This window comes from Aphis gossypii, chromosome 3 (assembly GCF_020184175.1).
Source record: "Aphis gossypii isolate Hap1 chromosome 3, ASM2018417v2, whole genome shotgun sequence".
In the NCBI taxonomy this organism is placed as follows: Eukaryota; Metazoa; Arthropoda; class Insecta; order Hemiptera; family Aphididae; genus Aphis; species Aphis gossypii.
The window spans coordinates 19,229,947-19,518,304 of record NC_065532.1 but is presented as its reverse complement, the minus strand read 5'-3'; the positions used below and the strand labels follow the sequence as shown (position 1 = coordinate 19,518,304).

Here is a 288,358-nt window from a genome sequence, read left to right as displayed (position 1 = left end):
TGTTGTATATAGCACGGTCGCCGTCGTCCTGGAGACCTATATCGAGTTCGCTGCCGCCGTTCCGACAGTACGCACTGTTTCCGATGTACACATAAAATTCGGAAATATTACGTAGAAGCGAGCGAGCGAGCTAATACGTAATCGTATATTATATTATTATATACTCTTAGCTGTCCAGAATCTGTTGCACTAAATTTCAAAATTTATCGTCAGCTTCGGCAAGGACAAGCTTTTCAATACATCGATACAAACACGCGTGATGCCAGATTACGTTTCGAGTGTCCAGTGTGAGTTTCAGATTTACGGTGTACTCTGGACCACAAACATAACAAAACATGATAAAAACGAAGCTGACAATATTAAAATTCTTCGCATAAAAAATAAAACATAATAATTATGGATCAAATATTTTTTTTAACTGTTTTTTTCTAATTTTTTAAATATCTTATAGAATAGAAAATTAATTATGCCTTCGCATTAATCGAAATATTTGAAATGAAGTTTAATTAAAAACGCAATGCTTGACAAATGACAGATGATTTTTTTTCAGACATATTTTTTAATGATATGGTATAGGTACCTCTCAATACACGTTCTTTTATAAGTAATGTTTTGTGATATACGTCAAGCACAGAGTTGCGTTAGTTTCTTTTAGGGATAAAATTTAATCCCTTTATACGATTATATCGCGTGATAAACGAACTTTCGATTTTTTACCAAAAAATTAGGTGTGACAATGAAAATATGCGTCTTTACTTAACATTATGTCTTAAAGATGAAAAAGAATACAATCCCGTTAAAAACGTACTCTATATTGTGTCTGCAAAATAATATGGCTACTTACAGATATATACTATATACATTAGTGTTGGGGTGAGTTCTCTAAGAAAGTAAGTGAAAACAGACTTTTGGAAAAAAGAAAATCGAAATAATACTTATATAGGAATTACTAATACTGTCGGAGTGGCCGTACAGAAATTGGATGCGGTTTCATTCAATAAACTATATTACGCAGTAATAATATCATAATAATACTACTAACCTAATCATTATTTGCATATTTTGGCAGTGCCGCGGTAGTTGTATGTAACTTTGTAAGCCGAGTGCGGTGACGTAAGCAATGCGAGACGACCCACTGAGAAAAAAAAATCGGTAGGTTATAAAATATATTGTAATAATATAATATCATCGCGTTCATATTTCCGCGCACGTAGTTTTATCGTGGATATGTTGCAGATTATTTGTATAATTTTTTTATTATTTATTATTTTACCACAGCGTAATACGTTATTCGTTACATTTCCGTAGGTTTTTTTTCTACGTGTTGACTCAGACGGTGTAGTGTAATAAGATATGCACATTATATGTATATGCATAATGCGTGTATTATGTACTTTGTTCGATTGTATCCCATACCTTCTCGAAAATCCGGAATTCTAGCACACACAACCTTTACCGCACCCGCTCGTCAACCCATCTAATACCAACTACCATCACAGACCCCGTTACGCATATCCACAAGTATATTATATTAAAATATTGTTTACACGGTATCAACTCTATGGTTTGGAAAATGTGGAAAATGGTAATTTATATTTTCTCGTCTAAGGATATAAACTGGGCGAAATTAAAAAAAATATATTCTCGTTGAAATACGTTGTAATGTGTCTCGGGTTTTCGCTTAAGGTCTTGTGTTTTTATTTTATTTTATTTAAAAATTTTCCGGCTTGGATAACTAAGATTATTATAGCTAACATTTTTTTTTTTTTTTTTACAGATTAGGTAAACATTAATTGTTAGTGTGTATTTGTATATTTGCATATGTGTATTTACGGCTAGTCTTGAAAACGATCGAATAATCGATTTTTTAATTCTCCGTATAAACTATAATAATATATTGTATCTAATGTAAACAGTCTTAAAATATTATATCTATTCAATTTTTTATTTTTATTTTCTGGACAAGTTTTTTTGGAAATGATTTCTTTCAAAAGTTTCATTTAAATTCACATCGTATGTTTTTTTAGATTTTTTTTTGATTTTATTTATCAGTCCTCAGCCAGTAAAGAAGGAAAATGTTGTTAGTTGAGAGCCGATACGTCCATACCATTGGCATCTGAAGGGAGCCAATACGGCCACCTTCAAATGAATATTGGGAGCCAAAGCGGACAAATGGGAGCCGATGCAAATACTCCGATTTCTCTGAACTTCAAAAAATGGAATAATTTCAATTCATATTTTCATGCAATTTAACATTTATTATGTATACATATTTATTTATACAATTATTGGATAAAAAAATACTAAGAATTAATTTAATAATCAGAATGTAAACATCGTAAAAAAAAAACTATAAATGTATCACATTTTAACTGTAATTCTAAAGTTTTGTTTACTTATTCATATTTAAATATTTAAATAAATAAATAAGCTATATTATGAACGATTTAAGTAAAATTAAATTTCAAACAAAATTAAAAACATTATTAATTACGTATAAACATAATTTTAATTAACACATTTATTAGTTTTTAAAGGATATATTTTTGAGATATGAAAAAAAAAAATTACAATTAAATTATACATAATTTGAAAACTTAAAACAATTATCTTTTGTCAAAATGTATGTTAAATTTAAAGCAGTTTAAGACACAAAACAGTAGTTTACTTTTAATTAATTATAATTAATAATTTATTAATGTATTTAATCTTTTGTCAAACTCTTTACTAAAATTTAAACCCATATAATATATAACTATACTACAGATAATTAGCGTACCTATTTACTAACTATTATTTTAATGTATGCAGGTTGATTTTTTTTCTACCCTGTGTTTGTGCTTGACAAATGTTTTATTTAAAATGTTTCTAGTCTGAAATCATACAAAATATATAAATATTTAAGAATACAGTCGGTAAAAAAATTATAAAAATACATAAGCATATTTGTTTTATGTGCATTTGAAAAATGAATTTTGACAAAATCCCAAAAATTTGCGAACTATTTTATAATTGGAAATTCATAAAATTTTTATTTTTATATGTAAGCTTTTAAAATTGAATACAGGATTCTTTATAAGTAGTTGATACTAAAACTATAAAATCTAAAAAAAAAAATCCACCCCGTATATAACGTTTTTGAATTATAACAAAATAATTAACATCGTTATATTATATCCTTTAAATACGTAGGTATGACATTTTTTTAAAAAATTTGAACTTCATATGACTTCACAAAAAAATCATGTTTAAAAAGTTTTTTAAATTTTTAGTTTTATAACTGTGTCCCAACTTCAATATAAATTCAATTTAATTTTCTACTAGTAACCACCTCCATCTTCCAATGATGGAAGAGTTTTTACTGCTCTAAAAAATTATGATAAACATAAAAAACATACCCACAATCATTGTAAAACAAATACATTCATTATTCAGCTTTGAATCTAAAAATATTATAGAATCTATATAACTATCAAACTAATTTTAATATATTTTAAAATATAATTTATTCTGTAGTAATTTTCCACATAAGCCATATAATTTTTAAATGCAATTGTTTATAAATAATAATACTTAATATTTATAGGAAACTAAAAAATTTGAATGAAGTTCATAAATTTTATTTAAAAAATTTGATAATAATAGGTAAAACAAACATTGCAGTTAAATATAAGCTTAAAATGTCTTAAAAACATTAGTTAATCAACATTATTTAAAACATTAAAAGTTTGATCCATTAAAGAATTTAAGTAGGTATATATTATTATATTTATATTTAATAGAGTTTCGCTCAGATTCAGAATCGTTCTTTTGAGTGAAATGATTGATCACTTTTTCCAAACTTATACTAACACTACACTTGTTTGCAGATGTGTGAGTCAAATTATTTTAATTTTAAAATTATTATAGTAACAAAATACAACAAAATATATTTATTTTCAGTATCGTGTTTAACTTAAAAATCTAATAATTTATCAACATAACCTGTTTAAAATTGTATTTATTATTATTTGAATTTTGTTGGAAATTAAAGACATTGCATTTTAGAATAAAATATCATGTAAGAAACTAATAAAATAAAAAATAAAAACACTTTTTTGTAAACTTTATTTTTATATTCCAAGAATATGTTATTTCCTATAGTATGATACGAGATGAGTTTCATCGAAATAGAATTTTAAATACCGTATGTCTTACTATGACATATGCGTATATTATATTTACAAATAAGCGATTAAACCGTCCTTGGAGGTGTTGTGAAAGTTTTGATTTTTCAATCAAAGAATATTGAACTACTCGTGAATTTATATCTTATATTAAATGTTATATTGAGTATGAACAATCTATTGAATTATTAATTTAATTTAAAAGCTTGAAATGTTTAATTTGTGTTCATGCCAACAATATAATATAAAAGGTTTCCAAAGTGTTTTAAACATTTTTAAACAATACTCAGATAATTTATATATTTGTATCAAATATATCTACCTAATGGTTATTATAGTAGGTACTATACATAGTTACTGTTATTGATCGTTACATATATCTTAACTTATTGAATATTATTTTATTTTAAATTATTGTTGAATAATTGGTGGTATATTATTAAACAAACCATAATACAGTTAAAATAAATTGGCTTCAATTAATTAAACTGTAATATAGAAATTAATCAGCTATAATAGTTAAGTAAAGTTCTATTGGAGTTAAATTTTAAGTACTATATGAGTGTACCGGTCTATTAAAAGTATTTAAACTACGGATTAATTATACAAAATCATATATTCGTACCACATAATATTATATAATCACTTGAAGAAAAGTTTATATGTCCATATGACTATTTACGTCAATTTCGACTGAAAGAAGTATAAAGGTACACGTTTTCGACGAATTTAAAAACATTAATTTTCTAAAAATTGTACAAAAAAAAAAATTTTATTAGGTCTAGAATAAAAACATGATTCGTTTAACTACATAATTGGTATCCTACGTGTAAAAAATGTAGATGTTTAAAAACTATTTAAAATTGCAGTTAATATGAACTTAACTTAATTCTATCTTCTTTTAATTCAACTACATATATTTTAAATAATGGTTTAATTAAAGTTTTTTGGGTCGATAGTTTTTATACACTTGTTTTTAAGTACTTTAAAACAACTGTTAGTTAATTAGCGTAAAGAAAAATAAAACATTACGTTGGTAGTTTTATAAGCATAATTTATTGAAATAGTTGTTTGATCCCTAATTACAATTTCTCGACATAAGTTATACAAACAAATTACATCGATATATGTATATATTAACTGTGAATTAAAAACATAAAAGTGCTTATAATCAACAGCTGACTTGAAAAAAAAAATTTAATTAGGTATTACTTACTATACTTAATACTATATATTTAAACTTTAACATTTATTTTATATTGGCTGTTTTGGTTTACCCCAAAAAAATAGAACATACAATTATAGATTATAACTTCAAATATTACTTAACACTTTGCTACACTATCGTTTGTAATCGTATTATTTTATTCGTACCTATATTATTCATATATAATATAGATAATAGTTATAGTAATATGTATTAGATATATGACAATAAAACATTATTTTAAAGTTTTAAACACACATTTATCATATTTTTTTTTCCATTTCCAATTTTTATTGTATTCTTTTATTCTAAACAAATTATTAATTTATTTTATTTTATATCTTAAAAATATAGTTTTTATTATTTTTTTGTTACAAATATTAGTTTATTCTTTTAGTTTAATAATGTAACGCATAAAAAAACTAAACAGATACAATTGATACATTAAAATCGGCATCACGCTATTGTTCCATTATATTCACTGAATAATTATTGATGACAGTGATTTGATATATTTAGTTGTAAAAGTTAACAAAATATATAGTTTAAAAATAATATTTAGATATTATATAAAAATAAAATATTTTGAAAATTATAAGTTATAACCATCAAATGCAATATATAGCACACAATAATTATACAATAATATAAAGTACGATTATTTTATAAGAATTCTATTGGATTAAAAAAAGATTAATCGACCAGGAAAAATAAGCAATAATTTATTTATTACTGCGATTTATATGAGATAATATCATGTCATAAATTTAATTTATAGTTAAAATTAATTTTCAAGCTCATTAAATTTTAGTTTAAATATTGTATAAATCAATACACTGTACGATTTTAAATGCTATATTTGTATGAGTGTGTATTATGCATATGTGCATGTCTTATAATATATTATGTATTTATTTTATAAATTGTGTTTTATTTTTTTTTGTGTATATTGTGTTTAATATGTACATGTTATATAATAGAAAAATTCCCAGATATTGAACTAGAGGATGAAATGTTTAACTGGGTCAAAAAACTTGTAAATGTAATTCAAGGTTCCGCATAAGTTGTTATTGCTGAAGTTAAGCTTAATTCCACAAATATATTTTATGAGCGTCTGAAGTTAAAATATTTACGACATCGGATATTCAGGCTTAAAAAAACGATGTCTCGTCAGATCATATTTTTGTTTATTTTTTGTCATAATTCAAAAATTATTATTCTTAGACATTTATATTATTATTATTTTCTATACTTAATGGTATTTTAAACATATTTCTACTCAATTAAAGTTGATTGCACCTAAAAATTTAAAAATTTCGAATTGTTAAGTTTTGTTAATAAAAATATTTAGGCTCAGTAAATAAGATTGAAATTTTTCAATAAAATCACACATAATAATAAGCAATATTTTTTAGTAATTTTAAATATACGCTATTTTTGGTTAAAAGCGTTTAATTTCAAATGTTGATAAATTTCGTACGAACTATAATCACTTGTAAATTATTTTGTAGTAAAAAATGTATAAAACGTTCAATATTTATAGCAAATATGGACTTAATGTTAGCTTAAATTGTTGGTATTTTAGTGTAGTTAAATATGTTAGTCGCAGGGACTTTGTTCGTGTATATTTTATATATGAAATAGTACTTTCAGAACATTTAGATTAATACTGTTTAATATTTATACTATAAACATCGATTTTCGGTTAGTTAGTCTTAACTCAAAAGCCAATTACAATTATTTATGATATTCTATAATAATTACAATTTTTTTGCAAGAGCAAATTCAACCTACCGTAATACTAATAGTAAAATAAATAGGTAGATCACAAAACATACTTAGTTATGTAATCCATTGCATTACAGTCAACAAAGTACTCAATGATAAGATTCTCGTGGTAGTCGACACCCTTCCATGCAGTATAGCTGTTTTTTACTTTCCTCCTTTTTAGCTATTGTATTTCATAGGGTTTTATATACGATTGGATGTTGAAGAAATAGTTAAAAATCTAAAAGGTTACAGTTAATTTTGTAAATAATAAATAAATAAATGATTCATTATTTGTTTCATATTGTTTAATATGTTATATTACTTATATTTTATAAATTATAAGGCTTATACACCTACTATGAACATATATAATTAAAGCTCGGATCCTAAAGCATATACTTAGTTTTTTATATACGAGATAAGAGATCTAATTTTTATACATAAGTTCGTTTCACGTCATTCTGATTCCAAATTAACCAATTTTTTTCTTTTACTTTTTTATGTAAATGCTTTTTTTTTGCCTTTTTATTGTTTTTTTTTTTTTTTTTTTTAAATATTTCATCTGTGGATATTTAATGTTTATTGTGCTATTGTTATAGATACAAATTAATTAATAAGAAATTTAAAAACCCAGAATGCGCACTCAATGGTAATATTGGATTATTACCTATTATTTTCGTTATCAGCTTATTTATTAAATATATTAAACATATAGATTATCGATTTGCATATAGTCTGCAGTACCTATACTCAGTATGCTTGTGACATCGATATCGATTTTTTCAAAATTTAAGATTTAGTTTTGTAATTTGAAACCTCTAGTATTTTTTAGTCGTTTTCTATGTACAAAAATATTTTTTCGGGCGATAGAGTAAGTTTCACTACTGCAAATCTAGGGAAATACATGGTATGCTGTTATTTTTTTTTTAATTTAAATTAATATTCCAAATTTTTTAATTCATTTTTTTAACTAGTTCATGTTCATTTTTAGTTATGCTTTTTTTAAAAAAAATAAAAATGCTTCTTTTTTGCATTTTTAAAACAATCGTGTGCTTTTTTGTTGCTTATTATGCTTTAAAATCAAAACCCTACCTATACATAATTTATATTAGGTGTGAAGTTACAAGAAATATTGTTAGTATCTTCATGTATTTTGAGAGGAGGGAGAAAAACTATTTTAGTCATATCTCCTTCATAAAATAAATCCTAAATACGCCATTGAGTATTTACTAGATTAAATATTACGTATATTTTATAGTTTTATATAATTATTATTAAGCAATATTCTTTAGTATAATTATTAATATTGAGATATTAGAAAATATTCGTAGTAATTATGTTTTTAAAATGTAAGCACATGAATTAAAAAAAAAAAAAAAAAACATTGCTTGATTTGAAAAATGGTTATTATTAAGTCATATAATTAAAAACTCTACAACTTAAAATAAAAATAAAATTATCACAATTAAGATTAAAAAAAAAATGAGCGGAGCATGCTGTAAGAAATACTGTATACTGTATAGTTTATATTATATTGTTTAATTTTATAGGTAATTTGAAATTCTTAATACTTATAATCACACATTTTCAAAATTAATTTATCTATATAGTTTTTCTAACAGTTTTAATTTTAATAACTTACTGAAAATATATGTATTGAAACAACATAATTTTTACTTTTGAAAATTCACACTTTAATAATTATATAATTTATTGCTTTTGTTGACAAATAATTAAACGAAAACAAATAAATAACAAATACAAATAAAATGACACTTATTTAACCTTGTTATGCAATATAAACTTTTACATAGAAATAATAATTACCTTACTTTTAAAAGAAAACTAATTTTTATCTGGAGCATATATTTTAATTTGTTTATTTATTATTTTATTTTATTTATTAAATAATTTATTACATTAAACTTGTATTATTACATATCTAAATTTAAACGAAATAACAAATTATAAGACGTTCATATTATTTAAACATATGAGTATAATATGAGAGAAACTTTTCTGTATTTATTAATTTTTATTTTTTTTTTGTTATGAATTTGATTTAAATATATCTATGGTTAATTGGTTAATGGTTATAGTACTTTATGTCGATAATGTTTTCTGTGCTTACTTCTTTGAATTTAAAAATATTTGTATATTCTAAACTTGTTCCTGACTTTTATATGCTAAAATAAGTTTTTACACTAATTAATGAAATGTCAGCAAAAATATTGAACGTTATTTAAGTGTTATAGAAATAAGATGTTACCGTAAGCAAAAAAAAAAAATAATTATATATGTATATATATATACAATATTAATAAATAATAATATAGTATACCTAACGACTGATACAACGGTTTTATTATAAAATGCTCTATCAATATCAAAAACGAATCTTTTTTTATATTTAAGTCATATAAAATGCACCGGAACAATTTAGACATAAAATATATATTTTATAAAAGTACTACTAGGTAAGAAATGTATGAAATCTTTGGACTAGAGTGTTGTATTACTTAGAATTTATTTACAATGTTCATTTTAGTTAAAAGATTAAGGATTTAGGTGCTGTTTGAGAAAATCTTCTAGATTACTCGGTTTGTAGAGATTATTTCATATATATTTTGGTATTCTATAGAAATTATAAAGATTTCTCTGTGATTAAACCTGCGTGTGTTTGCACCCACATGAATTTTATATTCTTTTGGATTGGGTTTGATTCATTTTAGACGTATTAAGTAATTTAGTCTGTCGGGTTCTTAAGTGTCAGGAGAGCGCTGAGTAATATTAATATTTTATACATCCAACACCTACGAGCACCAATGAAATGTGTTAGTTTTTAGTCATGAGTTTAACGATTATCCGTAAATATTATTGTGTTTCATGTATTTTAACGAAAAAAATATACTAGTGTACGTGTAATGAAAAGAAATATGTCTCTTAGGAAATGATGCTCTGATGGCATTTAAGTAAAGTGGTTGTATCCTTTTAATATTTCGAAAAACGAGTACATTTATTTATATTATACCTACTTATCTTTTACATAGGTACCTAATAAATGTTTACTACCTTTAAGACTCACATAAAACTATTTTATATACGAAAATAATATAACAGTTGTAAAAAAACATCGTTTATTTTTTAAGCTTATTGATCATATTATATTATATACTTAGTTATAAACTTACAACTTATAAATTATAATTATCAGTACCTAGCTCTTTCAATGTATTATATTGAAAATATTATAAGCTTAAAATTATAAAACTAATTTTTACTTGAAAACGTGTTTTATTCATTTTAAACTGTTGATTTGTAATAAAACGTACCCATACCAAAAAATATTTTGCAAACTATATAAATGTTGAAATATTTTTTTTAATTTGTTTAATTTTTGATATACAAAATTTACATCATGAAAATGTCTATTCGTTGAAAAAATTATTTTACACCTAAACGAATTTGCATTTTATACGAAAGAAACTTTATTTTATGTATATATTTTTTAAATGAACTATTGTATTTTAGGTATTACAATTTTAAATGATTATGAGCTATATTATTATAATAACAAAATTATTATTTTTTTTTAATCAGAAAACCATATTATGTTTTACGATTCAATGTATGGTCTCAATAATAGGTTACATAATATAATCACACTCACTTAAAATATTGGATAAAAATTACAATAAATTAATATTATTAAAATATTCTAAATTATAAAATATTTATTAAAATTATATAAATTCATATTTAATTACTTATTTATTGTTTCAGGTTTGATTGCACCAAATTAGATTGTCAAAACAAACAAATCCAGTTAACAAGTAATACTATTTAAAAATAACAGACTATCATATCACTTAGAATAAAATACATTATATAATTACAAACAAAAGCTTGTATTTATAATGATAAAAATAAGTTTGCTTTGTATATAATAGTTTATACAAATCATTTTGTTTAAATATTATACGACATTACCAATAAGTTAATGTATTAGATTTCCGCTATTTTAACTTGTGGATTTCAAATTAAAATTTTGTGTTTGGGTTCTATCAATTAATAGTATTTTCTTTTCATGAAATAATTCAAAAGAATAAAAATGTACTTTATGAAAATATTAATTTATCATGCAATGTATAAATTATAAATATTCTAAAAAAAATCTGTTAACAGTTTCATAATTTTAAAAAGCGTTTATTCTAAATATTAGCTTGTTATTAATATTCATTTTAGATTCAAACTGAATGTCTAATCAATCGGACATATACCATTTATAGGTTGACAGATATACAATATATTGTTTATAGTAGTTAAGTATACATTTTCCAAAAAATTATGACTATCAGTTTGCACAGTGCTTATATATAATACAATATAGTTATATTCATGTTTCTACACGCTTTAAATTCATAGTTTGAAATGTTAATTATATTTTATCACCACAACCGCATCCATAAAATTTATGACTTATTTTTGAACGTAGATCAGTTTAAGGAATTTTTCTACTATTATAAAAATTACAGCTACTTAAAATAGTCACATTGTACTTATAATTTATATTTTAGGAAATATTGTCAATTAATTACTTATTTCAAAAAGATTATAAATGCTTCTTAAATATTATATATATATTTAATCGATTGTTGACAAAATATACTGTTCTTAACGACCTAATATTTATTTATTTATTTAAATATTTAAATTGGCAAACCCAGTTACAATTCTTAAAGAAATGCGTCTTTAGGGTTTTGAATAATATAATATTTTGTTATAACAGTAAATAACTTGTTTATCTTGAGTATAAAATGACAGTACAAATAGTAGGTAGTATAATTGGTATAATGAACAGTTTTTATATGATATAGGTATGTGATGTTTTGATATTTATGTCAAAATCATTCACAATATGAAAATAATTATTAGTATAAAACTAATATATAAATAACAATGAAAACTTAACTCAATAGAATATTGACATAGAATGTAATTACACTCGTTTTAGAAATGTTCACGCTTAGAGTGGCCTAAATTAATTTTATAATTTATATTTCATGCATAATCTATTGATAAAATATATTTTTGAAACTTCAATCATTTTTCTGCATTAAATGTTTTTTTTTTAAGTAGGTATTTCATAATTGTATACCTACGTTATAATTTTTGAAAAATATTATACGCTTAATGATAATATAATGACTTTTCAATTCTAATACATAATACCATGTGTTTAAGTCTATAGATATAGCGTGAGCCACGATGTATATAAATATATAGCAATGGTGTATATCAGTATATAATTGCAAATTTTAGAAGTATAAACTGTATGGTTCGGATAAATTTGAGTGTACTTTTATACTAAAAACATATATGATAATAATATAATATATATTATTAAGTAAACGAAGTAAATATTTACAAACTGTATATAACAAAAGTACAATAAGTACCTAATACAAATAATACATTTTAACAGAGTTTGACGGGTTGAGTGAGTCCAGTAACGCCACTTCAGTGTATTATATATTAGCGATATTGATAATTTTTGTAAGTTAAATACCTATCTTACAATTAATTGTGTTTTGTATTCATACCGCACAACCATCTATATATAATATTATAGTTATAATATATTATAATATATACATGGATGAAACAGATAACGTATAAAGCACGAGGTCAAAAAATGATAATTATGGGTACTACCCTAAAATACTTAATTTAGCCTATATCACTAGCTATTATATTATAATATTATACTATTACACTTATTCATTATTAAAGCGTTAATTTTTTTTTTAGTCCTCTCCAAGTGAATATGAACATCGTAATTTAATGCATACATTAATGTAATAACAAAATAGTTGAAATAATAATATAATGAATTTTTTTTTTTTTTTTTATTTTTTATTATTAATAAAGCCTCGGCATCTAGGGCCATTGGCTACTACAAATTTATGGGGTTACATTGGAAATGTTATATTGGAAGATAATTGCTTAATATTAATACACATATTATTTTACAGAAGGTTAATTAAATTAGAATTGATTATAAATGATATCATGTTTTGAATGTTGGCTGGCTGAAGTGCTTCGGCGAGAATGTATGAAATTCCTGCTTCCCGTTTTTCTCTCTCAAATTGGCGGCATTCAGATATAATATGCTTGATTGTGAGCTGTGTGCCGCAGCTTGTACAAATAGGGGGGTCTTCCTTCTTCATCAGATGTTGGTGGGTTAACGATGAGTGCCCTATTCGCAATCTGTTGATTGCCGTTTCTATTTTCCTGGATGTGTTCGAAGGAGAGGGCCATGTTAGGGTGGTGTGTTTGATCTCGTTTAGTTTTGTAGAACCTAGTCTCCAAGCCCGAAGCCATATGTTGCTTGTGATTGTTTTAGCTAGAGATTTAGCGTCGTGTAGAGTAAAGACATTAAGTTTTATAGCGTCCGGGGATGTTATTGCTTGGCGAGCATTTTCATCGGCTCTCTCGTTTCCCGTGATTTGACTGTGGCTGGGTATCCATATCAAGATTATGGAGTATCCGGAATTTGTGAGGTTATGCAGTTGGTTCTGAATTTTTCTGGCGATTTCATTCGGAGTGAAGGGGTTTTGGATGCTCCTTAAAGAACTTAGCGAGTCGCTTAGGATAGCTGCTTTGAGTATGCGTCTTGTTTTGATGAGGTCTAGGGCGTAAGAAATTGCCGTTGCTTCCGCTGAGTATATTGAGCAGAAATTGGGGAGTCTTAGCATTGATACGTGGTCTTTAACTACTACTGCGGCTCCAACGCCGTTATCAGTTCTGGAGCCGTCGGTGAATATTTCAGTGTGGTCACAGAGATCGGAGGTGATTGATTGTAGGTGTTGGTTAAAGACTATGGGTGGGGTGTCATTCTTAACTAGTTCGCTAAGTTCGCTGTTTACATAGTTGTTGAATAGCCAAGGGGCCGTCAGAGGGATTTCATTTTTAATAACATCTGAGTGCGGGAAATGGGTATCATCTAGGAAGTCCGTGATTTGTTTCGATACTCTGAGATTGTTTTGGGTGCGTCTAACTGCAAGCAACATGGTGCTTTGTACCCTCCTGATGTCGAGTGGTGCGACTCCGGCTATGTTGAGGACGCTAGGAATTGGGCTGGAGCGAAAAGCTCCTGTGACTAGTCTTAAGCCCGTGTTGTGAACGGTGTCTAACATTTTGAGTGCAGATGTCTTAGCTTTTATGAACAGAAAAGAATTGTATTCGAGCTTGGATAGGATGAGTGCCTTATATATTTGTAGTAGGCTGGAAGAGTGGCTACCCCATGACTTGTGAGCGAAGCATTTTAGCGTGTTGATTCTTATGAGCGACTCCTTTCGGATAGCCTTGAGATGAGGTATCCATGTGTTTTTTGAGTCGAACAGTATACCTAATATTTTTATGGACTTTTTGATGGGGATGGGTATGTTGTTCATTGTTATAGTGGTGGTACCAATGTTTCTTTTATTGGTGAAAAAAGTGCACTGGGATTTTTCAACCGAAAAGGAGAAACCAGATACAAGTGACCAGTCCTGTAGTGCCGTTAGCGTGTCCTGCAAGTGTGTTATAGTTGTCTTGGGACTGATGCTTCTACAGAAAAGGTTGAAGTCATCAGCGAACAGTGTACATTTTACGGGGGGTGCTATAGCTTGTGGTATATCGTTGATTGCTAGAAGAAATAAAGATACCGATAGAGTGGAACCTTGGGGTACGCCGTTGTGTTGTGTGTATAATTTGGACGATTTACCGTTGCACCTAACTTGAAAGGTTCTGTCGGTCAGGAAGTTCTTTATGAAATTGAATAATTTGTCGATAGATATGATATTTGACAGGATTTTTAATATGCGAGGACGCCATGCAGTATCGTAAGCTTTGGATATGTCGAGGGCTATGAGGCCCATCACTTGTTTCGTTTCGAGAGTGGAATGGATTTCCGCTTGTATATCATGTAGTGTGTTGCTTGTACTTCTATGTCTACGAAAGCCATTCTGGCGAGGATCTAGCAGATTGTTTTTTTCCAGAAACCATCTAAGTCTGGAGTCGATGATTTTTTCCAATACTTTAACCATGGTATTGAGGAGTGATATTGGTCTATATGATTTGGTTTCGAATTTGTTTTTGTTTGGTTTGGGTATCGGGATGACTATAGAGTGTTTCCATTTTTTTGGTATTGCTCCGGATGACCATATTTTATTGAATACCATGATAATTGAATCCAGGGCGGAAATGGGTAGGTTATGGATGAAGCAATACGGTATCCCATCTGGTCCTGGAGCGAGACTAGTGCATTTTGATGTAGCTCTGACCATTTCAGCTAGTTGGATTGGGGAGTTGAGTTTTATCTGCTCGTCTAGATTGGGGTTAATGCAGGATGTATAGTGTTGGTTTCTCATGTGGATGTTGTTATTAAGGAACGTTGCATTGTAGTTTTCGTCCGAACTATTTAGATAGAAGAGTTCACCAAAGAGGTTGGGTATTTCGTCGGGATCAGTACATAATTCTGTGTCTTTCATGATCTGTATGCGATGATTCTTGGGGTGACCGTGGATTGCCCTTACTCTGCGCCAAATTGTGGATGGGTCCGCCTGGGGCCCCAGACCGGAGGAGAACAGTTTCCAAGATTTGGCCTTGCCGCTTTTAACAAGGTAACGGGTTTTAGCTCTGAGCTGTTTCAGTTTTATATGGTCAGAGGAGCTTTTTGAGATTTGGAATGTTTTAAGTGCTAAGTTCTTTTTTTTAATTGAGTCCCTTATTTCATCGCTCCACCAGGGTACTTGGTTCTTCTTACGCGGGTTTGTGGATTTACCTATTGAAATTTCTGCGGCCCTGGTAATGGAGTCGGAGATAAACGTGATATCATCGTCAATTGAGGTGGAATCCGACTGTGGGTTCTCCAGCATGAAAGTGTCAACTAGGTTGGAAAAGAATCCCCAATCTGGGTTTTTTAACAACCATCTGGGGGTGGAGGATGTAGATATAGTCTTGGTGGAGAGCATAGTCATAAGGATCGGTAGGTGGTCGCTGTCGTATATCTCCTGTAAAACTGACCAAGAAATTCTTTGGGCTAGCGATGAACTTGAGATAGACAGGTCAATTGCAGAGAAAGTGCCATTTGAAGGGTTGAGCCTAGTTGGTTGGCCATTGTTGAGGAGTGCTATTGAGTCACTATCTAGAATTTTTTCGATTGATTTGTCTCGGGTGTCCGTTTTTTCAGATCCCCAAAGGACACTATGGCTATTGAAGTCCCCGAATAGAATGAAGGGTTTGGGTAGTTGAGTGATGATGTTGTCTAGGTCGGATGTTTTGAAGGGTGTTTGGTTTGGAATGTATATGTTACATATTGTGATTTTGAATTCCAGTGTTACCTGGACCGCGATAACTTCAAGGTCTGACTGGATTGGGATCTGTACGCTGGGGTAGTCGGAGTGTATTAGGGAGGCGACGCCTCCGCTGGCCCGAGTACAGTCTGGGCGGTTAGCATAAAAGATTTTGTAGTTCTTAATGCTAGGTATTTTGTCGTTTTTTAGGTTTGTTTCTTGGAGGCCAATGCACATGGGTGAATATTTTTGTATAATTAATTGTATATCGTGACGTTTTTTGTTAAAACTATTTATATTCCACTGTAGTATGTTTAGGTTCTTCATTGTAGATACTATATTATAAAAGTGGTGGTTGGCTATTTGTGGATTATTGTTGTTGTGATATGGGAGTGTCGGTGGGGTCAGCTGAAAGAGACGAGAGAAGTGAATTAACAAGTCTCGTGAGTCTGTTCTTGATGCTAAGGTTATTAATTTTCGGGCGAACCGTGTCGATAATTACAATCATTTCCATGGTTGTGATGTTGAATTTCTCTACGATGTGGGAGGGGTTTGGCTCGGAAAGTGTGTTTTCAATAATGTATTTAAATTGATTGTAGTTGATTTTCAGGTTTGGGATATTTTCAAAAGTCTTTTTTGCAGGGAGTAACGCTTCATCTAGTTTCATTATTATCTGCTCGATCGAGTTTGTGCGTTTTGGTTTTTTATGAGGGGGTTGTGGGTTTTTGGCTGATTCTTTTAATTTGGTTTCGAGTGTACCGTTGGTGGTCCGTGTCTTTACGATTTCTGTTTGGGGAGGTGTTGAATCGGTTAGGTTAGGTGGGGTTTTTGCGATAGACGTGGTATCCTGGCAGCTGGAGCTAGATGTTGATGGTGCGGATCTTTTTTCCTGGGCGGGTGGTTCCTGTGTGACTGGTGGGTTGGTTGTTGTTTCCTTGAGGTTTTCATCATTGTGTGGTATATCCATGGGGGTGGGGGAGCTATCTGTGTTTTGGGTTGTCTGATCGTTGGTGTCCATGATCTTTTTAGGATTGTTGCCGAGAGTTGGTGCGGCATTATATTCTGGTGTATTTTTACAGTGGTTTGAAGTGTGGCCCGTTTGTTTGCACGAAAAGCATGTCACAGTGTCATCCGATAAAAATATACGATATTCCGTTTGATCAAATTGTAATAGAATCGAGCTCGGAATTTTATCACTGTGCTCAGGGTGTATATATAGTTGGCGTCTGAAGCTGCCTATGTGACCGAACTCGTCGTTAGTAAAACCGGCCTTCATGAACGTAATCGGTGATAGCATTTTAATTGAAAGATTGTTAATTGCTTTAGCGATTATGTCGTGTGGGATTATCGGTTGGACATTGGATAGTATTATGCGCTTGGCTGGGTTGATAAGGCGGCGATACGGTATTTCGGTGTTGTTTATTGTTATGTAATGTTGTTTTGCTATGATTTGCTCGACGATGTTTTTGTTTGCGAAGTATATACAGAACCTATTGTTCGACACTCGAGATGCGAATTTTATATTGTTTGGTGGCGTAAGTGAGCTGAAAGCTTTGATGTATTCTATCTGTGGTACATCTTGGATTGTGTTGAAAATTATAGCTTGGTCTTTTTTCGGGAAGGAGACATTTGCGGTTGTTTCGGCGAAGGTTTTTTGCGTGTCTGGCTGTGATGATTTTGGTTTGGAAAGAGGTGTGTTGATATCAGGGTCGTCCGACATGTCGGATGGACTCGTGAGTGCTATGCCTAATTGGTTAAGGGGGGCCGTAATTAAAGAGCATACCTTCTTAATTGCGGTGAAGTTCTCGTAGTTGCTATCGGAAGCTAAAAATGCGATAAGCGACTGACGGTAACACACGTGTGTATCGGTCGGCTGTGACACACGTACTAATAATATAATGAATTATGTTACCAAGAAAGTTATTATTATTATTATATTGAACTATTCTCTACAAAAACTTAAATTATATGAAACATAGAAAAAGTTTAAAGTGTGATAACATTTTTTTTATCGTCCCATACATAACTTTTACTTCTCTGGTACTTCTTTGGTTATTTTTAAATTTAAATATAAGTGTTTCACGCATTAATTTGCTTAATCTACTTATTTGTGATTATATATCATAAATAAATACACAAGTAATAAGGTATTGATATTATTTAGTATTTACAAATGTATATCATACAAAAGAAAATACATTCATCACTTCGTTCAGAATCTAAAGTATAAAACATTTTTTATTTGAAGTGAATAAAGTACAAAAATATAATAGAGAAAATTAATAAAAAAAACTCATGCTGCTGTAAAGTAGGTGTTGATTGTATGTAGACTTTGAATAATTCATTGATTTTATATCACTGCTATTTTATGGTTTAAACATCACACAAACCAAATATAAATAAGTAATATTTTTTTCTAGAAATATCAAACTTATACCGTGTGTTTACTTAACAATTTCAAGAAAATAAAACCTAATTCTTAATGTAAATCAAATAAATTTTGAATTGATATAAAATTTTACATCATAAATTTATATTATAGGTTTATATTACTATATAAGACATACAACATTACATCAATTATACAGCTTCAATCAGATAATCATTTTATAACATATAATTATAAATCTATAATATTATTTTAGCATTAATTATTGTATAATTTCTTAAATACAAATTATCAATTAGACATACACATTTATATTGTTATGAGACAATTTTTCATAAAATAATAAAATGTATACTACGTAGAGAGTAGAAATCTTTTAATATGTGTTCTTAAACAACGAAACATATTATACGTTTTAGAAGTGATGGATGAACTTAATTGAGTACCTTGTACCCTAATTATGCAGACACTAAGTGTTCGTGAATAATAATTTTGCGATTTAAATAACCAGTCACTTTTATCTTAGGTCCTAACCAAGATGCTCTGTGGGAAATTATTTATTTCATTCATTATAGAGCCATTTAATTCAACCACATACAAAGGATTAGTCGTTTAACAATGTAGTTGGTAGTTTTGGTTAAACTAATTTTGCTTGTAGGTACTGCAGATTTTCATCCATATATTAGTAACGAGGGATGAGTTTGTCATTTGCTGATTATGAAATATTGGTGTAACCAATGTCCTAAACCAGTTGTTAGTATGGATTTTTAGTTGATACCTCCGATACGTAAAAAAATAAAAGTATATAAATAGCATAATTATCTACTATTATAATAACTCTAATTTATAAAAAAAACTCTAATTGCACAATAACTGATATTAGTGTACTTTTTTTGTTTCACGTTTATACTAGAAAAATCACAAACAGTGCAAATAAATGTTTTGTTTAAAATATATATGTATATAACAGAGTTTAATGCATATTGATGTGACAAATAAGATTTAAAATATTGTATATTATAATACATATAATTATTACATAATTAGTATGTATACCTAGTACACTTCTATATAAAATAGTATTTATTTTATATAACATCACATAAAGTGTAAATGAAATCAGTCAAATAAATGTAGTAAAGTTTGTATCGAATATATTATTATATAGGTAATCATTTGTAGTACAAACAGAAAAAAATCAAGACTTCAGAGTATCTCATAACTTTTAATCAATTAATTACTTAGATGTTAATGAATTAAAGATTTTTAAACCATTAGGCTAGAAATTGTTATATGTTTAGGTACTGTTCCTACTAGATTCATATCATGTTATATATTTTCCATGGCAAAAAAAATGATAGGGCAGAGAAAGGGTTGCACGCCTATTTGGTTAATTATAATTGTGGTGCGTTCAGAAGTGAGTTATGAATTTATGCCACTTAATGGTGGTAGTAAACGCAAAAACGGACTTAATATCCAGAAGTGTTTGTGCGTAATCATAACCACTCATTAGATTTCGTGAGATAAAGTTATTTTTTAATTTTTTAGTTTATGGATAAAAATTCATCATCTACTAACTATTGAATAAATAAAATAACTCGACAGCAAAATGTGAATGCCGTGGATGATTGTTTTTAGCTTTAATAGCACTAAAATATATCTAGAACACATTTTTATCTTTATTGTTTAGCTTACCAAAAATTATATTCAATTCTAATCAATTATCTAAATCAAAACAATAAATTGTCTATCTATAGTATTTGCACAATATTACAATAAAGTAATGCAATTTATTTCATTCAATGTTCAAAGAATCTTTGTTATAATCAATAAAAAGTTCATAAACTTAAATTATGTTACAAGCAAACAGTGGTAGAAACTAGAATGCCATTATAATTTGTTAATCTCACTGTTGTAACTTTGTAAATCACTTACGGATTAACATTTACGATATATCATCGTTAATTTTCCACATTCTATACAAGAAATTGTTAAAATCAGCATCATTATTTATGTTTTTAATATTTTTAGATTACACTTTTAACCATTTATATTTGTATCGATCAATACTCACATCTCGTATTATATTTAAATGCATATTAACGTGCACACACTTGCCTCTATTTATTACTTCTTTGTATTTTTAGATCAAAAAAAACCTAACCAATATTAGTATACTGTAATTAATTATTTTTACATAAAAAAAACTCATTTAAACTTGTTCATAAAAATAAACTTTATCATTATTTGTTTTAAAAAAATTCGTATTGATTGTATTTCGTTTTTAGTTTGTTCATATTTATTGAAATACATTTTTTTTTAAAAAAAATAATATAACGACTTTGAACTTAGTGATCACTTAGACATTTAGATTTACATAAAATTATCATTAAAATATATTTATTTATGGTACCTATCCAATATATTCTAATATATAAAATTGTTATGAATACCTATCTAATTTGAAGTAAAAATTTTGTAAATATTCTATAGTAAACGTAGTGATTTGAACTTCACTATCAATCGTTTTTCAAGCAACGATTTACCATTGCTACAAAATGTAAAGTAATAATATGCCATTAAATACTTTGCTGACACGAGTTATCCAATATACTGAGTGCTTTATAGAAAGTATATTTTGATTACTCTACGGTTTTATTTTATTTTTGTTTTTATAGGAAGTTTTTTTTTTAATAACGTTATTACGTCTTAATAAAAAATGTGACTATTAAACAAGAACATAAGTTGTTCAGTATACAACAATAATTTTAATAATAAAAGATAGTTTTTGTGTTCGTTCAGTTATATAACTTTGGTACTGGTGTAAAATATGATACTTAATCATAACATTTTCTAAAAATCTTTAATGGTTTGAACTTAAAATGTACATAAAGTGTATATGAAAAGTTAACTTTCAATATAATAGAGTGATTAGGTAATATAATATGTATATTGCTAAAATACTATTACCAATAAATACGTTTTAATATCTAAATATATTCAAATGATCATTTTTTTTTTTTTTTAATTAACTTTTCATACGTTGTAAATACATAGTAATCTATTTAAATTAAATAAATAAAATGTCAAAAATGAATATTATGAAGCATTAATTATTGATTAAAAATAAAAATAATTTAGATTTTAAATAAAATCAAATAGAAATGAAACAGATTTTTATATTAGGTATGACTAAAAATATTTTTTTTATATATACATAAAGTTGTCTACTTTATAAAAAAAAAAAGAAAGAAGATATTCGATTCATTAATTAATCTATTTTTCTAATACCCGTTGGGCTATCATAATATTATGACTGGTTTAACTCGTTTTCTAGTACTTTTACTGTCTTGAATTCTTAGACATTTTAATCATAAAACAACAGTAGATCATAATATTGTCTAATATCATATTATACTACTAAAATATTTCAAACGAAACCCAAACTTTGCAATTAAGTGTTTTGTTTTATGTGTTATTTTAAGTGATGTTGTAAGAATATTATTATAATGATAGTATTAGTAGTAGTAGTCACGTCCATTTTCTCAATAACTTGAGATAATCGGCATGTGTAAATCGAATTGTAAGATAACGACGATGGGCAATTTAACGGGTAGGTTTTGGAGTTCAAAACTCAACAGTATTAAAAAGAAACATCACGTATGTACAAAAACTTTTGAAAACTTTTGTCATCACCTCTATTGAGAATAAAATAACGCGATTAGATAAGCGAAAGTAACTAATGGGAAGCCGATGTTCATTGTTCAAATGCATGCTTTTGTTAGTCTTGGACCTTGGTACCTATAATATCACGTAAATCTTAAGAGCACATGGAAATTAAATGAATTAATAATTAATAGTTAATTCAGTTTTAAATCAAAATATATGGGTCGAGATATATTAATAATATATAATAAATAATATTAAAATATTAACCGCAAATATTACAACCCTTATTATGTATTTTTTTTTTTTTTTTTTTTTAATACACCCGCGGCAACTTAGGCCATTGGGGATGGATTAGGTTTTTTTAATCGGTTATTACTGTAAGGTTGGGAACGGTAGGGAGAAACACGTGTGTGTGTTGTGGCAGAATTTCTAATGGGGCACCCGTAGGTTTCTGCCATGCCCCGGGGTGGGGGATGGCGGCACTTATTCTCCGGACACCGTGACTTGCCCGAAGAAAAATGCCACCCGGTGACCGCGGATCGAACCAGCGACCGGCTGCGCCGCAACCGACGCCTTAGACCACACGGCCACCTCGTCCCCTTATTATGTATTATAATAACTTTAAACGAGAAATTCTGTATCAATTATCGTTCTTATACCTTTTAGTTTAATAAGAAATAAAATTCACATTAGAAAATATTTTTGTTCGTCTTTATTAAAATAGTAACTTATATGCATACATTATCAGGACTCACAAGTTTACGTATTTGCAAATCAATCTCTCCAAATCGTATTTAATGTTAAAATAAATGACATTTTTTGTTTCAAAATAACAGAATTCAATACATGTATTCAAATTAAGTGTTGTAGTTTTAAACAAAATTTTAGATTCTTAGGATTTGAAAATAAAAACTACACATCACAATTTGTAGATAACATAATTGTATTTTAAATCGATATTTATTTTACAGATGTACGAGTATGTACATTAATTTAACCATTATTTTCTTGACTAAAGCATTTTCGTCGAAAGTAGATGCGTAAGTATGGTTTTTAACTGCATTTGTACAATTTATCCTCTGCTAGTGAGCCACCAAATCCGTAATTTTTGACGTTGATACAATTGTGGCTATATTCTGTTTGATGTTCAGTGCAATAAGGAGACCCAATATTGAGTTCGTAACAACTTTTACAACACAAACCTGAAAACTTTTGGTCCTTTCGTTGATATCGTAAGTACTCATGGACGCGTTCGTAAAATAAAATATTTTCCCTCGGTGATGGTACATCGCTTACGTGACCAATTCTACAGATCTATACTTAAAAAGTTTAAAGTATATTATTTTGCGCAAGGCGTACTATTTTGTATTTTTTCTTATTACACACTTTTTAGTATTAGGTACACCTAAACACGTGACTTGCCTTTTTTGATAAAATTTAATGCATTACTCTCTGTAAGCACTTTATTAGTATGTACAATTGTTTCCGTAGAATAATAGATTATAAAATATAAATATATTCTTAAATCATAATTATTTATTATCTAGATCAATATTGCCTAAAAATACTAAAAATTACGAAATAGTATGGACAGTCCCTACAATATTCGTTTTACGGAATTCAATAGGTACTCGTTAGTTATTTATAGACTTAACATACATTTAGACATTTAGAAAAATGGTTGTTACTTTTTGTATAATTAGTGAAAAGAGAAAAAAATATTCAATCTATAATTATTTTATAGTTTTATAAAAATACTACAATGTTAAGACATAATAATATATTTATGTACGTGAATATACGTAAATATTATTATTTACTTATGTACTGTGGTAAATGTAATAACACTGATAATGAAATGTTAATTAGGTATAGGTACTCTACTAAATATGAGTGTGGAAACTTGGTAATTTTAATTGCTAGCTAGGTATGTGTTGTACAGGACTTACGTTCGCTCATGATAACTCTCAAACATATCATTTATGTATACAACACGGAGTTTAACTTCGAATTTTGATTTATAAAAATTAAACATTTTAATGTACAGAAATACCTATACATTTATTTAAAATAGAATATGATGTTTAATTTAAATTTAATGATTGTTTATTTTTTATGTAGATCGATAAACAATATAAAAAATTCATAATCCGTTAAGAGGACGCAATAGTATAATCATAAAAAGATTCGTATTATAAAATATATATGAGTAATATATATTTTTAAACATAATCTTATTATCGATTTTCAATAGTAACAAATGTATTATTGATAGGTACTTAAACAGCTGAAATGACGTAGAATTACTATTCGCTATAAAAAAAAAAACAACACGCAAATCTGATTTATAATAGTAACATTATACATTTATACATGTTGACTAATGAGTATTTATCATAAACCAAAACATTTTTAAATACATAAAATAAAATATTGTCGTGTGGGTTAATTGGTTAAAACTTTTTTTTTATTTATACCAACTTAAAATTACTTTAAACAATTAAATACATTTTTTTTTAAGATATATATTATTATATTATATACGTAAGTAACAATAATTATACTATGTTACTAGTACTAAAAATAATCATCTTAAACGATAAAATGTATGTTACCTATATATTATATTTTAATGTAACTTTAAAGTTTATTTTGAGATCTTAAATATGGATAATTCTCAGTATAGATAGGTATACTGGTTGTAATTTAATCATTCACAATTTTAATAAACAGAATTTTCAAATAGTATCATTATATTGTTCAAGAAAATAGAACATCAGTTTAGAACCTCCCGTTTTTATTAAATTAAAAAATTGATATGATATCTATAAAAACTATTTATAATATCAAACCATTTAAATAGGTATCTTATATTATTCAATTAAAAGTAATATTATAATTTACAATGAAATAGTGTACTTTTTATTCATCAACATTTTTTTATTTGTATTTATTCTTTATGATATTATGTAATATTTAAATTATAATTATATAATAGTTAAATCATTTTAATATGTTTTTAGTTATTATATTATTTTACAATAGCGTTAAAAAAAAAAATTTACAATATTACGAACCGTTTTATTTGACGATGTTTATCACATTAAAGAGAACTTAAATTATTTTTATTTATTTTCAACTAAACTATTAGGTATATATTCATCATATATAAATATATGATATTTTCTATTCAATAATTAAATATTTTATTGTTTTGTGAATAAATGCTACAGAAAACATACTGCAGCTAGTGGCCATTGCCAGAGTTCACTCATATACTATCAAATAATAAAAACATAAAGAAATAATAGATTTCAATGTAAAATATACATATATAATATTATATATATTTCAATAATAATAAACTTAAAAAATTGACTACGTAGTCAGACTTTTATTCCCACATTTTATTTTTAAAACTAAAAACTATAACTATAAAATAACGTACTTAATGTTATTTTAACGTAATTCCAATTTCAATTGTAGTATAAAAATTATAATATAAAAGCACATGATGTTGTTAAGTTTGTGATAACTAAAAAGTACCTATGAACGAATATTAATATTATTTGAGTAACACTTAATACAAAAAGTATTTTTGACTTTTATCATAGTTACAAAAATATACTATTATTGGCTAAAGACAGACTTATTGTCCTGGTTTCACAAAGGTGACTGAATAATAGAGTGGGTATATATTGGGGGTATTCAATTAAATAATGTCATATTCATTGTTGCATAATAATAGGTGTCAAATTAGTGTATTTTCTATCCATGTTATGATACAAAGTAAAAACTTGTTTTGGAACAATGTGGCGTTTTCGTATATGTGCTTTATAAACCTACGCACTTGTGTTTCAATAACCTTATACTAATGGGATTTTATTACTATTATACATCAATGTATATCACAGCATATATTTGAACTCATACAATTTTTATATCTTCCAATAATTTATAATACACCCCTAAAGTAGGGTTCACGTATCAACAAACGTGGGTGGTAGTTAAAAATTTACCAAATATTTTAATTATTTTGAACAATTTTATTATTCTTCAATATAGAAATAAATAAAAGTCATCGTACAGTCACTCAAGATGTAGAACATTATAAGTATTAAAGTATGTATAGATCACTGAGACTTTAAAATACGTTAAAAAACAAATGTTACGAAAAAAAAAATTAGAACTTAAAAGAAAAACAGAATGTAATCGAAAAATATATATATTTCATAAAATAACAATATTTTTTTTTTTTTTTTTAGAAATGGTGTATTATGTGTTTATTAAATTGTATAATATTTCTAAATTTAAACAATTATAAGTTATATTTATTATTTAATTATAACACTTGAAAACACGTTACTTAAAAATTATAACCTATTTTTTATTTAAATATAAATTTTAACTAAAAAAAAAACATATCTGTTGAAGATGTAATAATCTAGTAAACTTTCAATTAAACAAATTCCTAATTTATTAAATAATATTCAGTTTTTAAAATGCTGGTATTAAATTAATTATGTTATAACATGATGTATTCAAATTTCAAATACAATAAAGTTTTATTCCTGTACAATGCCAGAATTTATTTTTTGTTATACGTTTAGTAGCAATAATCATTTAAATTACCCCAACTTATATTATTTTATTAAGTAAGCATTGATTTTTGGGTTCATTCATAATATAATAATATTATGATACTATGGTCTATACTCTATAGTCTATAATACTATAATAATAATGTGACGTATATTATTCCGTAGTATTAAAATTGCATATACAAGGCGCCGTGTTACAAAAATATTTTTTTCTGGTTTTACTATTATATTATGTTTTATGATACGTGTGGTTTATAAATTCAAAGTTTATGTACTTAAACTTTCGTTGATAATTTAGTTAATTTGCTACAAAAATTAGAAAACTTCAAAGGATATGGCTCTTTTGAATACAGTCTTAAAACTAACAGCATTATGTGGTGCTAAATGGTTTGATGTTATACGTTATGTTTACTGTGAATAAACAAATCGAGGATACTAACAACTGGTAATTGGAAAAACATGTATTTAATTTTTATCCTCACATCAAAGTTTTGAGTATAATTTGCTAATAATTTTGATTTGCTCAATTCGATCTTATTATTTACTGTGATATAGTAGCAATCCGCTTGCAGTAATAAATTTACATAAAAAATAAATACGAATCGTTAATACAGTTTTTAGCGATGGTTTCAGATGTCAAAAAAGATTAAAAATTATAATTGACAAATGATAAACACAAATAACTTTCATCAAAGTTATTTATGGATGATGGCCAGCGCCATTATACGTATAGTACATTAATATTATTTAATAAGTTAAGTGACATTATCCACTGCCAGTTGGTCAGAGAATTATCTAAGGTATCTTGGAAAATACCTTATACTTAAGTTTATTATTTGTGTTCCGGATTACGCTTCTTAAATATACGTGACTATACTTTGAATCATATTGTCCCAAATTTAATTGTTATAGTTTTAAATCTAATATTACTAATAATTTTTAATCAGTGGTATTAAATATATTCATGTATTATGAAAATAAACAAATGGGTCCCTTTATATCATAATTTATTCATAATATATGTATCATAACTTGTAAAATAATAATGTAAACTGAATTGAAGCGTCAACTTATCGTGAACTCCTTAAATTACAATTCACTTAAAAAAGTCGTTCAGCTATGTAGCAGCTGTCTTTAACATTTATAATTAAAATGGTGACTATATTGGAAATGTGTTAATTTTTTTTAAAAAAACCATTATAAGCAATGATGTCATGTAAGCTTACAGTCTAAATCTCTAAACGATTATTAGTAAATATCTATAATGAAATATTTACGTTTTTTATTAGTGATAAGATTGATTAAACTAAGTTTTGAAAACACAAAGTGTATACATATTTAGAAATAATAAATTATGATACTATTATTAAAAATACAATACTATTAGTACCTAATTGTTATTAATCAGTTTTGATGAACTTAGAAAGGCGTAATTATGTTCACGGAATACAGTTTGAATTAAACTTTAAAAGTTTCAATGTGTATAGTTAATATACTTTAATATTTTAACATACATTAATATTTAATTGTTGATAAAAGAAGTCCATAGTAATAATAAAAATACATTTTTATAATTTTAAAACAATAACTTAACATGTAAATTGTCGTCAGTATTTAAATTTGGAATGCATATAAAAAACTGTATTTTTGGAATATCTATATTTTCGTAAAAATACTTATTAAGATGGCTTTGTAATAAATAGTTAACTTTTCATTATTGAAATTTAAAATTGTTGACATTTTTTACTATAAAATAATTTTTAAGACTATTGTTTTGTACAATTTTAAGTTTATACAGTCATAAAAAATTATTACTATGTACTTTTGATGTGTATCATGATAAGAACTTATAAACTTGAATTAAATTTTCAAGTGTTTACTTCAAAAAAAAAATTATAATTATTAAATCAAAAATAAACTGAAAAAAAAAAAATTAAATTTAAATATTTAAATATAGCACAAAAGTAATCAAAATATTTTAAGAATAAACCATATTTATTAGAATATATATTTTATTTTGACGCGATTATTTCGATGCATGCCAAGTAATCACGGTCATTTGGACGAACGACAATTGGCGCCTGTGAAATTTCGACTCATAAAATATCAATGCCACTACATTTAGCCACAAGATAATTTTGACGCAAAATAAAAACATAACAATAGTATGTATGGCTTACATAGAGAATTTACATTAAAATTATATTTGAAGATGTCAGATTATTAGGTAAGTTACCCTAGCCCCGCCACTTACGATTTATAAATAGAAATTAATGTCAAATTATGTAATATCATTTGTAATCATTTGTAACCACCAAAAAAAAATTTGTAACCCACCCACTTCGGCTCAAAACGAAGTTCCCATGTGGCGGGGCCACGGTGACGTCATTACAGCCCGCCATTACAGAAGTTCGACTTGTAGGTACTTGAAACCTAGTGGATATTATGTAATATCATTTGTAATCATTTGTAACCACCAAAAAAAATTTGTAACCCACCCACTTCGGCTCAAAACGAAGTTCCCATGTGGCGGGGCCACGGTGACGTCATTACAGCCCGCCATTACAGAAGTTCGACTTGTAGGTACTTGAAACCTAGTGGATATTATGTAATATCATTTGTAATCATTTGTAACCACCAAAAAAAATTTGTAACCCACCCACTTCGGCTCAAAACGAAGTTCCCATGTGACGGGGCCACGGTGACGTCATTACAGCCCGCCATTACAGAAGTTCGACTTGTAGGTACTTGAAACCTAGTGGATATTATGTAATATCATTTGTAATCATTTGTAACCACCAAAAAAAAAAAAATTTGTTCATCGATCCTTTTGACTAAATGGTGCATGTCAATTATTTTCAATTTTCATAATAAGTACTCACTCATGTTCAATTGTTTACCCTGTTATTAATTTTTCTTGAAACTTTTTATTCTTTAAAACAAATGAATTAATTATTTATACCTTTATATTATATATAATATGTTTTTTACGTTAAAATATTATGTAGCTAATATCTATGTTAATATAGTCCATAGTATAATATTATAAAGTACACTACAAAATATAATAAAATTTTAAAAATAATTTTCACTTTGTCAAATTAAATATTGTGCAAAGTTCATAATCAATAATATCCCAAAAATAGTCTTACCTTTTTTTACATTTTTTAAATCTCTTAAAATATTCATGTATTTGCGTTAGTTCAGTTCTTGAAATTATTATTTGTAACTATATATGTAGGTAGGCGCCTACCTATATCATATTATTGGTGGTTATTAGCTACGACATTATTATGTAGGTACGTTTACATAATATATTATTATTCATTACATTGCAACACATATTATATGTTATTAATTGAACGTTTATTTAATACATAGCAATACTTACATTATTTGGTAGCTATTCTTAATGTTTTCTTAAGTTATGATGGTTATAATATAGTTTCTATCATGCATTAAAGAAAATCGATATGGTCATAGAGAAGAGGATCATTTACGTTGTGCAGGTACTTTGTTTTATTTCAAATGAAAAATATGTAAAATTAACAATATTGGTATTATTTTGTATAAAATAGAATTTCAGCATTAACTTTAAATTAACTTAAACGTAGTTGAAGTATTTAACTCGTGATAATAATAGCTTCACCTGTTATTTAAGTAAATATTATGTGTTTAAATTATTATTTTGTTAAGTATCACATAATCACTGAATGGAGGTTATATTGTAGGTTCTTATTTTATCTATGACATGCCCCGATTTCAGATGTTTTGTACTATTCACAATGAGAAGGAACTTCGTTCAGTTTTAAATAAAATATAAAAATGTTTACATCCAATCTGTAATTCGTGATGATGGGTAAGATAAGGCTGTGTTTGACAATCGATTACAATAATGTTATGTCCTATAAGTATACATAATCAAAAAAAAAACATATGTATATACTATATATATTAGAGTATAGGCCGCTGTAATCTATTTATAACGGGCTATAATGTTTTTCAATTTGGTATATATTTTATTATTATTATTACTTCTATTTTTATTTTAGTACAATAAAATAATTGTAATATGTTCATTACCACTTGTGCTGTGGATGTGTTATGTTGTAATTTTCAATTACAATACGTTTTTATAATTTCAATTTATTTGGACAGACGTACCTATTGTACAAAACACCGTTAAGTACTGTGATTTAAAAGGTAAGTATTACAGATATGATAAACTATTTTTTACGTTTGCAGTTTACATTTGAATAATATAAAAACTAGATTACTATAAGTCATAACTATATTAAGTTAACTGACAGCAAGAAATATTAAACAGATTGTTCAAAGAAATCTAAACATCTAACTTGACTAAGAAAATTATTTTAGCATTACAAGACATCAAAATAGCGAACTACCAAACAGCTTTGCATTAAAGTATATTTTATATTTTCACCCAACAAAAAAACCCGTTGTAAAAAAACGCTGAGTGAAAAAACACTTATAGATAACTCAATAACTGATAAAGTGTGTGATATGAGGTAGAATCTAAGTAGTTGGTCAATATGTAAAATGTAGGTATCTACATGGCTACATATAACCCATTGTACCATGCATCAACTAAAACCTCCTATAGATATTCAAAAATATAACCTCGTGATAAATTATCTATTTTACAATAATAGTATTTTAAATATGTTGCTTGTTTCAACTTTTAAAAATAACATCAATGCGATTTACTTCATTGTATAATAGATCAACTTAATACTTATACATCCTTTAGATATCTATTGGGAGATTTCGATATCACATTCTACAATAACATCCATTTAAGTATTTAACAATAATATTAGGATATTAAATATATGAAATTTGCGTCTAATAAAAACATCTGTATAATGTATCATCGATGTTATCCAGAAACAGTAATAACTAATAACTAAGTAATAACTAATAGTAAAAATAACATCCATGGGTTGTTAACACGTTCAATGATGTGGCCTATTATTTCCCGTGCAGTTGCCATCATATTATATATACCTATATATCGCCGCGCCGTAACGAATTTCCACCCGGTCGACTACGTGTCGACATCACGGCCACCGGCTCCGAAATTAGTTATTATTGTAAATTGTAATACATAATATGTTAATTTGTCTTATATTTCTGTTACACTCTAGATATCATTTTATAACCTATATATATACGTTTTCTTATAATTTATAAATAATATATAATATTATTTAATTAGTTATTTTATATTGTCAACGAGTTGCGGTGCATAAACATGAAAATCATTATTCATTGTAGAAACTATAATAAATATACTTGGTTAGATTAATAACGGTCTTATAATGTATAAGTAATATTTTAATTGATTATAGACGTCAGACGACGATAGTCGATAATATGTAGTATATATGCTATATAATATATATATATATATATATATGTTAGACGTTATTTTTGTTATTAATTAATATTTATATAATGTATATTAAATTTATAATTTATTTAGAATGGGTAGAAAAGCTAAAGTAGAGAGTGCTATCTTAGAAGCTGAAATATTAAGTTTGAAAAATGAAATTATTAGTGAGGATGGAAGAAGTATGTTAATAATATTAAAAATTAGGAATTAATGCAATTTCCTTGATTAGATAATTGTATTAAATTATTATTGTTTTAAGATATTGCCGGTACTAAAGACCAAGTATGGCATAAAATAGCAACTATTATTAATTCAAAATACGACAAGGAAGTTACTGCAGCATCTATACGGGTTAGAGTGGCTCTTAATCGTGGAGGAATCAAGGAAAAGTTGGGATTACTTCCATTAATAGAGAATATTGAACCAACCCAAGATGCAGCAAGAGGTAGTATATAATTTATATTTTGTATAATATCATCATTATTTTTTTAGAACCATTTAATTTAAACTATTTTTATACACATAATATTTTAATTTTTGGTTATTTAAGATAATAATTATGTCAGTGACGAGAATGATTTAACTACTGAAGTGATTAATTTTTCAATAACATTTACTTCTGAAGAATGGGCTAGTATAAGTCCCCAGAGTAAATATTACTGCGGGAAGAATCGTTCCAGATATTATGAAGTTTTGACACCATTTAATTGGAGCAACGTGATCCAGGATCATTTTTTTTTACACACCAAACTTCCTTGTGCAATTACATACAAAAGAGCAAGCGTACGGCCATCAGGAAATATATATGTTACAGTTCATGGGAGATGCACGGAATGTGGGTCAATATTCTATGGTGAAATAAAAGATGTACCATCAGCCAATATTCGGTACTACAAATTTCATCGGAAAATATTTTATTTTAAAGTTTGATTATTTTTATGTAATTTTTATTACTTATAGAGTGTTAATGGACTGTACATATACTGGATTTTTCAATACAAATCATTATAAAAAACGGAAGTTGGCAGGTTCAGAAAAAGAGCGATCTTTAGATGCGATGTTGAATCGGCACATAGCTCCATCTGTGTACAGACGAAATGAAGCCAATCGATTGATGATAGAAGGTAAATAATAATTATTAATATATTTCATATACTAATATGCAATTATTTATAAACAAATATAATTTAAATATTGTGTGTGTGTTTTTTTTTTATTATTTATTTTATTGTGTCTGTTAATGTGTAAACACGATAAGTACTCGAAATAATGCTTCGATCCCAGTAGTTTCCAAAAACACCAGTAAAAAGAACAAAAAAAAAAAGGTGGTCCAAGTGGGTGTCGCTCTGCTGTACAGTAGGTTACAAGTGTGTGACTGTAATGGATTATGCGTTAAATTTGAATTCAATGACCTCCGAAATGCACTAACGATACTCACTTTCCCATCGAACAAGATACTGAAGTTGCAAATTGATGCATTATTTCGACTACTTATCATGTAACTGTAAAAAAAATGTTCATAAATACATGAAATATTCTCTGAATGTTTGTATTAGAATTTTCTACACACCATAGCATTTTCAAAATAATTTGAGTTACTTTGAGCTGTTTACGGTCATTTTCAGTTTGAATTTTAAATTTTTACAAAACCGCGTTAAATAACGGTTTAGCCTCAAACGATTTTAAATATTTGTTATTATTCAAAAAGTCTAAGTCGTAGATACTTGAAAATTTTACCAGTTATTTAGATTGGCATTTTCTTTACATGATTTAATTTTCAAAATATTTTGAGTTTTTTTGAGCTATTTATAGACAACTGAAATTTTCAATTTTTCTGAAAATTTTTTTTTGAAGTGTCGATAAAATTTGTTTGGCCCTATCAAAATACTTGAAAATTTTATACAAAGTTCTTCATATTTTATTCTTATAGTGATTAAAAAATTATAAGAATACATAGCTACAATTTTTTTTTATTAGCATTTGAAGTTCAAATTTTGACAAAAATTCGTCAAAATCATGAATATTTGCAAATTATTTTGTAGTTCAAAATTCATGAAATTGTTTGTATTTATATCTAAAAAATATATTATATTATATTATATTTAAAAAATTCAACACTAAGTTTTCCATAAGTTTTGCTTCAAAAAGCTATAGAGACAATTTGAAGCGTCATTATAGGAAAAATGTTTTGAGCGTTTGAGTTTTAAATTTTTATGAAATCGCGTAACGATAACGATTTATCCTCAAACATATCTATGATAATATAAGGTATTATGAATTATGATAACTACATGCAATGTTTTTAGAAAAATTGATTAACCATGCCTTTTGCTAATGCGTCCTAATTGAAAAATAAAATATTTGTTTCAAATTAGAATACATGGCAATATTTAAATATAATATTATATCCTAGACTGACAAATCATCTTTGTTCAGAATCGTTTTTCGTATACAATGATACCTATCATTACATTCAAATGTAACCTACCCTAGTCCGAGGTCCACCCCACCTTCTAATGTACAGCAGAGCGGTACCCACTTGCCCGCTTTTTTTTTGTATACAATCCTTCAATTCTAATTTAACACTTTAGTTACAATCACATACTTAAAAACTATTATACAGGAGTGCAACATGTACTTTTCCACTTTTTTAAATAAAAAACTACACATTAATTGAATAATTAAGTTGTTGGTATTTGTTAACTTACTTTTTTATCTTAATTGATGATTTCCATATATCACAATATTGGTGTATTACTATTGTTTATTAGGTACATAGGTATAGAATATAGATAATCACTAGATGATTTTAATTTAAATATTTGCAGATGATACAATGCCTCCTCAAATACCAAGTTTAGTTTCTCTTAGACAGGCTAAGCATAGAGCAGTATCCTCCTTAAGACATCATCAAGATCCTATAAATGCCTTAGGTATTATGAAGCAGATTCATAAATATGATGGTGCTATTAGGAATATAGGATTTGATAAGTTTTTTGTGCATTTTTGGACAAATCTTCAACTGAAAATATATAAAGAACAATCTACAAAATGTGCAGTGCCAACAATTAGTTTTGACGCTACTGGGGGTGTATGTAAGAAGATAAAAAAATTTGGAAATAATTTTAGTAATTCTATTTTTCTGTATGAAGGAGTAATGAAAGTAGTAGATCAAAGTTTTACAGTTATATCAATGGTGTCCGAACAGCACGATAATGTATCAATTAGTTTATGGCTTAAAAGATGGCTCCAATGTGGATTAAAACCCCCCAAAGTTTCAATAACTGACCAATCTTTAGCTTTAATGTCGGCTACTGTACAAGCATTCACACAATACGATTCTTTGGAAAAATATTTACAAATATGTTTTTTGTTATGTCGTGGTGATAAAGATATTGAAATACCAACATGTTTTATAAGAAACGATGTTAATCATTTTGTTCATTTGATATCACAGTTGAAACCACTAAAAAACTCCCGTTATCAGCGTACTAAACAACTATTTGTTAGATCTATAGCACTTTTAATAACTTGTAATTCCATGAAAAATGCAGAGCAAATATTAGAAGCTATATTCATAGTTGCTATGAGCAAATATGATGGACAAATCGTATCAAATGTTGATACACTAAAACAAGATACCCAATGTAGTAAAAGTAAAAAATTCCTGCAGTCCCTAATCAGTAGCAATAGCGAGAATGTAGATCCACTCATAAATGAATCAGAAAACAGCAATGAAGAACAGACATTAGAATTTGATTCTTTGGATTCGTTTGACGCATCGAATTCATTCAAGGACTGGTCTAAGTTATTGGCTTTAAAATGCGAAGAGAAAATTGGCGACGTTGAGGGTGAATTTGATAACGCCCAATTTGTTCCAGAAATTGTTCCAATTATTATTAACATCATGAAACTATTTCCTTGTTGGTCTAATATAATGATAAATGTATTCAAATATGGTGACAATATTGCTTCGAGTAGCAGAATAGAAAGCAATTTCAATAACATAAAAAATAGAGTGTTCAAAAATGATAATTTGCCGATGAGAGTGGACGATTTTGTTGAACGGTTGGTAGAATTCTACAGAGGTGACCATCTTATTCTACAGACTAAGGAAGACGGAAAACCCACTGAAGTTCCTTTGAATAAAGATTGTTCAGAACCAATTTTTGGCCTTATATCATCCGATGAAGTTTGTGAAAAAGTTAACAAAAATATCGTTGAAAATATATTAGAACAATGTATTGCCTGCAAAAATGAAGATTTTCCAACAGGTCTTCATCGTTGTAGCAACTGCAATAAAGCAGTTCATTTGTTTGGGTGTTCAGTAAAAGATCCTATAAGTGAAGAAGGTTGTGGAGAAAAAAGAATTTGTTTGGCGTGTACTAAAATAGACGAATTAGAAACAGAAAAAAATTCAATTGAAATTTGGAAAAAAAAAGGAAGTATGTCGTCATCAAAACCACGTTCTACGAAGTCATACTTAGTGAAACAGCCTGGATTTGAACAAATAGATTTCAATCACACGAAAAAATTTAATGAAATAGCCTTACTCAGAAATGGTTCTTGTTTTCAAAACAAACCTATATACGTACCAGGATATAACAAAGTATTGCTGAACAATACTTGTTCAGCAGATTCTTTGTTATCAATTTTAGCGGTGTCTGTTGCAGAAAGCAATAATTATAAAAAATATTTAACAGAAGGAAAAAATAATAATAATGTAGCTGATTTTGTTAAACAAATGATCGGAAAGAGACCGTCTAAAGAAATGTATAGAGATCGCGTGTATTTGCTTGCACTCCATTTTATAACGGAGAGCAAAGATCTGATTGGAGGTATAATGCTAATAAATACAGTAGACACGGCTGCATCGATGTGCGAAAAATTATTAGAAGATATGCCATCGTATATTAGATTAGATACTTGTCAAAATATGCTATGTTTTGATAAAGAAAAAAGTTCGGCAGGAGGGGTTGTCATTACATTTCTTGGTGTCGATGGGAATATTGATTTGCAAAAAGAAATAGACGATTTTTTTCAACCAATTACAAAATTCTGTGTATCAATAAATTGTAATTGCTCAAGAGAAGTGGTTACAAAACCAACCAATCATATAGTAGTGGAACTATTGTCTATACCAAAAGGTAAATAAAAACATCTTAATTATTTTAAAAGCATACGGGGAAGTGGCAAAATATCCTAATACCGTTATTTGTATTTTTTAGTCATTCCTTATTAAAAAAAAAAAAATTAGTAACTAAATAGAATATTTAAATATTGTATTACATTGTAGTTATTTATATGATCATTTTTCATTTTTCATTATTAATAGGTTTTAGAGCTTCAGGTAAATATAGTCATCTTGAAAATACAACGAAAATTTCACAAAATTATGCAGGAAAGGTTTTGTTGAAACTTGGAGATATTAGCAAGACAATAACAATTAATGGAGATGTGTACAATTTAAGAGGGGTAATTGCTTTTGATGGATCGGCAAGAGAATTAAGACAATCATACGGCCATTATACAGCATATGGTTTGAGATCAAATGATCAATGGCAATGCTATGACGATTTAAAGGATCAAGTATCAACAAAATCAAAAACTTTTAAAGTTAATGCTGAAATTCTATTTTATACAAAATAATACCAATATTGTTAATTTTACATATTTTTCATTTGAAATAAAACAAAGTACCTGCACAACGTAAATGATCCTCTTCTCTATGACCATATCGATTTTCTTTAATGCATGATAGAAACTATATTATAACCATCATAACTTAAGAAAACATTAAGAATAGCTACCAAATAATGTAAGTATTGCTATGTATTAAATAAACGTTCAATTAATAACATATAATATGTGTTGCAATGTAATGAATAATAATATATTATGTAAACGTACCTACATAATAATGTCGTAGCTAATAACCACCAATAATATGATATAGGTAGGCGCCTACCTACATATATAGTTACAAATAATAATTTCAAGAACTGAACTAACGCAAATACATGAATATTTTAAGAGATTTAAAAAATGTAAAAAAAGGTAAGACTATTTTTGGGATATTATTGATTATGAACTTTGCACAATATTTAATTTGACAAAGTGAAAATTATTTTTAAAATTTTATTATATTTTGTAGTGTACTTTATAATATTATACTATGGACTATTAACATAGATATTAGCTACATAATATTTTAACGTAAAAAAACTATATTATATAATATAAAGGTATAAATAATTAATTCATTTGTTTTAAAGAATAAAAAGTTTCAAGAAAAATTAATAACAGGGTAAACAATTGAACATGAGTGAGTACTTATTATGAAAATTGAAAATAATTGACATGCACCATTTAGTCAAAAGGATCGATGAACAAATTTTTTTTTTTTTGGTGGTTACAAATGATTACAAATGATATTACATAATATCCACTAGGTTTCAAGTACCTACAAGTCGAACTTCTGTAATGGCGGGCTGTAATGACGTCACCGTGGCCCCGTCACATGGGAACTTCGTTTTGAGCCGAAGTGGGTGGGTTACAAATTTTTTTTTGGTGGTTACAAATGATTACAAATGATATTACATAATATCCACTAGGTTTCAAGTACCTACAAGTCGAACTTCTGTAATGGCGGGCTGTAATGACGTCACCGTGGCCCCGCCACATGGGAACTTCGTTTTGAGCCGAAGTGGGTGGGTTACAAATTTTTTTTTGGTGGTTACAAATGATTACAAATGATATTACATAATATCCACTAGGTTTCAAGTACCTACAAGTCGAACTTCTGTAATGGCGGGCTGTAATGACGTCACCGTGGCCCCGCCACATGGGAACTTCGTTTTGAGCCGAAGTGGGTGGGTTACAAATTTTTTTTTGGTGGTTACAAATGATTACAAATGATATTACATAATTTGACATTAATTTCTATTTATAAATCGTAAGTGGCGGGGCTAGGGTAACTTACCTCAGATTATTGTAATACGTCATATTTATAAAGTCAATATCAATTATTACTAATTTTAACAATATAAAATAAATCCGGTATCTATATATTATTATGGCTTGTAGCTTCACTACCAATAAGTTCTAGGTATTTAGCAAAAAATCAATGAAATTATAAATAAATAAAACTTATTATTATCTATTTTTTACATTTATATTTTATTTATTAATAATTATTTAGTTTGACTAAGTGAATATTTTTTTTTAAGAAAATAAAAAATACAGGACAATCAAATTAAGCGAATATTAATATTAAATAGGTATCGTTTACGATATTGAATTAGCGATATTAATCTGGTTAAGTTATAGTGGAAAAAAAATTATTTATTGAGGTACCTAAAGTTACCTAAATAACATTTTAACGATCGGATCGGTGTGATTATACGGAATTTTTTTTTTGTTAGTTGGTTTACAAAATTTTTGTGACATACGAATATTAGTTTAAGGGTATTAGGATAAGTAATTATTCAGGACTTATAATATATGTTTTTTTTTAATTTTAATTTTTTTTTTTTCAAAAGTATGAACTACATCCAATTCTCTACTAAAAACTATACTCAAAGTTTAAAGTCGATATTTTTTTCTGTTATAAAATGTTTACACAGACATAAAAAAAACGTATCATCGTCAAATCAATATATTTAATGCTCCACTCAGAATCTTAAATAAAAGAATGGTATACATCAAAACATACAAATTATACCTAATTAAATAACAATTACTTATTCTTATTGAATAGATGATTCGATAAATATTCCATTTTATAGAAATATTGTTCACGAACTAGAGTTTTTGAAAAATATGAAGAGCACAATGTAGGTACAAGAATTAAGTTTAAATTAAATTAATATTTTGTATATTTTGAGTTTTAGAGGATAAAAAAAAAAATAAAAAACACAACATTACTAACACATTTTCATATTTTCATATTAAATTTATCAATTATTTTTAATAATAATAATTTAATATATTTTTTTTTTATTCACTTTATAATATTAACAGTTTTATTATCGATATAATATTATACATTTTGAATTCAAGTAATTTAGCTAATTGAATTCTAAAACTTACAGGAGCTTCTTTAATCAAAGTTATGATATTTATGACAATATTATTAAATAAAAATAAAAAAAAATAGAAAATATTATATTACATTTCATTTTTGTTAAATAATTCTGAGAACACTGTTTTAATTTATTTCAATGGCAAATTATTTTGTTTTTTATTTTTTTATTATATAAGATATTTTTTAACCAAAAAAACCTTTGTAATTTAAAATAAATATTAACTATTAATATAAATTTCAGTTAGATCATTCACTACGAGGTTATAATTTTACATATATAAATACTAAACTCAGAGTTGTTATAAAATTATTCTAATGGTATTTCAAAATTCGCTTTTCATCAATCATGTAGAGTTAGTTTATTTGACATATAATATATGGCACCTATACTACCTATTGGGCGTTGTATTTGATGAATTGTGCTGGATTTATGTTCAAAACTAGACCCATCGAAGTCACTTTAATATAATATTCATATATTTTGATAATAGAATGAGATACATCATTATAACTATAATAAGTCAGAGAAGAGATTATTAAAATGTTGTTATCAAAAATTTAAAAATAACTTAATATAGAAAAACATGACCTATCTAAAGATCATATACCTATAGGTTTTTATGAGAACCTTTTTTATATATTGTAAAAAAATTAACCTGTAATAGAAAACTTATTAATACAAATTTAAGTTAAAAATTAAATGATATAATATAATGTACATAATATGTAATGAACTAATATATGTATATGTATGCTACGTCCCTGGTGTTATTAATTTGGTTATATTCTTAATTTGTAATTCTAAATTTTAGATGTTACTAAATTTACTAGTTGGTTTCAGACCAAATAATTTTAGACAAAAAATACAGATGAATCGGAATACGGATGTGTGTTGTGACTACTATCTCATAATATCTTATTTTACCGCATAAGCAACGGTTGTCATGGTAACATTATCGGTGTCACGCACAAATGGAACCGCTCTCCGTGTCGCATAGAAATAATAACGACCCCCTGGCCATAAGTCATGTTGTACATATCAATATAAATTAATTAGTTTTCTATAAATTATTACACGAATTAAAAAATCACAGTGAGGTATAATATTAAAGTTATTAAATCAAAGTTGTTTTGAAAAAAAAAAACACTTTTATAAATATACCAACGAGGTTTTTAAATTACACGTTTATGGAAATCAAAGTTGAAAAATATGATAATATGATTATTATACACACCTATAATAATACATTAATTTGTATTATTTTTAAAGACTGATAATATGAATCGTTTAGATCTGACTTATTCGCCTAAAATATTTTATAAAAGTGTTAAATTAAGTCTCTGATTATAGTTAATAACTAAGATTTAGAATAAATAATTATGTTAATATATTAAAGAAGGTAACTGTATATTTCAAGGTTTAATCTTAATTTAAAAAATAACTTTATAACCTGTTTTGTTTTAAGAAAATATATTAAAAATAAAAACTACACTGTCCACTAAATATTTGAAACTTCTCTATACTATACACCCTTAATTAAATATACCATATGCATTGGCACAAAGCCATTGTATTGATCTTCAATACTAGGATCTATTATAGTTGTTTTGAATACAATATCAGAATATTAGAACAAAGCTTTGTATAGCTACTCTCTACTATAGATATAGATTTGGTCATCATTATAATATATTATTATTTACTTAATAAATTATGCTGCATTATTTTAACAAAGCAATCACAAGTATTTTTTAATTTTTAAAAGATAATTAATATTCATTATGTTTTTATTTTACATCAAACCGGTATAACTTTAGATAAAGTCAAAATTATTTTTATTAAATTATAAATATTATTAAATAATAGTATCATGGATATTTTTTTAAGGGATACATTATGAAATTAATTATTTCGTTAACTCTAATATTAAATATTATCAAACATATAAACAATATTTTTTACAAAAAGTTTTAAAATATTAGATAAATATACTATATCGTTATATCGTGCATTATTATAGAAAATATAGAGTAATTCATCAAGAATGCTGAATAAGTTAAATCAAAATTTTTAAACCTATCCATTAATTAACTAACAGTGCATAAAAAGTGTTCTGATTAAAAAAAAAAAACAAAAGCTTATATCATCACAGATTACAACTTAAGTAAAAAAAAAAAAATCTAAAATAATGTTTAATATATAACTCAAAAAAGATAGGTAACTATTTATCCATTAATTACTGTGATGACAAATTTTAAAATATATTCTATAAAACGTATAGGTACTTATTTTTAAATTATGAACAGAGTGAAGAATTTTTTAGTTTTACTATGCACTTTTTTTTACAATCTTTATCTGTTTTACATTTTGTGAAAAATAAGCATTACAACATTTTAAGTAACTAAATGCGTCAATCGAAAATTGAGTCTAGTACTGTAGTTCGAACTTTAAAGAGCACTTGTTACATTTCTCAGTAGTTTCATTAAATATTGGAAGAAACTAAAAAGAAACGTCAAGGTTCCCATGAAGTTGTGTTAGAAAATTCATTTTTTTTCTAATTTTCTAATCTGTGTATATTCCAATAACATTACGTCATTGGTTGCTAAACAAATAGTTAAATGTTATGTGTATATATAATGATTATATATATTATGAAGGGTTGTTTTATGTTTTCAAATATAATTATATGAATACATCTACTTCCTTTTCTTAGTATTAAAGTCGTGATTTAAGTTGGGAATTTATAAATTAATACAATTATTTCAATACTTTTTTTAATTTAAACTACATATAAGATCAGTTTTTTTTTTAGTTTATTTTAATTAATAATGTTTATTTACATTTCATATAATAACAAAAATTTCACCACCAATCGTTTTTAAAAAACGATTTACTATTTTGCATTTTTAAGTATTATTTTTATATTGTTAGAAGTAATATTGTAATTTTTATTTATTATGTTATAGCAAATTAATAGCCTGTAGGTATTTTATTGTTTAGATTGAAAGTTGAAGATGACTTAATTAAAACTCTTTTAATAAAATCATCTTACAATAGCAGATGGCTGCATCAGCCGTTTGAAAAATACACAATACATATAAACATATCCAACTTTACTTTTTATATATTATATATGTATGTTTTATTTTCTATTACAAAATTATATTATTTAGAATAATACATTCGAAAGCTTACTGATGTTTACATTGAAAGTCAAAATAAATTTAAAATTATTCAACTTCTATGGAGTGGTATAAATGTAATATTCATTTTTTTCTGGAATATTATGATAAACACATTCACAATAACGCGTAAAAGATGTAAAAATCTGTACAGTTTTAATGCATGTGTACGTGTATAGCAACGTTTACTGTATTTATAATGGTTTGTTAATGTTTTTACTTAATGACCGATAAAGAAAAGAGAATAACAGTAAAATATTACAGAAAGATATGTTTTTGAAATTGAGCATTTGGTAAATGAAAAATTACTAATTATCCTCGTTATCAATGAAATAAAATCTCGTACTTTTCATTTTTTATTCACTGATGATTCGAAATGTTGATAAATATTTCAATAATGAATAAATAATATGTGTTCAATTTGTGCTAACTCTAAAATTTAAAAGTAAATTAACTGCTATAAAAATAATATGCAGTAAATAGGATTGATTAAAACGCATAATAATGTTATAATATCGATCACAAGAATGTTGCTACTATGATATTTTATAAAATTAAAGAAATAGTGAGATTATGACTTTTGAATTTGGTTCAATAACCATACATGATATTTATTATCAAAGGAAGTATATAATTTAATCACATAATGTTTTGTAAGTTATGACTACAAACGAAGAAAGCGAAAATGTTCTTGGACGCTCGATTGTTTAATCGAGTGTATCAAGCTAAATATCTCTTAACACTCTGGTTGTTGTTGAAATCCGTTAACGTTGTTTAGCAAAAATAGTGAACATAAAATACTTTTTCAGAATGATATTGTACGTACTGCACACTGCAGTGCATTATTCACATTTTCTCTCTCTAGTTAAACTAACATCAGGCTATTTAAATGTTTTGGTTAATCAATTAGATTATAAAAAAAACTTATGTTTTATATAACTGTTAAAATAATTATTCAAAAAAATATTTAAACATTATTATTAGTTATTATTAATATATATTATTACTAGCTGACCCCGTGCACTTCGTTGCCCGTTAAAAATGCAAATTCTATATAATATGATTCGAATTTTGATTAATTTGTTATTTACTATTCGGTTTAACGGTGTTCAAAACTTAGACATTTTCATTGACTGTTTTGATTCTCAAAAATCTTGAATATCAGAATATTATCGACGCTCGCCACATATTATTAATAATAAATATTGAAAAAAAAAACTATTCTATCTTTTAAGTTGGGCCATATTATTAAATGGTTACCAAATTTTATCAAAATCCGTAATTCATTATATTAATTTTATATATTACCATAGCAACCACAAATAAATAAATATTATTCTCAAATCTTATAACCCCCATAGCAACCATTTATAAACAAAAATTTCTATCGTAAATCTCAATATTCCTGTTTGAGCACATATTATTAATAATAAATATTGAAAAAAAACTATCCTATCTTTTAAGTTGGACCAAATTACACGCGTTGTAAAAAATTTCATCAAAATCGGTTAAGTGGTTTAGGAGTCCATTGAGGACAAACATTGTGACACGAGATTTATATATATTAAGATTAAGTTTTGTTAGTTGATATAATTTAGGTAAATAGTAAAATAATACAATTTCATATTATATTGCATATTCGAGTAAATAAATTATCGACTACCTACATAGACATAATAGATGCTGCATGTTAACGTGGCACATTTAATTCAATATTTGTTTTAAGATCTATAATATTTACATAATTACCAAACATGTAAGATATACTACTAATTATTTTCCAATTGATAAATTTGTTGATTTGAGTATATGTATTAAGTTTAAACAAAAGTGTGATTATTAAAATTATTTTTTATATAATATACTATATATAACTTTTTCAAGTAATGTTTAAATAAATATAAATAAAAAGTTATTAATCAATTTTAATTTATGAGCAAATTATACTTTCATAAAAAATGTATTCATTTACTTAATATTATATGGATTAAAGAATATTATTTTTATTTTTTAATAGCTTTTATTTATTTAAAATATTATTATAATTTCAATTATATGACCTTAAAGTACATAAAATACATACAGTTTATTATTACGTCATTATGCGATAACTTTCTACTTATTAAATTTAAATTTACTTCTACTATAAAATCACAAATTAGAAAATATGTATTTACTTAAAATTTCAAACTACTTTTTAAATTTATTTAATTTTCGTTAATTGTTTTATCATAGTGTTTTAACCTATTTTGTTTGTAAATTTCATCTTACTGATTTTTAGAACTCTCAGTTCTTCATTTATTTCATATTTTACCAATACACCATATTTATTACATGTGTATATAAAATTTAATATACATCATTATTAACTTATTTTAGGTAATTATTAATCCAGTTGAATCGTTTAAGTAAATTAGGCACCCCAAAATATTGACATGACGGTATTTTCAAAATGGTCAAAAATCTAAGCACACCGCGAGGTTCATTATGAGTGTTATGTTTTTCATTTATATTTTTTAACTTCTCAAATATGTAATATCAATATTATATGTTTTTTAAGTAGATAGTATTAAAAGCAAAAAGCAAAAAACTTTCTTCAGATAATCCTTTATATTTTACATGCATTAATATAAAATTATAGAAAAAAGTTTACTTGTTTAATATATAGAGCTGAATCTATAATAATAGATTGTACACTAATGTGAAAAATAAAAGCTATTAACTTGATAAATTATTCATAATATGTTGAATGAGATAAGTGAGAAGTGTAACCTTAAATATAAATCTCACATTTATATGATAAAATATACAAATAATAATCAAATTTAAAATGTAAATTAATTTTCATAATTAAAATAGGTCAGTTAAAAGTTTAAATGCTAATTGTTCAAAGATTTCATCATTTTTTTTAACTATCTTGTTTTTCAAAGATTGTATCTAAAGATCTATTTCTTATGCTTATGCTAAAAATTAAAAATTAATTTAAATTTTAGTATCAATCATAATTTATTTAAAACTGTAATTACTAATAATACATAAATACGTAATTGATATAAAAAACAATTATTTAGTGGATTTTTTTCTGAGCCAGATAATATGCATAACGTACCTACCTAATTGTAAGTTATAAATTTCAATCTAATTTATATTAGTTGGACGTACATGTATTAATTAAAATAATTTTAAATATCTATAAAATTAGTTATATAACTAATTAATTTGTTTTTAAATTGTAATATTAAAATTAAAAAAAAAAATGTATTATTATGGTAAAATTAGTTTTGAGTTTAAAATGTAACAATACAATATACATATTACACTTATAGCTCTACTATTTTAAAGTTATTTAAATTCTCCCGCTTAGTATTTATAGCTTTCTACATATATTTTAAATTTTCATAACAAATAACTATGTATTTATTACTAAATTATATTGGTAAATAATAAGTTGGTATACATATTTGCCTAGAGAATTCAACATATTTTAAGTTATTAGCAGGCTTTTAAACAATCTTATCATCTAAAAGAGGAATCTTATTCACAAGAAATATGAAAAGAAAAATTGAATTCACAATTATTATTATAATTTATAATATCACAAATGTACAAAAAAAAACTTTTAATACCAAAATTGTCCAAAATATGATTATCACCATGTTTTCACTACTTTAATTTATTTTATCTAAAAGGGAAATTCTCTAAGTACTTAAATTATTATATTTATATATAAATTAAGTTTTTTTCTTAGCATGTTTTGACTTACTTACTTCAACATAATATTTCTTTTTTTTTTTGTAGTTTTTATAACTTCATAACGTTTTTCCTTCTTTTTTTTTTACTTTCTTACGATTATATGCACCACTGGTTTCAACTCTTTTTAGCACCATTAAAATACCACTTACCAAAAAAATTGTTATGACAAAATATTATACTCATATAGTCATACTTATTAGTTATTGTTTATTATAGATAAATTACTATATGCATTTCGTAGTAAATATATTTATGTCTACAATAATTGAATGTAGGTTTAAAATTATGTGGTTGAAGTTAACCTATACCTGATCAACTTTACGATATCAATAATAAAGTTATAATTTTTAATATTTTATTTTATTATTTACTTGTAAAAATTAAAAAAAAAAAACAATAAATTCATATTTTAGTTATTAATTATCTATAAAAGTTTAAATTATGTAGGTATATTCAAGCCATACATTTTCATATTTTAGCAAGGGATATATGGTATTATGATTCAAGATAGATTTAAATGCAAAAAGTAAACTTAAATATATTTTTTTCAATCACTAATATTAAAGATATTTTAGTATACCTACAACAATTATTGAAGTTTTATTATGAACGTTCTTAACACTGATCATGATGATTTTACTGTCGAATGACTATTCTATGTCTCATACTTGTTATATTTAATTAGGTATCAAAAATAAACCTACGAATATTTAATATACCTTTTAACTACCTACTTAAATACGTATTCTTTATTTAAAATAATCAAAATACAGGTAGGTAATATAGTAAATTGATGTTCAGCAAATTAAAAATAAATAAATAAACAAATTATAAATTATACATTTTTCAAACATAGGTAGGTACCTATTTATTAATTCATATTCATAACATTCAAAAGAATAATATAATTAAAAGATCGTAAGTGTACATAGTATTATGTATATATAATATATGTATAGGTAATAAATGTATAATAAACGAATTTTAGTTTTATAGCAATATTTAATCTTGTGTTATTGATTTTTTATTTATTTAAATATAATTAATATCAAATAACCTAAAACGATTGACACAATACATTATAATATTAACAATTATTGTTTAATTGAAACTTATGTTATTTTAAAAGGTTCAATTAATTTAAATTATAAGTAAGTTGCTAATTAGTTTAAAGTTTATATTTATTATTCAACTTATAACTCATAAGTCTTAGCTCATATTAGATTTATTAATTAAAAATCATTTCTCTTTATTCGATTCCAGAAATTTGAATTGCATATTATGTATGACGTATAACATTTAGCATGTAACTATATTTTATGATCCGACGTTATGAGTTGCTATTCAAGTGTATGAGTAAAAGTCGTATAATAATATGTTTTAGTTTATACAATTTAATTAAGTGTTCTATAAAATCTGTTTTGTTTAAGTCAAATGAATTTTGAGTAAATATGCCAAACACATAAACAAATTACGATTATCATACGAACGTAATATGGAGCTTGAAGGACAAGGGCAATGGTTATTGTGACACCATAAAATAATATAATAGATTGCCACGCGTTAGTTTGACGAATTCGCGACATAATATAACTCACAAAACCATCAAAAATGCATTCAATTCATCGATATATTATCATTAAATGTACTTTTAAAATCTTATGATAGTTTGGGGAGAGAAGGTGACTAACTCCAGTGATCGTAACCATCTCCTATCCCCTTCTCCTAAAGTACACCAGACAAGTTTCTTGAATAATCTAGGAATTCCCTATTTCATTTTTGTAGGTACTGAATTTGCCGATATATGTTATAATTATTTGACTTGGCCAAACTTTTCAATTATACCACATTTAACCAAAATTATAATAAATTGTGGATAACATGTAACTATCAGCCACAGGACGAGGTACAAAAACGATCTTTCGGCGATAAATCTTACCCAAAATGCCGATTATACATACTCGAGATTTTATGACCTATTATTATTATATATACGTTTCTGTGAACATAAATTCAATGACTGGTGTATTGAACGATAACAATAGTGGTACAGTATGATAAATCTTGTTAATATTATTTTAATACATAGACCATAACTTGGTCGCTCAACCACTGGATTTCGATATGAAAATTATAACGTTTGAATATGGTTATGGTTATTGCATGGAAATAAAATAATAATTTGACGGACGGTAGTATAAAATGTTACTGTGACAATGAAACTTGAGACATTATAGTATTTTATTCTGACGCGATATTTCTAATAATTTTTCAGAAATTGTGCATAAAGTTCTCCAGTTATTTTTGGTTCTTGCAGATATACTATGTAGTCTATGGTAGATAGTACAATTAATTTGACGAAAAACTCACGTTTCTACCTCGGGCGTATTTTGAGTTCTATACCATTGCTTTATATCGTTAGTTTACATTGTTGTTGCTTTGTTGTTGCCATCAAAATAGCTTCAGTTGTTTTAAACGTTCTAGTTCTGAAGTTTCTATAGGTGGTATCTCTAAAGTTGACATTAAAGCTAGATTAAAAAGGAGGGACAAATGGGTTAAATGCCTAGGGCTATATAAATATGTAAAAAAATAAACATAATTTTTTTTTTAATAGAAAAATAAATATTATTACACAACAATCCTTGGTGTGAAAGTTTTTACTCAAATATATTTTGTATGAAACAGATTCTTGACACTTAAATATCAAATATAAAGTTCACAACTAAACGCATATTATAAAAAGAACTTTTGATATTTCAATTATACATTTTTAGATTAAAAAAAAACAAGCAGTCTATTTGTTTAACAATAATACTTTTTCCAAGTTAGGTACTAGTTATCACACATTTATTTTCAATGAGTGATCAAGTAATGCCATCTAACTTTAATCTTATATAATTTATGTTTGACATAAATAAAAATTAATATAATCAATAACTTGTAAACGTCAATAATAGCCATTATTATAAATAGTAATTTATATATTTATATGTGTATTTAATATTAAATTAAGTAATTTAATTTTTAATTTAGCAGTACATTTTAGTTGAATATGCTCATTATTAAGTTTATAAACCTTAAATTATATCTATAAAGAAAATTAATCTCGTTTTTCAACGGTTATAAATTATAATAGGCATAACACTTCATCGTTTTTATTTTTGCACAGTGCAAAATGCCAATATAAATTTTGAATTTATACACACTTAGGTATGTAACTAATTCAAAGTAATGAACTCAAAGTTCAAAATCAAAATACTTATAAAAAATGATATAATAGGTAAAGATTTGAGGCAACTAACTGAATTCTTTGATTCTTCTAGGAGTACTAGCAGTATTTCAGATCAGTATATAATGATTAATTACATTCTATAAATCAAAATATTATACGAAATATTTATCTAAATTTTAAATGAATTGATACAAGCTATAGTTTAAGTACCAAAATAATACTTGCATATATTTTTATTTAATATTACATGCTTATTTTAAAAAACATCACTTTTTTGTAATTTTATTGTTTGTTATATAGCGAACAATCGAAATGATTTCCGATTTTCTGATTGGTCAATCTTCCCTTGAGTTATTATTTATATTATTATTATAAATATTTTCATTGAAATAATAAAAACAACATTTGCTGTTCAAAGTTAAATACAATCACACAAGCTGTACAATATTGTATACAAATATTACAGTGTTTAAAGTAAACTATATCCTTTTTCTTTCTCATCATTTTTATTTAAATGTCTCAAGTAATTTGATACGTCGTATTGATGATATTATATATATATAAAATTATTTTTATATATATAAAATTGAAATACATATATATATATATATATGTATTTCAATTTTTTGTAACCCAGCGAAAATAATTTTTACCACCTCTATCTTTGCAATATCAGTCTATTGCAACATTAATTATTATAATATAGGAATTAATTGTTCTTGAAAAAATTAAAATTTACAAAAATGGAACAATAAAATTAAGTAGGTACTAATAAATCTTTACGATGAGGATTTTATATAATAAAATTAATTAATTGTATACACATTATTCATGATCAATTTTTCTGAAAATTTAATTTTCAATATTGATAATAGTAATTAATATGTTTAAATGATCCTCTATTTTCCGCGATCGCAAGTAATTTTTAATTCTTTTTAATATTGAGAAGGACGCTAATTTTTTGGTTCGTTTAAGAACCACTTAAATGTTTTCTGTCGTCATTCATTAGTTATTTTAACTAAAAAGTTAAAATAAATTTGCATAAAATAAAAATTACAAATGAAAACCACATAAATACGTTATATAAATCTGATCATTCTGATCATGCAGCGACTGTAAACGATGAATGTTTGTACACGACAAACAAAAATGGTCCACGACCAATTTTCTACACAACACAAATAATTAATTATAAACGATTCATGAGTTATGTATAATTTTCTAATTATAATTATTATAATCAATGATCGGTAGTAGACGATTGTCCGTAAGTTGAACTCGAAAGAATAAATATCAATGTTTGGCTAAAAATAAATTAACATGTATCATACATATGTCAACCTCTATAACTATATATGATTTCATAGCATGATCTATGCTCCTTTAATATTTTAGCTATATAATTATTAATTAATGTATAACTGTATTTGATAAAAATTATCTTTTTTATTATGGTATGTAAACAAATTTAAATAAATAAAATCTCTCAACATCTTGCCACCCAGGGGTATAACTCTGATTAGCCTTTTGGTAAATACGTCCCTGGATATGAGTATTAGGCTGTGATGTAAGTGAAGAAGTGAGTACTTAAATTTGACCTAGCAGTATAATAATTGTCATGGTCTGTACTTTATTTCCATTTAAATATGTTGTATGTTTATGTAATAAATTAGTGGCTACTGGCTTATATACAAGTGTTTAAGTGATAAACGCTATATAGGCATAAAATTATGAGTTATTCAAATTAATATAAAAAACTCGTCTATCTTAATATAATATAATATTGTAAAACTTAAGAAGCCATAATATTCAAGAAATATATGAATAAAAATAAACAAATTTTTTTTTGGTTCGAGTGTCTTATTTGACACATTGTTTTTTATTTAATAATTGATGTTAAAAAAATATATGGGTAAGTACAGTTTTTATTTTATGCAGTAGTTTTATAATTTAAAGACTTATGTTTATTATAGGAACTATAATAATATGGGAATTCTCACCCCTCATTTTTCGGCCGAGAAGTAAACAATAATTCTTGCTTCTTTAGCACAAAAATATTATCTTGATCTGTAAGGACGTTACTAATATTGGTATTTTTAAACCAAAATGACGGTCTTTACATAGTATCAAAATAATATAATTAATTCCAAATTTTGTCGTTTCATTGTTTCCAATATTATTCATCATAGTGATTTGAAATGACCAAAAATTGCATATGGTATAGATAGATAAAATAGATATTTTGTTTGTCTTTGAATAAATTAACACTCGTAAATGTTTGTGTAGAGAATTTTTAAGTAGGCAATCGTCGTTGTTTTTTCTGTATTATGTGACCAAAAGTTTTTTCATCAAAACTTGTCTTCAGAGTTTATCCCTTGTATAATCGTAACTAAAATTGAAGATTATGCCTTAGATTACAAATTCATTTAGAAAAAACAATTGTATATATATTTTTTTCTGTTTTGTTGTTGTTTAAAACTTATAAACAACTATAATTTATAAATGACTCTCGTAGTATCGACAGACATTAACAACAGATTTAAAATATTCAAATTGTAATCAAATTAAAAGTCATTGTAGGTATTAACATAAATTATATAGCTTAACATTTAATTAAAATCCTAATAGGATTGAAATAAATAATGTTCACTTTGTGTCATAAAAAGATATTCAAAATGGATTATTTGAAATAGTTTTTTTAGTACTTAATGTTTTAGTATTTGACATACTAAAAGAATATAATATTTTGTTTAATAAAACAATTAATATATATTTTATATTTCACTTCTAAAAAGACTAAAAGTATATCATAAGAATAATTATTATTTTACTTTATATTAATAAACTGCATATTTGGCATATTCAAATTTATCAGAAAAAACATCTATAAAAAAAATGAATAGTTTACGAGTTAATACAGTGTATTATATTAAAAAAAAAATCATACTAACGAAACGAGAAAAATATTCTCTACTAATAAAAAAAGTTTTTAGATGTTATTTGAAAAGGGCCGTATACCAAATAAAACTAATAATATAATATATTATAGTTGATTCTCAAGTATTATTTTTTCAATCATAAGCACACTAAATAGTCAACTCAACTCATATCTATCCAATAATTTTTAAACGAAATAAATAAACTTAAATTGCTGACATAAATACATTAATTAACATAAAATGTTATGTGTAAATGTTAAAATGCATCAATAGTATTAATAAAAAGTAAATATAATAAATCTTCTTTTAAAGGACACTTTTAAATATCAGACATTTTTTTCGAAAACGAGAAGATTTCAACAAAATCGATTCTGTTTCTTTTTTTTTTGTGTGTGTAACTCGAAAACAAGCAACCATAGATGTAGTTGAAATTTTCACCAAATATTAGAAATGTAAAATGAAAATTCGCTCAGTAAAAGTGTTTGAAAATTGAATACAAGGTTTCACAAAAGTTGTTAAGTCAGTTTCAGCATATTTGATAATGACATTATACTTGTACATTGAAGCGATATTTTCCCAAATCCAATGTTCATAAAATGACCATCAAAAAATGAATTCGTTTACCTTCAATCTAAAATAATAATTATGTTTACGATCATGTTAGTATTTTTTTCAAATGAACATGGTCACGTTCGCGTTTATTATAAAAATAAACCCATTCATACGGTCGTTTATCGTAATTAATTATTGTATTTCCCACTCATTACAATATAATATCATATCATATGATTATTATCTATGTCATTAAATATACGTTATTAGTTTTTGTCTACATAATATTTCTATAGACGCTATAATAGCAATATCATGTAAACAAGTACAGTTAAGGTAATTTTTACGTAAATTATTTTGTTATTAGGTAAAATTATTTTAAGTTTAGTTGTTTTGGCAAAAACATATTATTATTTTTAATTTTATCCATCAATTGGGTAATTATAAATGTTCTGTTTATTATTATTTTATTTGCAAGAATATTCTTTTTAAAATATATTTGAGTGGTATAGTAACATGAATGATATAGATATCATCAGTGGAAGTTTAAAGTACTTATTTTCAACGTAATTTTAATAGTTTTCAACAACTTTATTTTCATTTTTTGTGCAAAAGAAAATATTATACGCATACTCCAATTTTATTTTTCATACCAACATATAAAAAAATAAAATTGAAATTGATTTATAAAATATACGTATTATACACGATTTTAATTTCAAACAATTCATTTAAAATATACATTTTATTAGTGCTTTTATACGTCCCGTTTAATAAAAAATGAGAAATGTTCACGATTCATTCATCAGTATATAAATTTAATAATGTTTTTGAACACTTCTTAAATCGATCACAATTTTTTACACTGAAACAAATCAAATTGCGCTTTTAACTTGTTTTACCTCAAAGCCAATGTACTTTGCTGCAGTAAAAAGTAAAAACTATTGTTAACTTGCAATCTGGGTGCTGTTATACTTAGCGATTTGTGTACACCAAATCTATTTTTATAATCTAGCAAAGTTGCTTTTTATTTCAATTTTAGTCAGGATAGAATATTAAAATTAGAATTTTCCCTTTATAAGTAATCATAAGTCACATTATACACGAGAATCCTAAACATGAAATATGAACTATATGAGTACTGTGTCTAATTCTGAATTCACCATAATAATATTGGATTGTATATAGATTATTATTTATTTTCAACTATTTTAATAGAAGATTTTAGACCTTGCAACGGACTAGTAAAAACTTAACAAATATTAATTTAACATCCACATAATTTAACTATAAATGTTAAAAAAAAAAATGTATACTCGAACTTATGTTTACCAAAACCAATTTAAATTTAAACACTAAAAAAATTAATATTATATTTTATTATTTTTAATAGAAAAATAATATTATAATTTAATTAAATGCTTACATTGTTATTATGTTTAATATATAATAATAATAATAATATAAATATTTACATTATCATGATAAATCAAAAATGATAATAAAAGTTGTCCGGTACATCAACATTCAGTTTTATTTATATTGAACAATAATTTGACAAACATTTAAATATAATATCTATTTCACATTAATTTAATTTTATAACCACGAGAGAACAAATTTTGTAAAATTTAACATATTACGTTTAATTTGAAACTCCTCGTACACGTAATCTACATAAAATGTTTACTTTAAAGATTATATTTTGATGTTATTAATTATGCCATAATTTTTAGTTTAACCATATTAACAGCACTTAGTTAATTATCTAAAATTATATTTTGTGAGAAAACATAAATTAATTTCGCTGTGTAAAACTGTACACTATGAGAAATATTTATTATTTTAAATTTATATTTTTTTATTTTAATTGAAATGAACTTAAGATATGTATATGTTACTATTTAATTTAAAAGGTGACTCCATCCTTAATCGGTTAAATACACGCTAATGTAAATAATTACATATTGCGTGTATAATATGAACTCAATATATGTATACAATTGTAACTACCTTTAACTAGGTACCTACCTATGTTTAAATATTTAAATTATAAATGCTTCAAGAGGTGTTACAGTATATATATAAATGCTTTTATAATATGTTTATTTTAAATTATTATTTAAGCAAATAAGAAAAGTCTCAACTGATTTTCATTCTAAAGTCATAGTTTCTAAATATATTCTACTATTAATAAACTATATTTACGTAGGTATACAAGAAAAAAAATTACCTGTAGTGACAAAAGTCAATCATAGAAACTTATATACTCGTAAATTAAATTAAATATTTTAATTTTAAATAATTGACGGAATATTTACAAAATACTGAAAGGTATTAAAGTATACTTAAGTATATTATATACTTTAATTTTAATCTTGGCTAGTATGAAATTATATTAAATACTCATTTTTTTATAATGACTAACATTAAAAAATGCCAGTAAACTGAAGAGACTTTTGGTCACTTATTTTACAGCTCTTAAAATAAGTAGCACTATAAAACCTAAACATGATTATTATTATTATTTTACTATAAGTATACAAAGTCGAATTTCTTCAAATCAATAATAAAAGTAAAACTTTTATAGTCTAATGTTAAATACTATTAAAATATTAATCCAACTAATTTAAAAAAACTTTGAGTTATAATGGGTGTCGTAGTTGATCATTTATTAAAGAACAATGCTCTTAATTTCTACTGATGCGGTGTAACGTCAATATGACTAGGAATCACCAGGTTAGTTGTAAACTATCAGTAAATTTAATATACGTTTACCGATATTTTAAAATGAATAATATTTTAAATATAAAAAAGTCGATTTCTATATCAAAGTAGGTAAACATTTTCCTTAAGAATATTTTTATAATATACATTTTAGTAATCTATACTATGCTTACTAAAAAGCTTATGCTTATGTTTTTTTTTTAACTGTTGCGTCTTCTTAATATTTCTGATACTACTGTTCAAACTTTCAAAGGTATACATATTATATTGTAAAGCTTTATTTTATTCGTTGTCATTATCTGTTCTTTATATAAGTATACACGTAAGTTATTATTTTTACCACGTATTTTATGTTTTTCTATGCTCTTCAAACGTAATAAATAATAATTTAATACTTCTCTTTGACCACTTCCCTTTTTATCTATTATTATTTCAAATTATTAAAATATTAAGCTTCCCCTCTCTGATGTTTAATGCTGTTTACTGATATATTTGGGACGTTACTGAAATTAAGTATTCAAAATTATGCAACTGCATTTTCTATTATATATAACTTAACTATAGATTGTTTCGTCTAGATAAGCTGAATATCCTCAGCATATCTACTATAATAAATGCGCGACAATAATATTCACGAATTCCACTCTATTTATATAATCTACTAAAGCGTTTTCCACATAAAATACTAACAATAATGTCTTCCTTAAAATATACATTATTTTATCTTAGCAACTACATATAATTTTATTAATACTCCAGCATATAGTTAAACAATACACATGCTTAAGTTATAATATATACCCATTACATACGTGTATACGTGTATGTTTCGAAACAAACAACTGATTAAATGAATTAAATTTTTGGTCAAAATTATATATTACCACGGTGAATATGATATTTTTAATCAAACTATTTGAATATAATACTAATGTTTTAATATTACAATTTAAATAAATTGCTGAATTACTAAATACTTAATACTTACTGTAAATAAAATGAATATTCAATTTAATGTTGAATAAGTATCTTATTTTTATAACAAATATAAGTAAGTTTAATGAATGCTATAAAAATGTTTAAATTTATTATTACTGCTCCAACAATAAAGTTTAACATTTACATATTAACTTACATTCAAGTTGATTTTTCAACGGAATAAATCCATCGTAGATGCTTTAATTATAATAGCTATATAAGAACATATTATACTCAGCTTTTAACATTAAACTACACGTCCTATTAACTTCACTTGCCTTTGAAAAAGCCTACGATATGGCTTGGCGTCATCGAATATTAGATAGACTTCAGAAATGGAAAATAAACGGCATTATACTCGCCTACATTTAAAATTTTTTATCAGAACGATTATTCTCAGTAAAATTAAATGAAATATATCCCGGGAACTTATAAACTGTTAAACGAAATGCCCCAACTCTCCAAGGTTCAAGCCTAAGCGTTACTTTTTATAATAACGAATTTCCTAGTATAATAGTAGCTCCACTAAAAACTATTCTTTTTGCAAGCGATAGTAGTATTATTGTAGAGGGAGAAATATAAACATTTCAAAAACCATTATACAAGACGCCATAGAATAATAGTAAATAGAAAAAATTGCCTGATTCAAACTTAGTCCAGCAAAATTCAAAAGTATTTATGATTTATAAGATCAGGGAACACATCTAAACAAAATCAACTAAATTGGTCCAACCACGTAACAATTTTAAAAACTAAAACAAAATCAAGATTAAATATAGGTTATCTATGTCATATCTAATAAAGCTTGGGGAGCTAATATTAATACTATCATGATAATTATAATTTGTATATTGTCAAAAATGATCAATAGTAACAATTAATTGTTGTCCATTTTTAATATTTTATATAGAACTTGATTAATTTTATAAAAATGAATTCAATTTGAATTTGCATTAATACTTATTTATTATTATTATTTTTTACGTGATATTTCAGATGAAATTAAAAATTTTAAAATAAATAATAATTTTTTTTAAAATTTCGAACACGTCTGATGTGTTTGTTTAAGAAACAAGAATCATTATATTGATTTGTATTATTAGCTGTTATATTATTATTGTTTGTTTCGATAATATGTTACATAGTATTTAGATTAAGTTCATATAGCTTACGGGTATATTAGATATAAAATTGAATAAGTAGTGAAGTAAAATTAAAATAGTTATCAATATACAAAAAGATTAAAGTTGATACTAAAGGTTGGAAATGTTAAATGCAATGTGATATTTTAAAAATAGATTCGTGTAAATTTTGAAAAATGTTCTAGAGACAACACGACGGACCAAATATCAATATACTTACTTTCGGTTTATATCAAGGTTGTTTTTAAAAGAAATGCCATTACATAAAGTTTATACGCTGAAAAGCAAACACAAAGAAACAGAAACGTTTTCTTATAAAATGATAATAATATCACGTTTTATTTTTCACGTAATAGAGTATATTAATGTATATAGTAGAAACTTTGAGTACCTACTGTGTATACTTACTTACTGTATAGGTTGTAAGAAAATAAGTTGTTTATTCCGTTTTAGTATTGTGTGACGGGGACCCTAAGGTCGGTTGTTAATATTATATTATCATCTAACAAACACACATTAACCAACTCTTTGATGTTATGTGTACAAGGAGCCATAGAAAACGACAATGTTTGACCTCACTGATCATCCTATTATGACGAACAAGACCTGGAGAAAATGTTAAAGAAGGAAAAACATAAAGTGGTATTTTCTGAATCCGTCAGGCCAAATCGAATCTATTTCGTTCAGATAATAAGCAGAATACAAACGAACGATGTTGACTCAGATTAATGAGCTTAAAGATTAATGACAAAATCCCAATTCCTCCTACAAGACACTACAAACACACATATATATTATGTATATATACAAATATACGCATATATTTATATAATAAAAAATACACGGTTTAAAATTAGTTTGCGCATATATCACATTTGTCTAATATGTCAAACATAGTGAAGCTTGTATTCTAAACGCGGATCAATAAATAAATTATTATTTATATTGTATATGATACCTAATTTTTGATGTCGATAAATTCCCTATGAATGATTTTAAACTAATTGTATTTTTTTATAATTTTTAATAATAATTAATATAAAGGCAGTTATAAAATTAATTTTTTGATCTGATCTCTTAATTTAATTATTTTTCTATCGTGTTTGTATTAATCTGGCCCCGAAATTTCTATGGCCCGCTTATAGGTGTAAAGAGCGATATCGCAAGCAACTAAATAATCATAATCAGACCGCGTAGTTCACCCGCTTACTGTAGAATCAAATATTTGTTCGTCCAAGTCGTCTTGGCAACGACCATTATTGTGGTTTGTCATGCATATATACTACGCTAGTGATTAATGAAGCTGTATCGACTGGTAGGAAAGAGGAAAGAGGGAAGATGTGTTGTCGAGGCGAGACCAAAATGAGAAGAGAAAAAGAACCGAAAAAAAAATAAAATTGACAAGTGAGTTTTAAGGGTCAGTAAGTATTTACCAAAACTCTTTAATAATCTCTACATTTTTCTACTACTCTTGCTCCTATAGACATCTTCGTTTTATAAAAAGGTTAATTATCCGTATATAATCCGAAGGAATTTTACGGAGAACGAGTACTGGCAGAGATGACAAACTTTTATAACGGAGGAGATTTAAAATCTACCGGATAATGTGTATACACTATACAAGAAATAAATCAGTAGGCAGTTTTTTCTCACTCCTTCTTCTTCCGTTTAAGTAACGATTTCCACTGAATTTGATGAATAAATTTCAGTATTACATGTCCAAATAATACTCTGAAGTGTGACGATTGAAAATTGAAAAAAAAATCATTTACAGATTAAAAATTATTTTACAAAAAAAAAAAATATATATATTATATTGTATTTTAACATATAGGTACCTATACTATATAATTTTTTATTTTTTATTTATGAATGTTCCTCATTAAATATAAATTAAACTTGGATTATAGGGTGTTATCAGTTTTGCGGGCTGCGTGTTAATTTACGTACCATATGTTCTGGATTTATAAAAGTTAAATACAACATATAATATGATATATTCACAAATATTATTACCGTTATCAACACACATATAGTTGGTTTTGAACTGCATACGTTTCGACTTAAGTCTAGTTTTAAAGTTTGAACCACTGTTAAGGATTTATCCGTCGTTGACAGTTATTATATTGTAACCAACACAAAGTCGAGCCGTCTACCAAAACTTTGGCGTGAGTCCCACAACATGACTTTGTAAGTGACGAATTAGCATACTGAAGCGTATTATTATACAAAATTCAATTTCTCAATAAACCCGTCACTTTTATTGTCCTAATATATATTTACAGGCATACAGTTAAAGGTTTTTGTTAGATTAACTAATAACTATGTATGATATTATATTGTTATATAATATTTATTACGTTAGAGGGAGGTTAGCATTTAGTTCAAGCTTATTATAGTACAACTCTCAAACATTTTTGTCGTGAATGAATCGCACAATCGCATTGGAATAAAAAAAAAAGAATCTGTTTCAAAAATAACATTGAAAATGAATTCAAGTTGTCAGAAAAACGCAATTTACTGTGAAAGTTAAATACAAATAAAATGCGTTCATTCGTGAACAATCCAGAAGAACAAATATGTTGAATAAAATAATACGTGTTAAGATCGTATAAACAGAATATTCGTTCTCAGCGATATCCAGTGAAAACAAGTGGATATATTCGATAATAAAAAATAAAACAAATTAAAAGCCATATATTTTTTATTCATTTCTACAGTGAGAGTTTTTAACGTCAAATTTTACATCAATCAACTCTGATAGGACTGTACACATGTACGACTTCGTGAAAATAATTAATTATTTAATTAAAAATAGAATAATATTGTTATTTTTCCTCATATCTTGTTGTTCAGTCAAAATTTCCAATGTAGAGAACAGTTTTTACAATAAAAGTCTACCAACTATTGTGTACGGATTCTACAACAATAAATGGGCACGTGAGTTTACCGGGGCACGCGTATAACTATGGTAAATTTCCTTGGCACACGCAATTCCTATAACACGCGGGGTCTTGGAACCAAATTAGGAATATTTTTATGCATATGTCTGTACTATATTTTTATATTTGACTCAAGGCACTTTTGTTTGCAGCAAACCCTGATTTTTCAACGGTAAGTTATATACGTTAAAATTTGAATAAAATGTTACTACAATTTTTTATAGGTAATAGTATTATGATAATTTTACTATAGTTAATACTCGTATACACATTTTTGAAAATTATAATTTCTGCCAATCTGTTCTCAGAAGTAATGATTTGAATTAGTAATATATTGATTACACGTCATTAATTATAATGATTAGACTATTTGATATAGATTTTTTTATAAATTAAATAATGAATAACTGAATAGGTACACCAAATAACTTTACTATATTTTGATAAGCTATCAACCATCAACAGTTATGCATGTCTGATAATTCCATAATTCTTTTTAAAACGATTTTACAAATATTAACTACGTAAGGTGAAATAAAAAAGACGAAAAACATAATAAACTTTTCAATAAATTTAATAAGTTTAATCATATTTTAATTCAATTTTGCATTCAAGTAAAAATTAAATAATTTTTAAATTAATATTTGTATATCTACGTAACACTTGTATGACGTATAAATCTATATTAAAGACAGTTTAATATTTATGCATATTAAGATACAACTAGAAAGTTGAAATAAAACAGACAAGATTATAATGCTCGTATTATTGTAACAATTCCACAATAGTTGTGAATATAAAAAAATATGAAATTATTTCTGTAAATCAAATGTTCTCCGTAGTTCTTTTTATTTACCTACATTTTGAGATTGACAAAAGGACTTAAATTTATAAAATTAGGTCAAATGAAGATATGATTTAAAAGTTTAGTAAATAAAAAAATTACTTAACATTAAGTATGAATACAGGACGTATTCTTTAAAGACGGAAAAAAAAGTAAATACAATATTTCTTTTGTTATATTCATTTTCGATTATGTGTATTGTAAGTATATATAATATATAAATATCAATCTTGCGAACCATCAGATTCGTGTTCAAATTTATAAAAATAAAATATGATCAAATTACATTGTTGGAAAGATATTTTTTTACTTTTAAGTGCTATTCTTAAATAAAATAGCGTAAGAATTTTGTTAGACCTAAAGATAGTTGTTAAGTATAATTTTACTATTGAGTAATTCATTTTCGAAAAAAAACTTTTTTTTTTGTATGTAGTTATAAAACTTGAATACAATCGCTATTTTGAGAAATTTGTGAGAATTTTTAATAAATTACTTTTTAAAAATTAGGTATTTAATTTACACAATAAAGACATTCAATTGCATATTTTAATTATTTAATTCCTCAGATAGTCACATTAATTTACCTTGATACATTTTTAATGCTAAAACTTTAAAATACAAACAAAACTACAAAAGTTCATTTTTTGTATACACATTATACCTCTAAATAGATTACTCTTTTTATGGTCTGCCATATAATATTTATACTCAGTATACCTATAGATACATAATTTAATTATATTATTTATTTATTTTTTAATTACTTTACGTTTTTTTATATTAACTGAACAATTATTGCTTACGATAAGTAAAAAAAAAACAAGGCTACAAATCAAGCGTGAAATTATTCTTGTGTATTAAATTGATATGCAACACCATTTTATCACTACAATAATGAATATCAATGGTGCTCGTGGTTAATCCAAATTTTCAAAAATCGTGGAAATACATACAAAATACTCAATACATGATTTGATTTTTTCGATATACTGACCATAACACTATTGAGTATTGAGTGTAGAAAAACAACGCAATGAGGAAATATAACGTAATACTGTATAGATAACTACAACACAAACAACATTCGTTCCTATACGTATCGCACTTGGAACAACAAACAACTGCTAACACATACCGAGTATAGGTTTTAATGTTACCTATGTAATAATATGGGTACACTAACATAGTATACACCCTTATTACTATACTTTAATAACTTATAATATATAACACGCGTTACATTCCTATAGTCATACAACTCGGACATAATACACATACTCTACGTCTCTACGTTATCGACATACACTCAAGACAGATATAATTATGCGTCACTAAAACACATGTAAAAATATAACTTGTATTATATATTATGCTCGATATTTCGACAATAAACACATAATATATAGGATAAGAGATAGAAATTGCCGAAATATTGTATACAAGGGTAAAACAACAGCAACGCGACAGAAAAACATAATTATATATAGACATAAAAAAACACCCCTTTTTATTCAAATACAATATGCAAAACAAACGGTGGTGAGTTTAAATAAGGAGAGGGCTCACGAGGTAAGTGCACGTGAACACACAATTCACGAAAAAGGTACACGTGAATGCACAAACGATTCAAATGATGTGCAACAAAATCAAGTGGAGATAATATTATTTTCGTAACACTAAATAAAGACGACACGGAATTTGCTGCTGTCTCTTACAACCACATCAACCCACGAAATGGGTGCACGAAGACCACGTTACACGGATCCACGACTTCATCGGACGTAGACGTCCGTTTTTATCTACACTCAATGTTCTCATGCCATCGTGTAGATTCAAATGTCGAGTATGGTCATTGGTCTTATTGTGGGCACGACCGTCTTATTTCTTAAAACCAAAATCTTTATAATATTATGTTATTTAATCGCACTGCCCAGCTATTTCATGACCGTAACATCCATTATTCCGATTGATTTCCTACGATAAATAGACCTATATATTGTATAATACTGCTTTATTTAACCGTTAGATTCATATTATGATTGAACTATTGTGTACTCGATGAGTTCTAAAACTACGATTAGATTTTCGTACATAATATAATATTTTATTTATAATACTATTTTTAAGCGCCATCTAAAAGTGCGTCGTTTCTCCGAAAATTTGAACTTTTAGAGTATATTATATTATTTTTTAATAAATAATAATAGTGGAATTTAACATGGAAGCGGGTTACTGACCTTAGCTTGGCTCAACGGATTTTCGTAGTTGGCCGCATAAAAAAAACGTAATATTCACCAAATGTATAAGCGCACACATCTATAGCATAGGTATAATATGATGTATTAAAGAATTATAATAAGAGACTTAGCTATGTTTTCTTCATTCGTTTCTTAATACCAAAGCACCAATATAAACGGTGCGCTGTTCAATTCGTGAAAGTTCATAATTATTAATACATCGAAACAGAATACAGTATGTACTTATAAGAAATAATAAGTAATAACACAAGTATTATACTATTATATATATAATCACGTAACATATCGTAACGATATTACAACATCGAAAACAACTCCACAAAGACATTTCCACGTAAACATCAACTCCACGTATTGAAAATACATTCATGCTATGAACAAGGTACCTAAGTGAATTAAAATGTATTTACATAACGTTTACACATGCATATAATTAACACACTGATTATTTTACTTACAAAACAACACTACCATATTTGTTACATAAAATTGCACTTAGCCTTACTTTTCTTTTTTCTAACTAATTTGTATTTTTATCATACAATTTTTTAGACCAATCTCTTTGTTGTATGCTATAATTATTATAACAGACAAAGTTAGGAGAATATTTTACCTTAGATATTAATAATAATTATTATAAGGGTTTTAACATAGGTTTAAATGTTTGAATTATACCGTTTTCATTAAATCATTGTTGTTTATTGCGATAAGAAAATATGAGAGGTCATATATAGACATTTTGATATTTTATACTTATTACGCAGTATGTTCCAAGTATAACATCATTCGTGTAGGTAGTCGTATAGTTTATTCGGTTCATACACTCTAGCGCATTTCAAACATAACACAATATCTCATTGCAGTCAACATATCGGTTTATATTTTATGTCGCTTTTGTAGTAAGTAATTCTAAAAATAAATTTTAATTTGTCACTTTTATTTGTAATAGGTTAATAAAAAATTCAACTTGAGATCTTTTTTCTCAAGTATTTGTTTTTTTTTGTCGTTATTGTTGTTGTTGATGTTGCTATTGCAAGTTTAAAAAATTAAAGTCCAATCTTAAATTGTTTAAATTTAAATTTACTTACAATTAGTTTTCTTAGAATTTTGGAAAATATTATCAGCAATGTCGAGAATTCAATCTTAAGCAGGTATTTAAATCTGATTTTACAATGGTTTTTTATTGCCTAATTTTATAGTGAATTTGGAATTAATTTTTATGGCATGGCCGAAAAAACGGAACGTATGATAAAAATCTAAAATTGCATGTTTCTAATGAATCTATACATAGTTATGTAAATAATATATAATAATATATAAAAGTATCTACACAATTTGTAAGCTACATAATGTATAAAAATATCAAAATGTCAATACAGGATCTTAATAAATCACTTATCTGATCTACATACACAATATTATATTATATTATATGATAAAGAAAATAATACAATTTAAATCTTAAACATTTTAAACCCTTGTTAAAAATATTATAGGTATTAATAGTTGAAGTAAAATATTTAACCCTCCCAAGTTCGAGTATTAACAAACATTTTCCATCATCAAAAGATAATATATCGAACGTTTTTTGAAAACATTCAACTATACTTAGCCCCCAGCAGTGCCCAATGGTACAAACATATGTTGCATATTAATACATGTTAGCATTTTACATGCCATTTTGTAGAACAACGGTAAATTTTATTTTACTAATAATCAAAACTTTTTTAGTTGCAACTTACATCATCAAAAACATCAAAGGCATATAACTAATAAACGTTATAATTATATTATAGTACTAGTTTTAACAAAAGACAAAAGTAACAGAATCCATTATTTTCGTTTGATATAAAGTAAAAGCTACAAAGTTAAAATCATCGAATGTTAATTGATATTTACAATTATTAAATTATAGCCTTTGTATACTGTAAAACAAACAAACAAACAAAAAAAACATACCACCCACTAAAACGATAAAATCATTTACCTTACTGTCACTTACACACAATACTGACGTACCTACAATTGCCAACCAATAAATTAAACTCATAACAATAAATCCAGTGTTCAATTACTTATCTCTAATCTTTAGGTTTCAATTAATAATTTTGTAATATAGCAACCTATTGGATTAAACTCTGTACAATATTATTAAACTATTATGTCATATATAAGTATTATGTATGTCAACTTATGTACAGATGGACAAGCAAGAAAATAATTTACTGCAATTACTATATATATTATAATAGTAAAAAAAAAAAAACGGTTTTCTTGTTATAGTGTTTCAAGCCATTTCATTATTTATATTTTACTATTAAAATACATAATCCTAGACGGATACGTAGGTCATCTTACATGCATTCTGTATCAACAATGAGTCTGTATTCGTGTACCGAAGCCATCTCGTTTCATCGTTTGCTCTATGTATTGCTATCAGGTCATCAACTAAGTAAAATATATTATATTAAAATTGTATTTTACAAGTTCACGACTTCTGCATAATTTGAAAAGTCGTTTATTTAAATCTCATAATATAAAAAAATAATAATAAATGTCTCTAATGAATAATACTGATAACTGATATATAAATATAATATACTAGGTAATACATTATATATTTATATCTAGTTATTAGATTTTAAAACTTACAAGTACACCGATCGATACGTATCAGTGTTAAATAAAAACCATGTTATCATAATATTTATTGTAATTTAAGTATTCCTTGTTGACTATACTTGAAATAGGTTTATATAAAGAGAACCCTTGTCAAGTATAGTTGACACGTGGTCGTGAACATGTTAATTTTACGTTTAATTTTACTCAGTATTACTAATTGTCTTGTCTAATATTATTATTAACATCTAAATCCTCTCATATTTCCCTATTTGGTATTAATATGTCAGTGCAACACCGTATCGGTACACAAACCATCGTTTAAATTGTTTCATACCAAGCAACACTTCCATCACCATCGAATGCGTACCAAAACTCAAATTTCAGAACTACAATGATTTACGTTAAATCATAAAATGTAATCAATTATAAATATAATAATATTATGATAATATTATAATATCATTATCATAGCTTTTTGATGTCGATTTTAATAGTCTGTGTTATTATTTCTCTTAGCTTAAAGATAAATAGCCAATGAATATTCACATATTTTATCTATTTAATATTAATACATAGGTAAATTAAATGATTTAAATTAAATTATATAAATTTCATGTATTTACAATATCTGTATTGTGTATTTTTTTCTGCGTGATGAGACATGAATTATATTTATTATTATCAGTCAATTCTTATTCGTCTTATTTGGCCAACTCTCTTGCCTGTTTCTATATCCAACTTTTTATCGTATTTGTCCATGTATACAATACTACATGTGACGACGCTAACATTAATGATTCAAAGTTTTGTCAGAAGGTATTTGTTAACAGTCTTAAGAGAATGTCACACACGCATGTGTTATCTCTGTCTTACATACATACAATTCACAGCAAATTTGCATTCAGCAGAATTCATTATATGTTGTTAGCTTTAATATTAGATTAAATTTACCTATTATCAAACTTAAAGGTAAGAATATTATATAAGTTATCACGTGAGATTTTATTAATATTATAATTTTGAAATGAGTTATGAACATCTTAAAGTTGTAATATTTTACATAGCTATAATTCACTTATATCAATAAAAACCTATGTGATTTCCTAGATAATATTCATACTTTAAGTTTAATCATAAGTACTCTAATATTAATGGTGATAAGTGACAACATAAAATTGATTCTGCTAAACGCGAATTGGCTACGTTGTATGTATAAAATTATGAAAGATACAGATATCACATGTGGGCGTGACGTTTTTTTAACAAAATATAATATTTTTTACATTGGTATATTTTATATTAAAGTAATTAATAGGAATATAATATTTTATTATGTATTCATTTTGTCGTTAAAACTTAAAACCAAATACTATGCACAATATATTATGATGTCTAATGCTTAGACTATATTTGAATAATATTATTCTATAATTTATATGAATAATCGAATATTAATCATTCGTTACTTATCATTACGCCTAGTTTGTTTAAAAGAAAATGTTTGGAAATTATTAAGTATGATATAATATTACATGTATTTATTATAAAGTGAATAAATTATTTTTCTTCACATATATCAAATAGCTAAATAAAACAAAAAAAAAAAAAGAAAACCAAAACATTCTATACCAACAAATATTGGTACTGGTTTCGTTTTAGGTTGGTTCCTAAAAAATCAAGTAACGGTTTCGGATTAAAGTTAAAATACGGGTATTTTTAATTTCGATACAAGCTTTGAGATGTAAGTACATTATATATTTTTCAATTTTAGTAAATTTTTACAAATCGTATATCCCGTGTCAGAAGCGTCATGAATATTGTCTATAAAGTGAATTTAGCTTAAACTGATATATTATAAACTTAAACCAATGTTCACTCTCCGAGAGAACTAATAAATAGGAACTCAACATTAGATTTAAACTTTACACAAAAACTCCAGCTATTTGCCAGAATACCGTATTCAATACACCGTAGTAAAGTTGCTAATTTAAGTCCAATCTAACTATTCTAACAATCAAATTCAGTTTTCAACTTAAAACCACTTTAGAACTATTTTACATATTTACACAAAAATACCAGATATTCAAATGATTTATATTTTCTAATACTGATTATAATTATAAAACCAGAATTAGATACTTACATATGATCTCAACAAAAATTCCCAAATTTTAAATGAGGTTCACTTACATCAAAGTGCGCCAGAGCTAAATTTATATCTTTTTATATTTATATAATAAAACGATAATTATATAATAATAAAATATTATTGCAAACGATCTGTAATATCATAAAATATGTAAGCAAATATAACGTTCTACTTTACATGCAGTAGGTAGCTTTTATTGCACGAAACGAGGGTAAATCATAAATATTTAAAAATACTGCTACACATCAATAATAATGAATTCATTAATCATTATTATAGAGTACAGTATATTACATTGTTTATACATATATATTAAACATATTATACTGAAATTTGAGCGAAAATCATTATTAATAACCCAATCATAAGGTATATATTAAGACATTACCTTGAAAATATTTCATAAAAGCTGATTAATAAGAAAATTATTGAAAGATTGGAATGTCATAATGTTAGTCAGTATGCCAATAAATCAGTAATATAAATTATACATAATATTTCACATGAATATGATCGCAGTCTCAATTTCCAATTAATAAATATATATATATTATATTATATATATATCCAAAGTTATAAAGTGAGCTAATGATTTTGTATAATATATTAGTAATTATTATCAATTAAATTTACTTAACAACAATATGTTTTGTGGTAAATATCATGAGAAAATGAATAAAAATTTTATTAAATTTTAAATAAAATAATATGTTTGAATAAAAAAATGATTTATTTTATAAAATAAACAACTGCGTTAACAAAAAATATAATTTATAAAATAATTAATACAAGTTCTTATTGAGTATTATATTTGACATGCTTTACATATTTTTTTTAAATACATTTATGAATAGAAGAATATCATTTTTTTCCAACAAATTCATTGATTGATTCATTTCTTTTTTTTTCTTTTTTTCCACTCTGGTGATTTTTGTTTCAGACATTATTATGAATATTGAATGTATACAAGTCGTTGCTAGAACAGCCTACCTCTATCTTTACAATGCTTGAATGGACACTACGCTTTTTTACTATGCGTTCAAAAAAACCAAGTTACTCTGTTAATTTTAATATTGAACCTTTTAAGAATAAATTTATTATTAATTTTTAAGGTAAAAATATTGTCTTATGCAAAAAATCGTACAAAAATTTCATCGTTTAATTTTTATAAAAAAAAATTGTACCTTTTTATTTTTTTATTTTTATATAGCTGTAAAAATGTTTAACTAACACTTAATACTTAATATTTTATCGATATTTATAGAAAAAAAAAACTAAAAAATTTCAAATTTCAAATTTCAAATTGATATAGGTATTTAGCTCAAAAAGGTTCAACATATTATGAAAATTATCTTACTTTTAAAAATCTTGTGCATGACTACGTGAATGAACATTTTAATTATTACCCTTATCTTTTAACATACTTACTTGAATATTTACAAAATATTATCATAATATTTTTAGTTATTATTTATAAATATGTCTATAAAAATTATACTGTATACATAAAATACCTTAATAACTGAAAACTTCAAATATTTAGCCTGCCAAAACAAGTAAATTTACAAAACATAGCTTTATAATAGGTACTATGTTTTGTAATTTCACAAAAAATGTTAGTACATTTCTAACCATTGTTTATTAATTTAACCAATTGAAAGTGTATATTTCTCTTGAACAATTTAAAATATACAACAGTAAAAATCAATCACAAAAATATACCATTGTTTAATTGTGTACACATTACATTTTTTATACATCTAAATCTAAATTAATAAAATACCACATTTTCTAATTGTTAAGTATAAATAATAAAATTACAATAATATTGTATGTATCAATTTAATATAAATATTTTGTAAGTATTTAAATTTAATTATTGAATAATTCTTAGTATAATAAATTAAAACAGTAAATTTGAAAAGGTAATATTAGAAATATATAAAAATTCTTCTTTCGAAAATAAAAATAAAAAAAAAATAATAATAATATGCTTTATTCGTTTAGTTGTACAACTCAAAATATAAAATAAATCTTTTTGAATTCATGACTAATTGTTGATTTTGTTTTAAAAATGTACTCCTACTATGCGAGGTTTCTCGTTTATGTATTTAAAATATTATATTTCTACCATGAGGATTTTACTAGAATTTAAGTAAATATCCGTGTATTTAATTTATTACACAATGATGCAAATGTATTAAAACATGTTCAATTTATGTTTTTAAATAATAGTGTTTTAAAAAATGACAGAATTAACAAATGTAATAGTTATAATTATTTAAAAATTATTCACATGATAGAATAATGTAGAAATATTATGTAGAATAATTATCGATTAGAATGTGATTAAGAACATCATTGTTAAAATGAGGACATTTTTAGCGAAGTTGGACCGACTTACTGATGATGGTAAGTGAAAGAGCTCCTGTAGCCTGGCATTATCTGGGATACGATTATAAATTGGCTCTAACAAGCGAGGTGCATTAATCTGACCTTCAATTAACTTGTGAGTAAAATGAACACTGAATCCGATGCGATGTTCAGATAATAGTTCGAGATCGAGTAACCCACTAACAGGTCTATAATCATGCTGCGGCGGATGGACGATATATTTAGGCATTAACCTGCAAAGCTTAGTAAGCGGTTCTAAACTTTATAAAGTCACTGTGCGTCACTTTTGTAATATGGTGAGACTACACCACTACGAAACTTTACTCCGACGATGGTCTAATCAAGGCGTTATGTTCGCACATGAATGAAGGAAAGCACTTATGAGTGTTAAAACCGGAGGTTTGTCACCTTATGAAACCTATAACACGCAGAGCTTTTTGTGCGATAAAATCCATATATTATGGTCTAAGATCGAGTAAAAAAACATAGATGAACCCTTAGTCTTTTATTTAATCGACGAGTAAGAGAGGGTGAGACGAACCTCTATACCAGGATGGTGTAATCTTCTTGAAGATAATGTACGTAATTCTAAAACGATTGGAACTTGGTGCACAACTCCTACTCTAACAAAAAATACATTATGATTTGTGTACAGGTTATTCGTCTTGAATGTACGAAAAAAATAAAAATATCGATTAGCGTCACCTAACGTGGTGCAAATAATGTTATTTATTGTTATTAAACCAAGTCCTTAATAATATTGAAAGCCTTGTAAATGCACAAATAACAATACCCACGGCAATGGCATATTAAACAGTAAAGTTGTATTAATTTTATTTTATTTATTACGGTATATTGTTAAGGCTTTTATAAAATATATTGTATCGTTAACCGCATTTAACAACTGCGTTCACGGTACCTACACATTATTTTCAAAGGTTTATGTTTTATTTTTATGTTAATTTTATTATTTATTATTTTCACTAAGAATTGACGTCCCACTAAAATATCTAATTAAGTATAAAAAGTAACTCGATAAAAATGTATAATAAAAAATATAAGTTACATTATTTAATTTATTTTATATATTATGTATATATTGTTAAAATAATACTGAAAAGAGTTGATGCAAATTTGTAATATGAATAATAATTATTAAATAATAACTTACTTAAAGTATACTTAACTATTACTTAAACTATACCAAATTTTCTTGATATAAATTTGAACTAATATTTCTGTCATCGTAATATTTTACATACGCATAAATTAATAATAAAAAAAATACGAACATACTGTAATACCGATATCTATAAATATGATACGTTTATAATAATATGATATGTTTGGTAAATAAATTGAACACATAGGACGCAGGTAGATCGTAGACGTAACTAGACCAATATTTTTGGCTATACACAAAAATTGAAGGGTTCACAGACTCGGATTTTTAAATCTTAATAGAAAAATGCTTTTACTTTTAGGGGAATATATTTTAAAATAGTGTTAAGCACTAGTTCCCTGTGCCCCTCTCTATAGGTTGCACCAATGAGGTCGATTTATAATTTATTCAATTTATAGCAACTTATTGTAGATGTTAAATGATTGCTGCAGAGTCTCTACCAATAATCGTGATACATATTACCTATCGTAGTGCCATAAGATCAAATTACTCAATAAGCATTTGATTATTGTTTCATTAAATAATTGTTACAGTTATTATCGTATTAAAATACAATTTAACTTAGTTATATAAGTATACTTTATCCGACTAGAATAATAAAATATACTAAAAAATATAATTATTGTTATTCTTTTGTTGTCATTGTAATGTATTTAATATTTTAACTTTAATATTATATCATATCTAGAGAGTTTTTTTAAAATGAGTTACTCTATTTGTATAAATATTATAACTATATATAATATAGTAATTAAATCAACGAGCTATCAAAAAAAAAAACTTTTTTAGAGTAGGTAGTACTAAAAAACATCTTATATTATAAGTTATTTTTTGACTTTTCAAATTTAAGACGAAAAAAAAGTATGAAACTTATTGTACCTAGTTTTAACTTTGCGAAAACGGAGTTGTAAAAATAATGGAAAATAAAAAGGATGTAATATGCATTGTTATGTATGAGTTATTGCCTATTTTAAAATATCGGAACTTCAAATAGGAAAACATTTATTAATATTTCTTATTTTTTTTTTTTTTTTTTACTGTTAACGGAAATTAGATTATATCAATGCTACCTAGATATTGTTCATTTTACATTTGCATATTTTGAATGCAATTTAAACAATTATTGAAACAAAACTCTTTTTTTTATTATCTTCACCAACTGACGGAAGAAAATTGAGAATTTTTATTAAAGTCACTTTACAGTCTTTATATATATAGTCCATTGTAGTTATTGAGTAGGTCACAGTAATGTACACTGTGTAATATAGTAAATAATTTTAACTCAATTATTCTATATAAAAAATAATTTTAATTAAAGATAATATGTCAGTCTCTATTTCTAAACATAATAAATATATTAAAAATTATAAAATATAAAACTTTAATAAAACAAAAATTCACATTCCTGTAAAATATTAAATTGTAATGATGAATATATCACTGTTTGCGTAATTGTTGCTTACCAAATCAATATTTGGTGCCCACGTTGCATGATCCGTGATTCAGTCGATTACTCTACATTTATTTTAAGATAATTTTATTGTTGTTTAATGTTATTTTTGTATCTAAATTCCACTCTTAGGCTTTGGTACTGGGTAATAATTGGATAGATTATTTTTAACAATGTGGTTTATTGATGGGTTAATCATTTAAATTTTAATTTTTAATAACCCTATATTTTTTTGGGAATAAATTGATGATTAAATTAGAAAAAATACATTATATTTTTATAATATACTCAAATTTAAAACGAGATAAAACGTTGTTGATGTTGATATTGAATACATTTTTGACTTTCGTGATTTTAGATTCATGAGTTATGAATTAAAGTGAACAAGACCTATGTATGTCTTTTATAGTTTGATATTTTAATAATCAGTTGGGGAATTATCATAAAAAAAGTTCAAATTTAGTTGTAAAGAAAATGTGTCTATTTTACTTAAGCAGAGGAATTGTTCATTTACTTGGATAATATTTTCGTGTGACTAATTCATTCATTAAATACCTATTATTTAACATCACAGTGAGACTTAATTCCAAGTTCTTATTTTATTTTTTATTTTAATTTAAATTTCTGTTGTATATAAATAAACACAGTATAGTAACAGTTTACTAAGTAGGGTTAAGAAAAATAATTAATTATAAAACTATGTTGTACGATTCATGCATTTTAAATAGACCACCGATTGTGAAGTTAAAAAATATTATTTGGTGGTATTACTGCAAATTACGCAAGTACTGAACGATTTAGAATAATTGTCGTTTGCCTAAGTGACCAACGCGATCGTGTTGAAATAATGAAGGTATTGTCCAACATCATGCATTTGTATATGATATAGGTTTAATTACATAAGTTTAAAACAACTTTCTGCCATGTAAAACATAATATCAACTCATTCTGACAAACAAACAAAATGCATTTTACATAGTTGTGTTCATAAACTACACCATCTCTAAAGTTTGTTGCTCAAAAATATTGCACGCTCTAAACTCTATAGACTGTGATATTAACTGAAGAGCTCTGAAAATGAGTCTCTAGGGTTTACACTGTTTTGAAATGCAATATGCATAATAGAATAATAGAATAATAATCTATAAGGTAATAAAATATAATAACACACAAAGAGCAATATTTATACAAGTTTGAACGTTATGTTTCATTAAGTAACTTTTCCTACTCGGAATTGTCTCTTTTAAACATGTACAGACTTTGAGTCAAAAGCTCATGTTCGTGTTGATATTTAACTTAACCGTACACATAAAATGTCGGCATAACCACAAATTCAATGGAAAAAAGTAGAAAAAAATAATTGATAGATAATTGTTTTCAAAAACCAATTAGAATAATAGACCTTTTTTTAATTCACATTTTATGATATTATTCAACGATTTCTTGTGTTTGTTGCTCATATATTTCTATAGATTTAAAAACTATTGAGAAAATTAAAAAATAACCTTTTAATAGTACCACAAAGTCTACAAACCAGTGGTGAATTTCAAATCATTGTGTCAATGGAATTTGTTTCATAATTATTATAAAACTTAGAACTTCATTGAACATTTTACATATTTATATCTTACTCAAAATTTTAAGTATAACTGTATTCTTGTTTTCTTCTTAAAAGAATAATAATTTAAAAAAAGTTTCTCAGTGTTAAATGTGTTGGTTAATTACAATTTTCTCAATTAGATTCACTCTAAGTTTTTTCCATAATATTAATATTTTATGTTAATTTTCTAATATAAAATAAATCTTTTAATGTCATTTAGGTAACAAAGATGAAATCATAATATTAATTCTCATATCTAAGCTTTCAAAGTAAATATCTGACAAAGGAGTTAAGTCCTTACCATTTAACTATATCGACACGGTCACTAAGTCAAGTGTTGATCTGTATAAGAAACAATATTTAATTTAATTTTATAGTATCGATATTTTTTACATAATAATTAATAATTTTTATTTTACAACTGCCTAGAAAATTTTCAAATTTTTATTCTCTTAAAAAAATCATTTAAAATATTCGAGATGTATTTAATGTGTACTTTAGAAGCTACACCCGTACATAATAATTATTACATCGCTGTGTTGCACATATGGGTTGCATATTTTTGCATATATTTAAATAAAAATAAGTTTTATAAGTTAAATATTTTTAGATAATGATAATATATAAAATGAATATTGTATAAACATCAAACACAGTAATAATTTACATTTTACTTAAAGCTTGATTAAATAGTTTATTATAATAAGCTATTAAACTACAATATTATGTTTAATCTAAGACAGCTGAATGATGGGACTAGTAAATTTATATTTTTCTACACGTTTTAAATAATTATACCAAATTTATAATTTTTTTAATAGGTAATATAATTTATTTTATTTTACGGTTAATCAGTAAAAATAGTTTAAATTAACTTAGAATTTAAAAACATACAATTTTCCAAGTATTTGGGCACATACATGCATATGCAATATGCATATTATTTATTTTGTATACATTACAAACAAAACTCGTTATTCTCTTGAAAAATAATACAAACAAAAATAAAAATAAATATTCATTGCATATTTTGTAAATTTATGTGCACATACTATAATATTTTTTGCATGATATCTTTTGCCATATTTATTATGACTCAAACTCATCTACATTGCTACAAACTTACCTACATACCAATCAGAAAGTTATTTAATAATTGTACAAAATCGTAATATATATATTATTATAATTCATTGATCAATGAGCATGTAATAATACGTGAACTTACTCGAAATAATTACAAATTTAATCTCCTATAGAATCGTATTATGTATGTTATAATAGGACATAAATAAAATAAATGTCCAATAATGGAATTTTGGTGTATACTATAGTGAGTATAGACTATAAAGTATTCTTACTTTATACATAAGTAATAATAATATGAAGTATTAAACACACGCTTTACATATAATGGTATAATAAACTATTACCGTGTTTCAACCTTTTTTGAAATAATCTAAAACTTTGGAGAAATATCTTACATAGTTCTTACAGATGTATTTGTTCGGACCCTTTGAACGATTTTAAAAAGAAATGGCTGATCAATTAGAAATGTTACTGAAAATTATTTGAATGACTATGGGAACAGTTTGTTCAGTCTTAACAGTAAATCCACAAAACTCAATGCCAACTAACGAAAGGAGCATAAATAACGGAAAACAATAGACTTGATTTTTTTATCATAAGTTTTATACTTGAGACAATAGAGATAATGGTTATCTCTATCTTGTTTGAGAAAAGTGTTTATTTCAGTTCGGACTTTAAGCAGTTATTTTCGTTAAAAAGAAAAAATTAAGGAAAGAAACATCACGCTAACGCACACAATGGTCTATAAATGATCGGAATTTTTTGTTTAGTCTTATAAATCATCTAAAAATTTAAGAAGTAACTGATTACCAAGAAGTTCACAAAAGTAAAACGTGGTCAAGTGGGTGCCACTCTGCTGTTTAGTAGGTATTGAGTGGGTTTACTTATATTACTAATATATTGAATATGTATAATTTTTGGATAATCTGTCACCCTACACGACTGAATAAATTTAATAATGTATTTTTTTTTGATGTTACCATTAAAATAATTTACTTTACTTTTAATATTATAGTAGATTCATTTAATTATTTCCAAAAACATTGCATACATTATTATATTTTTAATAATTAGTTACTATAATATTAAATATAATTTATATTTAATTATATAATTATTATCTCTTAAATATTAAATGAATAACATTCGGACACTTAACTGTAACAGTGTAAATAGCTTCTTGATATACATAGGTAATATCTTAAAATTAATCTACATATTTAAAAAATATCATTGAGTATAGTAAAATTCATAAAGAATTCAAAAACAAAATTCAAAAAGAATCAAAATATTTTGAAAATTATATCGTATAGTTACAGAAAATATTCATATATGGGATGAAAATTTCAAGTATTTACAGTTATTACCTTTTATATCAAATAGTTTGAGAAGAAATAGTTGCAAGTATCTTACGTGAATAAAAATGTTCACTTCAAACATTCATGAAAATGCAATGTAACTTTCCAGTAGATTTTATTTTTACTGTAGATAAAAAAACGTATGAGTATTAAATTATAATACAAAAAATAAAAAAATAAAAAAAATAGAGTTCTTCTTATATATTAAATTTTATAACTTTAAATACAGAGCATAATATATGTAATTACAAACTAATTGGTACTGTAAAATGTAGATAGTTATACCATTATACAATCATAAAATATTTATTCGAATTAAAAAGAGGACATTTCAATAATCGAAATAGATTGAAGAATGAAGTGTTAAAAAATGGTTTATTTTATTCTAGAAGACGTAAAAGTTATGATGGAAGTTAGAAGAGATAAAATATTTTAATTTTTTTTTTAAGATATAGAGAATCGGAAGCTTGTTACTATATAAAAATCTGTGAATTTCATAACGTGCGTTATAGGTAACATACGAAATGAATAAAATATTGAACATATACATTTATAGTTTATTTACTCACAATGATGTATAGCAAAAAATATTTTGTCTATTAATAATTGCGCTAGTAATTTGGCATTATACATTTTAACGGTTAGTATCACCAGATTCCAACAATTCAATCACACTTAATATAATAATATTAAATATACCACGTTTTTGATCAGCTATATTCTAAGGTCACGTGTAAATATTAAACCGTAACGCCAGCAGTAAATTTCGCAACGCAAAGTTGTAAGTATACGTAGAATAAATGTAAAACGATGTGACAAGTGCCAAGCAAGTCCAACAAGTCAGCAACTACATATCTAGAAGGTTTTTGTCTATGATAGTTTCGTTGTACAATTAATGACCACTTCAGGAAGTGGTTTTTGTTGTTGCACACTTAACAACTGCACAAGTGTTATACGCTTAACATAGTATTATTATAGCAGTAGGCACGGACAGTCGCAAATGTGACTGACGTGATATTCGTGACTAAAATAAACGACCCGCACTGAAACTATATAGCTATAAATTTCTATGGCTTTTTAACACGTCTTATGGGTGTTTTGTGTCGATACAAAATATAGACGGGTCGGGATACTGTGGACGTGACACGTTGCCACTAAAGGCACGAATCCTATTGAACTCTTACCGTGTCGGGCCGGTATAATATATAGTTGCACGAACCATCCCGTAAATTCGGATGAATGTTTTTATAAACACTTCACCATGACCTGCAGAAACGGGGCTAATATATTATGATACAACGATTGTATATTATGATACAGGCTGTATCAATTATATTTCGCACAATAATCGATTACGTCGTCGAACTTTTTAACGACGACCATCGGAATGGCGGAGGTATATTATATACGTTATAAATCTCGAAAAAAACTATTATCGTCTTTCGGGTCCGTTTAGTCTCGAAATCGACGAGAATAATATTATATAGTATTCAAATGCTGTTTTCGTCTTGCCCGCAGTATTGCAAATCGCGTAAATTATATTTATATAGACACGACGGTCTTTATTTTAACTGTCAAATCGTTATAAGAACGTCCATACATCGTTCGCGGTTCGGTTGCGGTTAAGAGCCGCCGAAAAATATAAAAATTGAATGCTTTAACGGAGGACACATTACTACTGAGCCCGTCTTAGACCGTATTAAAAAATATATAATAACAATATAAATATATATTAATAATATAATAATAATTACCTATGTTTACCGTTTTTTTTTGCAGCAGCGACACGACCCGTTGTGGCGGCATCGACCGCGGTCAGAGCACAGCCATGGCAGCTGCAATAGCCATTTCCGGCAACTATACGGATGTCAACGACTCGGACAACGTTTACGAGCCCTACTCGAACCGACCGGAAACGTACATCGTTCCCGTGGTGTTCGCCATGATATTCGTCGTGGGCGTTCTGGGCAACGGCACACTGGTGTTGGTGTTCATCAGGCACCGGAGCATGCGCAACGTGCCCAACACGTACATACTGAGTCTGGCGCTGGGTGACCTGTTGGTCATCATCACGTGCGTGCCGTTCACGTCCACCGTGTACACGGTCGAGTCGTGGCCGTACGGCGAGCTCATATGCAAGCTCAGCGAGGCCACCAAGGACGTGTCCATCGGCGTGTCCGTGTTCACGCTGACCGCGCTCAGCGCCGAGAGGCGAGTACAATATTTTTAACTATATTATATTCGTTGAAATCGAAAACTCAATGGTTTTTTAAACGAAAACAGTGGTTATATATAAAATATATGATAAATATTATTGCGTACGTAGTAGATTATGATAATCTGATTATTATAACACGTATTATAGCCTATAGGTGTTATATCAAACGATACATAAATAATTATGTCTGAGTAGTACAGAGCTATGAGATACGTTTTTGGTTTATAAAATACGATTGAAATGCGACTTATAAATAGTCGAATCTCGGGTTTTATTCTCTAAAGTTATTAAGGAAAGAGGTGCTTTTTACGGCGACTTGAAACCTCTCTCGGATTTACGCCTATACGGCATACAGGTAATTATTAGATTCCGGTCGGCAGCAGTGTTGTCGATATATGAACCGACCCTTGACACAGATTTTCGTTGATGTACCGATGATGGATGGAAGGGTGGTGGAAAGGATGTTTAATCCTCTCCATCATATAAGAAAGAAAAAATCGTGTATTATGATTTCTATTATATATCTATATAGGTAGTTATATTTTATTGCTTGGGCACTCCTCCCATCACCATATAATATGAATTCTATGTACGCCACTGATACGAAAATTTGGTATTTGAGCTGGTACTTTTCCAAATCAATACATCATTTATTCGATTTCGTGTACTGCACATTTCTGTTATCTTCTGATATGAACACTTAAGAGTGCTTTTATGGTGGGTTTAAAATCTCACCATAGCATTTCGATTCCACTGCCATTGTTATGATTTCAATAGAATACCTCTCGAAAAACGTGCGCTGACCTCTGCAGCAATTATTTTTAAGGTTTCGAGTTCAAATATCTTTTACAAATTATACATAATATAGGTATTGTAATGGCATAATATATATTAAAAGCCATCGAACTTACTATGTATTATATATAAGAAAAAAAAAATGTTTAAGATTATTAACTTATTATTTTTAATATTGTTAAAAAAGTAAAAATTGATAAAATATAAAATAAAAATTAATTTAAAAAAAACTGTAGAGAATCATATTATTATTATGATGTGTTTTTTTACCTCGGTGGTTATAATATCATCTATAAAGACGACGATAATAATAATTTATCCTTAATACGTAATACGCCCGAGGAACTTTTTAAGTCTTAAAACAATAATAATAATAATAATAATAATAAATATATTTTTTTTATCGTCTATACCACTCACAGGTACTGCGCCATCGTGAACCCCATCCGACGGCACGTGTCGTCAAAGCCGTTCACCCTGATGACGGCCGTGGCCATATGGATACTGGCCGTGGTTCTGGCCACGCCGTCGGCCACGTTCTCGCACCTGGCCACCGAGTCGATACCCAACACGAACGTGACCATCGAGTACTGTTACCCGTTCCCGATAGAGCTGGGCAACGACTACGCACGGGCAATGGTCATGTTCAAGCTGCTCGCGTACTACGTGGTGCCGCTGTGCGTGATCGGTTGCTTTTACCTGCTGATGGCCCACCACCTGATGGTGTCCACGCGCAACATGCCCGGCGAGCTGCAGCACGCCGGCCAGTCGGGCCAGATCCGGGCCCGGAAGAAGGTGGCCAAGATGGTGCTGTCGTTCGTCGTCATATTCATGGTCAGCTTCCTGCCGTACCACGTGTTCATGGTGTGGTTCCACTTCAACTCGGACTCGCGCGACGAGTACGACGACTACTGGCACGCGTTCCGCATCGTCGGCTTCTGCCTGAGCTTCATCAACTCGTGCGTGAACCCCGTGGCGCTGTACTTCATCAGCGGCGTGTTCCGCAAACACTTCAACCGGTACCTGTTCTGCTGTTGCCCGTTCGCCCGGTCCGGTCCGGCCACCGTCGAGTCCACCATCCAGGACATCAACCTGACGCACGTCAACAGCACGTCGTGCCGGCGTCACAACTCCGTGGTCACCAGCCACGCCACAGCGCTCGGTCACGCCACCTGACGGGCGGCCTGCGGCAGCAAGCCCGTCGTCGTCAACGGCAAACGCCCCGAAGACTGCAACGTCGTCTGACCGCGGCCGAGCCGATCGAGCGCGTGACACGCGGGGAATACGGGTATTATTCACGGGAACCTGCGGCGGGTAACGTTTATGCGATACTATCATCACAGATCTTTGTAATAATAATATAATATTATATTTAGGTGGCGATATCACATCGAGTGATGCGGTGACGTGCTCAGCTGATTTTTTTGTTTTTTTTTTTTTTGTTTGTTGGTATAAAGAGTACTCTTCGTATTCTTTCGTTTTCCAGCTGCAGGTGCTATATAATTAATTACAATAATAATCGTATACACCGTATATTGATCGTGTGCACAAGGGTAATAATATTGTGTATAATATTAATATAATATATAAGTTATTATAATAATACATTAATACGCGCATCTCGACGCGTGATGGCGGCAAATATGCTTTCATCATTACTTTATCACATAATTACCTATATATTATAATATGTGTTATCGTCATTAACCTATATTATGTAAATATTAAAAAAATCAAAAATCAAAAAAAATATTCAAAACATCAAAAGTCGAGTTTTTATTTTGACAGTCAAGTAATTATACTGTTTTTTTCTGCGTGATGTCGATAAACAAAACAAATCCAAAGCGTTACCCTCATCCCCTCCACCCCCGTGAGCACGTCTCTGGAATGACGATAATTCGCGAGTATACTTAATTTTTACGAGTAGTATGTCATAATATGTGGTGTAAAGCCTGACGACTGCTGACAACAGATTTCTTCTCGTTCGATAGTCGTGTCAATCACCACGGTAACCGGTACACGATGATGTTGAGATGTTGAAAACGATGGTTCGATTAGAATTTGTGAAAAGTGTACATCTTTTTAGTATATAAAAATATGTATTTATACGCCAAAGTAAATGTCGTGAAAAAACTGCGCTCAGGTCAGTCAATCACGGTACGTTATTCTCACCAAACGCATATTTTGTGTGACCCCCCCCCCCCCCTTTGAAAATGCATCGTTTGTTTTAATAATAATATTATGATCTGTGATACTATCGTTATTCGTTAGTATACGACGACGACTATGACAGCGAAACGCCTTCACCATCACCGCTGTACAACGCATATTATATACAAAAACGATTTATTTTTCAATGTTAGTTTTTCCTTTCTTTCTCCGCCACAACTTTCTTCCCGAACTCGAAGACACGAGTAATGTTTGCACATTACCGCTACTGCCCACACCTACTTCTTCGTAAATTGTTCCACCGAATCCATTACCCTATAGATATAATACGCTTATATCTATAATATAGATATATTCGCAGTAGGTGTACCGACGGCTTTAAGATAAATTATCTCGTTTTCGACAAGTTTCCAACTAGTCATACTGCGCGTCATTACTCGGGCGTATAAAATACGATATAATATTATATCAGTGATATCGGTATATAGGTAAGTATTTCGATTCATGTTAAACGACAGATTTTATATTATATTTTATTATATTACATTGGCTTATATTTTGTCCGGTTACGTGGCTTCAACTTCTTTCTTTGCACACGTCTCACTTATAGCTTTGCCTCTACAAATTGTATTTCATGATAAATTATATTAGGTTGACGCGATCCCAATCGGTTTCTTTCAATACGATCAATGTTATCTAACGTTTTTTCAAAAAAATGTTTAAATGAGTAGGTCACTAAATTTCGAACTGAATATCGATTTCCCAATTACCGATATTATATTGAAATACTTATTGACAATTTTTTACTTTGGAATTTTATTTAAACCACATAGATAAATAAAAATATTATGTCACTGAATATTGAACAATCAAAAATTATACCACAAAATATAAAAGTAAGGAGTAAAAACGTAAGAAATATAAAAATATTTCTCGAAATAAAATTACGCTCTTCGTTAATTATAAGAAAATACTTTTTGAAATGTTAGAATGTAGATTAATAAAATTATGTGTCAATCAATTCTAAAGATTTTAATTTAATGTAACTAGCAAAGATCCATAGGTAATATCATTACCCTCCTAAGAATGTCTGCAAGTACTATAGTGTATTTTATGCTGAAATTTTCATATTATGAGTAGTAGGTACTTAGGTACTATAATAGCAAATTCAACATTTAATAATTGATAAATATTTTCAGTACTCATCATTTCTAACAAAATGATAATTTTATAAATAAAAGTCAGGTAATAATTTACTTATTTAAAAACTTGTATTCAAGAATTAATTTTTGCATTATTTTATATTTATATTTAATACACACATTGTACATTATACATTTTATAAACCTTTGACCCGCTTAAAAAAATGTCCGATATAGCTGTAATAAATACTTAACTGGTTGCATACTTTGTAATAATATCTAGTAGTTATAAAAGTTATACGTCATATTGTATATTTTTATTTTCGTTTTAGCCTATAAGCTATTTCATAATATGTATGATAATATTTTTTATGCTTACCTAACTATATTAAAAATGCAGTATTTATAAAAGTATAAAAAACATCTAAGTATATTAAATTACCTACATATTACGTATGTATAATTATATTATATTATTATCTATTTTAGATAAATACATTCAGTTTACACAAAATAAAAGATTTATTATATTTTATTGTTGTGAGTAATAAATTACGTAGGTATTACAAATGACTATGCAAATATGAACTATATATTTATAATGAAATAAACAGTATTATTTTTGATTGTATCTTAATTGTAAAATAATATTTACTTTTAGATTACAATAATACAAAAACTAAAAGTGATTTTTCAAGGTTTCGTTCATTATTTAAAAATTTAAAATCAATAATCAAATAAGATATTGCAAAATTGGTATACTACTGTTTATATTTCATAAAATATTAAAATAATTTTATTACAAAAACTTCTGGTTGTAATTTCTCGACAATTAAAATTAGGTATTTATTTATGTTTATGAATTTTAATTATCATTATAGTGTTTATTTAATGTTATGACTAATTCATTTTGAATTATATAACTCATTATTATAAGAAATAACAAATAGTTTATCTTTAAGCAAAAGAAAAAAATTAAATCAACTTAATGTAAGTTAAATTAAATGTATATCATATATATCTAGTATATACATTATACAAACACGAAAACTAAAATTTAAGTATATGATGTTTATAGATCATAGATATTAGATAATTTTTATTTGATGTATTGAATAATTAATTACAATTTTTAACAATAATGTTCCTCATTGAATGTTAAGCTCAAGCCAAAAACGAAAAAAAAATACTACTTGTATATACAACAACTATTATTTTTCTTGAATTGGTTTTCTTTCATTAAAAAAAATATATATTTCCTTATTTTTTATTGTTTTTTTTATCTAATAGAAATCTTATCTAAATATTTTTGTATTCTTTGTTATTATGTTGTCTAAGATAATTTTTATTATTTCATATTAAATGTATATATTATGCAATCTAACTAAACGTATTAAACAAAGTTTAACATGTCATAAAGCAAAAAGTAAAAATGTGGAAGTGATTATTTATCAGTTAAAACAATAATACCTACAAAATAAAAATTAATATTGCCATCGTATATTTATTTATTTAACTCCATTAATTAATGTTAATAACTTAAATACTACGTTTATTTAATAATAGGTAAGTAATAAATAATATTGTTATCGATATTTATAATACTAGTGTTATAAAAAAATTACTTTTTATGTATGTTTGATGTATAAAAAACAGTGAAGTTCATCTAAATCATCATGATTCATGAATTTAACAAATATAAAGAAAATTATGGACATCCGTTTTAGGAAATGGATATTATTTATAATATACAAGTAATGGAAAATTATTATTAGTCATTTTAAACTATGTCATATGTAAATTGTTTTATGAACACAAATATAACAATATTATGTTATATTATATTTAATTTTCAAAAATTTTAAATTCTAAACAATCTTATTATGTCAACTATTTATATATATATATATTATATATTTCTATCTAATTATTTATTTCTGCACGACAACTATTGATTATACTCCAAAAATTAATTATTGTACATGGCATGTTATTTTTAAAACATGCACATATACTTAATTCGCTTAATTATACAAGTAAATGAATAAAAAAATTGTTTATAACTCAAAATTAACTAAAATGTAATATAATATATTTTTATTATTTTTTCAAAAAATATTTTAGGAATGTGTAGTTTAAAATAACTTATAATAATTACACTAAGTATACAATATATTATACATTTGGTATCTATTTCATAAAATGAATGTCAATAAATACACGACTTGATGAATTTCAGTATATTTAGTCCTAGTTCATAACTATATTGATTTCATTAAGTGGATACGACATTTACATACCAAAATGAAATTCATCTTACAAAAGTTAAACACCTAAAATTAATTTAGCTACCTATGTTAAAGTAACAACAATTTAAAATTGACTGTGTTAAATTTTCAATAAGTATTTTGATTCAAACACGGATTACGCACATCAATATTAAATCAACTGTTTACATATTACTTACAACTATACAAGCGGTTTTTGAGTATAAGTAGCTAATAAACATAAATAATTAAAAGATACAACACTAACATAAATAAAACAGTTACCTATATAATCGATATATTAATACATTTGGAATTTTGGAATACATATGAAAATAAACCATTGTTTATAATAATTTTGATTTATAACTAAATTACTTGTATAATATGTATATTCAACGTTTCAATGATTTTATGTGTCTTACATTTATCAATGAATAAAAAAAATATTAAATATGAAATAAACTTAATCATTAATTATTTTACTCATTAAATTATTTATTGGTATAAAAGTCCACGAAGGGGATGTCTAGTGTAGCATGGAATTATTACAAACTTAAATTTAGGGCTGCAATCTAGTTGAGTACAGACGCAATCCAACAATAGGAATTCAAAATACGACACGATTGAACACAAAAATGTATAAAATGTAACCGTATTTCATGTATTAAATACTAAATAACATTATCGTTTCAAAAATTTAAAATCGTTTAAATGTCATAAAATATAAAAATATATTCATTATAAACACACCACACATTTTAAAATGATCTTAAATGCTCATTTCCCATTTTTAATAAATATTTCAAGACAATTTTTCAGAATTGTTATTTCTTAAATATTCGTTGTAAGTCATCATGGTTACACTAATTTTTTACCTTTTAATAAAACTCGTGATTTTATGACTGTTATTCTCAATTCACCGAATTTTCATTATCGCTTCAGCGTAAGTTTCTTGTAAAACTATAATCACCGTAATCGTCGATGCATGTTGTATATTTGACTCGTACCGCTTTTACTAACAACTGATTGGAAACCACCAGTGAAAATAATTGCCATGCTTTACGATTAAAATATACCTCTGATACGATTTGTAAAACACAACGATTAGCGAATAAAACGAGATAGAAAAATTGGCAACGTTACGTTTGTTTGACTGTGCTCAATCGGGTTGTTCAAACATAGAGACAGTGCTAAATTAGGTTTCATTGAAACTTAGTATAAAAAGAATTGACATAGTATAAATTATAAAATAACAGAAATAAATATTAGATACTTATTAAACTAGAATATATAAAACAAAACAATTTTAATCAGTATAAAATAATCATTAACTATATTTAAATATTTAACTAAAAACAAACACATGTTAGCAAGTGGGTATACCAATCTGGTTTGCATTAGATATCAAGTTGGTCACTATTATAGGTGTGTTAAATTGAATTCAATTATTATTGTATACGAAAAACGATTATAAGCAGAAATAGTGTATAATGTTAATATATTACTACATTTATTTCATGATACTTTGTCGAAATTTTTATTTCAAATGCATATATATAAACAAAATTGTGACTATATTTTTAATATTTTTATAGCTATAGCTAAAAAAACAACTTATGTGGAATTTTGTATTCGAGTTTAAATAATTTTTACCAAGCGAATAATATATTTGCTATTGAAATTTTTGTATAAAAAAAAGGTCACCAAGAAGAGTATTAAGATGAATATACAAATTGAAATGTGTGTATACGTCTTTGCGCTATTTTGTAAAGTTGGAATGAAGAGATAGTTTTGGAGAGTATAATTTGAGACTTAGTAATTTGAAAAAATCATTTGAATTACAATGTTGGGATTTAGTTGATGTTAGTGAAATTGGCAGTTTCCCATAGTAGCATGTCATAAATCCAAATCGATTTGAAGAAAATGTTATCAGAATAATGATTTCAGTCAGATTTGACCTACATCTAGTAGTAGAATCTGTTGTGTTCATAACTTTGGCAATTTTGACATTGTGGTATTTTTTGCCATTTTTAACGTTCTTCTATTCAAATCATCGTGTGTAGGAGAGATGATGGAAGAATATAATCATGAGTTTTTTAGGATCAATATCGACAAAAATAAAGTCGAATAGTGGGAATTTGGTTTGCTAGTGCTCGACATTTATTATTTGTCTTTCAGCGTGGGCTAGTATTTATTTTATTCTTTTCTATTTTTGATACAAACTGGCCTCTGGGATTGACGTATAGAATTTCTTGATAACAGCTCACATAAATTTATCAGATTGTAGCAGATAGGTAGGTATATGACGCTGTACATTGTATTTATTTTCAAATAGTTAATTGTTACTGTGAAGTTACCAGGAAAATCTGATTGGATTTTGAGATGACTAGACATTGATTTGCAAAAGACACTATCCAGGTCGTTGATATCCTTGATGGTAGTGTTACGAAGTCCGATGAAATCAAAGACGCCTTTAATAAAATGTTAGTTGGGTAACATGCTTTTTGGTGTAAAATTAGTGGTATTTTGTTGTTCCTGATTTAGAGTTTGTGTTGGGATGATAATATTTTCATTGTTGACGATAATAGAGTCGTCTGTGACAAAAACAGATAACCGATTTGGCGTGATGAAGAGTTTGTTTTTTTGTTTAGGTTTACGTTAGTCATTGAATATGGCGGAGTTGTAGATAAGATACGTTTGTATACCTTATTATTGTTTTTATTTATGTTTTTTTTACTCACTTTAATGATTTCATTCTTAACGCTTTTAATCGGAGATACGGTCATATTACACCATTATGTTAATCTCAATAGCTCAAAGGTCACCACGCGTAATAGCGTCTGTTAATATTATATATGTATATGTACGATTGTTTATGTAACGATATAAGTTTTATGATGTTTAAAATAAAATGATATAACTCTGTTTGGTGTAATAATTTTCTATAAAAAATTGAGCAGAAAAAATAAAGTCAAGAAAATTTAAATGAATCATCGAATGAGACAAGTTTCAAAAATATTCTGTCTGGAATAGAGGTAGGTACAATATTGCTTGATTCAAAATCTAAGTGAGTTATAAAATGAGAAACGAGTGCATAATGAAAGCTTGTGGGAATTTGTAACGGTATTATATTAATTATTATTTTTTATATAATATGATTAGTATGAAAAAATTTCAATAGACATTTCTGAACTTAAAATATAATATATACAAAATATTTTAAATTAATGTAACATTTAATACGTGAATATTAAAATATTTCAGATAACCTTGGTATGTTGTGGTGTACAATCGTGTTATTATAGTGGGAATCTTATATATATATGTTAACATATGCTCTAAAAATTATTTGCTTGCAAATAAAGGAATTGTGCCGAAAAGTATCACATTGTTAGTAGATATATTTTAGTTTAAACTTGAAACCAGTCATTTGTTTATTTTTGCAAAAATAAATTTCTCATTTCAAATTTATCCTTAAAATCAATTAATAAAATAGGTACAATATATCGAATAAATTAATAAAAATATGAAAAAATCTATTGATGATAAATAAAATATAACCATTATCAATAAATTCACTTGAACAAATCACAAAACCTCAACTTAAAACATAATACGTATCTACTGAAGTTTATGCAGTATGAATAATCCTTTTCAATACTCTTTCTAACGACAAAATAACAATAATATTACTTAAGATTGAGTTTTCTAGAACAAAAATAACGCGCAAACATAATCAAATTAAGAATATATACATTTATGTATTGATATAAAATATATAGTTTAACTATACAATAGGGGATGAGTAAGTTTTTTAGATTTCTTCAATTACATACATGAATGAAATTAAATTTTATATAGCACGCGTATAAAATATATGCATTGTGTTACTTTATAGTATAAGTTTATGCTTAATGTTTAATCGCATTAATGTTATTTGGCTTGCCATTAATTTGAATAATAAAAAGATAAAATTAAGTTTAGATCAGTAAACCAGGACCGCTCTTTTCAAATCAACTAGTCAAGCAGAGCATAATATTTTTAAGTTCTCAATTTATTTATTTATTCTTTAAGAAGATAGTGGGCTCCACTTAATATATTAGGATGTACCTACCCATGTATAATAATTATAAAATATTTTATGGTAATTATGAATTATACAATAATACACAAACATTTATTTTAAGTATTTTCAAATCAATATTTTTTCTTAAAATTTATTGTAATCGTAAATAAATACAACACTTATATTGCATAAATAAAAATATGTATCAACATTTCAATATTTTGTTTTTTTTTTATATAAATTAGTTAAACATTAATCCAATAACATTAAAATCATTAATAATAAAAAAAACTTTATTTTATAATTTAACATACAAATTATATTCTTTATTAAAAAAAAAAACAGTATAGTTGTAGAACATTGTTTAAACAAAGAATATAATTAATTGCATTTAAATATATTTTAAGTTAATCGTGTGTTTACTGTAATTTGTAGGTGTAGATGGTTGGACGGTATATAGTCTACTGTATTATAGTACTATAGTGTATGTGCCTAATATTATTAAAACGCTTCAATGTTTCATACACATTTGAGTCATATTTTACAAAAAATTAAAAAGTAATGTAATTCATTTTGTATCTTATATTCTAATGAAACTAAATCGAGTGCTTAAAACCAACATTTTTAAAAGCTTGATTTTCTTGGATATAATTTATTGTAAAACAAACTATATCGTAACATTGATCTACCTAGATTGCATTTTCTTATAATACCTATACCTATATTAAAATAAGACTTATTCGATCATATAAAATAAAAATATAATTTAATAACATTAATAACCCCTCTCGAATCTCTATCCAAGAGCATGTTCAACGCCTATCTTTTCAAAGAACAAATAAACAATAAGAAAAAATTTAATTTAAAATCATGCTATAAATTAAAGTATAAGTTCTTCCGATGAGCAAATAATACTGTAACGTTTTATAAAATGTACTAATATTAACAATGTGTATAAGAAATAACAATCAGCCACCATAATTGTAATTTGGGTTTTAACTCATATATCCTGCCAACACTGCCAACACAGCCATTGCGTAATCCTTAGGTTGATGTTTGTAATTTCCGACTCATACTACTCCATTGACCAGCTGCTTTGTCTCAATTAAGCTGCTTATTATTGTTTACTATTCTCTCTAATAATGTGATGGATCTAATAATTTTTAAATTCAGCTTTTGATACATCCTCAACTTATTCAGAATTCTTTATTTTATCATTATTATTATAGTAAAATATTTTTTGATTGTTGAACATGTATAATATAATATGATATGTTAAGTGTCAAGTACAAATAGAAAATTATAGTACAGTATGCAGTAGGTTCTAATTATCCTAAAAAAATTTTAAAAAATAAAAATAATAAAAAATGTATTATATAAAAGATCTAATTAAAAAATAGTAGTACAAACATCTCAAGAATATAAAAAATATAAAATAATAGGTATGGTCTTAATGGTCATATATTTAAATATTCCAATAATCAGATTTTAAATAACTACATTATTTATGAAGATACAATGGGTAAACACTGAGTATGTTTTGGTGAATCGTGAATTATTTTGTAATTAAAATTTGAAATATGATCGAGTTTTCCAGTCTGAATAAAAACTATAAAAAGATGTACCTATCTGCAACCTAATGTGTATAAAATTAAAGTGATTTTATATAAACAATTTTGACAATATAATATTATATATTGGTCAAACTTCTGCAATTATTTAGTAGGTACCTAAATCTTTAGAGCCTTAAATATACTGTTTCTCTTCCTATTAATATACTGAATTACGTTTATATCCATGTTTTGTTCAGTTTAAACAAACATATTATATTAGTGTTAGAGACAGTTGACCTTAGCTAACTAATTTTCCCACGTGTCTACTATTTCAGAAATATGTCAGGAGACCAAGACGAGAGTGACTTATGACCGAGTTCAAGTTAACGCCAAGTCGTTACTCATTTAAGTTAGTAGGTAGCTTCTATTTCAAAATCAACTAATTTACCATTGTGTCAACTTACTATACTTAGGCAATAAATTAGAAGATAAGATTTAAAATTCATAATTATAATATAGCATAATAATATTCAATTCATATATATAAGTTTATTAATTTTTATATATTTAATCTACTAAAAAATAAATGTATCATAAGAAAATGCAAATAACTATAATATTGAACACCTTTTGAAAAATTTATATTTTAGTATTGTTCATCATCTTAAAATACACTTTCATTTTAATATATTATGTTTTGTGTTTAACATAAAGAATGAAATAAATATTTTTTTTATAGTTCCTACCTACTTAGGAATCTAGAAAAAAAAACCATTAAGTCACCTAACAAAAGAATTGTTTTTATTATCTATAAGTATATTTATGAGAATATATAGAAACCTTAAATTATTATTATTATGCGTTGGTATAAGGTATGTAGGTTAATACACTGCAAGTTAGATTGAAAGGTTTTGAGAAATCTGGTTATTGAAATTCCAAAACAACAAGGTATGATCACAACAAACTGAATTTTGTTAAGTCTACGCAGAATAGGGTGGAAATCATCCTCGTTATTTGATCAGTTTGTATATATTTATATAAGTATATAAACATTTTATAATCATAAAATGACCAATGAAAATCCGAGGATAACTTCCACTATTATTTCTGATAATAGGAATATAATGCGTATCGCAAAAATTGTGATCATACCTTGTTATTTCGTCATGGTCATGGGTATTAAAATATCAGAGCTTGTATTAAACAATTTTTTTTCGTTTCAAAAGTTGTTGCTATAAACCCTTCCACCCATACGTCACATTTGAAGTAACGTTGTTACAGGTTAAGTTAAGTAAGTTACATGATGACACATGACTCAAGCATCTCTTGCAGTAGTTACATTGAAAGAAGTTGTAATAAAACAATTTAAATATTATGCACTAAATAATTATTCATTTTATAGTTTTAACAGTAAAATTCACTGTTATAGTGTTATCTATGGTAAATAGAAACACATTAAGCAAGCAAATAAATGTGTATGTATATTTTACGTAGGTAGTTTTTAATGATATACATATTCATACACATTTGTTATTATTTTAATTGAATACAAATTTGACATTTGTTCTCAGTTTTATAAAATATAAACACACACTGATAAATAAATATAATAATGAACACATTTATTATTAATTTATTACATTAGTAACTAATTATTTTCAAAAAACCGTAGTTTATTGTCACAGTATTTTTGAAATAACATTATACATATGTTTGTGTTACAGTTAAAGTGATGAATTCCATTAATTTATGAATTAAATAGGTTGTTCATGAATTTCCTACAAATGTTATTTAAGATATGAAATAACACATGATGTAAATCATACTTTAACTACCTAGTTATATTATAGACTACCTATTATGCAGCTATTGTATACAATTTTAGTTTGATATCTGTTCGAGTGTAGAATAAATTTGAATTTAAAATATATTAGAATATTTTATTTATTTTAAATTAAATTACTTATGTATTAAATGTGTACACGCAATAATGCTATTGTGGCATTTAGAATTGCACAAAACTTTTTTTTCCTACAAACATTTCCTACAAACACAGTGAACACCAAAACACATATGAGTTTAAAACTATTACTAAACCATAATCTTATGCCTACTAAGACGATAAACGTACATGCACTTTGTCTATGCCTATTGGCAGTCAAGCGGTAATTTATACTTGTTACGAATAGATCGAACCAACACGCAGATATAAGACATCGCATTTGCGACTCAACGTCATCGGTGAACGGTGATTATATTTTCTTCAATATGATACAAAAACGAAGTGATGCCAGCTAATGTATAATTATAGTTTAAGTATAAATTAGGTATATACCTACACATTACCTCTTGTTTTAATTATTTCATAAACTATCTGATTCAACACTTAAATTGTAACATATTTACATATATATATATATATATATTATATCAACAATCTAATACTTTTCAAAAGTTTAGAATATATTAATTATCATTATATTCTTAGAATTTAATAATACAAATAATTGCACTTTTATTCTTCTGCTTAAAATTCAACGTAATTGTACTTTATTTATTTATATAAATGTATAATAAAACAAAATATAGAATATTGGAGTTCCCATTTAGCCTGTAATAAGAAAAATGCTAATTCAAATTCCGAAATATAAATTATGTTCATATGATAAAATGTTATACACGATAAAATGCATTAACATAAACAATAAACAAACATTGAGTATAGCAAATAAATTCACTCAGGTTGTTTATAACTCAAAATGTACTAAAAGTTTTATTTATTCGATTTTTATTATGATTCGTATTTTTTGACATTTTAGTTAGGTATAAGTTATAATTAATGAGACTAAAATAATTAGATATTATGTGTATTAATGAGGAAATGTATTAATAATTATTATGAGCTGCCAACTTTAGTTTAGCACTAACATATTATGTTCATATTATGAACATTTTTATTTTTTATTTTTAGAATCTCTCTCAGCTGATATTTTTAAAACGTATTATCAGGTATTTGTTTAATTTTATTGTTACAGTAATATTGTACGAAAAGTATTTCATATTATACTTCTTAAGTTAGTAACTTAAGTTTATATTTAATTAAATATGTATATACCTATATATTGCATATATTTTAAATAAACCTTTTATATTTAACTCTATAATGACTAAATGTTGGTACATTAATGTATGATTTATATATTTATTTATTTAATAAGGTAGTTTTTACCTATACATAATAGTATATACCATCATGAAAAAATGTATTTAATTTTCATCTCACTTAAACCCATTTTAAAAATTAAATAATATTATATTTAATTATTATATTATTATCACATTTTTGTTCTTATATTTATTATGTAAGATTTATGCTGTTGAATTATATGAATATTGCACAAGTACCTACTAAGTAGGTAATAAGATATTAATAGCACTAATTTTTAAATTGTAATAACATTTGATTTTTGAAGTACTAAAATATAAATATCCAGAAATTTGCTAATAATTGAGTTTGAATTCCCTAAAATCCATTCATAAGATTTATATTTTTCATTATTTAGAATTTTAGACATACAATATAAATATAATTGCATCATCTATCTATAATGGAAAATCACAGTATAATTTTAAAAAGTGTCTGTTGTTCATAGGAGTTTGTGTTTTCATTGATCGTTATGCAAATTTGGTCCACAAAGGAAAAAAAGTTTACCATACTTGTTGACAAACCAATTTTGTATAAACATTTTATATTTATATATAGTATATTATATAACTATATACAGTGAAACTTTCCCTAACGGACAACCTCCCAATAGCGGTCTTTGTTAGTTTTTTTCGTAGTTAGAGGAAAAAAAGTTAACAATAAATTATAGAAATTCACCAAGTTATTAATAAATTATAATGAATTCGCAAAATTCAACCAATATCATTCATTTCGTTATTCAAGAAATAACAAAGTTTTATTAAGAAAAAGAAAACCCGTAAATATAACGATGAACAATTTTTTTTGTGACCGAACAAGATATTTGTTCTGAAAACCATTTTTACGTGAGTCAAGTAAAAAATAATTTACAAATATAAAAAAGAAAAAGAAAAAGAAAAAGGAGAAAAACTATTTATGCATTTTTTTTAAAAATAATACATAATAAAGCTTATTTTAAAAGTAATTTAATACAATTTTATTAAGAATAATCTAATTAATCTGATGTTTCTGGGATTTAAATATAAAAAAGCATATAATGTGATGTTTGAGAAAAATTCTTATGTAAGTACATATTTATTATCAAGGCAATTTGATCACTAATAGTATTTATCATACCATATAGGCATACAAGTTTAACTGAACATAAAATAATTTCCAAAATTACTCTTTCCTATGTGTCGGAACCGAGGACTATAGTTTGTTAGGGAACTATTATTATTTATTTTTGAGTATAATATTACAAATATTGACATCGGGCTGTAACTCATACAACGTATATGTGTCTATTTATTGTTTATATTATATAAATATGTTAATAATAAGAACATTTGGTAATAATATTTGATTTGACACTAAAGTAACTCCATATTTCACTTCTGGTTTTATATTGACATCTATAATTTTTTTTTTATATTTTATAATTTTGTTTTAATTTGTGTACGCAATTTTTAAAATTTAAACAAGTTTCATGATTTAACAGTAAAAACATAAATATGATTGTAAAGTTAATTAAACGTTTTTAATTAACACTTTTAGAATAAAAATAACAATAGATATACCTACATTTAATATTATTTTATCTTTTATTTCAATATATTGTTTTATAATAAAAATTATAGTATGTTGTTTGATTGTATATGGTACGGATGAATAGAAATACAATAATTATGTTGTATAGTTATCTTTTCAATATTATGAAAAGTACTATAGTACGTAAATCAAACATCTTTAAAAAAAAAAAAAAATATTCAAATTAAATTATAAGATCCGTATAAAGTAAAATAAGCTTATAAATGATAATAGCACGTGAGGACGTGAAAAAGAAGACATTGAGTAGAAGTATCATATTAGAAACTCAAGATTATGAGTAGCAATTTTAGAGAGAAATAATAATATACGCGATAACTATGTTAAACATTGGGAAGACCTATGAGGCATTCGCGTTAGAGGCGTCTGACCGGATTGTCAGAAGAGTATTATTGGAATGAAGTTGTGTGATGAGGGTGCGATGTTTGTGATGTCTCAAAGGGCTTTGGCAATCATGCCGAGGTAAATGACTTGGAATGCATGAATAATTCCGGTATTTGACGGATTGACTTTACTCCAGAGTGCAATTTTGTATGACCAGAAATATTACAACAGGGATTTGTAAAGTAGTAGGTAGTTAGAGATGTATACATAATATGAGATTTCAGAAGAGGTCTACGGATGTGTAGGAGACTGTTTAGTTTTCATTTATTTTTGAGGTGGAGGACTTAGCTTATCATAAATTATAAATATATTAACAATTAATAACAATAAACAAAAATATAATGAAATTAATAATTATGATAAAAATCTTGTTTACATTAATGTTCTAATATACTATATTATTTATATGAACACAACTGCAAACAACTTTTAAAATTATTATTAATTTATCAAAAGGTACATATTAACTACCTAAAAATAAAATTTAAAATATATCTAAAACATTCATGTTTATTGTATTTCAATTCACCACAATATTATATTTCAAATTTCGAATACTAAAATGACTAGTTTAATGGTTAAAATTGTTATTGTTATACTACATATTTTATACATTTCACCAATTATCAATGCAGAAAATATTGGTAAATAAAAATATAAACAAAAATATACTTCATTTTATTATATTTATATGATGAATAAAGAACGGATTTCATTGTAAGTATGCATTTCTAATTATTATTTAATATTCGTACATATTATTATGTTCGAAATTCATTTTTTTTTTTTTTAACTTAGTAGTTAATTTAAATTGATTTATATGTAGCTAATCTTAAAAATAATTCAAAAAAGATTTTATCAAGGAGTATTTAATTAATCTGATGTCTTTGGGATTAAAATTTAAAAAAATATATATTGTTATGTTTAAGCAAAATTATTAAATACTTATTAATTTTCATTATTGTTATTCGTTTATTTTTGAGATAGAGGCTTTAGCTTATCATAAATCATAAATTATAGTTACAATTTATTACAATAAACATCAATATTATGAAATTAATTATTATGATAACAGTTTTGTTAAGATAAATGTCCTAATATATTATATTTATGTGTACACAACTGCAAACAACTTTCAACATGATTATTCATTTACTAAAAGATACCTATTAACTAATAATTAAAATTGAAAATATCTAAAACGTTCATTCTTATAGTGTTTCAATTCACCATAGTATTGTATTTTAAATTTCAGATACTAAAATGACTAGTTTAATGGTTAAATTTTTATTGTTATACTACATTTATACATTTCACCAAAAATCAATGCAGAAAATATCGGTAAATAAAAATATAAACAAAAATATACTTAATTTTATTATATTTATATGATGAATAAAGAACGGATTTCATTGTAAATATACATTTCTAATTGTTTAATATTCATACATATTATTATGTTCGAAATTCATTTTTTTTTAACTTAGTAGTTAATTTAAATTGATTTATACGATGGTGTGAATTTAAAGAGTTTCTATGTATATTTTATAACCTGACTGCATTCATATGCTCGTTAATTATAACTAATTACTATAGCTTTAATTATTATTAATCAAACATGGTCTAAAAATGGTTTTTTATTGTCTATTTAGTAATTGAACAAAGAATGTATTTATAAATATATTTTTTATCATCTATCATCAATTTTTTATTTATTATTCAAAAATCATTTATTTGTAACCTAATAGGTGTTAGAAGACAGTATAGGAATGATCCAATGAGTCGTCTCGATAATTAAGTCCGGCGAGTATTCGTCCAAAGGTGCAGAACATATTATTATATATATCTGTATTAAAGGTAGAACAGTCTATATTAATAATAGATATATAATATATATACGTATTATTATAAGAACGACAATGCACAATGCCAAAAAATATTATAAGCCATTTAAGGGTCCAATAATGTACTGGCTTAAGAGTCGTCAGTGTGGTTTAAAACAGGGTTTTATTTTGCGTAGAATTTTTATATTTATTGTATTTATCTTTACTTTGAATTTTTCGTGTTTAATATGATTATAGTATTGAAATAATATAATTAACATCAACATCATTAGAGATTGCTTTTACTTATTGCAAATAAGATCGTAACTTGTCGTGTGGCAGCGTACAGACTACAGAGTTAGAGTAGATTAACCTTAAGGAGGGAGAAGGTAATTAGATGAGAAGATGTATTACAGTTAGACGATTTACCAAAGGTCTGCACATCTTATGTTTTTGATTGAGTTACATGTTTAGACAATTTTTCAATCGAACCTTCTTATTATCAACATGATTTAGGTAATAAAATATTACTTTCTTATCTAGTAATATAAATAATATTGTAGTTTTTATTAGTAAGTAAGTATTTTAAATCAAATATTTAAGTTTCAAAGTCTTACAATTTTAGTCTTAGTTATTTTACTAATTCAATTTTATTTTAATTATTATGATGTATATTAAATCATGGTCAAATTGTCTCAGTTATTCGTGTTGGCGATTAATAGTGGGCACTTTTTCAAAAATATATTATGTGTTTACAATTGTAACGTTCATTTACTTATTTTATCAATATTTTAGATTAATTAGTTGAATCGGATACAAGAATGATTGATGCAATAAAAAGTTGTTGATAATAACCAGTGATTTAATTATAAAAAAGATTAAACCAACCGGAAATATGAAAAAAAACTGTAAAAGGTATTATATGCTATCGAAATCAATTTTAAAATTTGAGAAATTCAATTGTGATAAAAGTTTTTAAACATTAAAAAATTTTAAAAATATATTTTACAACATTTTAAGTTTATTGTATTCTATTCTAAAATATAGAGTCTGTTTAACAAAAAATTTATAGATGTTAAAGTTAATACTACATAATTAACTACTAGGTCATTACTCATTAACATACTCAAATAATGTATCAAATTAATAAAAAAAAATAAAAAATTGATTGAACCTTTTAATTTTTAGCAACCAATGTTTGTATAGAAAATATTTTTAAAAACATACATAAAAATATTTATAGTAATGTATATAATTATATTTTTATGCTAAATAGTATATTTATGATTTTTTACAGGTAACATTAAAAAACTAACTACATTTAGTAAGAAGGTGTTTTTATTTTATGGACGACAAAACTACTTAGCTAGTTGGACAAATGACAATTTTTATGATGGAATTAGAACGGAATGTCGAACTTGAAAAAATTAATTCAAGAATATTATATAACAAGATTGATTTTGACTAGGATAAACATTAAACAGCCCTATTTATATGATCAATTATGTTTATATTATGTATAACTGAAAAAATCTTCTAAATTCATATTCATAATTGAAATATTTTAATAAATCAAAAATAGAAATCAATAATATGTACCTATTTAAAAAAAAAATATATTATTTCGGTACTTTAGAATTAGCACTTGTTTTAAAAAAACTTTAAATGGGGGTAAATAACTATAGCATAAATAGCTATGTTCTAATCTTCTTTATTCTGTTGTAAAAAGTTGTGTAGTGTATATAATTGATAATTTAATTTCTTCTAATTCTAAGTCAGTGTAATACAAGTTTAACATATATAAGTCATATGCAAGACTAAACATGATTAGATAAGTTAATCATTAGACCAGTGCCAAAAAAGTATTGATGATTCGTAATTTATCTTTAATTTTTAAATCATATATTATATAAATATATAACGCCAAATTATAGACCAATGTATTTATTTACTTGCATTAGGTACATATATTTACATCTTTACATAGATTGTTATACTTATATACTTAATGCTGAATATTTAATAAAATATAAAATGTATATATAGTCCAGCAAAGACTACTACACGAAAATTCAATGATATATCACACTTCTAAGGATTAACAATTTCAATTTAAAAATTGGTCTCTATTTAAATGCTTCAACAATGATATCGAGTAAAAATGATAAACAATGTAAGTAGAATTTCATAGTATGTAAGTAAATAATAGTTGAATGTTATTATTTTTATTTATTTATTATTATGATTTTTAATATTTTACTTTAAAGTTATATTATATGAAACCAGTCTAATAATATACATTATACGTTATGTTTTGTGTAAAAGGGTTTGACTTTTCTAAGATTAAATTAATAATGGATACCTTTATTTGATTACATTCCATGGTTTTAAAGATTGTACTGAAGAATTATTGAACGGTGGAACTACTCCTATGGATTCAAAAGATTAAAATATTAATACCTTAGTAAGATTTGTATCAAACACGTGAGTCAAAAATATGATTAAAAATACTTTGATTTTTCTAAAACAAATTTGCGGATGCTTTATGCGCATCAAACTTTTCGAAGGAAAAAGTTTATTCCGAATTTGTCATTATTCCTTCGGTTTCTTTAGCAGAAAAACCATTCTTTTTGCATTGTACTATATCATATTACGAGGTACCAATATATATATATATACATTTTTTTTTAATTTGAAACGTTCATCAATTAGTAATAATATTATGCAGACCATATACAATATGTCTCCATACTATAAATCTAATACCAATTAAATGAGTTGATGACAGGAACGTAAATAGGTCAGATTGTTTTTTAAATATTTTTACAATTCAAGCAGTTTTTAAAGATGATTCTAAATAAAGTTATGTATTTGTGTAATTTGTATAGTCATATTTCTTAATGCTCTTACACTGGCATTGATAAAATTTATTTGGTAAATTTAAAATGTTATAAATATAATAATAAATAATAATAATTTATTTTTATCTAAATACTTATTTTGAAAGGCAGTAGAGGGAAATTAAAGGGAATATCAAAGGCTAAAATTGGTTCGAAAACAAGGACATTTTTACGAATTATTGTGCAAAAATTCAGTAAAAATGATTGAGTTGTTTTTCCAGTTAGCGACGAACCTAATAGAGTTTAATAGTTTACTTTTTTATATTTACTTTACGGTATATTAAATGTATAAAAACAAAAACCCCTAATTTGTTATTTAGCTATTACCTATCTTCTTCTTCATTTAGCTTTTATAATACTCTTTAAGAGTTTTCACCGCTAACAATACATCTCTCCATTTTTCTCTGTCTCGAGCTATTGATTTCCATTCTTGAACTTCCATCCTGTATAGGATCTCTTTCAGTATATCTAACCAGCTATTACCTAATACCTAATCTAAATAATATTAAAATCTCTCACACCTTGTAAATGTAATTCAACACCAAATTTTTTCGAGAAATTTTGAAGGCGAACATGTACTAGTTATGATAAAATTATAACCGCTACTGTAATTTACTCTCTGGAGTATATTATAATAATTTTTGTAATTAATCACACATACAAAAAAATAATAAAATTAACACGAACGATTTGTACCTTAAAAAAAAAAATAATAATAATAATCACGATCGTTAGATACACATTTTTTACTCCAATCAGCCATTGAAACTATAATTTTTGTATAAATTTATTTTAAGTAGAATTATTTAGTCATTGACATTAAATTGTATATGACCATTAACAAAGTTAATCTATATCAATTATTAAAATATAACATAAATATTCAGAACTGATTTTCCGAGAAAAGTCCTGTCATACAACAAATATTTATTGTTAAATTTTGATTGGATTCTTATACTTGTTTAAACGAACCAATTCAATTTTAAAGATTCATAATATTTAATTGTATTTCTCTCATTGTTTTTTACAGTAGGTATTGTTTAAATAATCACACTAGTTTATGTGTCGATAATCAAAAAACATTCCGTGAAAAAGTAATAATTTGTATATTATGAAACATTATACAATTATAGGTATTATCTACAATTGAACATTCTTAATTTCTTTTATAGTTTATAGGGTCTATTTACAAAAAAATATGCAAGAGGATGGGTAGGGTGTGAAATAGATTTAGTCGATCATAGTTTGGCATGTAATTGTGACGGAGATCAGTTCATATCGTTTCATATGATATTAGATGCTTATAACGAAAAGGATATGAGGACTTGCGATAAATTAAAAGGCTGAATACTTGAATTAATTATGATTGTCCAATACTTTAATAACATATAATTTTGATTAATTAATAATCATTTAAATCAAAATCAATTAAATAATCAATAATAAGTATGTACGTTTCTTGTAGGTATGTATAATTTTGAATAATACGTCTTATTACAAATTTGTATTATACATTCATATTTATCTGATATCTAAAAATAATTGATATAAGTATTTTACTTACTAAACCCGAACGCAATAAATATATTTTGAACTTTGTGGAAATTATAAATGTTTAAAAAAACATGTTTAACATGTTTAACAAACTTGGTTCCCATTTGGCCGAATCAGTTCCGGTTTGACAATAGTATTTTTTTAGTTTGAGCTAAATTGGTTCCCGTTTGTGTTCAGGACAAATAGTTACAATTTTAATTTTATATGTATTAACTAGTACAAACTATAAATTGGATAATAGGTATAAAATTGAATTGTATCTACACTTTACAGTAACAATATATTGTTGGAGGTTTAGCAAATTCTATAATAATTCTATAATGCTTAGCTACATAATAGAGTGGCCAACTTCCGGCTCTTGTCATAGATAGATGTTGCTAGCATCTTGTTTATAAAAACTTATTTATATAATATAAAATATATTTATAAACATTTTGTTTATTGGTATATTTGTTTTATTTATATTGCTAGCAAACTATTTTATGTTGGCCGCTTCTAGAATATAAATTGTAAATTTTATAAATTTTCATCTATAAAAATGTCGGCAAGTGGGTACCGCTCTGCTGTAAATTAGGGGGTGGGGTGGACCTCAGACTAGGGTTGGTTAAATTTGAATGCAATAATAGGTATCATTGTATACGAAAAACGATTCTGAACGGAAATGATTTATCAGTCTAGAATATTTAACGTTAGATATAAATTCAAACAATTTTATGAATTTTGAACTACAAAATAATTTGCAAAATAATTATCCATGATTTTGACGAATTTTTGTCGAAATTTGAACTTCAAATGCTAATAAAAAAAAATTGTGCCTATATATTCTTATAATTTTTTAATCACTATAAGAATAACATATGAGGAACTTTGTAAAAAATTTTCAACTATTTTGATTGGGCCAAATAAATTGTATAGACACTTCAAAAAAAAAATTCTTAGAGAAATTGAAAATTCCAGTTGTCTATAAATAGCTCAAAAAAACTCAAAATATTTTGAAAATGAAATAATGTAAAGAAAATTCCAATCTAAATAACTGGTAAAATATTCAAGTATCTAAGACTTATACTTTTTGAATAATAAAAAATATTTAAAATTGTTTGAGGATAAATCGTTATCGTTTCGCGATTTCGTAAAAATTTAAAATTCAAACGCACTTAAAATTTTTCTTATAATGATGCTTCGAGTTTTCTCTATCGATACTTGAAGGAAAACTAATGGAAAACTTAGTGTTGTATTTTCAATTCTTAGTTATTAACACAAAAAAATTTATGATTTTTCAACTTCAAAATTACTTGCAAATTTTCGCGTTTTCGACAGATTTCGTAAAAATTTAAAATTCAAACGCACTTAAAATTTTTCTTATAATGATGCTTCGAGTTTTCTCTATAGATACTTGAAGGAAAACTAATGGAAAACTTAGTGTTGTATTTTCAATTCTTAGTTATTAACACAAAAAAATTTATGATTTTTCAACTTCAAAATTACTTGCAAATTTTCGCGTTTTCGACAGATTTCGTAAAAATTTGAACTATAAACGCTTATAAAAAAATTTGTGACTAACGATTTTTAATTTTTTTTAGCTACAATAAGAACAATTCATAAGGAACCTTGTATTACATTTTCAAGTTTTTTTGGTCATCCAAAATCTTTTTACCGACACTTCAAAAAAAAATTCGCATAAAAATCGAAAATTTCAGTGGTCTATAAATAACTCAAAAAAAGTCAAATTTTTTTGAAAATTTAACTGGATATAGATAACACTAACATAAATATTTTGTGAAAATTTCAAGTATTTACAGTGATTATTTTTTGAATTACAACCATATAAAAAAATCGATTCGGTCGAAAACTGGTTTTGCGTAAAAATTCCCGTTTTTCCGTAATTTTTTCTTGTTTTTCTCGATTTTTTTGAAAACTGTGGGAAAATGTTTACTTTTTACCTTTATAATACACCAAGAATATTCACTTTTCCATCGGAAACCACCCTCAAGTTTGAAATTGAAGCATTATTTCGACTAGTTATGCTGTACACAGACACAAAAAAAAGCATACATCATTGTAAAATCAATACATTCATACCTCCGTTCAGAATCTAAAATGTTGGTAAATATAATTATGCATAATTTTATTTAAGGCTAAACTGTTTAACTTATAAAAAATCGGATATTACCATATTTATGTACACAACTGTGAACAACTTTTAATGCCATTATTCATTTACCAAAAAGTACCTATTAACTATTAATTAAATTAATAATACATATTATTTAAAAAGTTCATGTTTATTGTGTTTATTCACCACAATATTGTATTTCAAATTTAATTATAAAATGGCTAGTTGAATGGTAAAAATTTTTATTATTATACTGCATGTGTACATTTTGCCCAATAGCAATGCAGAAAATCAAAATAAATAAATAAACTTAATTTACTTAATTATATATTTATATGATGAATAAAGAACGAATTTCATTACAAAATATACACATATCTAATTCTTTAATATACCAAAAAAATGTAAAGAGTTTCTATAAATATTTTATAACTTAACTGTATTCATATGCTCGTTAATTATAATTAATTACTATATTTTTAATTTTTATAATCAAATATCGTTTAAAATTGAACAATATTCATTATTTGCCCATTATATTGCTTTAAAAGGGTCAAAATATTTTGAAAGTTTTATTAAACATAGAAATTGATTACATTTGTATTGTGAATAAGTTATTTAATATTATTTTGGACAGTAATTTTTGTTTGAGTTACACCAATAAAAAACATTTTTTCATAATTTTGATTCTCACATTTTATGTCTATTTTAAAAAATACTGGTACAAAATGACTCTTGAAAAGTACTAATAACATATAGTTTTTATCAGAAACCATTTCAACGTTTAAAGTCGAGTCTTTTTTTTTTTTACTATAATTCGTATATATACAGTACACACACACACGCACCAAACCACCAATATAAAATCTATAAAATCTTAAATTTCCATAATTTTAAAAATTATCGATAAAATTAAATAAAAATTAAGGATGATTATGATATTAAAGCAAAACCAATTTTTGATCAAAACGATTTTGTTGAAATTAAAAAAAACATTTATATTGGTATTTTAATACAGAGGATAAATCAATTTCAAAATATTTTATCATTACCGTGTAATCATCGTATTGGTTTGTCCATGTCCATGTCAATTTTAATTTACATACAATATTAATAAACCAGAAACTACGATACATTATTGTATTTTAAACAAATCGTGGTTAGAGAAAAAAATAGCTTACAATAAATTATAGAAGTTCACCAAGTCATTAATAAATTATAATGAATTCAACCAATTCCACCCGTGTCAATCTTCAAGAAATGACAAAGATGTATCAAGAAAACATAAAAACACAACAAATACCTATAACAATGAGAAATTGTTTTTAAGTGAATGAACAAAATATTTGTTCTGTGAAGTATTTTTATGTAGAAATAGTTTGCAAATATACCTACCTACAAAAGAAAAAAAAAAGGAAAAAATTATAATAAGATTTGTTATTTTAAATAACTATGATTTTTTGAAATATAACAAAATAATAGCTTATTTTAAAAATAATTTAATAAAGATTTTATCAAGGAATATCTAATTAATCTGATGTCCTTAGGATTAAAATTTTAAAATAAATATAATACTATGCTTGAAACAAAATTATTAAGTAGTATTTTTAATAATGGTTTTTAATTAATTTTTGAGGTGGAGGATTTAGCTTATCATAAATCATAAATAAACTAAAAATTAATAGCAATGAACAAATATATTGTGAAATGAAACATTATATAACAGTCTTGTTTAGATAAATGTTCTATTATATAATATTATATTTATATGTACACAACTGCAAAAAACTTTCAAAATTATTATTCATTTACTAAAAGGTACCTAAAAACTAATACCTAATAATTAAATTAAAAAAGTAACTAAAACGTTCATGCCTATAGTATTTCAAGTCACCATAATATCTCATTTTAAATTTCAAATAATAAAATGACTAGTTTTATGGTTACAATTTTTATTGTTATACTACATATTTTATACATTTCACCAAATATCAATGCACAAAATCGTCAAGATATTGGTAAATATAAATGTAAACAACAATATACTTAATTATATTATATTTATATGATAAATATAATAAAGTAAATATTGATTTCTAATTGATTAATTAAATATTCATACATATTATTATTATCGAAGTTTTCCTTCAATTATAATATAAACGATTATACCTATTTAAAAGTATTTTTTTTTTTTTTGTATGTTTAGAGATTGGTACATCAGGGTGTAGATATGCAGGTTACATTGATCCGGAACGCAAAAAATGCAATGGACAAGATGTAATGCCGGTAGACGATTTGCCATTTGCCTGCTCATCTTATTTTTATGGTGGAATTACATGTTTAGACGATTTCACAATCGAATCTTCTAAAAATCCAAATGATGATGGTAATAAAATATTACCTACTATTTTATCTGGTTATATTAATAATATTGTAGTTTTTATAAGGAAGTAAGTATTTTAAATCAAATGTTTTAGTTTCAAAGTCTTACAATTTTAGTCTTAGTTATTTTACTAATTCAATATTATTTTAATTATTATGATGTATAACAAATCATTGTCAAATGTGTCTCGGTTATTCGTGTTCGCGATTAATAGTGGTCACTTTTTCAAAAATATATTATAGTATATTATGAGTTTGTAAAGTTCATTTACTTATTTTATCAATATTTTAGATTAATAAGTTGGATCGGATACAAGTAAGATTGGTGTAATAAAAAGTTGTTGATAATAACCAGTGATTTAATTATATAAAGACTAGGGACATTTATTTTTTGAAACGCAATAAGATTAGAAAACTTTTTTTGGAAAATTGTGATCATCATAATAGGTATATTAATATTATACAGAAAATATATCATTTAAAAATGTAAAATAAGTTAATTTTAAGGCTATCGAAATCAAATTTAAAATTTGAGAAATTCAGTGGTGATAAAAGTTTTTAAATAAAACAAAATTAAAAAAAAATTTTTTGTAACAATTTTAGCTTATTGTATTCTATTATAAAATATGGCATGTCTTAAACATAAACTTTATAGATATTGAAGTTAGTACTACATGATTAACTTCTATGGTTTTACTCATTAATATACTCAAATAATGCTTCAAATTAAAAAAAAAAAATCAAGTAAATGGATAAATCAAAAATTAATTACTGTAAATACTCAAAACTTTCACCAAATTCAAAAATTTTGGATAGCCAAAAAAACTTGAAAATTTAATACAAGGTTCCTTATGAGTTGTTTTTATTGTAGTTAAAAAAAATCAAAATTTGTTAGTCACAACTTTTTTTTATAAGTGTTTATAGTTCAAATCTTTACAAAATAATATTTCAAAATCGCGAAAATTCGCAAGTAATTTATTAATTGAAAAATCATAAAAATTATTGTGTTCATATCTTAGGTTAAAAAATTCTACACAAACTTTTCAATAAGTTTTCCTTCAAGTAGCTATAGAAAAACTCAAAACATCACTATAGGAAAAATTTCAAGTGCGTTTGAATTTTACATTTTTACGAAATAGCATAACGACAATCGATTTTTCCCCAATTTTAAATATTTTTATTATTCAAAAAGTATAAGTCTTAGACACTTGAAAATTTCACCAGTTATTTAAATTGTCATTTTCTTTAAATGATTTAATTATCAATATATTTTGACTGTTTTTGAGATAATTTATAGACAACTGAATTTTTTTTTTTTGAAATGTCAATAGAATATTTTTAGCCCAGTCAAAATATTTGAAAATTTAATACAAAGTTCCTCATAAGCTCTTCTTTTAGTGATTAAAAAATTATGAGAATACATAGGCACAGTTTTTTTTTTTTTTATTAGCGTTTGAAATTCAAATATTGATAAAACGTCGTCAAAATCATGAATATTTACAAATTATTTTGTAGGTATAATTCATAAAATTATTGTATAAGTAGCTAAGATTTGAACATTTAAGACAAAACCGTTCAGAATCTTGGTTTAAAATAATTATAAAAAACTTAAATGTAAGTGTATTCAGTCCGTTATAACATAAACCAACTTTTCCATCAACCACTAGATAATATATTCTAGGCTGACAAATCATCTTTGTTCAAAACAATGATACCTATCATTGGATTCAAATTAAACACTTCTTTAATATATAATAGAGATCCAAACGGCACCTAATGTACAATAGAGTGGTAGCCACTTACCCGCTTTTTTTTATATTAAAAATATATATTTATATTGTTTTATAGATAACCTACTATCACTAACCTCATTAACCAAGAGAGTGTTTTTATTATATGGACGAAAAAACTACATAACTAGTTGGACAAATGTCAATTTTTATGAAGGAATAAGAACTGAAAGTCGAAACTTGCAAGCATTTATTAAGGATAATCCTGTAGCGGGAATAGTTTTGACTGGAATAGACGGCCCTATTAATTTGGTAAATAATGATTATATTAAGTATAAATTAAAATATCTTCAAAATCCATATTCATAATAGAAATATTTTAGTAAATCCAGCAAAATAGGTACTATTTTTTGATATCGAAAATATTTATTTAAAAATATAAATAGTACCTATAAAAAATTGTAAATATTTTTGGTGTTTTATAATTAGTACTTGTTTTAACCAAACTTTAAAGAGGTTAAATTACTGTAGCATAAATAGCTATGTATAAAAATCTTCTTTATTCTGTTGTCAAAAATTGTGTAGTATATATTATTGATAATTTAATTACTTTCAATTCAAAGTCAGTGTAATACAAATTTAACATATATAAGTCAAATGCAAGACTAAGCATGAGTAGATAAGTAAGTTAATCATTAGACCAATGCCAAAAAAAGTATTGATGATTCCTTATCTACCTTTAATCTTTAATTCATATACATAAATATATAACGCCAAATTATAGACCAATGTATTTATTTACTTGCGTTAGATGCATATACATTTACATCGTTCACAGAAATTGTTAATAATAATTTGTTATAGTTGTGTATTTTATATTTATTACATTTAATAAAATCTAACATTTATCTATAGCCAGACAATGACTACTACACGAGATTTCAATCATATGTCACACAACTAAGGATTAGCATTAAATATTTAAAAGTTGGTCTGTATTTAAATGCTACAGCAATAATATCGAATAAAGATAATAAACAATGTAAGTAATATTGTAAGTAGTTTAAATATGTTAAAATCAAATAAGAAGAAAATAGATAATATCTTTTATAGCACCATTTTTATTAGACTATAATTATGATTTTTATGATTTTACTTCAAAATTATATAATATACCAATCTAATATACATTATACGCGTTTTGTTTTTTGTAAAAGGGTTTGACTTTTCTAAGATGAATTTATTATTGGATTACTATTTGATTACATTTCGTGATTTTAATGATTGTACTAAAGAATTATTGAATGGTGGAACTACTCCTATGGATTCAAAAGATCCAAAGATTAATACCTTAGTAAGATTTGTATCAAACACGCAAGTTAAAAATATGATTAAAAATACTTTGATTTTTCCAGAACAAATTTGCGGATGCTTTAAACGCATTAAACATTGATAAGGAAAAAGTTTATTTCGAATTTGTTATGACACCTACGATTCCTTTTGCTAAATTACCAACAACTTTGCCATGTGAAATAACATATTCCGAGGTACCTATACATAATTATTATATATATATATATATATATTTTTTTTTTTTAATTTGAAACGTTCATCAATTAGAACTATTATGCAGCCCATAAACCTCATATCTTTATATAATAAATCTAATACCAATTGAATGAGCTGGTGACAGGGACTTAGTTAGGTTAAGTAATTTTTAATATTTTTACTATTTTAGTAAAAATTACATTGTTAACGACGTATATTATGCTATGTAATAGCATGTATAATAATTTGATTTTTTTCTATAACGTAAAATTAATTATTAAGTACAAAAAAAATATTGTCGATGATAAGTGGGGGAGAATGTATGTACCATGTAGTTTGCTCAGGCTACGGCCTTAGCAGATAAATGAGATAATATTATGTATTCTCGGATACCAATATACTTCACACAATTACTCACAATTCCAATTCCCAACTTATGTTGTGTATAATAATATGGTGTGTAATAGCTTAATCAGCAGTGGTGATACTTTATATACTATATAAAATTACTATTTATTCGCACCATTATAATTTACATTTAAAGTTATGATTTTATCTATTTAATATAATTATATTAATAAAAATTTTGTATTGTACCTATGCAATGATTATGTAAAATAAATCAAATGGTGATAAAGTAATACTTCTAAATCATAATATGCATAAATTACAAATTATCACACATAACGATTTTGAAAAAAATTTCCACTTATAACCTGAAATATGTTTAACTATATAACGTAAGTAAATTATTTAAAAAAGTACACGAAAGACACGTATCTAAAACAAGTAATTGATTAACGTAATTTTTCAATTATTAAAATATATAATAAATACTCAGAACTAGATTTCCGAATAATGTCCTGTCGTACTCCAAATATTTATTGTTAAATCATGATTGGGTCCTTATACTTTTTTAAACAACCAATTTAATTTTTAAGATTCATGCTATTTAATTGTTGTATATCATTGTTTACAGTATTGTTTAAATAAACCCAATTTTATGTGCGTCGATAATCAAAATACATTCTATGAAAAAGTAATGATTTGTATGCTATGAAATATTATACTATCTGCAATTGAATATTCTTAATTTTTTTTTTTTAATTTATAGGGTCTATTTGCGAAAAAACATTCAAAAGGATGGGTAGGGTATGGTATTGATTTAATCGATCGTCAACAGGCATGTAAATGTGAAGGAGATAAGTTCACAACGTTTTTTATGCTAATGAAGGGTTATAACGAAAAGGAAATGCTGACTTGCGATAAATTAAAATGCTAAATACTTGAATTATTATGATTGTCCAATACTTTAATAAAATATACTTTTGATTAAATAATAAGTATGTACGTTTCTTGTAGGTATGTATAATTTTGAATAATACGTCTTATTACAAATTGGTATCATAATATATTCATATTTATCTGAAACTTAAAAATAATTGATATAAATATTTTACTTACTAAACCCGAACGCAATAAATATATTTTGAACTTTGTGGAAATTATAAATGTTTAACAAAACAGTTCAGAATTCATCCGCTATGGTTTCAGGAATAACCAAGTTGGTTCCCATTTGGCCGAATCAGTTCCGGTTTGACAATAGTATTTTTTTAGTTTAAGCTAAATTGGTTCCCGTTTGTGTTCAGGACAAATAGTTACAATTTTAATTTTATATGTATTAATTAGTACCTACAAACTATAAATTGGATAATAGGTATAAAATTGAATTGTACCTACACTTTACAGTAACAATAGATTGTTGGAGGTTTAGCAAATTGTCGCTGATACATTGATCGATAAAATCAACTATTTGAGATATACATACTTCAATCGCTGTTTGAGATACATAGTATATATCATATGATTCATATGGACGTATATCAATAATTTTAGTGAGCATTGTGCAGTGTACTGTCCTTAGTTTAAAATTTTTACAAAATCCAAAATTCAAGGGTAAAATAGCGATTTGCCATCAAATAATTTTAGATTTTTGTTATAGTTAAAAATTATTATTCATAGAAACTTGAAAAATGTACAAGTTATTTAAAATTTAAATTGGCATTTTCTGTACATGATATAATTTTGGGGTCATTAACACATAAACCACCGTTTTCGCCTCCCAAATTAAAACAAAATACATATATTTTATATATTATATCTTAGACCGATAAATAATCTCAGTCCAGAATCGTTTTTCGTATACAATGATACCTATCATAAGATTTTAATTTAACACTCCTATATATAATAATGATCCATACAACATCTAACGTACAACAGTGCAATACCCACTTTACCGCACTGTATTTTTACTACAAACCATAACGTACTAGTATACTCATATTATGAAATATTAATATTAAAAAAAATTCTTAGTAAAAGTAGCATTTCATGCGTGAAAATGTGTGATTAAGTTTTAGAAATAGCCATACTAAAATAAGATATTAAGTTCTAACGTTTTAAGGTAACATTTATCTCAAACATACAATAAACAAACATTAACAATCTTAAAGACTTTTTTTTTGTATTTTTTTAAAATGTGGTCTAAGACATACATTGAAATATATATCATACATATTACCTATGCATATATAATATCGTTATCACAGTGATTATTTTTTAATTACAAAATAATTAAAATCGCTTTTCATCTTTTAAATACTAATTTCAAAAAGAATTCTTAATATAAATTCAAAAAAAAAAAAAAAAAATCAAGTTTATAAAAATGTCGATATTGTTTTTGGTTAAAGTATAAACTATAAACACTAATATATCGCTATGCACTATTTTTGGTAAAAACCTTGTACTCAAATTGTAATCCTTAGCTACATTACAAAGTGGCCAACTTTCAGCTCTTATTATAGACATATGCTGTTAGTATCTTGTTTATAAAAACTTATTTATATAATATGAAATACATTCATAAACATATTTAAATAACATAATAAATGTATTTATTTATTTAAATATATATAAATATATTTTTTTATCCATATTGCCAGCCAACTATTATATGTTGGCCACATCAACCGTATAAATTTTCATCTATAAAAAATGTTGGTGAGTATAATTATGTATATATTTTTTTTTAATTTAAACTGCTTAGGTTATAAAAAATCGGTTACTACTGTATTTATGTACACAACTGCGAACAACTTTCAAAGTCATTATTCATTTACCAAAAATTAGGTCCCTATTAACTAATAACTAAATTAATAATATATCTAAAACGTTCATGTTTATTGTGTTTCAATTCACTATAATATTGTATTTCAAAATAAATTTAATAAAATGACAAGTTTAATGGTTAAATTTTTTATTTTCATACTACATTTATACATTTTAACCAATATCAATGCAAAAAATCAAAAAAATATAAAAATATAAACAGCAATAATAATAATATATTTAATTATATACTTATATGATGAATAAAGAACGGATTTCATTGTAAATATACATTTATAATTCTTTAATATACATACCTATATATTATTATTTTCAAAATTCTTATTCTACAAATTACAAGCTTCAAGCCTTTAATCGCGATTTCATAGGTGTATAAATTAAATTGTAGATATAAAATAGTTGTACATCGTTTATATCTTATGTACCTACGTATGACAATAATTTTAATGAGCAATGTACAGTCTCGTATAATACATCGTCATTTATACTCGTACCTGCTTATATAAATTTATTTTCACTCTATATCAATCGTATTTTATTTTTAATTGTTTGTTATGGAAACTATGTTTAGTGATAACGGAACTAAGTTTTTGATTATGATTTTTAACAAAAAGAAAAATATGCATAATTAAACGGTACAGTATAAACACTAATAGTATACATATACAATTTTTTTTTTGAAAAACCTTGTATTAAAATTTCAATCCTTACAAAACATAGTGGCCTACTTACGGCGTTCATCATGGTCAGGTGCTGCTAGTATGTTTTTAATAAAAATGTATTTATAAATATTTTGTTTCTTGGTATTTTTATTTTATCCATACCAATAGCTATTTTATGTTAGTCACCTCTATTGTAAACATTTTTTCTTAATTTTGATTCTTACATTTTGCGTTGATTTTGAAAAGTACCGATTGAATCTAATCTTTATTAGAAACCATTTCAACGTTTAAAATCGAATATTTTTTTCTTAAAATAATTCGTATTCAAGCACACATATGCACAAAACACACAAATGTAAACTCTATGTGGAAATGTGAATATTTTCTTCCATAAAAAAATAAAAAATAAATAATTATTGTATAGTAAATTTTGCAATGAATAGTTATTTATAGTAATTTATTGTAATTATAATCAATGATACGCAGTATATTTTGAATAGTGATTAGACACATGGAGTGTTGTATTTCGTATTTAAAAATGGATACTAAGCTATATTCAACATTGAATATAACCATATAGGTAAAAACAAACACACACGCACATTGTATTGTTATGTTAAAGTTTAAATATTGTGACGAGTTGGTTTATAAAATATAGGTACTAAATAGTAATCAACAATAAGTCATTCAAATTAGGCAAAAAGAAAATATTATTGAAAATGTTAATTATACTAAATTGTACGTAATACAAGTATTAATATACAAAAAAATTATACATTTTTTTCTTAGTTACAAAATAAATAATATTACAGTATATATAATATAATATAGACACCAACCTAATAGTCACCAAAAATACAAATTATAACCAAAGATTTTTAAATGTCATAAAATTTAACCACCTTATAAATTATTCTAATATTATGATATATATTTTAATTTACATACAATATTAATAAACCAGAAACTACGATACATTATTTTATTTTAAACACATCGTGGTTAGAGAAAAAAATAGTTTACAATAAATTATAGAAATTCACCAAGTTATTAATAAATTATAATGAATTCGCAAAATTCAACCAATACCATCCGTTTCCCTATTCAAGAAATGACAAAGTTGTATTAAGAAAAAATAAAAACGCAACATATAACTATGAGAAATTTTTCTTATATGACTGAGCAAAATATTTGTTCTGTGAAATATTTGTATGCGAGTCAAGTAAAAAATAGTTTGCAAATATACAAAAGAAAAAACAAAAAAAGGAAAAAATTAATTAAGATTCGTTAATTTAAATAACTTTATGTTTTTTTTTTAAATATAACATACTAATAGCTTATTTTAAAAATAATTTAATAAAGATTTTATCAAGGAGTATCTAATTAATCTGATGTCTTTGGGATTAAAATTTAAAAAAGTGTATAATATTATGTTTGAGCAAAATTATTAAGTACACACGGCTCCCTGATAATTTCGAGGTGATTAAACCACCCATAGTATTTATCACAGCATTTAGGTATAAAAATATAACCGGACATTAAGTAATTTTTAAAACTACTTGTCCTTGTGTTGCTTAGACCGAGGGTTCCGGTCGGTTTGGGTACCATTATTTCTAGGTACAATACTGACACTGCCGTCGGGTTGCTCACGCAACGTATGAGTGTATGGTGAGTACGGATTTCCGTCAGGATCTCTTAAACTCTAAACATACAAATAATTGCGATTAAAATTTATATCAAGACCATTTTTGAACAGTATATACTTTTAAAATTATGTTTATCAATCGTGCAACTTACTCCAAAAATATGGTTATAAAGTAGATCATATTTGGTTTTGACTCTGACACGCTCGGTCATTAAGTAATCACGTTCTTGTAACAGATTGAACTTTCGGTCTTTCATTTGTTTTACTTCATCGGCTAAGCTGAGGATTTGATCCAGCTTACGTTTCCGGCAATTTTGAGCAGCCACCTAAACAAAATAATAACATTATTAACAAAATATGTCCACAAAACAAAACGATAATGTATATTATATAATATATTAAAAATGAATAATTATACATTTATACAACCCTATACAAACCTTGTTTTTTCCTCGACGCCTAATATCTCTAATTAATGTTAATTGACTTTCAGATAGATCGTATTTGGACAACCTTTCATTAAATTCGTCCATGGGCAGATTGATTATGTCGTCGACGCTAATAGGAATATTCAGATTTCTGGCCCTCTTTTCGTCTCTTGTAAGTTGTTCATCCTCGCTCCTCTTACTATTCTTGAACTTGTTACGTGGTGTCCTGGGACCTTCGACAGGCAATGCATACGTATGGTTAAGAGCCACTTGGTGTTCGGGCGTCATCACACGTGAACAACCTTAATATTCAAACCAAAATCAAAAATAAATAATATTTTACGACAAGTATTATACGACAACAACGCATTGTTGAAATATAAGAATCAAATCTACAAGTAGGTATGCAAATTGGAGTAATTAATTTTTTTTTTTCAATAGGTTTTTTTTAATAACATTTGAGATATTACATGGATAACATCATTAAGTGTTGTATTTGTGGGAGGAGAAGGGTCTGAGCCTATTTATTCCCCTCGTGGCTATCTATAGTAACACCCAAATACGAGATAGTATAAAAATTAAATTAATTAGTATAGATAATAATAACACATTAAAATTACGCACCAGCCATGTGCCGGTTAAACTGTGAAGAGCCGGGCACTGGGATGCCTTCTCTGACAGACATATCATACGGCAGGTTCAATGAATCGGGCACTAGACCTACGTGATTAGGCCTTGACGTTTCAGTGGCGTTCGGGGTCGCTAAAAATAAAGAGGTAAAAAAAAAAACAAGAGACAAGAATTATTTCACCGAACTTCAGCGTTTAAAAACTGTTAAATTAATAATATTAATAATATGTACCTGATAAAGAATCTGTTAGGCGCCTACCATACAACTGATATTTCTTTTGTGGAGCAGCCGAGTGACCACGACCTCCGGAATACAGATAGTTGTCCAACCACCTCATTTTTCTGGAACAAAACAATAACATAATAATTTACTAATTAATAACACAAGCCCTACACATTGCAGATAGCATACAATAAATCATAAAATATTAAAGTACCGGTATTATATTATACAGAAATATTGTGTTTATACTGTTTATAGAACATAATATAATATAATGTCAAAAAATATATTATGTTATATTATGGATATAGTGCGATTGAGAACTATTTATGAATATAATATCTATTTTATTTTTATTTTTTACAATGACTACATCATTGACTATACTTAGGATAAGTACGATGATATTTTGAATATTTAATATTTCTTATGAACAAAATACCCAACAATTTAATGAAAAATACAAGCTCTGTTTATGCTGTTTGGTAACAACGAAATACGGCAATAGAGATATTTTAGCTGATTTGAATATAAGTTATCATCACACAGTTCGGAATGTTTGCACGGACGGATACTGAATTAGGTTTCTCCGTCCAAACACTGTTTTTAATTTTGTGGATAAACCATATCATTCGATTTTGCTTTTTGGTGAATTCTGCGTTGATATTCAGACGAATAAACGAAAGATCTGGCCCACGAATCACAATTCTATAAATACGAATATAATACGTACGTATTTGTTTCCGAGGTATTTTACAAACGGATAGGTAGTGTAAACTATCGGCTATCAGTCAACTAAAAAAATGTATTTTGTAATATAAAATACTCAAAATATAAATATCAAATTTGTAATGTCCAGTACAGTGAAACGGATTTTTATCTCAAGTAATCACCTACATATAGCATTACCAGTTAATGATATGCTAGGTAGCACGTTAATTCTAATAATAAGCGTTGTTGAAAGTTAAATAAGTCAGTTTCTTCTGTTAAATTTTGTATACTATATATTATGAAATATAAAAACATGACAAAATGACAAATGTAAAATTCATTGTCATTTATAACAAGATAACTTGTAGAACTTACCCATATTCTTGGTTGGAATGCGACGGGTACCCGTCATTGTGTCCGCTGTCTGAATTTGTTTCCATCCATTCGGTGTCCGAAGACAACGAGGGCACGCGTTCTGAGCCCATCGAACTCACGGCACTGTCCGAGTCACCACCACCCGCGTTACCGTTTTGTACCATGGTTGCGGTGTTCATTGTATTGTTGTTGCACGGCACTGAGCTGCTAGCTGTGTCCATCATCCTCACCGGGTACATACCACCTATATATTATGGAATAAAGGAAACTCCCGAAAATTACAAACTGTATTTATTTTTATAGATTTTGGCGTTCTTACCGTCTGTACCCATCGACGGGTCCATAAGCTGCAAATCGTCATCGTTTAATATCGACGACAAAAGTCCATCCGATGAAGGCGCCATTTCATTATTGTGATTCTAAATATATGGGAATATTAAATATAATAATATAGTAAATATAGTTAATATATTATAGACAAATTATATTGTATAGATCTACGAACACTACACTGTCAAATCAGTATAATTATATCTGTTATTTATAGTTTATTAACCAATAATAGGTCAATGATGTATTTGTGAAGAGGTAGATGTATAGGTACATAATATATATCACTATTTCCTTATCAATATGTTTAAATCGTGTCTAGCGTTTTAAAAATATGTATTTTTTTTATTTTGTATTTTGAACACAATGATTATTTATTTTTTTTTATATATGTGCATTTTAAAAACTATACTTATAGCAAAAAATAAAACGATTATATTTTCAATATATGATATAGTTTCTGGTAGAAAATTGGATCAAGTTTGTACTTTTAGGAGTAAACAGTAAAATAACATTTTCAGATATATCTAATTAACAAAAAAGTAAAATATTTAAAAAATATAATTATCAATATATTAAAAAATTTTGTTTTATTTCGACTGGAATTTATGTAAAAAAAATATTTTCAAAAACATTAGTAGATTTTCAAATGATGACTTATTATTTTATAAAAGAATCATAAATGCTGGATCTTTTAAATGCTTTAAAAAAGAATTAACACGAATGTTTTACTTTACAGTTTCAATCAACCGAATGCAATTTGCAAATCTCATAAAAATATTTGTATTATTGTTTGGCTGGTAATTGGAGGCTTTGACAGCAATACGTATACTTAAATATAAATATACTTATATCTACATAGGTATATGTATTTTTATCAAACACTCTGTGAACACATGCTAGTGATTATTACCTGATAGGGAAACATCATTTCATGTTGATGAGGTTCTGTCTTGAATGCAGGAGGCTGTTCGGATGAGCTGCCGGGTAAGTGAAGCGAAGTGGCGACGGCCGAACTCAGATTGCAGTTGGTCGAAACACCTGTATTACAAAAATACACTTATATGTTATAATTTATTAAATATTTTGTTGAACGTACAACGATAACGATGAGTTTGCAGCGGTAGGCACATAATTTATAATTATAATCTAATAAACACGCTATCTACCTGTATTTAAAATACTTCTATTATATATTGCCTATTGAGCAGTAAACGATAAAATACAAGTACAGCAGCATAATATACATATCATGACGGCTAATACGTAATGATCAAATATAATATTTTTATAACACCAACATATACGTGTTGAACCTTTTAATGTATTAGTTACTTCTTTATCCAAATAAAATAAGCCTATCTATACGTTAGTTCATCTATGGATCGAGATTGGTTAGCCGAAAATTAAAATCAATAAATAGTCGAAAATATAATTCAATTTATAATAATTGTACTAAATTTTAAAATAATAAAAAATCGTATCAATATACAATAATCGCAAGTCATCACGAGGCTATTAAATTTCAAATATAAAGGACCTTTATAGGTCCAAATTACAAAGTCATCAGATAGAACTTAACTGTCAATAACAATCTGTACAAATCATGGTTTGTAAAGTCTGTCTGTCTAGATTATTTTTTAATCGTTTTTTTGTCGTTAATAAATTGAAAAGGTTACCTAACCGAACTAAATGATTAATATTGATTTGAAATCTAATTTTCAGTATTTGTAGTTATTATTCATTGTTTTGGACTTGTTGTATAATGATTAGTGATATACAATTTTATATTTCTTTTACATTACAAAAAAAAAAAAAAAGCAATACTTATGTATTAAAAATTAAAATGACCGTACAAAAGATAAACAACTAAGTTGTGCAACTTGAAGAAAATTCTCCATGCAAAAAAATTTAAGGAATTTAGATAATTATTTTATGACGAAGAAATATGAATATTTAACATCCATGCATACAATTTTAAGATTTTGTAAGTTCTTGAAAACTTTTTGTTGGGTCAACCTACGTGACTCGCGACACAACTAACATACTTAAAGTAATACTATAATCTAAACCTATTTTTCATAAGAGTAATAAGAAGTAGGTATACCTATACCAAACGAACTCAATATCATATTATATAATAATATACAACAATCGATGAAGTGAAATGTTTTTTTCAAAGTGCTCATTGCAGTGAGCATTGAGTTTACTGATAGTATTGAAGCAGTATATTATGTAGACAACGTACCGATCGATGAAGAGTGGTGATGATAGTGTGATAGGGACGACGACGAAGATGACGTGGTCGCGTGGCCTCCACCCATGTCAATGGACGTAGACGCTGGCGGAGGTGGCGGCGGCGGAGGCGCGCAGAGGCTTACGTTCTGCAACAATACGTTTCCCGTGTTGTTGTTGCTGTTGTGGTTGTTGTGTTGGTGGTGATGTTGATGGTGATGAGGATGGTGATACATGCTGGGCCCGGGCGGGTAACTGAGTGCGCCGGACGGATGCTGACCATAATGGGACTGATGGTGGTGGTGCTGTCCTTCGACCGGGAACGCTAACATGGGGCTGCATGTAGCCAAGTCCTGCCAGCCTCGCTGGTCCATTCCACTGTTGCCCGTTCTCGTGTAGCCCATCCTGCCCTAAAGCGACAAAGTTTCGTAATTAATTACAGCTGATAATATGTATATAAGATGATTACCTATATATTATATATATATTATAAATTTATAAAAAATGTACCCATTTTGAGTTATATTTGTATACTAACAAAGACATTTTATAACTTATATAGAGTTTATTGTGTATATAATGACTATGACGATCACGACCATATTTTTTAAACGTGTACCTATTTATAGTTTTAATAATTCATTATTCGAAAAAACAATACATTACGTATAAGTATAGAAACCAGGAAATAAGCAGACCGGGTCTGTATTTGTATACATTATATGTGTTACGCGGGTAAAGTATACGAAAATCAAAATCGGATTATGTTAACACTACCATGCCTATGGGATAAAGTAAAAATATTATTTGTAAAACGTTTATTTTGTACATTAACCGTGTAATTTACACATTATTTACCTTTGAGTGGATAAAGTGCTTTGATAAAATATCAATTGTACTTTACAGATATAATATCTAAGTACCTAAATCATGATAAAACGTGTAAACGATATTATATACCTAATCCAGTTCAGTGTTAACGGTTTTCGTGTTCATATGTTCGGCTTGTTTATGTCTAATAATAAAATTCAATACACTTAAAAGAAAAAAGTAAATTTATATTTGTATATAGGTTAACTCAATTAATAATATCCATAATAACACGCCTAGAAAATTATTGAATAGATCGAAATTAATTTTAATGAGATACTTGTTTTTAGATAATTATGATTAATATTAATTCAACCTAAAACAATAATTATAATATTTATTTCACGTTTTTGCATGTAACAGAACAAAAATTATAATTGTTTAAATATGTTACACGTATACAGAAAACCCGTTACATGATACAATATTCAGCATTGATAATAATTAAACTTTCACGTTTTCATATGATTGATATTAACTTATTAGGTATAAAACAAAAGAAATCAATAGTCATTACACTTACAATATCATATTATAATATTATCATAACTAACATACAATATTATGATGAGTTTCTAAATCATCCGAGATTGAGAACTGTGAATTATTAAGATAGTATATTTATTGCATATAACTGAATAACATTATTATTGGTATATCAGATAATAATTAGTAAAAACCCCAATATTATATGTTCATTATATTACAGTTTATTATATTATTTCATTAAATAATAATTTATCTATGTATCTCGGATCATGTGATTTAACCATATGTTGTAAGAAAACAGGTAATTTGAAATTTATTTCCACTCATACGCTTATTAATGGCGAAGTTGATATAACGCTATTTTAATTTAATTTTGGGTTTCTCGCTTTCAGTATCTGAAAACTTTTCTTGCTCCATATTCTGTGTTAATTTTAACAACTGTATATTTTATCAATCGCTCTATTGTTAGAATGTTGAAACTGATCTAGAAGAATTAGATCTAAATAAATATAAATTTAAAAAATATTATTTTCATGAAGAAATAACTTATATTTATGTACAACAGCAGATAATTGTTATTGCTAAGAAACCCTGAATTGGCCAACTATGAGTACGAGGAAAACAATATGAGCAATAAAAATATTTACTACATTTTGATCGGCTATATATTTATTGGCTTAGAAATCCGTTCCTTCCTTATGTGATTAATATAAATTAGTTATCGCACTTATATGGCTATTAAATGTTTATAGGTGAGTGTAAACTACGAACAGATTAAAAAATATCACAAATAATATATTATACACCGTGTTTTATTACGTTACAAGTTAATTGTTAAACAGCTTTACATTTACGCTTGGAAATAACTCATGTTATAGACAATTTTCAGACATTCAATATGGAATAAATACAGACATTAATTTATTTTTCACTTATTAAGTACCTATCTATCAATTATTGTAATATAAAATATAACTTATGATAAAGAAATCGGTATAAAATTAGTATGACATTTTATAGTAAAAAGTGTTTTTATGGAATTCGTAATCATTTTATCACGCCATATTTTTTAAAACAATACACACAGGTCACCAGATAATCGAAAATATATGTCAAGAAAGTATAGAAAATAGGCGGGTACATATAAAACCCCTATAACGTATACAATAATAAATAAGTTTATTATAGTTAACATGTACGAATGTAATGTGTTAATTTTTTAAAATAATGTGAAATAAACAGTTGTGTTATCGTTCAAAAAATAATGATTACAAATCGTCTTCAGAAAAAAACGTTGTTGTACCGAACATATTAAAAATTATTTGAAATACAAAATTAACAACTATTTTAATAAAACTAACTAACTAATTACAAAAATGCTATAGTAGGTACACATAATAAATTATGTGCATGTAAAATGTAAGATTATTATTACGGTTATCTTTATATATATATTATATATTATATTATAAATTATATAAGCATTCACAATATTTTAAATGTTCAAGTTTCTGAATTAAAAACAAATTAGTTCTTTAGATATTATATATACCTATAATATATGTGTTTTTGAGAATTTAAAATATTTTTAAAGACGAATAAGAAGTTACAGCAAATGGGTTTCATTATGATATACAATTAACTGGTAATAAATATTTCTTATTTAATAAATACAGAAATCAAACGATATCCATAAGTAAAGAAATAATATATGACATTTTGTAAAAATTGTTGACTACCTTTAAATGATAGTGTAATATAGAAATGCTATTTAGCGTAGTACCTATTTTTTATAGTACACCTACTACACTAAATGTTACTAATGTTTCATATTTTATATATGTATAATAAATTGGTAACTACATATTTTAAGTTTATTATCATAGGCCATTGTCCTAACTTTGGTTATAAATTCAAAAACATATAGTTAAAATAATATTAAAAAAAAAAAATTAACTACTTTACGATTTACAGTAAAAAATATTATTCCAATTTGACAAAAAATGTTCTAAGTTCTATGTAAGATACATTATCCCTCAAATGCTATACAAAATCTAAGCATTTGATAATATGACATAGGTATTTATGTACTTCAAAATTTCAAAAATCAAAACGTGTCTGATTTATAAGGATTGATTACCATCGTCTTGAAATTTTAATTTTGTTCAACTGCAACATAATAATATATTACCGGCCCGGTAAGAACGTACTAAATGGCCCGCAATGTCAAATATGTATTGTACAATTAAATCGTTTCGAAGGGGTTGTTGGCACATCGAGCACTCGAATAACTTCTCGTATGCGGGTCTTTGTTCATCGTCATTTTATATTTTTAAAATTTTCATCCATGTGAGCAGGTAGCTGCTATATTCAAGGTACGACGCGACGACGACGACGGTCATCCATATGACGCGTAATATTACGGACCTGCCGCGGCGGTGGCGAGCCACGACAACAATGACGATGAAATGCACATATTTCGTTTCCCTCGATTCCGAAACGCTGATTGCGTGATTATAATATAAGTGAAGGAGAGAAAAATATAACACAATAACACTATAACCACCGTCTGAATTCAAAACGGTAGGCCTACCTATTATGCGCATATTATTATAAGTGTGTAGTGTATGTATTATTATTATTATATATATATATATAAGAGGACGGAGCCCCCGAATCCAGTGAGGGATGAGACTATATATATATATATATATACACATACATAAATACACTCCTGCACTTGACCCAAAATTCCGAAAATAATAATATAATAATAATAATAAAAGCGCACTTCTAGCTGTACGTCTTAAATGTTATATTATTATAGTATACATAATATTTTGTGGTAGGTAGTCGCACGTTTATATAATAGCATAATATTATATATATATATATATATAGTATATATTTAATATATTATATATATGCGTAGGTACGTTTCTATACGCGGGATTATTATTTTACCATTCCGAGGTGAATTTCGTCGTCTCAAGTGGTTATGATAATTATCACGCGCGGAGTCAACACATTTGCCAGAGTGCACATTATTATATTGTACAAAAGTCTACCTGCTGGCCGCCGATCTGGGCAAGTATATTTGAGTAAATATTTATCTTTGCCCGTCCGTCGATCTCCCCGCATAACTACAACAGCTCTTCCTGCTACTACCATGTACGTGTGTCCTCCGCCTCCGCACACCGTTAATGTGTGACTGACGTTTTTTTTTGCCTTTCCCTCCCTAACCCGGACACACAGGCACACACATATACGTATATAATATTATTATTTATTATTTGTCAGAGTGGACGACGCGTCGAGTCGTTTGAATAGAATTCTTAAATAATTTCGTGCCCACTTGACGGGAGCGACCATATACGCACACACATCACTATAGCGTCTGTATTATATATAATATATACGTACGTTGAGCAATAGATTGACATTGGTTACTAAAATAAATAACCTCTATGCATAGACATTTTTTTTTTTTTTTTTACTTTAACGTACCAATATAATATAATATGTTACCGTATATCTATATATATATATCATCCCCCCACACGATATAGCGGGTACAGTGACTAGCGGGCAATAGCGTGGGCGACGATCGACAGATTTTCCTCACCCCGGGGGAGAAAGCTCGCCGGTTATGTCGCGTGAGAGTTTCGCAAATAGCTGGCGGGACAGCCGCTCAATACGGACTAATACATACGTCATACTATTATTATAATTATTACAATGTGTATATACATGTATATTTGTAAAAGTGTGTGTGTGTGTGTTAGTGGACGTGGTCTAAGAACAATGTGAAACCCGTCGCTCGGCAATTTGTCAAGTTTTACAACGATAATAATAATAATAATCACGCGGCGTTGGTCGTCTCTGTACTCACTCGCGGCGCTCGGTAATAATATAATATTTTACACACCGTTTTGGGAAGAAAAAAGTCCTTATTAACCGCGGGAAGAGAGAGGAGAAAGACTACGGTCTCGAAGAGCTGTTGGCCGGAGAGCATAATTTGTTTGTTGTAATATGTGTGTGTGTGTGTGTGTGTGTGTGTGTGTGTGTGCGTGTATTATTTTTCTTCAGAGCCCATTAGCTTCGCCGACCGTTGCGCGCGCGTCATTAGCGCGTTATGGTATATTATCTTAAATAAATCGCGCACGGCCCGTGTAAGACGCTAATTAAGTTTTTACGCGAGATCGGATGCTGCAGCGGCGGTGGTAATAGTTTGTGTGAAGTGTGAACAGTCAGTTTTCTCAGCGTATGTACATACGCGACGACGGCGAACAGGACACATATATTATTATTTAATTTCGTGTACAATGTACATAAATATGTTTCTCACCCGCACAGCAATATACCTACTACCGCGTATTCGGTATGAGTCCATCAGTATGTGTGAGTGTGTGTGTAACTATAAACATGTGTATTTTGTTGATATATACATGGGGCATCGCGAGCGCGAGAATTTGTTGATTGATGCCTGCCTCTCGACAACAGACCAAGGTCGATCGTAATTTTTCGACGACCTTAGGTAAATAATGGCGTATTAACATTTTTAAGGACGCGTATACACACATCGTCGTCATCGTTTCCCTCTGTATTTAAAAGGTATGAACATATTATACGAGTATGCAAGTATTTTAGTATAGTTATAGGTACCAAAATTTTCTAAACTATATAAGCTCATATAACACATGGGGGAGGGGGATCGCAATTAATCCTTTTTACGCGTAAAGTGTGTCATCATGTTAATAAGTTATATTGTTTTTTCGTTTCTTTTACTGGGATTTTAGTGAGACTGCATATAGTCATAGTATTAATACTGCTGGTATATCTCAGTCGTTGTTGTCGTCCCCACCCCACCACCACCGTAAACGACCGACCGCTTCACCAGCTATCATAATAATAAACAGGTAACTTTATCATTATAATTATTATTACGCGCGGCTGCTGCGGTCATTATTATATTGTCGGACAGGAACATTATTGAATGCGAGAGAGGCCCATATAATTTCTACGAGGCACCCGACAACATCAGGCGAATAAATCATAATCTCAGTGGCATTTATATGAATGCCTTTACCTATCAGACCTTCTGGCCATCATTGGTTCCCAATATAGTGTGTGTACGTCCATAATATTATACTTATACGTATAATATGATGCACGTGGTGTAATGCGCGGTGTGTTTGGAGCAGCAGGCTGCTTTGGTCGGTGCCTGCCTAAGACTATACGTAACGAGCGAGGCAATGTCAATCGATGATCGTAAAAAAATAAAAAAATTATTAACAGACAATATAACAATAACGTAGGTAGTTCACGTGTTCGCTAAACTATGCACGAAGATTTTTTTTTTATAGGGTCTACTTCTCGGCGCAGTTTAATATATTTCCTTTATTAACGAAGTAAAAAGAAAATTCCAACTGCCATTTCTGCACGTTTTTAATGTGTTTGTGATGGTGGACATGAATAAACCGAACAAAGTTTCAGTCAAATTTTTTTTAGCCATAACCGATTCATTTTATACGTTTATATTTTAAAATCAATAATATTTTTTTCTCAAAATCTGTATATTAGGTATCTGTTACATAATATTTAACAATAGGTTTATTAAATAGAAGTAAATATATATATACGATGTATATATATACATAAAAAAATTGAGTAAAAGGGCCTCTCAAAGGAGGTATTTTAGCAGAATATATATTGTTTAAAGTAAATATTTTTATTTACCAATAAAACACCTAACAGTCTTTGTATATATTATGTTATTTTGTATTTCAATCTATCATTTAGTTATAACTTATAAAGTTATAAGCTCTTATAACATTTATAACAATATTTAATATCAATCGATATAACAAATAAGTAATTTATTTATTTTTTCTTTGGTCAAGTTACAATACTTTTAAGCTGTTACAACTTAGCTTTATTAGAATCAAAATTACCTACTTTATATTTATACTTTCAAAAATATTACTGAAACATACGGAGCCTATTACAATAAAGTTATGTTGACAATACATTAAGTAAATAATAACATTATAACAATCATAACTAATCAACAACATTAAATTATATAATATTATTCCACAAACTTTATTCTTTATTTTAAATAACAATAGATTTTTAAAATAAGAACTTATTAAAAAGAAAAAAGAAATATTTTTGTCATTTATGTAGCTTCTACATAAATATATCATCAGAGAATAACTTTTTAAAATATATTTAGAAATATACCTATATGGCTATATATTATTATTAACTGGTTCTTAAAATGAATTTTAAAAAAAAAATAACTTCTAATTTAGTAATTTTACTACAAAAAAGTAACTTAAATTATGTATAAAATAATTTATAGAATAAAATGATGTTATCATACAATTTCTAAGGAAGCAACTTATTTACAGGATAACTAGTAACTAGAGTTAGGTTATTCATCTCTATGTATTACCTACTAAAGGGAGTCTGGCCTCTTTATTCTAACTCATTGCCATTGATGCTTTTTTAATAAATAAAAACAAACATTACTTATATCTAAACATTTTTCCAAACTAATGTTTCAATCTTCCTTTTTATTTTTACTTAACACTTTTAAATACGAGAAACGATCATAAATATACTCGTTCTTTGTACAATTTTTAAAACGTCTAAATGTCTCATTAATATAAATAACGTTTGAAAGTAACATAATTTATAAGGATAGTCACAGTAACTTTTAATAAGCACTTAACTTCTATTAACCAATAAAGGTAAAAGAATATTATGTGATTTTTGAACGACGATTTTTTTGTCATCAATCTCAAGATATACCTATACAATACGAACTACAAAGTAATTTATTGTTGTCAAGCATTACTAAAAATAATTATTATATATTATTATTGGCACGGTAAAAATGTATTTGGTCAATCAAATTTTATAATTGGTATAATAATTACATTTGAAGGCCGTTGTTATTGTTCGATAATAATACACAAGTTATTTACTTACAGCTACCAAAGTATATACTATACAAAGTATACATACAATATTATGGATTGTTTAGGAATGCAATAATTCAGACTTTTTTTTCGGCGAGATAATTTGAATACTACCAACGTTGTGCAGTAATTCCATAATATCATATTATTATGGGAAATTACCCAAACAAATACACGGCGCGCAGGTGAACGTTTTGACGTGTGAGTGCACCCCAACCCGGTAGAACACGTTGACAAATAGAGCAACGGCGGCGCCTTATTTGAATTTGACTGTGAGACTTATTAGGGGGCGTATATAATTTGGAAAATTGTGTAGATCAAATAAACGCGGGCAGGCGGGTCGGCGGCCGTTTGAAGGACGGCCGACTATAAATTAAAAAAATAAAGAAGCGAGAGAGAGAGAAAGATGTAAAAAAAAAACCTGTGGCCGACCCGTTCACGCAAAGCCTAATTACTTTAATAGACGCGCGTTATATACACAATACACATACGAACGTACACACACATATACATGCCCGCAGCATAGTATTACGTGTAATTTAAGGTCTCCCGATGTATTAATAATATGACTTAACCGCGAGCGGCGTTGTATAAAACGCATACAGAACGCACCGCGAACACACTTCTACGTCGACGACAACGACGACGGAGCTCGTGCACGTATTTTAACTGCACAACGCCTCCCTCGTTTAATGACCGATACACGTTACCCATGTGCCCCGTATCCCTTATAGCAACAATGATAATAATAATGATGATAATTTAATGATAATAATAATAGTAAAAATAATATAATAATCATATACGCGCGTCTTTCGACATTCGTTAATCGTGCTGTTATGTTTCGGTATGACTTTATTAGATTTTTAAGTATATAAAACCGCGGTTTTCACGTTCAGGGCATTTGATCATAGTATGATTAAATATTTAATGCTGTGATACCACAATAATAACGAGTACCGACTATCAAAACATGGATACGTATATATACAGAACTTTTAATTCCAACTACAAAAATTTTATGTTTTGACAATAAACCACTAAAATATATACCTATAACAGTATATAATACGTGTAAACATAAGCTACAGTATACCTATGCCATTTAAAAATAAAAATTGGCTGGAAGTGGTTGATTTTATAATAACATAATACATATACTATGCATATGGCTCGTATAAATCTACCCACTTCGGCGTCACTCCTTAGATAATTGTTAAACTATTTCTTGTCTCTATTTCTAACATGTAGCTTGATTTATAGTACTAATGATACAAATTAACAGAAGGTAAATAAAATATAATTTGTGCAATTTGCACCTCTGCATAGGGCTGATAAGGAACTGAACCAATATAATATAATAAAATGTTGCAAACAACTATGCTGAAGATGGCAAGATGGTGATAAAGAACTACGCGTGTTTCTAAAAATATTGTTCGTAGTTATAAAATGTATGTTTTAATACCAGTATAACATTATAATAATGAGTTAATTTTTAAAATTTTATGACTATAGTATAATAAACTATTATAGCTATAATAAATGTGTGTAACATAACTATACAGTATATATCTATAATACATACAAATTTAATATCCAAGTATTATTTATGTAGACACGTATATATCTGTGCAATTATATTACTATGTATTAATATATACTTATATAGGTATACCTACGTATTTCATTCATGTATGTTTCATTTTATATGTATATAAAATATTTTACTTCAAAAAGGATTATATATATGTTACTAAATGTGTTATAGATAATTACATAAATATAATTCGCATTTTCAATACCATATAAATTACAATTTTAATAGCTAATATTATATTAAATTAATATAACTATTCTTAATATTATAACTATACTTATATTCTTTAAATTATCATGTTTAATTAATCACTAAACAATTATTTGAAAACTATGTTTAAACCTAACCTTTAAAGATTAAAGTCAATCGAAATTTTTAAAAAGTATACTATTACTATTACCTATATAATATACTTAAAAGTTATAAGTTACACTTTATAACGGGTTAAGTGCACATCAACAACAAATAATTAGTGTAATTTACGAATTTTCATAAAATTATTTATCTTGTTATACATATCCATGTTATTGTTTTTTGCTTATTCAGTAAGGTTGGTATGAAACCATTAGCATTGATAATTGCAAATAATTAACTATTAAATTTAATAAAAAATTCATTATATTAGTAAGAAATAGAATATCATCATCAAAAGAAAATGTTGAGAGACTTCAACTAACGTACACATTATACACTCTTATACAGCATGTATAATACACACGAAGTTTTCAGTAATTGTAGTGTCTTAGCGGGAAGATGACGAATCGCAAATAAGGAATATTTGTCAAATACATCACGAATCGTGAAAATCTGGCTTTTTAATTGAAATAATATACATTATACTTATATATATTGCATGATAGCTTACTTGAGAACTGCAATCAGCCAAATCAAATCTCCTACAAAACGCCAACGGCTGAACCTCTTCGAACCGGCACACGTTTTCGGATATCATTTCGCATGGATTAACATGTTAATCCATACAGTACAATAATTATGCATATGATAATATATATAATATTATAAATATGTAATATATATATATATTATGATGGCATGCAATTATAATCGCTGTATAGTGAACAATATCAATAATAAAAGATCGATAAAAAAACGTACGATCGGTATTGGTTGCGATTACGGTAAATTATATTAAATTATAGGTATGAACGCACGCGCCGTACAACATTACGCGGAGGAGGAACGGATGAAAAAAATATGTATGAAATATCTTCCGAGCTACCGGACACCTCGTCACGAACTGTCCATCTCCCGGGCACGGTCGGCGGCGAAGGTTACGACGACGGCGGCAATAGCATCTACTGCCCGCCTCTGACGGACCGATTCCGTTTCTCTTTGCGCTCCCACCGATCGCACGGGCACGAAAACAAAAAAAGTTCCGGGTAGTCGCAGCACCACTGCCGCCGCACTTTATCGCCGTTGTGCAATGAACGAATTGGGCTTTATTGCATGCAATTGTATACATTAAGATTAAGTATAGGTACATAACAATATTAATAAGCACTATATATAGCAATGACAACAGATATATTCTCGGTAATACATTCATTAAAACCACGCGAAAGTCGCTCAAAAAACGTATCTATAATAATAATAAAAAACTATATAGGTATACGCAACATGATGTTTTATATGCGTTGAAGCCAAGAACAATAGATTCGATCAGAACGATTTTTTTACTATCCTACCTTATACGTTATTCCAATACAGTTTACCATAATATCAATTTTACTTAATACCATTTTTTGCAAATATCTATACTGCTTATATAGTATATAATATATATTATAACCTACGACTAACTAGTGGCATGTAAAACTTTTTTTTGGTCGAGGCACAGCATTTTTTAAATTTACAATCCCTTAAATGCTCAAATCAGTAATTATTATTTTTTTTTTCAACTAAATTATCATTTAATTTAATACAAATAAATTAAAATGTTTTTAAATATAGTATTTAAATAGATCCACTTCATTGTATCTAATACAGTAATAATAATTATTATTTTTCATTATACAATAATGTATTGTTATTTCAATAATCCGTTGAAGTCGATCTCTTTCTTTCAAACTAAAAACATTACATAAAACCCAAACATAATATACAAACATCAACATTATCATGTCTCTAAAAATGTTAACCCTTAAAATGCGTTGAATATGGTCTATAGAAGTTGTATGTAAGTGTTAAAGTAATTCTAAATACAGGCAATTCGGAGGGTAGAACTAAAAGCATATTATTATAATTCACTGTTAGTTATATCATGGGTCAAACAATATCTAGATAAAACTATATCCCGTAAAAATTGGTATCCAAAATATAGAAGTAATACAGAGGCGTAATCACGCATAATAAAAGGTATATAACACGTAAAACACTGTAACTTCTTTGTCAGACATTTTATAAAAAATATTAGGTTACATTTTTTTTTGTTAAGCTTGTATAAGGTTAATTCTAATCTTCTGAACATTTGAAAAGAAGTGCTTAAACTCAACATTAATTACCCAGACGTACCGAAAATTACGATTTTGCTTAGTGGAATTTTACATTGTTACTTAATAAGAGAGACATGCGGCAATGCAGCAGTATACGTGCCCTTTTAAGATGAATAATGAATAATATATGTTTAGATACCTATATACAGCCGTAAACTACAGGTGATGCGCAAAACATGGGCATTATATGATTATATTGGCGGCGCGCGAACATAATATAATATTATATTAAACGTATTATCATCCAAGCACGTATTGACTGCGGGTTGCAGTAGATATACGTGAAAAAGACGCGTTTGGTGGGTTAACAATATTTTTTTCGGATGTCTCGCGGGATTGTCCGCGGCGGACGACGACACAATACACGCGTTATGTGGACCGTATACACAGTATATACTATTAGTGTTGTTGGACATGCCGACGCCACGCCGTTTTCGTGTTGTATTATGTGCAGTGTCGTGTGATGCGTGTGTGTGTTCGTGTGCGCGGCATAATAATAAATCATTGGGCCAGTGAGCGCGGGGGATCAAAGGTCGCCGTCGCCGGGGCGACACGAGTAAAAGGAAAGGATTTTGCCTTCTTTTTTTCTTTTTTTTTTTTTTGCGGCGCGCAGCACACAGACACGCCACACTCGTTCGAAAACCCGATGCGATTGATCATTAATCAACGATGAAAAGGTCGGTCGCCACGTCTCAGTCCGTCCGTCTCTTTCTCTCTTACAACATATTATTATATATACATAGCGCATACACACACCTATACACTCTATACTATATATACGTGTATACAGGCGACGGCGATAATAATATAATCGGCAAGGGCTGTTTTTAAAACGCGCGCGACTTAGGTGAATATATATATATATATGATATTATATTATAGCCGGCTGTCGATTGTTGTTCGGCGGGGGCCGGCCGACCAATCCAGCATTTTACGGTGCACGGACCCGCCCCCGTGCGCACACCGACCGGTCGACCGAGACGACAACCGCCACCGACTGCATCCCGCTCTAGACATCACAATGCGGGGGGTTGACGCGGGATACGACAGGGCGGTGGTGTAGGTGGTGTATAACAGGCTGTAGCACAAATGCCGGGAGTTTTTCTGAATATTAATAAAAAAAGAAATTTTTTTTTTTTATTATTATTATTATTTTGGTTTTTTCTCTTATACCGACCCCACTCGTCGTTCAATCACGCAAGCACGCAATGTGTGTGTATGTGTGTGTGCTGTGTAACGCAGTAAGTATGTAAACACTATACATATAGATATAGCAATATATATATATATATATACATAGTATGTTGTTCCGATGACGTGCACTTGACATTTTTTTTTTGTACGACAGTACTACTCCCGCCACATCTCACACCGCAGTCAACACTACCACCATATGAATGGGAACAACGAATATTATTATTTTATATTTTTCTTAAATGTTATTTTATCGAATTCCATTACATAAAATATATATATATGTACTTAGGTATACAATACAATCGCGTTCTCACATCGTTAACGAGTCAACGACTATTATATGTGTGCGTATATGTATACATAATATATAATATATATATTCGAAATATTCTTTAAAAGACTCGTCATCCGCAAGACGACGACGACGACGACGAATATTTCAGCAGACTCACGTACAATATCTATAGAACGATAGAAATAATATACATATTTTTATTTTTAGCTTAAGCCAAAGCGCAATAATATACATTATTTGGCTATTGTCAAAATCGTACTATTAGAATATAAGTACTATATAGTACCTACACGACACCATAATTAATTGAATATAATAGTAAAATATACGTAAATTATTATATATTAAATAATCACCATGTTAAAAATAAACATTATTTTATTAGTTTTAATTAACTGTTGACATACAATATATGTATATAATACGAGTACCTATGTCGACAAAGTAAATGAATAAATTATTTTAAAGAGGAAATAATATGAACATACAATCATTAATAATTTTGACGTTACAACGTTAATAAATAATATATTATTATTTATTCCTAACCACAGACATATAATATTTAAATCAAATTTATTAATAAAATGTTATATATACAGTTATGTAGGTATCGTACAACAAACTATACCTACATTATAGGTATGATTAATTTTATATGTGAATATCGTAACCCTGCGTAATGTTTACCATATAGTACGATTTGTCTTGAAAAGTTTTAAATTAGATAATTCTTGTCCAAAACTTCAATAACCATGTATCGAATGGTCCGTTTTTTTAACTTAGGTAATTTAAACTTAAAACTTTTTACGATAATTATCACTTGGTAATTTGAAACTTTTATGAAATATAAGTAAAAAAAATAATAAATATATATATATTATTATATAATATAGGTAATATTCTACATCATACTTTGTTGTACGCAATATTATAATAATTTAATATAACTAAACAAAGTGATCATTATGTTTAGGTGCAAAATAAAATTATAACTACCGATGCGATTGGGCCAGAACATAAATTGTAGTAGGTAGGTACCTACTATACGAGTTATAGGATAAGGATAAGATGGTAATAATATAAGTCATTGCGGTGAAGTATTTTAATAATATAATAATATATATTATACATAATTTACCCGCACGTGGTGTGTCGGTGTTGCCACATAACAGTCGTAAAATCAGTGTCTACCGACAATGGAACGCGCACCGGTGGCTATCTGCAATTGCCGAGAGGGAAAAAAATTGCCAATAAAGTGTGCAGTCGCAATAGTTTTAGGTTGGTCATTATCGTATCGTAAAAATCCACCGGGGCCTTGTCATTAACGCCCGTTTCACCGCTACTGTGTCCCTTCTTATTGGCCATAAATCTACTTTCATGGTTGAAAATTAATAAAATATATTATGCTATAAACGTACTTATATAGTAATATTATCTTATAATACCCGGTACGCATATGTTTGTGTGTGTATATATATAATAAGTTAATATAATATATTATGTTTATGCATATTTATGTGTACCGCGTCTCCACTACAATGGTATAAATATAATTTACAATAATATAATCTAATAGTCACCGCCGACAAGGAAATATTTAATAATAATAATATTAATGCCTATACATTTATAGTATTACCATACGTACTTTACTTTTATCGAAAACATAAGTTATTGCTTGTATACCTATAACCGACATTCCACTGATGCATTTTCAACTATAATAATTATTATTAAATGAGTATTTTTCAATCATTTAACATTTTTATTCTTTTTTTTTTTTTATAATATTGGCTACCGTTGTATTATTGCACACATTATAACTGTTAAGTAAATGATAATACTTTTACAATATAAATATTGTAGTTCCTATTAAAGTTATATTTTAATTATTAAATATCTATATATAGGTATATAATATATGTTGTTTACAACAAAAATAATTTACGATTATTTCGTTACTAATTTTTATGTAAAGCCATGTACTTATCCATATATATTGAATTATTCAATTAAACAATAATCACTGCAATGTGATATACGTTAATATTAGAATCGACTACAAAAATAGACGAAGAAGGTACCTATACATATACGAATCGGCGCTGTGATGTGTGAAAGTAGGAAACATTATGGTTTAATAGATCCAAACAAATACTATAGACATAAAAACATATTTTACTACATGGTCCACATGTAAGAAAACGTATTTTATAAGCGCCGTATACCTTAATTGTCAATACCTACCTATAATATAATACTAATACTTACCTTTTGTGCATAAAAAATATAACAAAAATCTATAACTGCTTAAAATACTTAATTAAATATAAGCACACAAGTATACTGAAATCATGGCTTGATTAAATTATACCTCAATAATTTAACCCAATAAATTGAACCAATTAAAAAAGTATACTGTACTTCAAAAATATATTCATACAACATTAAATAATATAACGGTTTATATATTAATATTATTTTACGTTCAAGGGTAACATGCCAATAGTTGTAATACGCATTTCTACATCACAATATAATATATATAATTATATAATTAAAGATATATTAAACCAAACATTTTGTACCTACATAATAAATTTGTGCGTTAATTTAATGCATGAGTTAATATTTCCTTTCACTACAGGTGTCATACATAATTTTATATATTTGTTCTTTATAATAAACCACACCGTGGATCTTCTTGATTAATGATTAATATATTATATTTACACAAGACACTGCAGCACATACAACCTAATTAGGTTATATCTCCATATAATATAATGATTATTCATATGCATATTTGAACACCTCTGAATCATAAAAATATATACTAAAACATAAACTTTAAACTATCTATAATTATTAGAACTTTTTAAATAAATACTTTTGTGTTTTTAGGAATAAAATAAAATATATTCTATAATCGTTAACAAAAATAATAATGGATTTTTCCCATTATTTATAATAATACTTGACAACAATTACTACTCAAGATCGAAGACATTTACGTTCAAAATAAACACACATCAAAATTGTTCAAGGTTTGTTTGAATCATTTCTATGGACAAAACCTTCTAGTTCCGCAACAATACCGTTTTTATTATAACCATCGCAACTACGTCACTTATTAACATATTGTATTTTGTATTTATTTTTTATTTATTCTATCCTTTACCAGGTGCCCTATTTATGTATGTAATGTTAAACACTTAAATCTATAATGCAATTATCTGATGAAAGACATAAATAAACAATATTTTTACAGTTAACATTGAATATCGACTTATTTGTAATAGAATAAAAGAATCTTATTTCACTTGATACACTGCAGATCCCTCTTTTCTTTAACAATAATTTTTTTTTGAATCTAATGTCACTTAAACTAAAACTACATTTGCCAACCCTCGGAGTATTGTTAATGTGATGAGAGGGTAATTATTGTGCAAACAGTTCGCTCCCATGCTGCGATACAACGTAAACAAAATATATAGTACCTATACCTATATTGTTAATGTTTATTATTCGTTTATAATAAACGATTTATTATTATAGTTTTAAACATGAAATGTTCAGTATAAAGTATTGTTATATTGATAAATTTGTTATCCTCTGTTAATTCATTTATAAAACATAATATCGGTTATCACTTATCAATTATTTTTATTTTACATAGTTACTAATCATCGGTGTATTATAGTAGGGTACGTACTCAAAATATATGAAACATGGTTTATTCATATTATAATAAAATAATGGTAATCTAAACCTAACGCTATTTATTAATATTTAAATATATATGTATATATGTATTATGTATATTATATATTATACATATATAATATATGTGACATCAGGTATTAATAATAATGTATAACTAAATATAACAATACATACTATTATAGTTGTTTCAGTAATTTAGACTAAAGATTTTGAAACTTGTATTTTGAGTATATAACTATTATAATCATTAATGACGTGAGAGCAGTAAGTTTATAGATCAACGTAAAATGTACGTACCTACATTTTACTGGTTATGTTATATTACCATTGTTAAAATCGACTTAAATGTAGCATATTAAATATTACTTAGAAACCATTTGATCTATATGACTTTAATACATACCATATGTACATATTTTTAAACCAATTTTAGAAATAGATAGATAGTAGGTATAAATGTGTATATGTATTTTATCAGTAACACTAAGTTAGTTAAAAATTATCGATCTATAAGCAATAATAATATTATACTTTTATTAAAGTTAAATCTATATTATAACACTGGCAATAATAATACCTATACATTTATAATATGATTTATACTTAATATATTATTGTATTATTTTCAAGAAGTTTAGAAAACAAAATTTTCTCTCAATTTTCTAAATGATATTGAATATTTTTACAGTTCATTAATTTTTTGATACTACCTTCCACTCATAATATTACAAATAACTTTCTCATTGCTTAGTTATCTATTTATACACTAAAATAGAAATTTGAATTGAGTATGGTTGGTTTATAAAAAAAAAAAAATAAAATATATCAACAATAATTTTTTCTTGTGTATTTGAATGATTGTTATAACTTTATAAATCATAACTATGAATTAAAAAAAAAAAAATTGTTTTTTATTAGGTATATAGTTATAGCTTATTTCGATATATCATAGATACATTTGTATGATCGATAATGTAATTAAAAAAAAATTATTTTAATATTAAAAAAGTATAAATAAATAAACTTAGGATTTATTAAATAAAATAGTTATTATAAACTTTTAATGTTCTAACAAATTTCATGGAGGATTGAAATGGAAAAGTTGAATCCATTTACTTAATAATATTGGTATATAGGATAATCCATTTTATTCATACAGTTATTAAATTAAGTATAGAAATATTTTTACTTTTACAGAACTATTACAAATAATGATTGAAACTAGAATTAAGATGAATATTCTATTTATATTTATATAGTATATAATACACAATGGACCAATAATATATACGATTAACAACAACCGTTATTTTTTTTAAATAAATTTACCAAATATTTTGTGAATTAAGCATCTCATATACCGGTAAACTCCAGCAAGGCAATTGTATACATTAATTATATATTAATTATTTATATTATACTTATTTGAATCAACTAATTATTTAACCAATAAAACATTCGATAAACATCTGTAAGGATCTTAAGAACGCTCTTGGAGAAACAGAAATTTCTGAAACTTTATTAACACTTTAAAATGAAGCTTTTATATACCCGTAATATTGCTTATACCCTATACATATCAGTGTAAATGTAAGTAATACAATAATACAAATATATTCACACTTTAAATAAATTGTATAAGTAAATTTAATTAATGTGTCGATTTAATCATATACCTATACTTCTTCGAACGGTCTATATATAAATTACAATCGAAAAATATAACATATTAAATGTACAAACATTATGATGATAATATTATTTGTTTAAGATGATATAATTAGTATAGTATTTAGCGTAAACTAATTTGAACAAATAACAAGTTGGAAACTAATTAAAAATAATTATAAGTCATCTTAAAGAACATTATTTTGTGTAATTTATTTAAAAATAGCGTATATATATGTATTATTATGAATAGTAGCAGTAGTAAAGAACCTTGGTCCGATAACTTTTGCAACTAATAATCCAAGAACTAGTATTTATACGCTTCGGGATTATAATTTATTATTTCCAATTAATAATAAGTACAATAAAATATATTACATTTTTAAAATGGTTTATAGAATGGTTTAAATTATTAAAAAAAAGTCTAACTTTAAATTAAGAAATCCCAAGTAATACACGAGTAAAATAAACGTAAATTTATATTACGTATTTTATCAACACACGTCATGTACTATAATAAATTATAAAATATGGATACGCATGAGACACAAGAAGTACCTACCGTAAACCAATAACCTGAATGATTTGAAAAAAAAGTTATAATACCAAAGTTATGTAAATCTCACAACAGTAACATTGTACTCATTAAAATGGCCGAATTTTACAGATTTTTGAAGAAATAACATATAGATAAATATTGATATTATACTATATATACGTACAACAACATGATAATTTAGAATACCGTTTAACCAATCAAGTATAAATTAAAAATGTTATACCGTATGGTAAATTTAATATAATATACGTCACACGTATTTAAATGCAAGCGTGAATAAGTATAGGTACATCATCACATCGTTTATTATATTTTTCGTGGTCGTTATTATAATACAGAACAAAAAAAAACACAAAAGACCGAAATATTGTCGCGACAACACCGCAACGTATATAATATACCATCAACAGGTCGTATAGTTGCGGTGGTGACTTAAACGCGACGTGAGGTGTACTTGTATATATAAATATGTGTATGTATGCACGTAAGTGAATCTGTCCAAAGACACCTACGGACACAGTCAACAAACACTGCGCAATGAAAAAAGAAAACGGAATCCTACGCAATATAAGAATTCAATGAGCTCAAACACGCGCGCTTTAGCTATAGGCACACAAAAAATTCTTTTAGTTTATTTTAAAGAAGCTGTTCTAAACTGTACGTCGAATGCCAAAAATGTATAAGAATATATTGTACAACGTATGTACATATAAATTTATATATATTACAGATATTATAATATTATCGTTTAAAAGCGTATATATATATATATATTATATACCTATATAGACACGGAGAAGAAGCAAATGAAGACGTAACATAAATCGTGCTCGATAAATCATCCGAAAACTGTCGTGCAGAATAAACCATTTCACACCGCCGGTAGACAAATGTGTGTCAATTATCATTATTTTTTAACAGCGAAATTCGGCACATAAATCGGTAGGTGTCGGCTTAATGGCTGTGTTTAGTACTAGAAAAAAACGCGCACACACACATCAATATATTACATAGATATATTTTATACAGATATACAATGCAACTGACTTTGGTTTTACGTCAAGACTACGCGCGATAATTAAGAGGCTATAAGCTGTAGTAAGAATTATGGTATATTTGTTTTCATCCTCTCCGGTTGTTGTTCATTTTACCGCGCGCTGTTTTTTTTTCTACTTCACCTCTTCTACTATATATACAACACACACCAACACACTGTACACAATCTGAAACCTCAAACACTGTAATTAGTTCAATAATGATGGATGTTTCAGTGACATCATTTCGATGGCCCAACCTAACAATAACATATATCTGTATGTATTATGTATATTATAATTTATAATTTGTAGTTCCATAATTACCACTAGTATATAGGTAGCTCCCACAAAACAATCAATCTTTTATCACACATATACACACATTATATTAGTAAACAGTAAATATCGACTTATATACGAATAGAGCTCGTTTACATTGACACATTTCTGATGGTCGACGATATTACGTGTATTGGATAAGAACCTGTGTTGTCGAAAATAAATGTTTTTGGAAAATAATTAACAGAAGCTTTTAATTCCACGAGATGGAAGACCTCGGAAAGAGACGACCTTGATGCCCTAATCAGAGTATACCCCTCACTAACAAATTTAATTAATGATTGGCAAAACCACAACGACAAGAAATGTACTCGTACATGATTTATGAAGGTATAATTACTAAATACGAATATAATACAATTGCCGATTTTCGTTTATTGTTACACAGTGTGACTTATCGTACTACCAATACATAGATAATTATCGTAAACAACGTTTAATGAGTTTTGCAGAATATTTATATAAATTATATACTTAAAAAAACGCAATTAAAAAATATTGATTTACATAGAATTATTAAAAACTCACGTAGGTACCTACTCTAAAAATTATACATTTAAAACTGCAGACCTACATTTTTTTAATACAAGTAAACATATTTAAAATTAATATTTAGGTTATACGTCTGTTTAATACTAAACGATATTTAATTGCTGTACAACAAATATCTTTTACTGAACATATGTCTATATACGAGTTTAAATTCATAATCTGTAGAAGTAGTTAATTAATGAAGTGTGTCACTATAATAAATTACTTAGAGCCTATTACATAAATGTTACAATATAAAATAGACGTTATGATTTATTATGAATCATTTATAATAAAACTGGCGATTCACATTTTATAACATTATAGATCAACAAAATACACAATCTACTATCTTTCTTATTATTAAGTGCAATATAATATGAATTAATCTGAATAATTTGTTGATATAGTTTTATAATTTATTACTATTCACCAATTTTGGCTTAATTACTTGTAAGTATAAATGTTCAGAGACAAGATGATTTTAATCTAAACACATCTAATTTAAAAATCAACAGAATGTATAAGTATGTGCACGATGTTATAATTTATTCTCATACATGTGTTAATGATGTTGTACTAGATATACTAAAATTCACTAATCGCAGTGAATTCTAAAATACATACATTTATTCGGATTATTACTAAAAATGTTTTGTAGAATCTAGGATATATAAATCATGACGCTCATTGATTCACAACAAAAAACTATTACTTGGACTAGGTACACTTTTGTGTATTAACATACATTTTTTTTAATTATTATATAGTTATAGATTTTCATAAATAATAACTATTTTTGTGGCGTCTACGTAGTATACATAGTATATATAGCATATTTTATACAGTGAAAAATATTAACTCAATGTAGAGAAAAATATACTTCCATAATATGTATTACAGATTGAAATATAACAAGCATAATACAAGGAGCTGGTGCTCAATTATCACTCCTTGTCAGAAATTTTAAGCGCGGTCAATAGAAAAATGTATAACCAAAAAAGTGTCGTCAATCAAATATACTACATAATATAGTATATGTACATTGTACCTAATATGTAATAGTTAGTAAACTCGTTGTTCGTATATACCACAATATTGTACAACTTATGTAAATAAATATTAATATTTTAATATTTTATATATATATATATATAAAGTTTACTTATCAATAACAATACATAACATTTTATTTTTACAAAAAAAGAAATGGAAAAATTATATATCTTATTCAATGCACTAAATAAATTGTTTCAATAATATACGGTTATAATCGTATAATTATAATTAAACACATAAACAAATAAATAAAAGTATTTTAATAAAGAATGTGTATAATTTAACTTAATGTAAGTAAGTCCAAACTACTTTTTAACTATTAGTAAAATATCATATTAGTTTCCTATTACGGATCAATTGACTTTTACTATCATGATTTGTACATCCCATATTGCATAAAACATTATTAGTAATTACCCGATTACAATTATGCTTTTTAGCTCTTACTGAACATACTTACAAAATAAAGCCTAGCATTGATAAACAAACCTAGGCTTACCTAACGATCAAGTTTTGTCGGTAACATAATGATACATTATTTATTCTAGATACATAAGAATAACATATAGTTAAAGATGAGTGTAGTATTAATATAGGAACACAGCGAGTCAGGAATTCACGAGAATGCATGGTAATTTACGGGAATCACACAGAAATTAGCAAAAACTAACACTATTTGGTTTACACTTCATAAAACTTAATTTAAATTATAATGTGTCCTATTTGAATTACAGTATACTCTCAATTATCTACAGAATAGGGTGACTTGATATTCAAGGATAAGTAAATTTCGCAAATAATCCGCAAAATTAATAAAATTACATATAATATAATATGTATATCAGTATATGTATATTATTAAAAAAATTAAATCATGTAATTTTAAATAGTATTTAAAGAAAAATAAATTAGAGCATATTTTATTTTTATTTAAATATTCATGTAATATTACGGAAATATTTTTAATCTTATAATTATTTTTATAATTTTTGTATTATACATAGGTAATGGGTATATATGTATGTAAATCATTCCGCGGAATACTATAGATAATACGCCCACGGATAATCGAGAGCGTACACTGTATCTAATTTTATTTTTCTATAATAATGAAGCTAATAAAAAATAACTATTTAATCCAAGTATCCATAAAATATTTTATAACTTTTTATACTTAATAATAATTAAATTTAAATCAATTTATAAAATAAATTATGTTTCCTTATTTCTATTTAATATTAAAAAAAAAAATTAAACACTTAAAATCTCACTGTTAAATACATGTATAGGTACGAGGAAAATGGGGGATACTGCAGAAAATTAACACGCATGATGCAATATAAATTTATTATAACGAATTATATTTGTTGGATCTATACCAGATCTACTATAAATCCCAATAAAAAATTTAGACCTTAGAATCCTAGTCATTCCTAATCGGAATATGTCCCGACACTAGTTTCTAGATCTTGTTACAGCTATTAACTAAAGCGAATAGAAACGTAGATTGGGAGCTTTATACTAGGTCCCACTATCTGCACTATACGTCATATGAATATTTTTTTGATATCCCTAATGTTATAATAACAATAAACAATTAACTAAATATTTTATGAGAATTTTTTTATATTATCATCATCCCTCTGAATCCAAGAAACTACTTTAAAAGGTTTCATCAATAAATACGCGACTGTCTATAATAATAAAGTAATAATAATTAAAAGTTATATTGTTATTTTTAACATCTTTTAACATTCTCTGAATTTTCGGGAGTACCAACTTTAAACCAATTTTCAAATAGCTCTTTCCAAAATAGTAAAGCTCTTTAGTAGCAACTATGTACTCGTATATATTATGACTGGTATTAACCAACAATTTCTCCATACCAATCCGTTGTTATATGAGGTAAACGTATTATTATTAAGTGTGTGTGCGTATGAGTATACCTACTGCAAAGTGTACAAATTTCGATAGTATAATAACAATAACAATAATAGGCAATAAAACAACAGTTAATGTACATTGTGTGATCATCGTAGAACAGGTCGTTCAAGGATTCGAAATTTTTGATCTAGATGCATGCCTGCATCACAATTCATAACAGTTACATCATACGACCAACACTAAAATAAGCTATATAATCATACACGATACGTGTATATAGTGTATAGTGAAATTATACATAATCGATAACGGATTAACAGAGCAAAAATATTTACACACGCGGGTAATTATATATTATATATTATAGCTTGTATTACTGTATTAGGTATATATTATATTATTATATTATTATACATCATAAAGTACTATTGATCATTATTGGCCAACGGTGTATGCATAATAAACACACACACACAAACATATTATCTATATTATAATTTATAACAATATAAATTATGCGCGTGTAGAAACTTGGACCGCCGGCGACTGTTTTGGCGACGGGGCGACGGCGTTGGTTCGCGCAGAGTCGCCGTTGCCGCCAATAAGCAAGCACGAGGCTTGTAAACAAAAAGCGAAATATATACATATATATTATATATTAACAATATAATATAATAATATATATATCCATATTAAAAAATAAAAAAACGTTACTTTCTATATACGCCTATATCAATGCGAGCTGCACATAGCGGTACTTTCTCTATTCGCAGAATACAATAGACGTCCTGCAATATTATATTATTATTATTATTATTATTATATTACACTTCCTACTAACACCACATACGAGCGCACACGGCACGTTACCATTATGTCGTCGTGCGGGGCGTGAATGTGTACTATGCGCGTACGTATATAATATGTATACAGTAATGTAATATAATATATATAGCCGGGAACTTACGATTGTTAAAAGAAAATAATAAAACAACACCATAATAATAATAAAATTGTCGATAGATGTTTGCGTAGATTATAATAATATTTTATACATATGCATAGATTGAGAAAACCGAGACATCCCGCAGTCGTTGTCACTGATATGGTGGTCGGTGGCGTTCATATAATTCATAGTTCATACATACATACATATATAATATATAATATATAGGTATATACATCATACATATATCAAAAAAATCAAAAACGGAACTCTAGGTTGATAAACCAAAGAAAAAACAACCGAAATAGGTCGAAAGAATACACACACATATACTCGACTGTGATTTTGTGCACGGTGTAAAAAAAATAATAATAAAAAGAAGGCGTAACGGAGAGGCGTGCGTATTATTAATATTATACACTGCCTTACACGCGCGATGACTGCACAGCAGCCGTCACGCTCTGTTGTACATAATATTATACGCGTACCTATATCTATACCCAAAACATTTGCTAGACGCAGCTCTGAATCAGCCCCGTTCGTTGTTTTACGTATTATCGTAAAATCGCTTTTTCCTAGAGCCAATTTCCTTCGACGAAAATGTTAATAATAATACGTATAAAATATGATAAAATATATAGTACAAGAAGGTCTATATATATATCAGTAGGTATATCACTATTTTGAGTACTTAACAAAATTAATTATATGATTAAGAATTGTAATTTAAATAAATTAATAGTAATAGATAGTTATTTAAAGTACAAAATATAAATAAAAAAAACTTTTTGATAACCCTTTCATTCGGAATTAAGTCATTTTATATTTACAACCATATAAATATTAAGCATTATCACACATTTGCAATGGACAAAAGGACAATGTAATATGTAATATATATATGAATGTATATATAATATATAATGGCTAAGAACTTTTATTACCCATACATAATACATATATACAAAGCGATTCGCGATTCATTCAATGTAAGACACGTATTCTTTGATCTTTCAAAAGCTAATAATATTTTTGAAAATATTTTGTTATTATCATATTTTAATTTTTTAATATCAACATACAATTTTAGTACCTCATTCCAAACTTCCAAAGCATAATATTTTTTGAAGTACTTCGATACATACAACTTATACAAGTATTTAGAGTAAATATGAGTGGATAACAGAATTAGGAATTTTAATAATTACCATCTCTCTATTAAATCACTTCTGGGTTCGCTATTAATTACTTACTATTACATTGCTTAATTTCTTATTTAGGAGTAACTTATTAATTATATATTATTATTTAATCAATAAAAAAATATATTAAAATATATATATATAAAGGTGTGTTTGTAGCTTATATATATTTTAACACTATTCAACCGATTTTGATTTAAGTTTGAGAAATTGTTCTTAGACATTAACAAAGTTTAGAGAATACCGTGAACAACGTTCAAAAACATACCAAGTGCTAATATTTAACCCACTACAAACAGTTGCCCTATTCAGTTGAATCGACTAAAAAAAAAATGTATAGTAAACTGACGCCGTTTGGTCCGTGAACTGAGATACACTTATATAGCATTGTGTTTATATTTGTTCATTTTTTTTAACGGCGAATAGCCCAACGGTTATTTATTTATAAATTTCAATTATTTACGAGCATTGCACCCAATTACAGCATATAAACTAAAACTTATCATTCAAACGAAAAATAAATAAAAATATGCATAATATATTATGCAAAAAAATAAATATGAGTTTATACCTATATGTCAAATAATAATAACAGTAGTATATCAAATCGGTATTTCTACGGATTAAGTGAACATTTAAAAAGATGGATTTGAGTTTGCAAGAGATATACAGCGTAATAGAAGTTTATTTGAACCATAGTTTGTAATACATGGGGACATTGGGGACATAAGAAATAGGTAAGATTGTCGTGAGCGACGAGGAGGAACTTTGAAGGGTATAATAGATGAAAGAAAGATTGGTTAGGCTTAGATACCTATACCAATATCACTAAATATAAGTTTTAATAAAAAAAAATGTAGGCTGAAGCATGCCTTCTGACAGCTAGTAAGTTGAAACAAATGCTTTTAAGAGCAGGTGTGTAATCGTGGGATGGGCAGCTAATAATTTTTACATATACCTATATTGCTTTTACTTTTTTTTTTAATATTACAACGAAATAATGTATAAAATATCCTACTTAAAACATAGAATTAAGACTAAATTAAAATAATTAGTTTTATTAACTTACTTGGAAATGCCTAGAGGATGGCGGTGGTTGAGAATAACACTGCATCATATTGTCTGCAAAATATTCGAATTCATCAAAGTCAAACTCAAACGATGGTTCGTACCACGGAGATTCTTTCACCTATAGTAAAATAAAATAATAATAATAATCATGGTAATAAATAGAATACACGAAAAATAACAATGTATCCAAATAAAAGCGTAATAATATATATACCTGACAATATTACACACAAGTACCTATAATAAATAGGATGATCGATGTATACAGGAAATCGAGAATTGGTTACGGACTTTTTTCTATACTCTATCTTTCTCTGATCAACTCTCTATCACGCTACATAAAATCCACTTTGAATCCCATAGAGAAAACATGCCACCCATTTTACAATTCGATTTTTCCACTAATGTACCGTGGTATTGTATTACTTTAGTGTAGTCTACTTCACATTGCATACACGCTACACAAAATTCTTATAGGTTAACTATACCAAAGTAAAAATGAACATTTAATTTAAAATTGCATGAATGTATTTATCATAAATGATCACAGATAGAAAAAATAACACTAACAATTAATAATAACATACATAACATCGTTCTAATTGTGTCAGATATAAAGAAACTAATAACAAAATTTAATCAAATTCCCTATTCATTGTATTGATGTATATATACGAAACATTTGATAGTATACTACCAAATCTTAAATATTAATTAATTATACTTACAGATCGATAGGTATAAGTATACTTTCAATATAAAAATTAAAATATACATTCTATGATAGATATATAATATTCTATATCAAAATTGGATTTTAAAAGTGTCAAATATTGCACTCGCCACATTCACTCAGCTCATCGATAAAATATAAAGATTTTTGAAAAGTATAATAGTCAATGATAAATTATTCAATTTAAGATGCGACTCTGAGCAGAGGTATGTTTATATAGTGTTTATATAAGATAATGAATAGGACACTTTTAACAATATAAGATATTCCATTTAACTATTATTTTTTTTTTTAATAATGAAAAAATATTGTTTTAACGAATATGTCAATATGTCATGACTTATAACCATTAAATTAATATTGCAAATACAAAAATAAATTATTTTTATATTTATACGTAAAATTGCAGATTATATAGTTTAAACAATTGAATCTAAAATATAAATTTTTAGTAAAAACAAAACGGCTTCATCGAGATTTTTGAAAGTTTTATGAAAATAATTATAAAGTAACGAACTTCATAAAATATATAGAGTACAAAATTTTAATTGTATTAAGAAATCAATTTACAAATTGTATCTAAAAATAAAATAAATATTTAAAAACAAAAGGGTATCTTGTCTGAGACTGGCATATAAAATTAAAAGTAGAAATACAATTTTTTTTTTAAGTAATCAGTACCTACCTATACATATATATATTGCCTAATGTTTACAGTATAACTGCCATAGTGGAAAACTTGTTGAAGATCTGACAAATTCTCAAACCATAAGACATTAAAAAAAGACACAGCTTTTGAAAACATTCCAAAGTTTAAAACCAAAAAAAAAGTTTGATTTACAATTTTTATATACTTTAAAAATAGTTAAAATAAAAAACATATTACTCATCTGCAGTTAATGAATTGATTTTTTTAGAGGATATTGAGACTGTAAACATTGTGTGGATGTAAGTAGTATGATTTCATTTTTATTTAAAATAAAATGATAAATTTTTGTACTAAAAAATTAATATTATGAACCAAATCCTATTTATTTTAAATCGAATAAGGCAATTTTATAATTTGAAATTAATTATAAAAATAATTTACCTATATTAACTACAATTTTTAACATTTATCAAATAGCAAAGTAATATAATAACTTTTTAAAAATATTATTTTGCTTATAACTAATAAAAAATATTATATTTTTAAATGATAAGTATCAATTATACAAATTTTGAAATGTTCTAATAATACATTTTAAAGAAAAGAAAAACTACACTAAAATTAGAAAGATAATATTATTGATAAAGTGTAAACTGCAGCAATTAAAGTTTCCACTGAGTTTTCCTCAGAATAATTTTTTGAATGTGACAAATTATATTATTTCTTCAAAATGTATAACAAAAATATAACACTACTTATATAATTAATACTATATACATTATATACTGATATCAACTATATTATAGTATTTTTTTATTTTAAAAATCATTATGTCAAATGGAATTAAATACTTTTCAAACATCTTAATCAAACCAATAGCAAACTACTTATATATTATCACATCAAATAAATATATATAACAATCAATTAAAATTTGTATTCCTGCACAACTGCAGAAAGAACATTTATATAGAAGGAACTAAATTAATATTCGCTTTCTAATTTAATTCTTGAAAATACTACTTAGTTCAGATAACTAATGTACAACAAAATATTTAATAAAGAAAAATTATGATTGTAAAATAGTTAAACGAACCATAAATTAAGCTGAAGCATAAGTCTAGAAATAAAATTACAATATTAGTTGGAATTCTTTAAAAACAATTTTTTAATCAGAATATAGGCAAAAAATATCCTGTCATTGATTTATAAATGAAATATTTCAGTCAATTTAAATATTCGCGGCAAAGAATTATCGCATTCAAAAATCAGTTCTAAACTAAGCCCAGTTTACGTTGACTTAATTAAATAATCAATTTGAATATTTAGTAATAGTAAATGTGTTTATATAGATTACGAGTTACATTTCATTAGTTTTTCATGATTTTTTTAAAAACAATTTTTTAGAGTTTATAACTGAAAATTATCTTATACGTATTTAAAAGAAATCTAATTATAAAATTAGTTCTGGATGGCTCATTTATGAAGTTTATAAATATTTAAATTTAGTAAGTAGTACAGATATTTTGATGAAACAATAATTGTTACATTATAAATTCCTACGCGTATTTATAATTATGTACAACTAATACATAAAAAATTAATTTGCATAAATAGTTTTAATAGGTACTAGGTATAGAATAATATATTTATATTTCATAGGTATACCTAGATATATTTTTTGTTTAAAAATAATTGGTCAAAACAAATACAAAATATAATACCAAGTTAGAAAATGTGTAGGTATAAAGAAAAAACACGAACACCTAACTATAAACTAAAAGAATATTTGTGTATCAGTTTTACTGATAATTTATATCGTACTTTGATATTGATATATTGAATAAGTGTCCCGTTAATAACTCTATACGTAGATTAGATATATATAATCTGTATATAAGTTTATAATATATGCATGATATGTACCTACATTATAATCCTAAACTTTATGGTACAGAAAAACATTTGCAACAAGAATTTATATGACAAAAATATTTTTCATAAACTCTGAACCACAAATTCTAAAAAATAGGTACAGAATAGTTTAGGAACTACTGTAACTTTTTATATTATAATGATTATATATACTAGATTAGTTTTAAATACATGTAACTTATTAATATACAACTAATAGTTGTTTGCAAAATATATAAAATATATATAGTCTATTATATACTGTATGTCTGCATATGATATATATTTTTATATTTCACTGTTGATTATTAAATCATAATTAATTATAATATGTTTGCATTATATATACGTATAACATATTATATAATATAACAACTATATATAAATTCAAATAATATATTTTTAGGTAAATTGTATAATATCTTTAACTTAACACAATTTTGTACCGTAAAGCTTATATAAGACATAGTAAGAACATAATAATACATAAACTCACACGAAATCCTGGCGTTAAGCTTAAAGATGCGTTGTTACTACTTGATCGTACTTGATACTTGTGTTCAGCAGATTCATCGGCATCCAAATCCGATGTTTCGGTATCATTGTCACTGGACACTCGTCTTGAACGACTTTCGCCTGTAAAAGATTAACGCAATAACGGCACTGAAGTCTGAGACGCGAATACAACACGACAAAGAACGGTAATATATTTTTTTAATAAATGCATGCGACGCATATACTGATTGTCCCATACGACCCTATACCTGGTTGTGTTCAGGTAAAATTAAGTTTAACGTCACACTGAATAAATAAAGCGCCAAGTCATCGGGGACAATAAAGGCCACGGCGGCGTCAGTCCCTGGAGGCCAAAAAGACGTACGACGCACTAATGGACAGGGGTTAAATATTCGGCGAATATGGGTAAATCGAATATTATATTGTTATATGTTTTTTATAAAAAAAAAAAAAAAAAATTATAAATTGTACGACTACGACGACGACGAGGACCACGACGATCACAGCGACAACAACGGTGCGTATAAAACTATGACGAAAAACCGAACGAGTGACTACTGCTGATCGGTGGGCTGCCGAAAAAATACAGTTCCCTCCGGTCCAGACGCACGATTGAGGCTCTCCGACATAATATTATCCATCAATCCAACATGGCCGCCGATGCCGCCGCCGTACCACCGAGTCACTTCAGTTCCCATGACCCCGCATTCCTGACCACCACCACCATCGCCACCTCCACCCCCACCATAAAGACCTCCACCACCACCACCACCACCTTCGTAACTACCGCCACACTACTGGCGGTCTTCCGATTTTATTTTATCGTTTTCATTATTATTTATCCCCCACCAAGTCGATTTCCGTACGTTTAAATAACCACCACTATCACAACGCATCATTGAGAGAGTATCATCCATCGTCTCCTCCTTAATAGCATATATTGAAGTTAAAGTGTGTGAGTATACTATATAGGCGGATAAACCATTTCATGTGGTTTCAGGCTGTAGGTGAACCGGGTATAACGACACTTTTCCTACGTGAGAAAACCACTTCCTACTAAAACACTCGCACAAAACCTATAATATACAAATATATCTATTTGAATACATACTATACACTGCAGTATAAGTCTCGTTTTGTATGTATGTGAATTGTGAATATAAACACTAGAGGAAGGGAAATTATACCTACGTATCCGCTTTCTGCAGACTGCAGCAGCAGAGTCGGAAAAATAAGAAAATCTAAATTGGAAAGTTCCGATAATCGTTGCAAATTTGTATGCATATAATATATAAATACGTTTTCTCAGAGATACATTCCCGTGTATTTTTACACTACACACTTTTTTATATGTTACTAATATATATATTTAGGCATCGTGTAAAATCTATACACTTACTGCAGCTGAATATCTATAGCTAAAGGAATAGAATAGTGGTCAGCGTGTTATTATAGGTAAATATATATATTATATACTATATAGATACTTATAGGTATATATCTAAACTAATAAATATATATATATACGCACAAAACCGGAGATACGTATTTGCAAATCGTATAATGTGTAGTGACGTGTAACGCAGTTTTATATAGAATACTTCGTGTGTGTATAGAATATACCTATATTATATATATTATAGGTATTTGATAAATCAATAGCGATGACAAAAATGTAGTTAAAAAACCAACGTAATATACATAAACATTTGTACCTACGTCCTACATATATACGTCATAATTAGGTATAACGTATACACGTATAAATATATACATTCGTTGTATCTGTGAGTGTGTATATACAATAAATATGAATACAAAAAAATGTATGTATGCACAGAAACAAATTATAAAATAATAAAAGTTAATCCGATCATTACAATAACGTATATCTGTACAACAATACATAGGTACTTTGATATTTATTGAAGAAGGTTCGTCATATTATAAATATACAATATATATTTTATATAATTTATATATATATATATATATATATATATATATATATATATAAGTGTATGTGTGTGCGGCGAAAACCCAAATATTTGGTTAAACCAGCATATTAAGTATAAAATGTAATTGACAACAAGAGAATGCAAAGAACTTATACAGCTTATTTAAAATTAAAAGCCTGCTGTAATTTATATATATTTTCAATTATTCGAAATTCGATTTATAAAAAATAATTAGTCTTAACAACTAAAACAGTGAAAAGTGATTTTTGTTTGAAACATTAAGTTTGTGTTGAAAATAATTTAAATATGTTCAATATTAAACTAACCTAATATAACTAAACCTCAATTATTTATTTAATATTGAACATATTTAAATTATTATCAACACAAACTTAAATGTTTTAAATAAAATTGAGGTTGAGTTATACTAGGTAAAAAAACTAGTTTATAATTTGATAATAAATATCAAGAGTAATACCTATTAGGTAATATAGGTATTTATCTCTTAAAATACATACAATGTTCTAATTTAATTTATTTTTATCAATTTTCATTTTCAGATAAAAATCATTATAGTATTATAGATTCTATAAAAATAATAATTGAGTATGGGAGGGGATAAAAGTTATGTTAGAATCATTTTTCTGTATATTTTAAAAACGTCTATATAACAAAGATTTCACTGTATATTGTATTATAGGCTATTACCAGAAGTTAAAATGTCCATAAAAAATAATACTAAAAAAGTGTTTGATAAATTAGAAACGGTGAATGATCTTTCCGCGCGATTTCTAGTACGATAATTCACATAGAAGAAATATCTTTATTTTAAATGTCATACTGTCTGCTATAACAATTCATGACGTCAATAATATAGTCGCCCACTTAGTTTTTTTATTCCCGTCATATATACTTGGCATGTTGAAATATAATTTAAATCATCATTGTTTCGTTGAAACAACTTTTATATTATATTAATAAATTTTATTAATATATAGATACAATAGCTGATAAAAATATAATATTTATTATTATTATTTATGTATTTATTAATCTGTAAGATCTAAATAGTATAAAAACTAAACTCGTATTGTGTGCTTTAAAAAGACAAAATATTAAACAATGTTAATATTTATAAAAAAAACTTGAAAATAAAAAAAAACATCAATACCAAACTATGAACACAAATCATATAAATTGTTTTATAAATGATTTATTTTTAATATTAAAAAATACAATTCTAAAAATACGTTTTGGTTATTATAATATATTATACATAAATATCTTTTAAATTGAAAAATAAAATAATGACTATAAAAATAAAGAAAATGTATTAATGAAATGTATAGAAAAAAGAAAGCACACTTTTCCAGTCACTGCATTATCTCATTGCTCTAATTATTCTGATCTCAACACGGTTATTAAGTGATGATTTGAAGTCAACTTTTTTATTAAAGATAAAATATAGACCCGATTAAAAGCGAAGTGTATAATATTTCTAAACTGTATAACTTGTTATATACACCTATAAGTATACCTTATACGTTTGATACAACATGCGGGATTAATACATATCTTCTAATGTATCTATAAATATATAATGTACAATTTGAATTATAAAAGATTAAATAAAACCGATTAAATGTGTCCCCTTTTGTATCCCGCCATCATTCAATTATCACAACCATCTGCCCTAAATTATTACCCAATCAGGCAACATTTTATTGGTATAATGATATAGGGATAGGGACATGCTGGTGCTCCTTGCACGAGGAAAACTGAACTTGCACGGCAGATGGTCTCCAGGTGGTTTTAGAGGTGTTATACACCTTTCCTTCATCATTATACTATTATTATTTATTTATTGTATTCATTATCAAAGATAATGATTATTTTTACCTAAAATTAACCGGAAGTTCTGTCAACGGACAATTCCAATTTGCATTTAACATTATTGTTAACATTTAACAAAACAGAAACCTAATAAAAAAACAAATAATTCAATACTCATAATCATATACCTAAGTAGATGTAAAAAGTAAACGTATTAATAATCTAATTCATTAAAAAATCTAAAATATACAACAATTGTACAACAATATTTTGATAAAAATTATAATTTAATTATACAACACTATACATTTAATAGACCGAACTTTTGGTGTGTCTACAACAAAGAAATCGTAGTTTATATTTTATTCTTTTGGTTAAACTTTGACATTGTCATTTAGGCATTTAGCACCAGAATGATATACCCTAAAATATAATTTTTTATACGTATGTCCTAATCATTTTAATCGTAAGTACATTGTGTGAAAAAGTAACGATGCAATGAACATAGGTGTAATATGTGTCGGCGTGTTTTAAGACGAGCCTTCATCATCATTTCAGGCAGCGGACCGGTCATGTCAACAACAGGTAGAGAGAAAAAAATATAAAACGAAAATCTTTCGAACACTTAACAACATGCAGCAAACGGAATATCGCCTAGTCATCTCAGCCACCATCAGATATAATATCGGCTTAATTCACGGTGCAAACGCTTCGAATGTATAAAGCCGCCTTTTGTGCACGACTACCTACACTCTACCATAACACCCAGATATCTTTCCCACGTAGAATGGGGGGGGGAGGAACAATTATTATTATTATTATTATTATTATTATTATTGTTAAAATTAATAGCCAAGCAAAAATCAATTTCGATACACGGCCGCCGAAACTCGAAAAAATATATATTAGGTAACAAGAATTAAAGGATATTTATACATGGATGATATAGATATAATTAGATTGATACCTAGCTCCAAATTTATTCCAGAATTATAATAAGTTGCACCCCATGCAACCTCACGGGCACGCGCACGCAAATAGATCCGCGTCCACACGTATACCTATGTGGCGATATGTATGTGCCTGGAGCACGTAATGTTTAAAACCGTATAACCTACACTACTGCATACGGTGTTTGTCTTTGTTAAATAGGACAAACACGCAAACAAACAATGAGCGTGTAGAATTTGAGAGAATATTATTATTATTATATTGTCTGACATTGTAGACCGGTGAAATGACGTTGCACAATGTCCCGTTATGATGCGCTACTGGGTCTCGCGTTATTTGAACACGTACCACCACGCCGGAGCACTGTTGGGTCGGATCTAGTGGGGTTATAAATTTTTAAAAAAAAAATCGCGTTTGACATGTGTATTATCGCCTATTCGACGCCGACAACGACGATGTTTATCGAGCAAGATATGTCAGATGTACTTAATGTTATATTATTCATGGTCAACAAATAACGCGCGGTACATTATATATTATTATATGAACTGTTGAACATCGGGTATATTATGTGCCATTTCGATACCACGGGATATATAACTAAGATATACATCGCATAATATAATAAACAGGAATATTATAAGAATCAAAACGACCTATTACAACCAGACACACATGACGCAGCCGCCAGCGGCCATAATACGTACGAGTATACACTATGTATAGTAGCCAGCCAGTGGGTGTGTTTATATATGTGCAGCTATCGAAGGGCTGCAGCTATATAGGTACGTGTTCGTATTATATTATTATTAAAGTATTATAGAGCGGCGTCATTAAAAGCAACAATTTTTTTAGAGCTACATACGTACAGAGTAAAACGTGCTATTGAAAACGGTTTTATCGTGATGTACGCATTTATATATAATATATGAATATGTTGAAGTCGACTGATGAGCACGATGAATATACGTTACACGCAGTTTAAATGGATTTATAAGGACACTATAATAATAATAATCGGTATATGATAATAATAATAATATCACCATATATAATATACATATGCACCAAACATATAAATAACAAGTTGTAATCATATTACCAGAAAAAAATGTATTAGTACGACAGTGTTTAAATCGAAATTAATTAGTCAAAAAACTTTATGCTATACTAAAAAATATAGAAAAAGTGATAAATACTTTGACCTATTTTGAACTTAAAAGTAGGTATTCTTCTAATAGTGACAAAATTTAGTTATAAATTATAATATATGCCCATACAAAATCAAGATAAATAAAACATAATTACTATATAGGTAGGTACTATATACCTATATATATATTTATATAATATGTAAGCCGTCTAAATATAAACAAAATTTGAGGAGACTGTAGGTTTATACAAAATATTTTAATGCTCCTATCACTAAAAAAAAAACTAACTTAAACTAATAGCAAAGTCAACAGATTATATATATTGTTCAAACACTGTAAATTTAATTAATTAATAATAATTTCAACTTCAATATTATTTTGTATAGAATATTTTATCAACTAATTAACACAATGTGTTAAAAAGAAAAGTTTAAATTCGAAAAAATGTAAACCAATAAAATTTATTCAACTAAACATTGAGATTGATGAAATAAAAATAAAAATTTAAATAAGATTATATTATTTATTTTTTTCATTATTATTATACCTAGTAAATACGCTGTTCTTAATAGGTATCCGTTATATAGTCTATTGAACGTAATATTTCATACAAATATTATAAGTAACATATTGAAGTGAAAAAAGTTTATGACACCATTGTATTATTATTAATGTTAGTTATTAAAAGTTAGAGGAACTATTCCTATGTATAACTGTTTATTTGCAGTTTTATTTTTATTTTTAGAAATAATACGAAGCACCATTAGGTAAAAACGAGTACAAGATGCTTTAAAATTATTGAAACATTCAGTAGTTAATAATAAAGTTAGTGTTAAATTATCAAAATGAATGCTAAAAAATACATAAATCTGTATAAATTTTCTATGTAACTTTTCCCAAAAAAATAAAAGTATTTATATTTATTGTAAATAAACCGAATTTGGATTCGTATTATACAACTCTCTAAGATAACGTATAAAGAGATGCGAAACATTACGTAGTCGTTACAAATATGTCTTTGGGTTTGTTTGGATTAGATTAAATAAAAAAAACATGCTTTTTTTAAACTTTTACAAAATATAACCAAATTGAAAAATATCACGAATATAGTTTTAATATACATAAGTAGATATTTACCATTAGGATACTACAAATTTTTAATTTTAAATATACAAACTACCCCTATATATAATATATTGATTATTATGACTTAAAAACAATGTAAACGTTGAATTAAATTTTTTAAACCAATAAAGAATGTTAAAACAACTATTTCATTGACATTTTTAGAACGTACAAGCGATGCACTAAGACTAAGGTCTTAAATTTAGGTTTAACCTATTAACTATACAGATATATACTAAAAAAATCTATGAAAAACCGTTAGATCGTGAAATGCGACACAAAAAATATAGCTATAATCGGTCAAGGCAATCGGTGAAGAATTAATTGTTAAAGTATATAAATAATACATTCTTAAAATAATTAAACAATATACCTAATGTAAAAAAATAAAGATTATCCATTTAGTATTGTAACCTGCAATAGGTATTATATGTTCAATATATATATGACTCAAGGTTTTATTTATGTACAACAAACAAATTTTAATCAAACCCATATACTTTTAACTATAAAAACTACATAAATATTGCCTATCGTGCAATAATAGTTTAAATGAATTACCTACGATTAAGATTGTCTGAAAAAAAGCTTTTTTACAATCATAAAATTGTATAAATTATGATAACCTGTGTTAATTTATATAATGATTTAACATCTTTAATAGAAATAAAAACTATACCTAGTTATAGTTTTAGCCTTAGCTGATGGATCGTAAAAACTATCATTGTTTACAGTTGTTAAAAATCTGTTTGGTATGAATGAATTTCTATGTCGCATTGACTTGACATTATGGACTCGTTACAAGGATGATCGATCATGTTTAAAATGATGCAGTTACACGAGTACTTATAGTCATCGCATTATCGTAAGAAGAAAAAATGAAGATTGTCATTATTTATTCCAACGACTTCCAATTATTTAGTATGAATGAAAAATTCGACACGTATAGGTAATTTATAAAGACGTAGTTATAATCTGAATATAATATTATGTATACTACCTACACATAATATGATACAAATAAACATACTAGATTAAGATTAGAAAAATGTCTAACATTCTCATTACCGCAAACACGTCTAAATCCAAACAACGGTTTTAAAACACGAGTACTCGTTATTATTATTATTATATAGGTTATTTAAGACAATTGTTGATATTATGTCTGTTGATAAAAAGAACGTTTGACAAAGCAGTAGAACTTATAAAGTAATATTTACTACAACTTTCAAAAACCGTTTTCAGTTTCGAACACCATTTTGTATGATAAATAATTGCTGAAGTTATAATTACCACATAAAATGCATAAGTTGCAACCCGTCAAGACAATCAGTAGATTTTATCATATTCTATCATACATGAATATTGTTGCAGCTAGCTGTTATGTTGTCATATTGAACGTAAAGAGAAAGGCTAACATTAAGATGGTAGATGTACAATATTATAGTATACTCTACACATCTATAGAATAAATAGTGTTAAATCGAAGAATGTCATATCACATAAATAATTTATGTATATATATAAGTGCATATAACACGATCCATACCATATCGAAATCACCGAGTACGACAATGATGGGTGTATAATATATATACTGTATAGTGCCATATGTATGCTGCAGTGTATATAATACTATATTATATAGACGTACCCACAATCCACATATTATATGTATATCAAAGGTATGCCGCCGTTCATATTCAGAATCATATATATATATATAATATACGACTACGATATAATATATATATATAATACATATGTTAGCCGTTAGGTTTACTATAGGTACTACGCTAATATACTATATATAGGTGTATACCGACGTAGCATACACATAATGCATATATTATGTGCGTATCCGTGTGAATGTAATGCACGTTTCCATGACTACACACACACACACACCACATCCGTAATATCTGAGAGGGAGAAGAAAATATACGCACAACGAGCACTGACATATATATATTTATTATTATATTCCATTTTATATTAAGAACTCATATTATTATACGTGTGTATAAAGTGTGTATATGTGCGTTTGTATATGGGTTTCAAAAACCGAGATCGGACACGTATATTATACATCGTTTGTTCGAGGGGGGAGAATTTTTGTGGGGTCCTATAGCTCGCGTCACTTATTCTCGGATTGGCGGCTGTCGCTCCATTACGTCGGGGAGGCCAAATGGCAAAAAAAAATCGAAAAAACTAAACTACAAGGGGATGATATCACAGTGCAGTAGGTGAAAGGGAAAGGGGGATTAGGTGGTATAAGAGAAGGCCCGGATATCAGAGAACCAGGACCAGGGTACGGCCAACAAATGACTCATCCCTGGATGACCGGAGACGGCGGCGGCGGGTAAACAACAAAAGGACGGACGCGGAAGATTGATGACGTTGCGACGACGCTCTTCGACGGCGGCTGTGTACACGCTCATAACACGCCGCCGCATTTTCTTTCCGAGGGTTACAAACACTCCCCCCTAGATAGACCACCCGCTACCGTCCCCCCTATCAAATGCCAGAGTCACTTAATACATAAAACGTTTTTATTCATGCATTATGTAACACGCATTTTCCTCGGAGAACGAGCGGAAAAATTCAATTCCGACAACACGCATTTATACACACACAACACACAAGGGTAAGCCGCAACCGAATAGTAATGTGTATATAAATCGGATATATATATATAATATGCGGCCGCGTGCATAAATAATATATATCGACGGAAAAATCCTTAAGTATATTTAGAAATGGAAAACCGAATAAAAATTTCATTCTCATTCGTATGAGACAGCACGCGGGGGAATAAATAATATATAAAGAAGAAAAATCACCAGTGGTCTGCACAAAGATGCGTATTGCAATGATATCGAGTGGTAAATGGTTATGTGATATATAATACTCATAATGAGTTCGATAATGCGCAACAACGCAATTTATTCAGCAAATTATATGACGTATAAAACACATATATATATCTGTATATTAATATACTGTAACTACCGCCGCAAGACAGTACAGAAAATATAATTTAAGACCAAATGTATTCGTATAAACTTGCACAACAATCTGCAAAAATATATATACATAAGTCGTATACGAATAAAGAAATAATGGGCACAATGTTTTTCTAGGACATATAATAGATATATGATAGGTATAGTTACTTGAGTATTTTAGTAATTTAAATTTAATGATCATATATAAGCTAATGAGCTAGTTTGTATATACAAGAAGTCATCAAATACTACACCTATGTATTTTGTACATGTGTAAATTATATTATTATACATTTATACATGTACCTATATAATTTATTCTCATTGATAGAACAATTGCATGTGAAACTTAAAAAAAATCGATTATAAAACCTATTCAACATTTTTAATTTCAAAACTAAAATAAAAATCTGTGTGAATAGCAATATGGCATATGGAATCTAAAATAATTTTAAACTACCTAAGAAATAAACAGAATGAAGTATAGGTAATATAATAATAAGTATATTTATCAAAATAATTATGTAACAACTATCAATAAATAAATATTTATACATTATTATTAACCATTTACAGTGTTTAAACATCTTTCATTTTTTAATAAGAACTACAGTAATAATAATATAATAATGATCATAATAAATATTTTTGAGGTACCTATACCTATTGGTACGATTATTATTTATATTTTATCAGCCCCATATATACACTACGATGAGTAGATCTATATGCAACTGAAAAAATTAACTAATAATTATGAATATATTTACAAGCAGCAACTACTATACATAATGTAAACTGAAATATCAAAAATAAAAATGTATTCTCCAAACAACCTAAGAATATAGCGTAATCATTTGGAATACGAAGTTTTAATTACTTTCGAAGTTTTTATAACAAATAAAATAAATAATAAACCTAAATTATGTAAAAACAAAAAAATGTCGTGCTATAATAAATTGATGGAAACAAAACGACTAAATAAAATGCAATTTAAGAACGTGTAGACATTACCTATACGAGTATACCTATATGACTAATTTCTTATCAATATCTTGTCGATATATTAAATATGACTATAATCAATTCCGGCATACATTATTATAAAAATACTTAAGTATTTACCTTTAAAATATTCCAAATATATAGATAATATATAATATATTTTATAAAGAAAAAATAAAAATTTCCAGAAAAAAAGTAATTTAAAAATAAAAAAAGCTAATCTAGCAGAATAAAATGTTGGAGTGTTAACCACATAAAATATAAAACAAATTTATAGTTGATCTACTTTCATTTAAGACCAATGAAAAAGCAGATACCTACAATGGGCAAACTTCACTATATAATTATTTTAAGTTTCATAAAATGATTCCAGAGTTTAAGTTTCTCATGAATACTACAGCTTTTGAATAATAAGTGAATATAATGTGAGATCTAAATAAATAAATTCTAACAAAACTACCTATATATTGTAATAGGCATAGTAAATACACACACATTCAAAATTTAAAAATCAAAAATCATTTGAAAGTTTTTTGTCGATCGATATATATTAAAAACCACATTACTGTAATACGTATATTATATAGGTATTATATCTTATATTCACGAATCATCGGTATTTAGATTTCCAAATTTTTTGACGAGTTGTGTCAATAACACGTTTGCCTGTTACTCATTAATATTATATATGATCGTTGCTCAATTCGTTGATCAATTGCGCGCCCACTCGGTAGGGAAGCACAACTATATAGGTATACATAATATCATATACACATTGCGACAGCCGTATGAAGACATAATGTACAACACTTTTATACGCGCTTGGTAATATGACGACAATCAGAATAGAAAATATTTTATTTAATAATTTACTGTGTAACATAGAAATGTACCTGTATTTTTGAGGTCCACCAATAAATTATCAACCTCCCAGGAATTTCCATTAGAATTGAGAGTGCGTTCAAATCGGTTCTAGAAAATTTAATAAAAATAAATCACATTTAATAAAATAATATATAACAAAATATTATAAGAATGCAGTGCACATAATATAATTAAAAATTAATTGATATTTTCTAATAAATTATGTGTGGTTGTATATATATATATATCATATTACTGTATCATAGATAATGTGCGAAAAATGACATATTTTATTACCGAAAATGAACTGGAACTTGGCGATAAGTCGCTCGAATTGGTATTCAACGGTGGAATGTGCCAAAGAGGATAAGACGAACTGGGAGGATTGCTGAAAGTGTGGTTACGCGATGGCGGTTCATCACCCGGTGATAAGAAAGATCCAGCGCTGGTAACGTTGTAAGGAGATGGTCCGTAACTATCGGACGTGGCGCCAGACGATCCATAATCCAAATCGACTTTCCAGAGAGCTTCTACGAGCTCAGCGTCCTGAAAATTAGTTTAAAATAACATGGTTAGATTAGGTTGTATGTAAAAGTATATTAAGTATTAAGATAAATTTAAAACTAAATTAAATATAAGTATATCAATAGACAATAATCAGGAGATAGGTTTTGGATTTCGCACTTATAAATAGCAACAATGTATATATATTATATACACGTGCGAAATCCTATGCTTGAAGAATATACGCTAAACGCTGAAACATCCTGTACCTATATACATACATACATACATACATACATACATACATACATACATACATACATACATACATACATAGGTACATACATACATACATACATACATACATATACATACATACCTACATACATGCATGCATGCATACATACGAAAACGCCAATTTTCCTTGCGATTGTTGAAAAAGATCGCAAGGTAAACTGGAAAATCGTTTATATTTTAATTCTTTTTTTTTTTTGTTTTCCTTCTTTTGATTATCAGTATTTATAACATGTGCCTATATATTATACTTATAATACATATTTGTGTGTGTGTGTGTTACGCGTGAGCTCGCCAGCTCGTTCGTTCGTTCGTTCACATATATATATTATATAACGTAGGGGGAGCGGCCATTTTCGGTATATATATCGACAAGACGAGACGACAGACACGCACGCGAGGGTGAAAATCCCTGCGCGCATTGTGTTAATGGCGACGGCGCGCGGGGTCGTGATTGCGTCGCAACGCCATTAATCACTCTGGTTCCCCCCACCAACTACAATTCACCCTCCCCCCATAAGGCAAAGCCGAGGGTACAGCCTCGAGGGAGCACACGCACAAAGCGAATATATCTATAGAGGTGGCAGTGTGGTGTGCGTGTATCAGTCGTAAGCGCGGCCCAAGTATCCACAGACATCGGTAGATACTATATATATAAGTATAATACCGAAAAAAAAGCGTCGTCGTTAATATATATATATATATAAGCAAGAGAAGCGTCTCGCCCGTGTGATTTTCCCATTCATCTCTGTTTGTATAATATATACATAATACTATATACGCGTATACGCGTCGTCGTCATTCGGACGCCATCGTATATGGAAAAAAACTTCGGTATTTATATATAGATATATATAATGTATTACGATGAATACGATCACAATTAGAAGTGCGTGCTGAATGAAGTTATCATACACAATATATAATAAATAATATACCCACGCGGACCCGCGGAAAAGAACATCTGCAACGATTTCCCCCGGACAAATGACACCGATAACATAATTTATATAATTCGTTCATATATTATACGTATAAAGAATCACGCCGTGTACGAAATTATTGTATCTTAAACCGGGGCGGGCCTGTGCGTACGAATAGACGACGGAATTCGATTGAGACATCAAAAATAATATACAGTGTACCGCGGACGACAGTTTGCTGTGATAACTATACACGCATTATATTATATGATCACGAATGATATTTTATTTGAGTATAATTTATAAAAGTAGGTATACAAACATCTTAGTGCGCAGCAATACACAATAATTTAGGAAAGCTCGCTAACTTAGTTTCTAAACGTATTTCAACAAAGCGCAATATTATTAGCTAAATAGTATATGATATAGGTACATCATACAGAATTTAAAAACAATTTGATAACCTATTTATATGTTGGTATCTATTTTTTTTACTACCTAGTATGAATCTATATATTAAATAATCGTATAGTTGTATATTTAATAATACTTATTAGTATGCATTTACTCTATGAATAGTATACCGCTATACAATTATGTGTTTATTTAAAATATATAGATTAGTAAATAATAACAACTATAAAATACTACGGACAATAAGTTATTATTGCCATAATACGAAAAATCGAAACTATATACCTATAGGATCCAACAGCTGTGATATAAAAGACTCAAAATGTATATGTTTAGAAAAACCTAAAAATTAAAGAAACTACTAATGGTCTGCTAGCTACAGTAAAGGAATTTCGTAAATAGATAAAAACAATCCTCATCTGTCAAACAAATTGGTATGTGATATTAAATTATAAGAATATAGACAGTATCTCCTTCAACACCAATACCGTACACGTTCACAATAGAAACAAACAACGTATTCTGTATACCTGTACCTTAAATATTATGTATACATACAAAATTACTTTAATTGATGTATATTCTGCAGTATTAGCTTTGAAATAAAATGTATATTTGTATTTATGTATATTGTATAAGTATAAAAATTAAATATTTACATGATGTATTAGGCGACTCTGCATGTATAGATGTTAAACAAATCGTATTTTTTAATTACGTTCATTATTACGGCAAGCATTGAATGAGATTTTTTATATACGTATAGGTATTATATTATTTTGCTTAAGTGACTTAATCAAAATTTTTCCTATGAAGGGATTATTATAGTATATGAATTAAAATAGTAATCAAAACAGCAATAAAAAGTTAATAAATACTTTTTTTATAATGCCTTCAATTACGTGTAGGTATTATATCATAACCTCGCATAGAAAAAAAACACTAGAAACAATTAAAACGAAGACTCAAATAATGCCACCTAGCTATACATCATTCATAGTCCCTTGTAGGAATAGATAATCAATATTTATGTACAGTTACAGGAAATATTGAGATCTATTTAATATTGTTATAAGTATCTACACAATTTCACAAAAAAATCAAAACTAAATCTTAATAAGTTTTAAATTAAATTTAGAAAAAAAAAATGCGGTCAATGACGAAACCCGAAGGCCTCAGTATAAAATGTAAGGTCCTATTTGCAACACTGTACTTATATTACAATCTTGAATCTTTATTGGCTACTGCGCTAAACGTAAACGTATAATCGTGACACATTTATGCAAATATGAATACGTAATTATTATTATTTTATGTATTGATATAACCAATATTTGTTTATTTATAATGCATATATTTAATGACTTATTTTTATTAGGTATAATTTAAACCAGATAGGTAATGTTAATATTCATTTTTCATCATATATGTTTTCAATCTATAAGACTGTTTCTGCGCACTACCTATTTGTTTTCTTTCCGTAGCCCACGCTCAACATACTATACCAATAATAATTTGCATTTAGCAAAACCAACATTGTGTTATAGTAAAAAGTATATAAGTAGTAAACACAGATAATGTTCTTAACTTTAAGTTTGATAATAATAGGTCAATTCACTGTATAATACTTGGGCTATTAACAGAATATTGGTTCTGTTGTACGCATGCAAATTATTTGGTGTGTTGCGCGTGGGTCAGAGAAAGAAAACAATAATATAGAAAATATATTACATGGACACACTATAGCTGTAACCATCCCACTGGTGCAGAGTCGTGGCTACCGCGCGAGTTTCCGATATCGCGGTAAAATCGATTTAAAACGACGTCCATCAATAAAATCTTTGTAAGTACATGCGACGATACGGTGTGGCAAGTAACAGGTACTACGTGCGAGTGTATATAAAAAGAACATTCGTAGCATCACCAACAGCCGCACATATATCGTGTACCTAACAGATTTTTGACGGTCTCTGAAATAGTGAAATCGTACGCAATCGACGTTTAGCACTGGATCAGATATTGGAAAACCATTTATTATTGCATACAATATATATCCCTAACGCCTGTCACATCAACTCATCACTTGACATTTTCGAGCCACGACACGAAGTCGTAAAAATTTACGAATAAACAGAAAATAGAATTATTAAAACATTTTTTTTTTTTTATTTTTTTTTTTTACTATTTTAACATACCTAAATTATTGTAAAATGCATTCAAAACTTTCTGAAAATGTTGAAAATGTCTGTCACAAAACCTTGCATCACTATAGGTATAATGTAACGCAAATATTATGCAAAACCAAATTAATCATTCACCAAAAAGTGTTGCTTTTTATATACAAATCCTTGCACCGATGATGCTAAGCTTAGATAAATGTTGATGTTTTTTTTAAAATAAGCTCGACTTTCATCTATAATTGTTGCAATGCTATTACTTATCGTCAGAATTTTTCTCCTAACATTGTATATACTTATAACGTACCACCGCATAAGTTTTGTTAACCCGACCGGAAAAATGAAACTGTTAATCGAAACTAAACTGGAAATATTTTATCGTTTTTTGTCGCGCGACTGATTGGAAAAGAAACAATATTTTAATGCCACTGCGCTACTTTGAAAACCGATCGCATTATACCCACGATATTAGGTATACATAGATATAATAAAAATAAAAACTGTAAAAAAAATTTTTTTTTTAATCATTCACACCATTACGCCAATAATGGTTGTTGAAGCGTATATGAATAACTGTCTATCCTTACAAGGCACCTGTGGATAAGATATATATAAATGACTGATGTACGATTCGCCTTAAACATGCCACCCTCAGCACGTATATAATCCTTAAAAAACACACGGCGCGTTTCGTCGGACCGCAGCAATGATGAAAGCTCACAAGTATACACGTATACAACTATATAGTTACAAGATTATCGTAGCACTCAACTGCATTAATATTAATACATAAAAATAATACGTAGGTACTCACGGATGACAACACTATAAGAAGATTTAATCGGGAATCGAACGGCAAGACAAACACTTTTTTGATTTTAAAGCCCATCGATGAAAAATGTCTGTATCATGATTATCCGTTCGCGGTTATTATATGTATACTATCAAACATATAGGTAAGGTTACATAAGAGTATACCGGTTTGAACCACGGTCACCGAATGTATACCGCGGTCGAGGCAATCGAAGTGCAGAATTATAGTTTAAACTTTATTTTGCTCGAACCTAATTAGATGATAACCGCGCAAAATTTACGATTTGTACGTTCAAAAATGAAAAAAGTAATTGCTGCCAACAGTTTTTTCCGCATCCACCTCCTCATTAACTGTTCAATTCTCGATCGAACCGTTTTCATGTTATCACATATGTGCATTGTATCGACATGCTTCGAAAAAACAAGTTTTATGTGTATAATATGTATACACTAACAATGTTACCCCACGTATTGATCAATCGGTCAACCTAACTGTTGGGTTTATTAATTACCATAATATACTAAATAATTGAATATACTCAACTATATATATATACTTCACTATTTGGTTAGATAGTTATTAAATATGATTATTAACGCCCAATGAAGTCGTTTTACTTAAAAAAAAATTTGCGATAACATGAACACGAATTTGCTACAATACGAAATACGGTGAAAAAGTTAAAAGTATACCTAATACATCTACTATATATTATAGTACTTTCAACATTAATTTTGAACCACGTCGTAGCTCTTCTAGTCCGACAAAACTCTTGCCTCTTTTCCCATTAAGAAATTACTAATATTTATAAATAGGTACACATCGGCCACTATATATGTAGGTATATTATTGACAGATTCATCGCACAGGTATAGGATACGTAATTTAATATAGGTACGTACAAAAATTTTAGAACGATTTATACATGTGAAACGCTACTTCTCTGTGATTACACATTTACGTTTTCAACGTTTTATATCATAAATAGGTAAGTTATAGTAGTAATAGTAGTAATGGTATTTATAGTTAACTAGTTAGACATTTTTTTATTTTTGTTTATGTAATATATTCAAGATATAGTTGTGTTCCTTAACCAATTAAAATCATTGAAATTTTTAATTATGTAGCATAATATTATATACAAACATAAAAAAAATGTTTTTAAGAATAGAAAGGAGGATTAGTATTAGGGCACAAAAATCCTTAATATACTGCAGGTTTTGAGAGGAATATAGCATATTTAGGTCGAAGCTTTCGTGGTGGTAGATATAATTTTAGACCTGTATTTTGAATTTGGTCAAAATAACTGAAATTAATGTGTTTACAATGTTTGTAGATTACATTTTTACATTTAATCGAATTTAACACGGGGTAGGTACATCCACTGCAATGACATAATTTAATTTGTTACGGACAATACACTGTACAAAATCAGCTAAGTATATATATTATATACCTATAGTATAGTCTACTAGCACAAGAATACATTCTAAATTCTAATACATTATTTTACATGAATTATAATGAATAAAAATCCTTTTAAAGAAGTAATAATAAGTAATTATATAAATGAATATTCCATTAAAAATATTAAGTAAAATGATGTCATTATTGTATACAAATTTAGTACACCATAGCAACCAGCAATCAGTACAGCCACAATGAATTACCTATATAATATGTATTTATAATTACCTATACATACCTATAAACACTGCGAATTGCGATTGTTAATTAAAATATTATTGTACCTAAATACAATCTGAACATAACCATACGACCGGAAAATGTTCCGATTAGGCAAACCGAACACTATTGAATGGAGTAGTTATACACATCGATGAATGCAAAGCTCCAGGAAACAATTGAAGATCAAAATCATTATACAGTATAAAACGTAGCGACATCAATACACCATGAATAGACAAAAATTAAAGAAACACATTAGTTTCCAATCGACAACAGTTATATGATGGCTTATCGGATGTATATATAAAATGTGTAATGTGTGTATGTATTAACACTGTACAACATAATATGCTATCGTATGGACTATATAGGTATATCGTGTAGACATATATAAATGTACGTATAATATGACGTATCCGTTATCCATATAGGTACATAAATAACAGGGTCCTGCGAAAAAATTCAAGTACATCCCCAGCCGTGTAAGCCATCTAAACGACCCTTGGCCCTTATTATATATGTTACAAATCATATAGGACTATCTATTCTGATGTATGCATCACTATGTCACTCCTCCCTCAAAAATCTACTGGTGGGTACGTTATTAAGTACAAGAAATATGGCAAATATACAAGTCAATTGTCGATTATTCTTATAAGATGAGTCAATGGATAAAGTGATAGAAAAATAATATCCGTTATTATTTTAATATTAGGTAACCTGCATATTTCAGTACCTAACTATCAACGGCGTCTAAACTGTAGATGGGTAATATATTATTACATATACCAAAAAATATCTATAGGACACACTTAAACTTGCGTACCAACGCCACTTAATATATCGTATTGGCGAGCAGATTCCTGGCACATAATATCATATAATATATATATACATATATAGGTATCTTCGATATAAGACCCGATCGCATTTTCGCGTCATGTACATGAATCTGCAATTGCGCACCCGTTTCTTTTCCGGATGATTGGACACAAGACATCGAACTCGAATACCTACGATAGAATACACACACATAGGTACAATTACCAATAAAATACTGACGTACACTTTGTGTTTAGCGATATATAAGCCACACGCCAACAGGTAGAACACAATATATTTAACGTGCGTCATGTGTACCGTGTGAAAGTATATTGGTTTTGTGCGGAAAAAAACAACATAGTCGTAGGTACCTATACCTACTGCGTACCTATATATATATACGATATCGTTGCACCGTTAACAATCGGCATCGGCCGACGGGTTTATTTTTCTTTTAACGTTTTTTTTTTTTTTTACCGACCCGTTTCGTTTTGCTTATCTCAGAGGTGATATTTTATTATTTCTTCTTTTATATATTTAAATTTGTTTTTTTATTTTTTTTTTTTTTATTTCGTACGATCGACTTCTTTTTCCATAAAGGTTTACGCATTATAATATAATATACAGTATAATGTATATATAGGTACGTAGGTGCTGTACTACAATAATAATAACAAAAAACCATCACCCGTAAACAACATATTATAATAATACGAAACGCGCAGCACAATCGGTTCTCCGCGCACACACACGCACAGTGGAAAAAAAACCGTTTTTCCCATTCCCAGTATTTATACCTGTATAGACGGATACGCGATACATTATAATATTATGGCAACGTATACGCCGGGGAGACGGCGGCGCGGTTTTCCCCATGGGAGTCGTCTCGGCCGGGCGGCGGCGGCATGACAATCGCCGCGTGTGCCGCCCGCGGGAACCTTAATAACGTTATTGTACACAATGGCGCGCGTAGATGATAATATTATATGCGTCGTATAAATATTATAATATTATACACACACACACATGTCCCGCTTGACGTGTACGGCCGCGCCGAGCGTTATATTTTATAGAAATCGTTGTGAAAATATTTGGACAGACGACGACCGATCGCGTCGTACCGCCGCCGCCCTGCGCCCATCGGTCACCCGTCCTGCCGTCGATAATCGGTCGCGTACGATAATATATAATATTATTGTAATAATATAATAATATATTATGTACGCTCGCTTACGATCACCACCCACACCCCCACCGCCACTTCTCCGCGACCCGCAAACGGCCATCATCCTGACCGTGCGAGATCCGCGGTGATCGATCGACCGTCGCACGTCGCGATTGTTGTGATGGGTGTACGTACGTCACCGTCGCATCGTGTGACGGGTCGGAAAATCGGTCGCCCATTGTGTGTGTGTGTGTGACGTGCGTGCGTCGTCTTCGGGCCGAACATTGATTTTCATCACCAGAGATGTCTGATAACTACGTATAGATACTCTCTAACAAACTTTTGGACTTGACACTTTTTACAAACAATCACTGTATAAACGAGTTCCGGATCGTCGTTTGCTTATACACATGTAAAACGACTTATATATCATGCGAACGAATTAAACTCGTCGCGATTCATGTACGTCGCAGACGTAAGATTTCACGCCCGCCTTTGACCGAGCATCGATTTTCGTCGTGGGACGATTGCGGACGACTATAATATAGGTATAATACATATTACATAATATGGACGCACTCAAACTACTCAGCGAGCTTTTTCTACGTTCAAAAGAATACAATATAATAATATATCAAAACACGTATTACAGACCGCCAAACGCGCGTTTGGTGTACCAATAATATACCTGCAACGACGTCACACGAAAACGTGACTTGCGTCTTGCAGGTCGCAGAAGACTCTCATCCTCTTCATTATAGGTCTAATCTATACCTCGGGGGGTGTGTTATTCCCGACCAAGGGTACTCATTTATTATAGACAAATTATACATATACAGAGTTACACCGGCTGCTATATATATAGGTACCTACAGTATATACATATATATATATGTATGTATAATTTAAAGATATAAGTCTGCAGTATACGGCGATGATCACCATTCATTCCGCCGACCCATCCCCACCACCGACAGCCATGCCGACCGCGGGATCACACAACGGTGATCGATCAACCGTCGCGCACCTCGATTGTTGTGATGTACGTACGTCACCATGTGACGGGTACGGAAAATCGGTCGCCCATTGTGTGTGCGGTGCCAAATGTGCGTGCGAGTCGTCGTCGGGCGAACACTCATATACCCGCCCATACTGTAATAATAATATATACTACGCTCGCCACCGCCGCCGTCACGCCGAGTGAAAAAAAAAAAACCGTAACACGCCGCTCGTTTGGCGGCCGTGAAAAACGCCCGTGAATCCGGCCGCCGAAGCGGAATGTATACGACGGGACAGATAATAATAATAGTGTGACGACGACGACGACGACGGATAACGCGCGCGACGACACGGACGACGTTTTTTTTTTTATATTTGCCGCTCTCGTCTCTCTTTTATTATATTTACTGTTACCGCCGCGATTCTTCGTGCGGTATATATATATACTTACACGTATAAATTTATAAAGGTATATATCTACTTATTATGATGTTATATTCCTACATATTAGGTATACATATCGCGAGCATACAGGATGATAAAAATATGTACTACTTTAAAGCAAGCGACGTTTTAAATATGTATATCGTGTAATTCATGTCAAATTGTCAGATTCTCGAACTGAAGAGATATTTTTTTAAGAGACTTATTGATTGAGAAGAATTATTTCTCTAAAAGCTACTCCCTGTTCTTATTTATACACCTATATAATCATACATATACTACGAGTACATTAGAACCCATTATTAGGGATGAAAAGAAAAATTTAGAAAAATTATTGTGATTTTTTTAGTGATGAATAGTAAATTCATTTCTCCAATGATAATAGTATATGACTTACATATAGGAATTTAATTAGTTAATATGGTCTAGAGAGCTTGAAAATACATAAATATATCACATCAATTAAAAAACCAATGTGAGTTTTTCCAGAAGTAAAAATATTTTTTATCATCTTTTTAACGTTTTCTTACGCAACATACACGGCATATAGGTCATTTAGCATCTATTGAGATCTATAAAAACTCAACTTAGATAAGAAATATTATGGAAGAATCATTCCTACAAAACTTTATACATTATTATGTATCACGATATTCAGAAAAATACATATTCTGTATAGCCACAAGAACTGCAAGATATGAACGATTAATAAGAAGGGACAACAATACATAGAAGATACTTAGAAATTATTTAAAACAAATATACATTTTGTTTTACTATAAGACGCACCGAATAATCTCATCTCTTACATTTAGCAAAAAAAATATTATTTAACTATTTAAGTCTGAACAATAAACAATATAAAAAGTAGAAGCAAATCCATTTATGCTATAAAAACGTAGTATTGTTTTAGAACATACAATAAAACGTTTAATACAATTTGCAAAACTTGACTAAAAATATAAGTAAATATAATATTATATAGCAAATCGAACACTCTGTAAATAGTATAAAATAATAAAAATAATTTACTACTTGCTGCGGGTATATCATCGGTAATAGGCTACGCAGCGTAGTTGCACGTTATATACGTGATGTTGATTGTTTTCCCGTCACACGTTTTTTTTTTTTTTTGGCACTCGTACGTAAAAAACTGAAAAACCTGACATTTTTGTCGCACAACGTAATTATTTAGATTACATTATTGTTATTGTAGTTGTTATTGTATATTATTACGCCGCAGAACTAATTTACAAATACATACTACATATTACATAATACAAATAATATATACCCGAAGATAATAAAATCGTATATTATCGAATATACCTATACTTCGAGCGACGGATTATAAAAATGTTTGCGCGAGAAGTGATAAAAAAACTGCGTAGATATTATACGCCTTATATTCGTTTATAAGTTGATAAATGCGTTTATAAATCTCAGATATATGATATAACTAAATTAGAAATCTCATTATTATTATAATATAAAATCATATTTAATAAATTCTTAACAGTTAATATAGATAGGTATACATATTATACATGGTAGGTACACGCAGTATTGTTGTATTGTACCTATCTACCTATGCCCTATATATATACCTATACTATCTTAAGTAAAGGAATTGTCAGTAATATAAATTATTTATTTATGACATTATTTTATTTTAGCTATAGATATATTATACACTATTCATTTATTAATAATTAAAAAATAAATTGGTACATAAATGCATGACTATAATATATAGTATAGGTATACGTTATGTTATATAATATAATAACTATTAAAAAATAATAATATATAATTTTATATTATTAAGAGGACATCCATCCCATCATGTTGTCTTCGTCTTACAAACATATATACAACATGACAAATTTTCATTCATTATACTCAATTGTGTACATTTAACTTAAACATTATAACAAAATCACCTATTATAATAACCTATTCTCGTCGATTTATTACGATACTTAAACTTTTAAGTGAATTATGAGCATTTTTAAATATTAATATTTTACGTAGGTACTCATATAACTAGCTTAAAAATTATACAAAACTAACGAGAGAACACGGATAATGTCCTTACCTTTAAGTTTAATGATAAGTCATTTCACTCTAATATTTAAGCTATAAATATACAAAATTGGTTCTACTGAGCGAACATTTGCCATGTTGAATGCGTCTGTAAGATATATGGAGATAACACATCTAATAGTGATGAGACCTCCTCTTATAACACCTTATTATATAGTTAATTTTGTATATAATAGGTCACACTTATACCAATTTTTAACAGTTGGGCTATAAAATAAGAAATCGTGCAAAGTAAGGTTTTGCAGGTATCATAATAATGTGTAAAGACTAATGATAGTGAATAAAAGATAGAGACAATAACAAATGTTAGTGTTTTACGTTGTCATCATCTAAATAATAAGACATCAACTTAGAAATTATATATAATATATAATATTCGTAATATATGGTGTGTTATTATTACGAAGCTTAAATTTTTATCTACCTATGTCCTATATGCGATAAGTATAATCAATAGGTAGGTACCTACTATAAAAGCTACAAGTCTCGATTTTTTGTCACGCATATAAATCCACACCGTTCAAACGTATCAGTCACCAAATTTTTTTACTGTTATATCTGACAGTTGGTCGGAGGTTTTAGTACTACTTTTGTTAGGGAATATATCCAATATTTTATATTTTACAGAACTATGTTATTTGTATTTAAACACACTATTTGGTGTGAAAACGAAACATATTACAAATTATAACATATTATTTTTTTTTCATATCTACGTTTTCCTATATAGTAACAGTATGGGTAATGGGTATATATTTATTTAATTTATTTCGAAATGGTAACAAAATAAGTTGTGTGTATCTCCTGTAAAATTTTAATTTCGACGTATACGAAAAAATATGTAAAAAATTTGGTGACAATACGTTGAACGGTGTGGATTTGTATATAAAAGTAGTATTATAAGTCTGCAGTAGCGCCGATTGGCTGTATGATGCGAAAACCCACAGATTACCATGCCCAATGTTGTTGTTTAATAATCATTATTATTGTTATTCATTTAACGACGTTATATAATATAATATATTTCCCGGGTGTGAGAATAATTATATTAATATGTGAGAAAAAAATTGTTTTTATTATCTGTATAAGTACCTATACCTACATTTATGAGAAAATAATAAACACGTCAATCCGCAGTACTTAGGGCTTTACCAATGACATAAATATAGATACATTAGGTATTCATACAACCACATAAACAAAATAAATATAATTAACATGAAGTATAATTCATTTCACCAAGCCTCAATTGACTAATTGACTAATTTTCATGTATGAATATGAATATATATATATATTACACTATTATACAAGTGCACCGCCAGCACTTTTCACTAATGAAACAAAAGTTAGAAACGATGTTGGCCCCATAATAAACTTTGAACACTAATAAAAATATTATAATACTATTCAAATTCATTATACCATACATAGGTAATAATCTATAACTCAAATAGATATGCTATTATTAGGTATAGCTTATTTATGTAGCTGCTTAATCTATAATATTATTCATCTTGATTACTTACTCCGAAAAAATATTATAAGAAAATGAATTACAAAAATAACTTACTACTAAGCCAATAAATAAATATAATAAACATATCGAAGTATAAGTAAAATAACTTGCTTGTATAGTTGCCATAGAAATATTTTATTCAAAAGCTAACAATATATAGATAGGTAGGTATATATAATTAAGTTGGTTTTCCAGTAATGACAAAAAATTGGATTTACCTATATATAACATGCAAATGACAACTATATATCATTACTTTACGTTTTTCAATCGGTAATATGGACAATATATTATATATAAAAACTTTAATAATAATAGGTATATACCGATTCAATGTGATTATCAGGTATAACTATATACCTATACTCTAACCTAAAACAATAATGTACCTATACATATTAATGTTTTTACGCTACGTTTATAGTACCTAGTATTTAATAACTTAATTGTGCAAAAAAAAAAAAAAATAACATAAAAACAACTATCATTAAGTAAGCTATATATTTTGTATCTTGATTGTATATACCTAGTATCTATACATATATTATTTACATGTTTTTAGGTATTTAAGTAAGAAATATTTTTAAACAATAATCCAATATATTAAGAATAAAAAAAGGATAATATATATTACATTATATTATATATTTCTATATGTAGGTATTTCAAAAGAACATTGGTATTATAGCAAATGCATCGACATACATAAGTATATATATTATATATTATCAAATAAAATAAAGGTCTTGACGATTTTAACAATCTAAATTTGAGATTTGAGATGAGGATGTTTTTATAAGTTATTACCTACAGACTTATAGGTAATAGGTATATTAACATAATATATAGGTATGTATGTTAAAAAAATAAAGTTTTATGCAGTTATATTATAGAAAAATCTGAAAAATAAATATTATTACTTACTGCAGTGGGTAAATATTTTGTTTATATTTTTTAACAAATATAATATAATATTATATACTAAACATACCCACTATCGTAGCAGTCGTTAAATAAATTAATATTAATTTTTAGTGCATATTGAAGTCAATTTTGACGCATAAATTAATTCACGATGCATCACATTAAATAGATATTATAATATATATTATTATATTATGAATTTATACTTAGGTATTATATACTTATAAATGTTTAACACATATAAACTTATAATGAGCACATTGTTATTATTATTTTAGGTACATCCGTTGACAAGCGCACCCCCATCACACGTAAATATTATGTTAATACTATGTATTATACCCTTACAGGTATAACGTATATTATTATATATAGGACGTTCACACAGCATTAAGTATTATTTTAAGTGCATATAGCATATGTGTGAACAATAATAATTGGTTTTAAATACACGTTGAGTGGCGTGCGCGTCCAGTATCAAAAGGGTGATGATTCGTGTAGGTACATAACAATAATAATACAATATATATACTCTTACGGAGAGGGTGCAGGAAGGGTTTGTGGGTTTCCGGTATATGCGAATTGCGAGTATTATAACAACCACGATCGGCGATTGGAATATAATATAATATATATTAATATATTATATTTAATATAAGTCACATCGTAATTGGAATGATGGTTTGGGTTGTACCCACATATATACGTAGGCATATATATACCTAAGTATAGGTACCTATAATACAGATTAACACATATAAGTCGAGGACTTAACGCTCGCTATATATAAGTACGCTTCCCATATATTGGCTATTGTGATCCTCGACAATTCTATTCACACCATTTCGACGATTATATGCCGTCAAAGAGAAAGAAAAATCGCTGCAGCACGATATGCACACACATACGATGCGCGATTCCCCGGGACGACGACAAAAATAAACATGCACATGCATAATATATTGTTGTCGTTGCAGCAGCGATGAGAGCGAACGACTATAATAATATATAATACGCATTTATTATTATTTATTATATATAATAGTGCACGCGCGCTCGACTACAACAATATAATTATTAGGTATAATATATTATAATATTATCGTTGTACATATCGTCGTCGCGTTCTCCCCCGACCCTCGTCGGGCGACGACTCGCCGCCGCAATACTACGGGCGCAGCGATATTATATATTATTTCCCCACCCCCGGCGACACGCGAATAAAAAAAAAAAACCCCCTCGCCGGGACGGTACACGAACACGCGCGATACCTGTGCGCGGTACAATATATCACGTCCAGCCGACATTCGACGGCGGCGGCGGGGTCGGGGATGGCGTCCAATCGGAGAACGGTTGGGCGTCGACGGATGGGCGGTCGCGCCACTCGCTCCCTCCACCGCACCGCTCGGACCCGTATAAGGTGGCGGCGGGATCACCGAACAACCGGTTGTCGATAATTATTATTGTTGTTATTATTAACGGCCAAGGTCTCGTATAATAATAATATATAATATTATTATCCTTGTGGTGCACGCGCATCGCGTTTGTAACGTGTACGCACGTCGTAGTATATCGTATAATATCGCAGTAAACGCCGTCGCGCGCGTTACCTGCGCTTGTAAGCGCGTCGTCGAACCCGTCCGAAGACATTATAATATTATAATAATACATATTATTATTATATATTATATTATTACGACGGCGGAGGTACGCCTCACCTGCTGAGCATCGCGCAGCCACATCACCCGCCGGCCGCCCACGCGTTTAATTTCAAACGATAATATTATAATATAATAATTAAATAGATTAAACGCTCGTACGTACATATATATATACACGCATGATGCTCAATACGATAATATCACATAAGCATCATATATTATATTATATTATGGTCTATGATGACGGCGATATGAAATTTTTTAAGCCGCACAGTTCACTGCGACCGAGTATGAGTGTGACCTTTTCGTATAATATAGAGTCTGATTGGCCGCAGTAAACCAGCTAAAGGTTCCCCCACGCGAGTTTGACTTTTGAACACTATATTAGGTACTTATTATTATGAGATGCTCGTTCAAATATACTTATCAAAAATTTGGCATCCACCACACCATATATATACCTAGCAATCCCCCAAGACGCCTAAAGCACAAATGCGGTGTCGTGATTTGTTATAAAAAAAAAAAAAACATTTATAGGTATTTATATGGAAAAAAATATTTGTAAATATATAATAAGATATCATAGGAAGTGTCATCACTGAGTGACTCCTTCCACGATCACAATAACGTTCCTGTCAATACTGTACTTTTAGCCTATATATTCTTATTGTATACATTATTTGTAAGAATAAAAATAAAAATATATATATACTATTATATATACCTACGACAGACGACGTACCTACGTATAATACATATATATATGGCTCATAGCTGTGAACTCGAGGGCTTTAAAGCGCGATGCGGTATATTTATCGGATGCCGCGGTGTAACTACATATATATCTGAATAAACCGTCAAAGACGTCAACTCGCATATTATATAGTGTACGCACGGTGTATATATATATTACTCTTCGATATCAAACGGTACTTGGATATTTCGGTATTACGAGCGCGTATATAATCAGTAGATATACCGTTTAAGCTGCGTGTTTGAGTTGGAGTCGGTATTTGATGTGTATACGACGAAATAACGAAAAAAAGTAAGATTATATCCTATATAGGATCTGCATAATATCGTATTATTACATATTATACACGCTGTATTGATTTTTAATACGATTATGCCTATGTATTGGTATGTGAAATTTGTAAAAAAAAAAATAATTCAAATTACCTATATTATACCAAGCGATTTTCAAGAAATTTTTTCCTCGACATTTTTATTATGTAGGTATATTATTATTACTTATTTTAATATCTTTTAAAAATAAATATTCGGAATGTTATAGGTATAAAGGTAGGTAGGTTATAAAATGTGCATGATTATATGATATAATAAAAAAACTAATTAAAAATACTACCCATGTATAATGCAAACTTTTAAACAAGATATCATGTATTATATATATAATGATGCGATATAATGCAAAAAAATAATATGTACCGTATTTTACATCCATGTGCAGTACACATATAGTACCTACCATAAACGTAAACGCAAACTAGTAGTCACAGGTTACATAATATAAAATGTGACTAACAAATAAAAATGCACCTAAATAAATTCTAATCTTAATATACTATTTAAAACCCTTTAGATATCACTATAGAACATTATTACCTATTTATAGCAGTTATTGCTTCTTATTAGAAAATATACGTATATTACCTACCTATACAGGTTTTTAAACATTTTTTATTAAAAATAAGGGTATAATATAGGTATAATTTTATAATTTTTATTACACAACTATGAAACATAATATATAATGTACATTGGACGATACCTATACCTATGTTCTTTCGGACTTTATATTATACCCTCTAAAAAGTGTCTGCCACCCCCCCCCCCCCAAACAAGAGCTATAGGGATAAAGCGCATATTCTGCATGCATGCCCCGTGCGCATATAACTTTAAAAGGATACGTTTATGTTTTCTCCATTTAAGAAACATTCTATAATCAAAATTGTGTGCAGCAACTCCAATATTGTGTGGTATATAGGTGTAAATAGTAAATAAATAAAGTAAAATATATTAACCTATAAACAAACTTAAAGGTAAAAAAGTTATATCTTTCACTTGAATTGCAGTTTACATAATACTTTATTTTTAAGTGAGCCATGAACAATTTTTAATTGAAAAATTGATGATCATACTCTAACATAAAAAATTCAAATATTATAAATACTTATATAAAATACAGAATATGTATACCAAGTTTGATAAGTCATTATTTCATTATTAAAGATTACTACACAAAATTGGAACAGCTGAACAAAAATGTGTTATGTTGTATACGTTTTTTAGACGGAAGACAAAACACGCGGGTGTGGCATCTTCTTAATGAAGCCCAAGACTTAAATATTATTTGTGTACACATACCGTGTGCAATTATACGAGTACATTATAATATATAATATCTCATTATATATTGCTATCCCACTCAAGCAGACCACAACGCTTATTATAAATAATATACAGGATGATTCACAGAAAATGTTCAGTGTTCATGATGATCACCCCTATACTTTCTATGACAATGAATTAATTCAAATTCTATAATTTTTTGAATTTTGAAACATATAGTAAAAGACAATATATTTTTAAATTCTTGAGATATTTAGTACTACTTAAAAATGTCCAGTGGAGATACAAATTTCTGTTCTTTTTTTTTTTTAAATAAGAGCACCACCCTTCATAACAACTGTAAATTATTTAGTGGATATTAGTTTTAAAAACGCCGATGTACCAATTATTCAAAATTCTAACGTATGTATAGTTTCTCAGTTATATCAAAATTATGTGTTAAATAAAATACTACTCCTTAAATCAGATTTTGAACACCTGCAGCCTTTAAGTCATTGAAGTAAAAATAAAGGTGTCGTGCTTGGTGAATCGCCCTGTACCGACATAAATACCTAATACAATGTTATATATATATACGATAATATTATATTGTAGGCAATATCACTCACGTCTCTTCGCTCATCGTTGTTAAATATTATTCTGTATACTATCGTCTGATAAATGACGGGGCCGTCGCGCGGGTCGAACAGTGGTGACGGTGTATATATACCTAAGGAGGCGGCGGCCTAAACGTTCATTATAATATTTTTAATATATATATATACATTGAGAACGCTCGCACGAGAGTTGAGACGTACCTATATATTATAATATATTATATTGTAGTATACTGCGGTGTATAATATATTAATAATAATTTGATTATCGGATATAATGAAATAAAAAATATACTGAGAATACACATTAAGTATGTATATATATACATAATATAGGTGCAGCATATATATGTAATAACAATAATGTATGTATATACGTGTTATTATGTGTGTGTGTGTGTGTGTGTGTGTGCATAGAGCCCCGCCGACTCCATTGTTATGCGCTATACGCTGATGCCGACGATGGCCTCGATAATATTTTTAACAACAATAATTACTGTTGTTAAACACCGGAGCGCACTCTCAACTTGACTATAAAATAGGCGTTCGGAGAAAAAAACCGCATTGATCTCAACATAATATGATACACAGAACAAGTACAAAAGCTGAAACGCGAATCATAATATTATTAGATATTGCTAAACTTATTTTTTTTTTTTTTTTTAATTATTATCCAATTAGGTATATTATTATAGCCAATAACGCTTAATAATGCGTAGTATGAGTTATATACTGGATAACTATATATGCTTATATAGTGTAATTAAGTTATTAAGTTATTATTGGTTTATTAGCTACTTTGTTAATTTATTTTAATGTTATAAAAAAAAAAAATACTATCATAAAACACCAATTTATAGTACCTAACTATATGTTCGTATTGTTACAAAAACAAGGCAATATCGGAAAATGATAATAGAAATATTTTACAAATCTACCTTATACATTTGTTTGTCTTATATTATCCACGGTTTTCTTTTCTTATTGTATAATATATTTTTACTATTTTGTTTTATGATTTTATGATACAAAATGTGATGCCTACTTTAAATTCATAAATTATAATTCATTGTAATTTATTTTTTTGTTATTTTAGAGCAATTATTTTTTCTGATTTAATAACAGTGGTTTATCCTGAAATTCGTAAAACCTAAATCTAAAACCATTTACTAACTTTTTAAACCCTTGGTATAGTGAAACTAGCAATATATAGAAATTGAAGAAATAATAAATTAACGATGCGAAACAAAGCGTATTTAGTGCGTAAAATTTACAACTTCAGAATGACATTTAATGATTTATATTTATTATTTTGTAAATACAAATGTAATAAGTAGGTATACTAAGAATATACAGGAGGCCTATACGTCATAATAAATAATGATCCATCATTAAAAAAAAATCTAGAAAAAGTATTGAAAAACAAATATCTTTTTTTAATAAATCCCAATCACTTGAACATATTCAACAAAAAATTTAAAACATTCGTATTCAGAATAATACACCGCAAGGATATTGTATTCCTTTATACAGATACTATTTCCAGATTATATAAATGGGACAAATATAAGAATATGCTGCGTATTAAAAAAACTAATCATTTTTGTGTCATCACATTTTGGATTAGAAAATTTGTTTTGATCCTCAACATTAAAAACAATACTTAGCAAATATTATCTAATTACTATTTTTAGGAATCAAAATAAAATAAATTAAATAGGTATAGGTACCTACTTTTCTCAATAATCAGAAAAAAATAATAAAAACCGGTATTATTTACGCAATACTATAATTTTTAACAATACCTATATCGAAATAAATTTTTTGGAGAATTCAATAACGAAAATTCGTCAACATTTGAAACTTTAAAAAAAAATTATAATAGCATAATTTACACATAATAATAATGTAATCTTCAAAATATTTTAAATTCTTTGATTTAATTTATACAAATTAGTATATTAGAACATTAATTAATTTTTTTTTTCGTTTGAGAAGCTTGGAAATTGCACACCAAATGTATGCTATTAAGTACCTATATAGTATAGATTATAAATTTCGAAAATACATAGCAATACAATTATTTCTTATAAGTATTTAAAATTAAAATTTTAACTAAACTCATCAAAATTATAAACGTTCCGTGGAAATTATTTTTAAAATCAAAATTTATAAATTCTCAGTTCTATACCTAAGACTTGAATATATAAAAAATACAAAGTTTTTTTTTAATATTTAGGACTTAAGTATTTGAAGTTAAAATTTTAACAAAATTTGATAGTTATACAAAAATAACTATTTTCCTCCATCGATTTTAATTATTATGTTATGAGTAATTCAAAAAGCACAATTGTAGAAATTTGAAATATGTCTTATTTTACAATACTATAATAATTAATGTGATGTTTTTCCAATCACAATCGTTTATATTGTATGTACAAAATTTATTGTTTATCAATGAATTTAAATTATAAAAAACATCCATTATAAGAGGTAGGTATATACATTATACATACGTAATACCTATATGCTTTGCATTTGTTAAAGTACATTTCATAATATATTCTCTGCAATTGCATAGTACACTGAAATTATTATAATTGATCTTGTTAAGTTATATTATACAAGTACCTACATTAAACAAAGACAAATACCTACAATATTTTTATAGCGTAATTCTATCACTATATTATATTGTATCATGATGAATTTTTTTAGATCAATTCTTTGTAATTTGTGCACATAATAAAATAATTTATGTTAAATATAATATTATATACCTATTATTGGTATAAACGCAGGTAATGATGATTATTATTGACAATAATATTATATAGTATCTTAAGACATTCAGAATAAAATGTATATAATAAATACTGATTTTATATAATTAGCCTACATGTGTTATACTTTTGGCGTGATTCATTGTTTATTTTTGAAATTAAATGAACGCATTACACATATTATGTAATGTATGTAAATATGAGTTTATAAATATATAATGTTTTTACATTCATTAAGCAGCAAACTTGCCTGCAGCTATATCATGTAAGAAATATTTGTGATTTTTTAAATATTTTAAACATTAATTGGTGAACATATACAAAACATACATGCGGATAATGTTGATAAACAATATAAAAATAACAACTTATTAAATGTATTTATTATAGTATAATAAGTAATTATAATAATTTAAAAATATGATTTATTCCAACACGCATGACAAACTAATATTGTGGCATCTAAAATTACAAAAAAAACCCTTCATTGTTGGAACTGTATTTTTAGTGGAACATTTGTTTTACAATCACAATGTATTCAGAACCCTCTCTCCCAGGTCACTGTTTCGGCATTTTGCATTCTTTATTTCATATATTTTAACAATAATAATAAGTAAGTAGGTATAGTATCTAATTTTAAAAATAAAAACTTATCTTTTATTATAAATGTTATAAAAAATTTATTGTAAGCCACTTTTCTTTTTTCTTTTTTTAATTTTATTAGCTTCTAGTAAAAACTAGTACAGTATTAACTACTTACAACAATAGTCATTAATCATAATTCATAAGATAATTTTTTTCAGTGTTAATAATTTAATCTACCTATATAGCAAAATGCGTCCTTTATAATCTTTATACGATTTTCATTTATTAAGGTATGTTCACATAAATTATCATTACTATTCTTATTAACCAAATTGAATAATATACAAAGTAAATAATATTAATATATACTGATTTTTTTAAATTTAAGACATTCCTTAAATGAAAAAAAAAACATCTGAGTATTTTTTTCTTGGGTATTATTTGAGTATACCTACTTAAAATTATAAAAATTAGAATTTAAATAAATGTTTAGGTAAAAGAGAAAATTTGGGGTCAGCTTATATAGTGGAACCTGTATACAATACAAATAGGTATTAATTATAATATCCAAATAAGAAGAATATTAGTATTCATAGTTGTCTTCTTTAAAAGTACAGCAGTTAAATACTGTTACGAATAAATTGTAAAATTATTAATTAATAGATCCAACATTTAAAATGTTTGAGTTCCATAAAGATTTGTCGGCATGCTCGTGACTTTATCATATGACATTTACGACTCTAAGGACACGCACAATGAACAGTCGTGAGAAGAAATCTATACAGAAAAAATAGAAAGAAATATTAATGGTCAACCCTTTGTGAAAAAATCAGATCAAACACGAGAAAAGGTATCCGAACTAAAAGATAAATAATTGCAAAATACACGTACATTATTAATAGCATTTTGCAAAACCTGCTGAGATATTCATATTTATTATATAGTACACAATTGTAAACCGATCCTTAACTCTTCCGACAATAATCCCCTGACGATATTATTTATCTTTTATTATGTCGGTATATGTTGTTCATTTGGGTTTAGGGACAAGTGGACACGAAAGAACATATAATATACAATAATGGTTCTCACAAAATCGCCGTGTATGTTGTGGGTAATTTGTCGATTTTTTTTTTTAAGGGAAAAGCCGCTAATGATTGGTCTTTTATAATCTACAAGAATTCTTCCCTCGACTAAAGTCAATAAATCAAATTCGTATGTATACACAAAGACATGTCACGAACCTAACCCCCGCTACGTATTACTATCTGACTGACCCATGTTTATTTTATGTGGCTGAATTAATGACAACAATCCAACACTTGTATATACACGCGTTGGTATCGAATTCAAAATCTCTTGTAAATACTATTTATTATTTAATTCTATTGAATAAAGATACTGGATATAAAATATTATTATGTTAAATTATATTAAAATTTAAAACAAATATGATATACCAACTTCAAGTAAAAATAATCCACATCATCATCATTATTATTATATGCCATGAACAATATAAGACCAGCTAACAGGAAACTGTAGTAGCTCATACTGCAAACTTACTTAGGTACTCATATTACAAACTTCAAAAATCATTTTTATATGATTACTAAAGATAATTCCTATCTCAAATTTTAAAATAACTTAAATAAAAAATAAAATATACAACAATTGTCATATTGTAATAGGTATAAGCAGGTAAGTACTGCAAAATATTAAATTTCAATAAGATCATTCTTCTACTCATAACTAAGTATAGAAATCTAAATCATTATAATAAAAATCATCATATAATAAATATTATTATTACATTTTGTACAAACGAACATAATAGCTTTATATTATTCATTATAATATATAGCTCTTGATTCATGATAGACTCAATACAATCACTAATAATTTATAAAAATAAAATATTATCTAAATTATATAAATAATGGATCTAGATTTAATAATGCCAAAAAATAATAATATAAGTAGGTACTTATTTCATATAAATACAATTTTACTATAAAAATAAACAATTAATTAATTAATAATAAGTTATTGGGTTGAAAGGAACAACTAATTACCTATACTGTAACATAAAATTAACCCAATAATACATAATTATAAAAAAATAGTATAATTCAAAATTTTTACCTACACTAGTATATACTTGGCTAGTTGAGTTATTTATTTTTAAAATTGTTTTAATTTTTTATTAAAAATGTTTTACTCAAGTAATGTATTATTTAAATTTTACTCATTTTATACTGTATACTGAATCAGTTATAGGTACAACTATAGTTATCCCTATTTAATGTAGGTGTACTTAATGCTGTCTTGTAAAAAAAACAACCCATAAATTGTATTTTCAGATTATTATCCGGGAGATTAGTATTATATATAGTAGGATAAAAACGAGGAAAAAACTTTTTAAAGTAAAGTAAAAACAATATTTTTAACACGAAATATAGTCATTAATATAAAGTTTTTCTCTTATATATTATTTATATGAAATGTTACAATTTAGTTTAAAGTGAAACATGATCACCACGTAGGTAGGTACATCATATTTTACTTAAACATTGATTTTTTTTTCGTTCAAATTTATTCATTTATAGATTTCGTATTTTCGTGACATTTTAATTTTATAATTTAAAACATAATAGTGATAAACAAATGTTTTATAGCACATAAAGAGTACATACCTATTTTTATTTTTATTTTGCACATCATATGACTCATTTTCACTCATACATGCGTTTTGGCTAATTTTCAGACATAAGTACAATATATTTTATAGAAATATTTGCAATAAACATTATTTGCCTAAGAAATTATTTTTGGCCCATCATAATTCTATTTTAATCATAATATAAATATATTAAATAATATATGTATTGTAAATACATAATAGTAGGTAACGCTTTGTTGTATAGTATGTATGTAAATATAAAATACATTTCGTCATTGAATAGGCCACTGTAATGGATATGATCAATTTAAATTCAATCATAGGTATAAGTACATCATTGTATATACACAATAAAAAACAATAAAAAAACCATTCTGAGCTAAGACGGTCAACCAATATGCTTATAAAACATTTTACTATTTTGAAGAATTTCATCAAAAATTTAAATACAAATACTTTAAAAAAAAATAATAATAATGTGGTGTTTAATGCGTAGATACGATATCAGTTTAGTTTATACATCTATAGTAATTACTATATTTAAAATACCTATTACCTATTATTTTACCGTATTATGGAAGATGGCTTTTAATAAGGTATATTGGTGGGTTCACTCGTGTTAATTGGTTGCCTGTCGTGTATAATCGTGTATCATTTTAATATATTAAATAGTAATTCAGACATGTCATAAGTGTTTAGTGTGTATATTTTGTGTTGGTCAATTCTTTAGTGTATATTTAATGTATAATAGATATAAAGTGTGTAACGAATATTAATTTGAGTTTTATTTTAATCCATCTATAATTAAAACTTATAAAATTGATAAACATTCTCAAGTCTTGGATATAGAAATTTTAAATTTAATGAATTTTTATGTTGTACATATTTAGATTTTGACCGTTTACTTCTACATTTTAAATTTAAACATTTATAAAAAGAATGAGACAATGTATATTTTTGGTATTTTTTAAGAACTTTAAGGTAAGCTTGTTGTTTTACTCACAAACAAAATAGTTGTATCATACCGCAATACCTAATATAAATTAAAAAATAGTCAACATTTTCAAAATATATAATTATTAGCTAAAAACACCAAAATATTTTGAATGTCTATTGAAAATAAAAATCAAATAATTAGTTAATACCTAATTTCAATTTTTTCGTTTTCCAAATACTAAGAAATTCTAGATCAGTTAAATCGATTGGTCAGATAATGCCGTTTAAGATCTACGAGTCTTTTTTCCATAACCACGCAGAATTCAAAAAATAATATTAATTATTAATTAATAAAAATAACAATAATAAAATTATAATATGTTTGTGAATAATAAATTATAATCATAATATTAGTAATTTATCATAAGAATTATGTATTAATTTAGATAAATGCATACTAAGTATATTTAAAATAAATAAATTTAATTAATTGTATTTATTTAAATATAAATATATTTATTTTACAAAGGTTTGTTTTTTTATCTGAAGACAATTTCTACTAGAAAATGTTCCATTGTTCCCCAATAATCAATTTCGAGGAAGGTTTATAGACATCTGGTAGCAAATAAGATCATATAGTGTCTTTGATGGTGCAAAAGTAGAAATTTAAATAATTTAATAAAAGTAATTTTTAAACTAATTGAGAAAAAATACGAAAATTTCTTAAAATTACAATATTATTATAAAAATAGTTGTTTGATAACCTTTATCGTTATCAAAATAAAGTTATATACTATTATCTACGCTCAGAATCGTTTCTCATCGTAATTTATCTTTGAATTCAAATACAAGATATATATTGACCTACTCAATCGAAACCTACTTAGTTATAACTACTTGCTTTTGTATATTTAGACAAGCAAAAAATATATTTAAAATGTCATTTATTAATCTTTTTTACACACATTATATGATTTATCGTTTAATTTTTGTCTTAAATCTATCTAAATGTTTTACATGTATTATACGTACAAAAGATATTATTAATATGCGTACCACTCACCATATAGATTAATAATATCTTTAATTTAAAATATTTGATAAGCTCTTGATAAATTTTAAATATTTATAATATGATTCTTTAGTATACTAGTATACTAAGTATCATGCAAATTTGTTTTATGTGCTTAAAATACATTTTAAAATAACATATCAACAAATCAAAAATACAATTTAATACAATATACACTAAATTTTCTGTACAAAATATTAAATTATATACCTGAATATTGAGATTAATTTCATTTTCTTTAATTGCTAATAGGTATATAGGTATATAATTATTAATTAACAACATAAATTGTATTAATACATTATTACAACATTTGACCACTTTTGAACCTAAGAAATATACGTTATATTAATCCCAAATCAATATTATTTTTAAAAAAATTAGCTCAAGTGATTCCATAATAACTAAATAAAATAATAGAAATTAAATTAATTTAAAATCTCTACAATTAATAATAATAACAATAATTAAAAATAATAATCAAATGATCATCGCCCTGTCATAAATGCTTGTCATTATTATGAATATTTTTTTTTTATTTTAATTATTCATACCAAAATCAATCTCGTTGAATGTTAGTAAGTTATTATAAGCTATAAACTACTTCTCGAGAGGTAGAAAGATAATTGATTTAAAAGAACGTCGTTTTCGTGATGCTATCTTTGTCTTACTAATGCATTACAAAGTAAACTTTACATTCAAAATAATTAATTATACTCTTATTTTATTTTTAATATTAAATCATCAAAATCAAAGGAAAGAATAATATCTAAAATTATTATTACCTAGGAACCCACATTTTGAAAATATGCTTACTAGGTACTTGATATATAATTAAAATAAAAAAATTTGCACTAATACCCTACCTATTGATAATATTACATTTTTAAATACAATTATGATACATAAGTTCACATACGTTTCACTATAATGTTAAAAATAATTCAGTTAAATGCGTTTGTAAGAATTGTTGTTTATGTTTAAATTAGATAATAATATTATTAGAAAATATTATTGGTAGCGCCCTCTAGTAATACATATCAAATACTAAATAGTATTAGTTGTAGAGTTATAATAAAGATGGCGTTACACATTACTTTCGTTTAAACGCAATAAAAACATTCGAAGATAACAGACGATAACTTTTAGAAAATGACTTCATTTATGATATCAGTCTTTAAGATACCTATTAATATTATTATAAAATTATTTATATTGGTTTTTAGTCAGCAAAACACTTAAACGTAAAAAGTACTCTAATTAATAGCTATTAAAACAATTTAAATTTCATTACGTACAAATTATTCCTTTGTCAGTTTGTCATCTAATATTGTTATTGAAAATCATAATAACTTGTACCTTATTTCTTACTAATACAGTAGTACACATATTATTTTATTACAGTTATCTCGAATATTTAATATGTAACTAATATGTTAGTTTTGTTTTAATTTACGCTACTAAAAAATTATAGTAACGAAACATTTCCTCACTAAATAGAAAAATAATATAATACTAAGTAGGTATATTTTGTTTGTTCTATCCAAGGTTTTTACACGGTGGCAAGGGGTGAATTTTATATAAATTGGTAAAAAGTAAAAATATAAAAAATCAGGTTTAAAACTTTAGGACATATTGATATAGGGAGGAATAAATCACTTATTTACTCTATACTATATTTAATTAAAGAAAAGTGTGATAATTTATAAACTATTATTGTAAAATTGATTCATTTACATAATGATCACTAACTAATAATGAATATTTACAGTATGATTCACTAAGCATGAGATTACCTCATATCTTTTATTAAAAAATGTTAACTTGCAGTTTATCGATTATCTAATCAATAGTTAAAATCAGTCTAGTACCTATTGTAAAACTTTCATTAATTTTCATTATTTCACATACAAACATAATCCAAATTGTTTACTCTAGTTATGCATATTTAGAAACATCATATATTATATTACGTAAACAACAGATTGATCTGCAATAAGCAGTTACATGTAACTTTATAAATATGTAATTAATTATAGTAACAAACATTGCTTTCCAGACTCAAAATTCATTTCATACATCAAAAAATTTTCAAATGACTTTTATTTTAAATTTTCTTAACTCTTATATTTTTTTGAAATTCTTAGGGCATTTTTAAAACTTGGCACAAAAAAAAATATGGATAACATTTTATAAAAAGGTACGTTACAATACACCAGTAAATAAAAAAAAAATTAAATAGTTCTTTTTATTCAGTATGATTTTACCTAAGTACCAAACAAAAGCGACGGAGACTAAACAACGGTAAGACAAATAACATTTTCGTCACGCGCATGCAGATATATTTATCGTTTTATTTACAACTTGTATCAATCGAAATAATGCCAAATTACGTAAATTAAAATAATGCAAAAGGTGTCATTGAACTATACATAAAATACAATTTTTAAGGGCATTATTTTTAAATTGTGAATTTTTTAGATATTTTAAATTAGCAATAATGTGAATTGTATAATAATATACTTATATTCCATTATCATTGACCCATTACACCCGGTATGTGCCTAACTTGTAAAAGAAAAAAAACAAGCACAACGATACTATAAAAAGTACGAATAAATATAGTTTTGAAACAATTTATGTTGATATTTTATTATAGTTCCAACTCACTAAGTCAATAATACGTGTAATATGTATGTATAGATGTAGACAATTGCATATAAAATGAGAGGGATCACTATTGCCTGAAATGCTTTCCTTTGTTAAAATGTATATTTCTACAAAATGCCCCTCTCTTTAATAGTAAGTAATATGTATTTATTTGTCTCACAGGTTTAACTTATTTAACTTATATAGTTGTATGAGTTAGTACTGGCCGAGAACAATATAGGCTTAATAGAAACATTTCTTTTAAACTGAATAGAAAAGAGCAATAATATAAAAATATAAAATTCAAATTTTTTGAAAATTATAATATATAATAAGCATGCGTATTGCGTATATAACTAAAAGCGATTATGTTAAATATTTTTTTCAATCTTAGACATTTAAAAATTTTACGATATAAACATTTAGATTTTTCTTTGTTGCAAAGAATATTACAAACATTTAATTTATTAAAATATTTCTGAAAAATAATTATCAATCGAATGTAAAATAAGCTACCTGTACAGTGTACAAATTTGTAACAATGAATCACTTGTACATAATCTTAACCAATAAAATTATCTTTTGAAGATTTTAAATATGAATTACGGAGAATTTATGAAGAATTAAATTATGAATATCATATTTTTAGATTTCTTTTAATAGAATTTATAGTTTTAAGTAAACAGACTTGCCAATTTAATACAAGGTTATTTAAATTACCTATATTCATTGTTATATTCAATATATTTTAAAGATAATTATTCATAAAGCATAAATTTTTTTTAAATAAAAATGTTTTATAAAAAACCATGTATTTTTCGAATTTTTATATGTTAGATATATTTGTTTTGTTTGAATAAATTAGCTATATCAATAAAAATGTACATAATATATTTAATAAAAATTTAAAAAATCAAAAAGAGTCAAATTTTTAGTCATTTTTAAATATCCCTCGTTGACTTAAATTAAAATATACAAAGTAATTAGCTGCGAGCTCACACCCATTGTGTAATAGCTAACTACATTTAATTAAATTTTTTTTTTGAGGAATTTTTGCACGGTTTAAAGACTGTTTTAAGTTGATACAAATTTCTAATTTACATATAAGTATTATTCATTTTGCTGTAAATTATTAAATTGGTTACTTTTTAGTACATGTTTATACATAAAAAATAGTTCTTACATTATTCAACTTATTATTCTAAGGATAGTATAGGTTAAAAGAAATTATGCTATAATGATTTGAAAATTATTATAAAATAATTAATATTAATACGAATACAAAAGTATTTTTAGTTTTATAAAATTATCATATAGTAGGTATAATAATTGTTACAACATTAAATATTACAAATATTTTATGTTTGATTAACGGTTATTAAAGATCATTATCCTTAGTATATCTACATAATATTTAATAACATAAAATGCATCACAATTTTCGAAAAAATCCCATACTTAACAATTTATTGTAAAAAGAGAGAGGTGGTTCGCATATAAACAAAGAAAGAAGTTTGTACCAAGAAATTTCACTCCTTAAAAAGTGTAATAAATTTAAAACTTCTAAATATACTAAAAAAATCCAAAAAAATGGAATTTTAATAAATACATCAATACAATTCAACAATAAAATATATAGAATATAAATTACTAATCACAAATATTATAACCATATGATCAGTAATTTTAGTTGAGCTTTCGAATATATAGTAAACAATTTATATTAAATATTAAACTTATACTGAATGATAATAAGAGAAAAGCAAAACATAGCCACATAAGAATAATATAATATAGTCATAAGTAGTCACATATGTAAAGAGTTGTACCTGTTATCCACACTCCTAATTTGGATATACCTTCAAATTGTGCATCGACTACACATTTTATTCACATTTAACCATTTACTTAATAAATATTGAACAAATAAAAAAACTCACCTCAGGTGCAAGCATTAAAACATCTTCAACAATGTCTGTGTCAAATACTCTATCCACATCTTCGTCTTCACTATCATTTTCTTTAGGTTCAGTTTTCACAACTTGACCACCGGGGTCTTGCTGCTGCTGATCGTCTCGGCCGTTCTCGTCACCGTCCACATTAAGCAAATATGCCTCTATATTTGATGGATATCGATCGCCAAATCTACCCAACGATAATAATTCGTCTAACAGCCATTGTCGATCCAAATACCGATCAACACTTTTGGGATGGATTTGAGTTAATGGACCAAAGCCATTTGAATAGCTATCGTCACCCCATCGATCCAAAGGTCCTACTTCTATTTCGGCCGAAGGTGCCGAAGGCCATATACCAAATGTTGGCCACAGACGATCGTAACCTATAAGACTTAACAGCAATGCCATCTGAAGCAACTGCTCCGAAAATCCTTTTTTAATTCGCAACATGATTTTTTTCTTATGTCTCTGCAACAGATCAAAATTAAGAGTTAAATATAAACGATACTCAGCCCAAAAAAAATATTTACATTTTTATACAAAATAATCTTTATTGCAGAATATTTATAAATAAATATTACCTATATACAGAGTTTACTAATACGTGCACAATAATATCATTAAAACTAGTTGCATAGATATACATTACGACATACACAATACCTACAACTAATATTATTGGTAAATATACCTAATACATATACTTAGTATTTATTATTATTATTATTATTATTAAAAGTAATAATATATTAAATAACAAATCTAATGCCTAGAATTTCACAACATCAACTTAATAATTCAGCAAAATATCACATTTTAATGATAAATAAATGATTAATAATTAATTTTAATATAAATATATAGGAAGATACCACAATAATATTTAATAATCCAACAAATTAAAAGGAAAATACAATTGATTTGAAAAAAGAGAACATAAAAGGCAATTTTGAATGATTTGCTCACACACCTTGAAAGTTGAATAAACCTTCAATGACTCAACCGGTTGTGTTTCACTCCTTATGCAGCTAGAATTGCTCGAAGCTCATGAGACATATTTTGAGGGTTATTAGTATTATTATTTCGTCATCTGATTCTACAATTTTATGAAATTGTGTTATGTTTCTGATACAAGTATAAATATTTTATATATTTTAACAACAGCTGCAAATAAATAAATTACGAATTGTTTTCTTTTAAAATGTGACTGTCTACAAAAATTACTCAACTCTTAAGCGATTTTTATTTTAGTAAATAAATCTTTTAGGTAATAGACATATATGTATAAAACAATATTCATAACCTAATTAATATAATAAAAAATATAGTATATTTAATTTAACTATTTTATTAATATTGAAAATCAAAAAATATAAAACAAACCATTTTATTTAATGTAAATCATGTTTTAATTTAAAAAGTGATTCGTACTAACCATTTTTAAATCAGGTTTAACAACACAGATGTCCTTGATAAAATCGTATACCTTAATAGTACAACACTGTTATAAGATATTAATGGTCTAGTAGCTGGAACGTTGTGAAAATATACAAACATAAAATAGTAAACCGACAAATAAGGAGTTAATTTTTTTAAACCATTATATTTTATATTGAATAAAAAGAAAGTGTAACGGAAAGAAGTCTAACAGCGATTGTTTTCAAATTAGCCGTTGCAACAAAGTACATTTAAAGAGAACGACGTACACAATTTTGGCAAAGGTCCCATAAGTGTGTGTGTTATTAATTGCGTGAGAAAAATTTACATTATAGTGATGATCACGAGTTCGTTGATCTAGAAAAGAGACAAAACAATATAAAATTTACAATTTTCAGGTCATGGGTAATGTATTTATAGGAAATTTATTCAATTATTTAAAAGAACTTTTATAACTTACTGTGCCAACAAATATGTATGTAAATGTATTATATTTATTATGATTTTATGAATTTGTTTAAAAATAAAATCACTTTGTTCGATATTTGTAAAGAAGAAATTAAAGACAAACCTACCACAATAGTTTAAATTGTGTAAAAAGATATGAATATTCCATTTATAAATCATACACAATAATATATGGATTTATTTTCAAATATTTATATTTATTTTCTAAGCATTATAAAAATAAAGAACTATGTAGGTATATAAAAAAAGGTTAGGTGGTCAAGTGGATAAAGTTCTGCTGTACAGTACAAGTATCAAGTGAACCTCCGACAAAGAGTAGGTTACTATAATGAATGTGTTAAATTGGCCGAAGCCATATTCCTCAAAAAACGAGATAACATTTAACCTCACTGTCCATTTTTCTCCAAAAAAAAAAAAAGGTTGGTTTCCATTCTCCTCCACATTATTTTTGACTAAAATAATGTCTATTTTCCTTCAATATTTTAGCCAGTGTTGCGTTCGGTAATATAAAGATACAGCAAAGATTAACCTGACACAATCACAGTTTTGAAAAATTCAAAGTCTTGGTTTAATTCAAGAACTAAATGTGAAAAACGTATAAATGTGAACAGACATGTACATTTCAGAAAATACTACATTTATTTACTTACATTTATTTGGGCGAAATCATCATCTTCATTATTACGAACTACCAATGCATGTGAGTCATTCCATTCACAATTTAAAGAAAATTTATATAAAGAAAAACCAAACATATTTATGTGGCTCAATATTATGAAGCGAATCCAAACTTATATTTATTGTTAAATAAGAAATTCATACTCCAAAAAAATCGAAAGACAGCGAACAAACAAACGTCGTATTATTATACTTTACTTTATATTATACAAAAATATAAATAATATTATATACTATTTTATTATTTTATTTATTAGAGTAGAATGGACAGTGAAGGAAAATAGTATGTCCTTTTAGAGGAAAATGGACCCGCCTGTTAAATTTGAATGCAATGATAGGTTAGGTATGTCATTGTATACGAAAAAAATTCTAAACGGAGATGATTTGTCAGCCTAGGATATATATTTTAAATTGGGTGGTGAAAAGGTAGTTTATATTTTAATAACCTGAATACCCCAAAATTAAATCTTGTAGAGAAAATGAAAATTTAAACAACTGATGTATTTTTCAAGTTTCTACGACTAGTAATTTTAAGCTATAACAAAAATTTAAAAATTATTTGATAATAAATCGTTATTTTATAAGTAAATTTTGGATTTTGTAAAACATTAAACTTAAAGATATATTTTTCAATTCGCCAACGTTCAAGTTCTTTTATAATTATTGTAAGCTAAACTTATGGAGAATCTTGTATTAAATTATCAATTCTTAGCTACTTATACAAATTTTTATCAATATTTGAACTTCAAACGCTAATAAAAAAAAGTTGTGCCTATATATTCTTATAATTTTTGAAACACTATAAGAATAACTCATGGTGAACTTTGTATTAAATTTTCAAGTAACAATTATCAACATTTATACAAAAAAAAATGAATACTTCATACGCCTATAAATAGCTTTAAATTAAGCGAAATATTTAAACAATTGAATTATGTAAAGAAAATGCCAATCTAAATAACTGGTGGAATTTTTAAGTATCTAAGACTTAAATTTTTTTAATTATGACAAATATTTAATTTCGTTTGAAGATAAATCGTAATCGTTACGCGATTTCGTAAAACTTTAAAATTCAAACGCTCATAATTTTTTTTCCTATAACGACACTTTGAGTTTTCTCTATAGCTATTTAAAGAAAAACTAATGAACATTTTAGTGTGGAATTTTTTAACTTTAGATATGAATACAAAAAATATTATGAATTTTTAACTTTAAAATTACTTGCAATTATTAAATACAACTTATAAGAAACATTGTATTAAATTTTCAAGTTTTTTGACAACCAATATTTTTTTATTAACATTTAAAAAAAAATACATAGAATAATCGATAATTGCAGTTGTCTATAAATAGATCTATTATATAGAAGCCTATTTAACTAATATAAACAATTGATGAAAATGTCAAGTATTTGCAGTGATTAGTTTTAGAGTTACGAAAATATAAAAAAATCGATTTTATCAAAAACTGGTTTTACGTGAAAATTCCCGTTTTCCTATTACTTTTTTTGTTGTTTTTCCCGATTAATTTATAATGCACCAATAATATTCACTTTACCATCGGAACCCACCGATAAAAATTAAAGCATTATTTCGACAACTTATGGTGTACATTAACACAAAAACAAAACAAAAAACACACACATCAATACATTCGTCACTCCGTTCAGAATCTATAACATATAATTTCTTAAAAGAAGATTAATATTCATCATCTGATTACCATCTATAAATATATATAACTAAAATTATTGTAAAATTTTAAATTAAAAATCGTCTTTATGTTAAGCGTGTAAATAAAATAATGATAAAATTGAATCATATTTTAAATTTATTTTTAAACAGATTATATGAATTTAAAAAAAATAATTATTTAAGTAGGTACTTATAACTCATTTTAAAATAGATAAATGAAAAAACAAATTGCTTGGATACAGTTTATATTCTTTTCTACAAATTAGAATTTGTATAAATTTGCTGTAATATTAACTATAATTAATTTTCGGTACACCGATTTTCTATATTATGTTACACATGTAAAACAGACAATAGGTACATACAGGATCTACGCATCTTCTTAATACGACTGTAATTGACTATTATTCAACAAATATTTATTTTAATTTAATTTTACAAATAATTACCGCTCATATGAACTGAATACATATTATAATAAGCTAATGTCTAACTTGACTACTGATTACTGATCAAAGCCCACCAACGGGATAGTGTTAAATAATGTTATACTATCTACGCAGTTTTTAAATCGTTAAATGAACTCCGCTACTTAATTTCATCAAATTCCATACATTTATGTAAACAAGAAATTATGCAACTAAAATCAATTATAATGATTAAGATTTTTGTTATTAAAATAAAAACTTGAAAAAATAATTGATATAACATCTGAACAAAAACGACACTGAACATCATTGAGTTATATAAACTTTAAATTCTTGTATGACAGGTAATGCTGGTTTATTATTTATCTTACAATAATTTAGCCAGAATTCTTTTTAAAATATTTAAACGGGTTCAATAATTAAAATTACCTTATCCTTGTTGGTCAGCTAAGTATAAAATTAAACCCAGGATTAATTACATAATATTATATCATTATATAATTAAAAACCTAGTTACCAGCTAGAGCTCTCTGTATAGGTATTAAACAAAGTTTGTAGCTCATTATTTTTGCATATTAATTTAAATATTCAAAATCACTAACCAGTACAAAGTATTCATTAATTTGTATAAGTATTTTTAAATAAATTGTTTTTTTATTTATTTTACTTATGGTGTTATATCTACAGTTAACATAACATTTAACAATTATTAATAAATGTAAGTGTAAAAAAAATAATTTATTGATAGAGGTAGTAAAAATTAAAGAGGTTTACAAATTAAATTTTATTTTTAAAAAAAATACTTTGAACTTAGTTGTTCTAATTAAATGTCGACTGAAACCAATCAAACAACTATCAAATTCCCAATAAAAATTTCTGAAATATTAAAAAGTTTAATGCATGCTTGTTTATTATTTTACAGTTTATATCACAATTTTCCAATCAATAACATAATATCTACCTTGTTGATTAAACTAACATAGTAACATCAAAAATTAGGTATTAAAAATAACAAAAGATATAATTATCAGTCTCTTTGTGGTCTAAAACTGTATTATCAGTACAATCCATATTACATTATAGATATATAATCTTATATAATAATTAAAACAACCTAACCTCACGGGTTCTCAAGCTATCAACGTTGACAGTATTGATAGTTGATCAGTAGTAAAATCTACTCAGAACTTACCTAAATCAAGAAAAACTAAAACAATACATAACAGAAAACGGAAAAATGTATTTACACAAACCCAGTTTTTGACAAAATCATTTTAATTAAGTTTTAATAACTATAAGAACTTCAAATATATACAAACTATTTAAATTAGCATTTTATAGACAAGGTGGTAAAATTTTAAAACATTTTGTTTTCATTTAAGCTATTTATAAATATTTAATTTAAAAATTAAACTTTTTTTTTACTTGAGTTGATATTAATGTTTGTTTCTAGTTCAAAAATCTTAAAAGGGTAATACAACTGTATAAATTATATTTCTATAACAAATAGTAAAAAAATAAAGTACTTTTAGTGATATAAATATATTATATTAAGATATCTTGAAAAAATTAGGGCTGCTCATCATCTGTGATTAGAATTATTTTTGTATAAATATAATGATATACAATCTAGTTCAAATAAAACGCATTATTTGAAGTGACCTATTCAATAATAAATTACAGAAAGTACACTTAAAGTTATACAACAGAGATAATTGTCTAGTTATGTAAACTTAAAATAACTTAAATATATTATTTTACATCATGTGTATTAATATTTTACTGTTAGGTATGTATCATTTGTACAAGTCATAGACCATAGTCTAAAAACGATTGGTGTAATACATTGTGTTAAACTGTTAAGAAATACCAACTTTGTAATACCAACAACATTGAAGAAGAAACATTTACATGAAATAAAGTTCATAATTATTCAATGCAATTCCACAACTTAGCACAATAACACAAATAACATTAATGAAACAAATATTAAATATATAAACATATAATATACTGACAGTCTGAAGAACATATTGTTTACTTGTATTCTATTATAGTATATTATTTTTAATTATTATTATTACTAAACATATTTTTAAAAAGCTCTCAAGTTTATCTAAATTAGAATTGTCTACAAAATCCATTGTGGTGAACCTATTAATATTTTTGTTATGCTTATGATATTTCTATTTCATATACTTAACATTTAAATGCCTATATCTGATTAAATTTTAGATAATACTAGAAAAATCTGCTCTTATAGTGTTCTAAGTAAAACATATTTTACTTAATAAAACTGTAAATCTAATTCTCAATACCTAATTAATGTATATAATTATATATTTAACTTAAAATAGTATCTTTAGTTTTCATAAGATACTTTATTGTTGCTAGATATACATAGTATGTTGAAAACATATTTAAAATAATAACATGTCAGGTATATAGATTCAGTTAATATAATAAATGAGAAGAGAGGTAACAGTTTTAACTATTACTTGTTATATTTAATCATAATGAATACGTAAATTAAACAAAGAAGTACTTATAAATATGAATTATGATACAAGAAAGTGGTACAGATTAATAAATAAATAATAACTCACTATTAAACCTCAATTACTGTTTAATGATAATATTTTTTTTCATTCAATAAAACAAACAAAATGACTTAATTGGGATAAACATTTTAAAATTCAAATAAAAGAAATTAGTCAATGTTTAAAAATAATATAGTTCCCTAATAAAAATTATTAATGATAAATAAATAGCTTAATTTGGTTATAAATCATATAAATTTATAAAGATAATTAAATTAATGTCCCGTTATCACGCAAATTAAAAAAATTGAATTACCTACATATAATTACCTCATCATTTCTACAAACAAATTATACTTGTTTACTGAATTCCATAAAAATAAAACCCATTTCAATTTCATAGATAGTTAATACAAATAAAGTATGGATTAAAAAAATTAAAACCAATTATCTACTTACTCTTTTGTTATTAGTTATAAAGACTTGTTTTTGTTGTATGTTTATAAGAAAATTAATATTGTTTTAAAAACATTCAGGATGTCATACCCAAATGTTTTATTTATGCTTAAAAATGGACAAAATACTAAAATTTATATTCAGCAGATCCAATTTTGTGTTTTTAGCTTAAATATTCAAATTAATTGATCTGATATCAAATTTAAAGGTCGAAACATATTTGGCAAACATATTATCATAAGTGTTTTACAATATTTTAATTTTTAAGCAAGTTATGAGTGTTTATAAATATAAATATTATATACCTGAACCTACTCAAAATTTGCTTAAAAATATAAATACAAATCCAACAAAAGAACACAATGGTACAATTCACTCTAATACCTATTCAAACTAACAATACAACATTGGAACTACTGAACTTAAATTTTGGTATATTCTTTATTAAGATAAGCTTGCCATTCGTACCGGTTTTAACAGCATGTTCCGGTGTCCCGGTGTAGCCGAGCGAAATTCAAAAATAACTTTAATATTGTATTATAGCTGTTTTTAAAAAAATCCATTCAACAGAAAAATATCAAAAATAGCTTATAACTAATAAATGTAAATGAAATAAATGTAGTTTACGTAAAAACAAATGTATTGGTTTATTAATTTTAAATAAAATAACGGATATTTATTATTTCCATATAATTATACTAACTATACTAAAAATTAAAGGGTTATTTAATAGTATGATGTCCCGGTTTGATGATTTTAAAATCTAGCAACCCTATATCAAGATGAAGACAACACATGTGAGTATGAATATATGATATTATTAGTATATAAAAAAGGAACACTGAATAATAAATTTAAAAAAAGGGTAATGCACATTTAGGTTTTATCCCAGATGTAGATACAAATTACAATTACAAACACTAAAGTTAAAATTATACCTACATACTAGTAAGAAACTATAAAGTGGAAGTTAATACATTACTAAAATAGAAAAAAGTTTAAAATATTGGCTTAAAAGTTACTGCTATGGTAACTGCTTAAATTATAATTTAATTAAGTTGAATTTATTAATGTTTAATCACAATTAAATTAATTGCATAAACTTTTGATTACTATTAATAAATTTAGTTCGTAATAAATAATAACTAAATACTATATATTATTTTCCTCTAAATGTATATTAATATAATTAAGTATGAAACATTTAATAAAATTTAACACCTGTAGATATAGTTAACATGTTGACTGCCACATGGCCGCCGGCAGTCATCTGTAATTCTCAAATTGTATGCATTTGTGACCGCCAGCGCCCTAGTTCATTATTACTACCAAGCCATATGACCGCCGGCGACCATAAATGTATTTGGTTTTATATTATTAACTTTTCTATAGCGCTACAATAAAGCACTAAAATAATTTTAAATTTATTTTTAAATTTACATTTAAAAATTAAATAAGGATTTCGCATTGCACCTAGATACTAAATTATCAGAATTACAGATTTTATTTTTCATAAATAATACAGTGTTGTAATTATTAGATATATTGGCAAGATGCAATTTTCAAAAATGTACAATGTTCTTAACGGACTTATTAAATTAATGCTAAAGTAATAATATTAACATGGTAACAAAACAACAAATATGTTATGACTATTATGTAACCTAATTTAGCAGGTCATTGTATTTGTTAAGCAGGAAATGTGTAGAGCTGGCTACAAATTAAAAATGAATGACGACATTTGAGTATTGAAACTAGTTGTTTGTGAATTTATTGATTTGAATGTATACAGTAAATAACATTCTAAATTAATATTAATATTTTATTCAATTTTTTTTCCATAATTTTCAATAAGTTCTTGTAAATAAAGACATAAACCTTTAGACGGGCTTTTAGATAAACTTTAAATATATATATATATATTATACATAACATAAATAAACCCCCGACTTCATTTCAATAAATAATATGATATAAGTACCTACCAAATAAAATATTGTAATTAATACATCAGTGGTAGCATGGCTATTTTTTTCTAGAAGAGCACAACTTTCTATTTACATTGTCATTCCATATTTTTTTATTTATTAAATAGTAATGTTTGAATAATTTTTAAGTGTATATATATAATAGAATCTGTTTAAGAGAATTCAGCGCAATATTTGTTTTCTCTCTCAGACCCACGCACAACATAGATAAAACTTATTCACCTAAAATAGTTTTTCTATGATTTTTGAGTAACCTTAGAGTAAAATTACCTATTACAAAAAGAAAGAGAGAAAACAAACAGTGCGCTAACATCCTTTTAAGGCAACTAATATATCAGGTAAAACAAAATTTTCTTCACTACTTTTTCATCAAACAAAATTCAATATTAGCTCAATACCACGTATAATATCTTTTATAAGTAAATGATATTATGTCAACCTGTGGGCATATGGTACATAGATCATAACAAAATAATAAGACCAATGGTGTTTGAAAAAAAATTCTTTTATATTTTGTTATTGTATAGATACTAGTGATCGCCTAACAATCAACATGTACATCAAAATCATTCCTTGAATGGGAATCAAAAATAACATTTTATTTAGACGTCTATGATAACTTCTATGATATTTCTATATTCATGACATCTATTATTAAATTCAATATACTATAACATGAATAGCTCAATTTAAGAAAATATTTTCTTTCTTTAATGAAACATATAATTTTAAAATTATTTAGTAATAAAACAATTGAAAATGAAAATGGCAAATCAATAATTACCGACTAAGATCAAATATAAAATATAGTTTATGCAAGTATTAGAAAAATAACAATTAAATCTATGAATCAATGATACTGTTTCTATACAAAGGCAACTAAAGAAAAAATGTATAATTTAATTTCTAAATAATACCTACACACACTGAAAAAAAAAACAAAAATCAACAATTAAAGTATTGATTTTATAAGTGTTTAATATCTAATTACCTAAATTATAAAATTATGTGGTAAAATAATACCATCATTTCTAAACAAGCTACATCGATTTAAAGTTATTTACAAAAACATTATTATTCTATAATTCAGTCAGAAAAGTATCATGCTACATATTATATTAATAGGTATTTTATACTATTCAACCCAGTAGATTGATATTTAGTTTTATATTAAATATAATAATAACATTAAAAAATTATATTTAATGAATCTCTTGCAATACCTTAAGATGAAAGTTAAAATTGTCCCATAAAATAAAGCTTCATGACAACAAGTGAGTAGGTAGTAATATTAACTTGAGGCACTGCGTCGAAGACGATTACGCACAACAACAGCGTTAACTTCGGCCGAAAACAAATCCATTACAACGATATAGTTCACACAAACACATTTTGTTTTAACACGATAAGTCTAACACACGAAATGGCGAAAGTAATAGGAAATAATCACAAGCAATAAGTGGAAAAACGACAGCAAGCTCGATACCGCAAAAAATATTTAAAAAAATCGTCACACCTAATAGGTAGATCCAAGCGAAAAATGACCACAACAGATAACACGGAAAATCCAATTTCATAAAAAAAAAGAGAATAGGGAAAAGAAGAAGGGCTAGCAAATGATAAGGACCGTTGTACAATATATTATCTTTATAATCAGGTCTTATCATATTATTTATATTCTTATTTTTTATCACTATTTTAAATTTTTATATTTTAAATCTATTGTTTTTTATTTTAAATTTTTTATAATTCACATCAAGTTTTTCATCTTTTCTTAGTGTATGCTAATAATTATTATAGATTCAATTTTAAAACAAGTGTAATAATCGTATTCCAAGTACAGTATTAGCACTATGAACAAATTATGTCATAGCCAAAGGTAATATAACTACATATTATATTAGTATAATTATGTCCGTATTACCTATATTAGTTTAATTTTCTATCATATTTACAGTATTGTGGGCAAAAGCTTTGAATACTGGCAAAATATATATGATCAAGGTATTATTGATCTCCATATAATTCATCTACGACTTAACCATTTAACATATGCTCTCAATCACAACTTGATTACCAATGAAGAATATTATAAATACCGGTTAAGCATAACTGACCAGTATAATCCATCTTATACGGACTATAAACCATGTTCACTAATGGATTTTTGCAAAACGTTAAAGAGACATAATGTAATGGGTAATCTAGAAAAAAATAAACCATTGATAACCTATAAACATTCTGAAGAATTAATTTGTAAAGTACAAAATAGTATTATAAATAATTTTGAAAATATCAACCAACAAAATAGGGAGAAGGTTATTGTGCATGAATATAATCTAAGTAAAGAACAAGAAAATAATAATGATCAAACTGAAATGCCAAAAAAATCTAGGAAGAAACGTAAGAGAAAGAAAAAAAATAATATTAACAATTGTAAAAATATAGATCATTACAAAACTGTAGTAATAAACAATTCTGAAAATAAATGTGATGAAATAATTAAAAATTCTATTGTTACACCAAAAAAGCCCGTAAAAATATTTATTCGTAAAATGAATAAAAAGGACAAGAGCCAGATTGACGGAAAGAAATCATTGGTTTCAACTCAAAGATCTGTTAGAGATATGTTTAGTAAAATGCTAAAGCAATTTAAAAAGGAAAGACAATAAAATTGTAATGTTCATTTTTTTAATAATAATTTATCATTTTTAAATCTTAGCGATTACAACAATACACAATTACTGTATATTGCATAATATTGATGTTCTATACATCTTCTGTGATTTATTATAGTTATAATTTATAATATTGTATGGATTTTTAAAAACTATTAAAGTGAATTTTCTTTTTATTATTATAAATGTATAATATAAGTACTACCTATATAATATCACATAACTATTTATTCTACCTAGATGAACTTAAAGTATTCACAGATACACATTGATGACTGATGTATTCACTGTCTAACATTATATTCAAATATATAGAATAACCTAACAACTATATAGTTAATAGGTCTATGGATATAGAATGATTATTATTATCAGGGTTGTTTTTATATTATCACACCCCTTGTCATAATAATTTTATCAATAAAACTTATTACACCCTTATCAAATTTTCAAGTATAATAATAATGTTATTTTATCAAAATAAAATCATTAAAATCCATGTAAACCATAAATTTAGACGTCTTAATTCGTGCTATAATCTATTAATTCTAGTTATTATTTATTAATTAGATTTATTTCATTAAAAGGTTTTCAATTGTATGATTTTTTTTTTTTTAAGTTTTATTATTGTATATGCAAAATTAGTATTTAACTAGATCAGACTACAATTTTAAAAGACACATATTATAAGTAATTATTAGATATGACTGATTCTATAAACAAAGAACTTGTTAAACAAGTACAATTATCACTATCTAAATATATAAATAAACCACAGTTAACAGAGAAGCTACTTAATAAACCACCATTCAAATTTCTTCATGATATTGTAACAAATGTAAGTATTAAAATAAGTATAACTATAAACAAAATTGTCATCATTGATATACTTAATTTAACAAATGTATTTTATTAAAATTAATATTTATGCTTCTTCATAGAATTATTTAATTCCAATAGTTTCTATTTAACATTTTTTATGTTATATTACTGTTGAATATATTAATTTATCAAGTTTATTAACCCCAAATAATTTTAATACCAGTTGTTTTTCTTTTTTATAATTATATTATTTTAAATAAAAAATTTTAGTCTACGAGTTTTGTAACATGCTTATTGTTTTAATTATAAGTATTCAGTTAAGGAAATTAAAACTATGTTTAAAATAAAACATTTTTTTTAATATAATAATTTAATAACCATTATTAATAAATTCAAAGTACCTATATTAAAAATTTTAATAGATAATTTTAACTTTTTAGGTCATCCAGAAAACTGGTTATTTAAAAGGTGTTTTTACTGATGAAGAAATTATATCTACAAATGTTACTACAAAAGAAACTAAAATCAAGTTTTTAGAAAAACTTATAACTGCCATTCGTAAGTTTTATAAGACAAATTAAATTTTTATGTAATTTCATCAAATTCTTGAGTACCAAATAATTATCATCAAAACCTATTTAATGTTTTAAAAATGTTTCTTAGTTCTGAACATCTCTTCATAAAAAATTATACAGAGCTAAAAATATGTACTCTATTATTATTTTAAATTTTAACTAATATTTAAACAACATCTTACTCCTTTAATTACAATATTTTATTTATTTAATAATATTTTGCTTTCAGAATCAACAACAAATAAAACAATATCAGCAAGACCCTCTAAAATTGTTGCAGGACTTGAAGTAGCAAAGACTTTAGAATTGCTTTTAGCAATTGCTTTTGGAATAGAAACAAAAGTAAAATATATTTTTTTATTAATGACTATAGGCACAACTAAATATATATATTTAAGTATTCTGCTATTATGGTCATTGGGTTATTAATCATTGCTCAGTGAAAAAATCAGAAACTAGAATCTTTTATGTTTGGTGGTAATAAATTCTTGTTTATTCTCTTCTTTTAGTTATGCCTATGATTATGACTATAATAACTATTGTAAGTTATTACCTATTTTAACATACATTTATATCTAGAATAAAGAAGTTAAGGAACAAAGTTCAACTAATACAAAAACTAAAAAACCAGAAACTACAAAAAGTAATAATCAAAATAAGACAAAATTGTTAGAAAAAACCAAATCACTAGAAAAAAAAGTAAAAGAAAATATTGATCATGATTCTAAAAAAAAAATACAAAAATCTGATAGTGTGGAATCATCAGTTGTTAAAAACGATGAACCCGAAATGGATACAACAACAAAACCTGATGAAGAATTCTCTGTAAAACCGGTTGATGAAGAAATAAAGAGTGTTGTGGATAGTTCTAAAACCGAGTAATTTAAGAACCTTTACATTATATATTATTTATGTAGCAGTTAAAATATTAATTTATGATTTAGAGAACATAATGAAAACAAATTACAATCGGCATCCAAATCTAAATTAGAAAAAAAAGATTCAGAATCAATAGAAAAAACAAACTTAGAAGAGAATCCACTTCGAAAATTAAGTGAAACGCATGATATTAGTAAACCAATAAGGCCCAAAAGTTCAAGACCACCAGCGCCAAATCGTCGTCCTCAATCAAATACATATGCAGAGTAACTAATAACATTTAAATTAGTTAAATATATTTTATTTTATTAAATTACATTTGTTACGTTTTAGGATTCCCAAACATTCGGACAACTTTTTTTCAAAAAACGATGATAGAATAAATGATATTGATGACAATATTGTTACAATTGAAGTACTAAATGATAATAAGTCAACTTATGACTCTTATACCCAGGTAACATGATTATTTTAATAATTATGGCAAATTTAATTTCTAAAAATACTTGAATTTATATTAGGAAGATGGACAAGGGCATCTTGTATCACAAATACTTCAAACGCAACTAGAATTTAATAATAAAAAGAAGACAGACTCTTCCAAAATAGTATGTTAAATTATATTATTATATTATATTGAGTTTTATGTATAAAAAAAAATGTATCATCTTAATATTTTTATTTTAGGAATGGGAAGGAAAAAGTGCTAAAGATCAAGAAATGTTAACTAAAGAAATGGATACAATCAGGCAATTTATTCAGGATATAACAAAATCTGCAAATCCATTGAGTAAACTTATCAACAATATGCAAGAAAATATTGATCAAATGAATCGAGAATTGAATTACTGGAAGAATTTTACTGAAAAAACTAATGAAAAGCTTGATATACAACAGCGGTAAACTATAAATTCTAAATTCTAAAATTAGTTTTATTATTATTAACTAATTGAATATCATTATTACAGAATAGCTGAAGAAAAAATTAAACCAATGGTAATGTTATTAGAAAAATTGACTACTGAAGTTAAAGATGAATTAGAAATGATGGATTACTGTAAAGCAAACATTATGAAAAATAAATCTCATATTAATTACTTAATTTCAGAAAGATTTATGTTAAAAAAATAATTGTTTTTAAAGTTTAGGAAATATTAATTTTATGTTTTTATTGTTATTTATTATTTAACTAAAAAAATGTACTACTTAGTTTATCACTGAAATATTTTGATCTCACATTAAAAGTTACAAGATTTAAAAAAGAAAAATTTGGTATTTATCAAAACACAGGAACTTTTTACAGACTTGTATCAAGGCCTGAATCAGATACATATCACTAGGATATAGTACATAATTATGTCTTGTCCTCTCAAATTTTCTTATTAAAATCTTGATAACATTTTTTTTCTCACATTATCTTAATAAAATTATTTAAAAAGAAACTAAAATACTATTATTTTTATCACTGTAACTACCTATTTAATATCTCCTATATCCTAAGGCAAATATTCAAATTTGCTTTTCATATAATACACTAATACAGGTATAATATTTAATACTGACGATACAGTTTGACTCAGCCATGCTGAGAATTAGATAAATATTGGTATTCATCTAAATGTACATGGCAGAATGAAATAACATGTACAAAATGCAACATATAAATAATTTATTTAACAATTTTTCATTTTATAAGCATAAAAAAAATGCTTGAATAATATTCATCTGAAACTTAAGTCTGATGAAATAATATTTTCTTAATGTGATTAATGTCTGATTATACAGTTTTTGATGCCTTTGGGCTAACAAATTTCTTTTTGTGTCCACATTAAGCTAAACCTAAAAAAATATAAATTATATTTTACACAACATTCGTACTAAAATATTGTTACTAGCAATGGCATAAATATTTTAAAAATCACTAAGTACCTACAACATTTTGTTTTACACTTTTACCTATATTTACATAGTTAAGATGTTTCATAAAAACATTGCCTAAATCTAAAAAATAACAATGTGAAGTTACAAAGTTATTTTCACTCCAATATTTAACATGTATTGGTATGATCATTCCCTAGATGTGTATTGTGTACCTACCTACATTTATAATTATTGATCATCCTCTTGATAACAAAAATCTATTTTATATTTTGCGCACGTTCCCTGTTCCAAACTATCAAAATTAAATATTAAATAAATATATATTTATTTTATTTGATGATTTTACGCCCCGAAGAGCATTTAGTCATAAAATACAGCAAGTAGATAAATTATATAAGTAGATAATAAAATTAATACAATTATATATTAGGTAACAGGTAATGAAGATAAGTGAGCTGAATAGAAATAAAAAATAAATTTATGTTTTTAAGGGCCAATATTATACTTGTATTTGCATGATAATTAAATTTGGAATTTCACTTTAGAGGTCCAACAAATGAGCAAATTTAAAATTGTTTTTACATTTAGGAAAATGACGTACGAATTTCGGAAACAAATTTCTTTATATGTACCTTAACGTGAGCGTGAACTTTTTTTTTGTTTTACTTCTTCATTTTTTGACTTGTCAACATTACTTTTTTTATGATTTTTTTGCATCATTTCACCACAATCCAAGTCTCCCAATTTTCTTTTTTTAGCTTTAACCCTGTCGTCGACTCCTAGAAAAAAAAACACAAATTAACAAAATTTTTTTAAAATACTTTAAAATTATACGGATAACAATAAATGTGTATTAAGATGTATTATTTCTAATTCATATTTGGAGATCAACATTTACTTACATAGGTATCTGCATATTAGGTATATTATTAATCAGAACATATTATGGTACTTTTAAAATGTAATTAAATTTAAATAAATTACGCTACAAAAGTACAGTTTAATACTAAAATACTAAATGTCACCAACCTATTGGCTGATGGCCATTACCTACCTAAACTAGATAGGTAACTTATGATAAACCAGATACTTGTACCTAGTGAATTGAAATAATTAATCTCTAGGTCCTAGGACTATCCAAGTGTAGCCTACTATTCAATTTCCCGGTGACCTGTTTGACATATTGTTTTAATAAAGAGTGACTGTAACTTATGAATTATGATTATACCATGTTTAAAAATAGATAATACAAACATTTTACGAAAATCTCAAGTATTTACGGTCGGGTTTTATATTAATTTCTAACTACATGTATTCTCGTAATTTTTGAGATTTTTTTAAAATTCAAAATTTAAATGCTTTAAAAAGAAAATAGTAACCACCTGTTATATGTTTTTGATATTTTTTAACTGGGAAATTAACCAATTATTATGAACCTAGTATTTAATGTTCAAACATTTTTACCCATTCATAAATATGTTATCGATATTTTCAATACATTTTGTGATAGACACAAGTTATAATATAGATAACAAAGAAATCAATTTAACCGAAAATTGATTTAGCCTAAAAATTCCCATTTTTCCTTAAATTTTTGGTTGTTTTTTCTTATTATAAAAGAAGGGTTGGTACCGAATTGGTTCCCGAGCTCCTACTCCATGTACCGAATTGGTTTCCGTTTAATTACGCACATTTTCCTTCTTAATTTTACAGGCATAGAACTATCAACTTAAAAGTAGGTTTGATTAATGTGCGTTAATGTGTGTTATAAAAAAAAATGATATAATATATACAATTTTAAACTCAGTCATACTATTTTCCAAGTGTTTGTTATTTTTTTTTTGTTTGCTAGTAAGTTTCCTGGTATTATTACTTCGAAATTTAATTTAATTTAATGTCTGAATGCTGTTTAAAATCTCCATAAAATAAAATATATTAGGATGGATATTTTGCTAAACTTCCAATATGTATATAAATATATTGCCATCTTATTTTATTTTATAGTATTATACTATAGACTATAGAGTGTAACTATTAAAAACTAAAAATTAACTGTACACAATTGGGTCAATTGGGAACCAATTCGGCTCAACCTAATAAAATACCTTTTTCAAACGGGAACTAATTCTTAAAAGAAGTGCCTGCTGAAAATTTTAAATTTTATTTTTTTAAAGTACAAACTTAATCATTTTATATTTTTATCGATTACTTATCGTGTACATTGTGTATAGTACACACCACACAGACATCAAAACAAAAAAATCATTGTAAAATCAAAACATTCATCGCTCCGCTCAGAATCTAAAATACGAAAAACTTGGAATATTAATTGAAACCAGTTTTTCAAACTATTATTAAATAAATATACTAAAAACAAATTATGTATAGGTATATCGTAATTAAATTTATAGTATAATTATTACCTACATTTATTAGTATTATTGGATATATTTTAATATATAAAAATAACTCACAGGTCTCTATTCTCTAAAATGTTTAAATATGTGTTTAAAGCCCTAAAATATTTGTTGTGCGATTTGTGCCTAATGGACATATTCAAAAACGAGGTACATTTACAATTGAAAAATAGGTATTTTACAACAGAATGACTTAAGATTTTTCCCAATTTCTTTGATTATTATTTATTATCTCATATCTAAATAAATAGGTACGTATTATTATTGTTACTTAAATACCAGAACTTGTCGACTTGATATGTTTGGCTCTCGAATCCAAATCAACTGTTTCGTTAATTTGTCTTACTTTGCAAGGCATTATACGTGAGAAACTCTAAAAATGAAAAATAAATGCTTTATTTTTATCGAAAATATAGTTACCTACAGTTTTTTATTATTTATTGGTCGCTATTCTCAATTTTTTTGTTATATCTTATATAAATATAGGCCATAATAAATACACAATAAACATTAAATACATTAACTATTAGTAATATTAATGTCACTAATTACTTATTGCATTATCATAGGTATACAATGTAGAAATGTACTTTATTATATGTGTTGTATAGGCCCTGACTGCGTAAAAATAGCTTTATTATATTATTTTTTTATTATTTAAAAGTATTGACGCGTAATTATTTTAAAGTAGAATAGGATCTAACCTAGTAAATTCTAAAAAATACTGTTTAGCTAGTTTTAGAGAGTAAAATAATATTTAATATGTTTAATCTAAGGTATATGGAAGAATGAGGGTTAAAGTAAATATGACACTATTCTATATTTCTATAATATAGTAATAAATTATAAAACTGACAAATCGGTTAACACGAAAAGCCTAGTTATTTAATAACAAACGAAATATTATAACACAATAATAATAATACTATAGAAACGTATTATTATAGATTTTGTGCTGATTAATAAATATATATTTTTTAATGTTATTGTTTAAAAAAAATCAATTATTGGAAGTACAATGTACAATATTGTTTACATATAAGACACATAATAAGATTATATAATATACAACCTATATAAGTACCTAGGTAGGTACAAATGTAATAACAATATTCTTAATAGGGTCATAAAATATATTATATTATAATGTATAAACATTAAACATATTATGTAGATTAAATGTATATAATAAATCGTGTGCTTTTACATTGATACATTATTTATATATATATATATATATACATACTCCCTTTACTAAGACAATCTTTTTTTTCGGTTTTGGCTGAGCAACTACTCGTACCGGCGCTACCGGCTTAGTGATGACCGGTAAAGGAAACCACGCCTGATGGGCCACACGGCGTTTGGTTCTATCGGAAGTCGATTTTCCAACGAGTTCAGCTTCGCTCAAGTCTTCTCTAGGCAACTATATTATACACACTATTATATATTAAATGCAATAAGACATAAAGACTAAGGATGTTCAAGAAACTTTTTCCCGAAGTTAGGAACTTTAGCCGTATTACGTTGTAAAGTATTGTAACTTATTTAATTAATTATATTAATATAATATATAAAAAAAAATTTGATATATTTTAATACATACTTCAAATACGGCTTTAGAAGTCCGTGGAAGTTTTTGCGGTTGAATGCCTACAAATGAATAGGGAAATAAGTATAATACAATTTATAAAAATATATTATATCTACAATATCTATATATATTATATAATATATATACTATATAGGTATATCGTATACACATAATATACAATAGGGTGATTGTACACTCTCCTGAGTCTATAATAACTTCGTCTGTACATTATAACTGTATCATGAACATACAGACTGTACAAAATTTAAGATGCCTATTTTTTGGTCTCAAAAGTCTATATATAGTTATTTGCGATATAATTGTTTCTTAATTTTTGGTATGAGCTAGTGTTTTAACTTTATTTTATTCATCGTAACTTTGAATTTTTATAATGGTACATTATTTAGGTTTAAAAATATTTTAGGACACTAATAAATACAAATAAAGATGAATGAGTACTAGAAAAATATAAATTGAAATGTGAATGGAATGATTTAGAAGCGTTGGTTCATGGTTGTTTTAGAAGTTAACGTTGATACTGAGGGCCACATAATTAGAAGATAATATATTATGGCTATATCAATATACATATATGAACTAAATACGAAGCAAAAGTTTCTAATATATTTATATATCCTTACTGTCCTAACCTTATACCTAAGGTTGAATCAATAATTTAATTAATTTAATTTGTTAGAAAATATAGGTGGTTAAGTACTTAAGTATGCTAATTATTATAAAATATTATGAGAAAAATAAATACTTAATGACGATAGATTTTAAATTATACTTACTTATATTTTGATACTTTTTTGAGTCCATTTTATAAACTGAAATGACTTTAACTAAATAATTCGTGAGACGAATTGAATTGGTATATAATTATCTAATACCGGAAAAATATTAGTATAATAAACAGGAACAATATATCTGCGATTAATAAACTAATAAACAAATCGTTAATTTAACTTCAGTGCGACTAATAATCAGAAATCAACAAAATAATATAATAATTTATAGGCAGCCAAGATATTATAAAAAAAAAACTATTAAATATTGCTTTTTCTGATCTTTTTGTTTGCATACAATTTATATAATATTAAGTAGGTATTTATATTTTTTTGAATGGTTAAGACGAATGAAATAAATATTTTACACTTATTATACAAAATAACAAGATGTCTCAAAAATATGGGTATACCTATACCCGGCAAACAATTATATTGTTAATCTAAAATATTATAATAAAAATATAATACTTGGTCATTTGTCAAAGTAAATTATCGTTGATACATCATATAATTAAGTATTTATAGATTTATATCGGTACGTAGGTATATAAATATGTATATGAATTAAAATTTTAATATTTATATTGACGTATGAAAAAAAAATTAACACAAACTTTATAAAATTACAATAATCTATTTTAGATGGTCGTGTTGTGAGCTGCAGCATCGAAACGTGGGAACTATATATAAATTTAGAATACTCATTACTCCATATATAGGTAATATTATACGAATTATGATAATATGCCAGTTTTCCGTCCGTCAAAATTGCTGTGGTCATTAGTGGTGTAATATGCCTTATAGTGGTTACCAATAATACCGTTAATGCTGATAACTTTTTTAAAAACGATGTTTTTAAACCTACATTTCTGAGATGCCATTGTTCCTAACAAACATAATATTATAATATGTCAAATAGGACCAATGTTCAATACATATTGTATTTAATAAGTAATAACTGAGATACGTATATTATATTGATTTATATCGACAATTAGATTGATTGTACACCTAACCTTACCTGCTGGCTGCTATGATAATTATCAAACAATTTGTTTTGTACAAACATACCGACGGCGTAATTATACGGGAAAGAAGAAATAATATTACATGCTTCTAAATGATGCTAAATGGTGGATCATCCCCTCCATAGTTTTTTTTTTACCTATATCCTAATGTAGATATTTATTTGTTGAGTATATAGTACACGCGGAGAGAAACGGATAATCTGATATCTTTAACCTTTAGGTACCAATCGGCAATCTTATTGATACTCGAGTCTGCAACCTAAATATGTTCATTGTTCGTACAAAATCGAGTGCAGATGCTTATGAAAAAAGTGGGCAGTTCATTCGTTCTTATAAATAACGGATTGAAAGTTTTGAAAAATTTTCAAAGTTGAATACCTGTAAGGTACATCCCGACTCGTCAATTTGATCGCATCAACGCAGACATCCTAATGTTCCTAATTATTCCTACTGCTACCTCCTTCGCAGTTCGCACCCACCTCCATTGTCGTTAACCTGTCATGTCGGCGTACTTAGAAATTCTTTATAGAGTACGTAATATGCCGGTATCAATGATATCCGGTATTTGTTAATAACCAGTATCTATGATATTACTGGGTGTATGGTAATAGTTAAGTTATCACAAATATTAACGACAGAACTTAAAACTTAATTTAACTTAACGGAATTATCCTAATTCACTCGACGTTGACAATCTTATGAACGAAACAGAATCAAGTAAAACAGTTTTAGGAAAGGGTAGTTCTGCACAAGAATCAAGTTTAGACCAGCTCAACAATATTTGAGGGCGATGCTACATTATGTCATTATAATATGATAATATAAACATAAAAGAAATATTTATTTAATATAATATATAATAATAAATAAAAATAATACCTATTCACTGAATATTATTTTTATAGAAGCATAATACAAATGCGCATTACAATAAACGTTTTATTAAATGAATATATCTAATAAAGATTTTCGGAAACAAGTTTGCCATAGTTTTATTTTTTAATAATATAGTGGATGTTACAATATTATTGGAATTATTATCTTTTCAAACTGACAAAACACCAAAATACAAGCTGTTTGTCAAACATTTAAGATGTTTCTCGTCTACATACTATTTTTATTGCATTTAATAAAAAATAGGTAAGTTACTTGCATTTTTTTGTTTTTGTATAATTTAACTCACACCCGCATATATAGCAGAAAATCAATGTAGAGTGCTGAGGGGAAGGGGGTAACTATAAAAGTTCTCGAGCATTGTTCGGCCTATGCGAATAAAACTCGATTGTGTTTTATTATTTCTAGTAAATGCCTACTTATATTATTGTACAGTAAAGTTATAATTTTAATAATCGATTATATGACCAGCTTCCTATAGATATCTAATTAAACTATTAAAATGTGACTTAATAAGTAGACAGTGGCTTAAATACGGGAATGCGGCTTCATTAGGGCCCTAAATCTATAGGGGGCCTTTCTGAATACTGTTTGTTTTGTCATTAACAAAAAATATTTGTGTTGAAATTTAAAAAAAATAGTAATAAGATAAGCGGAATTCATCGACATATAGCATAGACAGATACTATACGTTAGATAACAGTTTGGCGATTATAAACTTCTGTTAAATATTATTGGGAATGGGAAAACTCTTATATTATATTACTGTCTAAAATGATATATGTTCCGGGTTCACAGCGCTCCGCGCCACCGCACTACCGCATACCACAGTACCGTCGTACAACAAAGATAAAGACAAAGACTGCAAGTCAACACTCACAGTCATCAAAATAGGACATTAGCACATTTACGGCTCACGAGCATAAGGTACAACCATTTTAAAAAGAAAATATATAGAAATGCTATCATTTAAATAATGCCAATTTTTTCCTCCGCCATTTTGAAAGCTGTAAAATAATAGTCTTCTATGTTCGGTAGCATTACACATGCATAGCAAGCATTATATACAAAATAATGCAAATTTAGTATGCTATTATATGAAGTAATTTATAAAGATAATTAAAATACTGTCATATTTGGCATATTTAGCTGATTTTTAGCAATAACACTATTATGTCGGAAGCCAAGAAAACATACCATCCTGTGAAATTACTTAAAAAGGTAAAATTTATTAGTTTATTTGCAAATTTACAATTGTGTTTAAATAACTAATTATAAAATGTAAATCAAGAGTGAAACATTTTACTAAAGATTACTATAATTCATTAGATAGGTACATTATCTTGTAACTCATTGACTATGAGATTGTATTAAAGCATTGTACTAAATTCCATATACGACGTACATAATGTGTACTTGTGATCAAACTTTTCGTGGCGATCTCTTGGTAATGTGAAAAAGCTTAAATTACAAAATAAAATTCTAATAAAAATTACCAGTTGTCCAATTTGGTGAAAACATTTTTTTTTTTTTGTATTTAAATAAAAAATAAAATAAATAAATGTTATATAAGTAATATATATTAAAAATAAACAATTGGTTTTGATAAAAGTTATTAAGTACATAATTGCTAGTTCATCTGTCAATTCTTTTTGTTATATTTTATATATAGTGCCTACCCACTTATATTATGATGTATTTAAAATTTTTTAAATGCTCAAAAAATTGTTTAGAAACAAAAGAAAGTATTTCATTAATAATATTAATTGTTTTGTATTTATAAAAGTTACATCTAAGAAAATATTATAATTATAAATAAAAAACATTCTATAATCAGATAATTAAATTATTATTTATAATTGTTTAGGCTATTGATCTTATCAAAATATTTGATTAATTTGTTTCAGTTTTGAACAACCTTATGAAAAATAAGATTTCACAATAAATAGTAATATTACAAATGGAGAGTGCAAGACTTGCCACTCACATAGACTTGGGAAATAAAATCCTATTGACCCTGCAGTTCTAATAATGACTTATTAAAACTTAAAAATATGTTTGCTTCATATTTAATAAGTTTTCATAATAAAACTAGACGTGGATAAAGTATGCATAATATTAATATTATCATTTATACTAACAATTCGGGTCAACAAAACTAAATCAGTAATATTATTGCTGATGTACATAATTATTATAAATAACATTATTAATATAAATATGACCTTGAATGATCATTAACAATGACCGTTATAGCTATTATTTAATAATACTCAATAATATATTATTATCAAAAACATTTTTGGATATATTTTCTGATTTTCAAACAAATGATAATCATATATTTGGTAAACACAATTTTATTTGTAAATAAAATATTCAATATATAGACTCCTTATAACACGGCCTTTCTAAATGCCAATAATTAGCACTTATTATATATACGAGTACAAACAAATTCATTATTGCAAACGCTATAATATGATTTATATAATATTTATAATAATATATAAGATATAAATTAAAATTGTATACATTAAGATAATGTAGATGTATCACCGACCATGATTGATGAAATTATAAATTATTGTAGAGTCCATCATTTCACAATTCAATATGGGCATATTATGTTGTATATGTATTTAAGTTAGAACACCAATAATATAAATACATTAATTCATTGACAACCATTACACTGGACATCTGATCTGATAAGTGGAAGACAGAGCTACGAGTTAGCGTTAATGAATGAAAAAAGTTTTTAGTGTTCAGTAGATATATTTGTACTTAAAAGTTATATTAATAATAAGATTACGTATATAGTATATAAATAAATTGTGTACCTAGTCTTTGTGTCTAATCTCAACTGTATTATATCATGTAATATACATATATAGTTCTTTTACTTTTAGATAAGAGGAATTCTGATATATTTTTTTTTAATAAAAATAACAATATACATTATAAAGAAACTATAAAATGGGAAAAATGCATTTACCTATCCATTATATTGGAAAGCATAAAATGGACAAAGTGCATAGATAGGTATAGTAGGTAGTAGGTACCTACAGTATATTGTATACTCATTACTCACTAGACTCTTTTTAAAATATTTTTCCCTACTCGAGTTATTTATATTTTAACAAAGTATGTATGTAGTATGTATACGATAACGGATTATACTTGCCTATCGTTCTATATTGTTTTAAAATAATGATACTACATATTATCATATTTTTTTATCTTAACAATCATTTTGTATCATGTGCTACATGTATGATATTTAGGTTTGATGTAACATAATTTTAATTATTACCTATAGATTAAATATAGATTGGGATATAACCTATGTTAAAAAAATAGTAGTGCATTTTACTGCTAATTTTAGAATATTATCTATTATTCTAAATTTAATCTTTTGTTATAAAAATATTGCATAATTTTCATAAATAAATAAATTATACTTTTAAAAATATAAGTATACACAAAATAAATAAATTACAATATTACGCACGTAGGTACACATTATCATAATTTATAACATAATAATTAAAATAAATTGAAATGTTTATTATATTTTCCCGATAAATTAAATCATTAAATGTAAATATAATAATTAATAACACTATACAAACTGTATGAATAATAATTACTATAAAATAAAAGCTATCGTCTGAGTGACTGACACAAAAATATGCATTAGGTATTACCAAAACAGCGCAGCTTTCATACATGAATACTATAAAATCCGAATTGTAGAAGCGGACTGTTGTGTAGCTAGTCTCAACTCAAATGATTGCTATACCATCTTTTTTTTATTTATTTAAACTTTCTAAATACAATTAGTTCAAAGTTTAAACTGTACCATCTTATAAGTTGTAAACAGCCCTATTGAGTCCCTAAGTAGCGAATCTTACAAGCTGTTTTATTTGATTCATTTACCTATATTACTTATTGGTATAGACTACGCACTTCTTGATAATTATTATACTCCTAGTGCAGCATTGCCCCATGACCCACTACGTAAGACTTAAAATTATAGATATGCTATATTATATAGAATACTAAAAGAAGAACTAAAACAACAAAACAAAAAATGACATAAAATGCTTTCAAGATAATTAAAAATGTATTAATTATTATTATATAATAATTTTAATATTAATCTTATTAATATAATAATAGTTAAAAATCTAAAATTTAAATGCTTATAGCTAATTTACTACTCGTTCAAAATCGTTTTTATACATCGGACCACGTTGTAAATATATTTCCTATAGAAAAATGAATAATTTCATTAAAATAAAAAATTAAAATTAAAATTTTAAAATAATACTAATAAAAATATTATGTTATTTTTTAATAATTTAAAACTAGGAAAAACAATTTTAAAATTGTTTATATTTTTTTAAAACAATGATAGTGCCTTACTAGTAAAAATAATCTATATTTTGTATTTAAATTGGTGCCTATTATAAATGTTTATAGAGTTTTCTATGTCTAAAATGGGTATTGCGTATCGTTTAGGTATATAAACTTATTATTCAAGGATAAAACTTGGCATTATTTTTGATTTAGCTTTTCTAGAATTTCGCCGGTCAAAATATAATCGAATCACAAAAAAATATAATATTTCAAAAAAACTGATTATGCTGCAACCAAGGAATAATCCAAACAAACCACCTATATTACCTAAAAAAAAAAAAATTATTTAAAAATAATTAAATTAATAGAACATTTAAAATTAATGTACCCAATAATTCGTTGAAAGGCATCAACGGAGTTTTTTGTATATCAATAACATATTTCCTTTTAAAGTAAATCATTACTAAAGCTGATTCTTCAGTGAGAACTCTATGTCAAAACCGAACATCATCAATAAAACAATTAGTTTTTTTTTAATTAAGTTTCAGTGATAATTCATTTATTTCTTACAGTTTTGGTTTTGTAGAATTTGTTGTCCAGTTTCTGAAAAATTCTACAGTTTCATACTCGTACAGAACATTTGTACACGATGGCAAACAATTACAACTTTTAATGTTAATTGACATGTTAAGCCTTGTCTTAAAAATCGAATAACCTGTAATTCACGTATTAAAATATAGATAACTAAAATAGAATATTATAATTTATAGTAGGATATAATAAAATGGAATTTAAAATTCACCGATAGTTGAGGATTCTCTGATACATTCTAAATTGTCAGTACCACAAACCGGAACTCCTGGATCTCCTGTAAAACAACATTTTTATATTATATCGCACAAGTATTACAATATATAAAACAAGCATTTTATAATTTTAAAATGATATCGATTTATTTATATATTATTTATAATGAAAAGTTAATTTTAATTACTTCTTTTTATAATATATATATATAGGTATATGTGTGTATGTGATGTGTGTTCTTAAAAATTGGATAATAGATAATTTATCATATTATTAATCTAGTTTAAAAGCTATAATATAGGATATTAGGTATATACTTACTTGGCTGAAAATAAGCATTGCATCCGCATATTTTAAGCGTGTTATTGGCTCTACACTCGACTTCACAATTGTGAAGTGTGTAGATTTTAAAAAACTTCAAATTTCTTTCATGTTGATAATAACAATTTCGAATATCTGGCTCCCATGTTTTGATTTTATGTGAGGTATGTAAAGTATTCAGTGATAATGCGACAGACAACATACTACTACCGGTAACGTAAGCTGTAGGTTGGATTCCGACTGGAACATCCGTTGGGCTATGAACAATCAACTGCAATTCATTTTAATTATTATTGGATTTCGTTTTTATAGGTACTCCTTAAGAGAATAGTAACGACAACGGATAAAGGCAAATACATCACTAGATTTGTAACAGTGGTAGATACACCGTATTATGATATTACTTCATTATTTTTTTATTTCACATTTTTCATCTACTCTTATTTTTTCCAATACCTCTTTAATATTTTAATCTCTTGAAAACAATTTTAGTTTTTATTATAATATATATTATATAAATTATATAAATATTTAATAATAAATTATAACATATTATATATAACATGTGTATATATATATATATGTATACATATATATATGTATATATGCATATATATATAATATATATTATAATAAAAACTAAAATTGTTTTCAAGAGATTAAAATATTAAAGAGGTATTGGAAAAAATAAGAGTAGATGAAAAATGTGAAATAAAAAAATAATGAACGATTGTAATTATCCCTTTTAACAATATTTAAAAAAAAAAACAAAAAACAAAAAACCCATAATTTACACTTGTATGATATTCTCGCCAACAATCAGCACCGACATGTTCGCCGGAATAAAAAGACGGCAAATCGAGCTGACGTACCTAATGTGGAAATTTTATTATTGAATTTAGATCTATAGAAAGATTTATTTACACATGTATGGAACCGATCGGGATTCATACTCAAAACAACAGAAGACCCCAGACCCATAGGTTACCAAAGAATATGTTACTAAATTACTAAACAAGTCATTTTAAAAGAAAAAGGAAAATTTTATTTGAAAGAAAAAACAAGCAAAAAAAAAAATTTTTTTTTCTCTGGTTTCACTCCTCTTCCTCTTCCGCCTCCAGGGCAGCCACGACCACGTGCTACGGCGGTGGCTCAACACCGATCGGCCAATCTATGGTAATCCTTATAGGAATAAGGCCAGCTAATAAAATATACAGAATAAAAAAAAAAAAGAAAAAAAAAGAAGAAAAACAATAAAATACAACATACCAAACAACACATAATCAATGCTTGTTGTATTTTCTTCGATTGCTGGCATGGTGCGGGAGGTAGATTCGATGGAAACAATGGGGATCGGAGACACACTATGACGGTGTTGTGGAGTGACTTGAAATAAGTCAAAACAGCTACTAAACCATCAAAAACACATCAGCAAACACAAAAAACAATAAACGAAGAACAAGCATTTTCTACGTCAACATATTTCAGACAACACAACTACATAATTCCATAGTCAGTAGTCAGTAGTCATCAATAACTAAACAGCGTGACCAACAGACATAAATGCGGCTATTCAATTTAAACTTTTCCATATACGGGGCACAGGTGTAAAATATGAGGTCATATTTTTTGTAATTTCGGGGACTGTTGTATTATATGTATGAATATTTTATAAGAGATGTTAGTGCGTAAGAAATAAGTTAAGAAAAACTATAGATAATAAGTAAAACAGTAAAATTCAATAAGTTAAGCAATACTTAATTATTCACACAAATAGGTTAAAATAACAATTGTGCAATTCAGTATCCGTAAACTTTATATTACAGTTAGCATAGTAAGCAAGATATAATAATAAGAAATGTAAATAAATTTGTTTAATAATTTACTAATCGGGTTAAAATAACAATTACATAATAATCATAGTGTCATAGTGTCTATAAACTGTAAATTTAACGTAGTAATAGAAAAATGTAGAACAATCGATAGTAATTCGATTGTAAGTGTAATATATAAGTGAGATGGCTAAGACAGCAAAGGGAGTCAGTGGTGGTGATCGTGTGACTCGATCACCACCGGACGTCGTGTTCAAACTTCAAATAAAGTACTTTGCGTTATTTTGTGTTTAACTTTATTTTGGTATACGTCCGAGTAATCGGCGTATACGACAGTACCTATAAAATGGTTTTTACGAAAACAGTACATATTAGAAAATATTTACAAATCTACGATTTATCTATCGAAGTATTGCATCTACGCGGTAAGCAAAAATATATGCCTTTAAATATTCCTTTAAGAGAAAAGAACATGATGTATACAGATTAATGATTATTTTTTAAAACATTTAAAAAAAATTTTAATAACTCCTCTCAGTGCGATGAAACTTGTTTCGAGCCACTTCATTCAACCACTGAATTAGAGGTAAGTATATATTATTTAAGCTATCGTAAGGTAGTCATAAATGTATGCGAATATATGTATAGCGAATGAGTTAAGACTCATTTGATTTGAGTTTATTTTGGATTTATTGGGTTGGTGAATATTTATTTGAAAATTTAAGTACATGGTATGAATAATTTAAAATAAAAATATGAATGTTTAACATTGTTGAAATTAAAAATAATAAAATATTTTATCAATGCAATAAGTCTAAGGTAAGTCTATTGCAGGTTATATACGGAAGCACGTATCCTTACGGGTTCGACGTACACATAACATAGATTATAGACATAACACCGTGTACTTACATTAGATGCATATAATACATTTATATAACATGTTAACGATGTTAATTAATCAATTAACATTTTATATTATTCAATATTAATTAATATTAATACTAATATTTATACTCTATCTTATACAGACACTCGAATTATACGTATACGACTTTACATCATGTTTATCTTGCCCGCCTTTTGGTATAGTCTTACCTCTATGCCATATTGAAGCAGTTAAGTTGAAAAATATAATTAATAAGATAAACACTAAATCAAACAAAATATACAATAATCATCGGTATACCGTTAGTCCGGAATCTCTTTTAGGACAATGGTCTCCTAAATTCTTGTTCGTTAAATCAAAAATCAATCGAACAGCATTGTCAACGGTATCGCCCGTTACTCTCCATGGCACATCAAACGGAGTTATGTTCTGGCTGTAACCGGTTTCTGGGGTCCAGGTGGTTTCGTTTTTTTTTGCTATGATATCGGCTTGTGTCAAGTTCAAAAAAGACGTTCTGTTCCGGACATGCAATTTATTGTTAGTATTTGATTTATTCAATATTGGAATGAAATTGTGTGAATTGATTTAGTGTATATGATATTATATTCATATACACTTATTAGTGCTGAATCCAAGGTTTGGAAAATCGGTGTGCAATTACTAATATTTAAGGCCTCTTAAAAAGTTGCTATTTATAATTAATAATTTGAAACATTAATTTTTTTTTTAGTATTTCATAACAAAGTAGATGGATTAAAAAAAAAAAAATTTTACTATATAGGTACTAACTACTAGGTACCTCAAGGCTCATGTGTTTCCTTAAATCAAATTACAAGTAGAAATAAAACCTGCACCCAAAATCAAGTAAAAAAACTTAATCTTGAGTCTACATGACAAAACAGGTACTAAATACATAATTTTAATACTTACGATAGTAAGTAATTATTGTGCATCAACTGATGATGAGGAATCATATTTATTGTATAACAGAGGCCGTGTGTTGTTATTACTGGTTGGATATAATCACAAGGCGAATAGATTTCGTCTTGAATCCAAAATAACATCGGAATTAAATTTTTACAGCGAGTCTTGTGGTTCTTAAAGTTAAAATAAAACGCTTAAGTATTATCCTGTAACTCATCTTAGTTAAAAATAGTAGGTATTATATTGTATTGAATAGCAATAATTAGGGATAAGGGTATTAATTAATACTTTAAAAACCCCCCCCCTTGGCCGTTACAACTGCAGAGATATAGAAGCTCAATAAAAATGTGATTATTATTTATAAAGGTATAATTGTATGTTTTAAAAATTTTATTACGAATATTTGATAGTAATTCATTAATTTATTTATGTAATTGTTTATAATTTAGTTAATAACTAACAACACGCATTGATTAAAAATACAATAAATTTTATATTTTCATAGGAAACTTAGCAAATAATAAAAATTTAATAAATTGAGTCTAAAATTTTTCTAACCTTAATAACGTGTTCCCAATTGTTTGAGTTAATAATTTTCAAAGTAACGTTTTTATAAAGTTCAAATTTATTACACAATAAATTTATTACATCTTCGGTTTCCCTAAAATCAAAAATGATACACTTACAATATTAAAGATAATTATTATCATTATTACTTATTAAACGTATCGTTTCCAAGTGTCCTATTGTCGATATGTTGAAGCTGAATATCACTACAGAATGTAATTGCCGGAAACGGCAAGTCCCATATGCCATACTTATTATTATCCAACGTCAATATCGTTCTACTACTCAGCCAATTGCTGTATAATTGATAAATTTGCAAGCCACATAGGGACATCACCAAAGACATAACACCAACCCAAAAAACCCTAGAACATTGATGACATTTAAAAATATATATATAGGTACTTCTTATATAATATAATACAATAATAAAAATGCCTATACTAAAAAGATTATAAATTAAAACTACAATTATATAAGACTTTTTTTGACTGAATTTCACTGTTTGTTAATAAAATCAATTTTTTCAGAGTTCATACAGGCAGATAACTCAATTTATTTTAATGTTTAAAGAGCATTGTTTATTTTTTACCAGAACTTGATTTGTTGTATTTAAAAAATATATACATTTATCACAACATGTTTTTATATATTTTAATAAAAACAATTCTCATTATTTTCTTGGTTTAGACGTGGTTTTGACTTATTGATGCAACTTGACTTATAAGGTTAGCTCATAAAATACATAATATAATAAAAAATAAATATAGAACATTATTATCCCGAGTTAAAATACACTTTTAAAAAAAGTGATAAGAAAATAATTATTGCAAATCACATGATTGCATTTAAATATATTATACATACAAATATAAAGGTAGATAAACAAATAATAAGCGTATAGACCAGGGGTCGGCAAGTAATTTCTATTGGAATCCGGATGATCAAAATATTAAATAAATGAGGCCCAGACAACAAACATTTTTTTTTAAATCTTTATAATAAATTAACTATACAATTTAATTGAAATATTTTGATGGTTCAGATTTCGTGGTCCGCATTAATTGGACCAAGATCCGACAGTTGGTAACCGTTACTATAGACTAATAAAATGATATAAGTTATTCAATATTATACTGCCATGTTACGACTCACGATGATATTAATTATTTTAATTCAAAATAGTTGGGGATAAGAAGTATTATCAATAAAATCAATCTTTAAAAGTTTTGACTTTAATATACATTTATTTTTTACTCATATTTTCATATTTTTTTTTTTTATAAAAATAAATTATACAATTAAGTATAAACTTAAAGCGTGATTATGATTCATGACGTTAAAATAGTTTTTATTAAATTGTCCACTGCTGCCAGTTTTCACTTTCAAAGGACAGCGTGATTTAAGTGAATTAACATCAAGAATTCTCATCATATACGTGTAAAGAAATTTCAAAATTTTAATTTACTTCAACCCGACACCCTAAATAATGGCTATTTATATTTAAACTATTCTTAATCGGTTTAAATGATGGATAATTATTTTGTTAGCTTAAAATTCTTTAAAATAATTATGCGCGAATTTAGTTACAAATTTCATAATTTACTGTACCTAGCATATTTTATTTTATTTCATTAAATTTTATAAATATATTAGGAGTTCTAATATTGTTACCTAACAAAGTATATGAACAATAATAAAAAAAATTGATTTTAAATATTGACCTTTTGTATAGTAATACTAATGGAAACTATTACTAGATATATACAGTATACTGCACATTACAATTACAGACTGATATAGTAAGCACATATTTTATGTAATATATAAATATATTACACAATGGGTATAGGTGAAAATGACTGGTGTGTTTTAATCATTTCTCGGTTCACCTTAATTTTTCGACATAGCAGCCACCATTTTTATTTATTTTTTTTTTTGATTAGGTATTGGTTATTTTTACTCACCTTTCCAATAGAGGTCTTTTGGGTTCGCCCAAATACATTATGCCGTGTAAGCTTGTGATGGATGAAAATTCCCGTAAGTAATTGTTATTAGGTAGTAATAAAGATTTAATTTTCGAACTTTTTGTCTTAGACTTACGACGATGCCTTTGAATCACAATTTCTCTACGAGCGTTAAACATTTGTTTTTTTTTTTCAACACTGTTACAACTTTAAGACTGTTTTGTAACTACTGAACTTTTCAGCATTGAACATATTATTTGGTGCTTAATGTGACAAATCATTATAATCAATTTATTTATGTAGAATCAAATGCCACAAAAATAATTCGTTTAACAACATTACTGAAAAATAAATCGTTAGTGAACTACAAGTGTTAATATTTCTTTACATTTGTATGCATGAATATATTTTATTATTATTATTATTATAGTTATTTAAATAGTCAGAAAAGTCATAACGCGTGTTTCATTTATAGAGTGTTTCTAAATAATATCGAGTGGCTTTTATTGAAGTATTCAAATCTCGAGTAGGTAAGTACTTGAGTCTTAAAAACATTCTATGTTTATGTTTTTATATTGAAGTATCAGCAGGTAGCAGCTTTTTACACACCACAATTATTAAATATAATATATAGTGCTGTGTTATTGTTGTGTATTTGTGTATAGTAGATATACCTATATATATATAGGCTTTAAAGCTATATTGAGCTTTATAGCAGACAGTAGTATAGCGTAAAATATAGTCTTCAACTATACTCATTGACGTGGTTATTCGAAGTGGAGAGTGGTTAGGCGGAAGTAAATGCACTTGATTGCAGTTGAACATTTTTACATCGTATTTTTATTTAAATTTATTCATTAGCGTAAAAACAATTTAAAACAATTTATTTATTTTATTTTATTAATAATTAATATCAAGCGGAAATTTTAGGGAATATATATGTATCAGATATTATAATAAATAACTGCTTATACCTACTAAATCGTTTTATTTTAATAAATAGTTTTGGATTCACTGTATAAAAAGATCAATCCTATGTAATGAACTTTTAAAGAATACACAAACATAAAAATGTAAATCAATGTTGAATGTATATAATAGGTATATGCTGTCATCCTGATCAATATTTTTTATTATATAGAAAGACTAAAGAAACATATTTTTTCACATTAAATTAATTTTTATGGATAAATATGATTATTATTAAAATCGTATGATGATTCAACATATTAACATAAATGTCACTAGAGTCAAAATTCTGGGATAAAATATACAGTTATAATTTTGATTTATCTCGAATAGGCTATAAAATAATCAACTAATTATTTCGAGATTGTGTTTATTATTACCAACATATTATTATACAGATATTATGGTCTTTAATGAATGCGTAATCTAACGCAACGGTTTTTATTAATTAAATACTTGATCGTCTGAGATAAAAAAAATATATCATCCGATTTTACGGGAGTAGGTATACTTTCATTCTACACACATGATTTATTACTATTATTATATACATAATAATATTATACATAGTACAATGTTTCGAGTACCCATACCTACATACACGTATAAAATATAATCATTTTTAGATAAACGGACTAGGAACATGGTGAGTGCAGTGGTTATATAGACGCGACTAAAACGGTTTTACAATCATTTAATAATTTTACCGAGTACGACTGTGTTGTATAAGTTGTAATAAGCTATCCTTAAAAATGATTGCTAGTACTACATTTTCCATCATATTTTTATTAGTAATAGTTACTAAAACTAGTTCGATGGATTTAGCTGCCGCTAAAAAGGTGTTGATAAAACCTTTGTACGATGTGCCTCACGTTGAAAATCAAAATTCCGCGCCCGTGAGTGAAACAATACCAAATCCAATGCTATAATTGTTGGTTTTGAAATACTAAAATAAATACTAATATTTACACCGATTTTTTTTTTTTTCAGAAAATAACTGTGTCAATATACTACGGTAGTTTGTGCTCGGATTCCGTAGATTTATTTAAATATCAAATAGGACCGAGTTTAGCGAAATTTCATAAATACGTCAACTTTGATTTCGTGCCTTTTGGAAATGCCGACGTAAGTATACTTAATAATTATTGCATATTATATTTAAATAATTACAAATTATTTATCCAATTCTTTGTCAAAATTATTATGTGATGAAAATGATGTATGTGTTGTTTTAATTTTAGAAAACTAAATAACATGTATTCAAATTTTAACTTAAATATATATATATATAAATGTATATTATTCTAAATGTTACAGAAAAAAATATTTGAAGGAAAATGGTTTTTTAAATGTCCAAAAGGATTGACCGAATGTATGAAAAATAAATGGCAAGCGTGTAGTATTCATGTATTACCATCCAAACAGCAAGTTTTGGCTAATTATTTGGTTTGTTACATGAGTTCTACGAGTGAAGTGCATTCGGGATATCAAGTGAGAATTACTTTCATAATTTTATAATTTAATAGGTACTCAAATAACTTCTTACTAAAACAGTAATTAATTTTGTTTGGTTCATGAAGTTTTCGTAAATTGTATATATTTATATGAAATCACATAATATATCATTTACATACTACATAATATAGTTATAACTTCATCTTGTGATGTTGATGATAGATAAACCACTTATGATCTTAAATTAGCAGTAAAACGATTTTCGTATTAAAATTTTTATTTTTCACATTTTTAGCCAAAATTTTCCCAAGTATTATAATCTATAATTAAATAACATAAGAATTGGAGATTGAATTAAGAGTTGAATAGCACTATATTATTTATAATATAAAATAAATACAAATTTGAATTTCCAAAATTATAGAATCTACTGGTTTTTATATCATTTTTGTTTAAAACAAGATTAAAATTACACATAAAGAGTGTAAAAAACCATAGTTTTTTCATCTTATACATTATTACTCAATACTTATAGTGATATATATGATGTTATATTATATTTTGGCATTTTATTCGAAATAAATGTAAAGAATATAATATTTGACTTACAATTCAAATTAAACTTATTACCTTAATTAAATTATTTTTCAACAATGTTACCTATATATTGTTACCTATCCCTGAACTTGAAAAATGAGAATTTCAGATTCCGTGAAAACTGTGCTTGTTGTAACTTATAATTTTTTGAAGGATAACAATTATTATAATTGTTTGTGCTTAACAATACCAACGAGTTAATCCAAAAATGTATATTTTCAATAAATAAATCGCTGCTTGAAAATTAAACATCATTACATTATAAAATAATCACATTTCTCGATTAACATAAAAGCTAAAAATCTTATTCACAATATAAGTCTTTTGCTGTTTTCCTCTAAATATGTGGCATACTTAACTTAAGTAACTTAGGTGTTATATGATAAAATTATTCAAACATACCTTAAAATCGACTTATAATAATTGTGTTAAAAGTATTATTGTTTTGTTATCATATTCTGTAATTTGTCAAGATTAACTGGAAAATTAATAGATCATAATATAAGTATTTCATGTAATTGAAATTATTTTGTTTAAGTTTAAATTATTAAATTTGATGAGAATTTAGTGATAGATACGTAACCTGCATTGTTATTTTTATAATAATATGATGAAATAAAAAGGATTGTTGGTTTTGTAGAACATGTATTTTAGTTTTAATTGTCTAAATAACATTAGGTATAAAACTAATAATAATTATTTGAAAATGTAAATTTTTATTTAAATGTCGTATTAATTTTAGTGTACAAGAAATATGGCTTTGTACGATGAATATTACGGCAAAATAAAGAAATGTTATATGAACAGAGAATTAAGCGATTCGTTAATGATTCAGTATAGCAATCGGACACGTAGCGTTTTACCAAAATCAGCTCAAATTCCTTCCATTGTTATTAATGGGGTAAGTTTATAAGCTTATAACACCTACTTAAAATGTTGACTGCATGATAATCGCATATAGTCGCGGTTAATTTATTAATCTAAATCATCCGTATCTTTAAATTATAAACTATTTACATTTCAGGTCTACAACGAATTTGAACAAGACGAAGCAAAAAATGATTTAGAAAATGTTATTTGTAAATATTTACATCCTAGGCCCGCTGGAATATGCTGACTGGTTTAAGAAAAACAACTTTAAACTAAGTAATATCCGTCCAGTATAAAAAAAAGTAATAATATAATGCTATAATTGTTATTATTAACTATATTTTTTTTAACTCATAGTTTATGGTTAAAATAACGACTTACATTGTACTACTACTTTGTGAAATGTATATTATAATTTGGTGTATCATCATTTCAAACTAAGTTTTTTGTTATAATTATTTTATATTTAGTATTTACAATAAATGATTATACTTGTAACTATAAAGCATGTATTTTTTTTCAATAATGACCTTGTGCTTATCTTGAAAATACAATTCCGTAACTTTTTATATTATTATACCGATAAGTTCAATCAGCGATATAATTCTTTGCGATAGCAATTATTTACTTACATATTGTTTAATTATAAATATTTATACTGAAATCTATTTACTTTTTTAATTAATAAATAGTGAAATAATCATAATATGATATATTATATAAAAAAGTTTTTTTTTTTATATATAATTTCCCAAATAAATATATATTTTTAAATCTTAACATAACAAATATTATACTTTGCAACTGTATTATACCATTATGTACAGCTGATTTAGGTAAAAACTTAAGATTTATAAATAACTTAAGTAATAAATTATTATTATATTATTAAAAAAAATTGCTACTTTATTAGTTTTTCAACCGAAAAACTCAAATACAGTCTTCAGATAATTTTCCTGTTCAATAATATTGTAAATTTTATTATTATATGACTGAATTCGCAACTAACGCTGCAGCTCCGTAATATATCTGAATGTTTCATTACTTAAGTAAAATAACATGTACTACACTACTACCTGCAAATAGGATTTATACTTTACGACAAGATCGACACCAGAAATAAGTTTTGATTGTTATTTGTTTTGAATCAATTATACTTGAAAGTTGAAAGTTGCAATTAAAGACAAAACTACAAAAATTTATAATATAATATACTACCATCTCCACTTAATATATGTATTTATTGTTTAATAATAAGCAATAAAACAAAGAAACAATTTTTCAGAAAACTTGACCACTCTGGTTATTTTAAAATGAAAATGAAAAAAAAGGATAGTAGTTGGACACTTTGTCTACTGTATAATATGTACATATTGAGTGTAGCTTGCCATTGAGTAAGTCACTGTAATTTATGTGTTAAATATGAATTCAATGATAAATTATTACATACATCTTATCTTTATTACTAAATATATTTCATATTGCTATTGAAGTAATTTATTTCATAGCGGTAAGTTGATTTAATTTCATGTACATTGCATTTAATATTATTAATATTTAATTTTTTAATAGTATTAGCATAAAAGTATAATAATATACATATACATAATATAATATCATATGTGGAATGGCATGAATAGGTTTGTGATATAAATAAGTATTAGTGTAAATACTGTAAATTAATCTAAACGTTATGAAAATGTATTTGTGTACTTATAATTGAATGATGTAAATATGATAAAGTTTCAAATCCTACCGAATAGTTTTTTGGAATTACTACAAAATAATCAAAGTAATAAATAAATAATAATTAATTCTTCTTTTAAGTATCTAATTTGGTCAAAATTTAAACTTAAAATATCTATAAAAAATATTGTGCTTGAATATTTTTTAGATTGTTTGATTACAAAATAAAATACTTATCAGTAACCTTGTATTCAATTTTTAATTCTAGCTATATTATTTGAATATTTTATTAATTTTTAACTTAAAAACAACTTTTTGAGTTTTACGAATTTTGTTTAAATTTGAACTTCAAATGCTTATAAAAGAAAACCTTTTTGACTGTAAATTATTTGATGGGTAATTTTTTCAAAAATATTGATATACTTAACTAATTCAAAATTGAATAGAATAATTTTTCAATTATTAAAATGTTTTACTTTAACTATAAGGTGATTTATTTTTAAAAAAAAGTAGGTATTAACGTTTACAATTATTGTGCATTTCAAATTCTACAAAAAACAGAAGTGAATTAGAGTAATTTTTTTTATCCACACGATGATGAAAAAAATTAATTTGTAAGTTTTAAACAAAATGCGTAAATGATAATATTAAACCGTGTATCTTATGTCGTTCTATGTGGGGTTTTTAATGATTGTGGATCGATAAAATGGAATTAAAAAAGAAAAGAAAAAATATGCGTTTCCTTATTTTAAACGGCGAATTTTTTTATAACAATTTTTAAATTTTTAAGCAAGCAATTGTACCAACATCATAATCAACTTTTTTTTTCAAATGGTAACAACTATATTTTTTAATGGATTCTTATAAAGCTTTTAAAAAATAAAAATTTAATGTTAAAATCATACATTTTGGTTCACCAGTTTATTTACTACAACGACCCTAAACTTCTATGTACTTTTATGTATTCTAATTTATTTTACTTGACATTTTATTTTGTTTTACCTATTTATATTTAATTTATATTTTGTTTTCAGTTTATTTTAGCTAGTATAATCGGTATTTGTTATTTTACTCGGTTAAGTATTTTAGTTAAGTTATGTATGCTTTCACCAAAAGCGACGCCATATGAAAAAAAACCCTAAACTTAAATAAATTGATTTAAATGAACTGTATTTTTAGAGCTAAATAAATTTTTTTTAACTATCTTTTAATGGAATTAACATCTTTACGCGCCACCCCCCTCCCCACTCCCTCAAAAAAAAAAAGAATGTGTATAAAAAATGGGTCTAGAGTGAATTGGTATATAAATTCGATGTCACGAAAAATTGTAACAGAAGTTTATAATGGTTGCCATGGTTGCCATGGTTACCCATTTATACGTGCCACCCGAAATTTAACAGAAAAATTGTGTTAGAGTAAGTCTGTGAAAACTGAATGTCACGAAAAAGTGTAGCGATAAAAAATGGCTAAAACTAGCTTAGAAAGGGTAGAAAGGCATATCGGGAGTGTCAACGCACAAAAAAAAGAAGATAAGCCCTAAAAAAAAAAAATCTCCAGAGAGTGCTATACAGCGGCAAAGAAAACAGCGAGCCCATATTATTAGATGTTAACACATATCAATATTGAGCGTCAGATACAATCTCTGACACGCACATTTTTTTAAATTGTTCATTATCGGTGAATCACACAATATGCTTCATTCTAATGATATTATAGATACCACATACATTTATGCTTATGAATTTACAACTTATACCTATGTTTTACAGGTATACAGGAAATACATTTTATCTAATATGACTGTACAATTAATACAAACTCAACACTACATCAAATAATACAGATAATAGTAATATACTCTCGTATTTTGGCTCATAATTACCATAGGTCACAATTGTTTAACACTATAATTTTGACCTACAGTCTGCTGCAGTGATCAGTTGGTCTCGTAATTATTATACGAAAATCTAACTGTCTATTAATTATTACAATATATTAATGGTACGATGGACCGCTGCAGAGATAACAAATAATCAACATGAGACGAACTATATAATGTATTAATGTGGGCAATTAGGCAACTGTACATAGAATAATATGGAAAGTTTTGTTAATTTATTTTAAAATATTAACAAATATTACATTTATCTTTAGCTTGATAGCGAGAACAGAAAATTATGAAATTATTCAGTGAAAACCGAAATACCAAATGGTTTGTACCTATAAAACATTATTATAACCTTTGTTATAAAATATTTGACGTAAGTCTTTATTAGCCCTGTATTTAAATTGGGCGTTGAACTGTTTTTATTTTATTTTTTTTTTATACATCATTTAATTTATCAGTAAACCACAAATTAACAACTAATACATCTATTTTTTTATCACATATAGACAACTTCATATCTATTATAAAGTATAAACAATATAAGTAACAGCAATATATTATACATTTGTACTATACCTACTGCAGATAGGAATAATGAATACTATAATTAAATTTGTAAAAAATGATTATTACTTTTGATCACGTGAAATTATGTTGTTATTTTCTGGGTGAGTCTTTAAATTTACAATGAAATTTATGATTGAAACTCGTTAATTATAACTTTTAAAGAGAGCTCGTTTCTTGGCGTGATATGCACTGCACACGTGTTTCAACTGAAAAATGTTTAACTCAACAATTGTATAATACTATATCAATAATGTAAAATAGCTATTAAATAAAACTAGAATTCCTAATATCATAATATCTGTGTTTTGTGTAGTTATAGGTAATAATTTGCTTATGCAAGCATCAAACTATTTTATTAAACTATAAATTATTTAGTATTTTATACTCTAAGTGTAAAATAGCCAATAAATATTCGCAGTGTTTTCAGTATTTCCGAGAAAATATTTTTATTTTTTTTGATTATTAGTATTATTATTTATTTATTTGTAATCTTTGATACTATAAGACGTTTAATTATGAGAATAATAGATATTTTAAGCTGCTACAAACTATAGTCTATAAGTTTTATGTATTAAGTATAAATTATTATTATTTATTACCTATACTTGGATGGGAAGATATTAGCTTTTTACCTATATAATATTTTATACAACTAATTGACTTTACTTTTTTAAAACTTGAGTAATTGTTAGAATGAATTCTTAATTGAAGCAATAATGTCAACATTAATTTTTATTCGCTGAACTTCTGAAGTGAAATTATATGCAACGAACTCTATTTGTTATAATAAAATAATCAATAATAACTATAAGATGTCCTGTAATATGTATTCACATATAAGTAAAGTACCTATAGATAATACAATATACACGTGTAAAACGTGATATAATATATGTATCTATATTAACTATTTTGTAACTTTATACAGGACGGTTCTTTAAGCGTTGGTTTAAGTATATTCATTATTTATTATAATATGTTTGTCGAGAAACCAACTATACGTCATTTTTGTAACAAAATGGTAACTGGTAACATATATTTTTTTTTATTTCAGTTGATTGTTTTCAATTGGGTAATAAACTAATTTTAAATTGATACTAAGAGAAGCACTTCAAATATTAAAGTGGAAATGAGGAAAAATTCATTGAAATTTATATTTTGCCAATCGCTCATTATATTTAAATTTTACACGGTTGTGGGGAATGAACATTTAATTTGATATTCGATATACGACTGAAACAATTTTTTGAAAACAGTTTTTTGTTCAGATCATGTATTAGTGTTCATTTTTTAGTGGTTTCTGCACCAAACGATTAGCGACAGCGTGCGCGTCCGGGTGAAGAAAACGACGACGCAACACTTATTCGGGTATACGAGAAGTGCCTAAAACGCTTTACATTTTCCAAATAAATTTGGAAATTCTGAGACATATAGAGCCGTAGTCAAAAGAAACGCGCTGTATATAATATCTACCATGTATAAATGTATATTTACAGCACACCACCGCAGACCATCAGCTCATAGCTCGGTGTACACACATATAATATATATATATAATTATATTGTAGCAGCAGAGTTCAGTGACAGCAGTATAATACACGTAAAATATGTATAACATATATACATCGTCGTACATAACCGGAAATAAATTTAACTCGAAACGATAAACCACTACACGGAGCCAATAATGTGTTATAATATTATTATGTTGTTAAATTGAGATAAAAACAAAATCACATCACACTCTCTGCTACAGACGATTATATTGTAAATATATATTATATATATATACATATATATTTTATAATATCGAATATTCATACCATATAAAATGTACCGCGATCACCGGGTGGGCGTGCGTGCATGTGCGTTACAATAGTACGGGGACGATAATTTTTGGATGCATCTCGTCGTCTATTTCCAGTTTGTGCACATGTGTTCAACATTTGTCCGACGTATACACGAGTCGACCGTTTACACCAACTGATCGCGAGTCTTTTATATTAAGTTTAAGCCGCCGCCGCCGCCGCCGTCGTCGTCGTCACCCGGAATTCGAGGAGAGCCTCCTCAGACGCGAAACCTCCTCGAGGATATAGTTTAATAGCGGACGACCATGGACTACGCTACGCCGATGATCCTGCCACTGTTGCTGATCACTACGAGTAAGTAATGCACATAATATCGATATATACACAAACGCATCATGCACACAGTGCGTATAAATTGCAGGTAACATATAGGTATATAGGTGCGACTAGACGGGACATGATGGGGTGGTCAAGTCCCCCCAAATATGTTAATAGTTTACCATCAAATATAATTGGACAATAATAAATCACGAAAATATTCATTTACTTTAATCAAGTGGGTAATTGGTTGAGAACGAGTTTAACTGTTTCCTAAATAATTTGGATATATGATCTTTAATATCGGACGAAATACTGGAAATACGAATGAAATTTGTTGACTAAATTAAAAAATATTAATGTATATATTTTATATTTATTTTAAGTCGCTTAAAAATACATACGAGCTAAGTAGAGAAGTGTAAGGAAAATGTTCACTCAGATTAATAAAGAAAAATACGAGTTACGGACCTAAAATAATAATAATAATAAATTCGTATAATATAATATACAGCCGTTAGGTAATATAATAGTAGAGCTTGGAAATTTTAGCAGTTAAATATTTTTCTATATGCTCTCAATTTATATAAAATATCTCCATTTTAATGCAATGGCGAGTTTAAAAACGGAAATTTAAAATGCATACTTTTGCGATTTGGTAAAACTTAATCAGTTTTAAAAGTTAAATAAATAGAAAAATAGTTTTAATCTATTTTTTTTTTTAATTAGTACGTGGATCACACAAAGAATATTATATACCTCTATCAATAAAACATATATACGAGTATAATATGATTTTATCAAGAAACCAAACAGAAATTATAGTATTAACTACATATTACTAAAATTATAATTTGGTTATTCTAATTAAATATTGTATACAGTATAATTAAAACCAAGTTAAAAACAAATATACTTTATTAGCTTAATTCAAACTTTTTGACTTCCTAGTTCATACCTCTGCCAATATATCTTGTATTGAATACATCATATTATGATTGTTTTGTTTACTTCTGTAGATTCGGCTAGTTGGTATTATACGATTAATGGTTATTATAATGCTTTAATTACAGGTAAAGTTAGGATGGTGATAAATATAATATAAACTTTTACATAAGTGCAGGTTTCTTAACACCAATCAGCATCAAACTAATTAAGACTTAATTATATTTTTATTTTCTAGAACAATTCGTGTGATTAATATTGTTATAATTTATAAAAGTCTAGTCTAAATTTATAAATTATTATAAATTTTAACTATAAAATATAATCTTAACTATTAATTGTTACTTACTGTGTAGTATTATTAGATTTTCACCGCAGTTCACTTTTTAAGGAACGTAAGTAATTTTAATTTTCGATTTTTCTAAATTATTTAAATATAATTGACAAATTATTCTCCAAATGTTGTTTAAATAATCGCCTCGTTTGTGTTTGTAACTAGAAAGTTGAAAGAATACCCTATTGACTATTATTACTCATTACAATATTACTTGTTATTTAATATATCAATTAATAAAATAATGATTTTGAAATAATTCGTACCTTTATTAGTATATTATTATAATCTATATTTACCATAATGCTATATATTATTTAACCTGGGCATTATACTATGTTATGACGTGTTTACACACAAATACGCACATAAATAATATCCAAATAGTGTCTATTTGGTATAACTTTTACATTTTATTGACACGGGGGTACAATAGTATAAATATTAAAAAGAACAATTATTTTCGTAATCTGTATGCAATTACGCGTATACACATCTTAATTAATAATATTAGTTTGTTGATAGGTATAGGTATATACTATGAAGAAAAAACAATTATTTATTATTGCTTTGAGTTTGATAAGATAGCTAGCTGATAGATAAGTACCTATTTATTATTATAATTTATATGATGTTATAAGTTATGGTACTAACGTATTATAATGTAATTCTATTATTTTTGTTAAATGTTAAAATATACTTCACGCCGTTATGTCGTGCACTGTAATTTAATAAACAAACGTCATTGTTGTTATATAGTAGGTAGGTAGTAAAATTTTATTGGTTTGACTTGAAAGAAATCGGTCGGGCAAAAAGAAAAATATTACGTTTAATTGAATAACATCATAGAATATTATGAAATTGTTAAAGCGTCAAAAACACGCTGCGCGCGGTTTTTAAAGTTCTAAAAAAAAAAAAACTGCGCATATAAATTCGAAGTTAAATTAAGCATATATGCGTACTGACTTTCATACAGCTACACATACACACGCGCAATTAATACATTGGTTAATCTCACCATCTGTGGAAATAACAAACGAACGAACATTGTTGGTACCTATCCACTTGTTTCGTTTTTTTATTCGCCCGTTTATTCGATTCATCGTTGTCGTATGATTTATTGCATTAAAACGTTTCGATTCCTATGAACGCCGCTCAATCGCGATCATTCCAATCATTGTTGTTAATGTTGTTTTCTCTTACGGTTTCATCTCTCCCCATGTCTATAATGTATAATATACACAGTATTACATCTCATACTCGGCTCGGTGCCAGCGAACTTGTAAGACTGCTGTTTACGCCGTACTTGAAATCGTAGTCGTTCGTTATTATTGCGGTCAGACTGAACTGTCTGTGCCCTGTGAACTATAATACCTACCTATATATAGTGATGCGAATTTTTCGAATTATAAGACGTAGTTACGGGCCATAAATCATAATCTGCTTTTGATTTACGGGGGCTGTAGCTGTGTACGCTTCTACACAGTCGTGTACCTACAAATAATAACGCGTAATACCCAAGAGATCGTTTTTCGGACGCCAAATGTTTACTGCACACCCTTAAAACGCAACACGTGCAAGTCTCACGGCGTGAGCATTATTGCCCTCGAAGTATCCCAAACCTCGGAAGATTTAGATCTGACATTGTCGTACAATAATGGTTTTTTAAAAAAAAAAAAAAAAATGCTGTGTTAATTAACGGCACTAGGTATTCATGTAGTTTGGAATTCGCAAACAGTCTGGAACGTCACGCATCGTGCGTCACAGTCGTTGATCCGATTTACCCCACTATACCGTGGCGATGAAAATTTCGGAAAATTAAATCCTCCAAAACAGCTGCAGAATAAAGCATATATTGCGTATATGACACGTGTAAAATCTCAACTATTCACTAGGTATTCACAGTATGGTTTACAGAGAAACATGGGACATCTACATCTGTTATTTATTTGTCCCGTCTAGCGTGGGGTTGACGTTATATACCTACCCTCTTATTCTTGATACTTCCACATTATTGTATATTATTATACATTTATACTTGTCGACGATCGAATTTTGAAATTTTCAACTCCATTATGTGTAATATATTGTATTTATGTATACAATTTATACATAAATATCATATACCTCACCCACCCAAAGCACTGTAGAATATTTAATTAAGTACATAATTTGTTCTATAATATTATTAAGTACCTACTTATAATTTTGAAATATCTCATTGAAATTTTTTGATTTTCTGATGTTTTTGTTTCTATTATTGACTTATTTACAGGAAAAATTATAAACATCATAATTATCAATATCGCTACAGTAATCCTCCTATATAACAATATAGGTAATCAATAGCTATATAAAATATAATTTATATGTCATCGCATACACTGTACCTATATATGAACCTATACTACTGTGTTGTGCTGTAATTGTATAGAACAATAGAAGAATAAATAAGATACATTGGTACATGATATTATGAAAAATAGTAAATAATAATATGTACCTATGAATTATTATAAATATTGTAAGACATAAACGATTGTTTTTTTTTTTATCTCAAATATACCTACATTATAATATCACCATATACCATATACGAGGTTACTAAATGGTGCTAGTAACGCCATTGAGTTAAATAAATATTAAATATTATATATAATTATAATTTATCTAAGATATTTTTGATTTCAGTTATACCCGTATTCGAAGGCTGTGACCAAAGTAGACAAGGTTGTCGAATACAAGAAGGCCAATGTCTCTGCGGCAAGGGTTGCTATTCGGAATACAGATACAGCAATTACGACGAATGCTACAAAGCACTTAAAGGTTGTATAATTTTTGTAATACATGAACATTGAACATTAAGACATTATTATGATATAATTATTATACCAGGTGATCCATTTAAAGTAAGACACTCATTGTTTTAAAAAATATTTTGTTTACATAATTTTAGCCCTTAAAAACAATGAAAATAGCATTTTTTAAACAATTATGTTTTTAATTTTTTTACAACAAAATGCACTTTATACATAAATATATTGTGCAATTTATACACATTTAAAGTTTAGATACCTAGCAAAATGCTGGTCCACTACCTACCTACTCTATTCATTTAAACTTAAACTATTTTATATAGGTATTTAATATTAATAAACTGCTTGAAAATTAATTTTTATGGATAAAAATAATTCAAACAATATTTTCTTTCAAAGTATGAAATTAATGTTGTTATTTTCTCAGCTGTAGGTAAGATTATATTGGATCATAGATAGGTTTTTAAAATTATATGATTAAAAAAATGTATGGATTGATTGATTTTTTATTTATAAAATCCAAATTGAATTAATATGTCCGTCTCATTATGATATTAACTCATATTTATACAGGTCGTCGATTCGATTTCTGTGCACAAGGCCCATGTAATCATAACGGAGTGTGCGTTCAAACTTCGCAGGAACCGGGATATAAGTGTAGATGTGCGGGAACTGGATATTACGGATCTAGATGCGAAACAAGTAATAAATTACGCTATGAAATTGATATTTAATAATTATTGTACATTTGTATTACTATTACATACATATAATGTCGTGTATTATACATATTACATATTATGTAATATATACCAATTATTACCTATTGTTATTAAAATACCCATTATGATGGCATATGCATCAAAAGTCTTCATCATAAAATTATTAAAATTTATAAAATAATATGTCCTATTACATGGAATTTTTACCTGGGGTACTCTAGTCTAGAAAAATCATACTCCTAGAGTTATAATACCCGTTGGCGTGATTTTTCTGTTATATATTTGTCAAAAACAAATTTTTAATTATCACAAAATGAGGACACGAACTTATACTCCCGCGCCCATTTTGACGCCTCTGCAACATCCATATGCACTTATAAAACGATAAATATATAATATGTATATATTTCAGTACCTATTTGTGATTTGTCTGTTATTCTTGACTATGTTTAAACAGTAATTATATGTTATATCATAAACGTGCACATTATTATTATTATTTCAGAATGTTACGGCCAGAATACAACTACGAAGCAGGAAGTACCGTTTGAATGTATCGTTATCTAACTGCAGCAAGATTTATTTTTATTTTTACATTTTATAAACAATTTTATAATATCACATCATTTACGTTTTTATGTTTTTAACCAAACATTTTTCTATATGAAACACAATTATTTACCTACTTATACCTATTAATCCATTAAATATATCCTATCCATGCTCGTGTATTCTCTGATTCAAATAATGATAGAACATTAATACTTATTATACATGTAGATAAATAGTAAATTTATGTTCAAGTATAGCCGTGTACGTAAGATACTTACCTACTCATTATATTATCGCAATAGTTACCTAATTTATAGGTACATTATATAGATAGGTACTTGATTCATAAAATTTCACTACCTAATTGAATACTAAATAATTCATAATTATTTAAAAAAATTGTTTTAAAAATCTAATAATTTTAATTAATTAAATTAAATATAAGTAGGTACAGCATAATCAGTAATAAATAGTAAACAGTAATAAACAGTATATCATACTTATATTATATATGTGATAGCCGATAGGAAACACTCGATAGGCACATAGATTAAAATAGTATCATCGTATAACCGATTTTGTTTTATGTTGCCAACAAAATGTGTTGTGTTCGCAAAATGCGATATTCTACAATAGTCAGTAAGTAGGAGGTACCTACCCATTTGGATATTTGGTAATAACACTGCAAACCTATGTCGTCACTCGTTGTTGGCAGGCACCGTAAATTCCTGGTGTTCTGGCATACCTATTGCTAACGCCAATCACTGTTAACCTGAACAACTGGACAAATAGTAAACATAAATTGGGTAGTAGAGCAAAAAGTAAAGTATAATAAAGTATCATGCCCATTATTATCGGCCCTCTATATTAAAACTATTTAACTTTTTAAAAACTTAATGTGCTGTTAATACACACATAATTCATAGCAAAATACGTTTTTACATATCATCCTACATCAATTCTGAAAGAGTACCTAGTCATAGTGGATTAACATTAAAGTTAAATATGTAATTAATATTACATATCAATATATAGGTATTAGGTAATATATGTAAAATAATCCTATAGACTTTAGTTAAAAGTTAATAATAGGTAAAAAAAAAAACAAATTTAAAGAATTTAAAGGTAGATACCAATTTACTAATCAATAGCCCACAGCCAGGGTTTACATCAAAAGACAAATATAAATCATCCTAAGAAACATAAAGGACCGATTATAAATATATTATCCAGTCGGCTAGGTACCTACTAAATTTTCTAATGAGTAACTATTACTTGCACTTTGCCCAGCTTTGAAAATTGGAGATACAATCTAGAAAATATATAATTAACTCATGCTTCAACAGTCTAAAATTTAGTAAAAAGAATAATTTACATTTATAGTACCATTGATTAAATATACTTAATCAATGTTAATTTTAATCTAATGTTGGTAATATATATGGTAGAATAAATGTTAATTCATTAAATTATAGATTACTTTTAAAAAACATGTTACTCATTGTGTAACTTAACTTTTTAACAAGGTAACTTAATAAAATGAAATAATCTTCTACATTTAAGTTAAAGTTTTAGCTCCAAAAATGATGCTTTTGCCAACATTTAACTTTACACACATTAAAAAAAACATTTTTAAATTTAATATTATATTTAAATAATTATATGAGTATTTTTAACCACAAACTTAACTTAGTAAGAAATAACAGTACATACTACTTACCTGAAAAATAATGGAACAGTATTAACAGTATTAGAACATTGTAACACATTAAAATTGTTTAAAAAAAAAACATAAAATTAATTTTTTAAACATTTAAATCATTATTTTTTTGTGTAACACAAGATTTTACAAGGAGTAAAGGATTTTTTTTTCAAATAAAAACACATTTCATTATTTGTTTCAAATTGTTTTGTTATTTTTTCAGCCTTACAGTTTCAGCGAGTTAATTATTTTTCCCTAGTGTTTCAGAAAAGTCTTTAACAATTTTTGTCAATAATTGTCTTATTTGGTAATATGTTATTATAGTTCACAAGCAACCCGGAAAAACATGTAATGCTACCTATAATCTTTGCAATTACATTAATAATAATTATAATAATCATCTCATGATCTACTTGTACTATTAGTAGGCTATGTTATAAATTATAATTACTTGACTACATATATAAATATGATAATGCTCACAATAACTCATGCTACTTAAATACTACATATTTAATCTTCTTAAAATACACGTACATTTTTATTTAAAGGCTATATATGTAACCTTAAAATATTCCTGATCCCTCAAGTTAATAAATACAATTTAGTTAAATATATCTAACCGAACATAAAAAAAAATTGTGCATTAGCATACTAAAATTGTTCAGCAAAAATTATTGGTTAAATCTGAAAATACAATTAAGTATATTATATTGAATATTATATAAATGCTTTCTTATATTGTATAAAGCAAATTAAAATAATTTTAAATTACAAATAGATATTTAATATAAGTAAGACAATTAATTAAAAATATTATGATAATTAATACTTTTATATGAAGAATAATATAGAATATATTTTTAAGGCAAATTAATTTTGGTACATTAAAATAATAATGAACCAAATTGCACATATATAAATAGATATCGAATAGTTGCTGAATAATTTTAGAGTTTGCAAACTGTCCAGTTAACAATTTCAAACACCATTTATACTAAATGTATAATAATAATTAATTATAGACTTTAGTGCATTTAATAAATTTAGTAACCATTATTACTATGATTACAACGTTATTCAAAAATATTACATCATTAATATTTATTATAATATAATATATTTACAATATAATATAAAAATCATGTTTACAATATTGTACAAGTTTTCATCTTGCAAAACAATGCATTATTGTTTTTACGTTTCAATAATTTTTTTGGGGGGGAGGGAGGGGGAAGGGGAGAATGCATTTAAATTGCAAGACAAAAACAAATACAAAATATTACATGCCTTATTTTTTTTCAAATAAAAAAAAAAAAAAAAAACAACAATTAAAATACATTACAATAGTTCATACTCATAATTTATCACAGTTTAGTTACGTCTTATACTAGTTTATGTTTGGCATAATTTGTATGTATGTCATCATACCTGTATAGCTAAATTTCTTTTAAGCGAATGCTTATACAAATCTAAAAGCTCGAAAGATTAACTGTGAGTATAGTCATGTGATGAAAAACAATGTGGAATGAAAAAACACTGCCTGAATGATTATTATAATAAATAGACAAGACTTATAAGATTTGTACTAGAAAAAAAAATAATAAATGAGTATTTATGTGTTGATAATAATAAAAAAAATCTGCTTAAATACTATGACTTAGTGTTAACGCGTATGTGTATTTGAACCTTAATTTTTAAGTTTAATTTTATTATTAATTAAGATACTGCAAAATGTTTTGTATTTACAATCGCTAATTAATATTAATTATGAAATCAAATTTTATTTATTGAGTAAAGGTAAACTAGTAAACTTAATGTGGAAAATTTAAGGTTTGCTCACGATTATAGGATTATTACATTTGATTTAAAGTAACAGAATAAAAGCTAATTTAATTAAGTTATTGTGAGCATATTCAATAATTGGATGCATTTAAAAAATTAAAGGTTATTTTTATTACTATTAACAAATTAAACAGAAAAATGTCTATTATACAATAATTATACTTATGTATAAAAAAAAACCTCAGTCAAATATGTAATCAATAATTTGCAAATATTTAAAAAATAATAAAATATAATATATGTATATAAATACACACCATATATATATATATAGATATAAGAAATTTATTGAACTACAAGTGTGGTTTATAGCTTTGTAAAATATTAAGGCACAATTTAGGTTGTTAATAACATATTTATATGGTTTACTCAAATCATTAAGTGGAATAATTAATAGATTTAGTTTTAAATGCATCCAACTAAAATAAAATATACATAAAATGCAGGAGGGAGATTATTAATGTATACGGTGCTGAAAATAGGGAGATCTATGTTAGGAACAGAATGTGATTTTAAAATTTAAATAAAGATATTATACTGAAAGTCTCTTTCACTACTACTATAACACTATATGTTATGCTGTTATATTTATAGATATCTGTTTGATTTTTTTTTTTATGATTTACAAAATATTAATTTCAGTGATCGAAATTCAAGAAGTTACAAATAATTAATATGAGAAATTAGAACAACCCAAGAACTGTGATATATATATATAAATATATATATATATTGATCATAAAAACCAGTTATTTTGACTATGAATATGAGATTGAGCAGTGAAAAAGCATATTTTTTTATGAACAAATTAATAACATGTTAAACACTGATTAATAACCAGTGTCATCACAGTTAAAATCAAAAACAGTAAAAGAAGTTAATTTTGATATATCGGAGTTTTTGGGAATATTACAAATATTAAATAAAAAAATGTTTTTGACATTTTTAATTACTTATCTAAGTTGCTAAGGTGTATATATGTGCCTTCTAATAACTAACATTAATTAAATGTTATAAAATATTTAAACTAATAACCTGTTATCTTATTGCTACATTTTTCACAAAAAAAAAATCATTTGTAAGACTTAGTTTGAATACATTAAATGCTAAACATTTGGTTACAATTAAGTTGATGACCTATTCTCCAAGACTAGTAATTTCATAATCAACAAGTTGGAAGCTCATTATTTATTACAAGATAAAATTGATAGTAATATAATCATAATGATAGAAATGTGAATCGGGAAATAAGTCAATAGTAGTCAAATGTTAATTACTCAAGATGTGAAACTGCATTACACTTCAATAAGCTGCCCTGGATTGTGCTGTTTACGAGCATTCGGATCAAACCCTTTTGATCCATCTGGACCTAAAGGCTGACGAATAACTACTAATTTTGGTGAACCATCATCTATTACAGATATGGTGCGTATGCGGTTAATCAAATGTTCTGGACGTTGAGATGGTTGTTTAGGCGGAGAATTTTCTGCAGAACTAAAAATTTAAATAAAGAGCCGAAATGTAATACACAATTTTTAAATAATAAGCAACTAAGTAATTATATAAATATAATTTTCAAACTCCTTTACAATAATAAATTTGAATAATTAGAATTTAAATTCTCTTATAATGTTATACTACTTTTATTTGATTTAAATAGTTTTCGTAATACTAATATCATGAGAATAATAGACTGAAACTTAAGAAGATTACAGCAAATTAAAATCCCATAATAAACAAACCATTGAATTAAAGTAGTACAAATATACTAAACAAGTAAATACTAAATACTAAATACCAAACCCTAAAAGTGTAAATTATTTAATTTAATACTAACCTGATTTTAGTGACATTGCAACCAGATGATTTTCCCGATCTTTGATTAACAACTAATACAAATTCCACTAAATCCCCTTGGTTTAATTTAATTCCATCAGTTACTTCAGATGTATGGAAAAATAGTTTTTTACCACCTTCAACTTCATGAGTTAAAAACCCAAATAATCCTAAAAAAAGTAAAATCAACAAAATAACTTATAGATTCATTATATTTTAGTAACTAATTATATTTTAAATTCTATCAAACCTTTAATAGCATCAACATGAGCTCTTTGCTTCTTTCTAATTGCAATTATATTTACAGCTCTATTTTTTGAGTCAACTTGAAATTGTACAGGATCTCCAACTTGTAACAATTCTCTTTTATTTATTAAACCTTTGATTCCAAATTCATACTGTGAAATATTTTCCTCTTCGGCTATATAAAAAAAATATTAATAATCACAATATTAATATACAATTATATATATAAATATACACACATATATACAAAAACAAAGCTTACTTGTAGGTACTTCTTGTATTATACCAGCATACTCTGTCTGCTCTGGATTTACAGATCGTAATGGACGAGAAACCACTCCATCCAAAATAACATTTGGTTGAAGTAATTCACAGTTGTCACTAATAGAGCCTGGAGGTAAAATCCTAACATTTTCAGCAGATGCACAGCTCCCACCGTTTCCTGTATTCCTGGTACTTAATGTATACTCTACTTCCATACCAAGTTCAAGAGATGCGCTTGGTTCGTTCAAATTTCTATATTATAGTTAATTATGATTAGAACATTGACATTAAGTTGAAAATAAAATTAATTCTACTTACGCATATCTAAAAAATACTTCGGAATCGAGTGCTATAGTTTCGATAAATCCAAACCCATCTTTAAGAGCAGCAATATAACCATATTTTATGTCTGCTCGATTTTGTTCGTCAGTGGACGTACGTGTATTATTGTTTGATACAGTTGAGGCCAAATGAATATTCATCGCAATTAATTCCTTATTGCGTTTAATTTGATAAAGATTGAATCTTACCTAAAAGTAATTTTTGAAACACAAAAATAAAAAATTTGTTGCTAAACAACTATCAATAAAATAGTTTACTTTATCTCCTTGTCTTGGTACATATTTGCCATTGCAGTCTTTGACATTATACAATATTGTTCTTTTAACACCATTTGAGTGCAAAGTGATAACTCCTGGTTCATATGTAACCTCGTCAAACTGCTAAAATAATTAATAATATATTATAAGCATATTTTAACCAAACATACAATGATATGAAGAAAAAAACAATTAGTGTGTTAGTAAACTTTAAATTATCAAGAATATTACTTAAATTGCTTAAATATAATGGCAATCAAATGATAGTTTAAGTATTTGTATGGCAGTAAAAAAAAAAAAAAATAACTATTACTCATTAAAATAATCAGTAGTAATAGCAATAACAAATAAGATAATATTTGAATTACTGATAATAATGCATTACCATCAATTGTTTTATGTCTGTGAAAAATAGTGGATAATTAAAGTAGGAAATAGAATTATATGTTAATTGGACTGTATTATGACATAAATAAAAATCAAATATTAATAAAATGATACATTGAGTAGCGAATAAACTCAAGGAATTTAATAATTGCAAGTTAAATATTTTAAAATACATCTTAAGTAAAAATAATATACTAAAAAAGTAATAATATTAATTACAAGTTGAAGAGCTTTTTACGCTATGTGTTTAGGCGAATCTGGTTAAAAATCATTTAAAATAAATTGCTTAAATTCTAATTTAGGCATTAGACATGTTTTAACATAACATCTGATTAGGTATCAAAACTAAAGATGGCAGGTACTTAATAGGTATAATAAACTATTGTTTATTTTTTTTTTCTAACAGAAAACAAGAAACTGATAAAATACTATTTAAATAGCTTACAAAGACATTAGGTTTAAATTTATAGGATTTGTCTCAGAATCATTAATTAAAGTTTTTATAAAATATAAAGTATTCATTTGTGTTGATGTTATATTATCAGATACCTAATAGTAGAATAGTATTTTTAATATTATTAGTTATTACTAATCCACTTTAATATCTCTCCCATACTAAAAAAATCTGTGTTGATTATATAAATTAAATTTAAAATTTTCTGAAATTGAAAATAGAATTAATCATTAAAATTACTGCATTATTTATTTTTATTATTCACAAAAAATAAAAACTATTAATGCTAAAATGTAGTATTTTCCATGAAATTGTAATGTTTAAAAAAACTTAACATTTTTTTTATTTTTTCAATAAATAAAATAATTTAAACTCAAACTCAATTAGAAAGGATATAATAAGAAAAAAAGTTGTTTTGCTAGCATATTCACTACATTTTAAGTAAATATATACAATCGTAGTATACATGTTTTAAATAATGAGGACAATGTTTATTATGTTTATATAGAACATAATTTTATTACGTAATTACTCATTTAATATAAAAGCACTAAGTACCTTCATTTGTTAGAATAATATAGTAATCAATATCAGTGACTTACATGGGCATTATTTTTTGAAGGACTTGATGGTTCAAATATCTCTGTTGCTACAACCGTTACTATGCCTACTAATCCTTCTTCAATGAGTACTTCAAATTGTACTGAACCACGTGGTAAGTGTTTAATTCGTATGGCACTCTGTCTAGAATTTCCAAATGAAGATGAAGGATCCTATGGACAAAATAAAATAATATTTCAATTATACCTAATATTTGTTGTTTATATTTAATTAAAAACTGAATTAAGTACATAATCTAAATTAATTAATATTATTTATCAGAAGTATAATAATATTATTAACTACTAATTTAAAGAGGACGTTATTGCACTATTTGTTTACTCTCTCTAGTCCACATGCAACATAGACAAAACACATCTACGCAGAATCATTTTTTCTATGGTTTTAAGTAATCTTAGGATAAAAACACTCATTACAAAAAAGATAGATAATAATATTTTTGAGGGAATGACATATCGATTTTATATTTTATTGTTATTTGACTTTCAAAATAAACAAAATAATGTTGTAAATTGTTTTGAGACCATATTTTGACAAATCAATATGTCATTCCCTCAAAAATATTATTCTCCAATCTTTTATGTAATGAATGTTTTTCTCCTAAGATTACTTAAAACCATAGAAAAAATGATTTTGCGTAGATGCGTTTTGTCTATGTTGCACGTGGACCAGAGAGAAAACAAATAGTGCGCTGACATCCTCTTAAATAAAAACTACTTTAGTAAGCAAACAAATAAATAAAATAGTATTAAAATGTGGATAAATTACAAATTAAAGAATAAAGAATACAATTTCAATTATGAAATGAGTAATTTATAAAAAAAAAAAGAATACATAATAATGAAAATAATTACACAAAACAATTTTTATGGATAAAATCTTTTTGTAATAATTTATAGCACAGTTAGCAGTACATCAAAATTGATCATTAAAAAAAATTGATGTAGAAACATTGCCAGGTTTGAAATTTGGAAAATTAAATAATTGTATCCGTAAAAGAATCAACAAAAGCCCACAAAATACAAATATATTTTTTTTAATTAAGTTTGATAACATTTTAATTAACTTTAATACTGAAATTAACAACACAAATTATCTATATTGAACATTTGTATGACATACACTATTAATGTATTATTAGAATTAGTTGTATTAAAGATACATATTTGATCAGAGTATTAATGGTTTTGTAGAAGGTCAAACTGTAGGAAGTAGTATAAAATAACTAGTTACTTTTGCTCATGAAATACAGTATAGAAATTTTTTACATGCATGACCTTTATTAAAATCAATATTAACTAGTTATTGAGTGTTCAGAGGCAAGTCAAATAAACTAAGAATCTCATAATATTACTTGTGCCACTGTAAATTCAACTTCATCGTTACATTCCAATTTTCTTTGAACATCCAAAATTTCGTTGAAAGTAAAATATATCTTTGGTTCTCTTTCAACAGAACGTAAGAATCCAAATCCTTGTTTTAAAACTGCAATAATACCAAGCTCTCTTCTTTCACCAGAAACTACGAATGATTCTGGTAATAACGAGATATTAGTAGCTCGTTTCAACTGATCTCGTCGATCGGTTGCAATTCGGAATTCAACCCAATCACCATGTCTGTAAAAATCAACAAAATCATTACATGTATAATACATAATTTGTCTATATTCGTTCTATCAAGAGACTACTACAAGTATAAAATTGTGAGTTGCTATTTTGATTTTACTCATTTCATTCGAATCTTTATATTATAGCAGCTTTAAAATAGTAAGGCACACTGTGATATAGACTAATTAATTCTCCAAATTCATATTCTTTAGGAAGAGGAAGTTTAAGCAAGTTGAATCAATCGTACTTACCTCAGTGTAAAATCACCCTGCTGATCTTTTTCACCAAATGAAACTTCAACTTCAGAATAATCTGGTGCTCTATAACGTATACGTCCAGGTAATGGTTCAGATGGTAAATGGCTCTGAGGAGTTTTGTCTAAAGGTTTTAAAACTTGACCTTTCATAACAGTATCCTCAATATCTTCAAATATTACTGAACCAGGAGGTAAACGTTCAATATTACATGCGACTTCCTTTCCCTGATAAATAATAAAACAAAATTAATTTATAATTAGTAAAATAAAATAAAATAGAAACTCAAGTGTTCAATAAAACAAATACAAGTATAAAAATATTTTAAAATGTTATAAATGGCCACTCATTTCTTGTTAAAAAAAACAAATATTTAACATAAAACAATATTGTTAAAAATAAAACATGGTATTCTACAAAACACAAAATTATCTGAAATAAATTACAAATATAATAACAAAATTATAACACATTGAAAATTACTATTTAAACTATCTACTATGAACAAGTTTGAAAAACTAGATAACTAAAGTTCCTAAATTTAGATACAATTAACCATTTTCATATAAATAATCAACATAACTCAAAACCCAAGTGTTAATTTAGAAGAATGAATGGTCAAATACAATTTCTAAAACAAGCAATAATTTTTCATATTTACATACTGAGTTTTAACTACAGAATTTTGTTTTATGGTTATTTTTTTAATTCACACAAATTATACTTATATTCAAATAAATATATTCAATTTACTTACACTACGTGTTTGTATAATGAATTCCACATCATCACCCAATTGTAAAGGTTTGGAGGAATCTTTAAACTCAGTAAATGGAAATGAAATTTCTTTTACAATATCAGCTCGTTCGATGTAACCAAAAACATCTTTCATAGAACATACAACTCCCTGATATTTAACTGGATGTACTGGATTTTCTAAGCGGACATGTGTAGCTCCCAAATTACCCCTCTGATTTGTTGCGATTTGAAAGCTTACTTGATCACCAGTTCTAAGAGTGACATTACCTTCAACATCATCTTTATTGTAAGGGAGAAAGAAACACTCTCCTCGATTTTCATAACTAATTCGACCTTGCGTATCACCGCCCGAACCTTCAGTTCTCAATTCTGTTGTTACTACACCAGTTACTCTTTCTTCACTTAATACCTAATGAATAATATTTACCTGATTAATTTTAAAAGTTATAAATATTAGTACTAAGAACTTACCACTTCAGGAGCAATTTTTGTAACAGTGCTAGCAATGGGTTTACCAGTTCTTCTATCATAAGTCATTTCAAATTCAACGGGATCACCAATTTTAAGATGCTCAATGTTGCCACTAAATTGACTAAAATGAAAGAATAATCTTGCCTGACGCTCACAACATTGAATAAATCCATAAGAATGCTGAAAATAATAAGAGTCAATTAATATAAAAACAATTTAGAACAGTAATTATACATACCAAAAGTTTCTCTATAATTCCAGTTTCCCTAACACCTTGATTGTTACCAAATGATTCATTCGAAAAATTGGAATTGTTCGAACTGCTCGCAGTAGCCGTGTCATGTCCACCAAAAATGTCGTTGCCAGCCGGAGGATATCGACTCACAGGTGCAGTGTTATCAGAAGAAAATACATCAAAGTTTGATGACTGTAGTCCGTTGTTAAACATATTATTCATTGACGAATCCTTTTGATGAAATTGCGACGACTGATATTGTGATGGCATAGGGAAATTTTGACTTGACTGTGAATTATAGTTTGGTGGTGAATGATTTGAAGATCTCGATGATGGGTAATTGTTTAAATTTGTTAATGCCGAGAGGGTTTTAAAGTTAATCATGGAAGAATCGCTACCGTTCAACATATTTGATTGAAATAGATTCCACTGGGAGTTGTTAGACATACTAGTTTTAAATTCTTAAGTTATTTGTTTATATGCTTAACTATTATGATCATATAATATTTAATATATATATAAAGTTGATTTAAAGGAGTGGGGTAGTAGGGAAAGTGGTTGGTTTCTTTGCTTATATATGTATATATAATCTAATGTATTATCCTAATGTTAAATTATATATTATAATACATTATTACCATTAAAATCAATATCACAGTAATATTTTTAAGAACTAAAAAAGGCACTCGACTAAGTCAAGCGACTTTCCTAAATGTTTTACGTTTGAACACAAATAATTATGGTTGTTACATAAAACTCTTTTTTCTTAACTTAGACAAAAAAAAAAAAAAAAAAACTTAATAAATAATAAAAAGATATCTTCCTACTTTAAAAATCTAATAATAATTGTTATAAAATAGACAGTTCTAAAGTATTCGGTTGGTTCATTACAATACACAGCACACGTTTCAATTAAATATTATTTAAACAATAAAAGATTTCTCAGTTGATAGTTGTCACAATGCTTGCTGGTAATGTTGCAGTATGTCGTTTTCTCAGATGACTAATAGTTGAAGGAACGTACAGCGAAGAAGAGAATAAAGTTGATGTAAGAATTTTGTTTTTAATATTTAAGTATTACTTTTTTTTTCTAATTTTTTTAATTATTAATTGTGATTAAGACTAAAACTAATTTAGCCTAGTTTTGAAAGCTGAAAAAAAATAAATAATAAAATTACAATCATGAAATATGATGAAAACTAAATTGTTAAATAAATTCAAGTTTTAATGAAATATGCACATTTTTATGGTGGGATCAAATTTACCCCCAGGGAAAAATTTATATTTCTCAACAAAGCGTCTCAAAACATTAATCAATGGGTATGATCATTTCCAAAACTAATTTCTTGTATGTTAAATGTTTATAATGCTTATCTGATAACTTTCAGACCACTAACAACTCGACTAATATGAATCTGAGTGCATAACAGGGATACACTTAGCACTAGAAAATAAACCACAGGTTTCCAGGTATTTAACTAAACAATAATGATTAAATTATTTCAATGCAATAACACTCAACTATATACCTACTTTAATAATTATCATAATAATAATACATTATGGACAAAGCTTAAATGCACTTAATTTAAATAGATGATAAATTTTTAGCAGCAAGCAAAATTTTAACACCTACCTATTTAATTATCTTTAAGAGAACGTCATACCTGCATGTGTTGTCTCCATCTTACACACGTATGATATAGACAAAACACATTTACAGTCTGAGAAGAACTCGCTCAATTTTGATTCTAGAGTAGGTATACATATTATAAAATTGAATTGTGACAATATTTCTGAGAACGAAACCCTGCATTTTTACCATGATTCCCAATATAACATTCATTATATCATTAAGAAATAGCAAAAATGTTAGCATTTTAATATGACCTTTAACTTTTCAAAATTTAAATTTTTTTTAAAAGAAATACAGCGTCTTGCCCTCAAAAATATTGTCACAATTCAATTTTATAATAGGTGAATTTACTCTAGAATCAAAATTGGGGGAGTTCTTCTCAGATGGAGTAAATGCGTTTTGTCTATGTTGTACTTGTGTAAGACAGACACAACACATGCAGGTATGTCTTCTTAAGTATCTAAACTTATATAATAACATTATTTTGTTATTAGGTAATATATATACAAATAAATTATCATCAAGTAATTTAATTTAAACAAGGCTTTAATTCAATCATATCTTGTTAAAGTAAATAACTAATGTACACAAATAAATAATCAATCATTGTTTAATACAAATTCCTAGTTTGATTATGTTTGGTAATTATACTTTAAAAATAATAATTTAACTTAAAATAAATCAGTAGATAACTTAACAATGAGAAATATCTAAATAAAGTTTTCAGGGAACTTTTGTAACAACTGTTTAGAGCAATAAAAAAATTAATTAATTTTACTAATGTTGTAAATGCAGAAATAGGTCATCTTACTTTCATAACAATTCACATATTTAAACGGTTTTCAACAAAAGAATTAGAACAGTTTTGAGAATTTGATTCATTTAATCGGATCACATTTGATTTGACAACAGAAATAAAACAAAAACAAAAAATATAATATCAAATGAATTATTAATTGATAGTAATCATTAATTAATACAATATTGCTAGATATTGAAATGTATTGAAAGTACCTTGGAAACTATGAATGAATAATTTTTTGTTACAAACCAAAACAGATAAATATATTGTAAATATAATAGAAATCAACTTTCTTAACATAATAATAGATTTTATAAAACTAATCCAAATCATTTTTTTATGTTTTTTTTTTTGTTTTTAATCAAAAATATTTTGGGTTCTGTTTAAACAATTATAGGCTTACGAGAGAAAAAAATTACAATTAGCAACAAAATTGCAAGAACACGTTCGAAGAAACTAAAAAATAAATGTTTGTTAAAATATGCTAAAACGTTAAGTGCATAGGCTGCAATAAATTGATAGGTTTTGAATTGAGAAAACAGAAACGAACAACATTGAATTTTGAAACAAAAATTATCGACTTGGGGGTGGGGAGCGGAAGTCTTAAAAATAATGAAATTCCACTAGAAAAAATAGTATGGCCTACTTCGACTTCATCACGGTTGTAGGACGATTACAACAACAACAACAACAACAATAGTAATAACAACAACAAACATAACGTCCGGAGAACAATTTCCCTTATCAGTTAAGTGAAGATCGGGCGCCAGCCACTGCGAAACGAAAATCAACAGTACAAAAAACAACACATACTGTTTTTTACTTTTATACCCGGAAACCTGGATAAAGGGTTGTCAATCATAAGGGCCCAGACTTCCGGGTCATTTTCAAAGCGAGAACGGGACGACCCTCGAAAACCCGCGGACCGGGATCGACGGCGGCCAAAAACCGGAAACAACGATGGCCGCAGCATACGTTGGTCAAGGGTACCCGGAACAGGACCCAAAAACCGAAACCACGAGGATAATGGCCAACAACGGTTCTGTCCCGGGAACGCTGACTGGCTAGTTGCGGCACTCGTAGCGGAAGGACGCGACGCCGAGCCCGGGCCGAAAGCGTTTCCCATATCTTATAAATAGTTAAAAAAAAATTAAGAACAAATCGGTGTACTTACCACGGCACAGCAGAGCATTGATGACATGTTTTCGACATATTTTTACCGCAGGTAAGTCAGTCCGCTCGACAACCCCCCTCCCGCCGCGATAAAGTCACAGCGCGCGCGCGCCGTCCAACAGTGTCGACAACCGTACCTCGATTTTTTAACTTTTTTCCTGGTATTTTTGATTCCCCGTTGAGTGCAGCGACATCTGTCACTCTGTGACTTCGACGATAACCCGTTGATAACAACAATAACAAAAACGTCATGTTAATAAAATATTATGTTTTTGGTTTCATGTGAACATTTTTTATGTTAAACTTAAGTTCTGTCAGAGAATTAAGACGAATATACAATGTATACCTATGATTTAAATTCTGAGTGTAGTGATAGATGATTTTATAAATTTTAGAATGATGAGTGTTTTAAATTATTTTTTTTTATTTTGTGTATTATTACTTTTTGGGGAAAAAGTTTCGATTTTAAACTTTAACATTAATGTCTAATAGCAACTTCTAGATAGAACTTAATGTGGGGTCAAATATAAAAAAAGTATTTAACAAAATTTTTTTTAACCTTAGATGCTAGAAATTTTCACAGTATTGATATAAGTAATTTTTTATACATCATACAATTTTTAAAATATGATATTTTTTGAGTTGTTTTTAGACATTTGAAATTTAAAACTTGTTATTTTTTTCATAAATATGGTTAAAAAACGTTAACCTCATCAAACAATCTGAAAATTTTAAACAAGATTCCTCAAAAATTCACAATATTTTTATAAATCTTTAAAGTTTGAATATTGATCAATTGGATCTGTGAATTCATCGTTTTATGGTTTTTGCAGAAAATTCGCAAAATATTTAATAATGATACCTAAGATTCTACATAAGTTATTATTATTAAAACAAATTATTTTTAAAAATGAGTGTATATCCACTAATGTTTTTTATGAACGTCTGAAGTTTAAATATAGATGAAAACACTAATTAGATAATCGTGAATAAAAAACGATTTCTTGCCAAACGTGAAACGATTATGTTATTTTTATGCCCGTACCTATAACTTATTAATTATTATCACAGTGGTGTGTTTAGACCACAAAGACCCGCAAATCATACGTCCATGTTAGGGTGTCAATAATAAAAAACCATTGTAATATTGTTTTGTTTTTATTATTTAAATTAATGCTTAATTAAATGTTTTATTTTATTTTATGAAAAGATAGTTTTTTAAGTATACATTTTCAATGTTTTAAATAAACTATTCAGTATTTAAACATTTCAAACAATAGGTATATAAGCAATGTTTTTTTTTCGGGATTTATTTTATTTTGTTATATCATTATACTTAGTAACTTATTAATATTACACGACCTGCAGTTGTATATTATTATTTTTGTGTATTTTATATTTATTATTATACGTTTACTTTGGTAGCCTATATATTATAGCTATATTTATAGCGGTATTATAATGTACGGAGTTATTATATTTACGGCGGAATGTACAAGTGTATCAAAATATTAACTAAGTTGAAGTGTTAGAAAAATGGGTATAACTGTGAAATTCAGTATGGCGCTTTTTATAATAAATAAAATCATTGAATTGATATATTTTTGGAAATTTACAGCATGTTGCTCATAATAAGATAGAAATTAAGTCAGATTATAGTATAATCATTATCTAAATTTAAATTCGCACTGTGGAAATGTAATTTTTTCTGTTAAATTAAAATGTAATTTATAGTTATTGACAAATATAACAAATTAATAAAAAACAATTTGATAATTATTATATATTATATATTTGTTTTAACGTTTTTATGTAAATAAATGGAACCCTTTTTGGAGTACCTATATAATATACTACTTATTGATGTCATTGTAGTCTTGTGATAAATAAATATAAAATAATATATGTAATGCACATCTAGATATAAGATATCGTATAGCAATTATAGCTACTTACGAATGTATTTAGAACAAAAAAAAAAAATCAAATTAAAAAACAAGACCAATAACTTTTTTTATAATTATATTATGTGTATGGTATTATTCGGCTATCTACCGTATCCGGCGCTATGCATAGGTAATTTTACTACACTGATGCGTAGTTTAACAAAACGAAGCGGCCATAATACAAAACGTAAAGTGTACCTTTTATTATAGTAATAGTATGTAATATGTATGTAAGTATCTTTATTTCATTTATTTTAAAAAGAGAACATAATAAGTTACACAAAATAAGTTTTGTGTCTCTCTTGTAAAATTTGAATTTCGACGTATGTATGTGTATTATATAAAATTATAATTGGTATATTAAAATAATTGTTTAAAGCGATAGTTAAGCAATCGCCCACGACTCATCTCAGAATGTGTACATAAAGTCGACGATGGTCGATGAAACAATTATTATTGTCGACGTACAAATTATGAGATGTGACAACGATTCGGTGCTTTGAACGGTCCAGTGAGGTTTGAAGTATAGATCACTGCGTTCTAACTGATACTGACGTACTTAATCTTGAGACTCGAGTAGTTAAGATAGGGTAAAACGTATCCAATAATAATAATAACCAATGGAAAAATAGTATTGTAAGTCAGTAGAGCGTTAATTGACTGATACAATTCCATGCCCAATGGTGTTGTTTAATAATCATATTATTATTGTTATTCATTTAACGACGTTATAATAATTATTATATTATAATATATTTCCAGGGTGAAGAATAATGATATTATTAATCTGAGAAAAAAATTGTTTTTATTATCGATAAGTTTATTTATGATAATTTATAAACACCTTAAATTATTATTATTTTGCGTATGTATAAGGTATATATGCTGTACACTTTATAACATTTTATTATCGAAATAACTATAAGCAGGGGCGCCCATTGGGGAGGGCAAGATAGGGCACTTGTCCCCCCCTAGACAAAAAATATTATGAACTTGTAACTCAATAAATATTAGCATAATATTACCTATTATATAGTATCTTTATTATCATACATTTAAAATTTTTTTTTATTTTGACCCCCCCTAAAATGTTACCTATGGGCTCCCATGACTATAAGACAAAGAAACAGCCCCACAATTTGCAAACAACTATCCACGGGAGTGGAGCACACGGTTGACAACTATATAAAGACTGGGGTTCACCCGTTTGAAATTTTTTGTATTAAAAATATCATATTACAGGCCGGTAGTTGGTAGAATAAGTTACTTTTAGAACATTGTATTTTTATTATTAATATTGATTGAATTACTTAGAAATATTTGTTTATGCATACTTTTCAAAAAAATTGTTAGGTCTTAGGATTTTGTTGTAAGTACTTGTAATATTATTATGTTATGAATGTTATGATGAATGATGATTACGTAAAAAGTAAAAATTCATCAATATTTAAATGAATACCTAATTAATAAATATCTTATTAATTGTATAATATTGAATATATTAACCATTAATCATCATATAAACTGTCATTATATAACAATAACAACCTATCTATAATATCTTTATGGCACGGTTTTCATCAATCGCCATTTGACAGCTGTTGTTACCAATAACAATTTTTTGTAACCAATGGTAACCCAACGCAAACAAAAAAAAATCTTTTTTCTCAAGTCTGCAACAAATCCATATATGAGCCTCTCCTTAAAATGAAAATTTTGCAAAATTCTTAGTGCACTTGTATATAAACCGCATAAAACAAAACATATGATCAAATTTCATACTCATAGTTTTGGCGGTTCCAACTAGGCGCTAGACGATGATGAATCAGTGAGTTAGTCAGTGACTCAACACTCGAGACATGTTATTACTTATTATACATAGACGATAGATAGCAGCCGAACAGGTATGAAGATTGAATGATTAATATAGTAATAATTATGATAGAAATAATAATACAACTAAAATAATTTGGCGAATTATATTTATCAAAAAAAATAGGAATGTAATATAATAAACATCTTACTTGGATCGATCTTCACTCTAACTAGTCTAACTTCTAATTATTTAAGTATAAAATAATATAAGTAATAAGTATATAATCAAACCATATACATTCGTGTATAATAATTCATACATTTTATATAAGTAGGTATAATAAATAATAAATAAAAATATATACTTAATATATTAATATTAAAATATTACGTTTGACTTGACTTGAACTTCGTTTAACTTTAACTAATAATTTCAATACACATAACACATGTATATCGTACTCCTGAAATACAAGGTGTGCACTGTGCACTGCAAATAGAAACATCCATCTGTGAAGTAAATGGGGTAATACACACATTTGATCTATTTAGTATTCTATCATATTGTATTAAATAACTTAGTAAAAATTATTTTTTATACATTATTTCGGTTGACGCTTTAGTTGTAATTGTAAACGTTAAAAAACGTTTTTATAAACGGCGTGGATAAATCGCAGTGACTATTTATTATTATTTAGATGTATTACGACTTAACTATGTTAATAATTAAGTATATTGAATATACAACGATTACTATGGCGATGTTATGAGGATAAAAACATACTGTTACGAGGTTGACAAAACAATATTATTAGAGGTATATTTATGTCATGGCCTCCGCGAGGTCCTCATAAGGTACATTTAAGTTAAGGAGGGAGGGGAACACGGTACTTAAAGTACTATACTTTTATCATGACATTAAAAAATAAACATCAGGATTTTTTTTTTTCAAACGGCGAAAGCTTAAAAAAATCATTTCTAAGTTAACAATTTTATTATTATTGCAATTATTTTAGCTTTTATACCATCAGATTTTTGCCATTTAATTTCCGTGTTTAAGGAGATCTTGCCGCCTATAGGTCTATAGGGTCATCTCATGTTAAGCCACCATAATTCTCAAACATATTGAATATAATCAAATCGTAATGGAGAACGCTGTAATAAATATGATAAGACCATTGAACTAACTATCATATTTCAATAGAGCTCAATGGATACAAATATAAATTAGATAAAAATGATTCAACATTAGTCACTAGTCTCTTGCGGTCAGATTAATAATTTTAATTGCACATCCACTACGTTCGTATACTCTTCGCATATTTGTCATGTGTAATATGGTATTGGTCTATAGGTATCTGACAGACGCTGTATTACCATAATACGTTTTCCGGAGTTTTTGATTAGTTATTCACTATATTTATTACTATTTAGAGTATTTAAGTTTCGAAATTAAGCTAAAAAATCACGAAATATAGCTCTTAAAAATGTGCGTTTGTGCACCTCAAATGGCTTATTATATCTGTAAAAAACATTATTAAAATTAAATTACCTAACAATAATTTATTAAATTAAGGAATTTTAATTTGCAATGTTAACGTAAAACAAAATTTCAAGATTTCAAATTAAAACATAATATATTTTGCATCGGTACCTATTACAGACTACAGTCACAGCTCTGACAGCTCTTATATATCAACAACGTAATATAAATTACGCGCATGCGTAATTATGTCAAGTCCACTTAATTTTATTGGCCTCTAAGTTAAAATATTTAAACAATGCCTGTACAATAGTTCTATACTTCTATCCATTGTTATTGTACACAATTCATGATCTAAGCTACCTACCTAGGTATTTAATTACCTACTCTAGTGGCTACTTGCTTTAGTTTGTTTATTTATAGTCAGTAGGTAGGTACCCACTTTTTTTTTTTTTAAATTATTAAAAATTTTAAAAATCAACGTTAAATATTTTATGTTTTTACTTCATACTTTGAGAATAATAATATAACAATTTTTATTACAGCATAAATATTATCTCAGCCTTACCTGTATCTATAGTTGTGGTGTCTAGTGATAATATTAAATTATAGTAAACAACAACAACAACAACAACAATAAATTAATACTACACCCTACACAATTATACAGAACAATATAACCGACGACGTTCGTTCCTCTTATCTTATTTATTTTAACATCAGCTGTTGTGGCCGTCACCATTCCCGAATCCCGATAGTTGCTATCGCAATTACACTTTCGCACGTTTCAAGTTTTCAACTTGCTAGTTCAAACGAAGAGTTTACCGTATAAGACGTATCTATGTACACCAAACACTGTATATTTTTGTTTTTTCCCGATTGTAACTTTTCCACTCGTTTTATAATGTCGCATGTTTAATACTTTGTCCGACTATCGAACGTCCGTCAGATTGTCACAGAAATGAATATCATCTTTTCGACAATATGAGTTTTTTTTCCTTATGTGAGTATAGTATTATAAATTATAATCATGTTAAAACAAAAAATTTCACTTATGTCGGTCGTTGTGTAAATTATATAAAACAAAATCTGCCACAAGTATGCTGTATTGCTTATCTGACTACCCAAAGTCAGAGAGCCTGAGCTTATTTTCTTATTCATACTGTGGACTAACTCAATGATTTTATGCACTTCGAGGGGGTCCAACCAACACTATATAGATTACACCTATTTAAATATTACTCCAGTTCTTTTTCAGTTATAATATTTATGGCTTTGTATACAATTTGAGGTCTTAATATTAAAAGTTTTGTATATCAATGCAATCAATCTATAAAATAATATTTCTATACAGGAAATTAAATGATTAAGATTAATACCATGCTAAATACAAGGTAGTAGAATACTAGTTTGATCATAGGCGTGCGCAGAATTTTGAGTCAGGTATGATTAAATTTAATCTGATAATTCCCCTACCTACCCCTTGTCATGGTGACCAAAAAAAAATTATAATAAATAAAATTATAGAAATTTACAATACAAATTTCGAAGTGACCCATTTATTGGTGACTAGAAAATGTAAACAATCATTTTTTATTATTTCATGCAATATGTTGTACAATTCATAAATATTGATTTAAAATTTTAACATCTCGATGGGTATCCAGTATATCTTTAATTATGTAAATATCTAAAATATCTATGATTTTGATTTATTTTGTTATCAATTTTCTACGCCTTATTATTTTCTTAAGTACCAATCAGCCCTACCCGTGCGCACGCCTATGAGTTTGATGTTTACATCATCAAGTTTTTAACAAAACTATTATGAAGTTCCAAAAATAACTTTTCTAAATTTGTGTTGAATTTTCTGTAGGTACCTATGAATTAAGGTTGTATGAATTTATATATTATACATATTTTTTTAAGTAATAATACTACTAATTAGTATTAATCAACATCATATAGTCTTAAAGATATTTAAAATGAAATAGTTATACGTGTATGACTAATGTATTAGTTTTAAAAAAAAATTATTGATATTTTATTGATATATATATATTTTAGTGTCATTAATCATTATTAATGTGTTAGTTTATAACAATTTAATTACAAAAAAACAAGTTTACAAAATAAATATCTATTCAAGTAGTAAACTGTATCTATTGGTATATTATATAAATATTCATTTTGTTGACAGTTTCTAAGAATAATAATAGCTCTGCAGAAAAACCGAATAAAAAATCAAATAATATATTATCAAGAATGGTTGATCAAGACTTAGTGTTACAGGTAAATTCACTGTTCATACAAAATGATTAAACAATTAAATTTTAAATGTTTATTTTTTTTATAGGAAAAATTAGAAAAATTAGAAAAACAAAAGGTTTGTTACAATTTATTTGTATTTTATTAGTTGAATTGTATTCGTTTTAAAATTTATAATCGTTAACAGTATTTGAGAAAACAAATTCTTCTCAATGAAGAAAAAAATATTAAAAAATTGGAAGAAAATAAAATTCGTCTTCACCAGAAAAATAGCAATAATGATAAGGTAATAAAAATAGTCCTAAATAACTATTTAAATAAATATTTTAGTTTATCTGTTTTAGAAAAATTATTGTAGATACATTATTGAAAGCGTAATTATAAATTAAGTAATAAATAATAAATATTTTTATGGCACCTATTTTTCTGTAAGCTAATGTAATAAATAATAATTTATTTTTTATGCTAAGTACCTATATAGTATAGTATAGTATATCATAAATTAAGAAATATAAATGTTAGTGTTTTATAATTTTCTTTTATTCTCTTTGTCTTCTGCTCCTTAAAAATAAGATGTCAAAAATTATATAATACAATATTTATTGATTTATTTTTATATGTAGATGATTCAATTTTTATTAACTGATGAAGAATCTACCAATCAATTAGTATCTTCAATTCAAAAGGATAATCTGCTAAAACAAAAACAATTTTTGGATCATTTAAAAGATGGTACTATTTCAACTAGTGGTTAATTAACCAAATTATTTACCTGAGTTGTCTTTTTGCCTTGAGAAATAATTTAGGGTTGTTTTTCAAAGAAAAATATTATTATTAAATTAACATTTAAATTTATATTGGCAGATAAATGGTGAATAAGAAATATAAAGTATAATAATTATCACAGGATGATTTATAGTTAAATGTGCCATTTAAGATAATTTTATACAATTCTTTATTTATTAATTATGTTTTTCAGTTGAGAAAGCATCAAAAGAATTAATAAACGATACTCTTAACTTAAACCGTTCGTTTCAAATGAATTACTATGAAAAGTATAGTAAATGTGATACAATTAAACATATCAGTCATGATGATAAATTAAAATTAAGAGTGTAAGTATTTTCAATAATAATTAATTTAAGCAGTTATGAGCATGATTATTAGCATTGTTATTCGCATATAATAGTATATAAAGTATATAGCAATGGTTCTCAATCATTTTAGTACCGCGACCCAAATTTTCGCCGAAAAATCTTACTTTTCAAAAAGTAGTAAAAAACAAAATTTGTATTATATAAATATGTGTAAATTTTTATTAGGTATTTAGTACAAATTGTATTTATTACCCACGTAATTTTTGATACTTAATTTCTACAATAATATAAGTATATTAATTAATAATAGGTATAATAATATATTTAATATTAATTTTTTGGAATCTATATTATTCAAAAAAAATTTCGCGACCCACTAAAAATTAACTGACGATCCATTAGTGGGTCGCACCCCCCAAAAATTAACTGGCGACCCATACTTTGAGAAATGCTGGTAAATAGTATATATATAGTATTCAATATTATTTTCTGTTTATTAGAATTATCAGTATATTTATTTAAACATTAGTGGTGACTAAACTAAGTTCTAATTTATGGTTTAATTTTATTTATGTGTTTATGGTAATTACTTATTAAAATATTTTTTATTTTACAGAACTGATAATGAATTTACATTAAAAGTTGAACAAATAATTGATAAAGTAAATGTGCAACGCTGTTTACTTGTAAATAAATTGTCACATGACGATTGTTCTAAAATGGAAAAATTAACTAATCTTCTCAATACAAACAATTGTTACCGTCAAGTTCTAAAAGAACATTTGAAGTTCATGTATAATCAGCTCAAATATTTAACTACTGTTGAATTACAAAAACAAAACTCTCAGCTCAATAAGCAAATAGTGAGATCAACAATTAATTTATATAATATCTCCTTTAAAAATAGTTGTTTTCTTCATGAATCAATTGTTTTATAACAGAATAATTTATGCGATGAAAGAATTACAATTACAAAATTACTTGTGGATTTTATTGATAAAAAAAAGCAAAGCCAAAAATATCTAATTCAAGAATTAGAAGCTCAAAATGTTGAACTTGTAAGTAAGATTAAAATAATTTAAAAATTCATAATATTATTAGTTTAATATTTAAATAATTAATTAGACATATTACACAGATAACCTGTTAATACATGTTATTCAGCACATAGCTGACAGCTTTCTTAACTTTGAACGAGATAGCCAATAGGAATGTATTACTATTATACATTTGGAAAATAAAGTATTATATAAAAAGTCAATTATTAGCTTAATCTAGTTAAATGTACATATGCTAACAATTATATATATTATACATAAGTAATAGATTTTAATACCATACAGAATATAATATGTTACTATGTATTATATTTTTATCAACCAGCTAATACTTTCAATTGATAAAGTAAATCACTAAAAAAGGTTTGAATTTCTTTAATTAGGTACTTAAAAATTATTCTGATAAGATCTTAACATACAATTCTTAGAATTTTAAATGTAAAATGAAAAAAAAAATTGTAATTTGTAATAGTTTTAAATTAAAATATTTATTGTAATAAAATCCTTTAATTGACTTCATTTCATATAATTTTTTTTTATTAGTTATATCTATCTAAACAATTTTTAAGTTATTGTATAAGTATAATGTATATATAGATTTCAAAACAACTAAATTAAATTTTGTTTTTGATAAAGATTAAAAAATTATATTTATTACTTTTGTCTTTTTTAAAGGAAACTACTACAAAGTGGTTATCACAGTATTCAAAACTGGTTAATGACATGCCGTCTGAGTTAACATTTTCCAAAAGCACTATTAACCCAACATTACTACATAGGGTGTGTACAGCTGGTGGTGGTCATCTTCTGTTATTTATTTTGGAAAATGATCTGAAATTGCCTTTGACAAAAGAATACCTAGCAAAAGTATAATTGATATTATTTATTTATGTTCTCAATATCTATTATAAGTATGTTTATTTATTAGATGGGTGTTAATAGTTGTGATGATCAAGAAATATTAATTAATACTTTAAATTATTTTCCTATGCCATCTGCTCCAACCGAAAATGAATTTCCTCCATCAGCTCCATTTATAGAGGAAATTGAATGTGTTGTCTGCATGGAAACAAAAGTAATATTTTATTCTATTATTATTCTAACACAGTTGTTGTTTACTAGTAATAACATTCACAAATTATAAATAATGGGGTAAATTATTATTTATTGGTAATAACAGTATAAAATATGTACTATAACTTTTGAGGTAATGTAAGATCATTAATAAATTTATATTATAATAATTGAATATTATAACTAATATAATGTGCACACATAAAAATAAAAATATGACATACAAAGTCAATAAATTATTTATTTTATTGCGCCACCTAAAATTTCAAATATAAGACTTTATTTAATACATTTTTAAACAATTTCATTTTTAAATAGCCACAAAAATATATTTATATATATATATATATGCAAAATTATAAAAGTTTACTGTTTGAAGAACTTATACTTTTAAACATTAAACATTTTTTTTTATTATAGATTTTTAAATAACTCCTATATTTTAATGCATAATAATTAAATTGTATAAGCAATTGTTAACCCTAATATCAAATTAATAGCTCATTTATATACTTAATTTTTAAATTTCCTTGTAATAATTAAATATTCAATATTTACTTAGTAATTTAAAACTTGGAATTAAATACACTTTAAAAATGAATTGGTATTTTATATTGAACTCACTAAACATGAATTTTAATAAAATAATAAATAAAGGTAACTTGCTTGATATTAATTATAGAAACATAATATTCATTACAACTTTTCATTAACAATACATACATTGTATGTGTATTTCAGTATTAAACTTAATAAATAAATAATATACAGTAGAAATCGTTTATAATGACGTTCAAGGAACCAAGGAAAATAGGTCATAATAACCAAAATAATGAAAAAAAAAAATTGTAACTTCAATACATATAGAAAAAAAGTAATGATAAAAATATTTAAATGAATTAATTAAATTATTATTTTAGAATTAAATAATTTATAAAATGTTGTTAAAAAATCTGTTATTTTAAATTGAACTTTGTATAAAAATTACACTCTATTTTCCTCGGTATTTTCTTTCTAGTTCTTCAAAATGTGTTTTTGGACTAAATTTTTCCAATATAATCAAAAATAACCGTTATAACATCATTATAGCTATTATATAGACATCATAACAATCGATACAAATTAGTACATGTAATAAAGGAGTTTTGCAGGGACTTTCAATCTAAGGTTATTACAACCAGTGTCATTATAAATGGTTTCAACTCTTTATATATATAAAAGAACAGGCTTTTTTTAAGTACCTATTTTGTGACAATGCTATTTAACTTTTTTCCAATTTTTTTTTCACAAAACTGTTCTTAATACCTTCTTAAATGTTACCACCTCCCCTGATTTTCAAAATTTTGATTTTAAAGGGTTGAAATCTTTAAAAAATAAAATAAAATGAGTTAAGTTGTTTCACCAATTATATAAAAACCACGAGATGGCACATTATTGTATCTTATCCACTGTAGTAAAAATATAAAAAATGATATAACTTTGTAACTTAAGGGTTAGAAATTATAAGCTTACATGCACATTTTGCAGGATCTACAATCCACTACACGTGGATTGCCTACCTGATAATGTACTGCTCGTTTAATCATAAGTCTCACGGGCAACGCCAAGCTTAATGGCTATAATATAACCCGACTAATTCATTGACTGATACACGTAGAGCAGAATTTGATCAAGGCTTGCAATTTACAGTATATACACAGTAAATTTGTACCTTAAATTTAGTGTGTAATAAGAAAGCATTTTACAAAATTTGCACTTAAAAGTGGTGCTTGCATAATTTTTTGAAATTCAAAATGATCAATGAAAATATCTAAGTTTTGAACACCATTAAACCGAATATTCAAGAACAAATTAAACAAAGTTTGAATCATATTATAGAATTGGCATTTTTAACGGGAAACTAAGTGCACGGGGTCAGCTATATTATATAACATAATTAATAGTCATTTAAATAATTGCTTAGAAAATGAATAACTGTTTAATTTTTAGTTTAGATATATGTTTTGAAATTTTTTTCTAAGTTAATTTTGATTATATTAATTCATATTTTATTTTTTTTTTCAGTTTGATGTTTTGTTTGTTCCTTGTGGACACTTATGTTGCTGTTGGAAGTGTTCAGAACAAATTTCATTATGTCCTATGTGCAGAACTGAAATCTTACATAAATTTGATGTTAAAAATATTACCTGACTATTACTAATATATTTATTGGATTTTATCTTAGCATTGATGTTATTAACTATTGATTATTTATTATTGTTATAGCATTTATACAGCAGAAATAGCTTTTATTAGCGTTCATATTACTTATTCATTAATAATACCTAAAGACTAATTTAGCTTATATAAAATTATATTTTTACACTTATTTTCATATACTATTATTGTTAATACATGTTAATACATTATAATACATTTATTTTATTTTTTATTGTACTAGAAATTACATTATTTTATAAAAATAATAAATGTTCAAAAAAACTTAATAGTTATCATAATTCCAGATCATCATCAACCAAATCAATCACATCTGCATCGTCTGTGTTTTTGTTTGGTGTTGGCTTTTTGGTATCTTTCTTTTGTTGTTTTGTCGACTTGAAGTCTACAGGAAAATAAACAATAAAACAATTTTAACACATAAAACAAATATTTTGCACAAAACCATTTAAATACTCTAATAGATTTTAATGAGATACCATATGTCTAGTATAGTGACATAAAGCATTGCAAAATGTACATTATAGTTCTAACATTGAATAAATATGTAACACAAATGCAATCATTCATCGTTCATTTGAATTAGGATTACTCACTAATTGCATATAGCAACAAGAGGTTGAAAATATATATTTACTCGTCTCTTGTCCTTGGACCACTAGTGTAAATCAATTCCAAATTAAAATAATGAGCAATAAATTATTGCATATGTATACTACACTGAAGTGTAACTCAAGTGTTATTTAATCTATGATTCTAGTAACGGATGATAATCAAAAACTAATGAGTAAGTAATGCAATTTAGGCTTTAGAGAAGTATAGGAGTAATAGATATGTATACAGATAAGTATTATTTTTTTTTCTAGAAAAGGTAACAAAATTCTGTGATAGTAATGCATTAATACCTAATATTGATCAATTATCATATATATTTTTTTTAAACTTGATTATTAGTGAAAATTTAAACAAATAGAATTGTTTAATTTTGTGAGAATGGTAAAAACTGTGAATTCAATTTACTTTTCAATTACAATAAATGTATATATTTTAAAGCACCATATTTGTTATTACAACTAATCATACGGTAAATAAAAAATTAAATAATATTTTATTATATTAGGTACGTAGGTAATCTAATCTCTTACAGTAAAAACTATCAATATTAATTAAATTCAGAATCATAAATTTGTAGATAATTTGATATTATTAAAAATTCAAATAAGACTTCACCGAAGTAATACCATACTTCAGGAAAATGTGTTAATATTATATTGATTAACCTAAACGGGCTAAGTTAATACTTTGACCTAACATTTTTCTTAAAGATATGTTGGAATTTATTAACCTAAACATAAAGGTACACCTAATAGACAACTTAAAATACTTTTCACCGTCACGGTTATTAAACACCAATGACAAAACTTTTACCCATCCACTTACTAGCACAAGCAAATGGTGGTAAATCGTATAATGTAATGATTGTAGTGTATCGGCATACCTTCCAACAGTTGTTGTAATGGTTCGATCAGACACTCGAAATCGACCTGAGACAATGCTTCCAGTACATCTTGGGCACTGATGGTCTTCTTGTTTCTGCTGGTCGCGATCGTGGTAGCTTGATTGCTCACGTACAATATAAATACGGATGCCGCTCTGGCCAAAGCGGTCTTGGCTTCTTTCGACACAATGATGTTGGCCGGTAACACTTCCTTGGCGATGCGGGTGATCGCGGTCACCGGTAGATTTAAATCTTCCAGACGTTCGGCCATTGCGATGACCTATGACGACAATACCTATGTTACGAAACTATAGACCGATCACGTAGCATTTAACGAAACCGTAATGGGCTATGCTTAATGAAATTGGTCGACAAGACTAATGAATAATGATCAAGACCAAATCCACGTGACGGCCGACGGTTGGGGACGATTTGCAGATTTGTTAAACGGTCGAACACACTTAACAACAAAAACAAAACCGACAACTGACAAGGACCGAAGGACGGCTGCAACAGTGAGCCGCGAGCGGTATAGTCGCGCACTGAAACGCTTTGTTTACGAATTGCGATAACATCGAAAATTAAAACTAAGGCGGGAACGAGTAAATAGTTATTGACGTGATGATAACAGTAATAGTGATAAGAAACTTCGTATGCATTTATAAAACAATCTAACCACAAAGATAGCGCCACATATTTCATTCGTGGCTTAATTTAAATATTATTATAAATAAATACGTACAGTATGTAATATTTATCCATTTGGTCATTTTTTCGGTCATCAAAGAGAGAAAACTTAGCCCCAGAATTGTTTAGCGATTGATTTTAATCATAACTATGAGGTTTACTCGTGATTGCATCGAATTTATAAAAATAATTATCATTATAATTTAAATAAATTGTTTTATAATAATGTGCGTGTTTAAAAGATTGACTGCTGTGAAAAATGCGATAATTACGAATTACTTAATTTGAAACTTTCGACCGTCCTAAAAATATCAATTTCGACAAAAAACTGTAAAGGTCAAAGTCCCTCATAAGAAATAAAACAATCCAATTCCATTTTCGAAAAAACAGTGATTCCTATTAAAAGACATTTATTTTAGTGTGCATGCACGGACAAAAATAATTGAAATTTATCAAAAACAGTGTACTTATTGGCCTATATACGGCAAAAAAAAAAACCGAATCAAATTCAAGGCCGTGCGTTAAAAATATTTCCTGTTACATTTAAAATTGAACACTCAGCACACGGTAGGTACACAGCCGACTAGCCGAGTCGTATCCCGTATAACCTAACATAATATCAAAGACAACGATTTCATTATTACCTAATTATAATTTTACTAATTAGTACAAAACTAAAATTAATTTTATTAGGCATTTCATTTTTTTTTCACAGAATAGCGCTATAACCTATAAGTATTGATAAAAATAATCTAAAATTAATTTAAAAAGTTAAATTATTCAAATTACATTTATTATTATGTATGTTTGCATATCGTATTATGTATACAAGATGTATAATTATAATTTTTTTTTGAAAATTTCATATTTTTTCAGCAGCCTGGGCTACTTATGTAAAAATATCGTCAAACCACTTTTTTTTTCATCATAATTTACATATAGTAGGTACACTGTATAGTGTATAGTCATAGTGTTAGTGTAAACCTTAGATCATATACTATGATATATGATATATGTATATGATCTAAGGTGTAAACACATAAATTTTAAGTGTGTTTGGTACGTGCATGAGGTTGAAAAGTAATTAATATTTATTTGTGTTCATTTATATTCAAATAAATTATAAAAAAATTGGAAAGTTTTTTTGGATATAATTTTTGTCATGCATACAGCATATAAAAAATATCTATACTACTCATTTATATAAATAACGTTAATACATATTGTTATGATTCATACCTATTAAATTGTACGCATTGAGGTTTACAAATAATATATTTTAACGTTTATGCATCGGCCATCGCGATTCGCGAATTTGTACATTTTTTGGCAAGCTGCAAGCGCTTGCAACGCAAGTGGTATTAGATTAATCGATATTATAATGTATAATGTGATTTTAAATAAAAAATAATCTTATACTTTAAAAATAAAAATAAAATAGATTTTTTCAATAAAATAATATTATAAAGGAATCCAAAGATACAACTTAACTACACTTATCCAAAAAAACGTAAAAAATATTTAAAAATATTGACTGCTTTAAACTAAACTAAAATATTTTTTTATATTAACTTTAGACTCTGCGAGTTAAATTTATTATTTGTTAATCATACAATTTAAACATCTTGTATTCACTTAACTCGATTTAAGTTAATTATTTTTAGTAACCTTGTCCGCCTTTGTCGATAATTAGTACAACCATAAAATTACGATTAACGTTTTTGCATTCTATAATCGATAGGCCTGTAATACAGATGACCTATTGACTTGCTGGAAAAAGAAAGACCTATCGACTTATTTGAACCATAAATATTAGACAATATTATGTTTAATACTTTAATCTAGGCTCGAACTGTATCTGTTTCTTGTATCTAGTTTACATATAGTACCTAGATAAATTTAAACAATTTAAACAATTTAAACATTTCAACATCATGTTTAATCTATGGTTTAAAGGTCCATGCTATATTTAGCTACAATCTATGACATAATAATTCGTTTTGTGATGATATCACTGTTATCACTTATCAACAATAAACCGATGCCGTCCGGTCCCGGCCCGTCCCGTCCGCCGCCCATCCATCGTCGTGTGAATTACCATCATCGAGTGGTTTGAAAAAAAAAAAACGAATAGGTAGGTAGGTCGAGTTTTTATTACTTCATAATTTCGGTGTCACTCGGCCGTGTTTACTGTTCAGTATGCCGTTCGTGGAATCGGCGTCGAAAACCGTCGCGTCCAATGAATATAATATTTAATTTTTTTAATCCAAGAATGTGATTTACATAAATTATTCGAATGGCCGTTGCTATATAGTGCATGTACACCTTCAGTTTGCGTTCGTCCGCTGTCGCGTGTGCGATGTCGGAAGTGTCGTAGAGTTTGTCGCTTGATTATTGTTCACTCTATTCTTATTCGCCTTTGAACCTGCGATAATTCGTCCGTTATTGTCGCCCGACTGCTTAGCTCGGATTTGTTTAGTTTTTTTTTTTTTTTTATCCGTTAACGTTTTCGTACCTACCTACAGCCGATCTACTTACATTGTATACTCGCGGGAAGCCCGAAGAAAATTTGACGACCTCGTGTGGAAACTGGTGGCTCAGTCATGGACGCTTTCAAGGATTGCATAGATTACCTAAAAGACCCGGAACTGGTCGCCCGTTTTCAAAGGTCCTTTGGAGTGATGCGGTACGACTCGTCGGACAATGGTGCTACCATTCCGTCACTGGACAATGGCGAATCCAAGACCAGCAACGGAAATACAGTGCGCAAGTTAAACGAAATCGATCATGTCACTAACAAGTTTTGGTATTACTTGTTTTTGTTTGGCACGTACCTTGGTGACGAAATTGGTTATGCTGTCATAATACCGTTCTTGATATGGAACATAGACTCGGCGGTTGCTAGGAAAATGGTGCTCGTCTGGGCGGTCGTTATGTACATTGGTAATAATGATTGTTGTTAATGTTTAAATGAGATTTCTAACAACATTATTTTCATGTTAACTTCTGTTCAGGCCAGTCCATTAAAGACATAGTACAGTGGCCGAGACCGCAATGTCCTCCCGTCATTAGACTGCAAACAAAATGGTCAATTGAATATGGAATGCCTTCGACTCATGCTATGATTAGTATTGCGTTACCATTTTCTGTTTTTTATTACATTTCAAATCGATATCAAGTACTTAATTAAAAAAAAAATATTCAAACTACCTAGTTACATTTTGTTGGTTTCATTAATTTTTATTTGAAAAACTTTTTTAGATCGACAACAACATTGGTATCTTAATAGTATTTCTATGGTGCATGTTAATTTCGCTTAGTCGTTTATATTTGGGCATGCACTCAGTTTTGGTAAGTTATTTATTTAAAATTGTTTTATATTAAAAAAATAATACATTCCTATATTATCTAATCTTAACATTAAATAAACAATTATTGTTTAAATCACAAAAGAATTGATTCAATGGTTATCAAGGTTCCTTGTAATAGTTAGGTCTAGTTTGGTGTTAATACTAAACAATCAATGTTGATTGTTTTTTATTTTCTTAAAAATAATAGTGGGGAAATCTCGTAATTTTATTATTCAAATTAGTATTTATTGTATATATTATAAAGATTCTCTGTGATTTTTTAATGAATTTGGTTAGTGTAATTAAAATGGAGAATATATTAGCCTTGTCTTATTAGTTATTTTATTAGTTATTATGTAATATGTTTATATGATTGCATCAAAATCGCTTGACATTTACCTACAGATATTCATTTCCTTATTGATAATTTAACTCATTCAATTATTATTAAAAATAAAAATACTTGTAGGTGGATTCAAAACCGTTTTAATGCTATAGTACGTGTTTCTTTGTTATAAACATACTTAAGTTACCTAGAATAATTTAACATTGTGATGTGTTTGGAATTTGTTAAGTATATATTTTTAAAGATAAAATAGTTTTATAATAATATGGCATTTATTAACAGCTATCTATGTTTTTATCTTTAATGTTTGAAATAACTTTAAAAAGTAAGTACATTCAATAGAAGTTGGAAATTAATTAATATTTAAATTTTTTCTCCAGAACGAATTCTGTTTGAAAACAACTAGATTTTATTATTGCTCAATTTATTATGTGTCAATAATTAGAATTTTATTTTAAATTAACCTCCACTGATATGGCATTCACATTCATATTGATTAATAAATCCCCAAGAAATACATTTTTTATAATGAATGTCACTATTAACATGACGTCAAAACTATTATAATATCCATACACACATATTTTTACGAGATTTTTAGAGTAGAATAATATGAATATTAAAACAGTTATTTTTAAACAAAAAATACATTTACTTTTATTAATCATTAATTATAAATTAAATGTTTCTTATTATACCTAACCAAATTATTTTAAATCTAAATGACTAATATAAATATATATAATATATAAAGTGATACTTTTATTTATAAAACAAAACAACACTAATTGGTTCATAATCTTATCATATTTTTGAATAGTTTTTTTTACAAAATTTCTTATCGAAATAAAACATTTAAAATATATATATATCTTTTTAAGTTTTTTACTTTTTTGAATGACAGTATAACATTTTAAATAAAATTTTTGAAACAATATTTTTCAGGGTATTTTAACACTTAAAAATTTATATAGAGAATGGTTATATAAGAAATTTACGATATAAATAGTAATGGTACTATTTAAACTGTAAAGTTATGGTTAGCAGGTGGAGTTATATGGGAATAATCCATAAAATAATGGTCTACTACTCTCCTCACGTAAGCTTTTAATAAATAAATATTTATAACTCTTAAAATCTCATCTGAATTAAAATTTGTATGTATTTAAATACTCTGAAAAAAATTCTGCTTCAGAATATGAAGTTATGAATGTACAATGTCATTCAATAAAGTAATAAACTAAAAAAATTATTACTAAAAATTACTGTTTTATTTCACTGGAAAATGATTTTAAAAAATATAATTAGATTTTGAAATAATGAGTGTTGTTTAATAAAAGAATCACCCATTATATATTAAAAATATATTGAAATAATAGCTACTACTTTTTGAAAACTAATTTTGTTGCAAACATTAACTTGTACATTAATTTAGTTATATTATAAAACTACAGAATTATTACAAATTATTAACTTATTATATACCTAAATAAATTAAAATAAATAAATTAATTGATCATTATTAAAATAATCTTAATTTTTACTATTTTTTTTTTTTTTTTTATAAACAGTTTTTTGTCCATTTGTATGTTACTTATTAATTACTAATTAGTATTGGTTAGAGTGCAAAAGTCTGTCGTTTAAGGTTACTCATGTCATTGATTAAAATATTTTTCAATGCTCTCATATAGGTATAAGTTAGAGGTGTAAATATACCTGAAAATAAAAATAAAATATAAATCAATAATACTATATATTGGCACAGGGTCAACATATAATCTGGTTCTTCTATAGAAGGGTGTTGCATGGGGATGCGCAGAAGAACCAATTTTTGTCGGATGGCGGTATGTTCTTTCGCTGGACAAAGTATAGGTATATTATTATTCAGAATGTATGTTTTACCATAATCCTATTAATTTGGAAAATTTTTATTATGAAAAATCAAAACATTTTTTCCTTACAATAAACAATTATTATTATGAACCAAATAATATAATAAAATATATTGATAACATATAATTTTATTCATGATTTTTATATGTATTTATTCTCTCAATATAATGTTTATTTTGTGTCTTCATTTGGTTGATATAAAAATATATTATTTATTTATTTTTATAATATTTTCAAGTTGAAAAATATGTAAAAACAGTGATAGTCTAGTTAATTCTCAAACACTGCAAGTAATTTATAATAACATAAATACCAAAAAAATTTACTAATAGCATAATTGTAAATAATATTATTCACTGCTCATTAAAGAAAAACTATTAAAATATAATAAAACAAATTAAAATACCTATACATTTGTATAAATATTAAAATGTTTTAAAATTTTTATCCATTTTTATTCTAGGATGTGATTGCTGGTCTGCTATTAGCTATTGTTTTATTGATTCCATTTGTACCATTGGCTGATGTATTAGACCGTTATCTTATGTATAGTAATTGGACTCCATTGATACTTATTGTTGTTACTGTGAGCTTAATACTCATTTACCCAACTAGTGATCAGTGGACACCTACCAAGTAAATTATATTTAAAATAAATTATTTAGTTTTTAAGGTTCTTAACAAGACAAGGAATTTTCTTATATATTACAATGGTTTTTTTTACCTAGTTTATTTTGCTTATTCATATTACTTTTCTTATTAATAAAGAGTGATCTGAAATTTTATTGTATCTTTTTTCTGTTTTATGTATTTGGCTACTATTTATGATAAAACAAAAAATACTTTGAAATAAAATTGTGTTTTGGTGTCCAAAATAGATTACTCTTGTAAGAACACTTTACTGATAATTGTTTTAATTGTTTTCGTCTTGTTCAAAGATACATCATTATCATATGTATCATATTTTTATTATGGTACAAATAATTTGTCTAGAGCACAGTATTGGTTTTTTTTTTTACTTTTAAGTTTAGACCAGTGGCGGGCCCAGGATTTTGAAATTGATGGGGGGGGGGGGGGTTCAAAGGTTTAGTTGGAAAAATACTAAAAATAGTTTATAAATATAATAATGGTGATAATATTATGGTTAATGTTTTTAACCGTATCAAGTTAATATTAATAGGTATGTTTATGATATTAACTATAGACAATGAATGCGACTTGATAAATAATAAGTAATAAACTAATAATTATTATGAATTATGAATATTGAAGGATAAGTGATAACTATAATATAAAATACTATTTAATAATTTTCTTGATCCTTTGATGGGGGGGGGGTTAATCCTTATCCTCCCTGGGCATGCCTCTGGCTTGGACATATAAATAAGTGATAACTATACATATTACATACATATTATTGTGTTTCAATTAATTAGCTTTTAAACAAAAAGTTTTCGTACATTAATATACAATTACATATAAATAAATAATAACTAGGTAATATACAAGTTATAATTAAAAATAAATAATATTTTTTATAAATTTTAATGATAATTTAAGTGATATTATTGTTTTTTAAATTTTTTTTATATCAATTTTTCTTTTAATCTTTGTATATGTTATTTTGTTTTTAATGTAAATGTATGTTTTTGTTTCAGGGGTGATACAACTCTAATTTTAGCAACTTGTGCGGGCTTATTGACAGGAGGTTGGTTGAATGTCAAATTAGGTATACAGGATGATATTCGTGTTATAAATCCAATAAATAATTCTGTCAGTTGGCCTTCAATTAATTATTTGGGTAAGTACTTATACTATTGAGAATAAAAAATAGATGTTTATATAGTTTTTTTTATGTATTTTCTTTGTTTGAACTGCTAATTTAAATTTTAAAAAAACTGTAAAACATTGCATAAATAACACAAATAAATAATATTTTTAAAGAAAAATTTAAAGAAATAATATCTAATTTTTTAAGCCAATTGTTTATGTATCAATTTTTTTCCAATTTTTCATAACAATATTTATATTTTTTTGTATTTTAATGGTTTTGTGTTTTTTATTAATAATATTTATCTATTTTCTAAGAAAAAATGTTCAACAAAAATACCTAATACGATCATCAGACTTGAGATCTTGTTGGTTATTAGTTGTATTACATTAATAATATGTATATTTTGAGTTATTATTTCCAAGGAATTTTAACTAAGAAATATACAATTAATTTCTTGTTAGGATGATGAATATATTAATAAAGATTTAAAATATGTAATTTTATAATTTTTTTATTTATTTATTAGGTGTGATTGTGATCAGAAGTTGTTTGGGCTATGGTTGCATAGTCTTGTTATTCTTAATTATTAAGTACTTCCTTTGTGTTATTGATAAAATTTTAATAAAAAGTGGTATGAAAATAATTGATGATGTATTGAAGAGGCATATTCCTTTGTTAGATATTACTTACAAATATTTTACATTTTACTTGGTATCTTTAAATATTTTTATTTTGATACCACTTTTGCAAAAATTGTTGTTTCTACCAAGAGAGTCATTTTACCATGAAGCTAAGTAGTTAAATGAAATTGTTAATTTAATTTAATATTATGGCCTGTTACCACCTTATTTATGTAAAATTCATACATGTAAGCTTTAATATATGTGCTTTAATGATACTTAAGTTCTTAAGTTCAATAATTGTATATATTTTTTTTAACTGTATCTCATTTTGAACAAAATATTTGTTAACAGTCAATCTAAGTATATTATGAGTTCATTATTATATAACATTTCCGACTTTAATTTAATTGTTATTATTGTAAAATTAATACTAAAATTATTTATATTTGAATAATATAATTTTATATCAATTTTTTTTTTTGTGTGTATAATACTATAAATTAAGGAGACTGTGCACTGAAAAGTAAAAATCACAATACACTGTTTGAAACCTATAAATATTCTATTGAGGCAGCGCTTTCATTGATTAAAACATAATATTACTAATGAAGCTGTCTAATATATTATTATTTATGATATGATGTAATATTTTTATACTTTTATAAATCAATCAAAATATTCTTATGTCTTTATGATTATTGTGTGTCAGATTATTTTTAATTATGTCATAAAAAATGCTCCTTTATTATTTGATTGTTAATATATTAATCAAAACATTCATTATTAATTACTGACTAGAATCTACACTGCATAGACTTATGGTTAATGATAAAACTGTAAGTCCTAAGTTTAAGGTAATACTTTGATTTATATTTTTTAATCACTAGAGCTCAAATTTAAATAAAAATTTATTTTTTTACAAATGTCTCAAAACATTGCTTTCCACGCATACCTAAAATTTGTTTTGTATAGAATTTATCTAAGAACTTTAAAATTTTTATTTTTATACACTAAATTTTTCCAACATTTTATAGGAATGGAAAAATTTGATGAAAATGTTCCATAAATTACACTAGGTAGGTACTAAAAAGAAAAAAACCTAGTGTTATGATAGTATTTACTTTACGGGTATTTATTATTATTTTTTCTTTTTTATCTGTGTATTAACCGGCCAAAAATAAATAAATATAAAATAAACACTACTTGTAT

General features: G+C 26.4%; 14 protein-coding genes and 1 long non-coding RNA gene across 27 annotated transcripts in view; 9 read left to right on the top strand and 6 right to left on the bottom strand.

Annotated features, from left to right (window-relative positions):
• Window positions 1-85,519, top strand: part of LOC114126390 (neuropeptide CCHamide-1 receptor-like) — a 123,775-nt gene extending 38,256 nt beyond the window's left edge. For 2 of the 4 annotated variants that reach the window (XR_007604865.1, XR_007604864.1), the window contains exons 2-5: window positions 10,927-10,976; window positions 80,817-81,248; window positions 82,473-83,364; window positions 83,427-85,519. Coding sequence is in view for 1 of the 4 variants with exons in the window: in XM_050203176.1 (XP_050059133.1) it covers window positions 66,078-66,091; window positions 80,817-81,248; window positions 82,473-83,226 (1,200 nt within the window). In the remaining 3 variants the exon portion in view is untranslated. Of the gene's footprint in view, window positions 1-10,926; window positions 10,977-65,913; window positions 66,092-80,816; window positions 81,249-82,472 lie in introns of those variants that run through there. The other 2 variants (XR_007604863.1, XM_050203176.1) reach the window with 2 other exon arrangements.
• LOC126550837 (uncharacterized) lies at window positions 23,622-24,716 on the bottom strand. Its single transcript, XR_007604866.1, has 3 exons — window positions 24,489-24,716; window positions 23,926-23,991; window positions 23,622-23,853 (listed from the first exon to the last, which is right to left on the bottom strand). It is a non-coding gene; the product is annotated as an uncharacterized LOC126550837 (long non-coding RNA).
• LOC126550836 (uncharacterized) lies at window positions 37,301-38,319 on the top strand. Its single transcript, XM_050203177.1, has 2 exons — window positions 37,301-37,703; window positions 37,892-38,319. Exons 1-2 carry the CDS (start codon window positions 37,301-37,303, stop codon window positions 38,203-38,205), a joined length of 717 nt encoding a protein of 238 aa, XP_050059134.1. The 3' UTR covers window positions 38,206-38,319.
• A 16,762-nt stretch (window positions 85,520-102,281) lies between the features above and the next one.
• Window positions 102,282-113,976, top strand: LOC114126391 (uncharacterized). 4 transcript variants are annotated; one of them, XM_027990332.2, is made up of 8 exons: window positions 102,282-102,422; window positions 109,026-109,205; window positions 111,050-111,243; window positions 111,847-111,973; window positions 112,149-112,285; window positions 112,347-112,478; window positions 113,459-113,518; window positions 113,594-113,976. In XM_027990332.2, the coding sequence occupies exons 2-8, from the start codon at window positions 109,100-109,102 to the stop codon at window positions 113,759-113,761; spliced, it is 924 nt and encodes a 307-aa protein (XP_027846133.1). In that variant the 5' UTR covers window positions 102,282-102,422; window positions 109,026-109,099; the 3' UTR covers window positions 113,762-113,976. The 4 variants fall into 4 exon arrangements, with proteins under 4 accessions (XP_027846133.1, XP_027846131.1, XP_027846134.1 ...); XM_027990330.2 differs by lacking the exon at window positions 102,282-102,422 and adding an exon at window positions 102,603-102,733; XM_027990333.2 differs by lacking the exon at window positions 102,282-102,422 and adding an exon at window positions 106,296-106,802.
• A 3,049-nt stretch (window positions 113,977-117,025) lies between these two features.
• Window positions 117,026-200,291, bottom strand: LOC114126356 (segmentation protein cap'n'collar-like). Its single transcript, XM_050204757.1, has 15 exons — window positions 200,121-200,291; window positions 198,668-199,153; window positions 166,893-167,141; window positions 166,625-166,703; window positions 154,678-154,817; window positions 150,884-151,003; window positions 122,924-123,320; window positions 121,589-121,716; window positions 120,665-120,764; window positions 120,346-120,589; window positions 119,269-119,378; window positions 119,031-119,168; window positions 118,419-118,708; window positions 118,131-118,304; window positions 117,026-118,035 (listed from the first exon to the last, which is right to left on the bottom strand). The coding sequence occupies exons 1-15, from the start codon at window positions 200,121-200,123 to the stop codon at window positions 117,889-117,891; spliced, it is 2,805 nt and encodes a 934-aa protein (XP_050060714.1). The 5' UTR covers window positions 200,124-200,291; the 3' UTR covers window positions 117,026-117,888.
• Window positions 200,292-210,049: 9,758 nt separating this feature from the next.
• On the top strand, window positions 210,050-211,510 carry LOC114119351 (uncharacterized). Its single transcript, XM_027980872.2, has 2 exons — window positions 210,050-210,253; window positions 210,332-211,510. Exons 1-2 carry the CDS (start codon window positions 210,228-210,230, stop codon window positions 211,044-211,046), a joined length of 741 nt encoding a protein of 246 aa, XP_027836673.2. The 5' UTR covers window positions 210,050-210,227; the 3' UTR covers window positions 211,047-211,510.
• A 95-nt stretch (window positions 211,511-211,605) lies between these two features.
• On the top strand, window positions 211,606-214,790 carry LOC114119345 (TRAF3-interacting protein 1). The gene is made up of 9 exons (XM_027980864.2): window positions 211,606-211,890; window positions 212,315-212,432; window positions 212,679-212,791; window positions 213,029-213,327; window positions 213,394-213,594; window positions 213,662-213,785; window positions 213,850-213,936; window positions 214,016-214,227; window positions 214,297-214,790. The coding sequence occupies exons 1-9, from the start codon at window positions 211,756-211,758 to the stop codon at window positions 214,457-214,459; spliced, it is 1,452 nt and encodes a 483-aa protein (XP_027836665.2). The 5' UTR covers window positions 211,606-211,755; the 3' UTR covers window positions 214,460-214,790.
• A 190-nt stretch (window positions 214,791-214,980) lies between these two features.
• Window positions 214,981-220,199, bottom strand: LOC114119362 (uncharacterized). Its single transcript, XM_027980886.2, has 6 exons — window positions 220,012-220,199; window positions 219,230-219,276; window positions 218,873-219,049; window positions 217,906-217,999; window positions 215,842-215,988; window positions 214,981-215,167 (listed from the first exon to the last, which is right to left on the bottom strand). The coding sequence occupies exons 1-5, from the start codon at window positions 220,037-220,039 to the stop codon at window positions 215,843-215,845; spliced, it is 492 nt and encodes a 163-aa protein (XP_027836687.1). The 5' UTR covers window positions 220,040-220,199; the 3' UTR covers window positions 214,981-215,167; window position 215,842.
• A 5,295-nt stretch (window positions 220,200-225,494) lies between these two features.
• Window positions 225,495-243,595, bottom strand: LOC114119355 (pickpocket protein 28-like). 2 transcript variants are annotated; one of them, XM_050202483.1, is made up of 10 exons: window positions 243,458-243,595; window positions 231,785-232,000; window positions 231,627-231,729; window positions 231,075-231,241; window positions 230,445-230,658; window positions 227,424-227,694; window positions 227,098-227,163; window positions 226,866-227,010; window positions 226,684-226,784; window positions 225,495-226,622 (listed from the first exon to the last, which is right to left on the bottom strand). In XM_050202483.1, the coding sequence occupies exons 2-10, from the start codon at window positions 231,979-231,981 to the stop codon at window positions 226,471-226,473; spliced, it is 1,416 nt and encodes a 471-aa protein (XP_050058440.1). In that variant the 5' UTR covers window positions 231,982-232,000; window positions 243,458-243,595; the 3' UTR covers window positions 225,495-226,470. The 2 variants fall into 2 exon arrangements, with proteins under 2 accessions (XP_050058440.1, XP_050058439.1); XM_050202482.1 differs by lacking the exon at window positions 243,458-243,595 and adding an exon at window positions 233,603-234,531.
• Window positions 235,211-237,998, top strand: LOC114119356 (gamma-interferon-inducible lysosomal thiol reductase-like). The gene is made up of 5 exons (XM_027980878.2): window positions 235,211-235,467; window positions 235,562-235,696; window positions 235,889-236,062; window positions 237,366-237,524; window positions 237,648-237,998. Exons 1-5 carry the CDS (start codon window positions 235,324-235,326, stop codon window positions 237,738-237,740), a joined length of 705 nt encoding a protein of 234 aa, XP_027836679.1. The 5' UTR covers window positions 235,211-235,323; the 3' UTR covers window positions 237,741-237,998.
• LOC114119357 (protein crumbs-like) lies at window positions 243,490-249,203 on the top strand. The gene is made up of 4 exons (XM_027980879.2): window positions 243,490-243,796; window positions 247,731-247,865; window positions 248,429-248,557; window positions 249,083-249,203. Exons 1-4 carry the CDS (start codon window positions 243,748-243,750, stop codon window positions 249,142-249,144), a joined length of 375 nt encoding a protein of 124 aa, XP_027836680.1. The 5' UTR covers window positions 243,490-243,747; the 3' UTR covers window positions 249,145-249,203.
• A 1,812-nt stretch (window positions 249,204-251,015) lies between these two features.
• Window positions 251,016-264,185, bottom strand: LOC114119344 (cold shock domain-containing protein E1). 4 transcript variants are annotated; one of them, XM_027980862.2, is made up of 13 exons: window positions 264,022-264,185; window positions 260,413-261,560; window positions 260,175-260,354; window positions 259,702-260,112; window positions 258,942-259,171; window positions 258,438-258,699; window positions 257,065-257,235; window positions 255,622-255,744; window positions 255,341-255,552; window positions 255,021-255,274; window positions 254,763-254,933; window positions 254,514-254,682; window positions 251,016-254,170 (listed from the first exon to the last, which is right to left on the bottom strand). In XM_027980862.2, the coding sequence occupies exons 2-13, from the start codon at window positions 260,854-260,856 to the stop codon at window positions 253,972-253,974; spliced, it is 2,826 nt and encodes a 941-aa protein (XP_027836663.2). In that variant the 5' UTR covers window positions 260,857-261,560; window positions 264,022-264,185; the 3' UTR covers window positions 251,016-253,971. The 4 variants fall into 4 exon arrangements, with proteins under 4 accessions (XP_027836663.2, XP_027836664.2, XP_050058437.1 ...); XM_027980863.2 differs by having other exon boundaries at window positions 255,622-255,741; XM_050202480.1 differs by having other exon boundaries at window positions 260,413-260,697; window positions 264,022-264,063.
• A 3,437-nt stretch (window positions 264,186-267,622) lies between these two features.
• On the top strand, window positions 267,623-276,987 carry LOC114119349 (E3 ubiquitin-protein ligase LRSAM1-like). 3 transcript variants are annotated; one of them, XM_027980870.2, is made up of 11 exons: window positions 267,623-267,870; window positions 271,465-271,556; window positions 271,621-271,650; window positions 271,720-271,818; window positions 272,156-272,264; window positions 272,512-272,647; window positions 273,246-273,492; window positions 273,571-273,687; window positions 274,363-274,554; window positions 274,616-274,762; window positions 276,826-276,987. In XM_027980870.2, exons 2-11 carry the CDS (start codon window positions 271,530-271,532, stop codon window positions 276,949-276,951), a joined length of 1,230 nt encoding a protein of 409 aa, XP_027836671.1. In that variant the 5' UTR covers window positions 267,623-267,870; window positions 271,465-271,529; the 3' UTR covers window positions 276,952-276,987. The 3 variants fall into 3 exon arrangements, with proteins under 3 accessions (XP_027836671.1, XP_050058850.1, XP_027836670.1); XM_050202893.1 differs by lacking the exon at window positions 267,623-267,870 and adding an exon at window positions 267,877-267,895; XM_027980869.2 differs by lacking the exon at window positions 267,623-267,870 and adding an exon at window positions 269,883-270,267.
• A 175-nt stretch (window positions 276,988-277,162) lies between these two features.
• LOC114119350 (DNA polymerase epsilon subunit 3) lies at window positions 277,163-279,035 on the bottom strand. The gene is made up of 2 exons (XM_027980871.2): window positions 278,477-279,035; window positions 277,163-277,363 (listed from the first exon to the last, which is right to left on the bottom strand). The coding sequence occupies exons 1-2, from the start codon at window positions 278,745-278,747 to the stop codon at window positions 277,254-277,256; spliced, it is 381 nt and encodes a 126-aa protein (XP_027836672.1). The 5' UTR covers window positions 278,748-279,035; the 3' UTR covers window positions 277,163-277,253.
• A 2,183-nt stretch (window positions 279,036-281,218) lies between these two features.
• Window positions 281,219-287,897, top strand: LOC114119359 (sphingosine-1-phosphate phosphatase 2-like). Its single transcript, XM_027980882.2, has 6 exons — window positions 281,219-282,106; window positions 282,178-282,341; window positions 282,425-282,514; window positions 285,216-285,388; window positions 286,411-286,553; window positions 287,053-287,897. Exons 1-6 carry the CDS (start codon window positions 281,767-281,769, stop codon window positions 287,322-287,324), a joined length of 1,182 nt encoding a protein of 393 aa, XP_027836683.2. The 5' UTR covers window positions 281,219-281,766; the 3' UTR covers window positions 287,325-287,897.
• Window positions 287,898-288,358: the final 461 nt, after the last annotated feature.

Coding starts and splice junctions, on each gene's coding strand:
- LOC126550836 (XM_050203177.1), top strand. CDS start 37,301: ATGATCGGAAAGAGACCGTCTAAAGAAATGTATAGAGATCGCGTGTAT. Junction 37,704..37,891: donor ACTATTGTCTATACCAAAAG/GTAAATAAAAAC, acceptor CATTATTAATAG/GTTTTAGAGCTTCAGGTAAA.
- LOC114126391 (XM_027990329.2), top strand. CDS start 108,744: ATGACTAGTTTTATGGTTACAATTTTTATTGTTATACTACATATTTTA. Junction 112,286..112,346: donor ATCCAAAGATTAATACCTTA/GTAAGATTTGTA, acceptor TGATTTTTCCAG/AACAAATTTGCGGATGCTTT. Junction 112,479..113,458: donor GTGAAATAACATATTCCGAG/GTACCTATACAT, acceptor CATTGTTTACAG/TATTGTTTAAATAAACCCAA.
- LOC114126356 (XM_050204757.1), bottom strand. Junction 167,142..198,667: donor TTTTAATGCTTGCACCTGAG/GTGAGTTTTTTT, acceptor ACTAATTTTCAG/GACGCTGAGCTCGTAGAAGC. Junction 118,036..118,130: donor TTTATAACCATATTTTTGGA/GTAAGTTGCACG, acceptor TTGTATGTTTAG/AGTTTAAGAGATCCTGACGG.
- LOC114119351 (XM_027980872.2), top strand. CDS start 210,228: ATGAACAAATTATGTCATAGCCAAAG. Junction 210,254..210,331: donor AAATTATGTCATAGCCAAAG/GTAATATAACTA, acceptor TCATATTTACAG/TATTGTGGGCAAAAGCTTTG.
- LOC114119345 (XM_027980864.2), top strand. CDS start 211,756: ATGACTGATTCTATAAACAAAGAACTTGTTAAACAAGTACAATTATCA. Junction 213,328..213,393: donor GTGGATAGTTCTAAAACCGA/GTAATTTAAGAA, acceptor TTTATGATTTAG/AGAACATAATGAAAACAAAT. Junction 213,595..213,661: donor CAATCAAATACATATGCAGA/GTAACTAATAAC, acceptor GTTACGTTTTAG/GATTCCCAAACATTCGGACA.
- LOC114119362 (XM_027980886.2), bottom strand. CDS start 220,039: ATGGACTCAAAAAAGTATCAAAATATAA. Junction 219,277..220,011: donor AAAAAAGTATCAAAATATAA/GTAAGTATAATT, acceptor ATTCATTTGTAG/GCATTCAACCGCAAAAACTT. Junction 219,050..219,229: donor CTTCTAAAGCCGTATTTGAA/GTATGTATTAAA, acceptor TGTATAATATAG/TTGCCTAGAGAAGACTTGAG.
- LOC114119355 (XM_050202482.1), bottom strand. CDS start 233,781: ATGTTTAACGCTCGTAGAGAAATTGTGATTCAAAGGCATCGTCGTAAG. Junction 231,242..231,626: donor ATTGGGAACACGTTATTAAG/GTTAGAAAAATT, acceptor TTTAACTTTAAG/AACCACAAGACTCGCTGTAA. Junction 230,659..231,074: donor CACAATAATTACTTACTATC/GTAAGTATTAAA, acceptor TGTCCGGAACAG/AACGTCTTTTTTGAACTTGA.
- LOC114119356 (XM_027980878.2), top strand. CDS start 235,324: ATGATTGCTAGTACTACATTTTCCATCATATTTTTATTAGTAATAGTT. Junction 235,468..235,561: donor AAAATCAAAATTCCGCGCCC/GTGAGTGAAACA, acceptor TTTTTTTTTCAG/AAAATAACTGTGTCAATATA. Junction 237,525..237,647: donor CTTCCATTGTTATTAATGGG/GTAAGTTTATAA, acceptor TTTACATTTCAG/GTCTACAACGAATTTGAACA.
- LOC114119357 (XM_027980879.2), top strand. CDS start 243,748: ATGGACTACGCTACGCCGATGATCCTGCCACTGTTGCTGATCACTACG. Junction 247,866..248,428: donor ATGCTACAAAGCACTTAAAG/GTTGTATAATTT, acceptor ATATTTATACAG/GTCGTCGATTCGATTTCTGT. Junction 248,558..249,082: donor CGGATCTAGATGCGAAACAA/GTAATAAATTAC, acceptor TTATTATTTCAG/AATGTTACGGCCAGAATACA.
- LOC114119344 (XM_027980862.2), bottom strand. CDS start 260,856: ATGTCTAACAACTCCCAGTGGAATCTATTTCAATCAAATATGTTGAAC. Junction 257,236..258,437: donor TTGAATTTACAGTGGCACAA/GTAATATTATGA, acceptor TTTTGTCCATAG/GATCCTTCATCTTCATTTGG. Junction 254,171..254,513: donor TGCAATGTCACTAAAATCAG/GTTAGTATTAAA, acceptor TTAAATTTTTAG/TTCTGCAGAAAATTCTCCGC.
- LOC114119349 (XM_027980869.2), top strand. Junction 271,557..271,620: donor ATCAAGACTTAGTGTTACAG/GTAAATTCACTG, acceptor TTTTTTTTATAG/GAAAAATTAGAAAAATTAGA. Junction 271,651..271,719: donor AAAAATTAGAAAAACAAAAG/GTTTGTTACAAT, acceptor AATCGTTAACAG/TATTTGAGAAAACAAATTCT.
- LOC114119350 (XM_027980871.2), bottom strand. CDS start 278,747: ATGGCCGAACGTCTGGAAGATTTAAATCTACCGGTGACCGCGATCACC. Junction 277,364..278,476: donor ATTACAACAACTGTTGGAAG/GTATGCCGATAC, acceptor ATTTTCCTGTAG/ACTTCAAGTCGACAAAACAA.
- LOC114119359 (XM_027980882.2), top strand. CDS start 281,767: ATGGACGCTTTCAAGGATTGCATAGATTACCTAAAAGACCCGGAACTG. Junction 282,342..282,424: donor ACATTTCAAATCGATATCAA/GTACTTAATTAA, acceptor AAACTTTTTTAG/ATCGACAACAACATTGGTAT. Junction 286,554..287,052: donor GCCTTCAATTAATTATTTGG/GTAAGTACTTAT, acceptor TTTATTTATTAG/GTGTGATTGTGATCAGAAGT.